The sequence below is a fragment of the Stegostoma tigrinum genome, chromosome 22 (assembly GCF_030684315.1).
Source record: "Stegostoma tigrinum isolate sSteTig4 chromosome 22, sSteTig4.hap1, whole genome shotgun sequence".
Taxonomy (NCBI): Eukaryota; Metazoa; Chordata; class Chondrichthyes; order Orectolobiformes; family Stegostomatidae; genus Stegostoma; species Stegostoma tigrinum.
The window spans coordinates 22,772,978-23,035,188 of NC_081375.1; the positions used below are offsets into that span (position 1 = coordinate 22,772,978).

A 262,211-nucleotide genomic window follows, 5' to 3' on the forward strand; every position below is an offset into this window, starting at 1 on the left:
TTAGAATGGCCAGAACATTCTTGCCTGCTGTCAGCTGATATTCTATCATGGTTGGTCAGTGGTCTACATTTTTGCTGAAGTTGTTTAGATCACACATTGATTTTAGTCACAAAATCTAGGCGAGTTCATGATACAGGTCTATTAGGGGAATTCAGAAACAATTCTGAAAATTGAACAACAGTATTAAACAAGCAAAGCAACAATTATGAGTTGACTTACCAATTGATATACTAAATGAAAGAGGTTATCTGCCTGTTGAATTATGGCTATTTTTTATCCCAAGTAGATTAGCAATATAACGTGTTTTTGATTATGCAGGCTGTATTTCCATATTGCTTGATACCCATATGTGAGCAAGTAGTTTTCCTCATTAGCTTGTTCAGACATGTTATGACATGCCTCTAGAGCAGGTAGGACTTAAACCTGGACTTCATGGCCCGGCAGCAGAGACTGTATCACTGAGTCACAAGAGCCCCATAGGTGGGAAAATAATAAATAGCTCTAATTGAGCTTGTAACAAATAGTGCAACTGACTGAATTGTCATCTTCTGGGATGTGATTGCTCTAATTATGTTTTTAATGTTCAAGTATAATTTAATTTTTAGTCATCTAATCTGGCCTGCTAAATGTGTTTTCAAAATATTTTCCCTTCAATCTCTTCAATGTCTAGATTTAAGAGTTAGTTTTCAGGTTTCATCCTGGTTTTTATTCATTTATAGCTTTTGAAATAACCACTCAAACTTCTCATGAGTATTGGAACTAAGATTTCAACTAATGTACTTCATGTTAATTTTCTTTTATTTGTCAGAGTCATTGCTTTATCAATCATATTCTTTCTCCATCCATTCGAGGTTGACTCTGAACTGTTAACTTCGGTCTTTATTTGCTTTACCCCGATCCTAAATGGATGATTAAAAATTATGCCTCTACTTCTCAATGATTTTGTTTAAACCTTTCCCGTAATAAGCTTTTTTGAGTTGATTTCCTTTTATCCAGTGGTGTCCTGAAGTTTGTACTGTTCTGTATGGTACTGAAGACTTAAAGCATAACCCAAAAAGATCCGCTCTTTAAATTACCATATGTCCTTTAGTGGGTCCAGGAACAATGACATATTCTTTACAGCACATTGTGCAAAATAATATACATTGTGAGATAAAGGTAATCTTTAAATACAGGCTTCTCCAGGATGGTCTAACTGTTTGGTGCAATCTCAGAATCCAAGCAGTAAATAATCCAAGTCGGGGCAATGAAAACTGTAGACCTGCTAAGTCCTAAAGCACTTGCATTCATTGCTGTAGACGCACTTAGACCAGAAGCTAAAGATGGATTTGAAAGTATCAAGGGGAAACAAGCAGATTTCTTTTTTCACCAAATATCAATTTTAATAAAACCTGGAATCTGCTATATTTAGGGTTCAACCCTATCTTCTAATATATTGCAATTACTTAAATCTAGTAATTACCAAACATTGGAGAAGAGGAGGAGGAGAGGGGACCTAATTGAGGTATACAAGATAATGAGAGGCAAAGATAGAGTTGATAGCCAGAGACTATTTCCCAGGGCAGAAATGGCTAACACGAGGGGTCATAGTTTTAAGCTGGTTGGAGGAAAGTATAGATAGGATGTCAGAGGCGGGTTCTTTACACAGAGAGTTGTGAGAGCATGGAATGCGTTGCCAGCAGCAGTTGTGGAAACAAAGTCATTGGGGACATTTAAGAGACTGCTGGACATGCATATGGTCACAGAAATTTGAGGGTGCATACATGAGGATCAATGGTCGGCACAACATCGTGGGCTGAAGGGCCTGTTCTGTGCTGTACTGTTCTATGTTCTATGTTCTATGTTCTATCTATATTATCATGTCAAGTTACTGATTATGATTGAAAAGTAGATCCCCTGAAGAAAAAATCGTTGTTGCTCAAAGTTGATAAAAATGAATTTTAGGTAATTGCATATTATATGAGTGATCATGTAGAGTCATAGAGTCACAGAGTCATACAGCATAGAAAAAGACCCTTAGGTCGTACCAGTCCAGGGCAAATATAATCACAAACTAACTTGCCTGCTCTTAGCCCAAATCGCTCCAAATCTTTCCTATTCATGTACTTATCCAAATGTCTTTTAAATGTTGTGATTGTACCCATATCCATTACTTCCTCAGGAGGTTTATTCCACACACGAGCCACTCTCTGTGTAAAAAAATTGCCCGTGTGTCTTTTTTAAATCTCTCTCCTCCCACATTAAAAATACACCTACTAGTCTTGAAATCCCCCATCCTACGGAAAAGACAACTACCATTAGCCTTTAAGAATAGCTCTTCTGAAGCTACTGAGGTCAACACAGACATTGTTAGCTCAAGTAAAGGATACAAGTAACGTAATAGGTGATGGAAAGATTAAAATTCATTGGTTGAATCCACAGTGCCTAGGCAGAAGCATGGCAACTCAACAGTTCCACAAGTGCTAACATTTGAGTGGGATGGCTATACTTAGGCTATTGATTATTTGTTTATTTATCTGCATGTTAGTTTGTTTTTTCTACATTCGACTTGCAATTCATAAGATCCCTGCCAACTTTTAGACTAAAAGTATGTTTTATGCAACATTACTGCTCTTGTATCTTTATCTCCTTGTGTTTAATGCGAGTGCCTACATCTCTGATATTGACCACAAATTAATTCAGAATTACACAAATCCATATTCCAACTGCTGAACTGAATGTGTTAACTCTTCTTTTCCTTTTATTGTATCAATTAGTACTTTAATATGTAGATAAATGGCACACTACAATGTCCTACTCAAATCAAATCACCCTATGCATGTATGCAAATGTGTGTAGAAAGTGTGCATGATGATGCATTATTTCACAATAATTTCACACGTCACTGAATTTCTACCTTTTTAATTGGTCAACTCTGCCACCATGCATTTATGAATGCACACTTAAATTGATTTTTATTCATAATATATTTAAAATATCTGCCTGTGTTATGAAATAATCGTCTGTGTGAATCTAATTCATGGCATCCTCATAAGATAACAAAGTGTGGGGCTGGATGAACACAGCAGGCCAAACAGCATTTTAGGAGCACAAAATTGACGTTCGGGCCTAGACCCTTCATCAGAAAAGGGGAATGGGGAGCGGATTCTGAAATAAATAGGGAGAGAGGGGGAGGTGGACTGAAGATGGATAGAGGAGAAGATAGGTGCAGAGAAGAGTGTGGGTGGGGAGTAAGGGAGGGGATAGGTCAGTCCGGGGAGGACGGACAAGTGAAGGGGGTGGGATGAGGTTAGTATGTAGGAATGGAGGTGCAGCTTGTGGTGGGAGGAAGGGATAGGTGAGTGGAAGAACAGGTTAGGGAGGCGGGGATGAGCTGGGCTCGTTTTGGGATGCAGTGGGGGGAGGGGAGATTTTGAAGCTGGTGAAATCCACATTGATACCATTGGGCTGCAGGGTTCCCAAGCGGAATATGAGTTGCTGTTCCTGCAACCTACGGGTGGCATCATTATTGCATGGCAGGAAGCCCAGGATGGTCATGCCGTCTAAGGAATGGGAGGGGGAGTTGAAATGGTTCGCGAGTGGGAGGTGCAGTTGTTTACTGCGAACTGAGCATAGGTGCTCTGCAAAGCGGTCCTCAAGCCTCCGCTTGGTTTCCCCAATGTAGCGGAATCCACAACGGGTATAGCGGATGCAGTATACCACATTGGCAGATGTGCAGGTGAACATCTGTTTGATGTGGAAAATCATCTTGGAGCCTGGGATGGGGGTGAGCGAGGTGGTGTGGGGGCAAGTGTAGCACTTCCTGCGGTTGCAGGGGAAAGTGCCGGGTGTGGTGGGGTTGGAGGGAGTATGGAGCAGACAAGGGAGTTGCAGAGAGAGTGGTCTCTCTGAAGGCAGACAAGGGTGGAAATATGTCTTTGGTGGTGGGGTCGGATTTTAGATGGCGGAAGTCTTGGAGGATGATGTGTTATTCGGACGTTGGTAGGGTGGTATGTGAGGACTAGGGGGATTCTCTTCTGGTGGTTATTGCGAGGGTGGGGTGTGAGGAATGAGGTGCGGGAAATGCGGGAGACACGGTCGAGGGCGTTCTCGACCACTGCGGGGGGACGTGTGGCCCTTGAAGAACGAGGACATCTGGGAGGTGCGGGAGTGAAATGCCTCATCCTGGGAGCAGACGCGGCAGAGGCGAAGGAATTGGGAATAGGGGATGGAATTTTGCAGGAAGGTGGGTGGGAGGAGCTGTATTTCAGGTAGCTGTGGGAGTCAGTGGGCTTGAAATGGACATCAATTTGTAGGTGGTTGCGCCAAAAGAGAATCCCCTAGTCCTCACATACCACCCTACCAACCACCGGATACAACTCATCATCCTCTGACACTTCCGCCATTTACAATCCGACCCCATCACCAAAGACATTTTTCCCACCCCACCCTTGTCTGCCATAGTGAGAGACCACTGTCTCAGCGACTCCCTTGTCCACTCCACACTCCCCTCCAACCTCACCACACCTGGCACTTTCCCCTGCAACCACAGAAAGTGCTACACTTGCTCCCACACCACCTCCCTCACCCCCATCCCAGGCCCCAAGACGACTTTCCACATCAAGCAGATGTTCACCTGCACATTCGCCAATGTGGTATACTGCATCCGCTGTACACGGTGTGGCTTCCTCTACATTGGGGAAACCAAGCGGAGGCTTGGGGGCTGCTTTGCAGAACACCTACACTTAGTCTGCTCTAAACAACTGCACCTCCCAGTCGCGAGCCATTTCAACTCCCCCTCCCATTCCTTAGACGACATGTCCATCCTGGGCCTCCTGCAGTGCCACAATGATGCCACCCGTAGGTTGCAGGAACAGCAACTCATATTCCGCTTGGGAACCCTGCAACCCAATGGTATCAATGTGGATTTCACCAGCTTCAAAATCTCCCCTTCCCCACTGCACCCCAAAACGAGCCCAGCTTGTCCCCGCCTGCCTAACCTGTTCTTCCACTCACCTATCCCCTCCTCCCACCACAAGCTGCACCTCCATTTCCTACCTACTAACCTCATCCCGTCCCCTTGACCTGTCCATCCTCCCTGGACTGACCTATCCCCTCCCTACCTCCCCACCCATACTCTCCTCTGCACCTATCTTCTTCTCGATCCATCTTCAGTCCGCCACCCCACTCTCTCCCTATTTATTTCACGATCCTCTCCCCATCCCCCTTTTCTGATGAAGGGTTTAGGCCCGAAACGTCAGCTTTTGTGCTCCTGAGATGCTGCTGTGCCTGCTGTGTTCATCCAGCTTCGCACTTTGTTATCTTGGATTCTCCAGCACCTGCAGTTCCCATTATTTCTCATGGCATCCTCATGCTTGGTTACACTTTATGTCAATGTTTAACTTTAAAGCTGTGTATGTAAAACATTCAGATTCAACTCCAATCATTTGTCTGTAACAATATAGTTGCAGATTCTTGCTAGTTGGTGCCTCTGTGAAATATGTTTCTGAAGTCTTCTTCAAACTTCGTTGTCATACATGGCATGTCACAAAAATAATTAAATCACAGAGTGACTCTACAGACTATTCATTAAACTAATCACATGCATCAGCATAGTACTTGTTATGAGTAGGTGAGGAGAAATGAATTGGCTCCCCTCTTTTTACTTGGCTGCAACAAAGTTATATTTTTTGCAGGCAGCCATTTCTCACTTCAATAAAAGTGTGGTTAACCCATTTAGCAGAAAGGAATCAATTACAAGATTTTCTTGAGTAAGAGGAAAATCGATTTTATTACTTGCTAATCCCAAGAAAAACAACGAAACTACAACATAAAACAAATGCACAAACACAGGTGTTGATTTTAAAAGTGTTGTCCCAGCATGTGGTCAGATCATGATCACTGTGGCCATTTTATAATTGCAATGTTCCTGTATGAAACCATTCAGTCTATATAAGTTATGGGTATTAGAATCAAGTGTTGCAATTAGAAAATTGTTTTCTATTTTACCACTGTCATGATATACTTCTACATTGAGAGAATCCTAATGCCCTTCATGGTGGCACTGTCAGAAATAAATGGATTTTGATGTGCTCTAAAAGGGCATTTTACAGGAGAAGTTAAACTAAGAGTATATGGGCCAGAAACAGAGAGTTAAAGGCAACTAAAGTCCAAATGGGACAGATAAAGATGGAAATGCGATAACAGGTTGAGGACAAAGCACCCAGTGACAACACAAATTGGGGAGGAATATCCAATGATCAAGATCTCAACAAGATATGAAAAATATTCAATGATCTAGGACATCTCAACCCAACCATGGTCTCAGGTTAAAACATTTTACGTCAATTAATCACAATATGCAATTCAAGAAAGAGAGTATTTGCAGAAGTAAGGATATGGCATAATTAGCTATTTCAGACATGGGGAGGGCAGAGCCTTTATTTAAACATGAAGATCTGAACTTAAAGTTGCAGGCTATTTGTCATAGACAAGTATGATTGAATGGCACTTGGTGTGAGATATTTTGGTATACAGTATTATTTGAACTTGGAAGTGCTATACTTTGGCAATGAGAAATGAGGAGCTAAGTGGAGTGTTTGGTGATTTCACTTAGTGTTGGAAATCATGAGTGGCCATGCAAGATGTTTGGTGATCATTACCTTGGCAAGGTGGCCTAAGGAGGAACTTATTAGCTTATCTAGTGAAATTCCTTCATGCAGACTATTGTTCGTGTCACATCTGATTCACTGTGAACCACACTCTTCAAAAATCTGGTCCTGCCCAAAAGGAAACACTGCAGTAAAATCTGATGCAAAAACAGCAATTACTGGAGAAACTCAGAAAGTCTGGCAGCATTTGTGGAGAGAAAGCTTTTTCACCACAGATACTACCAAAACAACTGGGTTTCTTCAGCAATTTCTGTTTTTGTTTCAGCTGTTCAGCATCTGCAGATCTTTCTTTTAATTTTGTAGATGACGCATACTGATTTAACTTGTTTTGTGTACCTCGGAACAGTGCTCCGGTATGATCAATGTATTCATTTCCAAGTATTACTGTTTTTTTTAATGTGTTTTTCTCTCTCTGGGTCAACGACGCAATGGAGGAATGTGTCATGCCAACTCAGCAGTGAGCTGGCTGGGCTAGGAGCGGTAGGTGTGGACTCAGGACCTGAATAAGCTTGTCCCAAAGGTCCTGTAAATTGGGCAAATTTGTTAAATATTTAGAAAGACAGAACAATCGCATTCAAAAAAAAACTTAATGTCATATAGAACCAGTTTATATTCCTAAGGGATATGAAGCTCAAATGGCAAAAGACAACATAAAACTGAAAGAAAACTAAAGACAGGAATGCAAAAAAAAATCATGTTGATTGGAAGAGCTTTTAGGAATAGCAAAGAGTGGCAAAATCAATTGTAAAATTTACAAAATACTGTATGAAAAGAAATTTGCAAGGGATACCAAAACAGCATTGAAAACAAAAAATGCTGGAGATCACAGCGGGTCAGGTAGCATCCATGGTGAGAGCAAGCCAACGTTTTGTGTCGAGATGACTTTTCTGCAGAGTTGATGTGAAGGGTGGACAGGACAGCATCTATGCATTAGGTGGGGGGAAGGGGACGATGTGGAGTGCTGGGGGAAGAAAGGGTGCTGATAATCCAGATTAAGTGATCTGAATGTGAGAATGGCAGATTGAAGTTGTCTCTTGCTGGCAGACTGGAAAAACAAACAGTCCACTGGAGTCGGGGGATGGGAGAGAGGACATGGTCACAAATAATGTAAAATTAAAAGAATTAAAGGAATGGAAGTGGGTTCTCAATCTGAAAGAGTGTGAAGAGGGATGAACACAGTAGGCCAAGCAGCATCTCAGGAGCACAAAAACTGACGTTTCGGGCCTAGACCCTTCATCAGAGAAGGTGTTTAACTCAATACTAAGTCCAAAACATTGTAAAGCCTGGCAGTTAGACACACCATTGTTCAGCCATTCTCACATTCCAACCACTTAATTTGTACTATCAATACCCTTTCTTCCTCAGCACTGCAAACACCATCCCACAAACATTGCATAAATGCTGCTCCCTTCACACTTCACAGCAGCTCTGCTGAAGGGTCATCTAGATGCGAAACATTAGTTTGCTGTCTCCCCATGTATGCTGCCTGATCTGCTGTGATCTCCAGCATTTTTTGTTTTCAGTATAGATTCCAGCACCTGCAGTAATTTACTCCTACCAAAACCAGCACTTTTTAAAATCATTTGCGTTATGAGAAAGACAGTGTAAGTAAAATAACAGTAATGAAGAAAATAATAGATCAAATAAAATAATGAAATAACTCCACAGCTATCAGTATCCCATCACTAAGTCATCTTTTAATTACACATGGAGAACCCTTGAGACAGATCCAGATTCCTCAGAATTTGCCCTGAGTGAATAGGATGTCTGATATTCAGGTTCTTATCTGTCAGCTACGCCTCTCTGATTGGACCAGATTAACAGCCCGATCAGAGAAGTCATATTCTATAAGGACCAGCTGGCTGATTACAATCACTACACCAGATAATTTCTATCCCAGGGTTTTAAATGAAATTCTTATCTAGTATTTTGAAGAGTAGGTGCTGACATGATGGACTGAATGCCTGCTTTCAGCGCTTTAACAATTCTCTGATTCTGTGAAGTAGGTGAGGACATTGCAAATGCCCCACCAACAGTTTTCTAAAATTCTCTCAATTTTGGGCCCCACACCTCAGGAAGGACATACTGGCACTGGAGCGTGTCCAGCGGAGATTCACACGGATGATCCCTGGAATGGTAGGTTTAACGTAATGATGAACAGCTGAGGATCCTGGGATTGTATTCATTAGAATTTAGAAGGTTGAGGGGAGATCTAATAGAAACTTATAAGATAGTGTATGGCTTAGAAAGGGTGGACGCTGGGAAGTTGTTTCCGTTAGATGGGGAGACTAGGACCCATGGGTACAGCCTTAGAACTAGAGGGGGTAAATTTAAAACGGAAATGAGGAGACATTTCTTCAGCCAGAGAGTGATGGGCCTGTGGAATTCATTGCCATGGAGCGCAGTGGAGGCTGGGATGTTAAATGTCTTCAAGGCAGAGATTGATAAATTCTTGATCTCACAAGGAATTAAGGGCTACGGGGGGAATGCAGGGAAGTGGAGTTGAAATGCCCATCAGCCGTGATTAAATGGCAGAGTGGACTCGATGGGCTGAATGGCCTTACTTCCACTCCTATGTCTTATGGTCTTCAATTTCTGCTTCTTTAGATCAATGCTTACCAATCTTTCTTTTCCTGTGATCTCTTTTTTTATGTCCTGAATGTTTTTGCGACTCCTTAGGAAGAACTATTGGAACTGGAGCACATGTGTACAGTTGTCATAACTTGGTCAGAACTCCACAACTGTCTTTCTGCATTGGAGTTCATGATCCCAATATTTCAGCTTGTAAACCGCTTTAGGATGTCCTATTTTTGGACTGTAAAATTAGATTTATGAGAGGGAAACCAGGGAACTATAGGTCAGTTAGCCTAAATACATTGGCTCAAAATTACTTGTCAGCTGTTAAGGATGATGACTGAACACCTTCAAAATTTTCAGCTGATTGACCACAGCAGCATGGCTTTATAATGGATATATTATGCTTGATGATCTAGTAATTTATGAAGAGGTGACTAATTCATTGGATGTGAAATATCTATTGAAAGAAAATGTCAATGTATGTTAATTTTTGATATGGATATCTAGAAATCATTTCCCAAAGGACCGTTCGGGTTAAGCCTGTACTCTTTGCAATGTAGAAGAATGAGTGGCAACCTTATTAAAATTTACAAGATTCTTAGGGGACTTGACAGTATAGGTCCAGGAAGGTTGTTTGCCCCGAGACAGTCGAGAACAAGAGCATTTAACCTCAGAATAAGGGGTCACACATTTAAAACATAGATGACGAAGAATTTCTTCTCTGAGTGTAATGATTCAGTGGAATTCTTTACTGTAGAGGCCATTGAGGCTGGGTCATTAAGTATATTCAAGGCTGAGATAGCGTTTTAATTAGTAAGAGTGTCAAGTGTTATAGGGGAAAAGGCAGAAAACTGGAGTTCAGGATTATGAGATCAGTCATCACCGAACTGACAGAGCTGACTTGGGCTGAATGAACTTGTGTTCCTACACCTTGTTATGCTATGACTGATTGAAATTTTCAAGATATTACAGTGAAGAAAGAAAGACTTTCTATGGTCGGAAAGTGTCGCATCGGGGGCTTCAACTGAAAACGAATCTGACCTTTCAGGACTGCGAGAGATGGGAGAAGTCTCTTCCTCGCAAGTGACAACTGTTGCTCCTTTATTTGTTAGTTTAAAATCTGAGCCTGACACGTTTTTGTTAATCGACTGTGTGGGTTGAAGGTGGGCATTTGAAGAATCCAGTGACATATCCGCCGTGATGTCCTTGAATGGTGTACAAGAGTGGCTCAAGGGCCTACGCTTGCTTAAATACCTACGCGGTGCGTGTGTCAGTTTATCCCCAACCTCGTGAAATTTGTAAACAGTGAGAGACGTGCAGGGGTAGCAGCACGTTGGTTCTGTGAGGGTACAGAGTGAATGCTTGAGTGCAGCGTGTAAACATGGAATGTGCGCGTTACAAGTGTGGTGTCCCGTGTATGTGCATACAACACACTGCACATACCATTTCCACAGGCCTGTGGTTTCCGCCTCCCCTCCCCCACCGCGGCTGAGAGCGAGGCGCATTGACGTCAGCGGCGCGGCTGCCTTCCGGTGGAGGTGACAGTGACTGAGGAAACTCGTCCTGCCGCAGTCGCTTTCTAACAGGCCCCTGTTCCTACGGATAAACTTGTTCAGCCTGTCGCCCCTAGGATCGGTGGGGGGGGGGGCGGAAAAGACAGGCCCATCGCCCTCCCGCTCCGACTGTCGACTTCGTTTTCTGTGGGGTGGGTAGGTTAGAGGAAGGGGGTGGATTGGAGGAGTAGGCGGCGAGTGGTCTCTCGGCGCCGAGTTAACTCGCTGTCGATCATTCCTCCAGGCTTCTGAAGCGTTAACTGGGTGGCTAAGATGGCGGCCGCGGGGAGCGGGGAAGAAGAGCGCAGCCTGCGAGAGTGTGAGCAGTATGTCCACAAGCACAACATCCAGCAGGTCCTCAAGGACTGCATCGTTCAGCTCTGCATCGCCAGGCCCGAGAAACCCATCACCTACCTCAGGGAATACTTCGAGAAACTCGAGAAAGTGAGTTGAGAGGGCAGCAGGTTTCATTTTCTCAAAGGAAAGGAGAGAGTAGCCTTGTTTATTTTGTTTGGGGCGTGTGGTGGTTGACGATTAAAGGACAGTTTGACTTTTTTTGCTTCGTGTATGATCAAGCTTCTGTAGTTGGTTGATGGCGAACGTGGCAGGCCGACGTTTTAGTGCTGACCTAGAAAAGAGTTTTGTTCGTGTTTGGTGCATATGTTATTAAGCAGTTAACGGACCAGAGACAAAAGCAAAGCCAAGCAGAATGTAAGCACTTGTTAAGATATTATCAGTGAGTCCTTTGATTGTTAACAACATTCTCGGTTTCATGAAGGTGAGTACCCGCGCGCTGAAAAAGATTAATGTAAAAAGTCTTTTTCGGACAGAGAAATCACCTGTTTAGCTTGGTGCAAAAGTATTGGACATTCAAGGTAATCAGTTTCCTATAGTCTATGCTCATGGCTGCAGTTTTGCTCCAAATACTAGTGACACTCGAGGGCCATTGGTGACTGCAACATTGACGTCAGAACGCTTTAGGTAAATCGTGGGTTGCTAGAAATGTGAAATCACTTTGCATCATCTTGTGATTTCCCAGAATTTGAATGAAGTAATTAGATGTATTCACATTCTTTTGTCTATCCAGTAAATTTCTTCCTGTCTTTTCTGTTCTCTCTTCCCTCCCTCTTTCCCCCCCACTAAAATGCACATAGTGTGGCCTCCAAGGTTTCCATTTAATTTCGGATCTATATATTGCCCCTTGTCATCTGATTATGACTGAATAAAGATTGCATGAGTAATAGTAAATTGTACTTAATTCATAATTCTTCACTAACAAGAGAATGATATTACTTCAGTGATGCGAAGTGTTGTTATTCACCGAAAGCAATATTTCACTCTGTAATCTTTCTACCACCTATAAGGCATAAATCAGGAGCTGTATGGAATACTCTGCATGTCGATATGAATGTGCCTGTTAAAACACTTGGAGCTCAATGATGCACAAAACATCCCATCATCGTTGTAAACATTCACCACTCTAAATCGTGCTTTGTTCTGACTTGGATGTATACCAGTCTGTCTTCATCACTGAGTCAAAATCCTGAAACTTGGTACTATGGCTGTATCATTATCATATGGACTACGTTGGTTTTTCTTTAAAGATGGCATAAGCACTTTGGCTGTGGGTGGCAGAGCTTTGCATACTTTGTGAAAATACTTTGTTTCTTCAAAAGTAGGGAAGGAAGTAATAATCAAATAAGTGGGTTCTTTTATATATTTTGTGCACAATGTTATCAGCAATGTTTCTGCAAGAATTAAAGCTTTGTGAAGGGAATGAAATTCTGAAGCCTCTTAAAAAGTGACCCAGTATAATTTCAGACATGTAGAAAAATCTGTTAAATATTACTGGCCAGTAAAATTCGCTTGTTTAAAATATCATCATTTCAGTTGATAGGGAAGTACATAATTTGTATTTTTTTACTTTGGGTTCTGGACAAAATCAAACACGTTTGACAATTGATACATGACTTGTAACCTGTGTAGTGTGATTGTCATGTATAGAATATTGAGCTGCTTTTAGCAAAAGTTCGGATTACATTAGTTTTAACATTGCTTAGTCATTTACCTGTTTTACGATTGAACTAGATGTCACTTGGTGGATAGATGAAGATTGATTAAATTGACAATGATTTGTTTATAAATCTAATTAAAAACAGTGCCACTTCTGACTAGTTGTTTTTCTTTCAAGAACAGTTTGTTTGCAGATAGGTTAGCTGATTATAAAGTAGGTCAAATTTGTTAAAAATGCTGGGAGTTATTAGAATTGATGAACAAAGTTAGCATGACAAAATAATTTTAAATTACTTAAAATTTTAGATTTAAAATTTTGGGGAATTCTAAAGGAATAAACATTCAATTCAAAATTGAACAAAATCATTGGGGAATCTTCAGAAATTCCCATTTTTAGTATGTAGCCAGCAGCACCAACTAGGAGTGGGGTTCAGTATTAAGGGCATTATAATGTATTACTGAGGTTGGCTTAGTATATCCTGATAATTTTTGAACACTATAGCTCCAAAGGACATGATTGTAGCAAAAGGGGCAGTGAAGCTGATTTCTCAAGAATTGAATTGAGTCAAGAGGGAGGCTTTAATACTTTTTATTTGTACCAGCAAAAGAGTGTTTATTTTTGGCATATTGCTTTTTAAAAAAAATAACATTTTGACTGGTGCTAAAGATTTGAGAGACTGAGAAAGATAAGCCAAGGCAAACATTTAAAAACTGAATTACTTCAGAATGACACTGAACTGGAAGTTTGCAAAATAAGTTGTTGCAGAGGAGTAATTCTTGTACTTGACATCCATTGCTAATTGGAAGACAAATCCCAAGTATAGATATGTTTTTTTAAAAATGTGCTCATAGAATGTGGGTGTCATTTGTAAGTTAATGCTTATTGGCCATCTATAAATACTCTTTTTAGAAAGTCATGATGAACTGCCTTCTTGAACCATTATAGTCCATTCACAGTAGGGGCACCCACAGTGCTATTACGAGTTCTAGTATTTTGACCCAGTAAGAATAAAGGAGTGAATGGTGATATAGTTTCAAGCCCATATGGTGTGTGCCTAGGAAGAAAACTTGCATTAATCTGCCGTCCCAGTCCTTCAAGGTGGTAGAGGTCTCTGGTTTGGATTGTGCTGTGGAGGACACTTGGTGAGTTACATCTTATGGTTGATAAAGGCTATGGTCTTGTGATATTAATCTAGAAACTCCCCTAATGATCTGTGACCTACAGTTCGCGTGCTGCCACAGCAGATAATGGAATTTGAATTCTTCCAAAAAAGAGCCCGGAATTAAGAATCTACTAATGACCATGGAACTGTTTGTCACCGTAATGTCTTTGAGGGAAGTTAAACTACCATCCTTCCCTTACCTGGCCTACATATGACTTCAGGCCCATAGCAATGTGGTTGACTCTTAACTGCCCTCTGAAGTGGCCTGGCTAGACGCTCAGTTGTACAGGCTTCCAACTATATCACTAATGAATTTGGATGCCAATCAAATGGGCCTCTTTATACCAACAATGTCCTGATTTGAGCCTTATCAATAGTGGTCAGGCTTAGGGGAGATAGAGCATGAGTTACTATGGGGTTCTGAAACTCTTGACTGGTTCTTGTAGCCATATTGTTCTTTAAAGGCTATTTCTGTTCCATTTTTGGCCAATTTTGACCCTCACAGTGGGAATTCTCAACATGAAGAGGCATCATATTTGAGATGGTCATTACCTGAGATTTGTGTGGCACAAATATTAGTTTTTTTTATCAGCCTAAGCCTTAATTTTGTCCATGTCCTGCTGCAAATGGATACAGACTGCTTTACTTTGATTACATGATGTTCAGCACCAGCCACAATCACCAATATTTATCACCTTACGGAGGAAAGGTCATTGAAGTAGATGAAATGATTGAGGTTAGGATACTACTCTGAGGAACTACTGTAGTGATGGTGGGGCTGGGGTGGCTGATCTTCAACAACCATGACCATCTTCTGTTGTGCTAGGTGTGACTCCCATTTTGCAAGTCTTCATGTTGCCGTAGTTAGTCACTACTGCCTTGTTATACTCACCTTAGCTGATGTTCACCTTACGTCCATGTTTGGACCAAGGCCGTAGTGAGGTCAGAGATAGTGAGAACTGCTGATGCTGGAGGAACACAGCAGGCCAGGCAGCATCTGAGGAGCAGGAAAGCTGACGTTGTGGGTCAGGACACTTCTTCAGAAATAGGAAAACCTCTACTGAGGTCAGATGCTGATTTCACCCTGAGTTTAGGTTATGCCAGGCTTATGAACAAGTCATTCCTTTGCAAGTATTGCTTCAAAGCTTTGTTAACATCTCCTATCATGTTACTGATGCATGCGGTAGATTGAAGTGATAATTAGCTGGGTTTTTGTCCTGATTTTTGTGCACAACACATATTTGGGTAACTTGCCATGCTGCTGGGCAGATGCTAGTGTTGTAATTGTACTGGAACAGCTTGGCTAGGGGTGTAGTCAGTTCTGGACCACATAGCAGTACGAATGCTGGAATGATGGCAGGGCCTTTCCTGTATCTGATATTTTCAATCATTTCTTTATCGCGTAAAGTGAATCTAGTTTTAGGCTGGTATCTGTGATGTTGGGAACCTCGGCTGAGATGCATCATCCTCAGCTTTGAAGATGAATATAAATTCTTCTGCTTTGTCTATTGCACTGATATGCTCAATTGTTGAGGGATTTTTATGGAGCCTCCCTCCTTGCAATCTACTAAGTTGTCCTCTGCCAGTTTTTAACTAGATGTGTAGCACTGCAGGGTATAGATATGACCTGTCGATTGTGGAATCGCTTAGCCCTGTTTAATATATGCTGCTTATATTATTGGCTGTAGAGGTGGTACTGGAGGATTGGTAATGTGCTGTTATTAAGAGGGATAATTTGGATAGCCACAGTCCAGTCAATGTAACCTTTCTAATAGGAAATATATGGGGAAAAGGTCTGAGGGTTTGTATAAATCTTCACTTAAGGTGTTATAGATTGGCCATGCCTAATTAATGTGGAATTGTTCGAGGAAGATGGTGTCTAATTTGATTTGACTTTGACAGTAGAATTAAGAGGGAATTGATGAGTGGTGAATTAGTGCAACCGATCTGAATTTTATCTGGAGTAATGGCAAGGCACAAAGTGATTTGGATTAGAAGGCATTCTGCAGGGCTCAGCATTGGGTTTGTTACATCTGGTGATATATCTCAATAATTTAGAAAAGTATGTAGGAGTTATGATTAAGTTTGCAGATGGGCAAAAATTGATCTAATAGGGAGGAAAAAAGATTATAGGAAAATATCAATTAATGAGGTTGGGGAGAAAATGTTAAATGGAAGAACATTGGCAAGTGCAGAGAGAGGAACTTTACCTGTCGGCAGATTTTTTTTTGAAGGTGATTGGTCAGGTACATACTCTGGTTATTTTTCTTCATTTAGCTGAGTTGTAGGATACAAGAGCAACAATTTATTGCCAGTAATGTCTGGATACTCCACCACAACTAGAATACAGCGTACAACCTATAAGGATGGATGTGCTTGCCCTGAAGAAAATACAGAAGAGTTGGGGATGTCACTGAGCTTTAGTGAAGGTGAAGGATTGTATAGGCTGAGGTTTTCTTTGGAATAGAGAAGCTGAGGGGTTAATTAATATGTATTAAAGTTTATGGGGTCTAGATAGTGGATGAGAAAGGTCTGTTTGCCTTATCAGTGAGGTCAGTATATACCTTTTCAAAACAAATGATAGGAGACTTACAGGGGAATTGAATTTCTGCCTGTAGGTTGATAGGGCCTGAATTCTCTGAGAGAAGCAGAATCTCATGACATTTTTAAAAATGTATTTGGGCATGTGGCTGATGTGCCATAATCAATTCAGCTATCAACCAAGAGCTGAAAACTGGGATTTGACTGAATAGCTTTTCCACAGTCAACATGGCCATGTTGAAATGAAAGGCCTTCTCCAATGTAAATTTCTATGATCTGACTTCTTTCAATTGAATCATTATTGTTTATGGGAACAAACTGATCTCAACTTATAGTCTTGTGCCCTGCTCCTTTTTAAACTTGTAGGAAAAGCTCAGTGAGTTTTCCTACAGAAGAAAATTCCAACTTGTCAATACTGAGGTGGCGGAGGTGGGGTTCCAGAGAGGTGATGGCAAAGAGCCCTTGACAAGTTGTAACAGTCACAATTCAGCAGTGATTCTGGGGTCAGTGAATGTTTAAGGTGCTGCTGCTGATGGACCAGCATGCCTGTATTATGCTTGATTTTGAGCTGCAAGAACTGTTCTGAATCCATCCCATTTAGCATGGTCGTGCAGTACAAAATGCAGGTATCCCCATTATGAAGAAATGACAACTGTCTCTGTAAATATTAGTGGTGACTGCTATGAATACGGTAATAGATGCATCTGTGACAAGCAGGTTGGTGAGGATAATTCTTTTTTCCCCTCTTGGTATTCTCTCCACCTGCTCCAGATCTGTCTGGTCTGGTAGCTGTATTTTTCAGAATCCAACTAGCTTGCTCAGTAGGTAGTATTACTGAACCACTTGAGATTCTGGATATTGCAGTTCCTCGCCATGAATGTTCTGTCCCCTTCTTACCCTCCTGTTTCTTCCAGGTGAACTTCAACTTGGAGTGTTAATTTGCCCGCTGAGCATGGGTATAAAGTGGTTATCAGCAGGTTTCTGTGCCTATTTTTGGCCTGTTGCCATGGTACCTTCATAGGGTCTGAAGTCAGTCAGCACTTTCAGGTCTGTCCTCTTCCCTAATATACCATTATGCCGTCACCTTAGTTGGGCGTAAAGCACTAGTGGATCAAAAGGTTTCGAGGGATGGAGATGGATTCTGGCTGAAAAAAATATTTTTGTGCGTGACTGTCAGACTGTTTCACTAGTCTGTGTGACAGATCTCCTAATTTTTGCACTAGTTTTTGTTGTTAGTGTGTTGGATTTTATATAGTTGGTCAAGTTCAATAAGTTCAATCCACAATAATCTCCCAGTTACTTGGTTACCATGACTGTGTTTGTTTCTACCAGTTTTATTCTAGTTTGACTTAATGAACTGAGTTTAAATTCCCCAACTGCTGTTGGAATTTAATATTTTGTTTCTGAGGCAATAGTTCAGTCTCTGGATTATTTGTGCATCAAGATAACCCGTTATGCTGTTGTACCTGTGATGCATTCTGCCTGGTGTCAATTGTAGAAGGTCTGCTTGTGACATTGAGTTACTGAAGTCATATCCACCATGCTAGTCTGATGTTGAATTTGCATGAGCTATTACATAAAGATGACACTGATCTTTTATTTAAAAATTTTCATTTCTTCATTCAAAGAAAGCAAATGTCACCAAATTGAATGGTTTATCTAATAGCTGCAGACTAATATAGGTACAAGAGTTCCTCGTAACACTAGTGTTAAAAACAGTACATAGCAAATTGCTTTTAATGTCCTTCCGTTTGTAAAATGCTGTATAGATGCAAGTATTGCCCAGAAATTTGACTAGCCATATGATTAGGAAGAATGCCAATGCTGATGCCTAAAATTAGATGGTCAGAGATAAATCTGAGCACCAAATAATAGTCAATACAGTGAAAAATGTGTTAATCCCCCCTGCTAACTTGTTTCTTGCAATTTAGCTTTAATATTTCTGCTTTTCAGTGCAAACTATTTGTTAAAAGGTAGTTTTTATAGTATAGAGAAGTGTAAACTTCTTTCAAATGTAAAACATACCGAGCTAAAATGGCACTAAGGATATGTAGCTTGACAGTAAGTTGCTTCACAAAAATTGGTTGATTGGTCTAGGCCCGAAACATCAGCTTTTCTGCTCCTGAGATGCTGCTTGGCCTGCTGTGTTCATCCAGCTTCACACTTTGTTATCTTGGATTCCCCAGCATCTGCAGTTCCCATTATCTCTGATTCCAAAGCATGTTCCTTTTCCACTCTCCTATTTTCTTAACAAGCAGTCTGTGAGCTAATTCAGTTTGTGTGATAGTGTTAAATGGCATGTTGGCTCAGCAGTTAGCACTGCTGCTTCGCAGTGCCCTGGTTCAATTCCACACTTGAGTGAATGTCTGTGTGGACTTTACACATTCTCCCCGTGTCTGAGTGGGTTTCCTCAAAGCCCAAAGATGTGCAGGTTTAGGTGGATTAGCCAAGGGTTAAAGAGTTAGGCTTGGGGTTGGATCAGGGTGTGATATTATAGAGGGTCAGTGTGGTCCCTATGGGCCAAATGGTCTGCTTCCACACTCTAGGGATTCTGTGATTCTCTACGAACCTAATAGATAGAAGTCTGGAATCATGGCATCCCGAAATGTAAATTTACTTGCTTTGTAAGAGGTAAAACTGAGTAAATTCCAAGGAAAGATTACGAAAACTCAGATTCTATTCCCTGCAATTAAGTTTGTGGAGTGATTTAGTGGACATTTCAAGATATAAAGGTGAACTGATAATGGAGATTATTTATGCTGGTTGGGGAATCTAAAGGTTAGAGTCAGATCTTTCAGTATAGTAGTGAAATTAGGCAACACTTTGACACATGCAAGATTAAATGAGGTGATCAAAAACTTGAGTTGCGTCTTTAAAAGTGAGGTGGATAAATTACTAAGATAATGAAATGCGAGGCTGGATGAACACAGCAGGCCCAGCGGCATCTCAGGAGCACAAAAGCAGACGTTTCAGGCCTAGACCCTTCATCAGAGAGCTAAATTACTATCCATTTCTGATACAGTTCCGGCAACTCGATGTTACAATTTGGTGGCTTTTCAATGATGCTACCAGGAATGGTGGGCTCCTAAACTTCACAGAAGATTTGGGTTTGCAAAGGGTTTTGTGAATTTGTAGCATCTATTGAAATGTTTCTCATCAGGTGGTAGATTTGTCTATTATAAGAAATAGAAAAAAAAATCAATACAAGCTCTATTAATGCTTGTTGTGTGCAAGGGAAAACCTGCTTTTATATAACTGAGACAAACCCCAGAATCCAGTGTAACCTGGAGTTTATGCACTTAGAAAGTATGACTAATGTCTTTTTTTAAACAAAAGACAATTCTGTATCAAAAATGGTTTTTCTCTTTTTCTGCATCACAGTCTCTAATCATGGGCAATATTGTTTACTAAAATATTACCTAAAATGATTGATGACCATTTTCGGGGAAGTGTGAACTATTAAATGTTTACGTTTGTTCTCTGCAGTTGAAACAAGAAATGCTTGAAGTTTCCTGAAAAGATGACCTGCAATTATGTAATGCGGACTTTCAGAGAAAAAGGTTGCCATACCAGAGATCCTATTTGTTTTTATTTTCCTTGATTCTGCATCATCTGTGTCAGTCTTCACCAAAGAGGTTACTAGCATGCCAGAAATGACAGATGAAACTCCAAGAAAATTTATAATTACTGAAGAAACATTACTAAATAAATTTGAACTGGGTTGACAAGTCCCTGGGTCCTGATGGTTCTCATCTTAGGGTATCAAAAGAGGTGAAGTAGTTACGATGGTTTTGATTTTCTAGAATTCAAGATCCATGGAATGTTCCTTTTAGATTGGAAAAAAAGCTCATGTAATACCTTTTATTCAAAAAGAGAAGTAGGCAGAAAGCAGAAAATTACACTAAGCACCTATCCTAGGGAAAATGTTAGGTTTTTACTAAAGATGCTGTAACAGGGCACTGGATAAGGTCAATGTGATAAGCCAGAGCTGCTAATGGTCTTGTCAAAAGGAAATCGTAGAACATAGAACAATACAGCGCAGAACAGGCCCTTCGGCCCTCTATGTTGCACCGACCTGTGAACTAATCTTAATCCTTTCAATTCTAGTAGCCTGTAACTCAGTAGTTTCCTCTACAACATTCACCTGTTCCTCAGTGAAAACAGATGAGAAATAATCATTTATCACCTCTCTGATCTCCACAGGGTCCACACACAACTTCCCACTTCTGTCTTTGACTGGCCCTATTCCTACCCTATTCGTCCTTAGATGTTTAATTCATGTTTAATTTATTGGATTTCTTTGCAGAAGAAACCTGGATTGTAGATAAAGGGGAGCCAATTTATTGTACGTGAAGTACCAAAAAGCCTTTCAAAAGGTGTCACATCAAAGGTTATTGTAGAAAATGAAAACCCATGGTATTGGAGGTAATGTGTTGCCACAGCTTGGCTAATATGACTGGCTAATAGGAAGCAGAGAGTAGGAACAAATGGGTCATCTTCAGGCTGGCAGAATGTTGTGCACGGAGTGCCACAGGATTTAGTGTTGGGGCCTCAATCTTTTACAGTTTTCTTTAAATTATTTGGATGAAGTGGTTGATGGAATGGTAGCTAAATTGCAGATGATACCGGCAGGAAAGTGAGTTGTGAAAATGATATAAGGAGCCTACAAAGGGATATGGATGGCTTAGGTGAATGAGCAAAGATCTATATGCTAGTGACTTATGACCTGCTGCAAGGATGCCCATTTTGAAGTTGTCCTCCTCCCTCTGGAAAGACCTCAGTAAATCTCTCTCCCACTGCAACTCTGGTAATCTCTGCCTTGATGCTCTTTGACCACATACTTAAATAAACTCAGTACTACAGCCACATCTCTTTTCTCAGTACAGTGCTGAAGAAGGGTTTGGATCTGAAACGTCGATTTGCCTACTCCTCTGCTGCTGCCTGACCTGCTGTGTTCCTCCACCTTCATACTGTGGACGTCGACTCCAGCATCTGCAGTTCTTGCTATTTCCTAGTGGAATGTTAGGTTTGTGAGGGAAATTGTTTGCGAGAGTAGGGAGGTTATGCTCTAGTTAAAAATGGCATTGGTCAGACCATGTCTGGAGCACAGTGTACAGTTCTGGTTGCTCTACTTACAGAAGGATGTTAATGTATGAGAAGTAGTTCAGAGAAGTTTTGAGACTAATACCTGGAATGAGCGGATTTCTTTGAGAAAAGGCCGGTCAGGCTAGGCTTTTACCTTCTGAAGTTTAGAAGTCAGGTGACTTGATTGAAACATATGATCCTGAGGGGACTTGACCAGGTGGATGTGGAAAATTGTTTCCGCTTGATGGAGAATCTGTAATGGGTCTTAATTTAAAAATTGGTGCGAGGGGCATTTAAGATGCAGATGAGGAAAAAAATTGAGGATTGAGTCCCTGGAATCCCTTCTTTGAAAGGCAGTGGATACAGAATTTTTAAATATTTTGAAGGTAGTGGTAGATTCCTAATTACCATGGGGTGAATGATTATTGGGGATATGCTGGAAAGTAGGGTTCAGGTTAAACTCAGATGAGTCATGGTCTTAATGAATAATGGAGGAGGCTCAAAGAACTAAGTGGTTGAATCTGGTTTCTTGTTCATATATTTGTCTTGGCGTAGCACCTTGCCCCATTCGTAAGTTAAATCTAAAGATTTCCTGAACATGCACACTGGATTTGAACAGGCTGTAAATTTATTCCCAAAATTTTAGATGCAGCAGAATCTTATTGTAAGCAAGCAAATAATTAAAATATTCTGCAGTTCTAAAGAGGCCATTAGACTCTAAGTTAACTATGATGTCTCTCTCTACCGATGCGGTTAGATCTGTGGATCTTCAGCAATTTGTTTTTGTTTCAGATCTTCATCATCCCCAGTTCTTTGTTTTAATTAAAATATTGAACTCCTCAAATGAGGTCTTTTGTTTCTTTTGTCACGAGGATCTACTTACTGCAGAAGTACCTTTAGCCCTGAAAGAGAAACAAACTTAGAGACATTAAAAATAGGAAACTGAATAGGCCACATGGTCCTTCTAGCCTGTTGTCATTGAGTATTGATGTTGGCTACTCGTCCTGCTTAATATCCTGTTCATGCTTCACCACCACGACCCCCCCCCCCCCCCCCCCGGACCATATCCTTCAATCGCTTTAGCCCTAAGAACTATATCTGACTCCTCCTCGAAAACATTCATTGTTTTTGCCTAGGCCACTTTTTATGGTAGAGAATTCCATGGGCTCACCACATACTGGGAGAAGACATTTCTCCTCATTCCAGTCCTAAATGACCTAGACTGTCCAGAATTTTACAGGTTTGTGATTTCCCCTCATTCTTATAAACTCCAGTGATTATACCCTTAACTGATCCAGTCTATCACCATTTGCCAGTCCTGCTACCCAGGAATCAGTAAGGTAAACTGACTGGGTACGTGTTCTCTCCCTTCGGAGTAAAATTTCTACTATTCTTAAAAAAAATGGACTTAGTTTGCGATTTCACCTTAGAACATAGAACATAGAACAGTACAGCACAGAACAGGCCCTTCAGCCCACAATGTTGTGCCGACCATTGATCCTCATGGATGCACCCTCAAATTTCTGTGACCATATGCATGTCCAGCAGTCTCTTAAATGACCCCAATGACCTTGCTTCCACAACTGCTGCTGGCAACGCATTCCATGCTCTCACAACTCTCTGCGTAAAGAACCTGCCTCTGACATCCCCTCTATACTTTCCACCAACCAGCTTAAAACTATGACCCCTCGTGCTAGCCATTTCTGCCCTGGGAAATAGTCTCTGGCTATCGACTCTATCTATGCCTCTCATTATCTTGTATACCTCAATTAGGTCCCCTCTCCTCCTCCTTTTCTCCAATGAAAAGAGACCGAGCTCAGTCAACCTCTCTTCATAAGATAAGCCCTCCAGTCCAGGCAGCATCCTGGTAAACCTCCTCTGAACCCTCTCCAAAGCATCCACATCTTTCCTATAATAGGGCGCCCAGAACTGGACGCAGTATTCCAAGTGCGGTCTAACCAAAGTTTTATAGAGCTGCAACAAGATCTCACGACTCTTAAACTCAATCCCCCTGTTAATGAAAGCCAAAACACCATATGCTTTCTTAACAACCCTCTACCTTAGTCATGTATATGTTCCAGTTCTTTATTTTTTTCTGTAAAATGATTGAGTCAATTATACTTTGATTTCAGCTGGCTTGTTTGTGAATATTGTTAATTTACTTGGTTGTGTAATATGTTTTGTGATTGTTATTAGAGACTTGCATTCACTTTTGGTGAACATTTTAAATAATGCCATAAAACTGTTAAGTCCTTTATGGGTAGTTTTGAGGTCAGCAGTAACAACTATTCCGATGCAGTAAAGTATAAAGATTGAGTCATTATACAAGATATACGTATGCAAAATTTGAATTATAGATTAACAGTTGTAGATGCTGCCCTACAATGCCTGGATGGAAAAAAAATTGGGAAATAAGATTAATATGCACAGGGGTTTTCTGCCATATGTGGGAAGAACATGATATTAAATGAAAATATTTTGAACAGGTATTTTTGCTGTAATATGTTTTGTTAATGTGATTGAATAGTGGATGCTGTTTGGATAATGTGAACTTTCTGCTGTATAGGTGTAGTGATTTCCCTATGATGCAATTTTCTGAAGTATGAAGTTACATTCCTGTGTGACCATCAGGTTATTGGAGCAATACCTGTACTTGCTGTTGGGTTAGATACAATGTATCAACTTGGGTATTTCATGACCTTACAACAAACACTAGGTTTACTATTCACTGGTATGGCAAATTGTCTTAGTACTGTCAATTAAAATCAGAGCATTTAACAGGAGTTGCTTAAAGTTACGTTAAAATACTTGGCAGTATTTTAGGTCACATGGTTCATTTATATAGCTATAAAGCATGAGTGCAAGCCTGAATTCCTTTTAAACTGGAGTTAAAGATTATCAATTTAGAGGTGAAAGGTGTGATCTTTTAAAGGTTGTGGTAAAAGAATTATATGCTATACAAGATTTTGCAAAAAGATGCTGAGTCCTAGTTTGCAGAAATCAGTGTTTTGCCTTTCCCCTGATTTTTATTTTGCACTGTACGTAAGATAAGATAATATAGGGAAGAATCCCCTATTATGGCTTTTGAAAGTATTTGCGTTGTCATGTGTAAACTAATGCGTACAGTTCCATGAAATGGACAATGGCAAACATTCAAGGAACATGGGAGGGCTGCAACAACTGTTTATTTCAGCCTGACACAAACAGAATGGGTAAGGGGGCCAAAGGACGGCTTATAAAGGAAATTAGAGAGAGTATCTGATCCAAGGAAGAAGCTTACAGATTGGCCCAGAAAAATGTCTGAGGATTGGGAGCAGTTTAGAATTCAGCAAAGAAGGACCAAGGGGAAAACACAGCATGAAAGTAAACTTGCAGGGAACATGAAGACTGACACTACGGGTTTCTGTAGGTATGTGAAGAGAAAGATTGATAAGACAAATATAGGTCCCCTATAGACAAATGCAGGAATGTATCATATGGGACAAAGAAATGGCTGAGTAACTGAATACATTGGTTGTGCCCTCATATGAGGACACAAATCAGATACCAAAATGTTGGAAACACAATATCTAGTGAGAGGCAAGAATTGAGGGAGATCAATATTGGTAAAGAAATGGTGCTGTGAAAATTGAGATTGAAGGTGGATAAACCCCCCAGGGCCAAATAATCTACATCCTAGAGTACTTAAGGAAGTTGTTCTAGAAATAATGGATGTATTGGTGGTTATCTTCCAAGGTGCTGTAGATTCTGGAACCGTCCCTGCAGATTGGAGGGTAACTCATGTCACTCCAATATTCAAAAAGGGAGGTAGAGAGAAAATAGGTAATTATAGATCAGGTAAGCCTAACATCAGTAGTGCGGAAAATACTCAAATCCATTATCAAGGACTTTATATCAGAAAATTTAGAAAGCAGTGGCAGGGTCAGACAGTCAGCATGGATTTTTGAAGGGGGAAATCACACTTGACAAATCTGTTTCAATTCTATGAAGATGTATCTAGTAGGGATCACTAGGGGAGGCCAGTTGATATAATTTATTTGGATTTACAGAAAGTGTTTGACAAAGTCCTGCATAAGGGATTATTGTGCAAGATTAAAGCGCCTGGGATTGGATGGAAGTGTATTGAAATAGATAAAAAACTGGTTGGCAGAGAGGAAACAAAAAGTAGGAATTAATGGGTCCTTTTCAAATTGGCAGGCAGTAGTTTGTTGAGTGTCAATGGGATCATTGCTGGGAGCCCAGCTATTCACAATATATATTAATGATTTAGATGAGGGATCAAAATGTAACATCTCAATGTTTGCAGATGATACCAAGTTGGGTGGGTGGATGGACTTCGAGGATGCAAAGATCCTTCAGCGTGATCTGGACAAGTTGGGTGGGTGGGGAAATCCAATGGCAAAATGCAATATAATTTGGATAAATGAGGTTATTCACTTGGGAAACAAAAAGTAGTCAGATTACTACCTGAATGGTTGTATATTGGGAGAGGGGAATGTGCAGTGGGACCTGGGTGACCTTGTGCACCAATTGCTGAAGTTTAGCATGCAGGTGTGGCAGGCGGTAAAGAAGGAAAATGGTATGTTGGTCTTCATTGCAAGAGGTTTACAGTGCAGGAGCAGGGATGTGGTGTTGGAGTCATACAGCATCTTGGTGAGATCAGACCTAGAATATTATGTGCACTTCCGGTTTCCTTTTCTGAGAAAGGATGCTTTTGCTCTTGAGGGAGTGCAGTGAAAATTTACCAGGCTGATCCTGGGGTTGCCGGGACCGATTGACTAGTTTAGGATTGTTTTCACTGCTGTTCAGACAAATGAAGCGGGTTATCGTGGAGACTTTTAAAATTCTAACAGGACGACACAGGGTAGATGCACGGAGGATGTTCTCATCGGTGGGTTTGTCCAGAACCAGGAGTCACAGTTTGAGGATTCAGGGTGGACCATTTTGGATGGAGATGAGACATTTCTTCACCCAAAGACTGGTGAGCCTGTGAAAGAAAAATAACTGGCCAAGGGTTTGGTACAAGCTGTGATTTTTTGTTTGGAATACTTGTTCTATAGTTACAGAATGGCACCCACTGTGCTGGGAGAAGTCATTCAGCCTGTAATGCCTCTGATTTCAAGTCAAGATAACATTTTTTTGTTTTTTTTTTGTTGGCAAAAAGGACGAAGCAAAACAAATGCACAATCAACAGAAATCAGGTTCTCGATCTGACTCACGTGAGGATGAAATTTCTCCACCTCCGCCCATGAACCCAGTGGTGAAGGGCCGACGGCGGCGCGGGGCAATTAGTGCTGAGGTTTACACTGAAGAAGATGCTGCGTCCTATGTGAGAAAGGTAGAAACATGCTCCTCAGATATAGGATATTTAATATAATTTTTTTTGTTTTTACAGATAATTCACTTGTATTGTGTAGGCACCTTTTTGGTGCACAGTTACTTCAGGTTATATACTGGCTAATTAAATTATACGTGGGTTTCACAGGCCACATAGTAAAACTCATTCTCAGTTATACCATTTGAGTGCAAGACAAAAGTACAGTGTGTGTATTTTTCTGTTTTTTTTTAGAATTTAGTTTGATCAACAACAAAACTATCTACGCAAGTTGCTGAAATTGCAAGAGTTGACTCATTCAGGAAAATTTCAAATTGTTGTGTAATCATTTTCTCTGCATTAGAATGCACATTTAAAAAGCTTTTGTTTAAAAAGCTCTTTGCTGAGAAATTAACTAGTGTCTACTAGTTTTGCCAACAAATGGTTGTGTAGTTTTTCAGTATCATGCTCAGCGTTTAATTTTTTTTTGATAAATGGATGCTTATTTAGCATTCTTATTTTCAATTGGAAGAGGAAAAACTAACAGATGTGCTCTTTTAATGTTTGATTGCATGGATTATTTGAAGACTTTAAATTTGTTAAAGTGCACTGCCATAATACGGGAAACTTGAACTATTATGTACCCAGTGTAATTTTCCAAAATGGGAACTCTCAGTTATCTATTAAAAGCTTTTTTTAAATCACTGCATAGGTAATTCCTAAGGATTACAAGACTATGGCAGCTCTGGCCAAGGCCATTGAAAAGAATGTGCTGTTCTCGCATTTGGATGACAATGAAAGAAGGTAAGGTGGTTTGGATTTGAGGTTCTAACAAATTGCAAAAAAAATTTGCTTTTTTTTGCAGTGCAACTGAGCTTTGTTTGATCAACTTTGGTTGATTTGGTTAAACTCATTACGGAATTATAAGTCTGTGTATTCGCGTTCCACTTTAGATCTCACTGTATAATTAGTCCATCAGTGCAATACACAATTGAGTAATGTCTGTGATGTTAAACTAAAGCCCCTTCTGCCTGGTTGGGTTGATGTACAAGATTTGAAAACCTTATTTGAAGTAGGATAGGTGGTCTTGTCAAGTTTCTTTTTTCCACTAAATCTTGCAACTCTGATTCAGTTGAATCGATGTTCAATTAACCTTTATAGAATCTACTTGTAAGTTGATTTCTGAATCCACCCATCATAGTGCTTTAGAAATAATTCCTTGTAAAATGTTTTGCAATGGGCTTGGGGAGAAAAGGAAAGGTTCTATATAAGTGCAGCCTTGTATTTAGGGAGATTTTTGAATTTTGACAATGAGGGAAAGAAATTGAAGTCAAGAATATGTTCAATAGTTTCCTACCCTCAGGCATATCAGGATAAGTTGACTCCTGACCAGGAACAACTGTAGTAATTTGTTTTGCTTGATCTTTGAAGACCCACAATTTTGAATACTATTTGGCAAATTGGTTAGTTTAGTTGGCTGAGGTTCCTCACTTATACGTAGTCTTTTTGATATCTAGGTACCTGAATTGCATATTTGATCATCACAAAATTCTCTCCTCTCTGTCCTATCTCATTAGCATTTAGGGCAGACGGACTGCTTCAGAATCATGAGAAAACACAGATATATGGTTTATGTGGATACTAAGCAATGTTTGTTTTGTTTCTCACAATATACTTTTAAAGTACATACTAGCCTTTAATATTTTGTCACAGCTTTGGGAACACATCATCTTAGAGGGTGGCTTTTGAATGGTCTGAGAGAATATCTGGGCTGCTGCCAGCTTTGTGACCAGTTTAGAGGAAACAGTGCTTCAAAGCTTAATATACTATATTGTTCTGGTAGGAATGAATGCCAATGGAATGCGAATGTGGTGAGTTTTATTTTGACAGAGCTTTACCTAGCAGTTCGTAAGGAATTTCGCCTGCCAGCTACCTCTGCCCGTGCTATGTTTATTAAAATAATTCAGTTAAGCAGATTTTCACTTGAATTTTTATTTCTTATAGTGATATTTTTGATGCAATGTTTCCAGTCACTTACATTGCTGGTGAAACTGTCATTCAACAAGGTAAATATCTACTTCCTTTTACTACTCAAGTAGATTATGTCTGCATTTAAAGGTTAGTCATTAACAGTGTAGTTCATCCTTTGCATTTGCTTTTACTTCAAGTAGCGTGAATGCAGAGACGGATGGAGTCAAAATAAATATCATGATTTTTAGGTTTATGCCAAAGACACCTGCTATGTTAAAGGCAATTTTTTTCATTTACCTTTTTACTATGTTTTCTCTGTCCCAAGTTCTGTAGATTGATACAATAGCTCAGTTTTGCTTCCGGGTCTGTCCTGTCTTGGGGCCATAATGATTATCTGCAGTGCTTTGTCTTGTATATGTTTATTCAAAATACAACATTTTTGATAAAGTGCAATATAGCAGTTGTATCATGGGGGAAAAATGCATTTGATGGAAAATAACATTATTCTACTTGGTCACCGTAACCAGCAAGTGTGAACTGGATTGAATCATGGAAATTTACAGGGAGGCCATTTGACCCTCTGATAAGCAGTCTTTGTACTCACCCCAGTTGTAAATTATAACACTTGCAAATATATTCAACAGCTTGATTTTTGAAGATTTATCCTACTGCTTTTTTTCTGGCAAAATGTCTGACATTCTGCCACCTATATGGTGATGAGGCTTTCGCCCCGAGTCTTCTCTAAATCTCCTACCTCTTAAACAGGTGACAAAGCTTTAGAGGTGGATCCCTCAACTAAGGGAAATAGCACCTTTCTATCTACTCTACCTCAGCCCTTTGCATTTAATGTACTTCAATTCAATGTCTCCGTCTTCTGCTCCAAAAAAAACCCCACTTATTCAGTCTTTTCTCCTAAATAAAATTCTTCAGTCTAAGCACCTGTGCGCCTCTAAAGTAGTTGCAGTGATCACAATTGCATGAAGTACACTGGCTGTGGTCTAATATTTTAAACAGTTTCAACATAACTTTCCTGTTAAATTGTGTAACAAACAATGAGAGCAAGTATTTTGGCTTTTTTGACAGTCCTATCTACCTGCCCATTCACCATTAGGAATTTGTGGAAATGCATAGCAAAGTCCTAGTGTTCCTCAACCTATCTCTATCTGACAGTTATTGTGTTTTCGTTTACCTTGTCAGTCTTTTTCAAATGCATTATCTCTTCTTTGTTAAACTTGCTTTACCAATGTTCTACCTGCTGGACTAGGTCCATTGATATTTTCCTGTAGGTTACAGCTTTCTTCCTCATCTGCTATGTGGCCAATTTTTGTCTTCTCTGCAAGCATTGTAGTAATCTAATGCCCTTCGATCATGCCACCTACCATCAAAAATCCTCCTCTGCCTGTAGGTGTGTCTAGCATGCAGTTCTACTTTGAAGTCCAAATCATTGATGTATGCCATGAACATCAAAAGGTTTAGAAATGCACTATGCAGAACTGCATTGGAAACGTCCATGCAAAGACGCTAATGCTTTTGTTCTTCTGAGCCAATTTTGGATCCACCTTGCACAAAGGAAGGTGCAAAAGATTATTTTGGTATGCAACACACAACCATTGGGAAGGAGAAATATAGCTATTTTTGGAGGTAATTTGTCAAATGAATTAAGTTAAGGTAGAACTGCACGTTAGATGCACCAAAAGGCAGGGGAGGATTTTGACATTAGGTAACATAGTTGAAGGGGTCGCTAAAGGTTCTAAGAGATGGTGGCGAAGAGGTGTATTAGAATGGTAATAAGGATGAAATATTTCATAAGTGGAGTAATGCATTGTTCTCCCTGGAGCAAGAAAGGATAAAGGGAAGTGTGATAGAGATGTTTAAACCTTACAATGGATATAGTAGAGTAACTAATGAGCTGTTTCCAGTGGAGAGTGTTGGAAACAAATTTAGTTGGTTGAAAGAAAATACAGAATGAATTGCTAAACTCTAGGATGCACTGGCTGGAAGCAGCAAATGCAGTAAACACCTTTCAAACTTAAATTTTCAGAGCTTGCGAAAAGAGCATGAGTGTTGGATTGTCCGATAGCCCTTTCAAAGAGCTGGAACAAGCGTAGATTATATGGCCTTCACTGTTTCACACTAGTTTGCTTAGAAACAAGTGAGCATCTTGAGAGACGAGATGCGTATGTAGAGGAAATGAAGATATTTAAGTTCTTTCTCACTGAATGAAATGAGTTGAGAGCTAGGAATCCACCAGAATGTTGGTTTTTGGAGTTTGCAATCAAACCTTTATTTAATGAAGCAGATTTTGAACGTCTTTAAATTAGATTAGTTCTTGGGGAGGGGATGGTGAGATGGGGACAGTGAGTGTAAGTATTGCTTTTCGGGGCAGAAAGGAAGCGTTTTTAAAAATACTTGCACACCTCTAGATTTTCATTGGACTGTTGTACTGTGCAGAAATTTTGATTTATATTCTTGTTCCCATAGGTGATGAAGGCGATAACTTCTATGTCATTGATCAAGGAGAGATGGATGTAAGTTTGGCTGCTGAATGAATTAGTATAAAACAGCAGAACTTTTTTTATTCTGGCACTGTATTATTTCAAAATAAGTATGCAGAAGTTCATCTATTTTGTTTCTTGACTGGAGCATCTTGCTTTCTGTTAATATTTGAAACTTGGGCCAAGCTGGAATTCTTAATTTTTGATACAGGTTTTATGGCAATGTATGCATGTCCTTGTATGGTAAACCTAATATGAAGCCGTACATCTATATCAAACTGATGGTATATAAATGCAGAAATCTGGAAGTTGTTTTCTTGTATTGTCAATACACAGAATTTGAGACATTTGGTAACAACTCCAGTGTAACACTGATAGCAACACAGCACTCAAAGGACCAACTGTGTCAGACAAGTTAACATGAGAGTTTGGAATTTTCCTTCCCTATTGGTAAATGGACTTCTTTCTGGCTGAGTAAAATATAAGAGATTAGGAAACAAGATAGACACGGTAACACTGTGCAAGTTCAAAAATTTAGCACTTACCTTCCTGGTGGAATTGCAGTAATTACTGAATCACTCATCAATTGAACTGAAGTGTGATACAAGTAGGAAGGCTGTGTATGTTCAATATTTTACTAAAGTACTATTTCTATTGCTTTAGTAAATTATTGCTTCTGGGATACCAGTAGTAGTCTCAAATTTAGTACCATGCTATTATCGAAGAAAATCAATTTCTTACTGTGAAGGAAACACCATTTACTGCCTTTCCAGTTTTATAAGAATGCAGACTGTAATATTTTTCAACTAACTGTTAAGTTGTATGTTCAATTTTTTAATGAAATTTGTCATTTTTCTCAGAATTGATTGAAGTGAGTTGACTTACTAAGTGTGGTGTTTCCAGGATAGTACTTCAAAAATATTTCCATATTCCTGATAGATCTTAACAGTTTAATTTTCATCTGTCATTTGCTGTGTTCTCAATGCACCATAACTAAATAAATGAGAAGTTGACTGACAGTTGAAACCGGTATTGATTTCTGATTTTTGTTGAATCCGTTTGCTTTAGGTTTACGTTAACAACGAATGGGTAACCAGTATTGGGGAAGGTGGCAGTTTTGGAGAACTTGCATTGATTTATGGAACCCCAAGAGCAGCAACTGTCAGAGCAAAGACCAATGTGAAATTGTGGGGTATTGACCGGGACAGTTATAGAAGAATCTTAATGGTAAGATGGTGATTAGTACAGGCAATGTTGCTTTCCTTAATGCAAATCAGTGTTTTTGAATTTAATTTCTTTTTACTGAGATTTTTTAGTCAACATATGCTTTTCACTGGAGTTTAAAAGTTGCAACAGAATTGGTGACAAATAACTACACTTAGAGATATTTTAGCAGCTTTTTTTATGGTCTGGATCTATTCCAGATTGAAAATATCATTGAAGAAATAAACTTTATTTATTTTTATTCTTTAGAGTGGGCTTCACTGGTTGGACTAGAATTAGTTGAAGATCTCTAAATACTCTTGAGAGGCTGGTGGTGAGCCCCTGGCTTGAGCTGCTGCAGTATATCTGGTTATGGGAGTGTGTTCCAGTATTTTGACCCAGCAAAATTGAAATAACATTGATGTACTTACAAGTCTGGATGGCAAATGGCTTGGAGTGGAACTGGCAGCTGATGGTGTTTCCATGTGTTTATTACCCCTGTTTTTCTAGATGGAAGTGGTTGCGGGTTTGGAAGTTTCAGTCAAAGCAGCTTTGGTGAATTTCTGCAGTGCACCTTGTATGTGTTACACTTCTCCTACTGAGATTTGTGATGCAGGGAGTGAATCTTCTGTGAATGGCATGCCAATCAAGCAGATTGCTTCATCCTGGATGGCTATACTCAACTAGACACATCAATGGTATTGATAGAAGTCAGGAGTTTTCCATCACACTCCTGATCTGGGCCTTGTACGTCACATTGCGGAATCAGGAAGTGATTCACTTGCTGCAGGATTCCTTGTCTTTGACTTGTTCTTGTAGCCACAGTATTTAAATGACAGATCCAGTACAGTTCCTTGTCAATGGTTGTGTCCAGGTCGTTGTTAGTGATTCATTACTGGTATTGCCGTTGAATGTCAGACAGTGATGGTTAAATAAAAACCAAAAGAACTGCAGATGCTGTAAATCAGGAACAAAAACAAATTTGCTGGAAAAGCTCAGCAGGTCTGGCATCATCTGTGGAGGAGAAAACAGTTAACGTTTCAGGTCCAGTGACCCTTCCTCAGAACTGATGGTGGCTGGGAAAATGTCAGTTTATTTGCAGAAAATAGGGAGGTGGGTGGGGTAGGAAGTAAAAGATGGGTTAGATCCCAAAGAGAGAGAGAGAGACACAGTTGGACAGACAAATCAGGTTGGGAGGGTGAATAGTTGTTAATGGTGTAATGCTATTCACCCTCTCAGCCTGATTGTTAGCAGCTCCTTTGTCCAACTGTCTTTCTCTCTCTTTGGGCTCTATCCTATCGTTTACTCTCTACCCCACCCACCTCCCTATTTTCTGCAAATAAACTGATGTTTTCCCAGCCACCATCAGTTCTGAGGAAGGGTTACTGGACCTGAAATGTTAACTCTGTTTTCTCCTCCACAGATGCTACCAGTGATGGTTAGATTCTGTCTCTTTTGGGGATGTTCATAACCTAGCACCTGTGTGGTGTGAATGTTACTTGAAACTTTCAGCCCAAATCTAAATATTGTTTGGGCCTTGGTGCATTTGGACATACTCTGTAATACTGAACCAGTTTCATGAATAGTGCTGAGCACTGAAATCATAAGCCAATATCCCCACTTTAAGATTTATGATGGAGAGAAGGTCATTGAAGCAGCTAAAAGTGATTGGCCCTAGGACACTATCCTGGGAAAGTAATGCAGAGATGACGGACCTCCAACAGGCACAACCGTCTTTCTTTGTGTTAATTTTGCGTTCAACTTGGAAAGAGCTTTCTTCCTGATTCCCTTGACTATGGTTTTGTCAAATGTGTTTTTGATCTCACGAATAGTCACTCTCTTCAACCCACCCCTACACTTATGGAGTTCACCACTTTGTTTCTCTCCATACTTGAACTAAGGCTGTAATGAGTTCAGGAACTCAGTGGCCTTGGTGTAATCCAGATCAGAATCATTGAGTGAGTTATTGCTAAGCTTGTGCTGTTTGCTAGCACTGATGACCCCATCCATCACTTCACCCTGAGAAAACGGGTGGTAATTGGCTAAATTTGATTTGTCATGCTTTTTGTGGACAGGACATATCTGGGCAATTTTCCACACTAGGTAGATGCCAATGTTGCAGATGTAATGGAACAGCTTGGCTAGAGGTATGACAGTTCTGGAGTACAATTTTTCAGTACTACTGGAATATTTTCAGGGCCCAGTACCTTTGCAGAATCCAGTGCTGCCTTTATCTCACGGAGTGAATATTTTGGCTGAAGACCTGCAGCTGTTATGCTGGGGAACTCCAGTGGAAGCCAAGATTGATTATCTCTTGGGCGCCTCTGGCTGAAGATTGTTGCAAATACGTCAGCTTTATTTTTTTTTGCACCGAGGATTGGTTACTTGTGAAGCTACCAACTCCCAATAAGTTGATGAATTGTCTACCACTGTCCATGACTGGATGTGGCAGGACTGCAGGGTTTTGATCTGAGTTGTAGGTTGTGGTATCACCTAGCCTTGTTTATCACTTGCTGCTTATGCTGTTTTCCACATAAGTGGTGCTGATTTGCAGCTTTGCCAGGGTTGACATCTCATGTTTAGGTATGCCTCGAGCTGTTCCTGGTTTGCCTTTTTTCTGTTCTTATAGAATCAAGGTTGGTACAATCCAACCTCATGTCATATAAACCAGATTGAGATCAAGTAGAGCTGAGCTGCTGGTGGCCCAAAGCCTTTTGTGATTGCTGTGTACTGAATTGCTAGATCTGTTCAAAATCTATTCCATGTAGAGTATGCCAGTGGTAACTGGTATTCTGCCGGAAGTTTCCATAATCCCTGATGCCATGAGACTTCATGGAGTGCTAGGTCAATCCTGAGGATTCTCAGGGCAACTCCATGACTACATACATAGGACATAGAACATTACAGCACAGTACAGGCCCTTCGGCCCTCGATGTTGTGCCGACCTGCCATACCAATCTGAAGCCCATCTAACCTACACTATTCCATGTACGTCCATATACTTGTCCAGTGACGACTTAAATATACTTAAAGTTGGCGAATCTACTTCCGTTGCAGGCAAAGTGTTCCATATCCTCACTACTGAGTAAAGAAACTACCGCTGACATCTTCCCTATATCTTTCACCCCTCAATTTAAAGCTATGCCCCTTCATGCTTGCCGTCACCATCCTACGAAAAAGACTCTCCCTATCCACCCTAGCTAACCCTCTGATTATCTTATGTCTCAATTAAGTCACCTCTCAACCACCTTCTCTAACAAAAACAGCCTCAAGTCCCTCAGCCTTTCCTTGTAAGACCTTCCGTCCATACCAGGCAACATCCTAGTAAATCTCCTCTGTACCCTTTCCTAAGCTTCCACATCCTTATAATAATGCGGTGAAAAGAAATGTATGCAATACTCCAAGTGCGGCCGCACCAGAGTTTTGTACAGCTGCAGCATAACCTCTTGGCTCTGGAACTCGATCCCTTTATTAATAAAAGCTAAAACTCTGTATGCCTTCTTAACAGCCCTGTCAACCTGGGTGGCAACTTTCAAGCACCTGTGTACATGGACACCGAGATCTCTCTGCTCTCTACACTATCAAGAATCTTATCATTAGCCCAGTACTTTGCATTCCGGTTACTCCAACCAAAGTGCATCACCTCACACTTGTTTGCATTAAACTCCATTTGCCACCTTTCAGCCCAGCTCTGCAGCTTATCTATGTCTCTCTGTAACCTACAACGTCCTTCATTACTATCCACAACTCCACCGACCTTAGTGTTGTCTGCAAATTTACTAACCCATCCTTCTACGCCCTCATCCAGGTCGTTTAGGAAAATGTCGAACAGCAGTGGACCCAACACTGACCCTTGCGGTACACCACTAGTAACTGGACTCCAGGATGAACGTTTCCCATCGACCGTCACCCTCTGTCTTTCAGCAAGCCAATTTCTGATCCAAACTGATATATCTCCCACAATCCCATTCCTCCGCATTTTGTACAATAGCGTACTGTGGGGAACCTTTTCGAACGCCTTGCTGAAATCCATATACACCACATCAACCGGTTTACACTCATCTACCTGTTTGGCCACCCTCTGAAAGAACTCAATAAGGTTTGTGAGGCACGACCTACCCTTCACAAAACCGTGCTGACTATTCCTAATCAAATTATTCTTTTCTAGATGATGATAAATCCTATCCCTTATAACCTTTTCCAACACTTTATCAACAACTGAAGTAAGTCTCACTGGTCTATAATTACCAGGGTTGTCTCTTCTCCCCTTCTTGAACAGGAGATCCACATTTGCTATCCTCCAGTCTTCTGGCACTATTCCTGTAGACAATGACGAGTTAAAGATCAATGCCAAAGGCTTGGCAATCTCCTCCCTGGCTTCCCAGAGGATCCTAGAATAAGTCCCATCTGGCCCAGGGGACTGATCTATTTTCACACTCTGTAGGATTTCTAATACCTCTTCCTTGTGAACCTCAATCCCACCTGGTCTAGTAGCCTATAGCTCAGTATTCTCCTCAACAAGATTGTCGTTTTCTGGAGGGAATACTGTCGAAAAATATTCATTTAGTGCTCCCCTATCTTCTCTGACTCCATACACAACTTCCCACTACTATCCTTGATTGGCCCTAATCTTACTCTCGTCATTCTTTTATTCCTTTAAATACCTATAGAAGCCTTAGGGTTTACCCTGATCCTATTCGCCAACAACTTCTCATGTCTCCTTCTGAGCTCTCTCTTTAGGTCTTTCCTGGCTACCTTGTAACCCTCAAGCGCCCTAATTGAGCCTTCACATCTCATCATAACATAAGCCGCCTTCTTCCTCTTGACCAGAGATTCAACTTTCTTTGTAAACCACGGATCCCGCGCTCTACAGCTTCCTCCCTGCCTGACACGTACATACTTATCTAGGACCCACAGGAGCTTTTCCCTGAATAAACTCCACGTTTCCAATGTGCCCATCCCCTGCAGTTTCCTTCCCCATCGTATACCACCATCATGACACCTCTTTTTGGCCTGTCCTGGTGGGACATTGTGTGCACAGCAAGATTCCTTGAGTATGACTTGGACAGACTGTTGCTAGACCATTCTGTGAGATAGCTCTCCTAACTTTGCTACTAGCCCCCAGATATCGGTCAAGATGATGATGAAAGTCAACGTGCTGAGTTTCTGTTGTCAGCGTTGTCTAGCCAATGCCAGGTGGTCTATCCTCTTTCATTCCTTTTTGAATCTTTTTGGTATGCCTAGAAGACTTACTTCCTGTTCACAGACTAGTTGAGAGTCCATCACATTGGCTGTAGTAGTAGAGTCCCCTGTGAGCCAAATGAGGTAAGGCCTTCAGTTTTCCCCCCTTGCAGGATGTTAATAAACTGGGCTTTTACAGCAATCAGCAATGGTTGTCATGAGAATTGATAATTCTAGATGGCTTTTAATTAACAAAGCTGGGAGCTGGATGAACACAGCAGGCCAAGCAGCATCTTAGGAGCTGTGTTCATCCAGCTTCACACTTTGTTACCTTGAATTCTCCAGCTTCTGCAGCTCCCATTATCTCTGGCTTTTAATTAAGTTCAGATTCCACTGTTTTGCTGTAGTGTGATTCAAACCCAGGTCCCCAAAACATTACTGGTCCAATGGCAATGCCACTACATCGTCACCTCCCCACCAAGCTGGAGCAAACCAAAATTAATTGTACAATCTTGTCTTTCCAAGGTCTTGTATCTTCCTCTGCGTTAAATGTTTACCTCCCCTTTCTTATAAGATTAAATGTTTTTGATCAAGCTGCTCTTTATTGCAAGCATGGCATCATGGGAACGTACAGGCCTGAGTTTGTACTTGGGAAATAATATTTGCTGTAAGTGCCATCTCTCAGAATTTAACCATCTCCCCTTGACATGCAATGGCATTGCCATTGTTGGCTCCTATCAAAATCCTAGAGTGTTACCGTTGACAAACTGAGCTGGATCAGCCATACAAATTGTACTACCAAGACATTGCAGCAATTTCAAAATCTGTGACCTGTACCATCCAGGACAGCAGGTATGTGGGAATACCACTACCTGCAAGTTTCTTTCCAAATCGCGTTTTGTCCCATCCCTAGTTGCCCTTGAGATGGTGATGCTGAGCTGCCTTTTTGACCCGCTGCAGGTCCACCTGCTGTGAGTTGACCAGCAGTGACAGTTAAGGAATGGCACCAAATTTCCAAGTTCGGAGGATGAGTGGCTTGGAGGGGAACTTGAAGGTGGTCGTGTTCCCATGTGTCTGCTGACCTTGTCCTTTTAGATGGAAGTGTTTGCGGGTTTGGAAGTGCTGCCTGAGGATCTTTGAATTTCTACAGTGCATCTTGTAGATCGTACACACTGAAGCTCCTGAGCATCTGTGGTGGAGGGAGTGAGTGCTTGTTGCAGTGCAATCAAGTGGGCAGTTTTCCACATTGTTGGGTAGATGCCAGTGTTATAACTCTTTACTGGAACAGTTTGGCTAGGGGAGCAGCAAGTTCCGGAGCTCAAGTCTTCAGGAATGTTATTGGAATGTTGTAAGGACCCATGGCCTTTGCAGTATTCAGTGCTTCCAACCATTTCCTGATGCCACGTGGAGTGAATTGAATTTGCTGGAGACTGGTGTCTGTAATGCTGAGGACCACTGGAGGAAGCCAAAATGGATCATCCACTCAGCACTTGTGGCTGAAGCTTTCACAGTATTTTGCACTGATGTGCTGGGCTCTTCTGCCATTTAAGGATGGGGATATTCATGGAGCCACCTCCCCGGTGAGTTGTTTAATCATCTATCACCAATCACAACTGGATGTGACAGGACTACAGAACTTAGATCTGATCAGTTGGTTGTGGGATTGCTTAACTTTGTCCTTGCTGCTTGAGTTGTTTGGCATGTAAGAAGTCTTGCTTGGTGGCTTCAGGTTGACATCTCATTTTCACCTATGCCTGGTGCTGCTCCTGGCATGCCCTCCTGTACTCTCCATTGAACCAGAGTTGATCTGGCATGATGATAATGGTTGAGTAGGGGATATGCCAGGCCATGAGGTTACATATTCTGCTGAGTACAATACTGCTGTTGATGGCCTACAGCGCGTCACGGATGCCCAGTCCTGAGTTGCTAGATCTGCGTGAAGTCTGTCCCATTTAGCATGGTAATAGTGTCACACAACATGATTGAAGTTATTTTCAACATGAAGACAGGATGTCATCTCCACAAGGACTGTGCAGTGGTCACTCTCCCTGATACTGTCATGGACAGATGCATCTGCAGCTGGCAGACTGGTAAGGATGAGGTCACTTATATTTTCCCCCTCTTTGTTGTTCCCCTCACCATCTGCTGCAGACCCAGTCTAGCAAAGTCTTTTAGGATCCGGCCAGCTCGAACAATAGTACTGCACCCTTGGTGGTGGACATTGAAATCCCCCACCCAGAGCGTGTTTTGTACACAGTTGCAAATGCTTAAGCTTTGTCTTTCACACTGATGTGCTGGGCTCCCTTATTATTGACAGAATATTAGCAGTTATATTTAGGGAAATGGAATTGAAGAGCAAAAAAGTTAGCTATTAACTTGGTATTAACTTGGTTTAATCTTGGCTAGGCCACATTTTGAAAAAATGTGTGGAGTTCTGGTCTCTCCATGGAATGGGTACAAAGAAAAATCACAACAATGATAACAAAGCATCGGGTAGACTAAGCAATCTGTCCTTCTCACTGGAAAGAGGAAGTCTTTTGGCTGACCTGATGAAAGCCTTAAAGCTAATGAAACGTGTTGAAAGGTTGGATGTAGAGAAAATGTTTTCTCTTGAAGGCAGTCCAAGATTAGAAGTCTTAATTAAAAGATGTCATTGTAATTTATTTTTTTAAAAAGAAAGACTGGTATGTTCAGGAGAAACCTCCTTACCTAGAATGATAAAATTGTGGAATGAGCTTCCAAATAGCACAGACAAATATCAAAGGAAGATGGACAAGCATGCATTGTGGTACAGGAATAGAAGTGGGCTTGGGGAGGTGGGGGTGCGTACTTGTGGAGCTTGCCTGTATGAACCAATTGAACTGAATGTTGTTTCTTTTTTTTTCCAAAAAGTATTTTCAGCTGTGGTATAAGATTCAAACTTTTCATTTGCAACTGGTGGTTTCCAGTTTTCACACCCTGCTATTCAGGAAATGCTACTTTTTAAACTTTGACTATCTTTTCTACTACCTTTTGCTGAGATCCAAACTGTTGACTTGCATGTCTGTTGCATTTACTGTCTATAGAGGTAATCATATTCACATATGCCAAGTTACTTTTAAATCCCTGTGACCTTGTTAATTATAATATTTGCCAATGTAGACTTAAAATAGAATTCTACCTTTCTAACTTTGGTATTTGACAATATGTTTTGAAGCTCTCAACTGCTTAGCCTGGATAAAGGCAAGTTTGTTGTTGCAAACAACTTTTTCTGTTTTCTATATTACTGCAACTTTAGCTATTGAAGTCTAAGTTTGGAATTAAATTATGATCTCACCATGACAACTGACCACTCTTGTAACTGGCTTTGACTGCATTTGTGCAACACAACAGGAAGTTACCTATGAAAAATGTTGAATTCAGTACTAAATCCTATAGCATGCAAATACTTGTTGCACAATAACCTTACTTACAGAAAGGACAGTCACTAATTTAGAATGCAAATTAATAAGATTTATGAAGATTGTTATTTAGCATTTGTTAGGTAGCGCATTGCTGGTCTGTTCTTCAAGTGGGTCTCAGAACTTCTGGGGCTCTTTTCTTGATTCATGAGCATGGTCTTTGATTCATGATGCCTTTGGAAATTTTAGCCTAATCAATGCAGTTCTAACGTACAAATCCTTTTGCAGCTTAAGCTGTGCTGAATCTTGAATGCTTTTTCAACCCCCAACTTTCCAGACTGCCTAGACTACAGTATCTGCACGCACCCTACTACTGAGTATCAAACAAAGACATTTTACTCTCTCTTGTTATTTGAGTCCCAATGTTTGGATTCTAATACTCATCTCTGTTTTTGAACTTTGTCATAATTGTCAACTTGTGACATTTCTTTTAGTCACGATTGAATTTTTATAGCAACCCCTCAGCCAGGGACAAATCCCTATCAACAGGTAATGCCACACACACGTGCTAATCTCCTGGCGAGTGCTCTCTCCTAACTTTTGCTGAGACAAATTTACTGAAAGTTAGTGTCCTGTGACAAACACTATTTCTTGGCTTGTGCATAGTCCTAAGTGATGCACCACTATTTTTATACCTGCTTTGCAGGTAACCTTTATAACATTTAGCCCATGTGTGTGCACCTGTGTCAACACTTCTAGCCAAATATTTGCAACTTCCAATCAGTGGGAAAAGTGCTAAGAGCTTTTCCTATAATTTAGCCTTTAATTTGCATATCTGATTGTAAATCCTGGGCTGGCAAAATGATCTCAGCACATCAGCATTGAAGCCTTAACTTCTGTTTACCCTTAATGCTAGACTCAAGGCCACGTGTATTCTAGCTATAACTCCATTTGCTCTAAAAGCTACGTGTCAATATTTGGCACATAAATACCAGTGATAAGAGTCTTTAGCAACATATCACAAATTTATCCCAACAATGCATATTAATTAAAACTTCATGACTGAGCTTTCATCCAGTATTATTTGATAACTTGAGCGTTATTTATATTAATGTGTCAGAGGTGTTTGTGGTTACCTTTTTAAAATGATGTTCTTTGAAGAATATTTTCTGTATATCAATTCTGATTTTTGTGAAAAATTGCAACTTCAAATGTTTTAACTGAGTAAAATTTCTGTAAGTTTAGAGTTTTGTTAACATGTTGGATTACGAAATGTTTCCTTTCATAGGGAAGTACATTAAGAAAGAGAAAGATGTATGAAGAGTTCCTTAGTAAGGTCTCCATTTTGGGTAAGCAGGAAATATATTTTTTTTGTACAAAATTCTTGACCAACACACAATTTTAAAGCAGCTTGAAGAAATAAGTTGTTTAAAGTGCATTGGCAATATTCAAGAAACCCTAAAGTGCTTCACAGCCGATAGTGTAGCTAGAGATAACAAGAACTGCAGATGCTGGAGTCAGAAATAACACCGTGTGGAGCTGGAGGAACAGAGCACATCAGGCAGCATAAGAGAAACAAGAAAGCCGACGTTTTGGGCTGAGACCGAGTTAAGGGTCTAACAAAGCCCACTTGTGTTCAGGTTAAATGTGGAACCAATGTGTGTGTTAATACTCGCACAACACAATAGGACAAAGGTATGATTTTGGTTGAATTCTTGGCATCTACACTGAAAATGTTAGTTCAAAAAGGTGCCACAATCGATTTTTCAACTGCTTTTAAGACAAATGGGCACTCACTTCTAACTGGATTACATATCTTGCTACTTCTGTCATAGAATGTGAGACTTCTGTTTTATGCCTGTTTTGGACAGTTCAAACTCTAAAATGAAGCATTCTGCTAACTATAAGTGACAGAAAATTAGCAATATTTTCCAGGGCATACAGCTACATTCTAATTATAAAGTGGAGCAATAATTCCAGAAAGTTTTAATTGTTCTATTGGGCACATTATAATGTTAGAAATTTCAGTTCTGAATCCAAAATTTATTTTGAAAAATTGTGATCCTGATGAGAGACAAGGCTTTCAAATCAATGTCCAGAAAGTAAAGGGAAGTTTCTCCTTGTAGAATCTCTGGATAAATGGGAGCGTTTGACTGTGGCTGATGCACTGGAACCAGTACAGTTTGAAGATGGACAGAAGATTGTCGTGCAAGGAGAACCGGGCGATGAATTTTTCATTATTTTAGAGGTATGAATAATTAAAATTTAGAAAATAACCAATTTGAGCCTGAGTTATTGAATGACTAGTCGTTTATTATGCTCCTGTACTTGACCCTTCGACTGCAGGGAATAGCTGTTTTCTTCCCATGCCCCTCATAATTTTCTACACCTCTGTCAGGCTTCCCTCAACCTTCTCTGCTCTAATGAAAACAACCTAAGTTTATCTAGTCTGTCTTCATTGCTGAATCCTGGCGAAGTTCCTTTCCACTCCTTCCTATAGTGTGATGACTGAAACTGCAAGTTCTGCAAGATGGTTTCACGTAACATTACGATAAGACGTAAGGGTAGCGTGGTGGTTTTGTGATTGGCACTGCTGTCTCAGCGCTAGAGACCTGAGTTCACTTCCAGCCTCAGATGACTGTCTGTGTGGAGTTTGCACATTCTCCGTGTCTGAGTAGGTTTCTTCTGGGTACTCCAATTGCCTCCCATAGAGTCCAAAGATGTGCAGGTTAGGTGGATTGGCCTGCTAAATTGCCTATAGTATCCAAGGTTACAGGGTAGCCGAGGGGTGGGATGATCTTCAGAGTATGAGTGTGGACTCCTTTTCTGCCTGGGAACCATGCAGCCCAATGGTTTCAGTGTGGACTTTACAAGCATCAAAATTGTCCCAAACCCGACCTCATCCCAAGACCAGCCCATCTCGTCTCCGCCTCCTTGACCTGTCTATCTTTTCTCCCACCAATCTGCTCCTCCCACCTCACTGACCAACCCCCCCACCCCCACTTCCTAACTACCAGTCTCATCCCTGCCTCCTTGACCTGTCCATCTTCCCTTCCACCTATCGACCCATCCTAGTTCCCTGCTGGCACTCACCTGTACTGGCTTCATACCCGCCTCTTTGACCTGTCCGTTTTCTCCCCACCTATCTGCTCCCTTATCCAACTTCATCATTGCCTCCCCATCTCTCTATTTATTTCAGAACCCCCTTCCCCTCCCCCATTTCTGAAGAGGGGTCCAGACCCAAAATGTCAACTTTCCTGCTCCTCTGATACATGACCTGCTGTGTTCATCCCGCTCCAAATCTTATCTCAAATTCCAGCATCGGCACTTCCTACTATCTCTATATCATGAGTGCAGACTTGTTGGGCTGAATGGCTTTCCACACCATAGGGATTGTACTTCTCTTCATAGGTTGTTCAGCCAGCAAGTCTTCCCTGCCATTCAGTGAGATCATGGCTGTTTTGATAATCCTCAACTCCAGTTCTGTCCTTTCCTCATAATAATTGATTCCCTTGTTGTGGTTGATTGGCTTGCTGACCTGGTTCATTGTTCTGCAGATGTTTCATTACCCTGCTGGGTAACATCAGTGAAGCATCTGATGAAACTCTGTTTTCCTGCCTGTTATTTGAACTCTGGTGTCCGTTGGGCTGGATTACCTCACTGTCGGTTTTCCTTCACAGTGGACTGTATATGGGGTTGAGCTCTGTGTTTATTGACTGCTTTCTTAGCGGACTACCGGGCTTCTAGGAATTTCCTTGCTTGTCTCTGCTTTACTTGTCTCAGGATCCTGATGTTGTCCCAATCGAATTGGTGGTTCTCCTTATCCATGTGGATAGAGATGAGTGAGTTTTGGTAATTGTTTTGTTGCAGATTGATGCTTGTGTACTCGTTAATTTCCTTCCTGTTTGTCCAATGTAGTGTTTGTCACAGTCTCTGCAGGGTATCTTGTATACGACATTGGCCCTATCCATATTGGGTAGTGTGTCTTTGGTTCGGGTGAGCTGTTGGCAAAGGGTTGATGTGGGTTTGTGCTACTCTGATGCCCAGTGGTCGTAGGAACCTTTTTGGCCGGTTCGGATGTGTTCCTGATGTAAGGTAGTATGATGGGTGTGTAGTATCTTCCTGGCGTTGGTCATGTGATGGTATCTTCTGACCCAGTTGTTTTTCTTTTGGGTATCCATTATCTTTGAATACCTGGAAGTGGTACTCCTCTTCTTGGTGTAGGTCTGTGCTGTTGCCCTTTTAAATAATGTTCTCACGCAACTTTTGTGTATGTTTGGGTGGTTGCTGTCGGAATTCAGTGCTTGATCTGTGTGTGTGGCTTTCCTGTGTACCTTTGTCAGGAATTCCCCATTTATCCTGCATTTCACCATGATGACCAGGAATGCGAGCTGTTTGTTCTTCTCTGAATCTGATTCCGGTGAGGATGATGTTTATTAGTTTGTGTGTCTCCTCTAGATACCCAAAAAATTGGGTCAGAAGATGCCTATCACATGAATGACCCCAGAAAGATACTACAAACCCCAACACTCTCATCGCGCTACCTTAAATCAGGAACACGTTGAACTGACCACAAGGCTCCTATGACCACTGGGCGTCAGTAGCACACAAATCCACATCAACCTTTCGCCAACTGCTCACCCAAACCAAAGACCCACTACCCAGTATGGACAGGACCAATGCCCGATACAAGATTCCCTGCAGAGACTGTGACAAACACTACATCGACTGACAGGAATGAAATTAGGGCACATGAGCATCAATTGGCAACAAAAAACATGACCAATACTCACTCCTCTCTATCCATGTGGATAGAGTTGACCACCGATTTGATTGGGACAACACCAGGATCCTGGGACAAGTAAAGCAGAGACAAGCAAGGGAATTCCTAGAAGCCTTGTACTCCACTAAGAAAGCCATCAATAAACACAGATCTCAACACCATATGTACTCCACTAACAGGCAGGAAAACACAACAGCGCTTCATCTGAGGCTGCACTGATGCTGTTACCCAGCAGGGTAATCCAACATCTTCAGAACAACAAGCCAACCAACCACAACATCCACAACTTGAGCTACAAATCTATTCTAAAACCTTAAATTGATTCCCTTGATTAAAAATGTCTGAATAGACTTAATCACCTAGCCTGAACAACCCTCTGTAATAAAAAAACTCAATAGATTAATTGGAACAGGACTTGAACCCAGGAGCTTGAGGATAAAAGGCAAAAGTGTGACCAACTGAGCCACTGAGTATGATCATTGTCACTTGTTAGTAACTCTCATTACAATGAGAGTACAATGCACTTGTTAGACGCTTTGAACAAATCTTTAGGGGTTGTTCTAGTTCACAAAATCAAAGTTCAGTATTTGAGATGCAAGAATATGCGGAACCTTTAGTCATAGAAATGTACAGCATGGAAACAGGTCCTTTGGTCCAACTTGTGTATGCTGACCAGATATCCTAAATTTAGTCCCATTTGCCAGCATTTGGCCCATATCTCTCTAAAACTTTCCTATTTATATACCCATCTAGATGCCTTTTAAATGTTGCAATTGTACCTGCCTCTTCCATTTTCTTTGGCAGCTCATTCCATACCCACACCACCCTTTTTATATGAATAAGTTCCCCTCAGGTCCCTTTTAAATCTGCCCCCTCTCATCTTAAATCATGCTGTCTAGTTTTGGACTCCCCCACTCTGGAGAAAAGCCCTTGTCTATTCACCCAATCCGTGCCCCCTCATAATTTTAAAAACCTCTAAGGTTACCCCTCAGCCTGTGACACCAAGGAAAATAGTTCTGGTCTATTCAGCTTCTCACTATAGCTCAAATCCAACCTGCAACATCCTTGTCAATCTTTTCTGAACCCTTTCAAGTTTCACAACATGCTTCCTGTAGCAAGGAGACCAGAATTGTATGCGGTATTCCAGTAGTGGCCTACCCGTTGTCTTGTATAGCTGCAACATGACCTCCCAACCCCTATACTCAATGCGCTGACCAATAATGGCAAGCATACCAATTGCTGCCCTCACTATCCTGTCTATCTGTAACTCTGCTTTCAAGGAGCCCTGAACCTGCACTTCAAGGTATCTTTGCTCAGCAACACTCCCTAGGATCTTACCATTTAACTGTATAAGTCCTGCCCTGATTTGCCTTCCCAAAATGCAGCACCTCACATTTATCTAAATTAAACTCCATCTGCCACTCATTTGACCCGTATGATTAGGGTCCCGTTGTACTGAGTTAACCTGCTTTGCTTCTGCTGCACTGCCAATTTTGGTGTAATTTGCAATGGTGTAGTTACCATACCTCCTGTGTTCACATCTAGATCATTTATATAAATGATAAAAAGCAGTGGACCCAGACCAATCCTTGTGGCGCATTGCTGGGTTACAGGCCTCTAGTCTGAAAAGCAGACCTCCACCACCACTTCTTGTCTTTTATGTACGAGTCAGTTTTGTATCCAAGTGGCTAGTTCTCCCTGTGGTCCATGTGACCTAACAGTGCTGGTCAGTCTACCATGCAAAACCTTGTCGAGCACCTTACTGAAGTCTGTATAGATCATGTGCACTCATCGATCCTCTCTGTTGCTAATGAGAAAACTCAAGTTAGTGAGACATGATTTCCCCCACACACAGCCATGTTGACTATTCGTAATCAGTCCATGCCTTTCTAAATAAATTTAAACTTGTCCCTCCAGGATTTCCTCCAACAACTTGCCTGTTACCAGTGTCAGGCTTACTGGTCTATAGCACCCTGGCTTGTCCTTACTCCCACTTTTCCTAAATAGTGGCACCACATTAACCAATTCCAGTCTTCTGGCACTTCAACTTTGGCTGTTGATGATATAAGTATCTCACCTAGGGTCCCAGCATTCAATTCTGAGCTTCGTAGAATTCTCGGGTATGCTTGATCAGGTCCCAGGGATTTAACCACTTTAATGCATTTTTAAGACATCCAGCGCCACCACATGTGTAATATGGTCGTTTTTCAAGATATCGCTATTTATTTCCCCACATTGTCTATCTTCCATATCCGTCTCCACAGTGAGCACTGATACAAAAATACTCATTTCGTTACCCACCCACCCACCCCCCCCCCCCCCCCCCCCCCCCCCCCCCACCAATCTATCTCCTGCAATTCCACAGATAGGTAGCATTGCTGATCTTTTATGGGCCCAATTATCTCCTAGTTAACCTTTTGTCCTTAAATTTATAGGATCACTTTGGAATCTTCTTAACCCTAATTGCCAAAGCTATTTCGTATCCTGTTCTTTCCCCTCCTGATTTCTTAAGTATACTCCTACTGTCTTTATTCACGTATTGAGATTCACTCTGTCTCTGCTACCTGTACCTGACACATGCTTTCTACTTATTCTTGACCAAAACTTTGACTTCTCTAGTCATCCAACATTCCTTGCAGCTACCAGCCTTACTTCCCCCTAACATACTGTCTTTGGATTCTCATTGTTCCATTTTTTTTGAAGACTTCCCTTTTCCAGCTGCCCCTTTTATCTACAAACATCTGCCCCTATCAGCTTTCGAATGTTTTTGTCAGATATCATCAAAATTGGCCTTCCTCTAATTTAGAACTTCAACTTTTAGATCCGGTCTGTCCTTTTCCATTACTATTTTAAAACTAATAGAATTATGATTACTGGCCCGAAAGTGCTCCCCCTTGATACCTCAGTCACCTGTCCTGCCTTATTTCCCAAGAGTCGGTCGAGTTTCGCGCCACCTCTAGGTACGACCACATTCTGAATCTCAAAATTTTCTTGTACACACTTAACAAAGTCCTCTGTATCCAAGCCCTTAACGCTGGCAATTCTAGTCTGTTTGCAAAGTTTAAAATCCCCTACTGTAATCACCCTGTTATTCTTTACAGGTAGCTGAGATCTCCTCAAATTTGTTTCTCAGTTTGGTACTGACTGGTGTCTATAGTACAATCCAATAAGGTGATCATTCCTTTGTCAGTTCTACCCAAATAACTTACCTGGATGTATTCCTGGGAATATCTTCCCTTAGTACAGCTGTAATGTTATCTCAAATTTAAAACCTCCACAGGAGACCCCTGCACCACCTGCCTTCCTCTCATGTTTCCTGGACGTTTACCTGACTGTATCTGCAGATTTTCTTCCTTCCTGCAACTGAAATCCATCCCACCCCTAACTCCTGTAAATTCCTCATTGCTTCCAACTGATCCATGTGATCTGATGAGACTTGCAACCAAACATGTTTCCTGCAGACATAAGTACCAATAACATTGAAATTCTCCCTAATCTCCCACATCTGACAAGAAGAGTACATCACTCTACTAAAGGCCACCTTTGCACCTTAACAATGCACAGACTCAGAAAATATCACAGTCCTCCTCTTTTACTACTCTTAAAAAGTGTTCCAAACTAACTTTAGTACCAGAGACAGTAGGAACTGCAAATGCTGGAGAATCTGAGATAACAAGGTGTAGAGCTGGATGAACGCAGCAGGCCAAGCACTTTAGTGTACTTTAGTACCGTTGCTTTATATTTTTAAAGTTTAATTGAGAGAGATCTCAATAAAAACCAACAAGAATGCACTCTACTTACTTGTAAATTTAAAAAAAACAGTAAGGTTACGTCTTTTAAAGACTGGCCACTTAGTTGTGCCCTTGTTGTGATCTCCTCCACACAGGTTTCTGTAAGGTCTGCTGTGAATTTTGCTGTTTGTTTATTTTTCTTAGACAAACCGATATCCAGTGATACTTTGAAAGCAAACAGAAGCAGCAGCCAGCTGTGCAGGTTTATTTCTCCATTTGATTCACTTCCATGTGGTCATTGACTTTTGTGTCTCTACTTTTCTAAAGTGCTGTTGTTTTGATCTTTCTTTTTCCTTAGTTCCAAACAGTGCAACACCTTAAAACAGCAATTACTGTTCCTAGAATTTAAGGAAATCAGCTCCAACAATGAAAATACCTAATTTTGAAAAGCAACTCTTACAGCCACGTTTTTTTCCCCCTGTTCCTCCAATATTAATGCTTCAAATGTACTTTACATTGAAATTTGTGTTTTAGGGTACAGCAGCTGTGTTACAGCGCAGGTCAGAAAACGAAGAGTTTGTAGAAGTTGGAAGATTGGGGCCATCAGATTATTTTGGTGAGTTTGAAAAAGCTTATAATTTTTAAGGTTTAATACTGTAAACATTTTAAATGTTTGAAGTTGTTAGGAAGTTTGGATTTTTGCTTGCAATAAAGCTGCTTAGAACACGAAAGAGAGCATTGCTGTTAGATAGGATTCTAACAATAGGATACCGAGTGGTTGTAGTTTGACTTCTTCAGCTTAGATTTTGAAATGACTAACAATTAGAATCAAACTTAATCTAAAAAGCTGTATCTTAAAGCATGGTAAATTCACCCCAGGTCATCAAGACCATGAACTTCATTTTGGTTTGTGGTTTCAGTTCTTCAAGATGGATTTGATATCATCTTTTTCTTGATCTCTCAGGTGAGATTGCTCTTCTGATGAATCGTCCCCGCGCTGCCACTGTGGTGGCACGTGGTCCATTGAAGTGTGTGAAACTGGACAGACCTCGGTTTGAACGTGTCCTGGGTCCTTGTTCCGACATACTCAAACGAAACATCCAGCAGTACAACAGCTTTGTATCGCTGTCTGTCTGAAATCTTCTCCTCCACTGCTGCAGCATCTGCCAGAGCGAACTGCCTCACTTGTCTAAAATGCCGCTTCCTGTGGCAAGACCACCACCAGTCCCACAGCTTCCTAATCGTCAGAGAAAGCATTCCCTTTGTAGCATTCAATGTCACATTTGCTTTGCGTGTTTCTCACATTGCATCAGCTTTCTACACAGTCAAAACAGCTTCATCTAAGATTTTTTTTTTGTTTGGTGCTTGTATGTAGAACTCCTCCCATTGGTTCTTATTTATAAAAATTAAAACTTTGCTGTTTTAACTGAACAGTGTGATTGATACCCAGAAAATAAAGCTTTAGGTTGGTGATATGAGCAGAGGATTTTGAACCCTTTAACTTGCTCTGTTTCAAGGTATGTTGTAGTGCATTCATGAGCCTTGAATCTCTAAAAATTGTACACCTGGAAAATCTTGGGTTTTAGGCTGGACAGTTTCAAAATTATTTTTGGGACATCTCAAGTTAACGTGTTTTTCATTTGGCCAAGGCAAAATGCTAAAATATGAATATACTCTAAAATATTTCTATGTAGCATTTGCACTTGACAATACAGTGCTGGGGGAGGTGGGGGGGGTGGACGGTGAAAACATCTAAAGTGAGATGTTAGATTTTTCTTCACGTCTTAGTTTTAAGAAAAAAATTACATTTTAACTTTTTTCTTGGAAGCAATTTTAAAAGCATTCGAAATTGTGTTTCTTTTTAAAAGTAGCTTCAGATCTTGCTTTGAGGGTTCTATTGGCCTGTGATTTTTGTCAAATTTATTCGCATCACTCCATTTGCACACCGTTTCATTCAGATCTTCTTATCAAAAGCATAAGGTAAAAGCTTGTTTTTTTTTTTGGTCACTAATTTCTGACATAATTTAGTAGTCTCCCAAATATTTAATGGTACCTGCTTCTCTCTGTGCAGCAGTTGTAGCAAAATCTTTGCTTGCCAAAAGGTTAATGTACATTTATATTCACTTATATACAGTTCAAATTTCTAAAAAAGCAACATTATTATAACTCAGTCTCAGTAGGTAATAGGATCTCATTTGTTTTGGCAATCAGATGCTTTTGATACTGTATTCTTATGGATGCTGGCCTTGGAAGTAGTGAAGATTTGTATATATTACAGAAATCTTGCAATAATAGACATACCAGGCTCTCAGCCCATATCATTGTACACTTTTAACAACTGAGAACTACTCCTTTCTCATTAGCCTCCCTTCCTGACAGCAGAAGCTAAATTCTCTAATACTCTTGGGTGTATTTGACATGCAGTTAGAAAGTCACCAGTTCTCAGTCTGACTTGTTTGCTTTTCTTGTGTGTTTTGCCAGTAGCGAAGGAGCACTGCATAGAGGTACACTCTGCCATTCCATCTCCAATGGGGAAATTAAAATAGTCTTGCTAAACTTGAAATGTGCTTCCTGCTGCACAGTGATGGAGTTTTATTGCTGTAAGCTGTAGAAACTTGTGCAGCCTAAATTGAGATTAATACGCAGTGTTGAATTCTGCAGGGATGGATTAACAAAGCTAGATATGTTGACCTGCTCTATACCGGGTAAGACATAACTGATTTAGTTGAAAGGCTTTGCATGCTTCAGATAATTTTACATTTACTGGCATAAAGTAGAAGTACAGATTTTGCTGATCACTTGTTTTTGAGATTAAGTGTATTGCCTTTCCTGAAGTAGGGCAGCAAACATGGTCAGTAGTTGCTATTTGCCAGGGCAATAATTTGAAACATTGACTGCAGACAATCTCAATCATACATTGATAAAGTTGGAAAATTTTTTTGGGAATATGTCTGTAATATATTGACACTCCCATATTTGATAAGTAACTTTTTTAATCTGTATTTTTTTAAGTGATCCTGCTAGTGACCATGATAACTATTTAATTCAGAATACATAATTTACAGATTGATTTTTCTCCCTAATTTTATGTACAATTGGCTTTCAATTTGTTGAGACAGAGCCAGTGAAATGGTTACAAAATTAACCTTTTATGTATTAACCAGATGTAATTTCATTCCAAGAGCAAAAAAGTAAACATTCCTTTTTGGTAACACACCAGTACCATTCTCACAGGTACTGGTGCAGGTACTGTGTGCATTTGTACTTGACCAGCCCTGGCAGCGCAATGTTGGGTGATGGCATCCTAAGTCTTCTGCAGTCCTGACCCAGCCTATAAACTATCTACTGCTACTTGGTTCTTATTAATAGCACTGGACATGTTTGGATGTTAAGTCGTTGTCCTGTGCTAGACTGGGATGGTGCGATGTGGTTTCTATTTAAATGAAGATTAATGGCTGACATTTAAGTTGGTGCAATGCTTTCGTACCCATGTATTTTGTGTTTAATTATAGTTGCACTTCTTTGCTGTTCACAGTAGCTGGCACTGTTGTTCCATTATTGGCAAACACCAGAGCTCAGCTGACATTTATACAAGTGTACACCCGGACACACTAGTAAAATGCAGAAACCAAAAACTGGATGTTTGATCCCTAACTAGCTGACAGACTGGCATCCTGAAATGTACTACAACAGCTTTTTAGCATGGCATGACATGCAATTTTATTTCAAGAAGGCTAAAACTCATTGCTGAGTCTTAATGACATTTCAGTATCTCTTAGCTTTGTATTACATGTGCTCATTTCACACACATTTTACAAATTCCACACAGCTGTAATTAGATGAAATTATATCCATTATTCTATATACAATGATTTAGACTAGAATAATTGTTTTAGATTGTACAGCAAGCTGAAACTAAATTGCTTGGAGTTGGGTTGGACATAGGGTATTCATAGATTTTCCTCTGCTGGCATTGTATTTCCTCATGTAATTATACCAAATTTATTAGGCACCAATATTGCTGTTAGTGAGAACCTGATGAAAAGTTGGTCATTTCAGCTATCTGTGCAATGTGCACAGTACAAATAATTAGATGTAACTTGCATGTTTTTAGCAGCTTATCCATGCACTTTTCAAGATGCTGTGTTGTGTGAATAAGGTGCATAAAAATCTGTGTATAAACAAAGACTAGTTGTGTGTTGAGGGCCTCATGACTTTCACTTGAGTAGATGTTGGCAGGGGCCAGTTCCATTTTACTGCAATTGAAGTAATAGTTTTTGCAGGGTGGGAGTGGTGGTGATTTTTGTTTGGTATCGGAGTAATGCCTCGAGTAATCATGCTCTAGCAATTATGAATGTCATGTCCAATTCTTCTGGTTGTGGCAGTGAGTCACATTTATTGAGCTTTTGTTAAATAGAAAACTGCAAATTGGACTTTTGAGTAACTTTTAATGCCTGATGTTAATTAGAATTCCTCTTCTAATGAGTTAATTCCTGTTTCATCAACTTAAACTTGCTTGGGAATTAAGAGTTGAGAGTACGGCTGAAATGTATTAACCTAATTTGGTTTGATAATCTGAGCATGGACAAAATTAAGTCAGCTGCTTATTGGAGGTGTCCTTCCAAATATACTGCTATGTTGCATGGATGAAATCTATTACTTTATATTTAATTTTTTCTTTTATCTTGATAATTGAAAAAATTAGCAAAGTAGATGAATGTTATCCCAGGATTGAGTTTACCATTACTTTTGATTACCAGTAAGAGTGACATTAACACCGTATTCCAGTAATTTTGAAACTTAGTGTCCAACTGCAACAACCAAATCACCCAGCGGATTATCTTTGGCTTGCTGCACATTCTTAAGGTTTTTATTTACCTAAATAATTTTATTATAAAGCAGCTGATAAATTTATTGAATAATCTGATGCAGTTGAAGCTTTATCTATCGTGTGCAATCAGAACTGTACGTACCAACGACCACGGTTTAATGTAGTTTGCCTTAGCTATCTTATGTGGGGATCAGAGACATCCTCAGCTAGCTTACCTACAAAGAAATTACAAAGTGAGAATACAGTGTGATAATATGTAGATTATCCAAGGACCATTTTTTGTATTGTTCCCAATGACTGTATAAGATCAGATGTATGTGCTAAAATAATCCTTTTGTTATAGAGTGTCCTAATGACGACAGGTCAAGCAATAAAAGTTAATTCTTAAAAAGAAAACTGTTTTCCTATTTATTGATTTTTGAATGAATGAAGCAGATACACAAATCACAAATCTTGTTACTTGTAAATATATCAAGATTTATTTTGTTCAAATAAAATGTAAATAGTGGTTGTCATAATAGCATGTCGGTCTCAAGGATTGGACTTTGAACTTTGCGCAAAGTTGTTATATTGAATCAGGTCGTTTGGGTGACATCCTACCTTTCACAAATTAATAAATAATGTTGCCCTCCTTGACATATGGCTGCTTTTTCCTTGTGGCCAATTCGACTTTGTATGAACTTGTGCTTTTTAAAAAAATTTCTGTATTTACACTTCATTTCAAGTGTGTGTATTAACAGCCAGGTTAAAACATTCCTAGCATTTCTCATGTATTATCTCAATATGATATGGAACAATGCCCCATTTACTTTAATGTGTTTCTCTTGCTGCTGCACATAGAGAATTGATCCTTCATGGCCACAATACAGTTCAGTTAATGCCAGAAAAGTTTGGAAGTCAAGAGTGACGCTTGGCTGTACTTCACCAGCACACATCAGGATTTCTTTGGATGTGATGCAGGTTGAAGTTAATGGGAGGAGTTAATGATTTTTTTTTTAGGGGGAGCTGGTGATTCACTGATCATTACTGGCTGCACAGGGGCAATTCACATTTCCAAATTTGTGATACCAGTGTATGTGGTACAATGTGTACATGTCAGTATGATTTATGTTTCTCCTAGGTTAGCTAGATTGTATGCATTCTAACTCTTCAATTTTCTTCAATGTATTCCAAATGATCTGTCTATATCTACCAAGATTTTTTTTATTGTTCTAATTTTGTTTCTATGTATTTTCACTTAAATTTTCCTTAGCGCACTTCAGTAATGAAAAATTAGTGAAATAGTAACATTATAAATTGTAAATCAACTCATCAAACAATGCTGGAGCCCTATTTCTTCTATACTGCAAAACATTTTTTTGCTGCAACCAAGTCAGATCATTGTTCTTCTATTTATTGTGATTTTAATTCAAGGGATTTAATAAAAATTGTCTAATTTTAGACCAGGCATTGACAAAGTAATTTGGTATCTATTTCAAATTATTTCCAGTTGTAACCTCACTTTATTTGGAACATTCAATGGCTTTGACTTACCTGGACATGATACCGTTAGAACGTAAATGATATGTTGAGACATTGAGATGTCTGTCAGAGCCATTAATGGTAATTTTTAAAACCTTTGTTCTGGATAGGCAACAAGTTTACATTTGATATTACATTTGTTTACCGCTTAGCAACTTGAGCTGAATTTCTAATTATATTTTGCTGGAAATCTGAAATAAAAACATTTATACAGATTTACCATAATGTCCTTTCTTTCATATTGTATGCATCTATTTATAAAGCTAAAGTTTCAGTTTACACAACCTAGTCAACTTATACTACCGTAACCCTGCAAAGAGTTGTATTTATGACCAACTTTTCCTGCACCCATTTAGATATGTACCATAATCATATGCTGCTTTATTTAAGTGTGTAAAACAGCAAGATCTATTTCTGATCTTTAATGGGATGAGAGCAGTGCTGTCATGGTCATCTGTACTTTGCTTTGAAGGTGATGGTGAGCCACTGGCTTGAACTGCTGAAACATTTGTGCATCTGTTTTATACATTTGCTAGAAAATGTCCAGAATTTGATCCAAAATAGTGCAGAAATGGCAATTGACGTTCTGAAACATGTATAATTAGTGGGGGTGAAATATACAAATTGAAATAGGTTCTATCTTTGTCTTGGTGGGAGAGATCATTGGTTTACTATGACACCATGGCATATTGCTGCAGTGCTTTTTATATGCATTACATGTTATGTAGGTGTTCAGGGAATGTGTGCCTAATGGGGCGCCAATCAAGTGAGTCTTTAATCTGGCATGTTGCTGGAGCTGCACTTATTCAAGCAAATGGAGAGTATTTTCTTCATTCACTCGTGGGATGTGGGCGTTGCTGGCTGAACAGCATTTATTACCTGTTCCTAGTTGCCCTTGAGAAGGTGGTGATCATGAGGTGCCTTGAACCACTATAGTTCCTGTGCTTTGATAGACCCATAGTGAATGCCTTTTGGGCAGGGAATTTCAGGATTTTGACTGTGACAGTGAAGGAAATGTTATGTTTGTAAGGCAAGATGGTGAGTGTCTTGAAGGGGAGCTAGTAAGAGGTGGCGTGTCTGCTGCCCTTGCCCTTCCAATTGGAAGTTTTGAAGTGCTGTTTTAAGAATTTTTGAATATCTGCAGTGCATCTTGTCTATATAGCTGCAACTGAGCATTGGTGGTGGAGAGAATGGATGCTTGTGGATGTAGTGACAATCAAATGGGCTACTTTTCCTTGGATCATGTCAAACTTCTCAAGTGTTGTTGGAGCTGACCCAGTTGAGGCAAGTGGTGAGTATTTCATCTCCAAACTTTTAAGCCTTGTAGATGATGGACAGGCTTTAGGGAATCAGGCCATGGGTCATTCAACCCAGTATTCTTAGTGTCTGACCTGTCCTTATAGCCTCTATTCACATGGTGAGTCTAGTTTTTGGTCAGTGGTACCCCCAGGGGTGGTTAATGGGCAAATCAGCAATGATAACACCATTGAATGTCAAGGGCCAGTGGTTAGACTGTCTGTTATGGAGATGATCATTGCCAGCTATTTGTGTGGTGGAAAACCAAGTCTGGATATTGTCAGATCTTGCTGCATTTGAACAAGGACTGTTTCAGTATCTGAGGAGTTGTTTGCTGAATGTTGTGCAATAATCGATGAACATTCCTACTTTTGGTCTTTTGACGGAGGGAAGGCCATTGAAGCAGCTGAAGATGTTTGTGCCTAGGATGGTACCTAAGGAGCTCCTGAAGAGATGTCCTGGAGCGCATATGACTGACCTCCAACAACCATAACGATCTTTCTATGTGCCAGGTATGATCCCATCCAGAGGAGAGTTTGTCCCCAGTTACTATTGATTTCAGTCTTATGGCTCCTTGATGCCACACTCTTTCAAATACTTCCTTGATGTCAGTGCTGTCACACTCCCCTCAAATTCAACTCTTATTGTCCATTTTGAACCAAGGTTGTAACGAGGTAGAGTTGAATGGCCCCGAGCAAAAACCCAACTGGACATCCCTGAGCAGGTTATTGTTGATCAGGTGCTGCTTGATAACAATCTTGATACCTTTCATACTGATAATCAAAATTAGACTGGGACAGTAATTGGCTGCATTGGATTAGTCCTGCTTTTTTTGTGAACAGGACACTGGTGTAATTTTCCACATTGTTTTGTAGATGCCAGTGTTGTAGTTGTACTGGAAGAGCTTGGCTAGGTGCGTGGCAAGTCTGGAGCACAAGTCTTCAGTACTATTGCTGGAATGTTGTCAAGGCCCATAGCCTTTGCAGTGCCTCCAACCATTTCTTGATATTGTGCAGTGAATCAAATTGGCTGAAGAATGTTGGGCTGCTGGTGGAGGCTGAGATGTATCATTCACTTGATTTGGTGGTTTCACCAAGATGACACCACCTATTTTATTGCATTCTTGGCTTGTCTTGTGGATGGTGGACAGGCTGGTAAGGAGGTGAGTTGCTGCAGAACCTCCAGCCTCTGGACCTCCTAATGTAACCACTGTATTTATATGGCTGGTTCAGTTCTATTTCTATTCAATGGCCTACCTAGCTTTTTGATAATGGCTCTACTTGACACGAAATCCATTGAATGTTCAGTGGGGCACGAATGGCCATTGTCTGGCATGTATTGCTCAAATGTTACTTGCCACTCATCAGACCAACCCTGAAAGAAGTTGTGCAAGCTTTTCTGTTTGAATGGAGTATTTCAATGTTGGAATGTTACTAAACCACCTTCAATCACCAGTTAACGTCCCACTTCTGACTTCTTGCAATGAAGCAGCTGAAGGTGATTGGGCCGGAGACTCTTAAGACATTTCTACAGCAGTGTGTTGATACTGAGATGATTGACTCCAGCAACCACAAATATTGATAGATATGACTTGTGAAGAGACTTTATTTGATGGTGATTGTGCTCAGCTCCTTGAAATCATATTCTGACAAATGCTGCCTCTACGTCAAAGGCAGACACACTTAATTTCTAGAATTGAGCTCTTTTATCAATTATGCCAGGAGCTGAGTGGGTGTTGCCCAAATAAATCTTTAATGTCAGTAAAGGGAAAAGTGGCCTGCAATCACTGTTGCACACTTGGAAGAGTTCTTTGTGGTAGGGAGAGGGAAGGTGGAAGTGAATAGCAACACAAGGTCTACAAATTCGTTGGCTAGTATTGGAAAGAGGATTGAAGGCAGGAATGTCAAACCAAATTTCAGGTCAAGAGCTGAGATTCACTTTTAATTGTCCAGAGTATTAACAATTGGCTGAAGCCTATTCTGTCATCAGGTTTTGACCAATTAGTATAAGAAAAAGGAAAGGTTTCTTCAGATATTTTTAAAAATGAAGGAGTTAACGAAGTAAGTGTTTGTCCTACAGAAATGAGTCTGAGGAATTAGTAATGCAGGATAGATGCTGATGAATTGAACAGATATTTTGCACTGGTCTTCACAAGAGAGAATAGAAGTAGGATTCCGGAAGTAGCTAGAAATTGGGATTTGAAAACAAAGTAACTCCAAGTACAATTACCAAGGAAGTGGTGCAGAGTAATTTGCTGGAACTAGGAGTTGCCATGTGTTCGGATACTGATAGATTTCATCCTAGGGTCTTAAAAGTAGCTGCCATTAAAATAGTTGATGGTTTTAACTTCCCAAAAAGATTTATGGAATGTTCTTTTGGATTGAAAAATTGCTGATGTCACTCTTTTATTCAAAAAGGGAGGGAGGCAGAAAGCAGGAACTACAGACCAGTTAGCTTAATATCTGTCAGAAAATGAAAGCTTTTATTAAAGACAAGTTCAAGGCAAAGGGGAAATCTTAGTTAACTAATTTATTAGAGGGCTTTGAAGAAGTATCGGGCTGCAGCTAAAGGGGAACCAGTAAATGTATTTAAATTCCCCAAAGGCATTTGATAAGCTGCTGCATTAAAGGTTAGTGTGGACAATGAAAGCTCAGCGTAAGGCATAACATTGATAATGGAGAGAAGATATACTAGCTAACTGAAAGCACAGTAGAAATAAGTAGGTCTTTTTCAGCCTGGCACAATTTTATGAATGGTGAAAGGTTCAGTGCTGGGGAATCACAATGTGTATATTTGATTTAGATGGAGGGATTGAAGATATGGTAGATAAATTTTACTGATGACACAAAAATAGGTAGAACTGAGTTGTGAAGAGGGTATAAGGAGCTTACGGAGGGATATATTTTGAGTGGATGAAGAACTACCAAATTGAGTGCAATGTGGAAATGTGAAATTATCCATTTTTGTTTTTCAGCAGCGATAAAGAAAACCTCTAAATGGCGAATCATTGCAGAGCTCTGAAGTGCAGAGAGATCTGGGTGTCCTCATGCATGAAGCACAGAAGGTTAACATGGCATTGGTCAGACCATAACTGGAGTACAGTGTACAGTACTGATCACTCTACTTACAGAAGGTGGCAGAACAGGCTCGCAGAGCCCAAGAAACCATCCCTTAAGTAGATTATTAGGTCAATAACTAGCTGCACTGACGTGCTGTATGTACGTACTATGTCAAATTAATCATTTATCCTTATGAAAAGGGCCCATTTCCAATTCAGGTGATTCAAGGATGACGGTGTAGCAACTGATCAAATAAACTGTGTTGCTGCTGGCAATCTTTACCAATTGAGTTTAAGGGAAACTCCCAGGAAAGTACCCAAAAATGCTTTTTAGTTTTCCTGTAGGCCTCTAATACTTTACGTAAAATCGTTCTGTAGTGTTTTGAGTATTAAGTCTGTTTATCCATCTAAATTTACATAATTGAATTGATAATTTTAGGTGTTTGTGTTGAAGTAATAATCAATATTAAAGTAAACAGGTATTCTTTGCTTTCACCAGCATTCAATATTTCCTGTCTCATTCATATACCTGATATTAGATTTTCAATGGCATCTCACAAGATCTCCCTGTAAATGCCACTTTTTCTAAATGGTAGGTTGTTTTGATATAGACTGTATATAAGGGCTAATCAACTACTGAACATGGTGACTCTTACAAACAATGATCCATATCTTTTATAGCTTGTTCCCTCCAGATTCATGGTGATGAGAGAGGATTACTGTTAATTTACTGATTAGAGTCGAAACTGCATTGAGAAATTTTCAGTTACCCGTCACAATGACCACAAATGACATCTTGTTAGAGTACAATAATACATTTGGCTTGAAGGCAGAGGACTTGTCATATGGAACTGCTTTCTTGTTGGATATTCAGAAATGTATTTAATGTAAACCTATTAGCATGTATGATCTTTCGACTTCTAGATTCTCGATTTATTGAAAAAATAATCCCAAAGGTTAGATTTTCAGTTTTTGCTGAAGCGTCACCTCCAAAATAGATTTCTAACATGCAGTACAAAATGGCTAAGTGGAACTTTAATCATGGAAGTTGGAATTTGTGGAAAATATCATTAGCCTGTTCATAATAACCAGGAAACGTAAGAGAAATGATCAAGGATGAACATAAACCAAGGGTTGGGGAGCTGGAGACGTGTTGCAGAAGAAATATGTTTGGTGAACAGAAATGTGACAATTGCTGAAGAACGCACAGCTGAAGATTTTTGTCCTGCATTCATTGGATCAATTCACAAAAATGCTAAAGTTAATGGAAAGCCATATTTACAGTATATGTGAGGGAATGATGGGTTGCTAAGTAGGCTGTCATCGGCAGAAGCTTTATAAATTAATGCTTAAAGCACTTTCTTTGCAGATGGAGTGATCATGTACACATTTCAACCGTACAAACTAGGTGAACTCTGTTGTCTGGTTTGTTGGTCAAAGCATTGCCCTGAGAGATCAGAACCAACCTGCCTAGTTTAAAATTTAAACAAACGTTGGCAGTCAGTTGTCATTCTCCATGGCAAAGCCCTACTAATCAGTTCACTTGCCAACCAATTGGCGCACTCCTCTTTTATGGTGTAAGTATTGGTTTCATCTTGGTATTTCTTGTGTGTTGCCCTGATGAGTGCAAGATGAAAAATCTTTGACAAAAATGTCTTTTTTTTTCAGTAACACTGAAGTTCTGGAGAACCAAATGACTACTTAAAATAAAATAGCCAAAATTGTTGAAATTGCTGTACATTTTACCTGAAAAGGATTATTTTTACATCTTCAAATGTGCTTTATTCTACAGCTTCAAGGCTTCTGTTGAATCCCTAAACTGAAGATTCAAAATACTGCATAATTAGATAAAACAAGTCTTTAAATAGTACAGTGGAACACCTCATTTATTCATGTCTGAGAAAGTCATTTCCTTGAAACTTTCTTGCTAAGTTTGGCCATCCTTGTATGGAACCCCTTTGCTCTGACTCTTCAGCCAGTATTTTGGCCTTTTTAAAAGGACCCTGTTACTTAGAACAAAAACAAATTTGCTGGAAAAGCTCAGTGGGTCTGGCAGCATCTTCAAATGAGAAAACAGTTTACATTTTGGGTCCGGTGACCCTTCCTCAGAAGTTCTGTTTTCTGTTAACAGTTAACTGTTTTCTCTTTCACAGATGCTGCCAGACCTGCTGAGCTTTTCCGGCAACTTTGTTTTTGTTCTTGATTTACAGCATCTGCAGTTCATTTGGTTTTTATTCCATCTTGCTTAGAATACTTTCAGGAAAATCTCTGAAATAATTACGAGCAGATTTAAAAACTTTTTTTATTTTAATTGAAGTGTTTTGGCAAAGCTGAAGTAACTTGCTTTTATATCATTATGATTGAATTTAAATCCATAGCATGTTTTTGCTCGATCAGTGTTCAAAAACATGCGACAATTCTGTTTTTTAAACGGATTTCCTTGATATATTTTGATTGGATATAGAAATCTTAAAAAAAAATCTTCAATTTATCCATGACCCATTTTCAAAATGGAAATCTAAATATCAAAAAAAATTGATATTCATTCAGCTTTTTTACTTTTGCATCATTATTTAGGCATATTGCTGAGTGCTTCCAACAGCTCTTCCAAAGTGATGTCACATCATCACGTAACTCTTATCCAACATCTGCTGCAGTGTTCCCTGTTGACACTGAATATTTGTAGCTTTCATAGTGAACATCTGTCACAAGATTGCTGTTTAACTTTTATTGTATTGAATCATGTAATCATGCAACCATGATTGAAAATACATCATGAGTGCAAATAGTGAAGCTTCTCAACATAGGCAACAGCATAAAAATGTGATCCGCTGTGAAATTAGATATGCAAAGTAAAAGTGGTGATCTTGCTGTCCACTTTGCTCACCATCTTGGATTGTAGCCACCAATCATTTGTTCCACCCTAGAAAAGAGTGACAAGATCAGCGAGAAGACATGCTACATGGCATTCAATGCAAAAGATAACACGGCAACAAAACAATAGGGATCATTGAATGTAGGCTTATCAGTCATCAAGAGAAAAACATGCCACAATTAGCATTGCCCTTGTCTAGCAGAAGGTTATCAGCCTTTATGGAAATGTTAAAATGACAAGTGCGTGCTCTACTATAAACCCCAATGAGAAACAAAAATCTTCTGATACATGCCACGGCTGGTTTTATTGTTTCCAGGCAAGGTATAGCTTTAAGAATGTGTGTATGCAAGGGGAACTTGTGAATGCTGACACCAGTGCAGCTGAAAAATTCCGAGAGATGATGCAGGGGACAGGGGCTACAACTGTTGCCAAATCTTCAATGCAAATGAGATGGATCTGCATTGGAAATGAATGCTGCCCAGAACCTACATCTTTGTCAATGAGTGGAGTGGCCCTGACTTTGAGGTTTTGAAAGACTGCCTTGCTGATTTGCTAGGCGGCAAGGCAAAGGCAACAAGAAACTGAACCCTTTGCTCATTTAACAGAATGACAACCCATCTCTGATGAAGGGTCTAGGCCCGAAACGTCAGCTTTTGTGCTCCTGAGATGCTGCTTGGCCTGCTGTGTTCATCCAGCCTCACATTTTATTATCTTGCAATGAAAATTTGTCATGTCTTATCTCCCTGTTACCTAGAATTCCATGCATTAAAGTGTGGATAATGAGACAGATTTTTCTGTGTTTGATTCATGGACTACTTTCTGCATGAGATGAAAAATTATTGAGCCCAAGAAAATTAGAGATTTGAGGTTTTTTTTATTTTAAATAATAACAGCACTTGTGATTTAGAATATGAACCTCTGTCCAAATGGCAGTGTTGTGCTTCCACCTCCTTGAATGGCCGACCAGGCCATCGTTGCACCATTTAAAGTCTCCAATTTCTAAGAATTTCTAGACTCTCAAGAACATACATTTTTGTATTGTATGATTCAGACGAGGTTCTTTGATCCATCAAGACTGAATTGACAAACATGACTCTAAATCTAGAGTCCTCCTATTAGTCAAGGGATGCCAAATGTCCAAGAGGTATGGAAACAATTGAAAATCATCAATCTTGTTAACATCATTGCTGCATGGGGGGGAAAAAATTGTGGTCAGTGTGTAGAAGAAGTCTTTCCCAGTTGCAGTGAACAAATTTTCTGGATTCAAACCAATCACCATTTGTAACAAGTGGTGAAACTGGCATGTCATACGGGTTCTGAGGAAGCTGGAGAGGATGAAATCTCACAGTTACATAAGTCCTGCTGAGGACCTTCTAATGAGGACCTGGTGGAAATGCAAGCATTCAGAAGAAAATTTTGATAATGTCATCGCACTGCTAGAACATAAAAAGAGCCTGACAATAAGCTGCCTGCAAGGTGTTTTCAGGCACGTTGATAAGGTCTTGAACATTCTTAGGTGTCATAATCACCTACCAGACTGCTCAGACAAAGTGCCACGGCTTGTAAATGACAGTGTGCTATGCTATTCAGAGATTTACGCTGCTAGGCTGCGTGGAAGCAAAACCAACACTGGACACTTTAAAGGATAGACAACTCCTGAACTCGCTTGGAAAGCCTGGACCCTTAGGCCTACAGACAAAAAAGTCTGAAATGAAGTCACTTTTCTAAAGTAAGAATTAAAAGGAAATAGTTTAAAACTGTTTAGAATTGTTTAAAAGCTGCTTGATTTGTGTACCATTTATGAAGTGAACAAATACTGGTGTAAAACTTCTTGATTGTTGCGACAAAGAAGACTTACGGAATTTGTCTGGACTTAAAAATTGTTGAGTCTTATGGGAAATAAACCCTTCTTTCTCCTGTTATTTTACTGTTCATCAGATTTTTCTAAACATTTGTCCTTCAAGTAGTGGGACCTCCCTGTATCTACATTATTTACTTCAACTCAGCCCCAGTGACAGCATATTCCACATTCTCACTACTCTGGGTTCAGCAGTTGCTTCTGGATTTTTGATGCTATCATACATACATATCCTAAACCAATCTCAACATTTGAATGAACTAATAACTGGGAGTTGCCATTGAGGAGAACTGACCTGGACCAAACAGTCACATATGGTGGCTACAAAGGCAGGTCCGAGGTTAGGAATCCTGCAGCAAGTAACTCACCTCTTGACTCCCTAAAACGTGTCCTCCATCTACAAGGCACAAATCAGGCACATGATGGAATACTTTTCACTTGCTTAATGGCCGTAGTTCAAACAATACTCAAGAAGCTTGACATCATCCAAGACAAACAGCCTGCTTGATTGGTACCACATTCATGAACTTTCAGTTAATCTACCACCAATAGTCAGTAGCTGCAGTATGTACCATCTTCAAAGTGCACTGCAGAAATTCACCAAAAATCCTTAGATAGCTCTTTCCAAACCCACAATCACTTCCATTGAGAAGAGCAAGGGTAGAAGATACATGAGCATATCACTACTTACAAGTTCCTGTCCAAGTCACTGACAGTCTTGACTTGGAAATATATCGCTGATTCTTCAGTGTTGTTGGGTCAAAATCCTGGCATTCCCTCCCCGGTAACATTTTGTATTTATTTACAGCACACTGTTTCCCCATACCTCTGCAAATGTTTCTTTTGAAGTATATCAGATTCCCTGTTCAACGTTACTATTGAATGTGTTTAGACAATATTTTCAAGCTGCGTGTTCTGGATCATCATAACCCATTGGGTAAACAAACAAAATTCTCTTCATCTCCTCTCGGATTCTTATTCCCAATTACCTTAAATTCACATCCATTGGTTGCTAACTATTTTACTAATGGGAGCAATTTTGTGCCCATTTCATTTCACTTTGTACTTACTCCCTTACGTTTATTCAGTTTACTTTGCTGTTACAGCATAAGTGTAAGTACCCATCCTTGATACTTATTATACATCACTTCTGAACTACATCTAATGCCAGAAGTGGGGAAAAATGATAAAGATCAGCAGTAGGTTTTATTTTAGCTACTTTGATATCAGTAATTAAATTAATTATTTTGTTAGTATGAATTTTATTGGGAAAAAATTGCATAGATAGTATGATATTAAGTCTTGTCAAGCTTCCCAGAAAGTGGTTTTGCCTTGCCTTCAGAATTCTTTGGTCCTTTTCAATGCCTTTTCTGAAGATGTTGACTGGAGTACAATTCCAAGTCCTTTGGCAATCATTTTTATGTCACAACATAGATACTAGTAAGCAACTTGCCCCTGGTCAGGAGAAAGGGTGTGGATGTTCTGGCGTGCTTTCCCAATTAGGTTCCCCCCGACGTCGCTCACTGACCCTACCTCAGTTGGAGCAAATGGTCATCCCTGGATTACAATGAGGTAGCATATAAGAATGGGAATTCCTCACTCAACCAAGAGATGCCAAGATTGGTTATGGAATTGCAGTGGCTGCAGAATACTGATTTGGATCACTCAGTAATAATTGTATGATGACTTCATCCACTGTGCCATTGAGACAGCCATAAAAATTCTCTGTTAAATAATTTCAAAAACTGTAGGTTTCCAATGACATTTTAAAGATACTAAAACTCAGGTTAGACAAGTGTGTGTTGATTTTAGAAATTCTGATTTTTGTCTAAGTTTTATATGTACAAGTAAAAGTAAATTTGTTTTTAAAAAGGCAACCATGTAGATACTATGCTATATCGAACAATGCAAGTTGGTAGCCGAGGAGTTAAAAGGGGAAGTTTTCACTAATGAATTCCACCAGGATTTTGTGGGCGTGGGTTTAGTGCGGGAGCAGTATGTAAGGATCTCATTTACAAACATTGCTGGGCTGCCCAGAAAAAAGGACTAAATACCTGTAATTATCTAGGCTATAATTCAGTTCTTCACCACATAGTCGCAGTAAATGGATCTTTTGCAGAAAACAACTGAAAGCAACATGAAATCTCAGCTTCTTGTTTTCTTATCTCTCTTCTGTTTCTGGACTGTCATCTCTGAGGTAATAAATACTGTTTTGAGATCTAACAGTGTGTAATGCCTTGGATTTTTTGCATGTCTCAGCACTAACTCTTGGTTTGTAAAGCGTACTGCTAATTGTTGCACAAGTCTTAAATATAGTTGCATTTGTAGTATATTCAATGCCAGTAAAAGCGGATAGTTCACAATGTCTTGATTTGTGCAAATTATAGTCAGTTAAGTTGTGTGCAGATGTCGTTATTTGTGATTTTCTAGTCTGTTTGCATATATTACACAGAACACAGCACTTCATTTGTGATCTGTGCTATTCAATTTGTCTAACTCTTATTAAATAATAGAGGGCTAGGATTGACTGCAGCTATCCACATGGTGCTGGGATTGTTCAGGGTCAGCATTTGGCCAACTCATGAGACTGAGAGTGAGTATGATCCCAAGATCATTTGATGTTGGGTATCTACCTCAGCTTCTGATTCCACTTTTGGCCGGAGATTCAGCACTAAAGTTTATTTCATTGCTTGGATGAGTAGGCCTTTAGTGAAGAACAATTACGAGCAAGTGGTGGAATTGGTACAATACAACACAAAGCGAAACAAAGAGTTGCAGCTGTATATAGCACATTTCAACATCTCAGTACTTCCTAATGCTTTACAGCCAATGAAATTTTATTGATGTGCAGTCACTTTTGTAATCTAAGTTCATGGGTATAGAACGTGGTATTCATGTTCCAACAGAAGAATCTGAAAGGTATGAAAATATATTTTCAAAAAAGAATAAAAATGTTTAGTTTATTGTGCTTTGAACTTCTATTGCATCCTTAGGGTAAAGAGGTGGTGAATACAATTTGCTTGTTTATATGTTGGCACAATACTGTAAATGATAATTCAGATTAAGAAAACGTAACCAACATCTAATGAAAGCTGTTAGTACTGACACTGATCACAGATATACAGAAAAGTGTGATGCATTCAGCTGCTGTACAATGGATAATATATACTGGAGTAACAATGCAGCACTGTGAGGAATGATTTTGTAATGACACAATGTTGCTCTGGGAAGCTGGATTGATGGTCAGCATTTGATGGCTCTGAGGCAAAGTAGAATGGTGTTAGGATGTGGGACAATGATATTCAAGTAATAGTCTGTTAACATTCATGTTTCAGTTAGTAGTGAATGGATTAGGGTGGAACCTTTATATCAAATGGAGGTGAGATGCCACACTCAAACAAAAGAAATTGGCAACAGATCTATTTCTGATCACAACTCTGTTTCTTGTCTGTTGACTGTAGATGCTAAGACATCAGTAGGCCAGAATTTTCTTTGTGGAGAAGCAACTGTGCCCGTCACTTGATCATAGATTTCCACTGGGTTTTGCACTGGAACTTGCTGTAAATAATGGAGCCAAAAAGGCCTGTGTCTGCCACAGAGTATTTTGGGCTTGTGCATTCAGAGAACCCAAGCATGTAATTTTTTAACCAATGACTGAAGGATTGTAAATGAGTGCTGATTCTGAACTAAGATATTTCAGTTAGATTATCAGCTGTAGCTTGGTGTGTAACACACTCCCCTTAGAGTCACAAGGCTCCAGATTCAAATCCAACTCGAGGACTTGAGCACAAAAATCTGGGTTGACTCTTAACTGCAGTACTGTGATATTACGATGCGGTGAGGATTACTATCTCTTCATTTGGACACCAAACCAACACTCCTTCTGGATTCTCAAGCGGATATAAAAGTTCCTACGGCCTTATTCAAAGCAGAGATAAGGAGTTATTCCCAGTGGCCTGGCAAATATTTCTTTCTGATTGACATTGGACAAAAAGAAAATTACATTGTTGTTTGTGGGATGTTGCTGTGTGTATGTTGCAGGCCACATTTCCTACATTACAACAGTGGCTATGTTTTAGAAGAACTTCATCGGCTGCAAAGCACTTTGAGACATCTCATGGTCATAAAAAGTGCTCTACAGACTGTTTTTTTGAAAAGACTTCAATGCCAAGTCAAGTATAGAAAGGAAAGTAAAGAAAAGTAAAGCTGTACTGAGAGAGTAAAAGGCAAGCTTTTTTCAAGATGTTTAACTTTTTAAAATTCAAAGGAATGAAATTACATGTTAAGTTTTTTTTGTGCTAGGGAAGTTGTCCTCCAGTAATCAAAACTTACCGTGCTATTAAAATGTACTTTGATTGGACTAGATATCCCCGAAATTTTTTTGGTGTGTGAGGTGGGCACCAAACAGGGAAATGCAGCAATGTTGTATCATTCTACTTATTCCAGTTCTGAGCTATTCAATTATTGTGTGATCACGCGATATTTGGAGGAGCAGGGTATCGTGGAAAGTATCATCCCAATTTGTACATCTGCTGTGCATATGTGGTTGCTCAAAGTTGCTGCTTCATTTGACTAAATGCCTCATCTTTATTTGAAGTGTAAAATCTAATTTAATAACTTCAGTTCATTTCTAAATACTCAAAGGAACCTGTCCAAAGGGGAAAATTGTTTTAATATGCCATGGAAGCAAAAGCAAGAAAGTTTGTTCGAATTACTCTGGAATATTTGCTGATCAACCTGTACATACATATTATTACACACCTCTGGAGCAGGTGGGACCTTTACCCAAGCATCCTAGTGCAGAGATAGGGGCAATACCACTGCAGTACAAGAATGTTTGGGAGGTTTCCAGGACACTTGAAAGTTCATCTTTGAAAGGCCACCCTTACATTGCTATTTAATTCCAATTAACATGCTAACTTCCCAATTTGCTGGTACAGTCATTTAATTAAATAAAATAATTCATTTTTAAGTGCAAAAAGAAATGTTCAGCAGGACATTATTCATCACAGGTCAGTATGGAGGACCACAAGTAATACATCTTGGAGATTAGTTTTTTTTGTTAAATGTTTGATTTCTCTTCAAAAATATCTTTCAGGATGTAGGTTTGAGACCTCCACCACCTGCATAAGCTATCAGAAAACTGCTTAATTGAACATAGAGGCAAAACTTGTTCAGAAGTTTAACATAGCTGGACGAAACCTAAAGTCTATTACCTGTCTCTTTGTTATACCTCTCACATTATTAACAACCCATTCTGAACCACAAGTCTACACAGCCTAAAAAATTGATCAGATGGAATAGAAAATATAAAGCGGTAAATATATATCTACTCCAGTTTTCAAAACAGAAGTTAAACTAACAGTATTAAAAACATTAGGAATCTATATATGTATTTAAAGTAAATTACACTTCCACCTATCAATCCTATTGGGTGCTCTCATTTAATAAACTTTTCTTAAGTTGTTTAATTATCTTTGTTGTAAAAATGTCAAAGATTCTTAAATCCCATTCAACATGGGCAAAGTAGACCTCTTGCTAGGTGATGTTCCATATGAAGGTATTACATGGGTTTAGTCAAAATTATTATGGCAGTCTTAGCAACCACCAAACCTCCAAGATAATAAAATGTGAGGCTGGATGAACACAGCAGGCCAAGCAGCATCTCAGGAGCACAAAAGCTGACGTTTCGGGCCTGGACCCTTCATCAGAGAGGGGGATGGGGAGAGGGAACTGGAATAAATAGGGAGAGAGGGGGAAGCGGACCGAAGATGGAGAGTAAAGAAGATAGGTGGAGAGAGTGTAGGTGGGGAGGTAGGGAGGGGATGGTTCAGTCCAGGGAAGACGGACAGGTCAAGGAGGTGGGATGAGGTTAGTAGGTAGATGGGGGTGCGGCTTGGGGTGGGAGGAAGGGATGGGTGAGAGGAAGAACAGGTTAGAGAGGCAGAGACAGGTTGGACTGGTTTTGGGATGCAGTGGGTGGGGGGTAAGAGCTGGGCTGGTTGTGTGGTGCAGTGGGGGGAGGGGATGAACTGGGCTGGTTTAGGGATGCAGTTGGGGAAGGGGATATTTTGAAACTGGTGAAGTCCACATTGATACCATTAGGCTGCAGGGTTCCCAGGCGGACTATGAATTGCTGTTCCTGCAACCTTCGGGTGGCATCATTGTGGCACTGCGGGAGGCCCATGATGGACATGTCATCTAAAGAATGGGAGGGGGAGTGGAAATGGTTTGCGACTGGGAGGTGCAGTTGTTTGTTGCGAACTGAGCGGAGGTGTTCTGCAAAGCGGTCTCCAAGCCTCCGCTTGGTTTCCCCAATGTAGAGAAAGCCACACCGGGTACAGTGGATGCAGTATACCACATTGGCAGATGTGCAGGTGAGCCTCTGCTTAATGTGGAATGTCATCTTGGGGTGAGGGAGGAGGTGTGGGGGCAAGTGTAGCATTTCCTGCGGTTGCAGGGGAAGGTGTCGGGTGTGGTGGGGTTGGAGGGCAGTGTGGAGCGAACAAGGGAGTCACGGAGAGAGTGGTCTCTCCGGAAAGCAGACAGGGGTGGGGATGGAAAAATGTCTTGGGTGGTGGGGTCGGATTGTAAATGGCGGAAGTGTCAGAGGATGATGCGTTGTATCCGGAGGTTGGTAGGGTGGTGTGTGAGAACGAGGGGGATCCACTTTGGGCGGTTGTGGTGGGGGCGGGGTGTGAGGGATGTGCTGCGGGAAATGCGGGAGACGCGGTCAAGGGCGTACTCGATCACTGTGGGGGGAACGTTGCGGTCCTTGAAGAACTTGGATATCTGGGATGTGCGGGAGTGGAATGTCTTATCGTGGGAGCAGATGCGGCGGAGGCGGAGGAATTGGGAATAGGGGATGGAATTTTTGCAGGAGGGTGGGTGGGAGGAGGTGTATTCTAGGTAGCTGTGGGAATACACCTCCTCCCACCCACATTCCTGCAAAAATTCCATCCCCTATTCCCAATTCCTCCGCCTCCGCCGCATCTGCTCCCACGATAAGACATTTCACTCCCGCACATCCCAGATGTCCAAGTTCTTCAAGGACCGCAACTTTCCCCCCACAGTGATCGAGAACGCCCTTGACCGCGTCTCCCGCATTTCCCGCAACACATCCCTCACACCCCGCCCCCGCCACAACCGCCAAAAGAGGATCCCCCTCGTTCTCACACACCACCCTACCAACCTCCGGATACAACGCATCATCCTCCGACACTTCCGCCATTTACAATCCGACCCCACCACCCAAGACATTTTTCCATCCCCACCCCTGTCTGCTTTCCGGAGAGACCACTCTCTCCGTGACTCCCTTGTTCGCACCACACCCGGCACCCTCCCCTGCAACCGCAGGAAATGCTACACTTGCCCCCACACCTCCTCCCTCACCCCTATCCCAGGCCCCAAGATGACATTCCACATTAAGCAGAGGCTCACCTGCACATCTGCCAATGTGGTATACTGCATCCACTGCACCCGGTGTGGCTTCCTCTACATTGGGGAAACCAAGCGGAGGCTTGGAGACCGCTTTGCAGAACACCTCCGCTCAGTTCGCAACAAACAACTGCACCTCCCAGTCGCAAACCATTTCCACTCCCCCTCCCATTCTTTAGATGACATGTCCATCATAGGCCTCCCGCAGTGCCACAATGATGCCACCCGAAGGTTGCAGGAACAGCAATTCATATTCCGCCTGGGAACCCTGCAGCCTAATGGTATCAATGTGGACTTCACCAGTTTCAAAATCTCCCCTTCCCCAACTGCATCCCTAAACCAGCCCAGTTCGTCCCCTCCCCCCACTGCACCACACAACCAGCCCAGCTCTTACCCCCCACCCACTGCATCCCAAAACCAGTCCAACCTGTCTCTGCCTCCCTAACCGGTTCTTCCTCTCACCCATCCCTTCCTCCCACCCCAAGCCGCACCCCCATCTACCTACTAACCTCATCCCACCTCCTTGACCTGTCCGTCTTCCCTGGACTGACCTATCCCCTCCCTACCTCCCCACCTATACTCTCTCCACCTATCTTCTTTACTCTCCATCTTCGGTCCGCCTCCCCCTCTCTCCCTATTTATTCCAGTTCCCTCTCCCCATCCCCCTCTCTGATGAAGGGTCCAGGCCCGAAACGTCAGCTTTTGTGCTCCTGAGATGCTGCTTGGCCTGCTGTGTTCATCCAGCCTCACATTTTATTATCTTGGAATTTTCCAGCATCTGCAGTTCCCATTATCTCTATCACCAAACCTCCATGACCTTTTTATTCGGTGGTACTGCCACTGTTGTGTTCAGTGTTCAGTGATACAGGGAAACTTTTTAAATGGATGGAATTGTTCCACATTTAACAACTAAATTGCACAAGTTTACAGTAATTATTATCAAGGAACTGAGTTCAAAGAACTCATTGGGGTTACTAGCCATAAAATTCCAATAGAAAGTAAAATAGATTTTCTGCTTAGTTCTGATAAAATCACTGGTCTGGGAATTAGAAAATGTAGGCACCTCATGTGCATTGCAGTGCAATATGAATCTGGACATTGTTTTACAATTTCAAAACTGAACTGTGATTTAGCAGGTCAGGCACTGGACTGTGTGCAGCCAAGTCCCAACATAAATTTTTCCTTTCAAATGAAATTCATTTGGGTTTGTGGTAAAACCAATGTTTGAACATCTGCTTGATGGATTAGTGAAGAAGCTCGGAGATGGTAATTATTGCCACTGTTGTGTTCAGTGATGCAGGGAAACATCTTAAATGGATGGAATTGTTCCATATTTAATAACTAAATTGCACAAGTTTACAGTAATTACCATCAAGGAACTGAGTTCAAGGAACTCATTGGGGTAACTAGCCATGGTTTCACCACAAACCGGAATAAATTTTATTGAAAGGAAAGCTTTATGTTGGAACTTTTCTGCACACAGTCCAGTGCCTGACCTGCCAAATCACAGTTCACTTTTGAAATTGTTTTACAATGTCCAGATTCACATTAAACTGCATTGCACATGTGAGGTGCCTACATTTTCTAGTTCCCAGACCAATGAGTTTATGGGAACAAAGTAGAAAATCTATTTTACTTTCTATTGGGATGTTATGGCTAGTCACCCCAATGAGCTCCTTGAACTCAGTTTCTTGAAAGTGGAGTCACAGGTAGACAGGGTAGTGAAGAAGGCTTTTGGTACACTTGCCTTTATTGGTCAGTGTATTGAGAATAGGCGTTGGGAGGCCATGTTGCAACTGTACAGGACATTGGTTAAGCCACTATTGGCATACTGGGTGCAATTATAGTTTCTCTGTTCTAAGAAAGATTTGTTAAACTTGGAAGTGTTGAGACAAGATTTACAAAGGTTGCCACGGTTGGAGGGTTTGAGCTGTAGGGAGAAGCTGAATAGGCTGGGACTATTTTCCCTGAAGCGTAAGAGGCTGAGTGGTGACCCTTATGGTGCATGCATGGAATGAGCTGCCAGAGGAAGTACTGGAGGCAGGTACAATTACAACATTTAAAAGGTGGCTGGATGAGTATATGAATAGGAAGGTTTAGAGAGAAATGGGCTAAATGCTGGCAAATGGAACTAGATTGTTTTAGGATATCTGGTTGGCATGGACAGGTTGGACCAATGGGTTTGTTTCCATGCTGTACATCTCTACGTTTCTATCACTCTGGCAATTGTATACTTTCCTTTTCAGTTGTCCAGGGCTTGTAAACAAAAGTGTTATTACTCACTTTTTCATAAGAGAGATGAATCCATCAAAGAAGAATCAACTTATTATCGACTGACTCTTTCAGTGCTAGCCTAGTTGTGATAAAGATTGTAAAATTGAGGTAAAGATTGTTTTAAAAACAGCTTGCAATCTATTTCTGATTGACAATTGTGCTTTTGATTCCAGTGCAGCCCTTGATGACACTAGGGCAGAATTTCTGGTATTTTCTTTCTGAAATACAGAATCAAGTACATTCACTTCTGATCATTTGTATTGCTCATGCCTGCAGCTAATGTTCTTGTTGCTTAGGACCATCACAACACATGCTCTTAAACCTACTCCCACACAGGACGTGTGAATATGTGCCAGCAAATGACAGAATTCACATAAGATCCCTATGGTTGCTATGCAGATAACAAATTCTATGCTGTAGAACAGTAGATTTCATCTGGATTATCTCAAAGCAGATTACCTTTAAGCTTTCCTTTATTAATGTGGTTACTGTAGTAAATATGCAGAAAAATGTTCTGGGGTGGTTAGTGCTCATTGCAAGTACATGAAAATATTTTGTTCTCCTTTTCATTCTATCAATTCAATCTGCACCTTTTCTCCCTTTTTCGTATGTACTTTAAATATAGTATTATTCAGTTTCCTGCAGTATTGCATGCCAATGTCTCTGCAATTTTTTTCTTGCTTCTCTCAGGAGCTTTGAATGAATCCCACTCAGAGCAGATGACTTTTCTAATTTGAGGGCTGCTGATCTTTCTTTTAAGTAATTACTTGTGATCTGTTTGCATTCCATTTAATATCAATACTGCTTTCCTGGTATGCTTAGATTGGCAACATCCATTTCTATTATGAAGGAAGATGCCAAGTATTCATATAGTAACTAAACCATCTGTCTCCAGAAAGATATCTCCTTTGTCCTTGTTCCTTTTTTTCCTATCCTATTTATATTCATTTTGGTTCTCTGCTGTTTTATGAGCATTGCACATGCCATTTAACCATTATATCTTTCATCATAAGGAAAACTCTAGTCTATAATGTATTTCCTTTCTCCTTCATGCAAATGATTTCATTTTCTAACTGAACATATCCTCTTTGAAAGCCTCCCATTGCTCATTTGCTCACCAATTTTAATTCCAGTCTACCTAGGCAAGATCACTTTTCAGCTCCTTGAAGTTAGGACTCCACCAAATAAATATTTTTACACTTGGTTCTTTCGTCCTTTTCCAAATAACTGTTTCAAACCTAATATTATGATCATCAAGTACATCCCACTGAAGCATATTTAATTTGCCCACTTCGCTGGATCCAGTAATATTTCCTTCTACCCTCAGTCCTTTGTTCTGTTGCTTGCCCAGTCTATATTAATATCATTGAAATCCTCGAATATCACTGTTTTTATTTCATAGAGCTATGAAATCCCCACAGTGAGGAAGCAGGCCCTTTGGCCCATCGAGTCCACACTGACCCTCTGAAGAGCACCTCATCCAATCCCCATCTGATCCTTGTAACCCTGAATTTCCCATGGGTCATCCACCCAACCTGAAAATCTTTGGACTGTGGGAGGAAACCAGTGCTACTGGAAGAAACCTGCACAAATGCGGGGAGAATGTGCAAGCTCCACATAGACAGTCACCTGAGGATGGTTTCAAACCCAGGTCCCTGACGCTGCGAGGCAGCAGTGCTAACCCCTGAGCCACGTGCTGTCCTACACATTTCCTGGGTCTCTGTATTAAGATAAAATTTGATGGGCCTGTTGCTAAATCAACAACCGCCACAACTGGGAGTCTAGGGAATGTATTCTGATTTTTAACCTTGAGGGAATCACAAAAGTGATCTGACCCCAGCTTGATCCCAATACATTCCAGGCTCTCTCAGCTTCCACTCCCCAATCAAACCCCTAACCACCCACTGCCCAGGTTGCCTGCTTGACATCCTACCCTCTCCCACAGGAGGCCTGTGATTTAACTCAAAGTTTGCTCACTAACCTCTTTGGTAAACAGAACTTCAAGCTCCTGCTCATCCAACACACCATTACTGTTTATATCATGCAAGTTGAAGGAGATTCTTGCAATTCTTTTTTGTAATTTGCTCCTTCCCACTATTTGGTGGCCTATAAATTACATCCAGTAAGGTCATGGCTTCTGCATTGTACCTTAATGTATACATGGGAATTTGAAATGTAAATATGTGTATTCATAAGTTTTTTTTTAAACTATAAGGCAGTGGGAATTATGGAGTCAGGAGAGTTCAGATCATATTCCAGAATACTTACGTGGTTTTTGTAATACTAGAATGCAACTTGATTGCCTTATATTGAATTTTTAAATTTAATCAGTCAATCTGGAACATCAAGCTAGTTTCAGTAATGGTGAGTACGAAGCTATCATCATTGTAAAAGCTTGTCTGATTCACTAATGATCTTTTGGGAAAGATATTTGCCATCCCTATTTGCTCTGGATGATACATGACACCATTCCCATAGTAATATGGTCCGTTATTAATGGCCTTCTGAAAAAAGCCCTCGCAAGCCATGCAGTTCAAGAGGATTTAGGAATGGGCAACAAATATTGACTTTTCCAGTCTCAACTAAATCCCATGAAGTAATAACAATTTAAAAATATCTTGGTGGCATCTGATCCATTATTACAATATAACGTGCATGACTTCATGAAAAACCAACAATGTAGACAGAACAAAAAGATTTCACATATTCAATATGAGGACTTAGGCATCAATTTAAGAAGGAAAACTCAAAGGCTATGTCTTATTATTATTTGAAACATGTGTACATTGCATAGGGCAAATCACGTTAGATAGATTAATGCATGGCTCAAACACTGATGTAGGAAAGGTGTACTCCCATTCAAGGGGCACTGATACTTATACAGGGGAAAGTGGAATCTATACCATTGGTGCCCACCTGAACTGAACTGGGACTGGTGCTCTTTGAGTACGTCACTGGAAAGAAGAGAGGATGTTAAACTAAATAGTGGGGGAAAGGCATCAAATTTGGGAAGTCTGCTTTTCATAAATTATGTAAATGATTTGGATGTAATAAAGGAGGTATGGCAAGTAAATTTGTAGATGACACCAAAATTAGTGGTGTAGCAGACTTTAATTTAGATAAATGTGAGGTATTGCATTTTGGTAAGGCAAACCAGGGCAAGACTGATAAAACTAATGGTAGGGCCCTGGGGAGTGTTGTTGAGTAAAGAGATCTTGAGGTGCAGGTGCAAAGTTCCTTGAAAGTTTTGTCACAGGAAGAATGGGTGGTGAAGAAATCATTTGACATGCTTGCCTTCGTTGGTCAAAGCATTGAGTATATGCATTGGGATGTCATGTGGCTGTACAAGACTTTAGTGAGGCTACTTTTAGAATACTGTGTTCAGTTCTGGTCTCTCTGCTATGGAAAAGATGTTGTTAAACTTGAAAGGGTTCAGAAAAGATTTACAAGAATGTTGCCAGGACTGGAGGATCTGAGTTATAGGGAGAGGCTGAAAACACTGGTGCTTTCTTCCCTGGAGCATCGGAGGCTGAGGGGTGACACTGTGGAGATTTATAAAATTATGAAGAGCATAGTTTGGGTCAAGGTCTTTTCCCCAGGGAAGGGCAGTACAAAACTAGAGGGCATGGTTTGAGCTGAGAGGGGAAAAATTTAAAAAGGACATGAGGGAAAACTTTTTCTTGCAGAGGGTGGTGTGTGAATGGACAAAGCTGCCAAATGAGGTGAAGAAAGCAGGTACAATTAGAATGCTTAAAAGGCATCTGGATGGGTACATGAATAGGAAGTGTTTAGAGGGATGCTGGAAAGTGGGACAAGACCAGCTTACGATATACGGTCTGCATGGATGAGTTAGACTGAAGGGTCTGTTTCCATGCTGTACATCTCTATGAATTTTTATGGTGTAGAGACAAAGTAAAGGAAAATGGTATTCGTACTGGAAATGATGAGCAGTCCATGAGAGGAAGAGTTACAGAGCACATATCAAAGAGAAATTCCACAGATAGAGTTAAAGTTTTTTTTAAATAAAAGGATAAAACTAAAGATTCTATCTGAAGGCATGTGGCATTTGAAACAAAGCAGATGAGGTCAGTGCTCAAATAAAAATAAATAAATACAATGGAGCATCCATTACAGAGAAATAGTTGCAAGGTGATATGGATTAGTACATGAATATTGAAGGATGCAAGAAACTTAGGAAATATAAGAATCCAGAAAAATGGTGGTTCTATTTAATAACAAAGCGTGGGCTGGATGAACACAGCAGGCCAAGCAGCATCTCAGGAGCCCATCAGCTTTTGTGCTCCTGAGATGCTGCTTGGCCTGCTGTGTTCATCCAGCTCCACACTTTGTTATCTTGGATTTTCTAGCATCTGCAGATCCCATTATCTCTGGTACAATTCTATTTAATAATTATGGTTTTAGCACCATAGAGAGAGATGGCCTAAGTCCAGGAAGCCAGGGTGTGGGGCTGGTTTGGATAGAGATAAGTGACAAAAGCAAGAAGTCACCAATTCGGGCAACTCTATTAGGAAACACATGGTACAATGGAGCAATAAGGAAGAAATAATGAAAATTTATCATGGGGAAATATAGACGCTGTTAATGATAATTTCTTAGAACAGCACATTCTGGACCCAATCAGGAAACAGGCATCATGTACTTTAGGCATCCCTGGGTAGCAGTGACCATAGTATGATTGAATTTTAAATTCAGATTGAGGGAGAGAGGAATGGGCCTGAGATTATATTTTAAAATTAAATGACAGGACTTATGACAGCATGAAAGCAGAGCTGTCTGTATTGAATTGTGTTAAAGATTGTGTCAGTAGAAATACTGGGGCAGATATTTAGGAGAATACTTTAGAATACATTAGATAGTTACATTCCTTAGGGTAAGAAGATTCCAAGGGATGGACTCACCATTTTTATTTAGCTAGAAAATTAAAACAAAAGCATAGAATTGTGCACGCACAGATGGCAGGTCAGATGATTAGATAGAAAAAAACAATGACTAAAAACTAAAAATTAATAAGGAGGGGAAATTTAGAGTAGAAATTTAGCTAGAAATTTAAAAACTAATAGTAGGAGCTTTTACAAATATTTTAAAAGAAAACAATTAACAAATTGAGCTTTGGCCCAAGAGAAAGTGAGTTTGGAAAATTTGCTAATAGAAAGTAAAGAGATGGTGGATGAATCAGTCTTCACTACTGAGGGCTCAAATAACATGCCACACAGATCTGAGCACCTTACTATTTACAATTTATATCAATGGCTTGATGTGATGGAAGGTATATAGTTGCTAAATTGCTGATGACAAAAAGATAGAGAGGTAAGTCAGATGTAAAGAGGTCATAAGAAGGTATAAAAAGATATAGGCAGGCTAAATGATTGGATAAAGGCCTAGCAGCTATAACATAGAATATTTGAAATTGTCAATTTTGTTTGGGAGAATTAAAAAAAAAGCATATTATTTAAATTGTGAGTGATTGTGAAGCTTGTGAGATGCGGAGGGATTTGAATGTCCTAGTGAATGAAGTGCAAAAGTCTAAAATGCAAGTACAGCAAGTAATTAGGAAAACTAAAAGAATGTTATCATTTACTGCGAAGGGAATTGATTCAAAAGTAGATAGGTTATCCATCACTTATACAGGGCATTGATGAGACCACATCTGGATTACCGTGTATAATATTGATCAACTTATTAAAGGAGAATGCAAATACGTTGGAAGCAGTTCAGAGAACTTTTACCAATCAAAACCTCTGATGTCTGGGTTATGTTGTGAGAATAGGTTGGACAGGTTAGATTTATATCTGCTGAAGTTTAGAAGAGAATGACTTTGTTGAAACATATAAGACCCTAAATTATCAAAACAGGTAGACCTGGAGTGAAAGTTTCCTCTAATTGATGATTCTAGAGCTAAGGATCATTGTTTTAAAAATAAGAGTTGCCCTTTTAAAGCAGATGGGACAAATTTGTTTCTCATTGAGTGTTACAAGTCTTTGGTACTCTCTTCCTGAAAAAATATTGGAAGCCGAGTCTTTGAATCTTTGAATGGCAGAAATGGGTAGTTTTTTTGGCAAGAGGATGACAGGCTTTTGGGCCTAGGCAGGAACATGGATTTGAGATGTCATTTAGAATGGCCATGATTTAACTAAGTGACAGAGTAGGCTTGAGGGGCTGAATGGTCCACTCCTGCTCTTTGTTCATTTGTAATTCACTTTGTTTGTTCATTTGTATATATTTAAATATCTGTTGAATAATTTATCATTTGATTTGATTATAACACACCCAGGAAAATCAGATCTGCTGAAATATAGCCTTGAAAAATAACATAAGATCTAAGTTAATTCCAGTTTTGTGGGATTGTGGTTTGGCTGAATTGTTTGGGCAGGGCAAGATAGAGGTGAAGAAATGTTGACTGTGACTTTGCTATTACTGGCAACACTTTCTGTTCTTGTAACTTCCTACTGTTCTTGTGCTTTACTGTGCTGTTTCAAACTGTGGAACTTTGCTTTTGTCCTCCCCAACACATGTTACTTCACCCCTGTTCCTTGGAGCTCCATTACCTTTCCTACAGATTTTGTTCAGTTACTGACATGTACATTTTCTTTTTCTAAAAAATGTACTTTTTGTATTACCCTCACTTGCTGGTATTAGGCTGGGGTTTGTAAGAATTACGTAGGCCTGTTTCTGTGGTCTAAATTCTTTCAGCCCAAATTGTCTGAGCTGGTGTTTTGGCTCCAAACCAACTCCCATTCGACTCCACATAACCCTTTAGCATATCCTTTTCTCCCTAATGTTCCAACCTAGCTTCTGCTAAATTGATCTAAACTAATTAGTTGAACTACTTCATGTGGTGCCAACTCCACATATAAACACTTTCCAGTTCAAGATACTTCTTCTGAATTCTTTATAGGTTTATCAGTGATTATCTTATTGACTGTAGTTGTCTGGTGATTGTGAAAAGTGCTATATAAATGCATGCTTTTAATTCCCTCCTCTGCATTCTCCCTGGCAGAGCTATGAGTCCTTGGCAATTATAGAAGTAAAAGAAAAACAGTCTGTTTGGCAATGTGGTAGAGACAGGTTTTGCATTGTTAAAAATGTTCAAAACTTCCCGATCTCTGCTTCAGAACCAGGACAATGCAATGTTCCAACTCTCTTTCACTGTCACTTGCTCCCAGAGGTAGCACACACATGCACGCACATTTTTGTACCACAGTAGTTTTTTTAAAGAGCAATAGACTTTGGAAAAAGAAAAGTGAATCGCAGTAAGATTTAGATGTCATTGTTTCATTATCTACATAGGACATCCAAGTTGTTTAGCGTCACCTCAGCAGAACAGCAGTCGTCTTTAGGAATACTTGAGTTCAGCAATAACATAGCAAGTGTTAATTGGAGAAGCATCATCTATTCTTAAATACCATTTGACTCTTAAACCTGTATTTATATTTCAAGTGCACTCATTTGTTTAATGTTTGTCTCTATATACTTTGTCCTTTTTTGGATTTTTGCTATCATAAGATTTACATCGCTGCAGTTTGGCTTTATGACAAGAATCTGATTTAGGGAACTACAGCAGAAGAGATTCTAGTAAAGTTCTTCTCTGTCACTTCTCTAGTGTTGCAGTAAGACAGTTGGACCTAGTTGATCCCTTCACTTATAATGTCTAGCTTGATTTGCTGCCCGATATTTGCACACTTGCTTTAAAATACTAAAAGGGGTGAAAGTTTAAGCAGTAAACATCATTTGGCACAAGATTGGGCTCACCCAAGGCTTTGGCAGAACATGTACAAGCTACTTCTCATTTTGATAAAGGTACAAATCTCTCCTGCGGCCTTTTTTTCTCCTTTTCTTTACTGGGGGGCGTCTCTACTTCACATCAATGGAACCTAGAGATTGAATGGGTTTATTTTGTCCCAGGCTGCTGCCAATCTCAGTCTGAACGAGCAGATGAGAGGCTTGCAAGAATGATCCAGAGATAGAACATAGAACATAGAACATAGAAGATTACAGCACAGTACAGGCCCTTTGGCCCTCGGTGTTGTGCCGACCTGTCATACCAATCTGAAGTCCATCTAACCCACACTATTCCATGTACGTCCATATACTTATCCAATGATGACTTAAATGTTCTTAAAGTTGGTGAATCTACTACCGTTGCAGGCAAAGCGTTCCATACCCTTACTACTCTCTGAGTAAAGAAACTACCGCTGACATTTTCCCTATATCTTTCACACCTCCATTTAAAGCTATGACCCCTCGTGCTCGGCGTCACCATCCTAGGTAAAAGGCTCTCCCTTTCCACCCTATCTAACCCTCTGATTATCTTATATGTCTCAATTAAGTCACCTCTCAACCTTCTCTCTAACCTTTCAAGTCCCTCAGCCTTTCCTCGTAAGACCTTCCCTCCATACCAGGCAACATCCTAGTAAATTTCCTCTGCACCCTTTCCTAAGCTTCCACATCCTTATTATAATGCGGTGACCGGAACTGTACACAATACTCCAAGTGCGGCCGCACCAGAGTTTTATACAGCTGCAGCATAACCTCATGATTCCGGAACTCGATCCCTCTATTAATAAAAGCTAAAACACTGTATGGCTTCTTAACAATCCTGTCAACCTGGGTGGCAACTTTCAAGGATCTGCGTACATGGACACTGAGATCTCTCTGCTCATCTACACTAGCAAGAATCTTACCATTAGCCCAGCACTTTGTGTTCCGGTTATTCCTACCAAAGTGCATCACCTCACACTTGTCTGCACTAAACTCCATTTGCCACCTCTCAGCCCAGCTCTGCAGCTTATCTATGTCTCTCTGCAACCTACAACATCCTTCGTCACTATCCACAACTCCACTGACCTTAGTGTTGTCTGCAAATTTACTAACCCATCCTTCCCTCATCCAGGTCGTTTAGGAAAATGACAAACAGCAGTGGACCCAACACCGACCCTTGCGGTACACCACTAGTAGCTGGTCTCCAGGATAAACATTTTCCATCAACCACCACCCTCTGTCTTCTTTCAGCAAGCCAATTTCTGATCCAAACTGCTATATCTCCCACAATCCCAGTTCTCCGCATTTTGTACAATAGCCTACTGTGGGGAACCTTATCGAACGCCCTGCTGAAATCCATATACACCACATCAACCGGTTTACTCTCATCTACCTGTTTTGGTCACCTTCTCAAAGAACTCAATAAGGTTTGTGAGGCATGACCTACCCTTCACAAAACCGTGCTGACTATCCCTAATCAATTTATTCTTTTCTAGGTGATTATAAATCCTATCTCTTATAACCTTTTCCAACACTTTATCAACAACTGAAGTAAGTCTCACTGGTCTATAATTACCAGGGTTGTCTCTACTCCCCTTCTTGAACAGGGGAGCCACATTTGCTATCCTCCAGTCTTCTGGCACTATTCCTGTAGCTAATGATGAGTTAAAGATCAATGTCAAAGGCTTGGCAATCTCCTCCCTGGCTTCCCAGAGGATCCTAGAATAAATCCCATCTGGCCCAGGGGACTTATCTATTTTCACACGCTGTAGGATTTCTAACACCTCTTCCTTGTGGGCCTCAATCCCACCTAGTCTAGTAGCCTGTATCTCAGTATTCTCCTTGACAACATTGTCATTTTCTAGAGTGAATACTGTCAAAAAATATTCATTTAGTGCTTCCCCTATCTTCTCTGACTCCATACACAACTTCCCACTACTATCCTTGGTTGGCCCTAATCTTACTCTCGTCATTCTTTTATTCCTTAAATACCTATAGAAAGCCTTAGGGTTTACCCAGATCCTATCCGCCACCAACTTCTCATGTCTCCTCCTGACTCTTCTGAGCTCTCTCTTTAGGATGACTATCTTCTAATTATTTTTCCTCTTCCATGACCTTGGCACCTCCCACTTGACAGTGACTGAGGTGGGAAGTCAGTAACAGGAAGATAAAACCATGTTCTACAATTATAGAGTGAAGACATTGGGAATATTGTCCTTGGAGAGGAGGTGGCTGAGAGTTGATCTGATTGAGGTTTTCAAAATCATGAATGGGCTAGATAGAATGCATAAGAGAAACTATTCTTGTTCATAAAAGGACCAAAAAGAGGAGATAGATTTAAAGTGATCATCAAAACAAGCAAGGGTGAAGTGAATAAGTCTTTCCTCACTCAATGAGTAGTTAGGGTATGGAATGCACCACCTGGAAATGTGGTAGAGGCAGGTTCAATTGAAGCATTTGAAAGGATGTTGGGTGATTATTTGGATAAAAATAATATACAAGGGTAGGGAGGAAAAACAGAAAATTGGCACTAGGTAGTGATGCTCATTTAATGTGCATGACGGGCATAATGGGCTGAATAGTCTCCTTATGTGCTGTAACACTTTAGCGATTCTGTCACATTCCTATTGTTGGATGGTATGGTACATTGAGTCTGCAGGACTTTACCAAGTCTACATTTACAGCTGATGTAATTTTTCATAGAATGATGAAGTGAGAGTTAAAATGAGCAATCTATCAAAACAGTGTAAACTTCAAGGGAATTTCAATTGTTCAGATAACTGAAAGATCCTACAAATTGAAGCTTTGTATATTACTTTGGCTGTTGCTTAATATTGAAACCTCCACTCTACTTTTTAGAATTTTGTTAAGCCAAAGAAACCCATTCTACATGAATGTTATGCTAAAGACTTGGTAAAAAGTCTATCTGCTGTAAGATGATGCAGTAAGCTGCAAATTAATGAGCTTGTAACTTACAATGCAATGCTGGAGAGGATTTATTTGTTATCAAACCCCTAACTTAATATTTATGCAGAATGGACCCCTTAAATTTGGCGCTCTGAATTCCTGATCTTTGTTGAGCATCCAGGGTGCTGAGTTCTTTACTAAGGTGGAACAATAAAGATCAGAACCAATTCTTACACTTAGACTGCCTCAAGGGTAAATTATGAGAAACTGAGGCGCAGCTGGCCCTGCTCTGCATGCTGGTGATTTTTAGCAGAGAATGGTGCACACTGTGTGGACAGAATTACAAAGAGAGAAAAGTTACTGTGGGATTAATGGTAAATGCAATTTAAAGGTGATATAGTGTGATTTTTACATTGAATACCCGAGGAATCTGGCAGTATATGACTGCAGAGAACTACATTGTTGTTGTTGCCTGGCAACCACAAACTGGGATAATCGTTTTTGGGAATTGTTTACCTGTCTGTTTTTGTAGAGTAGAAATCAACACCTGGCACCTTTCCTTGGACAACTCTCTCATCACCTGCATTCCACTCCTGCTCCTTCAGGTGACTGAAAATACACTGTGAATAAGAAACATTTTAAGATCCAGAATTCCCACACAGGAGTATGATGGTGCTGAATCTCTTTCAGCAGCAATTAATTAATGGGCATATCTTTATAACATATATTTGTAATTAGGACTGAGGTGGGTGATTGAATTAGGGAATGAGTGTCTGTTAAATTCATTTATGGTAGAGAGGCTGTATTTATGAACTGGAAAAAGGAACTTAGATGGGGAATAGTGCCTTCAGGAAATGGGGTGAGACTAGATAGGGATAAGATTTCTGCTGTATGCTAAGAGATGAGGTTGGAATAGGTAACACTGTTGGCTGGGGGCAGGGATTACAATGAGAGTTTGTTTGTAGCTGAGAGACTTGGCGAAAAAAGTAATAACATTGCTAATGTTGTCCTTGATAAGCTCTCATAAATGTTTTGTTTAAATATCTGTTGAATGTCAGTTTCTACGGTCAATTGCTGGCTTTTTGGCATTTTGGCCAAGTTTAGAGCACATGTGCACTTTACAAAAATGCGTCGTTCTGTTTACTAAATGTTGTTTTTGGAACCAAACATGAAATCCAACCTCAGACTTGCTTGAAGGATAAGGTATTTCAAAGATTTGGGCAATAGGTGAAGCTTGCTTTTAACTCTGCTACAGTGTAGTAGCAAATGAGTTCTTTCCCCTAACTGATGTTGCCATCAAGCCAAAAAACATTCTGTCAAATATACCAATGAGTAATGTGATTTATGAATTTCAGTGCCAGTGTGATGCTATCAAGAGAGACCACCCAAAGACTGGCAGATAATCTCAAAAATATCAGAATATACCCACAGTTGTTCAGAAGCAATGTACTGACTATATGCAACCAGCCTTACTTTCAACACACACAATACAATCTCCAACAGAAGATGTGATGCTATGATTGGAAAATATCTGCTAAATAAACCTGAGTGTGTAAAGTGTGGCACTGACAATCAATATAAACTGTTTGTCAGGCTCACAGTGTACTCGCATATATGGGAAACTACATATGTTAATATATGGGGTCCTGTACTTTACAAAACATTATGCATGTTTAACTTGATAAAGTAGGTTCTGATTCTTTTCTCAGGGCAATGCTTTGAAAATCAGAGCCAATCTCCTGATTAAAATGTAAACAAAGCTTGGAATTTAACTGTCAGTCACAATTAACTGGTGTTTTCTCCATGGCAATGCCTCTATCAAACAGACTATTTGCCAAACAACCAATGCTGTTTTCTCACAGTATTAATGTCGTTTTCCCATGTTATTTTGATATTTCTTGCAAATTGCCCTGATGAGTGCAGTATGAAAAGCTTCTGTATAAAATTTGTTGGATTTAATTATTTAATCTGCTCACACTTGCCAATATTTCCTCATCTTTCTGAATGCAGGATTTCTTGCCAATCAAGAACCAGAAGCATTGACATATACCTAAGGCAGGTGTTGTATTATTTGCAGTTACTTTAATTAGCTAGTTCGGACAACACATCTCTCGGGCAGGTCGTATTTGAACCTAGATCTGCTGGTCCAGAGGAAGGGACACTAAACTGTGCCACAGTGTTGCTTGGACAATCTATTATTGGTGTAGTTGCCTTTAATCAATATTTGGAGTAGACAGGAATTGAAACTATACCTGCTGGTTCAGAGGCAGGGACATTACCACCGTACTGCAGAAGCCCCCATGTCTGCATTCTTGTTCTGTCTGCCTGAATACCTTACACCTGGTCCATTAATGTACTCATCAGCCAGTTGAGATTGCACAATCTCTCAGCAGGGCATACGGTTGATTACTACATCTATTTCTAACACTTATTTTCATTGAGATCACATTGTGCTTGATCTTTAGCTTCAGTCACTTCTCTTCCCTGCACACATTCAGAGTTGTCTCACTTTTTCTAATCTTTGTCACAGAGTACTTGAAGGTAAGATTTTTAATCAGATGTTAACGTGAATGTCCACTGCCAGAACATTGTGGTAATTTCAAGAAAAAACATAATGTGCACAAAGTACACTTTCCGAATATTTATCTGTAATGTTTTGTCTATTTTAGAGACTTTATGTCTTTCAGAGTAATGAAATGTCTTTGGTAAATTTCTGTTAGTACACGCCGTACTGCATGTATTCAGTTATTCAGTTGTCCAAACCAACTTACTGAGCAAGTTAAATGTGAATTTTGATTCCTGTTTTGTTATTATATAGCCATGTTTCCACTACTAGATGTTTCTAATAGCTTTCTAGAATGAGACTGTACTTCCTTCGACATGTTTGATGCCTAAGAAAGAGTTCCAATACAAGTTATTTTAGGCGTCATTCAATAAGATCAAATTTTCTTTAAAGAGAAAGTAAGAACTGCTGATGCTGGTGTCAGATATAACACAGTGTGGAGCTGGTGGAGCACAGCAGGCCAGGCTGCATCAGAGGGACAAGAAAGTTGGCGTTTTGGCTCGGGACCCATCTTCAGAAAACTTTCCTTTAAAGTAGTGTTTTCTTGCACTGGAACTATAGTTATACAATTCAGTTCTCACTTTAAACTTCTCTTCACAGTGCAAAAGAAACGCTCTTTTGACAATATAAACCTGATGAGACAGTTCTTTACCTCAAATGCAGGTTTAAAACATTGAGTAATTAGATTTGGGCCAAACCAGAGAATATGATTGGGCCATTTAAAGGGGTAACAATGATCCTTTCTGTTTATTATTATTTTTACAGAGATGTTTACCTGATGAGGTGCATGGGAGGAGAAATTTGAGGCCTTAGACCACATTAACTGGTGGTTGATGCAGTTGTAGGATTTGTAGATATGTATCATGAGATTTGAACACATGGATGACTCATAGATTGAGGATTCTTTATTCAATTGGCATTAGATCATTACAAGCAAGAGGAGAAATTAATGTGAAAAGTGGAAAACACTATTTATATGAAATCAAGCCTGTGGTTTACATCTGATTGGGGGAATCCTTTGTCTATCTGATCCTTGACCCCATCAGACCTCCTTTCCCCCAAAGACACCCTTTCCTCCAGAGTAGTTCTGATTGGCTGTTCAAGCTTTTGTCTCAGTATCTTCTCTCGCCATTGCCACCTGTTATAGGAAGTCTAGGCATACCTGCCACAGCTGCCCTGCTTGGTGCTGTTCCTCACCATCGCCACCTGCTGCTAGAGGTTTCTTTGCACATTTCTGTCCTGATATATGGCACACTGTGACTGTGTGCTAAGCAGCGGAGTGATTAACACATTTATTTGCGCCATGATGGCTAGAATATTTGGGTCTGCATTAATAGCAATGTTCTTTACTTCCACATCACCAATGTGGGCAGATCGTAGAATCCCTACAGTATGGAAAGAGGCCTTTCATTCCATCGCGTCCACAAGGCCTTCCAAAGAGCATCCCACTCAGCCCCAGTCCCACATCTTACCCCTGTAACTCCACATGTTACCCTGACTAATCCACCTACTGGACACAATGGCCAATCTAACATGACCTAACCTGTACATCTTCGGACTGTGGAAGGAAACTGGAACACCTGGAGGAAACCCATGCAGACAATTTCCCAAGGTTGGAATTAAACCTGGATCCTTGGTACTGTGAGGCATTCTTCTTCAGATTTACCCTTTTAGATAAAGGTAAATCCACCGTTTTGTTCATTGAGATGTTGTTCTCTTTCCCCCTACCCCCATGCCTCACTGATTACAGCCATGTCAATATTGTAATGCCAGAGTTCCCAAGACAATGATAGCTGTGTGACAGCCTAACCGCTGAGCCATGTGCCACTCCAGGGTCCATGGTTGTGGCGGTATCTAGCAGTTGCTCGAGAGAACCTTTTTCATCTCTGATCCGTACTGGTATCTTCCAAGGGATTCCGGTTCTGTGACACATCACCCACATTGGGGTCGATGTCAGTCAGGTCTCCAGGAGTCATATGGTCAATGCATCAGTGATAATGGGAACTGCAGATGCTGGAGAATCCAAGATAATAAAGTGTGAAGCTGGATGAACACAGCAGGCCAAGCAGCATCTCAGGAGCACAAAAGCTGACGTTTCGGGCCTAGACCCTTCATCAGAGAGGGGGATGGGGTGAGGGTTCTTGAATAAATAGGGAGAGAGGGGGAGGCGGACCGAAGATAGAGGGAAAAGAAGATAGGTGGAGAGGAGAGTATAGGTGGGGAGGTGGGGAGGGGATAGGTCAGTCCAGGGAAGACGGACAGGTCAAGGAGGTGGGATGAGGTTAGTAGGTAGGAGATGGAGGTGCGGCTTGGGGTGGGTGGAAGGGATGGGTGAGAGGAAGAACAGGTTAGGGAGGCCGAGACAGGCTGCACTGGTTTTGGGATGCAGTTGGTGGAGGGGAAGAGCTGGGCTGGTTGAGTGGTGCAGTGGGGGGAGGGGACGAACTGGGCTGGTTTTGGGATGCGGTGGGGGAAGGGGAGATGTCCATCATGGGCCTCCTGCAGTGCCACAATGATGCCACCTGAAGGTTGCAGGAACAGCAACTCATATTCCGCTTGGGAACCCTGCAGCCCACTGGTATCAATGTGGACTTCACCAGCTTCAAAATCTCCCCTTCCCCCACCGCATCCCAAAACCAGCCCAGTTCGTCCCCTCCCCCCACTGCACCACACAACCAGCCCAGCTCTTCCCCTCCACCCACTGCATCCCAAAACCAGTCCAGCCTGTCTCGGCCTCCCTAACCTGTTCTTCCTCTCACCCATCCCTTCCTCCCACCCCAAGCCGCACCCCCATCTCCTACCTACTAGCCTCATCCCACCTCCTTGACCTGTCCGTCTTCCCTGGACTGACCTATCCCTTCCCCACCTCCCCACCTATACTCTCCTCTCCACCTATCTTCTTTTCTCTCCATCTTCGGTCCGCCTCCCCCTCTCTCCCTATTTATTCCAGAACCCTCACCCCATCCCCCTCTCTGATGAAGGGTCTAGGCCCGAAACGTCAGCTTTTGCGCTCCTGAGATGCTGCTTGGCCTGCTGTGTTCATCCAGCTTCACACTTTATTATCTTATATGGTCAATGCATATGTTTTAGTTTCTGCCCCTCCAGCACATCATCGCTCTACCGTTTTGCCAATACAGGTGTAGGCCTCCCCACACTAAATGCAGTCCTGGAACCACTACAGACAGCTCACTCCAGGAATACTGTTTGCTGTCCAACTCCACTTCACTTGAGTCATCATGTACCTCTGAGTGAGTTGCTTGTCTCCTTATAATCCCCAGAATCCTGGCATTGATCAGTGCCATCTGAGAACCATATTCCAGGGTATCCTTCAGCTACCTTAAATTTATACATTCTAGTATTTGACATTTCCACCCTGGGAAAGAGCTTCCGACTATCCACTCTATCCATGCCTCCTGTAATTTTATATACTTCTGTTAGGTCGCCACCCAGCTTCCAATGCTCTAGTGGCTGCTTGTGTCTAGCTACTTAATGGTGGTGTGGGGTTCAGGGTCGCAGATATCCTGTATCTTATCCCAACCCCTGATATTCTAGCTTTGGAGGAATCCCTTATGCCAATTGGAAGGTCAGTCTGTTTGTGTTTTTCTTAGCTGTCTTGCATGCCATCTCCAGTTCTTGGTTTAATCTGGTGTGATATCTGGCTAATCAGTCATAGACCTGACCATCTGCATCTAAAGGTACAAGAGCCCCAGGAATCCAAGCAAGTACACGATCAACAGATCAGATCTAAACTCTGCAGTCTCGTCACATCCAATTATGAATGGTGATGGACAATTAAGCGACTCACTGGAGGAGGAGGCTCCACAAATATCTCCATTCTCAATGATGGAAGAGCCCAACACATCAGTGTAAAAGCTAAGACTGAAGCGTTCACAGCAATCTTCAGCCAGAAATGCCGAGTGGATGATCCATCTCTGCTTCCTCCACTGGTCCCCAGCATTACTGATACCAGTCTTCAGCCAAATCAATTAACTCCACATGATATCAAGAAATAGTTTGAGGCACTGGATACTGCAAAGGCAATGGGCCCTGATAACATTTCAGCAATAGAACTGAAGACTTGTTCTCCAGAACTCGCTGTCCTCCTGGTCAGCCATTTCCATACAGCTACAAAACTGGCATCTACCCAGCAATGTGAAGTATTGCCCAGGTACGTTCTGTACTCAAAAAAAGACAAATTATGACACCAAGATAATAAAATGTGAGGCTGGATGAACACAGCAGGCCAAGCAGCATCTCAGGAGCACAAAAGCTGACGTTTCGGGCCTAGACCCTTCATCAGAGAGGGGGATGGGGGGAGGGAACTGGAATAAATAGGGAGAGAGGGGGAGGCGGACCGAAGATGGAGAGCAAAGAAGATAGGTGGAGAGGGTGTAGGTGGGGAGGTAGGGAGGGGATAGGTCAGTCCAGGGAAGACGGACAGGTCAAGGAGGTGGGATGAGGTTAGTAGGTAGCTGGGGGTGCGGCTGGGGGTGGGAGGAAGGGATGGGTGAGAGGAAGAACCGGTTAGGGAGGCAGAGACAGGTTGGACTGGTTTTGGGATGCAGTGGGTGGGGGGGAAGAGCTGGGCTGGTTGTGTGGTGCAGTGGGGGGAGGGGATGAACTGGGCTGGTTTAGGGATGCAGTGGGGGAAGGGGAGATTTTGAAACTGGTGAAGTCCACATTGATACCATATGGCTGCAGGGTTCCCAGGCGGAATATGAGTTGCTGTTCCTGCAACCTTCGGGTGGCATCATTGTGGCAGTGCAGGAGGCCCATGATGGACATGTCATCAAGAGAATGGGAGGGGGAGTGGAAATGGTTTGCGACTGGGAGGTGCAGTTGTTTGTTGCGGACTGAGCGGAGGTGTTCTGCAAAGCGGTCCCCAAGCCTCCGCTTGGTTTCCCCAATGTAGAGAAAGCCGCACCGGGTACAGTGGATGCAGTATACCACATTGGCAGATGTGCAGGTGAACCTCTGCTTAATGTGGAATGTCATCTTGGGGCCTGGGATGGGGGTGAGGGAGGAGGTGTGGGGACAAGTGTAGCATTTCCTGCGGTTGCAGGGGAAGGTGCCGGGTGTGGTGGGGTTGGAGGGCAGTGTGGAGCGAACAAGGGAGTCACGGAGAGAGTGGTCTCTCCGGAAAGCAGACAGGGGTGGGGATGGAAAAATGTCTTGGGTGGTGGGGTCGGATTGTAAATGGCGGAAGTGTCGGAGGATAATGCGTTGTATCCGGAGGTTGGTAGGGTGGTGTGTGAGAACGAGGGGGATCCTCTTGGGGCGGTTGTGGCGGGGGCGGGGTGTGAGGGATGTGTCGCGGGAAATGCGGGAGACGCGGTCAAGGGCGTTCTCAATCACCGTGGGGGGGAAGTTGCGGTCCTTAAAGAACTTGGACATCTGGGATGTGCGGGAGTGGAATGTCTTATCGTGGGAGCAGGTTGCAGGAACAGCAACTCATATTCCGCCTGGGAACCCTGCAGCCATATGGTATCAATGTGGACTTCACCAGTTTCAAAATCTCCCCTTCCCCCACTGCATCCCTAAACCAGCCCAGTTCATCCCCTCCCCCCACTGCACCACACAACCAGCCCAGCTCTTCCCCCCCACCCACTGCATCCCAAAACCAGTCCAACCTGTCTCTGCCTCCCTAACCGGTTCTTCCTCTCACCCATCCCTTCCTCCCACCCCCAGCCGCACCCCCAGCTACCTACTAACCTCATCCCACCTCCTTGACCTGTCCGTCTTCCCTGGACTGACCTATCCCCTCCCTACCTCCCCACCTACACCCTCTCCACCTATCTTCTTTGCTCTCCATCTTCGGTCCGCCTCCCCCTCTCTCCCTATTTATTCCAGTTCCCTCCCCCCATCCCCCTCTCTGATGAAGGGTCTAGGCCCGAAACGTCAGCTTTTGTGCTCCTGAGATGCTGCTTGGCCTGCTGTGTTCATCCAGCCTCACATTTTATTATCTTGGAGTCTCCAGCATCTGCAGTTCCCATTATCTCAAATTATGACACCATCAGTCTACTTTCAAGCATCAGAAAAGTGATAGGTGTCATCAACAATGCTAACAAGCAGCATCTGCTCTGCAATAAACTGCTCAGTGATGCCCAGTTTAGTTCTGCCAGGGCTACTCAGCTCCTGACCTTGTTATAGTCATGGATTAAACATGCATAAAAGAGTTGAATTTCAGCGTTGAGGTGAGAGTAACAGCCCTTGGCTGAATTGAACCTGTGCTGCTGGAATCACACTGCTTCATAAACTAACCATCCAGTGACTGAGCTAACTCGACACCCCCAACCAATGATGCATTAACATTGGCTATAGTTGATGCCTTTTGGTTGTGGGTGGAAACTTGCTGAGCATAGAACAATACAGCAGGAACAGGACCTTTGGCCCATTGTGTCTGTGTTGACAATGATACCATTTGAAACTAATCCTATCTCCTTTCACGTAGTCTGTCTCTCTTTATTGCCTGCCTGTTCATGTTTCTGTCTAAATGTCTCATAAACATTGTTTTCATAATTGCTTCTACTCCCACCCCTGGTATTGTGTTCCAGGTACCTACCACCCTCTGAGTAAAAGAAATTGCCTTGCAATAGCCTTTAAACTTTCCCCCTCTTACCTTAAATTTATACACTCTAGTATTTGACATTTTCACCCTGGGAAAGAGCTTCCGACTATCCACTCTATCCATGCCTCCTGTAATTTTATATACTTCTGTTAGGTCGCCACCCAGCTTCCAATGCTCTGGTGAAAATAATCCCAGCTTGTCCAATTTCTCCTTGCAACTAGTGTACTCAAGTCCAGACAACATCCTGGTAACCCTCTTTTGCACCCTCTCCAACACTGCCACACCCTTCCTATAATGTGGTATCACAACTGTACACAATATTCCAAATGAGGTCTAACTGAAGTTTTATCCAGTTGGAACGTGACTTGCGAAATTTTATACTTAGTGCTCCGACTAGTGAAGGCAAGCATGCCCTACACCTGGTTTACCACCTTATCCACTTGTGTAGTCACTTTCAGAGACCTATGGAATTGCACCCCAAGAAGCCCCTGTTTTTCAATGCTAGTGGTTCTGCCATTTACATTTGTCTTCCATTGACCTCCGAAAATTCATCACCTCATGATGGTCTGGATTAAATTCCATCTGCCATTTCTCCGCCCAACTTTCCAACTGACCTATATCCTGCTACACCCTGCTGTGAAGACATCTGTGTGTATCAAAACATGCTCCGTCCTGTTGCTATTGGGGTCAAGTATTGTAAACCCTTTTTCAAGGGTCTGTAGAGGTCTTTTGGCAGCTTGGGATCCTATGCATTCATTTCCCTGCTTTGCTAAAATATCACATCTCTCAATTCCAACTGTAGTCATCAATATTAGCAGCAACCCGTGGCCAATAATACAGCTGTCTGGTCAGAGCAGTCATCTTTTACTTGTGTCCTGATTGGTTATGAACTGTTCCTGACACTCGATGCCATCAGGAAGAATGAGTTGCCTCACCTCACTCTCCTTGTTATGAACCAGCCAATAGAGGACACAAGCCTCTTCCCCAATCCAGCACCTTAAAAGTTTCTGTGCTGGTTTGGACTCCCTCATTAGCTGGTGCTGGGCTGAGTGGATGTTGGGCCTTTAAGTAATAGTGCAGTCTATCGATGCCCACATCAATCAGCTCAAGCTGTCTGAGGTCCTCTTTCAAGATGGATGGCAGAGATGAAGCCATCAAGACTCCAGCTCCCTGGATCTGGGTTTGGATCTTACTCTCAAATGCATCAATGACATTACGTTGAATCTTGTTCTGAATAGAACATAGAACATAGAACATAGAACAGTACAGCACAGAACAGGCCCTTCAGCCCACGATGTTGTGCCGACCATTGATCCTCATGTATGCACCCTCAAATTTCTGTGACCATATGCATGTCCAGCAGTCTCTTAAATGACCCCAATGACCTTGCTTCCACAACTGCTGCTGGCAACGCATTCCATGCTCTCACAACTCTCTGTGTAAAGAACCCGCCTCTGACATCCCCTCTATACTTTCCTCCAACTAGCTTAAAACTATGACCCCTCGTGTTAGCCTTTTCTGCCCTGGGAAATAGTCTCTGGCTATCAACTCTATCTATGCCTCTCATTATCTTGTATACCTCAATTAGGTCCCCTCTCCTCCTCCTTTTCTCCAATGAAAAAAGTCTGAGCTCAGTCAACCTCTCTTCATAAGATAAGCCCTCCAGTCCAGGCAGCATCCTGGTAAACCTCCTCTGAACCGTCTCCAAAGCATCCACATCTTTCCTATATATACAGGGGAATCAGTCAGAATGCCAGACTGCATGGTGACGGCTATAGCCCCCTCAGATTGGGCAGGGCTGGGTTGCCTGTGGTTGTTGAGGCTATTCTCATTTTGAAGTGATCAGACCCATCAAAATTCCAGCGCCTCTTTAGAATGTCCCTTAAGTGGGATTGGCTATAAGGCTTACCATGCAAGTTGAACTGAATCTGCACTTGTTGTGTAGCGATCTGTTCTGCCTTTCCCTTCAGCCTGAAGTTTACATCCCCCAAGCGTGTTGACAGTCACATCCCTGATGGTAGCCTCTCTCCTGATCGTAACAGTCCAATTCTTCCCCATGGTCTAAATAATATGATCCCCACATGTCAAAGGAAAATAATTGAGTTTGCTCATGCAACTCCGTTTGAAGGTTCCCAAGCCCTTCTACTAGGTAATCCTTTAGCTGCCTGCCCCTGCTTGATTTGAGAAAGGATCCAAGAGGACAATGCAGTTGAATAACTTCATCAGGACCCAGAACACAGAGTAGATCCTCCTCCTTGGCTTTCTTGCACTCAGAAAACCTCTGCTGTAGCTGCATCAGGCTATTGCCTTCTCCAGCAGCCATAATTAGCACCACAAAGATCTGCTGCGGACTTCTTTGAACAACTGTTCCTCTTCTCTAGTATTTTCTGATGGGCTTTCCCACACAGATGTTTTATCATGAATGCAGCCAGGTCATTTGCATTGAAGCCCCTGGAATCCATAACCAACTGTGCATTCTTAATCCAGTTTGCAATCCCAGATCATTGGGCGCTTCTGGTCTTTCTCTGAATATATCCAGCTACCTCCTCCATAAGAAAGTAGAATATTTGACCGGGAACACCTTTTCCTTCCTCTGTGTTGTTAAAGGAAAGCATTTGGGAGCTTCTGTCTGGTTATGGCTAAAAGGGTCTTATTTCTTCCAAAGATGACTGAGCCACAATGCTAATGGAGCAGCCTCATCCACCCTCCTGGATATTGCTAGTTTCTACCTGGCCGCCATCCACTCCATCTCAGCTAGACACTTCTCATCCTTAGCCTGCCGTGGTATGTTCTGGAATCCTGCTGACTATGTCAGAAATGTAACATGAAACTATGCAGATAGCTCAAAGATCAAGAAGCGGGGTTTTTTTTTATTCCACTGGTCTCTGTTCATTAGAAACATGAAAGAAAATCAAAATTCAACATGGAAAACTTACCATTTACATAGATTCAAGCCTGTGGTTTATATGTGATTAAGGAAATCTTTTTGTCCATCTTATCCTTCTCCCTATCAAGCCTCCTTTCCTTTCCTCCAGAAACTGTCCATTTGACTGCTTCAGTTATCTTGCTTGGTGTTCTCCTTCACTGTTGCTACCTGCTGCTGGATGTTCCAAGAAAAAGTGTCGAAATGAAGTATACTTCTTCAAAAAGATTCTCTAGTTTTTTCACATGAATATGACAATCTTTCTGAAAGTTGTATCTCAAAGATCAAGGACTCAGTCCAAGATGCTGTGTCAGAATGTCACCTGCTGCAGAAAGTACAGGGGATGAAAACTGATAACATTAGGGCTGGTCTACAGTGATGGAATGCCTCTCTGATTGTGTTTGCTAGAACAGATTGGCCTTTAGGCTGGGGGCTTTGGAAAGACTGTTTGATGATTTCACCTTTTCCCAAAAGCTGCAAACCATGTTCCCATCAAGTTAATGTTTGGGCATTGTTTTAAAACTTCTTTAAAAAGACTTACTCTTCCTTACTCTAATCAAATGCGGAACTCCCTTTCTTTTGGGTTTATGGTGCTGTCCTGGTTTCCAACTGAGAGTTGTGTTTCCTGATTCAGGAAACCCTTATCTCTACACCCACTTAAAGTAGTGGTCTTTACAAAGGATGGATAAAAGCCACTGGATCACAACCAGGGCGTAAGGCTTCTGTGTTATAATTGTATTGGTGGCCAAAGTTGACAAAATTATGGTGGGAGACTGCAAGACCAATTGTATGTTCCAGGTCCACACTTTCTAATGTTACATTCATAAACCCTGCTAATAGAATTCTATCCATCCTTGTCCCATGTGATGACATGCTGAAAAAGAACATGAGACGTTCAATGAGTTATGCAAATACTGTTGGTGTGACTTTAAACAAATTCCTTGAAATGGTGTAATTTCTCTGTTATCCATTCATGTTCCCTGTGACACTATTCTGGGAACTCATTCATGTTAATATTGTTGGCACTTTAATTGCAAACATGTCTAGAACAGATTGTAGAATTAACATTTAATATACCCCATCTCACCAAAGATAATATTTGTCATTTTTGTTGATCACATCTTAATCAAAGCTTTCTAGTGTTCTAAACTATCTCTAAGCAACCATTACAGTTTTTCAACTTTTTGGAGTTCATTTTAGGGTTAATTTAAATTTGAAAGTCTGTATATTTGCTTGTGGGGCGCACAATGATGCCATAATTGTAATATCACTGGCCTAGTAATCCAGAGTTCCCATCTAATGCTCCAGGAAAATGGATCCAAATCAGACCATGGAGCTGGGGGAATTTAAATTCCTATTAATAATTCTGGAATTAAGTCTAGTCTTGGTGATTATGACCATGAAACTATGGTTGATTTTTGTAAGATCCATCAGGTTCATTAATGCCCTTTAGGGAATTAAATCTGCCATCTTTACCTGGTGCATGTGTAGGACTGCGTGATAAAGAAGTCAATCTGTGTGTTCCCCAACCAGAAACCTTAGATGAACTGATACGGATGACCCAGCCCTTTGCAAAGGTCATATCTGGATTTTCTGTAAAGCGATTGGGGATGTCAAGAGGCAGCACGGGACAACACTAGAGACCCAAGCCTATCATACAGACTCCCACCTCCTATGGCAAGGCCGAAACAACATAACAGGATACAAAATGAAGCAGACCAAGACTGTGGACAAAGACACATCCCTCCCTGATGTGCACAATGCTTTCTATGCTCAGATCGAGCAGAATGCCACTGTCACCTGCCCTGATATCCCTGAATGCACCTATGCCCTCCGTCAACACTGCAGACGTCAGATTGATCTTCCTGGGAGTCAGCCCAAGGAATGCGATGGACCCGAATGGATTTCCTGGCCATGCACTTTGATCCTGCACTGTCCAGTTGGTGGAGGTATTCACTGACACCTTCAGTCTTTCCCTGCTACCAAGTGAAGTCCCCACCTGCTTCAAGAAGACCACTACTATCCTGGTACCTAAGAAAGCACGTGCAACATGCCTTTAATGGCTACCGCCAAGTGGCTCTGCCCTTCATAATCGAAGTGTTATGAAAGGCTAGCCATGGTCCGCATCAACTCTAGTCTCCCAGCCTGCTTCAATCTCCTGCAATTTGCCTACCGACATAACAGGTTCACAGCAGATGCCACTTCCCTAGCGCTGCACTCATCCCTGGAAAATCTGGACAACAAGGACATCTACGTCAGACTCCTGCTCATCGACTGCAGCTCTGCCTTCAACCAAACTCCGAGGCCTAGGTTTTGACTCCGCCCTCTGCTACTGGGTCCTCAGCTTCCTGCCCCACGTGCCACAATCAGTAAAGATAGGTAACTGCACCTTTTCCATGATAACCTTCAATACTGGAACGCCCCCAAGGATGTGTTCTCAGCTGCCTGCTATACTCCCTGTACGCCCACGACTATGTAGCCAAATTCTGAATGAACGCCATCCACAAGATTGTTGACAACACCACCTTGGTAGGATGGATATCAAACAATGGTGAGTCAGATGACCGAAAGGAGAGAGAGGACGTGGTGATATGGTGCAATGATAAGAACGTCTCTCTCAATATTGACTTCAGAAAGGAAGAAGGAGAACTCATCCCCATCTATATCCACGGAGTGGAGGTTGGGAAGATTGAGACTGCCAAGTTCTTAGGAGTGACGATAACTGACAACGTGCCCTGGACCTCCCATGTAGATTCGATGGTCAAGTTGGGAATGGGCAACAAATGCTGGTCTTGCCAGTTACTCCACATCCCATGAAAGAAGAAATAGAAAAAAAAACCTTGCAGTTCAGAAGTTCTACTTATGTTGGATAATCAATTAAAGTTATTTTATGTATTTGAGGAAGGAAAGTACTTTTGAACATGAAGAGGACAATGAGTTAGAATGTGAGCTCTATAGACAGATGTCTCTTTCTGCCTAAAAAGGTGCTGCTGACCAGTGATAGTATGAGAAATAGAAAGACAAAGATAAATGGTTGCAAGGAAACAGGATCTTTTTACTTTTGGCAGTAAAGAACTGAACAAGAGAGAACTTAAGGAATTTGTATTAAATACTTGGATTTTTAAAAGATTTTGACTGTGTCTCAGGACAAGGGTTTTGTGAGATTAAAGGACTATTCATCAGTTACATAAGCAATTTATTTGTATTCTCCTGAGGTAGAGGTTTGTATTAAAGGTAATGGTTTTGCATGGAACCTTTTTAAGTAGCAATTGGTGAGAAGGCCATTGTTTATAATGATCTATGTTAACAATCTTGTTGAAGATATTTGGAAAACTCAGCGGGATCATGGACAAAGAAATATTTGTCCTGGTTTTAAAACTTTTAATAAGGAAAATGTATAACTACAGTTAGACATGGATATAATGACGTGATGACATATATCTGGCAAATTGTATTTAATGCTGGTTGAGGATAGTGTTATGCCTAGTGCCAAATATTTGTATGCCATGAGAATTCCAAGCTAAAGTCTATTGAACAAGAGAGCCACTTAAGTATAACAATGTCTGAGACTGTAAAGGATCATCAATAGTTCTACAGTGGTCCTGAACGTCAACTTTCCTGCTCCTCTAATGCTGCCTTGCCTGCTGTGTTCATCCAGCTCCACGCTCTGTTGTCTCTGACCCCAGCACTGGCAGTTCTTGTTATCTCAGCATGGATTCAATTCCAGCACTGGTTGAAGTTACTGTTGAAGGGCTGTCCTGTTATCAGAAGCATGGTGACTCCCAGGTTAAATCACCAGCAATTATCTCTCTCTAATGAGAGAGCAGCCTTATGGTTCGGTAGAGCTGTGGCAACGTTGCCTTCTTTCCAATAGCTCTGCAGAGCAAATAAGAGTATTTGGGTTAATCGATAGAATAACCCTGCATTTTTTTAAAAAATGCTAATGGTGTCCTTTTACTAAAAAAAGACCTTTGTTTACAATAGCTTTCAAATTTGCAGTGACTGGCAGGTAATGGTGAGAGTGTGGAAGAGATTTGGAGAGTGGTTACTAGCTCAAAGACATTGAGGTGCATAATAGGGATGGAGAGCTTGATCTTGTTAGTCCAAAGAAGTCAAGCATTCAGAAAGATTTGATTTTGAAGTATTTAGGATAATGAAGGAATTAGACTTTGGCTGGACTATTTGAATGGGTAGATTTAAGGAAAACCAGGAACAACACATAAGTTGCTTAAACTTGGAATCAGGTGAGTTGGCAAGAAGGTGAGATAACAAGGTGTAGAGCTGGATGAACACTGCAGGCCAAGCAGCACCAGAGGAGCAGGAAGGCTGATGTTTCGGGCCTAGACCCTTCTTCAGAAAACAAGAAGTTTTGTTTCATATAGAGGGTTGATGACCTTTGGAATGGGTTGCTGGCCCAATGCCGAATGCAGAATTGCTTCAAGAATTCAGAAGACAGCCAGTCAAGTCCCCTCTTGCGGCAGAATGTTGTGGACAAAAGGGAGCTAGGAGGCAAATTTGATGTGCCCCGTGGTCATGGTGGCCTCCTGAAACCCATTTTGATAAGCAGAATATTTCTCCATCAACACTTGCCCTTAATTTGCTTTCAAATAAAAGCAAAATACTGTGGATGCTGCAAGTCTGAAAGAAAAACACAAAACGAAGAGTCATACTGGACTCAGAGTGGTAACTCCGTTTTCCCTGTCCATAGATTTGCCAGGCCTGCTGAGTTTCTCCAGCATTCTGTATTTGTTCCTGCTTTTCTTTTCTTTCCCTGATGTTACATGGTTACTGGCAGATAGGGAGCTCATGATGTTTCATTGCAATACAACTGTACGGACAATGGCCCATATGATTTATTTTTTTTTCTGTCTATCTTTATTGAATGCTCACTGTAGTGTAAATCACTTTCACTTACATTCAGTTGTAGATGATCATGCCGCCTGCACGTTTCTTGAATATCCTTTTTTTGAAAATGACACGAAATGCTTTCCCTCATGCTGTCTCAATATAAATATCCGAATTATTTGAACTCCAGGGAAATCTGCATTGTTGGCTCCATGATCATTTGTTTCCCTCCGCATTTATAATATATGTTTTGTCTTTCAAACAGCAAATGCCAAAAAGCATAGATACAGAAGAGGGTCTCCCAGAAGACGTGCTGAGGATGATCGCTCAAGCAGACATTAAAAGTATCAATGATCTGGAAGATCTCCTGGGTATTGAGGCCAAAGGTCAGTGTTCTGCAGAAGTATGACCAAGGGCCTGATTAGGCTGGGGCTGTGTTTTTTATTTCTGCAAATGTGAAGGTCGGTAGAGGCTTTGAGAATTGTGAAGTGAAGGTATTTCCACTTGTGGGGCAGTCCGAAACCAGATGTAATACCTCTAAAGCAGTGACCGATGAATCTAGTAAGAAATTCAAGCTCAAGTTCCTCACTGAGATGAGAGAGAATGTGGGACTTGTTACCACATTAAGTGGTTGAACTGAATGACACAGACACTGAAGGGAAAGTGTGATAAGTACAAGAGGGAGAAACGAATGATGTGCTGGCAGAGTGAGATTAAGATAGGGGAGGAGTTTTGCGACCTCCCAGAAGTTTAAAAAAAACCATAAAACTTTCAAAAGGCACAAACTAGTCTGACTTGTCTTCTTTACCTCAGAATAGTGTTTCAGTTTGACCGCCATAAGACATAGGAGCAAAAGTAGGCGATTTAAGGCATAGAGTCTGCTGTCATTCAATGAGATCATGGCTGACCTGATAACCCTCAACTCCACTTTCCTTCCATTTTCTCACAACTATTGATTCCCTTACTAATTAAAAATCTGTCTCTCCCTTGAATATATCCAATCTCAATAGCTCTGTGTGGTAAAGAATTCCAAAGATTCACAACTCTTTGAGAAAATAAATTTTTCCTCAATTTTGTCTAAAATGTGCCACACCTTATTCTGAGATTATACCTTCTAGTCTTAGACTCTTTGACATGGGAAAACTAGTTAATTTCCAAATATTACTTTTTCTTAATGGCTTTTCCATTGGGGTATTTATTTTCCCTTATTCATTCACGGGATGAGGGCGTCGCTGGCTAGGCAGCCTTTATTGCCCATCCCTAATTGCTCAGAGAGCAATTAAGAGTCAACGACATTGTCGTGGATCTGGAGTCACATGTAGACCAGACCAGGTAAGGATGGCAGTTTCGTTCCCTAAAGGACATTATTGAACCAGATGGGTTTTTCTAACAATCTGCAATGGATTCATGGCCATCATTAGACTCTTAATTCCAGATATTATTGAATCAAATTCCACCATCTGTCATGGCAGATTTGAGCCTGCATCCTCAGAGCATTATCTGGTTCTCTGGATTAACAGTCCAGCAATAATACCATGAGGCCATTGCCTCCCCAATTCATTTTGAAAAAAAAGTGCAATGAGAACCTGTTCTAATGTAATCCACCTGAGAACGTGGTTTTAACAGTACATTTCCAGGAGTGGAGTTTATTGGTAGAATAGAAGGGAAGTACCATTCTTTATTTGTAGGATGATTTTTTTTTTCCACTCACTCGTGGGATGTGAGTGTCACTGACTGGCCAGCATTTATGGCCATTCCCTAATTGCCCTTGAGAAGTGGTGGTGAGCTTCCTTCTTGAGCTACTGCAATTCATGTGCTGTAGGTTGACCCACAATGCCTTGGGGGAGGGAATACTTGGATTTTGACCCAGCGACAGGTTGGTCAGTGGCTTGGAGGGGAACTTGCAGTTGGTGGTGTTTTCGTCTATCTGCTGTCCTTGTCCATCTAGATGGAAGTGGTTGTGGGTTCAGAAGGTGCTGCCCAAGAATCTTTGGTGAATTTCTGGAGCACATCTTATAGATTGTACACCACTGATTGTCAGCTGTGGAGGGAGTGGATGCTTGTGGATGAGATGGCAATCAAGTGGCCTGCTTTGTCCTGGATGCTGTCAAACTTCTTGAGTGTAGTTGGACCCACTCAGGTATCAGGGGATTATTGCATCTTAGAACATAGAACATAGAACAGTACAGCACAGAACAGGCCCTTCAGCCCACGATGTTGTGCCGACCATTGATCCTCATGTATGCACCCTCAAATTTCTGTGACCATATGCATGTCCAGCAGTCTCTTAAATGTCCCCAATGACCTTGCTTCCACAACTGCTGCTGGCAACGCATTCCATGCTCTCACAACTCTCTGTGTAAAGAACCCGCCTCTGACATCCCCTCTATACTTTCCTCCAACCAGCTTAAAACTATGACCCCTCGTGTTAGCCATTTCTGCCCTGGGAAATAGTCTCTGGCTATCAACTCTGTCTATGCCTCTCATTATCTTGTATATCCTGCCTTGTACTGTATAAATGGTGGACAAGTTTTGGGGAGACAGAAAGTGAATTATTTCCTGCAAGATTTCTAGCCTCTAACCTGTCGTTGTAGATATTGTATAGCAAATCCAATTGTGTTTCTGATCAATGGAAACCCCCAGAATGTTGTTAGTGCAGGATTCAATGATGGTAACACCATTGAAGATCAAGGGTTAGTAGTTAGATTGTCTCTGTCTCGTTTTGGTGATGAACTTAGCCTGCCATTAATGTTACTTTCCACTTGTCAAGCCAAGCCTGAATATTGTCCAGATCTTGTTGCATTTCATTTGAACATGGACTGCTTCAGTATCTGAGGAGTTGTGAATGGTGCAGGTCATTGCGCAATCATCGGTGAACATCCCCATGCCTAACCTTTTGTTACAGCGAGGGTCATTAATGAAGGAGCTGGCCTTCGTCCATCGTCTGTCCCCTCAGTGAAAGTCACCCTGTGCACCAACCAGTAGGAGGAGTGACAGCTAAGCGCCCAGTAATACTCAACTCCCGACAGCCCAGCGGTGCCCTGCTGCACCAATACCCCGCTGAGAGGGACCGAATACTTCTAACAGGGCAGATTCAGGTTGCACCACCTGCACCTAATCAGGAGATGTTCAGCAGGCTGGAGCCTTCCATGGCCTAGATTACCAAGGATACCCACCAAAGTCATTTGAGACAAAGCAGCAAAGCAGTGAGGAGTCTTCCTCAAGCTCTGCTGCTGCAGCTGGGCTGCTATAAAGATGTAGTAGTAGTAGTAAAAAATAACTAATGAACATTGAAGTCACTTTGACAACAAAGAACAATGAACAACACTACACAGGAACAGGTCCGCCTCCCCCTCTCTCCCTATTTATTCCAGTTCCCTCTCCCCATCCCCCTCTCTGATGAAGGGCCTAGGCCCGAAATGTCAGCTTTTGTGCTCCTGAGATGCTGCTTGGCCTGCTGTGTTCATCCAGCCTCACATTTTATCATCACAGGAACAGGTCCTTTGGCTCTCCAAGCCTGCACTGACTCATTTTGTCCTTCCATATAAAAACAGTCTTCACTTACAGGTTCCACATTCCCTGCTTATTCATGCATTTGTCCAGATGCTCCTTGAATGTTGCTGTGGTGTCCGCTTCCACCACCTCCTCTGGCAGTCCAGGCACTGGAACCTTTGTCTGAAAAACTTCCCTTGCACATCTCGTTTAAACTTCTACCCCCGCACCTTCAACCTGCCTCCCCTAGTAATTGAATCCTCCACTCTGGGGGAAAAAAACAGTCATATTTTCCATTCTATTCATTGCCATTCACAATCTTATAAACTTCTATCAGGTCACCCTCAACCTCCTGTGTTCCAGTGAAAACAAACCCAGTCCATCCAACCTTTCTTCGAAGCTAAAATCCCCCATAGTAGGCAACATCCTGGTAAACCTTTTCTATACCGTCTCCAAAGCATCCACATCTTTCGGGTAGTGTTGTGACCAGAACTATGTGCAATATTCCAAGTGTGGCCTAACTAAAGCTCTATAAAGCTGCAGCATAACTTACCTATCTTTGTCAATGCCCCTTCCAATGAAAGCAAGCACATCATCGGCCATTTTTACTACATTACCCATCTGTGCTGTCACCTTAAGTGATCTGTGGACCTGTGCATCCAGATATCTCTGCAAATCAATGCTCCTAATGGTTCTGCCATTCACTGCATAATTTACACCTATACTTGACCTTCCAAAAAGCAACACCTCACATGTGTCCGGATTAAACTCCGTCTGTCATTTTAATGCCCACGCCTCCAACTGAGCTATATCCTACTTTATCCTCCAACAATCTTCCTCACTATCCACAACTCCACCAATCTTTGTATTGTCCACAAACTTACTAATTATTTTCCTCCAAATCATTTATGTAGACGACCAATAGCTGAGGTCCCAGCACCAATCCCTGTGGAATACCACTAGTCACAACTCTCCATTCCAAAAAGCATTCTTCCAGTACTACCCTTGAATCCTATGGCTAAGCCAGTTCTGCATCCATCTTTCCAGCTCACCCCTAATATCATGTGACTTCACCTTGTGTACCAGCCTGCCATGTCAAAGGCTTTATTGAAGTCCATGTAGACAATATCAACCGCTTTTACCTGATCAATCATACTCATGACCTCCTCATAAAATTCATAGAAGTTAGTGAAGGACAACCAACACCGCTGAAAATTATGCTGCCTATCACTAATAAGTCCATTTGCTTCTAAATGCACATAGATTTTCTCCCTGAGAACCTTTGCCAATAATTTCCCTGCCACCAATGTGAGGCCCACAGGTCTGTAATTTCCAGGATTACCCCAGCTACACTTCTTAAACAATGGGACAACACTAGCTATTTTCCAGTTCTCTGGGACCTCACCTGTGGCCAAAGAGGATACAAAGATGTCTGTCAATGCTCCAGCAATTTTTATCTCTTGCCTTCCACAATATTCTGCAATAGATCCCATCAGGACCAGGGGACTTACCCACCTTAATATTTTTAAGATGCAAAACAACTGTTCCTTTTTAATAACAACTTGGCTTAGAAATTTGAAACTCCCTTCCCTGAGATCTTCCTCCAATTCCTTCTCTTTGGTGAATATTCATACAAAGTATTTGATTAGGACCCCAACTACCTCTGCTGGCTCTTCTGATTCCCTCCTTTGTCCTTGAGTGGGCCAACTTTTTCCCTGGCTACCATCTTGCTTTTTATATATGTGTAAAAAGCCTTGGGATTCTCCTTTTTGCTAATAACTTTTCATGACCCGTTTTAGCCCTTCTAATTCCTTACATAAGTATTTTCCTACTTTCCCCTTTTACTTCAAGGGCTTTGTCAATTCCCATCCTCTTAAACCTCATGAATGCTTCCTTTATCTTTATGACCAAGGCCATAATATCCCTGGTTCACATAACTTCCATACCTATCCTTCATTCTAACAGCAGCATTATGGTCCTGAACTCTTGTCAACTTACATTGGAAGTACTCCTATATGTCCAATGTGGATTTACCCTCAAACAGCTGCCACCAATCAATATTCTCCAGTTCCTGCCTAATATTGCTGTAGTTTCACATTCCCCAATTTAACACCTTCACCCAAGGACTGCTGTTATCCCTATCTGTGAGTATCTTAAAACTCATGGTATTATGGTCACTACTTCCAAAGTGCTCACCTACTGAAATGTCACACACCCGGCCGGGCTCATTTCCCAAATCAAGGTCCAGTATAACCCCTTCTCACTTTGGGTGTATATGTGTCTGCCAACCTTCTGTATAATGTTACATTTGATACAAACACAGCACCTTATACAACTGCCCACTGCCTTTCTCAATAGATTAGACTTTTACGTATTTATGGTCTCCTCATAGACTACGTTGAGGGATGATGAACACCTTAGACACTAGCTTGCACTTCAGAGGGAGCAGCGCAAAAACTGCTGAGGCTGTCATTCACTGCTGTCATCTGGGATGACTGGAAAATATGAAGTTAGTTGGGTTTTGGCAGTCATTCAGCACAACTCAGCCTCTCTACACATCAGTAATGGATGAATGTCCCTTCCAAACTGATATTTGAATCAGAGAAGCACAGCCCCATGTAGTCATGCGTAACTTCATTCTGGTTCTCTGGCCAGGAAACTGAACAGGAAGTTATTGATACAAAGGAAACAAATTAATTTACCATTATGCCAAATAAACAGATTTACGTTTTAAATTTATACATCAAATGTTCTCTTGAGGGCAGGAGTGCCTCTTCCCTTTAACATCTCTGTAGCCTGAGTGTCCACATATGTTAATGAGAAACCAATCAGCTTTAAACATAGCTGCTATCATATACTCCTAGCCTCCCAGCGTCATCTCACTACTGGCCAGGCTTCCACCTCAACCTCCTCATCTGTGTTAGCTCCCTCAGCATCTCCATTAGATTTCCCCTTCTTCTTTAGCAGAATAGAAAGCTGATTGATCCACCTACTCCTCTTCTGGGTTCTCACCCTGTCATTGAGCTTGATTGTATAGGGTACAGCAGACAATCACTACTCTGGAGATACTGATCAGCAAGTACTGAGTGATCCTCCTCAGCACCCCTCAGGCAGTTGAAATGCATCTTTGGAAAATTAATCGTCTAATCATTAATGGCTACGATGGAAGCATGTGTTGCATGTAATGATATTTGGCATCAGTCTGAGAGTTTTACACTGGGATCATTAGCCTTGCCTTTTGGGAGTATCATTTGTCACTCATGAGCCAGACGTGGAGATGATGCCAGGGGAGTAAACTTTCAAGGAACCTGGGAATTTTGCCAAATGCAAACATTATGATAGTTCTCTGGAATGCAGGTGCAAACCTGCAGGAATTGGTGTCTGTTGTCCCAAGCAAGCTGGACCTTAAAGGAGTGAAATTCCTTTGTGTCTGAGAATCTGGCTGAATGATGCCATAGAGTTCTGAGCACCACAAGCATTCTGTTGATGACCCCATGCATTTGAGGGAACTCAGTGTTGGCTGTAACTCCAGTAGCTCAGACATCTTAGCTTTCTGGGACTATGGTAAACTGGACAAACTGTATTATTTTCCTGTAAAAGGTGGTGAACTTATGAAGGCAGCTGTGGGTTGTGACACGCGTCCTCAGTGAGGGTTTCAATGGAACTGGTAATGGGGAAGTTCAATTCTGCTGTGATCTTAAGTGTCACAGACATAGTGCTTCGCTTTTTAAGCTACATGGTTGCAGGTCTGTCTGCAGGAACTGAAGGATCTATGTGACAGCGTCCCGAGACAGGCAAACACATCTCTGACTCTGCCTGTCCCTCATACACACCTCTGACTGCCTGTCCCTCATACACAGGAAACTATAATGCTTTGAGTACAGTCTCTCAGTTTTGCTCATAAGCTTTGAAGACTTTGCTCTTCCTGTGCTGCTTCTTCCACAGTTGCAGCTTTCGGAGCATCTCTGTCTCTGTTGGTGTTGTTCATCCCTTAATTTCCTCCTGCTTCTTCTTAACCTTAATAAAGCTAATATCGCTGCTGGTTAGGCATCTTGCATAAAAGCACTGATCTATGAAGAACTATCAGGGATGAGAGGTATGTTTTCTGTTTAATGTCATGACATGTTCAATATACCCATTTGGCCTTTATCAGACTGATTATGTCTTGCGACAAAGTCTGCTGTACAGTGGTGAGCTGCATTCTCCATGACGACTGACTGGTTTTTCTCTTCTAAATGCTGCCACATGCAAGATGGTCATGATATTTACAGAGCTTGCCATGCATGTGGCAGTTAGCTCAATCTGGTGAGTCTAGTCAGATTTCATCATTCCTATAATACAGCCTGACAATCTGAGAAACTACAATGATTTCATCCCCAAGTCCTTAACTTCCATCCATATAGACAAGGTTGTGAACGCTCCTGCGTAGCCTTGTGTGGAATAACCTCTCCAGCACCAGCGCCACTACTGGGCATTTCTGGGTGCCTTACTTCTGAATTAGGAGCAGAAAAAGGCCATTTGGCTCCTTCAGCCATCCCCATTCCCTATACAATAAGATTTTAGGGCGGCACGGTAGCTCAGTGGTTAGCACTGCAGCCTCACAGCGCCAGGCACCCGGGTTCGATTTGAGCATCGGGCGACTGTCTGTGTGGAGTTTGCACATTCTCCCCGTGTCTGCGTGGGTTCCTCCAGGTGCTCCGGTTTCCTCCCGCAGTCCAAAGATGTGCAGGCTAGGTGAATCGGCCATGCTAAATTGCCCGTCGTGTTCAGGGGTGTGTGGGTTATAGGGGGATGAATCTGGATGGGGTGCTTCAAGGGGTGGTGTGGACTTGTTGGGCCAAAGGGCCTGTTTCCACGCTGTAGGGATTCTAATCTAATTATGCTGATCTGTGTAGTAACAAGGCCTGGTGTGTGTGGTTGGGGGCTGGGACATGGGAGAGTTCAGATCCTAAAATTATTGAACTCGAGTTTGAGTCCGGAGGGTTGCAGAGTCCCCAAGTGAAAAATGAGGTGTTGTTCTTCCAGCTTGCACTGAACTTTGTTGGGAAACTGCAGCAAGCGTGAGACAGAAATATCAGCCAGAGAACCGTGTGGCGACAGGCAACTGGAAGCTCAGGGTCTTTATTTTGAGCAGAACGTAGGTGTTCTGTGAAGGATCATCCAGTCTATGTTTATTTTCCCACATCACGAGCGGCAAATGCAGTAGACTAGATGGTCGGAAATGCATGTAAAGTGCTGTTTCACCTGGAAGGTATGTTTGGGCCCTTGGATTCTGAGGAGGGAGGAGGAAAATGGGCGGGTGTTTGGCAATTGCAGGGGAAGGTGTCGTGGGCTATGGGGGGTTGTTGAGGTGAAGGAAGAGTGGACAAGCGTGTCCCACAGGGAATGGTCCTTGTGGAATGCGGGCAAGTGAGGGGAGGGGAATGTGTGTCTGGTGGTGGAAATGGCGGCTGATGTTCCGGATGTGGATGCTGGTGAGATGGTAGGCAAGGACAAGGGGAACCCTACCACCGTTGGGAGAGGGAAGAGAGGGAGTAAGGGCGGAAATGTGGAGATGGGTCGCACCCGGGTGAGATTCCTGTCAACAACAGTGCTGGGGAATCCTCGGATGTACGGGGATGCTCTGAAACCATCACGATGGAGGATGGACACCTACATCTCCCCACAGAAAAGACCCTGAGTTTCCAGTTGGCTGCCACTTTAATATACCACCCTGTACCCTGGCCAACATCTCTGTCTCAGGCTTGCTGCAGTGTCCCAGCAAAGCTCAGGGCAAGCTGGAAGAACAACACCTCATTTTCCACTTAGGCACCCTGAAGATCTCTAGACTCAATATTGAGTTCAATAATTTTCGACCCTGAGCTCTCCCATGTCCCAGCCCCAACTCCACACACCAGGCCTTGTTATAACAGTTTGCCATTGCACACTACCTGTTGTTAGCCACTAATGGTCTGCATTAAAAGCTATTTGACCTCCTAACCAGATCACCAAAGAACAAAGAAAACTACAGTACAGAAACAGGCCCTTCGGCCCTCGAAGCCTGCACCGACATGCTGCCTGTCACAACCAAAACCCCCACCCCTTCCGGAGACTGTATCCCTCTATTCCCATCCTATTCATGTATTTGTCAAGATGCCTTTTAAAAGTCACTATCTTATCTGCTTCCACTACAACCCCGACAATGAGTTCCAGGCATCCACCACCCCTTGTGTAAAAAAACTTGCCTTGTACATCATCTTTAAACCTTGCCCCTCGAACCTTAAACACATGGCCCCGATAACTCACTCTTCCACCCTGGGAAGAAGCTTCTGACTGTCCACTCTGTCCATGCCCTTCATAATCCTGTAGACCTCTAACAGGTGGCCCCTCAACCTCCATCGTTCCAGTGAGAACCACACAAGTTTCTCCAGCCTCTCCTCACAGCTAAGGCCCACCATACCAGACAACATTGTGGTAAACCTTTTCTGTACCCTCTCCAAAGCCACCAGATCCTTCTGGTCGTGTGGCCTTGTGTCTGTCCAACTGTTCTTCTCTCTGTTGGAGCTCTATCACCACTTATTGTTTACTCCTTACAGCACCCGCCCCCACATTCCCCCACCCTCCCTTCTGCATATAAAGCAACATTTTCCTAGCTACCACCAGTTCTGAGGAAGTGTCAATGGGCCCAAAATGTTAACTCTGATTTCTCTTCACAGATGATCCCAAAACTGATGAGTTTTTCTAGCAACTTCTGCTTTTGTTCAAACACTATAATGGCCAATAAAATCCGGTTTTAAAATCTAGTCTAATGAATGATATAAAGCCAGAGGAGAAGCTCAGCAGGCCTAGCTACATCCATGGAAAGAGAAATAATGTTAATGTTTCAACATCAGTAGAAGTCTGTTCACATTAAAAGGATTAGCTTTTAGTCTATTCTGAGGGGAAATTCGAAGTTCCGCCAAAGGACCTCTGGACTCGGAATGTTAAATCTGTTTCTCCACGCAGATGCTACCAGACCTGCAATATTTCTATTGCACTTTCTGTGTTGATGTACAGTAATCAATGTTTTCAGCTCACTGTGTTCATCCACTTTGAAATAATAGCTCTGCTGTCATCGTTGCAATTGCTTTGGCAGATGGGCACAAAACTCTAAACCAAAAGGCTGGTCACTCCTCTCCAACCTTTGTAGTTAAACACAGTCCCCTTTCCCATTCCACAATCCGCGTTCCTAAAGCAGGCCACAAATACCACAATTACTAGCCTGTTAGTCCACTAAATATACATGGAGAGACACACACGTACAGGATTCTTCACATGGATGTCATTTAGCACCTTTCCACCCATTACTAATCATTCTGATCTGGTTAGATATTATCACAATTTTCACCTTCCTCTACCATCCCCACTCTCACACAAACAAACCCACTAGGCTATACAAAAATACTTCTCAGATTCATTCTAATTTCACCTCTGTACAATCATTCCAAATGATCAGAACCTCAATAATAAGCTGTTAAATCTGTAACTTTTACTTCTGCAGACCTCTTATGACAATGATATCTTTCAGTTACCAGTACTTATAGGATGTTTTCAATGCTAATATCTTTGAGAGTTATAGTAATAATTCAAATTTGTGTAACAGTCCTTTAATGCTGGCTTCTCTGAATACAGTAAAAATCTCGCACTCATTATCATTTGAAATTTAAGTTTAGCAATAATAAATTGCGTCAGAAGTTTTAAGTTTTCCATAAAGTCATTTAATGAACCAAAATATATCCCTTTTGAACCTGTTAAATGGTTTTGATTTCCAAATTGGTGTTAGGATTGCTTCACAGTTGCCTATTGCTGGTGTCAAAGTGAGAAATAACCTTCACCCTGCTGGTTTGATTTTGAGTCTAAAGTCTTCAGACTTTATGAAGCATGACACCACTATATGTTTTAGCTGCCTATTCAACACATTCAAAGTAATAAATAGTAAATGTGATAATGGGAACTGCAGATGATGGAGAATCCAAGATAACAAAGTGTGAAGCTGGATGAACACAGCAGGCCAAGCAGCATCTCAGGAGCACAAAAGCTGACGTTTCGGGCCTAGACCCTTCATGAACGGTCTAGGCCCAAAACGTCAGCTTTTGTGCTCCTGAGATGCTGCTTGGCCTGCTGTGTTCATCCAGCTTCACACTTTGTTATCTTATAATAAATAGTAAAGTTGTTTTATAACTATGATAACACATGCAAATTTATAAATTTTTAGACTTACATCTCCTCCTATAGAGGATGAAAAAAATCTCAAAAGCCATGATATACCTCAGTAATTCTTAGACTGACAACCATGTTGGATAATTTATATGTTAACTTATTTATAATGACTTCTGGGGGCCCACCTGAGCAAATCAACATGGGCTACAGGGCAGTGATACAGAGTAACACATGAAAAAATGACTCCATGGTATAGTTTTGTCTGGGCAAGGAAATGTCAGCTAATTTCTGTCCTTGATGACTCCCATGGGTTTTTCTCTTGCTGAGAATTCACGTCTTCCAACCGTTCCAAGGCAAGGGAATAAAAAAAAGTGCTCTCTCAAACTATTGCTTCCAATGGTCTTGTGAGGCTCAAAGGCATAAGGCTGGGCTCTCAGCTGTGTCAGTCATAGGATCATACAGCATGGAAACACACTCTTCAGTCCATCCAGTCCATGTCGACCATGTTCCCATGCTAAACTAGTCCTACCTGTCTGCGCTTGGCACATATCCCTCCAAACATTTCTTATTCATCTATTTATTGGAATGTCTTTCAAATATTGTAACTGCACACACAGTTCCTCTGGAAGTTCATTCCACACCCACACCAGCCTGTGTAAAAGGAATGGCTCCTCAATTCTTGTTTAAATCTTTCCCCTCTCACCTTCAAAATTTACCTGCTAATCTTGAAATCCCCTACACTAGGGAAAAGATACCTGCCTTTCACCTTATCTATACCCTCATTATTTTATAAAACTCTATAAGATCACCTCTCAACTCTTACGCTGTAGTGAAAAAAAAGTCCGAGCCTCTATAACTCAAACCCTACGATCCCAGAAATATCCTGGTAAATCTCTTCTATACCTTCTCAAGCTCAGGTTTTTGCAGCCTTGTGGAGTAAATGATCATTTGGTGAGCTAAGCTGTCTAAAATGTAAAGGGACATTTTGATCTGATCATTTATAAAGCAAGGTTGATGAGCTCATGTATGACAAGGACTGGAGTAAACTTTAGAAAGTCCTGCGGATGGTTCAGGATTTGGATATGTGCTTGCAAATGTGATTTGTAACACATCAGATTTTAGTCCAGTCTTTTGGGAGTTGAAAGTGAGGTTGTGTTGTCAGTACTCATGGGCCTCATTACCCATTACATAATGAAGGGTACATCATCCGTTAGTGTTTCAGCCATAGAAATTCAATATATGACAATTCCCCGAGGGTTCTTGTAGTGTAGTGCTAGTGTTCCTGTCTCAGAGCCAAGAAACTTGTATTCAAGACCCATCTCCTTCAGAGGTGTGTAGTAACCACTCTAAATCCATTACAGCCACACAGTGAGGTATGCCTCTTAAAAAGAGGTTTAGTTTAGAAGGCTATGCTCAGTTTAAGCAGGGAATGTTTCGCATTACAGTTTCTCTGCAGTGCAAATTTAAGTTTATTTTCCCATTCTTTCTTTACTTTTCACCAAAACTTCATTTTTACTGTGCTGCACTTGGAGTTTTTGTCCCACAGTCGTCCTGCGATATAGGTTACAAATATGAAGACAGAGATGACGAGAGCCAATCTGTTAACTTTGCTTTTATTCTATGTTTTGCATGAGCGGCATTAGCTATGATTCAAAATGATCACAGAGCTGGAGAAACCTGTACCCCCACTGTCAAAAACCATGTCACTCCCATCTCAGCCTTGTCAGAAGACACTAGTTTTTTTTGGCAATGTAGTAGCAAAGATATGTGGATGGCTTAGAACTTGCCCAACACTTCTCATTGTCACCAAGGACACCATAATATTTAGCTGCTCTGCAGCAGGAATTTTCCAGGTTGCCCTAGGAAACTTCTGTCAGACAAACAAGTCTCCAGTCCAGACGTTGCACCTCTCTTTTGGTTACTTTTGAACTATTATCATTCATTAACCCTTCCACTTCCTTCATTAGAAGGAAATATGCTTCCTTGTGGCTATCAAGGACACTCTATGTACTTCCAGGACCAGTCTATGTATAAGTGCTGATTTCCCCTTATGTGTTGAAACTTGCATTTCAGTTGCATTTGATTAATAATAGTGGCCAGACAACAATCTAAGAAAAGTATTATCTCCAGAGTGGCAAGTACATTCTTCTGAGGGTAACCAGTGCTAATAGATACATTTCAGTATCTTGGGTTTTTTGTGAAAAACATCAGGGGTCAAGTATAATAAAATGTGAAGCTGAATGAACACAGCAGGCCAAGCAGCATCTCAGGAGCACAAAAGCTGACGTTTTGGGCCTAGACCCTTCATCAGAGAGGGGGATGGGGAGAGGGAGCTGGAATAAATAGGGAGAGAGGGGGAGGCGGACCGAAGATGGAGAGTAAAGAAGATAGGTGGAGAGAGTATAGGTGGGGAGGTAGGGAGGGGATAGGCCAGTCCAGGGAAGACGGACAGGTCAAGGAGGTGGGATGAGGTTAGTAGGTAGCTGGGGGTGCGGCTTGGTGTGGGAGGAAGGGATGGGTGAGAGGAAGAACCGGTTAGGGAGGCAGAGACAGGTTGGACTGGTTTTGGGATGCAGTGGGTGGGGGGGAAGAGCTGGGCTGGTTGTGTGGTGCAGTGGGGGGAGGGGACGAACTAGGCTGGTTTAGGGATGCAGTAGGGGAAGGGGAGATTTTGAAACTGGTGAAGTCCACATTGACACCACATGGCTGCAGGGCTCCCAGGCGGAACATGAGCCGCCGCTCCTGCAACCTTCGGGTGGCATCATTGTGGCAGTGCAGGAGGCCCATGATGGACATGTCATCTAGAGAATGGGAGGGGGAGTGGAAATGGTTTGCGACTGGGAGGTGCAGTTGTTTGTTGCGAACTGAGCGGAGGTGTTCTGCAAAGCGGTCTCCAAGCCTCCGCTTGGTTTCCCCAATGTACAGGAAGCCGCACCGGGTACAATGGATGCAGTATACCACATTGGCACTCAGTATTCTCAATTTATTTCATTAAAATGTTCTGGTTGTTTGAAAAAGCTCTTAATAAGCAACTGTTAGCACAAAGTTTTCATGAGAATATATGCATGGCAAGGCAGGTTTATTTCTATGCTATTTTCATGTTTTTTTAACCTAGCTAGGCATAATTAAAAGAACACATATTGAAGCCGACAAGGATAATAATCTCTCTTTCTTTTTAAAAAAACTGGCTTAGTGTTTTCTTTTACTTCTTGGCCAATGGAAGAATTTTATAATAGGTTCTATTTGGTTGTGACCTGGAACTGTAAAGATCTGTTTTTTTTCACCCTGTTTCCAGATTACAATAAAGCCTACAGAAACTACAGAGGGATATTGTCTATTTAGGGTTGCACAGTTATTGATATGAAAATGAGGTTTAAATGTGCTCATTGAATGTAATCATTCTGCCTCAAATCACTGCAGTACTGGCTATCATTCTTATTCCTTGCATTTGAGATCCTCTTTGGCTTGACGTGTGCTCAACTGGAATAATATGGAAGCAATGACCCACAGAGCCCTTTGGAATTCAATGCTCTTATTCTCACAGTCCTTTATTGCTGGTTTGGGTCAACAACCAGAATAGATTTACGTAACAAACAAATTAAAACCAGATATTCAGCTCCAGGCCAGAGAAAGTAGGATTATGTTTGTTCTGATTAATTAGGAAAGGAAACCATATGTTTGCAAGACCACAGGCTACTTACAGATGAAGAAGGCTATTTGGCCCATTGTAATTCAGTGATTGAGAGCAACCTTGAATGCTTTCTATTGCTCTATTTAATTCGGGTGGACTAGTATCTCCTTAGAGTTACAGAGAATCCTACAAACATCTGAACTAAAGTTTTGCCATTTATCTAGTGTTCATGCAGACCATCATAACCCAAAAGCTCAAATGCACAACTGAGTGGAATAATGAGAGATAATGGGAACTGCAGATGCTGGAGAATCCAAGATAACAAAGTGTGGAACTGGATGAACACAGCAGGCCAAGCAGCATCTCAGGAGCACAAAAGCTGAGGTTTTGGGCCTAGACCTTTCATGATGAAGGGTCTAGGCTTAAAGCATCAGCTTTTGTGCTCCTAAGATGCTGCTTGGCCTGCTGTGTTCATCCAGCTCCACACTTTGTTATCTATGAGTGGAATAATATCTGCTTTATCTTCCTTCTTTGAATTTGAACAGAGATGAACAAAGATATTGAACCTTCACTAATCATTATTCCTCAGCAGATGATACTCCACTCTCCATCTTCTTTGCACCTTCCTATTTCCTTGTATTTACAGGTCACTTATTTACAGAGGACACACCATGAGTCAGTGGCTTGCAGATAAAAAGTGTTAATGGAGACGTCCAAGGTTAGCTTGCAACAGTGTTTCTGACTTTTCAATTTGAGGAACAGATCCAGAAAAAAAACATGATCCTATTGTTTCTTAAATAGTAGGGTTTTCACCTGCACCACCCTACACCGAAGTCCATCTGAGTGTTGATCACGCCTTATGTGAACAGCAATTTTCTGGACTCCCAGAATTATCTTCTCCCATTTTGAAACATTTGCTAGCGTGGAAAATAAACAAGAAGGAAATTAGCTTGTCAATTAAGTTAAGTTAAACACCATAAATTATTATGTACTTGTAATAGGTAACTATATCACAAATGCTTATATCATTTCCCTTTTTTTAGGGAATTTAAAAGAAAGAACAAATTTTGTTACAATGTCTAAATTACGATTATTTGAATACTCACTTTGGGATGATAGTAAAAGTTTAGGATTACATTTTATTTTTTAAAAGGTGAAGACATATCAGCCAAGGAAGATAAATGGTGAAATAAACACCCTCACACATAGATAAATGGACCATGTCAGTTCAAACACAGTCGGAATGAGCAATGGTACTATTATTGAGAATGCTACTGTGAGGCCCCTGAGAACATGACTCAGGGAGGAGATGCAATTGGCAACAAGAGAATGGTTTTTATGTTGAGGGCAAGGGATGAAGAGGAATAAGACCATTGCCTTATTATTCCTGAAGTTTAACTGAAAAGAAGTTGTGACTCATTGAAAGTTTTGATGTTGGACAAGCACTTGGACAAAGATGTTGGAAAGGGTGGAACTAGTCATCTGGGTAATGGAAATATGGACTGGAATAAAGTGACTAGAGCTGTTCCACAAAGATTTATACCCAGCCTTCAACTATTCATTGTGTTCATTCATGACCTCAATATATTAGCTCTCTATTGAGTTATCCAGTTTTGCCACAAAACTTAGTGATTTAGTAATTAATATGGATGAGATCCTAAAATTACAAAGAGATATTGATTGATTATGTGAGTCGGTGACACTGCAGCAGATAAATTTCCATCTAGTTAAGCGTGAGGCCATTGATTTTGGATCACAAAAGGTTTTAAAAATGAGTTTGATTTATACGGTAAAAATCTAGGAAAGGCAGAGATCTAAATAGGTTAAATGAAGTGGCCACAAAATAAGAAGCAAAAACATGAAGTAATAGGCATCATAACTAGAGGGTTAGCATTTGTAGCTTCAGATCTGTAAATCCCTAGTTGGCTACAGCTGAAGTATTGTGTACAATTCAGGATACTCTACGTTAGAAAAGATATATTGGCTTTGGAAGTTGTGAAGCCCACATTCATCAAAATCATACTATTCCCCCAAGGATTAAAGTATGAGTGTGTCTCAAATGTATTTTTATTCCAACATATACAAATTTTATTCCAGTACAGCACAAGTCTGGCTAAAGTGGATCAAAAATACAAGGAAGAGGAATGAAAGCCAGTGCTGCAGTGATTTGTGACAGAACAATGACATTCATTGAGTACATTTAAGTCTCATTTTCATATCAATAAGTGTACAGTCCTAGATTCTGTAGGCTTTATTGTAATCTGGAAACAGAAGAAAAACAGATCCTTACACGTTCAAGTCACAACCAAATAGCACCCGTTATAAACTTCTATCATTGGCTTAAAAAAAGATGCAAATGATCTGATTTGAAACGTATACATTTGTTTTAAAGTGATATTATTGTCCTTATAAGCCTCAATTTATGTTTTATTAATTATGCCTCGCCAGGTCAAGAAAAAAAAATGATGAGAGCATGATGAGGGATAACCTAAAGTAGGCTTGCATGTCCTAGAATATTGAAAGAGTGACCTAACCAAGTGCTTTTGGATTTTAAAAGGACGGGTGGACAAAGGAACTTTTCCCAATGCTGGCAAAGTTTAAGAGAGGGGAACATATTCTTAAAGTCAAATTCAAACCCTTTGAGAGACAAGATAGGAAACATTTCTTCATGTAAATAGTGGTAGAAGTGTGAGATTCTCTCTGACAAGAAGTAAGTTGATGCCAGTTTAATTAATAATTATAAATCTGAAATTGTTGTTAGAAAAGGGAATGGAAGGATATGGAACCACGATGGATAAATGGAGGTAAGATAAATGTAAGCCCCGATTACAATATCTGATGGAACAGACTCGAGGCCTTAAATGGCTTTTAAGAGACTCTTAAGGAGTAGAATTGCTACCTGCTTCAGACTTGCTTTAAGTGATGAAGTTTGATCTTTTGATAGTTTATCAAAAAATAAATACAAAATGAAAGCTGAGATTAAGTCAATCTGATTTAAGCAAAACGATGGAGGAATTTGAGCAAAGGAACCTTCAGAATATGCTGAATCTCATTCAAGTGAGAAATATGAAAACTGATTATGTATCTGTTTGTTCTCACCTGATGATATCACCATTCTGAAACCAGCTTAACAATAAGATACTGTTGAAGTTTTATTTTTAATGAGCCTTATTCAAGTTTGTGGCATGTTAGGAAATATTCTGGTTGAGCATATTTTTCATGTGGCAGGTTAAATGTCTCAGAGCAAAAAGCGGGCTTTTTTTTATAGAGGCAGGATTGAAACATGAGAACAACATATCTGAGTTTGAAAACAAGTTAGCAATAAAAAGGATGTTGTTGTGCATAAAGTGCTGCAACACCAGATGTAAACAAGTATGGTTCAAATCGCAAAGGAAAGTATTGGACTGCTGCTGTTGTAAAAATCCCTGAGGCACAGAAAGAGATGATAGTTGTTCAATTCCATGCCACATGAAACAATTGATTGTTGTTGCGGAGCTAGTCTTTATTTTTAATGTCACATCACTAACACACCATTTGTATCTTTCTCCATTTGGACAAAACTTCTTAGTTTTTAATGGCTCTGTTAAAATAGGTTACATGTTCAGTGGAGCCAGAATGACTTTAGTACATAAATCTGCGATTGGCTGAGAATAAATCCTGAACTGATTAGGTTTGGGAAAAATTTATCCAAGAAATAATTATGAAGTGTATCTTTTCAGTTTTGTATGTTCACTCAAGTATTGAAAGAAAAAGTACCATAGTTATATAAAGTCAGAATGAATAAAGAACAGCAAGAGGTGTCTCCCAGCTCTGTTGAAAGTCAGTCGGCGGACACTTTCCTGGTTAAGTAGCAATTTTCAATTTAGGTGAGAGGACAATTTGCTGCCAAATCTAAACCACAAGATCTCTGTTGTCTCCTTCAGCAAAGAAAGAAACAACTTGGCTGAATTCCAACCCTCATTTGCAACTAAAAAAGAGAAATAATCACCTAGGCTTGAACCATTAAACATTCCCCTTGGCTTAGTTCCACCAAACAGTCAATGTTTGAGGAGGCGGAGCCTGGAGCTAGATTGTGCTTGTTCCTTTTTTTAACAGCATACAGCTTTTACAAATTCAAGCATGTTTTCCAGAAAGAACTCACCATGTGAGTAAGCTGATTGATTTTGAAGATTGTCAGAAATATCATACCTGGTGGTTTAAATATTGCAGACGTTGACATTAAAATTATATTAGTGAATAATCATTGATGTCTGCTGTGAAATCACCTACTTTGGTGAAGGATGACTGATTAGGCAGTAAATCCAAATAATACAGAGCTAAGCTGTGACATTGCTAAGGGGTTAAATGTGTAACTTGTTCAATCATTAAAATTCCACACTTGTACCAGTCTTTGACAAGGTAACAGGCATTCCATTGAAATATTAATTCAATCCTCTCAAAACTACTTTGTAGACCTCTACGTAATATGTCACTTGAAAATGTCTGCTATTTTCATTTTAGCTTCCTTTCTGCTTTCTAACAAGCTCACTAATATTTTATCCATCAAAGCACAAGTTGAACTATATGAACAGTGTAGCATGTCTGTTTATTCAGATGATTAATACTAAGTGTAGTTTTTAAAATGCTGACATTTGCCTTGTTTTGATATTAATCTTGTATGCATGTTGCTAAGTGTACACTTTTATAAATGTATCATATTTCCACTTATGTTGATGCAGCTGGTGGCAATCTCCTGCCAATAAATAATGATCTTCATGCTATAAGAGGGTACTGAATCTACATTGTAATGAATTAGCACTCGTTATTCAAATTTATGTATGACTAGATTGTTCTTATTGTAGTCATAGTATCTCAAAAATATTCCCCAATTATCGCCAGTCTAATTTTTAAAATGTATTTTCTTTCAATAGATCCTCCTGGCTTCAAACCCATGTACAAAATAGGTAAGCCGAACATATGTACTCTTCGATTGACTGTTTAAATACAATGGGCGGTAATGTTTAAATTGTACTATTCATATTTGAGCTTCAATTAAGTGCAGACAAGCAGACAGAGCATAAAACATAGCATTGAAATTTAAAGCGTGGTTTGTTTTACTTTTTAAAAACGTCACAATGGTTTGGATTTAAAACAATGAGTTGTTTTACTGTTAGTTCCATCACGCATCCAGTTGGTTTCAAGCTGTAACTTTACAGCTGGCAAATTGGTGATAGAACTTAAGGAACCTGTTGAAAATTATTCCGTCTTTCATCTTTAATGCATTGAGCATGGTAGCAAAACAAAGAAAAATCATATTACTAATTACATCAACTTCTGAAAAAGGTGGAAAGGGAAACTATGGAAGGCAAGCTCATCCTTATACAAAGTAACAAGAAAAAAAATCTAAGGGGCCAACTTTAAAGGTGCAAAAACGAACGCTGGAGCCACGACAACAATTGGCCTGCGCCCACTGATAACAATGCAGGAAATATACTAACTTCATGTTGCCTTCTTATATCAATGAATTTCATGTCTAATTGTGCTATAGTTTGGTTAGATACATCAGCAACTCTCAATATCAAGAATGGCAAGCACTATTTTGATGTAACACATATGTCTTAAAGAGAAAAAAGTGTTTGGATTTGTGCAGGCAATAGCAGTCATACAGGAAGTGAATCTCACCTGAGAAGATCAGCATGGGGGAGAATGGGTTCCAATGTTTATCGAAACTCCTCTGGGGGTGTTGCTGGAGGAGGAGAAAAGGAAAAGAAATGTTCTGTAGCCACAGGATGCCTTCCAGCGAAACATTCAGAAGCAACTACAGGGATCAGCGAAAGCAGCCAAGGCCCAAGGACTGGGTTCTTTGCCTCAAGAGCTCAGTGACCTCATACAAGTGGCCATAGTCAATAAATTCATCTTTCAAGAATCATATTTCCCAATTGCATCTTGAACCTCAGAAGCTACCTGCTCAACAGTAATACCCCTCTTACTCACCTGTCAACAATCTCTATCCGTCTTGACATTAATATGTATATATAAACAAAATTCATGGGCTTCACATGCCTAGCACTCGCCCCCACATCTCTCATTTTTCACATGCTACCAGCTGTTCAACCATGGTAAGCATATCAGCTAAAATTAATTGCACCAACACACTTCCCTTTCTCTTTCAGGACAAATTGGCCTATAACTGGATAAAGCAGGAACTAATTCACTTAGAATTTGCAGACCTAAACCCTAAGGAGAGAAGTGTACTGACCAATACCCAGATGGCCATGCTTATGTGGTCAGAGATGAGGCTGATGTCATTGATGCTGATAGTACCTTGTTTATCTAATCTTCCTCTCCACCTGCACCTCATCTCAAAATCTTTCCTGGCATTGAAACTGATGGTGTAAACAATCTGACAAGTTTGTGGAGGAACAGGAAGAAGACCATAGTTGAGTCACCACCATCATTTGATTTCATTCTGCCAGTCACCAGCTCAGAAGTTGTCATAATACGTCATTTGGATGATATGTTAAAGGCTGCATCTGCAAGTTGTAAGTCACATTGAGATAAGGCACCAACTCGCTGGCAGATGAGGCCAGACACAAGCTCCATTGCACGGGACTGGTATAGGACAGTGCACCGAAGAATGTTGATGGGTATGCATAGGCAGGATCGATGCATTGAGAAACCTACCAGAGAACCTGTGGTCAGTGTTAAGGATCATGGAGGAGTTTCACACCGGCTTGGAATAACTGGTCAATTCCAGTCATACAGAGGATCCAACCATGGTGTACCCTCTGGTGGCTGATATTCCAGTTCCTTTTGCAGCTCGTGCCGTAGTTTCCCAGTATCGGAGAAATGACATGGTGTTTTTGGCTGCCTTTCAAAGTCATTTTCTGCCTGCAAGCTCTGATTGCCTCCAGTGTGGCTAAGAATTATGATATGAAAAGGGGCTTTCAGGTTGTTACAGCAATTCAGCAACCAGTCACTAGAGTTTGTGAGGTGCCATCCCAGAAAACTGTCACTGATTCATTCTTAGGAAGATAGTATTTGTTGTTCCACCACTGCCACACGTCTTGTGCTCTTGTCAGCCAGTCCAGGTTGCTGTTGCCAATGCTAGGTTGGTGCAGTACAGATATTTTCTAATCAAACTGTTTAGAGATGTTATTATATACCTCCTGAAGCAGGTAGGATTTGAACACCTGCCTCTTGGATCAGTTTAGGAACATGACCACTGCACCACAAGAGCCCTTCAACAGTGAAAGCATCGTACCGTGAGGGTCTTGAACCACCAACTGTTTGCTGCACGTGATGACCAACTGTGCCATAGAGGTGCAGTACAGCATTAGGCCTATTAGGTTCCGAACTGCACAAGAACAAACCAAGACCATCCACATTCTCTACCAGGAAAAGGCCTTCAAACTCTTACAGCCACGTTGCAGTCACAGCATTGGAGGGAAAGACAGTTCAGGCAAAGGCAGTGGAAGGCAGCTACTGAAGGAATGTACAAGGGTGGTTAGTTGACATTTGAGTGCAATAAGTCATCATTTCATTAATATATTTTGTTTGGAGTGTTCTGTTTGTGATGGTATTTATATCTGCATTGTGTAGCCAAGGAGCGCAGTGATGGTCAATGACAGAGGGAAGGTAAAGTGTGGGATCATTGGTACACTGAGGTTTGGGATGACAGTCATTTTCATTGGATTCAGAAAGGGTACGATGAGAGTTCCTTCTCCCTTCCACTTCCTCTTCCTTCTCCTACACCTCAGCTATTTGTGATAGAGCTGTTTGCAGTGTCTATGCCCTCATGATGCTGAGGTATGTAGCATGTAGCAGACGACCACAAAATGTACATCCATGCTGCCAGCTACTGCAGAGTTTCTCCAAAGCAGTCTGAGCTGCGGTTATTTTGACCATCACTGTTTTCCTCTATCATACGTGGCAGAATGACTTTTATTAAATACATGCTGCCCCAGTATGCATGGGATGTCCACCAGAGGACATTTATCATGTGGTAAGTGGGTAGCTTTTATAGTTATGTCACTACTCCTGGTTTTGTCATGGGGGCTCAAATGCAGCTGGTAAAGTGGGCTGCCACAGAATGAAGATGCCATGGCCACTTCCAGAATATTGGGCATGGATATGCATGACATATTATCATAAAGCAGACAGACCTTGAGAGATTGTTCTGTAGCCAAACTGAAAACAATTCCAATGTTGGTATACCATGCCTGTTAAATAATGTGTGCGGAGTCAGTAATCCCCTGCACAATGGGGAAGCTGTGATCTTGGAGAAAACTTTATGGTTGTTCTGCTTATTGCTCTCTGGCAAGAGATTTGAAATATAGTCAACTTGCTTGAAGTATAGACCTTCAGTGATCTCCCTTATAAAACAGAAGATGGATAACTGTGAGATGATGCAGCCTGGAAGGAGCTGAACGTGTGAAAACTCATTGCCTCAATAACCTTCATCCCACTGACAATGCAATCTGTGGGTGCAGTTGGAGCTGCAGCTGGCAAATTTTAATGAGGATATATTTACTGAGGCACAGACATACCACATTTTGATCCAGAAGGACAGTTGCTCCCTGAACACTCTGGCCTCCTGGTGACAATATCTGCTCTCCCGATTCCTCCTTTTTCTAGCGTTTTGTTCTGCTCTGTAATGGACTCTGTCTATTTTCCAAATCAAAATATATTGCAAGAGAAATAGTGTCAAAAGTACTCATGCTAAGGAGCTAATAATTTATTCAGGAGCCTTGATATTTCCAAAAATTCTTCAGAAGCTGCCACAACACTGTCAGTTGATCAGTAACCTAGAAACCCAGACTTATGTTTTGGGGACCAGAGATTGAATCCCACCATAGCAGATGTTGAAACTTAATTCCAATAAAATCTGCCATTAAAAGCTAGCCTAATGGTGACCATGTAACCACGATCATTTTTCCTTAAAAACCCATTTGGTTCACTCAAGTCCTTTATAAAGGAAATCTGTCATCCTTACCTGGGCTGGCCTCCATATGACTCCAGATCCAAAGCATTGTTGTTGAATGTTAAACACCCTCTGTATAATTAGGAATGGAAAATAAATGATGGCCTATGAATAAATAAAATTGCGCAAAACACTGACAGAATTGAAGAAGTCAAGCAGCAACAAACTTGGAAGTAGGGGATGGTCACTTTAACTTGAATTAACACTGTTGTGTGGTGCTTTCTGCTGCAGAATATATGTTTAGCTGTGCATGGTTAAGAGAAGTTAGAAATTCAGTTTGAAAAATGGTAATTGTTGTCATCACAGAGTGCACATAACAAAATGGCAAATGATCAACATTTCTTGCACTTAGGTGCCAGGGTAAACAGTTTCATTGGTTTAAAATAAAAAGAAACTGTTAAAATAATTTCTTGGAGAATTAATCGCCTAATGTTTGGATATGTTGACATCGGAAGAATATAACTCAAGACAGAAGTTGTATAAACAATGTGAACAATGTGAGGACAAAGAAGCAAAACACAGGCAAATGGAGTTGATTTCTTCTCCATGCCGATATGAGCTGTGAACTCATCTCTCTTGGAACCAATCTGGGCAAAAAAATGCATCAATCCTACTGCTAAACCATTGGCCCCTCTCCAATGAGTTCAAGCATAACAAACTCCTTAAGTATTTCTTAGAGAAGCCAAAAGGCTTGTGCAACTGTTCGGTACAAGTTGTGACGTTACATTTAACTTCAATAAAACTGACTTAGATTAGTGGCAAGAGTACTTCAGGCCAACCTATCTAGTGTATTTACTCAGAAATAACATGCATTACAATGGATAAAAAAATCCTAGGCCTTTTGTGGTTCCCCATTCAACAAGCATTTGTTTTGAGGACGCTGGTAACTTCAGAATCTATATTTGTTATCCCTCCATTTATCATTCATGGTGTGACACTGGAGTCATTTCAGGTCAGATACCCTTCCCTGAAAGCCTTGTTTGGAATTGTTGACTTTTAGACTCAATCAGGCAGCTGTAATAATCAATTTCTGTGTCTAACCTGAAGGTTTTCAGATTCATTGAAGCCGACTTCATAATGTTCCGCGATGGTATCATCAATCTAAGATCTTCAGAGTATAAGTTCATTACCATAACCACCACACTACCACACATATAGCTGAAAAATCTTTTTAAAGCACTTGCTCAGTTAAACTGTCTTCAGGTAACCATGTGAATTGTGGCAGAGGTAGTCAAATTGATATTGGCTAGAGAGAAACGTGGCAAAAGAACAGGTGTGATACAGTGGACCAGGGATGATTGTAGTGACAGATCTGTGCATTATTCATCTTCAGATAGAATGCTTGTGGAATTGCGAGTAGTCCAAACAGGCATCATGGAAGTCACATTTACATACTCAATAATATAATGCTTTTTAAAACTATGAATAGATCATGTTGATGCAAATTATACGGTTTCCAACTACTTAAGCATTGTGCAGTAGTTTGGAAATGCGCCATTGAAAATAAGCAATTACAAATTTTTTAATAATACATTGCAACAAAAACATCATGGATTTGGGAAGTGAAATGTAAGATATCAGCTGATGTAAGAAATAGAACAAATAGAATTATCAGATGATCTTGAGTGTTTTGTAAATATGTTGCTGCGAAGGATTTACTGTCATGCACACAGTTTAAGTACTGTTTTGAAGATGTTCAGAAGCAGTGGAGGCATGTTGTGGATTGCCAAAACAAGATTTTTAATAGGAATTGGTGTCTCTTCTTATTTTGTTTGTTGATAAATGCTGCTAGATTTATCTTTGTTCCGAAGTACTAACAGGCTTTCTGTGTATTCATCTTATTGCCCTGATTTTTTTTCTCTTTATGTGCTTGTTCCAGGAGAGTGACATTGCTGAATGTGGGCAGAAGCTGTCATCATGTGAATTGAGCAGCTTACTCTTTTCCTGCCAATTATTTTCATATTTTTGTGCATCTTTCCATGACAAAGACATATTCAATTCATTAGCATTTAACAAATACAGTCATTTCACAGACATAGCTGAGCAGTGGCAAGTCTTTAAGAATAAGAAGTATTCAGTGATTTTTGGATGAAGAAACACACCATTTTTACTTTCGTCTACAACTATTGGATGATAAACAATTATGAGGATGGCCCAGCTCTACTTGTCACTGTAGTAAGCATCATCCACAGTTCTTCTTAGAAATCCTGCCTGAACGCTGGCCAGCTGTGTAAAAACCGGACACGAAATGCCAGCCTTCCTGCTCCTCTGATGCTGCTTGGCCTGCTGTGTTCATCCAGCTCTGCATCATGTTTAAAAGTGCTTGAACTTTTATAATTTTTAAAACTCTAACCACCTCTATATAGCGGCATTGTGGCTCAGTGGTTAGCACTGTTGCCTCACAGTGCTGGGGACCTGGGTTTGCCTTGACCGTCAGATGACGGCCTGTGTGAAGTTTGCACATTCTCCCCATATCTACATGGGTTTCCACCTGGTGCTCTGGTTTCCTCCCACTGTCCAAAGATGTGCAATTTAGGAGGATTGGCCAAGCTATATTTCCCACAGTGGCCGGGGATGAGCAGGCTAGGTGGATTAGCCATGGAAATGTAAGGTTACAGGGATTGGGTGGAATGCTCTTCAGAGGGTTGGTGTGAACATGATGGGCTGAATGACTGCTTCCACACTGTAGAGATTCTATGACCTTCTTACGTGGACCATGTTGCGTCCAAGTCATGCAGCAATTTGCATATTATCTTTATTTCTGAGCAGCTGCCTCATTGTGTCTGGGACATCTTGAAAAGTCTAGAAATTCCTAACAAGGTCATTAATGGACAATACAAAAATCACCAATTCCAGGATAGAGATCATGCACCAAATGTACAGTTATGGTGCTTAAGTACCTGTTTTTCTTGAAAACTACATTGACATTTTTCTTCAATTCTTTACAGCTCTAGGCATAGCTCTTTTCTCTGTGAAAGTTTCAATGGATCATTATCTGATGATAGCTTTGTATTTTGATGGCCAAATTGGCATTGAACTTTCGCATGGATATAAGACTTTAATAAGTTGATTAGATTCGAAAGAACAACGAAATACACATAATTTAGTCTCATTATTAAATACGCTAAATCAAATAATTTGCTTCAAGCCTCCTGAAGCTAATCTCGTGACAGTCAAATAATTGTTACAATACACTAGTTTCTTTATGTTTTTACAGTTCAGAATCAAAACACGTTATGTAACTTATCCATGTCAAAGTAAGATAAATTTGTGCATTAGGTTTGCAACAACTTACATATACCTTCACATTATTCAAATACTTGTTTTATTTTGAGCTCGTTGTTTATTGCGCTTATTCCTCTTTCTGCCCACTCTCATTCAATCTTCTCTTGGGCTAGGTCTATGCTTCCTGCTGAAACTTGCTTAGCTCTTTTCAAGGAGATTGCTCTCCTTGCCTGATCTTGCCTGATATTCCCATTAGCAACACCACTGAAGAAACAGTGGAAATTGGAGACTTACTTAAAAGGGGAAAAAAAATACCACTCGCAGAAAAGCAGCTGGTGAGAGGAATGGAACAACCAAGATTAAAAGAAAAGAATGAGGGTAAAAGATACAGAAACAAAGTTGCTGGAAAAGCTCAGCAGGTCTGGCAGCGTCTGTGAAGTAAAAAGCAGAGTTAATGTTTCAGGTCCGGTGACCCTTCCTCAGAACTGATGGGTCATCAGTTCTGAAGAAGAGTCACCTAACCTGAAACATTAACTCTGTTTTGTACTTCACAGATGCTGCCAGACCTGCTGAGCTTTTCCAGCAACTTTGTTTTTGTTCCTAATTTACAGCATCCACAGCTCTTTTAGTTTTTATTTAGGGTAAAAGATACCTTGGGGAGAGAATATAAACAGGAAAAACAAAAGTCTAACAGAAAACATTGAAGTAATGTCTTTAAATTTGATTCAGGGAAGTAAGACTGGGTAGAAAACCAAATGTCACAAGTTCAGACAAATGGACAGGAACCTCGAAATGACTTCATTGACGTACTTTATAGACTAAATGTGTTCAGCAGTAAATGAATTTGTAAATTCTTCTTGACCTTTATATACTTTGTAACAATATTAACTATTTGTCTAACAACACCAGACATCCAGTGAAAAGCAAAGAAAGCTTAAGCATACTCAATGGGTTTGTAGCTTGCCTTATGTCTCCTGACTATTTTATCAAAAATATGTAATAGACAAGAATCTATCATTATACTTCAGAGTCTTGACAACAAACAAGGAAAAATTCACCCAACTCAAGCTTGATCTAGAGTGCATACTCTTTTGTCAATAGGGAAAATGTCCAGTTAACTGCCCAGGGAATTTAGGTGCAAGTTGATAGGAACCCAGGTTTTCACAGCATCCCCCAGATTTGTAAGTTCTATCACACAGAGCAGCAAGAGCAGTGCTAGTGAACACCAGCCCCTGCAAGTTTCCTGCCACATCATAAACCATCCTGAACTAGAAATATATCTTTCAGAAGTGCTGCCTAACTGTACTGCAGGAATACCTTCACCATGTGAACTGTATTCATTCAAGATAATAACTCGCTACCATCTTCTCAATGTCAGTTTAGGATGGGTAATATATCCATATCCCATGAATGCATAATGAGGTAAAAATCTGAAGTACGTCTGAAGGTCAATCAAAACTGTGCACTTTGCAGGCACAACTCATTGATAATGATTTCACTACTCGATTATCGAGGATCATCCTGCCAGTTCAGGCACCAACGTGGGGTTAATTGTTTGTATGAAGAATCACAGTCCCACGAACCAGCATGTCTGTTAAATTCCTACCAATGAGCTATGATGGCAGGCCAACCATCACTGACATATTCTGAATATTCTTGTTTCCATTATCATATTAGAAGTTCTCCTAAAATGCAAGTCAAGTATGCCATCTTGAAACCAACTCAACATTGAAGAAATACCATTTTGGTATTTTAAAAATTCTTTTAATATGAACTCTATTATATGTAGATCTACCTCAATTATATTTTGAAGGGCATTTCAAATATATTTAGTGTTTTGCCTTTCTAATTTTATACAACTACGCCTTCAGGGCCAAAAGTAGCTGTTGAAGTTGGCCTTGATCTTTTTTTTTGCCCTTTATTGCAATCTTGCCACATACTAAACCTAATTCATTATGATCACTGGTGATAAATGTTCCATTTCAGTCCATGGCTAAATATTAAATAAACATTTATGATCACGAGTGACAAATGCTTCCTTTCAGTTCATGGCTAAATATTGAATGAAACAAAGTCACTTCTCTCTTTCAGATACGTCATCAAGAAGGGTTTTGTATTTGCTGGATTGCCACAATTCAATCATTTGAAAAATATTCTTAAGACTTTGAAAATTGATTTTAAAGTATAGGTTTCAGTAAGGTTTTCTGTTTCCACCATGATTTGCTAATGGAAAGTTTTCACTGATTTTCTACTTGGTGAACAATAGACCCTTGAAATTATGCAATGTGAATATTAGTTGTTAATCACTCACATAAAAGTCCTTTAATTTGGTAGAAGCATTGATTCTCTTAAAATGAGTGACTTAATAAGTTAAAGTAGCCAAAAATTTCAATAAAGAGTGCGCATGTGTCTGTGCATTAATATTTCTGCTGTATAATTTCAGGTGTACCTCTAGTTCCCTTAGACTTTCAAGCAGTGATGGAAATGGCTAGAAATATTACCACTTTGATACAATTACCATTTTATTTTGGTTGTCCTACAACTAACTGGTACCATATGCTGTATGTTTGCAGATAACAGATTCTAAATATATTTCAGAGTCCTTAAATAATCACCAAAGCAGATGAGAATGATCCAAATACAATGGCTGAAGTGCCAATTATATGGTCTGATGTTATGCCAATTGCTTTAGGAAAAGTAAAGAACACTATCCAATTGAAACTAGATCTCCTTATTTTGATTCTTTTGTAGTTTTTGTGGAATATTACTTTATGAAAGGGTTCCTTGGAGGTATTTCTTATTCAAGTTGCATCAAATTCAACAATTTCTGGAATCTCCTGACTTCATCGCTGCAGGCCCAGGCCTATCATGCCGCCAGCTGAGTAATTTTCACAGCCACATGACGTCTTGTGGCAAATTTGGACTTGGCATTGCATGCTTGTTGAACTGAGCAGGGTTTTTGTGCTTTGTGTTTTTTTTAAGGTGTGCCAATTAGGCTGGGGAGACACAAAGGTACTAATGAACACCTTGGACAAAAGGCAAGCAATGAAGGACGCTCGCTCTCACCGCTTCACCTAGCAATAACGCCAGAACCACCACTACAGAGCCAACCAAGATCATTTATAGCAGGTCTGCTAGCATTACTACCAGTTCATGCTCAGCTTCCATTTCCTCTTTGATAGTGAAATCCTACTTATCAACTAGAGCACCTCTCTCCTCAAGTACTTCTGGATGAGAGTAAGCTTGTGTTACTTCAGCTTATTCGGGGCTCATTTTGCTTTCTTTTCACCATTTACACAGGCTTGCAATTAAGAACATTATCCTAAATGCTTCCACATAATTAATACATTTTATTCAGAAACCAAGCTTTTTCGCTTGTGAAGATTCCTCTAAGATATAAGATGTTTTGGTTTCAGGAATCAGGTTTCATGTTTCTGATTCCAGAAGTGGGAATTAATGTTATGCTCATCTGTTTGCCACAACGTATCTCATTCCTGAATCCATTCAAAGTGTATTTGAAGACAAATCTAGAAGAAAAACGTTCTGGAGATGAATGAGCAGCAGACTTGGGACAGCAGAAATAAAAGCATTTCTGCAAAACCAAAGGGCAACAATCAGAAGCACTGACTAGATAAAGCAAATTCCATCTTTTGGACATATAATTCAGGAATTTTAATTGAGCTTCTGCATTTGCATTCTGTTCATTTTTCTATGAATGACCATTTTCCATTAAATGGCAAATTAGTGACCTTGGCTATGGTGTAATAGGCAACATTCTTCTCACTACTAGATGGAGCTAATGCTTGCCCAGAATTGCTACATCACAAGGATGAGCCCTTTTGTCTTCATCAATGGACAATCTTTAAGACATAACGCTCAAGTCATTATGATTGGAACACCAACATGGGTATAACAGCATGGATGGCAGTGTATGTTCATTCTTTAGGAGAATAGGTGAGATGAGAGAGCTTGACAAAATTGTACATATATGTGTCTTTTCTATATGGTATCAGATTCCTCACTGCTACTTCCTAGGTGACTGACACAATCTAAGTTACAGTGGAAGCATTACATTAGAATTGAAACTGACAAGAATATATACATTTTAGCGAACATATGTGATCAGGAGTTGATATACACTTCGGTACAAAACATGCTTCAAGCATTTGTCCAAGTAATATATGATCACAGATCCTATATGACCGATGCTGACTAAATTTTCCATTAATGTGCATAATGCACCATTTTTGAGACTCCAAGTATTAAGAATAAACTCAATGTGAACTGAACTTCAGAAATAACTTGTTCAATTGGAGTAACTTTCAATAACTGATTGCATTTTCAGGATATTTCTTGGTTGAGGTCATGATTTCCTGAAGTATATATATTGGACCTTATGCTCATTTCCAGTCTGGTTATTTTTTCAGCTATTCTTGGCAGCTGTGTAAGTCAAGCATTAAGACCCTTTCATTTGTAAATGATATGCTTCCTTTGCTCCATAATCACTGCTCCTTGAAGCTACTCCATCCCTTGTCTGGGACATATCCCTGGGGACTACAACATGCCATGCAGGCAAAACGAGCAAGCTGTACGTAGTGGCATAATAATACGAGCATGGCCTGGTCTGCTGCATGCCTTGGACCTCATTGTTGGGGTATGTCTTTATGGACAGTTGTTAGCCTGTCCAAAAAAAAAGACCCTAATCAACTTTGTACGTGGGTCTGCTAAAGGTTTGCCTGCAAACAAAGACCAAATTTAGAGTCATGTGAATGCCCATGAAATTTTATCCTTTATCAGATTGAAAAGAAAAGCTATAAGTGAATGTTATACCAGTTAACATGACTAAAGCTAAAACTTGCTAATGCGAATAATTTAAAACAAGTTCATATCTGAAAACATGAGCTGCAATATGGTAATAATTGAAAATGTTATATTATCAAAATGACTTACTGAGTTAAAAACAGTGTACTAAATATATATAGAATAATGAATAGGACAGATGGATTTCAAGGGCTGTAATTCATTTGAATGCTTAACCACATGAATGTACCTCATACAGTTAGAAATGCTCACAAGATCAAGGACCATTACTTCCCTCTTCAACATCTGCTATGCTCACTGCATTTTTAGACATTCAACAATGTAATTAGTACCGTCCAATGTTATTTAGACTGTGTTGCTGTGGGGATTGTTTTACAAAGAATGCTAATGATAGTTAAAAGTGGCAGGGCCATGATTTTCATAAAAGACAGACAGTTGGAATGTGGAACACCTCAAATTAAAACCTGAAAGAAATTCAAATATGGTTGAATCAGGCTTGTTCGTGAAGATTTAAATTGAATTCAAATTGTGTAATTTCAAGTGCAGGGAAAATGATTCCAGTGAAAGTAAAGGATGCGCATGTCATCACTATGAACAATTAAGTGCATTGTACATAATTGAGAGTATTGAGAATTAGAGGAATGACAGAATCAACAGTACCACTGTGAGCCATTTGTGTGCTACAGTACAAAGTCTTACAGTTTATTCAATGAATTCCTTTCTTTTAAATACTAAAACTTTCATTCATAGTTAATGGTAACAGGTTCTAAAACAATTTCTGACAGTTTACTTTTTAGAGGTAAAAGCATGTTGTGGTGACAAGTGAGCTACACAATCTTCTTGAAGGATATGTTTTAATTTTCAACATTTATTTTTCACCCATGCTTTGCTTATGTTTTCACATTTGTATAAATGGAAAAATATTGTTTAAGTTCTGAACATCAATGTTCAGAAATTGTGTTCACAGAGTGGATAAGTTTCTGTTAAATGTTTCTGAGGCTTTAGATTTCCCATAAGAAACACAATTACCCCTAAGGGCAAAGCAAGAAATACAAGTTAATCTTGAAGAAAAATGAATTTTAGCAATCTTATTTTCAACACTTCTGTATTGCTTTGTAAGAGTATGACTTGAATTGTCTTATGGCAGACCTGTGATTTAACTGAAAGATTTGTTTTAAAAGGGTTGGAATATTAACCATCCATAGTGATGTTTGTTACATCAAGCTGAGAAATGTTACAGCACCATCTTTGGAGCAGCCAGGTGTAACATGTAGTCATGATATATTGCTTTGTTTAGAAGCTAGCAGGGCCATCACTTGGAGGAAATAACATCAATTAAATTTTACTTTTATCCTTGTCACATCTGCTTTCTGTAAAATGGAGTATGAATTATAATGTTAATGTAGATTTGAATGAGTTTTTAATTGTAAATAACAACTTTACCATTTTCTTTTCTTGTTAACCAAAGGATATTCAAAACCAGCTGGATGCAAAACACGAATAGTTTCGGTAGAGGTTCCTCGATACAAAGTGGACCCGACTTCAGTGGGCTTCCTTCTGTGGCCTTCCTGTGTTGAGATACAGCGCTGTTCTGGCTGTTGTAACACTAAAACCTATAAGTGCATTCCAATACATGCAAGTTACAAACCCTTTCAGGTATGTAGTAATATGTTGTTTCACCCTTTCAGGTATGTAGTAGTATGTTGTTTTGTATGTTCTGCAACTGGGACATTTTATATATGAACTTTGAAACCCTGCAGGCAGGCTACTTTAGGGATTTTAAATGTCTTAGCAGTATCACATCTACAACTCAATGAAACGTCAATGACTGTCAGCTGCTGCCCCTTCCCGACACACTTATGAACATTCGGCATCAGCATCATTTTGAATCGAGCTTTGCTCTGTTCAGATCTTGTTTTTAAACTGGGCTTGATGAAATAAAAGCAAAACTGTTAAACTTCTGCTGACTACATCTTAATTATAAATTAACAAAGAAAAAGTTCCAAAAACCTGAAAATTCAAATTCACAGATGAAATATTTCAGCCCTTATTTATATAATATTTCAATATTGAATTAATGATTGAAAACCAGAATTCAAACCCCTTCAGAGGAGCTGTAAATGAATCTGAAATGTGAAAAGAGCTGGTCTCTGTAATGATGATCATTAATTATACATAATCAGAATTACCCATTTGGGTCTCTTATGTCATTTAGAGAAGGAAATTAAATAACCTTAAGTGGTCTGGCCTATATGTGACTCCAGACACAGAGAAATAGAGTTGACTCTTAGATAGCAAGAACTGCAGATGCTGGAGTCAGAGTCAATACAGTGTGGAGCTGGATGAACACAACAGGTCAGGCAGCCTTCGAGGAGCAGGCGATTCGACATTTCGCATTTACGCACTTCATCAGGACTGGGGAGGAGGAAGGGAGCTCAGAAATAAATGGGTGGGAGTGCTGGTGCTGGGGGAATGTAGATGGGATGGTGATAAGTGGTTGCAAGTAAATTGGTCGTGGGAAGGGTGGAGCAGATAGGTGAGAAACCTGGGGCAGATTGTGTCAGGTCAAGAGATGGGGATGAGAGGGAGGGTTGGACATGGGATGAGGGCGGGGGTAGAGAGATTTTGAAACTGGCGAAGGATTCACCTATAAGTCCTCCAGCCTGGTCTACTGTATCCATTGCTCCCAATGTCGCCTCCTTAACATGGGTGAGACCAAGCACGGACTGATTCACAGAGCATCTGAGCTCTGCATGCTGTAATCAACAACACCCTTTGGTTGCTTGCCATTTTAACTTCCCTTCCCACTTGCTGGGTGACATGTCTATCCTGAGCTTCTCCAGTGTCACAATGATGCCACACATAAATTAGAGGAATAACATCTCATACTCTACCTCGGGAGCCTACAGCCCAGTGGCCTGAGCATAGAATTCACCAGTTTCAAAATCTCCCCACACCCTTAGCCTCATTCCATGTCCAACACTCCATCTCATCCCCACCTCCTTGACCTGAAACAACCTGTCCATCTGTTTTCTCACCTATCTGCCCAGCCTCCCATGATCTATCTCCACAACCACCTACCCGCATCCACTTATCACCATCCCACCCAACCTCCCCCTGCGCCACCCCTTTCCCTCTATTTACTTCTATACTGTATTAAGTGTTGACTCTGAACTGCATTATGAAATGTTATAGTAACTCACTCAGTCATATTCAAGAAGGTGGTTAACCACTTCTTCCTTTGAGGGTGTTGCTGATGGATAGCAAATATTGGCCCTTCAGCAACGCCCAGATCCAGTGAATTTTTAAAAAAAATAGTTTACCTCCTGTTATAAATTACATGTGATTAGAAAAAGAGAACCTCCAATTGTACAGCACTATCTTTTGTCTTCATGATATTGCAATGTGATTCACAACCAATGTTTGTCCATGCAGCCCTGTTGTAGGCAAATTCGGCAGACATTTTGTACATAACTAGATGTCAGAAAAGTAAATTAGGCCAATTTATTCTCAGTTCTTCCCCAGAAAATTCACTTGCATAATGTGTGCTCTGTGACAATGTGACACCCCACATAAATGTCAATCTATGAAGTCCTGGAGAGGGCCATGAGACTATATATTCTCATTCAACGGTGACCGTAGCACTAATGTTGAATGAAATGCACTGTGGGTGATGATTAATAGTGTAGTAGATTACATCATTTGCCCTTTCAACCTCTAGAGCCCAGAGTTGCATGTAACTCCACCAGGTCTATTGAAAGTTATTTCAGATGAGTATCCAAATTTTTTGCTAAACGAGTTCTGTCAGCTTCATGTCAGGACTTAATGGATCAGTGTGAAAAAGCCGCAAAAAACTGGCAGTTGGTCTCAGATAATCCATAACGGTGATGATTGTAGTAAATTGAAATTTTGGTATTGTGCAACAGCGATTAATTTGCAAGTAATGTCCAACAACCACATTATGGCCTAATGCAACATATTAGTGGCTGGGACACCAATTGTTTGGTACCTAAAATAGAAAAGTCGTGGATAAAATTAAATCAGAATCTGAATTATTTCAAGTAGTCAACTGAATAATTGATCATCTAGCAGGTATATGTGTATTTCAATAGGTAACTTGAGATTTTAACACATGCAAAGCACAAAAATCAGGAAGTTGGAATGTTTTATTCCACTGGCATCAGGTCAGTACGAACTACATCAGGAACTATTTACAGTATGTACAACCAACTGAGCCTATGTGTAAGAGTGGACTGCAGAATTCTTTCTGATCCGCTCTCTCTTCCAATCAGTTCAGTGTTCACCAAAGACACCATTTTTTCCCATTAAAAGTCATTTGACTATTTCAGCTGCCATCTGGCACTGTCACCACCTACTGATGGAAGTCCCAGTGAACGGCTTAGCTCTATAGCCTGGTGCCCTCTATCTCCATTGCCACCTGCTGCTGGAGGTGCTGTTACACATTACTGATTCAGTTTGTTCCACATGATCTTGCACAGAAAACAAAAGAGGAACTGTTCATACATTATTTGTCCATAACACCTACTCAGTATTGACTAAGCTTGTCCAATCTGGCACTTAGTGAAAACCCCCTTATTATAATGAACGTGCTTATATTGGATGTACATAAAAAGGGGGTTTCACTTCCAAAACTTAGATGGTATTAACTGACAGGCTTTTTTTTTCAGAAAAGAAAAGATTTTCATTCATTTGCTGGAATAACATTTCCTTCAAAACACGAATTGATAAATAATAAAGCACATTATTATTTAAAGAGTCTCGTTACTGAATTTTATGGAAACCTCACTCCAGCTTGCCCACACCAAAATAAACACATGAAGTTGTACTGCCTCCATTTAAGTTTTATTCAAAGTACTGTTTATTTTATATTTTTAAACATTTATGGGCAGCACTCCATTGTATTTGCCGTGATACCATTGCAGTTTTATTCAATATTTCATTCTGTATCATATGTTTGAATTTTCTTTATGTTCTTTGTGTACAATTTTTCTTCCTCTATTGAAATTCCAGACTTTAGTTTAAAAGTCTTGCAATCTCAAGTAATTACGTTAGTTTCTTCCAATCACTAATGTCTTACATGCCTCAACAACTTGGAAACTGACACATCATCACTATAAATCTCAGGCTATCAATGCAACAAATTATGGAATTAGAGTCGCAGCACATAAGGAGGCCATTTGTTCCATCATACCTGTGCCAGGTCAATGGAAATTCTATACCAATTAGTCCCACTTCTCTGGTCTCTTCCCTTAGTCCTTCAGTTCTTTCTGCATCAAGCATTTAGTCTTGAATTTGCTTTGGCTGCTCTTTCAGGCAATACATTCCTGATCTCAAGAACTCTAGTTCTTAACCATTCTGCTAAGACGATAAGGACATCAGAAGTAGGAGCAAGAGTAAACTACTCAGCCTGTATGTCTTTCTCCCCAGTTCAGTGTGATCACAGCAGAGCTTCGACTGTAACTCTACCTCTTGATAACACCCCATATTTTTTGATTCCCAGAGCAGTGAGAAATCTATTGATGTCAGCCTTGAAGACATCTTAAAAACATCTTCATCCTTTTGGGATGGACAGTTACAAACATTCATAGCCAGCTGTGAAGAAACTTCTCCTCATCTCATCTACCCCTTATCCTGATGCTGTGCCCCCAGCTGAGATTCCTCAGCTGGGAAGCAACCTGTCAGTGTCTACCCTGTTAAATCCCTTTGAAATCTTACATGTTTCAATCAGATTAGCACCCATTTGTCTAAATATCATAGATTTTAGGCCCAGTTTCCACTGCCTGTCATCATAGGACAATCTTCTCATCCCAGAATATCATCTAGTGAATTTTCCTTTGATATGGAGCCCAAACCTTTACACACTAATCCGCCATCACCAAAGCCCTTTGTAGCAAGATTTTCTTCTGGCATTGCAATCATCTTGTAATGAAATTCTAAGGATCATTGCTTGCTGGACCTCGATGCTATCATGCTGTGTTTCTTTCTGAATGCATCTGAATTCAACATTTAATAGTTTCATGCCTTTTAAAAAATACGCTGTTGTTCTTTCCCTCTTCTGTTATTGTGATGGATATGTTTCCTGTCCAAGTGTTTAGGGCACATGAAGCGACCTTAAATTCCCACATGGCACAGCAATTTTGCCTTTGGGCCTCCATTGTCCATTATTTCACTTTAAAGTTAATCTATTTTAAAAAATACATATGCACCTGAATTTTTAGTAATTGCAACTCAAACTCCCTTAGTGTTGGCATCCTCTATCAAGTTAAATTTAATTTTAGTCTTTTGTTTTAAGTATTTACTCTATTTATGTATTTACTCATTCTTTATTGGCCCTGTAGCTAATGTTACTGAGCACCATTTTCCACTCTGCTTTCAATTCCCACCCTGCAGCCAATTCCTGCTCTCACCACAGCCCTAGATTCACTCTGTTTAGCAATACACTTTATTTTGCAATTCGCCCAGCTCTGTGGTCTTGCTGAATGCAAGAGACAAGACCTGCTTCTGTTCAAACCAGCTCACATATTATGCATATTGTTCATCATGTTTTTTTTTGACCAATTTTGATAAAATTGCCAAAATAACTAGAGCGGACAGGAAGAGATTTTTTTTTATGCAGTGAGTCACAATGATTTGGAATGTGCTGCCTGAAAGGGCGGTTGGGGCACTCAATAATAACGTTCAGCGGGGAATTAGAGATATGCGTTTCCAAAGAAATGTTTGTTTTGCTATAAGAATATTTATTGCACAGCATGTTGTAATGTCATGTGCTTTTTATGCAAGCTCTTCAGTGGAATATTGACAGGTGCCCTTGGGCAGAGTGGCATTGTTTATTGTTTGTGATTTGCACAGATAGCGAAGGTGACTTATCGATATGGTAGGAATGAGCTCACCATACACACTGTATCAATCAGAGAACATCTAAGCTGTAACTGCACGGAACTGGCAAGACATCAACCAAGGTAAAAGGCCACTCTTCAGTAGACATGATAATACAACCTACTGGTTTGTGCATTTACAAATCATTGTGTGTTTGTCACTGTTGTAATACATAAAAGTTGTTGCTCAATTTGTGCACAAAAACCTCCAAAAAGATCATGAATGAAATGACCAGACTATTTCTTTTAAATGATGGTGTTTGAGGGATAAATATAGCCATGAGACTGAGAAAGTCATGTACCTTCTTCAGATAGACCCATGGGACCTTCTGCAATGACCTAAGAAGCCAAACAGAGCCTGGGTTTACAATCTCAGCCAAAAGTTGGTGTTTCCAACAGTGTAGCGTTCCCTCAGTGATGTACCAATGTGGCAGACTAGATCATGTGTTCAAGCTTCTGTGATGAGTCTTGAACCCTCAATCTTCTCATAGAGGTGAGACTGTTACCACTGAACCAAGGCTGACAAGTATAGGTATTTTCTCACAATAAATTAACAACACAGAGACATAGGGATAGTTTCATTGTTCTCTAAATTTGTCTTTGAAATTATTTGGTTTTCCATATATCGAAAGTATGAAGAATGTTTTGTGCAGGATTTACGAAATTGGTATTTCTATCCACTGAGAGCATCTAGGATAATTCCAATTAATATATTTTAATGAGATAAAATTTAAATTTTTAGCCAATTTTCTTGTCTAATGTAGCATCAAAATGGCCAAAGTAAATTATGGAAGATGGTCAATGATCTGTCTCATGTGAAGGATAATGATAGAAATGCAATCATGAGAGTCCCATATTATAGGAAAAGTGTTAGCTTAACAACAAATTTCACTTATATTTCACTTTTAATAATATAAAATGTCCCGGGAGTTTTACAAATGTTATAGAGTCAAAGAGTCATACAGCATGGAAACAGCCCTTCCGTCTAACTAGTCCATGCCAACCATGTTCCCGAACCAAAATAGTCCCATTTGCCTGCATTTGGCCCATATCTCTCTAAACCTTTCCAATTCATGTACTTATCCAAATGTCTTTTGAATCTTCTAACTGTACCTGCATCTACCTCTTCATCTGGCAGTTCATCCCACATATACACCAATCTCTGTAAAGAAAAATTTGCCCCCATGTCATTTTTAAACCTTTCTCATCTCACCTTAAAATATGCCCCTAGTTTTGAACTCCCCACTCTAGGGAAAAGACGCTTGCTATTCTTCTTATCTAAGTCTGTCATGATTTTATAAACCGCGATAAAGTTGCTCCTCAATCTCTTATACTCCTGTGAAAAAAAAGTACCATTATCTAAACAATGTGACACCAAACCACAGAAGTGGATATTGAACCAGACGACTAAAAGCTTGGTCGAAGAGATTGATTTTAATGTTTATTCTAAAGGAGAAAAGAAGCGGCACTTATAGTTATGAAGGAGGGCGAGGCCATGGAAAGACTTAAAAACAAAGATGTGAATTTTAAAATCAGGCTTTGCTTAACTAGTAATCAATATTGGCCACGGCGTACAGGAGAGAAAGTGTTTGGTGCACATCAGGACATGGAACAGAGTTTTGAACCGCCTTAAGATTGTAGATAATAGAACTGGCCACATACTGAAATAAACAAAACCCAATATTAACTATAAATCGGAATTATATTCAAGAGGTGCTTTGGGCCTTCAGCAGCAGTAGAATTGTATTCAATCACAACCTGTAATCTTATAGTTTAGCATTTACGCCACTGTACTATTAAGATGCGGGTCAATGCTGGTTCAATGAAGTGTGCTGAAAGGCATGCCAGAAGCAGCTCTATGCTAATGAATGGATAAGGTTTCAATCTGGTGATCATACAGGACAACTTGGAAATCAAACAGCATAAGCAACATATAGTTGACAGGGCTAGGTGATTCCACAATCAATATAGCAATACTAAGTTTCACAGTTCTGTCTCATCCAGCTGTAAATGGTGGTGGAAAATTAAGCAAATCACTGGAGGATGAGGCTCCATACATATCCCCAGCGTCAACAATGGAGGATCCTAACACACCAGTACAAAGGACATCACTGAAACTTTTGTTACAAGCTTCAGGCGGAAGTGTGGAGTTGAAAGACCCATCTTGGCTCCTATGAGGTTCCCAGCAACACTGATGCATGTCTTCAGCCAATTTGATAAATTTCATGCGTGTTCAAGAAACCTGAAAGTAGTTGATCCAACAAAGGCCATGACAATATTCCAAAAATAATGCTGAAGACTTACTCTCCAAAATTAGGCAAGCCTGTAATCAAGTTGTTTCAGTACAGTTGCAACACTGGCATCTACCAGACCTGAGGGAATTTTGCCCGGGTATACCTTGTACATAAAAACAGGCTGCAGGAAGATGGTAATGTAGTGATAACATCATTGAATGAGTAATACAGAGACACAGGCTAATGATCTTAACATACATTGGAATCGCACCACAACAGATGGTGAAATTTGAATTTAGTAAAATGATCTGAAATGTAAAACAAATCCAGTGGTGATCACGGAACCACAGTTCATTGTTGTAAATACCCATTTAGTTTATTTTAAGGAATGAAACCTGCTTAACTTGATCGGGTCTACATGTAACTCCTCACGCATAACAATGTGATTTATGCTAAACTGCCCTCTGAAATGGCCTAAAAATTCATTTCAATGGCATTTATAAACCATCAACAAATGCTGGCCTTGCTGACAATGGCCATGTACCTTGAAAGCAAAGGACATATCCAGCCAATTACCATAACTGACTTTCAACCATTAGCAAAATGATAGAATAGATTGTTGACAGTGCTATTATTGCTCAGCAACGTCTACTCACAGTGATAGCGGTAGGATTCTACCAAGGCCAGCTCAGCTCCTGACTTCACTACAGCCTTGGTTCAAACTTGGACAAAATAGCTGAATTCCAGAGGTGAGGTGAAGTGGAGGTGACTGCCCTTAATATCAAGGCAGCTTTTGACTGAATGTGGCATAAATGAGTACTAACTAAACCAGAGTCAATAGGGAAATGAATGGAAATCTGTCCACTGGTTAGAATCAAACCTAGCACAAAAGAAGGTGTTTGTTGTTGAATGTCAATCATCTCAGTCTCATGTCATCTCCGCAGGAGAGACAGCTCAACCAGCCTTCAGCTACTTCATCAACAATCTTCCCTCCATTGTAGGGTCAGAAGTGGGGATGTACTCTGATCATTGTGCAATGTGCAGCACCATTTACAACTTCTCAGGTATTGAGGCAGCCTGGGCCCATATGCAGAAAGACCTTAAAAATGGCAAGTAACATTGCAATGCACAAGTGCCAAGCAATGATCAAACAATAAGAGAATATCTGAACATCTCTCCTTGCCATTCAATGCTATTAGCGTTGCTGATGCCCCACTAACAACATCCTGTGTTTACCATTATGAGAATCTGAACTGAACTAGCCACATAACTACATAGCTATGAACAAGCTCAGAGACTAGAAATCTGTAATGTGTAAAACTCATCTCTGGTGTGTTCAATGCCTGCTTACCATCTCCATGGTACAAATCTGAGTGTTGTTGGAGTTGCAATCATCTGGGCAAGTGAGGAGTACTTCTTCACACCTCAAAGACACCATCCAGGAAAATGCAGCCTGCTTAATTGGAACCACCAGTACATCCTTCAAAGTTCACTCTATTCAATACTGACACCCAGTAACAGTGATGTCTACCACCAACAAGAAGTAATCAAGCAGCTCATCAAAGTTCCTCCAGCAGCACCTTCCAGACCAGTGGCCTCTGGCATTGAGATGATAAAGTGCAGCAGATACATGGAAAATGTTACCACCTGCTTCTTCACTGTCACTGGATCAGAATCCTGGAACTCCCTTCCCAATGACACAGTGAGTTTCCCTACACCTCAAGGTTTACAGTAATTCAAGGACATGACTGACCACCGCCTTTCAAGGGCAATTAGTGGTCAGCAATAAATGCTGGCCTAGCTAGAGATGTGTACATTGCATAAACAAATGTCTCCTGTCTCATCTCTATTCAGTTATTATTTCTCCATTTGTTTAGATTCTAACAATTTCTAGTGACTTTTCCTTCTCTCTAATCCAGGAAATGTGTGAGTGCCTCATTGACTCACCATCTGCTTTTCTCTTCATTTTTCTGATAAAAAGACTTCTTAAAGAAAAATGATTTCGACATCTCCCTGCATTAGCCTGATTGGGCAAATTCTGAGTTCTTAAACTCAACCAGGAACACAAAAAAGTTGTGTTGTGGAATTCTTTCACTGTTTTTCCAGCAGATGTGGTTAATTCTGCCTTGTTTACCAGTTGTGCAATTGTATTATCTTTGGCAATATTGACGGAATATTTCAGAAGCAGGGATTAAAAGAAAAGCTGCAAACTTCATCTGTGATCTGAATTCTCTAATTCTGGTACGTCGATCAAAGCATTAAAAGATGCAATTTGTTCCCTCATGTCATGTCTCTTTTACAGCCCTCTATTAAAGTTTAGAGGCTGGGTTTTTATCTCTCAGTGGAGGCACAAATCATGTCACAACAGGTCACTTCATTTTTCTTTACTGGTAAAACAATTTCCTTCTGTATTCTTGAACCCCTGACATTTTCATGTGGCTTCTTCCATGTATTGGGAAGGCCTAGGGTGTGAAATGCACATAGGCATATGCCTGTATGTGTTTTGGAGCACTAAAGACAATACCACCTTGGAGAGTGATAATGGGAACTGCAGATGCTGGAGAATCCAAGATAACAAAGTGTGGAGCTGGATGAACACAGCAGGCCAAGCGTCATCTCAGGAGCACAAAAGCTGATGCTCTGATGAAGGGTCTAGGCCTGAAACGTCAGCTTTTGTGCTCCTGAAGATACTGCTTGGCCTGCTGTGTTCATCCAGCTTCACACTTTGATATCACCTTGGAGAATTTGTGATCACAGGTGGAAGCCTGCCTAGGAATCAGTAACATTCCAAACAGTAAATATAGAACTTTTTTTCAAACCTTCAAATACCACTATTAGATGCTGCATTGTAATCTAGGTGTTTTTGAAGCAATAATTCATCATAGAGCTTTGTTCCTCAATGGTCCATTGACCATTATGTTGAGCACATTGTGTTTCTGTTGCCATGCATTACAGTACTTCTTCCATCAGTGAAAGTGCCATTCAAAAATGTAGAAAAATGCGTTGGTTATCCTTTGTGTCTTGTTTGACATTGGAATCTAGGTGTTTAGATTTCTCTGACTATGAAAACAAAATAATTTTTTTTTAATTTACTCATGGGATGCATGATTAGTTTAGTGTCAACTGTAGAGTTGTGTAATTGTCATCAAACTTCACCTCGTTTGTAAGTGACCTCTAACTTTTGAAGTATTGTAATGCTGCTTCACAATTACATCTGAGCAACTGTCATACTTTGTTCCAAGTCTCTCTTTGGTCATCTGACCACTTTCGAACATGATTCTACTGCTGCTGACTTTGTCAAAGCTGTCCATTTCACATTTCCTTCTGAAAGGTTTATGCAGGTTATCTTTCCTCTGTATTTTTCTTCTCATTAATCTATTCATCAATTTGAGGCTACATTATTTAGTGTCAGCTTGCTGTTCATAGATATGTTTTTATCTTGCACAAACCAAATTATACCTTTACCTTATTGTTACTGAAGTGTTGTTGAACACTGTTTATTTATTTTAGCTGTTTCCTGATTGTTTGCAGCTAATTTCATTGATTAAATAGCTCCATTAAACATATGAGCAGAAGTAGGCCATTCAATTCATTGAATCTGCTCCACTCTTCAGTAAGATCATGGCAGATCTGATTGTCCTCAACTTCACATTCCTACCTTTTCTGCAAAGCTCTTGATTCATAGAGTCATAGGGTCATACAGCATAGAAACACACCTTTTTGTCCATGCTGACCATATTCCCAACCTAAACTAGTCCCACCTAACTACACTTTGTCCATCTAGACATTTCTTATTCATGTACTTATCTAAATGTCATAGAATCATAGAGCTGTACAGCTCGGAAACAAACCCTTCAATCCAACTTGCCCGTATCCTAAATTAATCTACTTCCATTTGCTAGCATTTGGCCCATACCCCTCTAAATCCTTCCCATTCATATACCCATCCAGATACCTTTTAAATGTTGATATTGTACCAGTTCCAACATTTCCTCTGGCAGTTTGTTCCATATACACACCACCCTCTGTGTGAAAAAGTTGCCCCTTAGCTCCCTTTTAAGTCTTTCCCCTCTCACTTTAAACTATGTCCTCTAGTTTTAGACTCCCCTGCTCTGGGGAAAAGACCTTGACTATTCAGCCTATCCATGCCCCTCATGATTTTATAAACTTCTATAAGATCACCCCTCAGACTCTGACACTCCAGGGAAAATAGCCCCAGCCTATTCAGCCTCTTCCTGTAGCTCAAACCCTCCAACCGTGGCAACATCCTAGTATATCTGTTCTGAAACCTTTCAAATTTAATAACATCTTTTCTATAAGAGGGAGACCAGAATTGAATGCAGTATTCCAAACGTGGTCTAACCAATATCCTGTACAGATGCAACATGACCTCCCTACTCCTCTACTCAATGTACTGATCATAAGGACAAGCATACCAAGTGCCTTCTTCGTCACTACCCTGTCTACCTGCAACTCTACTTTAAAGGAACTGTGAACCTGCACTCCAAGGTCTCTTTGTTAGGCAGGTCTCCCCAGGTCCTTACCATTAAATGTCTAAGTCCTGCCTTGATTTGCCCGACGTAACATCTCACATTTATCTCTTATCTGTCACTCCTTGGCCCATTGGCCCATTTGATCAAGATAACCTTTTTTGCTGGCCACTACACCACTAATTTTGGTGTCATCTGCAAACTTACTAACCATACATCTTACGTTCACATCCAAATTATTTATATAAATGATGAAAAGCTGGTGGACCCAGCACCGATCCTTGGGGCTCACTGCTGGTCACAGGCCTCCAGTCCAAAACCAATCCTCTACACCACTCTGTCAGCTACTTTCGAGCCAATTTTGCATCCAAATGGCTAGTTCCCCATGTATTACATGTGGTCTAACCTTGTCTAACTAACATCTTAGTGAAGTCCACTGTCCACCGCTCTGATTCATCAATCCTCTTCATCACTTCTTCGAAAATCTCAATCAAGTTAGTGAAGTATTATTTCTCATGCACAAAGCCATGTTAATGATCCTTAATCAGACTTTGACTCTCCAAATACATGTAAATCCTATCCCTCTGAATCCCTTCCAACAACTTGCCCATCACTGATGTCAGGCTTACCGTTTATTGTTCCCTGGCTTTTCCTTACAACCATTCTTAAATAACAGCACCGCATTAGCCAACCTCCAGTCTTCCAGCACCTCACACATGACTATCGATGATACAAATACCTCGGCAAGGAGGCCCAGCTATCACTGTCTTTTAAATGTTGTAAGTGTACCTTTATTCACCACTTCCCCTGGAAGTTCATTTCACACATAGGCCACGCTCTGTGTAAAAATATTGTTCCTTATATCTTTTTTAAACCTTTCTTTTCTCACTTTAAAAATATGCCCTCTTGTCTTGATATCTCCAGCCAAGGGAAAAAGATACATGCCATTCACTTTATCTATCTCTCATGATTTTATAAAGCTTTTAAGGCCACCCTCAAACTGCTATGCTCCGTGATTAAAAAGTCCCAGCCTATCCAGCCCCTCCTTATAATTCAAACCCTCTATTCGCAGCAACATCCTGGTAAATCTTTTCTGAACCCTCTCCAGATTGATAATATTCTTCCTACAATAGAGTGAGCGAACTGGAAACAGTACTCACCAACGTCCAGTACAGTGCCAACATGATGTTCCACCTCCTACTCATAAAGGACTGAACAATGAAGGCAAGTATGCTAAATGCAAGCTTAGCCACACTAACTATATGTGATGCAAAGTTCAAAGAATTATGTATTAATTATGCATTAATTCCCTTATTTTTTAAAATGCTGTCAACCTCAACCTTGAATTTTCTTAATGCCTCAACAACTCTCTGAACTAGGAATTCCACAGATTCATCACCTTTAGTCGAAGAAATTCCTCCTCAACTTCATCTTAAATGGAATACTTCCTTACTCTGAGGTTATGCCATCTAGTCCTAGACTCTCCCACAAATGGAAAACTGCCTCCCACATCTTTCCTGTCAAGCCCACTAAGAATCTTATGTTTCAACAAGGTCGCATCTCTCATTCTTCTAAACTCCAATGAGTTCAGCCCTAACCTACTCATAAAATCCATCCATACCTGGGATCAGCCTAGTGAACTTTCACTGAATAGCTTCCAGCTGGACTGTTAATCCAGAGACCTAGATAGTGTTCTGGGGACCTGGGTCCGAACCCTGCCGCAATAGATGATAGAATTTGAATTCAATAAAATATCTGGAATTAAGAATCTAATGATGACCATGAATCCGTTGTTGATTGGCAGAAAAACCCATCTGGTTCACTAATGTCCTTTAAGGAAGGAAATTGCCATCCTTACCTAGTCTGGCTGATATGTGACTCCAGACCCGCAACAATGTGGTTGACTCTGAACTGCCCTCTGGACAATTAGGGATGGGCAATAAATGCTGCCAAGCTAGCAACACCCTCATCTCATCAAAGAAGAAAGAATAAAAATGTCATGACGTAAGGGGACCAAAACTATTCACCGTGCTTTCAGGATGATCTGATGTGTGCCTGTATAGTTTTAGCCAGAATTTCCCAATTTTTACATTCTATTCCCTTTGAAATAAGGGCCAATATTCATTTGCTTTCCCCAATATCCTCTGAACTTTACAACAGGTTTTTAGTGATTCCCCAGGCCTCTCAAATCATTCTGTGCTGTAGCTTTCTGCAGTTTTTCCCCATTTAAATAATATTCAGCTCTTCTATTCCTACTGCAAAAGTGCACAGCCTGATATTTTCCCACATTATATTTCACTTGCCAACATTTTGCCCACTCACTTAACCTGTCTCTATCCCTCTGCAGACTTTGTGTCACCATTTGGCTACTTATCTATTATTATGTCATTTGCAAACCTAGCTATAGTACATTCACTTTCCTCATCCAAGTCGTTAATATACATTGTAAATAATTGTGGGCCAGCACCAATCTATCTAGTTACAGCTTGCTATCCTAAAAATGCCCCCTGTATGCCAAATCCCTGGCTTCTATTAATTAAATAATTCACTACCCATGCTAATATACTACACTGAACACCATAGGATGCTTGTTAATTAAGGGGCCTTATGTATGGTACCTTATTGACATCCCTTTGGAAATCCACGTATATTACACCTACTAACTCTTCCCTATCCACCTTATTTTTCTAGCTATCTCCTCAAAAAATTCTGGTAAATTTATCAGCCATGATTTCTATTTCATGAAGCCATGCTGACTGTGCTTGTTTTTATTATGTCTTTCTAAATATTCTACTATTACATACTTTTGAGCAAACTGTGATGCTTTTCCAATATCAGATGTTAAGCTAGCAAGCCTATTTTTGTTTTGAGACAGTAAGAACCTTTAGGTATGATCCTTGAAAGTTGCCACCCAGGTTGACAGGGCTGTTAAGAAGGCATACAGTGTTTTAGCTTTTATTAATAGAGGGATCGAGTTCCGGAACCAAGAGGTTATGGTGAAGCTGTACAAAACTCTGGTGTGGCCGCACTTGGAGTATTGTGTACAGTTCTGGTCACCGCATTATAAGAAGGATGTGGAAGCTTTGGAAAGGGTGCAGAGGAGATTTACTAGGATGTTGCCTGGTATGGAGGGAAGGTCTTACGAGGAAAGGCTGAGGGACTTGAGGCTGTTTTCATTAGAGAGAAGAAAGTTGAGAGGTGACTTAATTGAAACATACAAAATAATCAGAGGGTTAGATAGGGTGGATAGGGAGAGCTTTTTCCTAGGATTGTGTCGGTGAGCACGAGGGGACATAGCTTTAAATTGAGGGGTGAAAGATATAGGACAGATGTCAGAGGTAGTTTCTTTACTCAGAGAGTAGTAAGGGATGGAACGCTTTGCCTGCAACAGTAGTAGATTCGCCAACTTTAGGTACATTTAAGTCATCACTGGATAAGCATATGGACGTACATGGAATAGTGTAGATTAGATGGGCTTGAGATCGGTATGACAGGTCGGCACAACATCGAGGGCCGAAGGGTCTGTACTGTGCTGTAATGTTCTATGTTAAGAACTGTGATGCTGGAGTCTGAGATAACAAAGTGTGGAGCTGGAGGAACACAGCAGGTCAGGCAGCATCAGAGGAGTAGGAAAGCCTATTTTTTGTTTGTTTTTCTCTCCCTCCCAACTGAATAAGGGTGTTACGTTGGTACTTCTCTAATTGTCTAGGACTTGTCCAGAATTTGAGTATTCTTGAAGATTATTGCTAGTACAGCCGCTTTCTCTGTAGTTACTTCCTTTATTATCCTAAGATGCAATCCACCAGATCAAGGGTACTCATCAAGCTTCAGCTCCGTTTATTTCTAAAGTGCTTACTTTCTAGAAATAGTTACAGTATTTATTTCTTCTCCATCTTTTGTCTCTATTTAGTGTGCTTGGAATGCTATTAATGTCCATGTTTTCCACTTTCTGAGCCTGAGGTCATATTAGTCTTGTGACTTCTTCTAGACACCAGTTCAGAAAGTAGCCTTGCATTTCAGTTACGGAAACAGACCCTTGGGTATTCTCAATTTATGCTCATTGAGGTCACAACTAGAAGAACTTTCCCACTTGCACATATCCATCCTTTTTGTTCTGGCTAGTTGTCTAGGCTAGTCCTAGCATACAGCAATTCAGTTGTAACTGTTCATCTCTCTCAGGCTCAGCATCATTAACTTCCTAGGCAATCCTGACAAATAATGTTACACAAGCTCTTCAAATTCTGTTGAACACGCCTGTATTATTTTACCCTTTGCTATTTTTTGGGAGCTCTCACACTGCCATAAAGGCACATTAGCATCCAGTTCCATCATCTCATTGTGTTTAGAATTCAAATGATTATATATTTATTATAGATTTGTCTCCTGTTTCAGCCTCATGTGCATGCCTGAATTTGGTGTCCTGTTTCCCGCTGACTATCTCTATGATCACTGAGCTGGGGCATCCAATTTTCTCTCCATACCCTTGTATTTCACAATCCCCTCTCCAAACACTCAGCCCACCAATAATAATTTACCATATCCATGTTTCGTATCATTATTTCCAACTTTATTTGGTACGTTATACTTTTTAAATAGAACATAGAGCATAGAAAAGAGCAGCACAAGAATGGGCCATTTGGCCCATGATGTTGTGCCGAACATGACACCAAGTGAAACAAATCCCTTCTGCCTGCCCTATTCATGTGCTTATCTTAAAAGTCCCTTAAATGCCCCTATTGTACCTACCTCCATCACCACCCCTGGCAGTGCATTCCAGACACCTACCATTCTTGATATAAAAAACTTGCCCTCACGTCTCCTTTGAACTTTCCCCCTCTCGCCTTAAATGCATGCCCCTTGTATTAGACATTTCAACCCGAGGAAAAATATTCTGACCATCAATCCCATCTGTGTATTTCATAATTATGTAGACTTCTATCAATTCTCACCTCAACCTGCATTGCTCAAGAGAAAATAACCTGTGTGTTTCCAGCCTCTCCTTATAGCTCATACCTTATAATCAAGGCAGCATCCTGGTAAATCTCTTCTGCACCCTCTCCAAAGCCTCCAAATCCTTCTTGTATTGTGATGACCAGAATTGAATGCAGTACTCTAAGTGTGGCATAACCAAAGTCTTATAAAGCTGCAACATGACATCTTGGCTCTTGTAGTCAGTTCCCTGGCCAATAAAGGCAAACATGCCATACGCCTTCTTTACCACCCTCTTTACTTGCATGGCCACCTTCAGGGAGCTATGGGCTTAAACCCCAAGATCCTTCTGTTCATCAATGCTATTCAGAGTCCTCAGTTTAACTGAATACTTTGACATTTGATCTCCAATTGCAGCACCTCACATTATCGAGATTAAACTCCATCTGCCAATTCTCTAGCCATATCTGCAACTGGTCTATATCCCACTGTACCCTTTGACAACCTTCTACACTATCCACAACTCCACCGATCTTTTGGAGATAGCAAGAGTTTCAGATGCTGGAGTCAAAGACAACAAGTGTGGAGCTAGAGGAACATAGCAGGCCAGGCAGCATCAGTAGAAGGGTACCGACCTGAAACGTCAACTTGTCTGCCTCTCTGATGCTGCCTGACCTGATGTGTTTCTCCAGCTCCACACTGTGTTGTCTCTACCGATCTTTGTATTGTTGGCAAACTTACTAACCCACTCATCTATGTTTACATCTAAGTCATTTGTATATATCACAAACAGCAGAGGTACTTGTACAGATCCCTGTGGAACACCTCTAGTCATTGATATCCAGCCTGAAAAACACCCTTCCACCAATAGTGTCCATCTTCAATGGGCAAGCTAATTCTGAATCCACGCAGCCAAGTCACCATGGATCCCATGCATGTTAATCTTCTGGATGAGCCTGCCATGAGGGACTTTGCTGAAAGTCTTACAAAAATCCATATAAACAACATCCACTGCTCTCCCCACATCGATAACCTTCGTCACCTCCTCAAAAAATTCTATCAATTTAGTAAAACATGACCTGCCGTGCGCAAAGCCATGCTGACTGTCCCTAATTTGGCCATGTTTTTCCAAAAGTGTGTAAATCCTATCCCTAAGAATTCTTTTCAATAACTTTTCAACCTCTGATGTGAGACTCACCAGTCTATAGTTTCCTGGATTATCCCTACCTCCCTTCTTGAACAGAGGAATAACATTAGGTACTCGATAGTCCTCTGGGGCCTCTCAAGTGGCTACATACAAAGGATGCAAAGATCTTGGTCAAGGCACAAATCATCCTTTTAGCTTTTGCTGCAGCTCATATATTAGTACTTTCACCTCTGAATCAGAAGTTTCTGTGTTCAAGTCCCATTCCAGGACTTGAAGACAAAATTTGCTGCTGATATTCCCATTGCAGTGCAGGGAGTGTACATTATCAGAGGTGCAGTCTTTAGGATGTGACATTGAACTGAAAGCCACTTTAAGGTGAATGTAAAGTTCAGGAGTTATCTGGTTCTGTGGTTCCCTGGTGTTAGACTAAATTTAACTTGTCTGACATTTCCTGGGTAACAACCCAATTAAGTTCATTGGAACTGCCCAAGTCTCCCACTGTAACTTTGAGATAGAGATAAATTATCTGTTCGAAGTTCAAACATCCCATCTTCAGCTGTATATCTGGTCTGGGTGACCTGGACACCAGGAATTTTGCTGATTGTTGTTTAAGATTAAAAATAAATGCCTGATATTTAAACATTTATCTCAGCAGCACTGATACCTTTGAAAGTAGCAGCACCACATCTAATGTGAACTGGAGAAACAGCTACTCAAATCATACACCTTGCTCTTGTATTCTTCGGTACATTCACTGCGTAAATATTTAGGAGTGACTATTTCAAACCGAACTATAAAAATGAAAGAATACAAGATGAATATAAACTAACAGCAGTCAGACTAAATGGGCAAGTTTAGTAAATTAATTCTCCAATCACATTTGAGGAAGAGTTCTATGAAAAAATTTGTTGTCTTCCTCTCTGTCAACAGGAAACAGGCAGCCAGTGAACCTAATGCAAATTGTGGGAAGGAAGGGTCAGGATGAGAAGTGATCACTGTTTCATTTCTGTTTTTACGTATTATCAATGACATATGTCCAATTATATACAGTGCAAACATGTGGAACGTGGAGGATCAGAGGAAAAGAGGCCAACAAGGGCATGCCATCAAAACTAAGGCACAAAGAACAGCAAAAATTAGAAGTAGACGAGAAGATTAGGATTTTTTTTAGGAACAAGCAGTGAATAACTAAAAACCCAATTTAGTGGGAGTAGTTAAAACGAGTGTGGCACCTTGGAGTAATTGGTAACTGAAGAATTGATATGATGGAGCAAGGAAATGGCAGATAATTGAAACCAATATGTTGCAGCCGTCTTTGTGATGGAGTACAAAGAAGAAATTGCAAAGATATCAGATAAGTAATGTGAACACAGGAGGAAAGATCTTGTAACAGTCTGTATCATGAGAGACAAAGTATTTGATAAGGCAGTGTAGTTGATGGCAGACAATGAAGTCCTGAATCCAAGGATTTCAAAGGAAGTGGCTGTAGTGTCAGTGGAAGCATTGGTCAGAATATTCCAGACTCATTGGATGCCAGGAATGTTCCACTAGACTGGAAAACCAATAATATGACACCCTGTTCAAGAAGGAGTGGAGACAGAAAGCAGGATACAATAGGCCAATTAGACCAAAATCTGTATTTAGGAAAATGCTAGAATGCATTATTAAGGAAGAAATAGCACAGCATTGAGAAAAAGCTTAACACAATCAGATTCAACATGGCTTTGAGAAAGGGAAATCATGGTTCATATTTTTTGTCACATTTTTTGAGGATATATAAAGGAGAGTTGATAAATAGTAACCGATAGATTTATCGTATTTAGATTTCCAAAAGCTATTTGCATAAGATAGCTCCTATGTGAGCAGAGGGGGCATTTGTGATGAAAATATAAAGAATCTGCAAGGATTATGGATAGGTTGTGTGAATAAGCAAAACCTGGCACATGGAGTTTAATGCAGGAAAGTAAAATGTCAAGCACTTTAATAGGAAGAATGAAAGAGCAGATTATTATTTAAATGGAGAGAGTCTCCAAATAAATGCAGTGCAGAGGGATCTGTGTCTTCTCGTCTACAGAATACAAAAGGTTAGCAACAAGGACTGAAGAAAGCAAATAGAATTTGGGCTTTATTGCTAGGGGCTTTGAGTTTAAAAGTAGGAAAGTATTGTTATAACTGGACAGTGTGTTCATGTAGCCACTTCTGGAATAGTCTGTGCAGTTTTGATCTTCATAAACAAGTAAGGATGCATTGGCATTGGACATAATTTGAAAGAGATTCACAAGGATAATTGCTGGTGTAAGGCGGCACCCTACTGAAAATGGCTAACCATTCATTAGAGTTTTGATCAATGCGGAGAGATCTTGTTAAGACATGCAAGATTCTGAGTGGCTTTTAGGGTAGATGTTGAGAATAGTTTGACTGCTGGGGGAGCCTCAAACAAGGGATCAAAATTTCGGATTAAAGGACGTCATTTAAAACTGAGATGAGTAGGAATTTCTTCTACTAGAGGAATCAAAAATTCCTGGCATTCGAATGTTTGGAATTCTGTACGTCAGAGAGTTGTGGAGGCTAGACCACTGAGAGGATTTAAAGAGGTGGTAAACAGATTATTACAATATTGAGGAGCTGAGAGTGATGAGGAACTGGCACAAAAGAGGATTTGAGACCTGTGGAAACTCAGCCATGATCATGTTGAATGGTGGGGCAGAACTGAGGAGATAACTGGCTTACTCCTGCTCCTATTTCTTTTGTTCTTATGATTCAACCCCAAGAAGTTAGTTGCCTTGCAGTAACAGATTGAAAATAATACTCAAGATAAAATGTGAACAGCATCCTGATTGGGAACCCAAGCATTTCACTTCAAATTACGCTGTTTGGACATTGCTGTAAGCATGATTTGCAGAGTAATTATGTTAAGACTCTGTTAAGATTTGGTGATTGTAGAATTTTCACATATCTGGCTTTTTCCTTATTTTCTAGTCAGTTACATGCTCCTATTAGTTGAAAAGATCTATTGAAACATTCACATGAATTCCTTTGTGTTCACTAGGATGAGGGACACATTTTTTCACTTTTGAGAAAAGAAAAATTATTTGGAGAATAAATGTTCCAGTAGCAGAACTTTAATTTATGGAGAGCAGCAGCTCTGTGTGTCTGTGAGAATGGTATCATATCTCACACCAGCTTAATTTCCAGCTTTTCAAAATGAGGATGCAGACAAAGTAAGTTCTGTGCTTACACTGTGACAGCATCAGGTCAATATTGGGACTGATGAAAGACATTTTGCTTTACGGTTGTTATGGTCAATGGGGAGAGGATGTTTGGATGTTATCAACCTCGCCTTGAATTAAATCTGCCTTCTGGAACTGAAAGGCTAGCATTCAAAGCCAATTTAACAATCAGTCCCCTGAACAAGTAGCAAAACTGAATCCAGCCATGTAACCATCAGCAGTGTTACAAAGCATCTTACAGTATGTTTCTCTTTTTCAGGTTCCCTCCAAAATACTATCGACAATCAGCTGACAACAACTGATGTGTAATCTCACAGTCAACACACAACACTAAAAGGACAGAGTTGACAAACAACTAATATATTGCATGCATTAAGGAGGCAGTATTCTCTCTCTATCTTTGGAATGTGCTGGCATGCATCCTTTTGGGTGAGCTCACAAAGATAATGAGAAGCCACGGCTATCGGGATGGTGCTATGGGTTCTCCATCACTGGGGACTCCGCCCAGTCCACTTGTGATGTGCAATAACTATGAAGAGCTTCCTCACCTTTCTACACTTCACAGTCCACAGGCAGTGACTTGCAGCAGTTCCACAGAATTAGAGGGAACTGGTTCTGTAAGTGGGAACTCTGAATCAAGGAGACATTTGATTAATTTCTAAACTTTCATTTTGCTGGTGAGGGGCTTATCATAAAAACTGAAGATTTATAACAAAACTTCCTAACGGTAAAATAATAAAACAAAAAAATGTACACTTTTTTAGTCTTGTCTTCATTTAAACAAACCAACCGTTAGTACAATTTTTTCCATTACTCTGAAATGGATACGTGGACATAAATGATGACACCAATCTCAGTGAACTGCGCTGACAAAGTAATCCAGTAATTCCCAAAGATACTTAATCTTGGATGGTACTAAAGTCTGAATTATTCAGGTAACTGTCACAGTTTTATAAATCCTGAAGAATGGTATTGAAAATGGTTTTTGATCTTTTAGTAAAATGTGCCATTTTTCACATACATTTGTTCACACTGACACACAGTTGCCACGTAGTTCCGTCTCACTTCCAGCTTTTGATTTACAGGTATTACTGGAATGTTTTTTGCATTCTCTGTAGTGACCACATAAAATTTTGGTTCACTTTTTTGGTCGTAGAGCATGAACCGATTTCAATCAGCTCCAATGAATGTATCTCTGATTAACTGCTTGTCACAGCGACATCCTCAATAAGTCCCCTAATCTATTGAAGACAATGAGAGCTCTGGTTGTAAATGCTTCCCTGAAGATAGAGCAATTTCTTCTGTATCACTGCAATGTGTTGGCCCTTTTAGTATGAACTACTAATATAAAGCTGTTTTTACTAATGCCATTGCTGAAAATACAAAGTTCTAATCCAGGATGCACTCTAACCATGACATATGAATGCTTGTTGAATGATAACAAGAAACAATAAACCATTAGGTGTACAACTTTTTCAACACAGACCATGCACTTTTATTATGATATAGGGGCGATCCATAGAATGTTTAGAATATGGGATAAGTGTGCTTCAGCGGTAAAAAGGTTGAGAATCCAGGTTTTTTTTATTCATCCAACCTAAGGTGTAACTAACTAGGCCAGCATTTATTGTCTATCCTTAACTGGGTTAATAGTCAACCATATTGCTGTGGGTCTGGAGTTACATGTAGGCCAGGCCAGGTAGAGATGGCAATTTCCTTCTCTTAAAAAGCATTTGTCAACCAGATGGATTCAAACAATTGACAATGGATTCATGATTAGCATTAGAGTCTTAATTCCAGAATTTTTTTTTACTGAATTCAAATTGCAACATGTGCTATGGCAGGATTTGAACCCAAGTCCCCAGAACATTACCTAAATCTCTGGATTAGCAGCCCAGTGATAATACAACATTGTGTCCCCATTTACACATAAGGGTGTAAGTCTCTGACTACAGGAGAGGTGCATCTCCTAAAGAAAATTGCTTTTATAATGTGAATCTGAATAAAAATGTACAGTTGTTCAAATTCAGGCTGTAAGTCAGCTTATAGTGGTGGAAAACAATATTACTGGTGTGCTACACTGACAGTTAAGTGATCACATTCCATTCATTTCATTCTATGAAGCAATTCCTGAGGCCTTCCAAACATTAACAGTGCAAGGTTCTTGTTGTGAAGTTGGGCAGAGTGCTTGTAGATTGGGAGGCAGAAAATTAGAATTTGGAGTTTATAAAATGCTAGAGGTGAAGGCATTGTGTGATGTGTTTTTTTCTGTGCTTAGAGGTTTAAAATAGATGTCTGTGAGCAGCAGCTTGAACGTATGCAAAGAGCGCCAGAATTGAAACATTTGCATCGAAAGACCATACAGATAGCAGGCCAAGCAGTGGTTTTTACCATGAAAACAAGTTTTTGAATTTAGCTAATCAATTTAAAACAGACACTTGGATACCAAAAACCTATTAAATTTAAATCTGATGGTTTGGACAACATAGGACCAACCCTATTGTAAGAAATATTGATATGTCATCAAGGATATTAAAAGAAGGGGACAGTTTGACAAAGACCTAGCTGCCATCCACCAGAGCTAACCATCTCTAGCTCTCAATACAGAATCGCTGGGCCTCACAGCCTCTATATCCTAGAGAAAGCACTATCTAAATAATAGTGGTACCAATGGCACAACTAATTAATATTGTGGACAGAAGAATCAACAGAGAAGGCACAGAACATTCCGTAAGACACACAACCTGGCTGTAATTTCAAGAGACTAAATTCTTAACTTTTTAACTGAGTGGGAGTTGTATTTATTCGAACAGTATACCATTAGAATCATGCTTTATTTGGGAATAGTTGTAGTTAGAAGGGATTTATTCAGTTTGTTATTAGTTAAGTTAATTTGTTCACTGTTAGAGCTAGATAAATAAATAGTTTCTTGTTGATTTTAAAGTGAGTGTCAGGAATTTACTTTATTTAATCAATAAAAGTTGCTAAAAGGCAAGTTACACCACTTTTCACACTCCTTTTACAGATTATAGGGCGAGACACTCTTCTTCAGGTGTTTTAGTGTTGGTCCTAAGCCGGGGGTGGGGGGAGAGTCAATCTCTGCTTTATAACATTCTACATGTAGCTATGTTTTTCATCTCAGCAAGTATTTTTCAGCTGCTTTGCAAATAACTGAATTGACTCCATAATGCACATGTAAATATTGACCAAGAAACTAAGTCTAAATCTATAATGAAAACTCTTTTGAACGCATTACAAAATTTTAATTGGAATTGGGTTCAATCAAGGTTGCACCTATTGAATGGGCCTAAGTGTGGATCTGAAATCTCCAACTCAAGACAGTATGTTAACTGCAATTATGACAGAGATTTCCATCAGACTATTTCACAAAATAAGCAAATGGATCCCATTTACCAGCATGACCCTTCATTCCTCAAGCACCAAATGAGGTTAGTGTTAAGTGTAATTTTTAAAAACTTGTTTCTTCCATAGGATGTGGGTATCATTAGCAATGTCTTGCCTGTTGCTAATTACCCTTGAACTGAATGCTTTGCTGGACCATTTAAAACGATAGAATCATAGTGTCCTAGAATCCCTACTGTGCAGATAGAGGCTATTTGGTCCATGTCTGCACCAACTCTCTGAAGAGCATCTCACCCAGACCCAATTAAGAACCAACTACAACGCAGGTAAGGATGGCAGAGTTCCTTCCCTAAAGGACATGGGTGAATTATATGGATTTTATATCTGACACTAACTTCATATCCCAAAATTTAATTGATTTTAAATTACGTTAGCTGTCTCAGTGAGAATTTGACCGCATGTCCCCACATCATAAACAGTGCCTCTGATCATGACCATGACACTAGCATCTTCTTGGGAGCAAGGACAGACAAGGTGATATTTTCATTCATAGGAGAGCTGAGTCCGAATCAGCAAAAGTGTCCTGAGATATCAATATGAAAATTGTTGGAGAAAATATATTTTTCAATTCCTTTAGTTATTATTTTCATGTGAGAAACAGACATTTATTTTCTCTAAAAATAGAGAAGTTTTGGTCAGGTTGTAGTTTACAGCTAAAATCTAAGCATGATTCTAACTCCACCGCAATTGCTAATATTGAGTCAAAGAATGTGGGAATGCTTAGCTTTATGGCGACAAAGGGAAGGTGCTGATGGTGAAATGGGAACTAATTGTTTAATGTCTTCACCAGTCCAATGAGTAACCTGGCCAGTTAACTTCAAAGAGAAAGGGAGTATGTATGAAAACGATGTGCTGAGGAATGCATTGTTCAAGCAACAACCTGCATAAGTCTTCCTCAACTGTTCAGATCATAGTGGAAGTGTATTTATATTGGTGATTCATTTCTTGATCTCTGCTGCTGGCTGCTCAGTGCAGAATGCCAGTTTACATCTACATATATTGGCTTTACAGCAAATCCAGCTTCTATGTTTTATGGAACTGCTTCCTGGATGAGCAAGCCAGTGGTACGTTACAGTGGAGTTACTGTGGATGGGGTGATCATAGACTGGGGTAACTCCTGACAGCTGCTTCAAGAAACAGGAGCAGGGAGTCAGGGTGTTTTGCCAAACAGCGGTTGGACAGAGACAATGGACTGACTTATAAAGCCTGAGGAAACACTAACATGAGGAAACAAGGGCCTTAGGAAAATGGAGCAATGTAACACTGAGACACAGGGCAACACATGGGGAAAACCTAGAGAGGGCAACACAGAGAGAGGGGCAACACAGAGGCAAGAGTATCACAGAGACAGGGGCAGCACCGAGAGGGGGACAAAACTGAGACAGAAGCAGACAGCACAGAGATGGGGGCAGAACAGAGACGGGGGCAGCACTGTGAGGGGGTAGCACTGAGACAGGAGCAGCACTGTGAGGAGGCAGTACTGTGAGTGGGCAGCTCTGAGACAGGTGCAGCCCAGAGAGGGGGCAGCACTGACGGGGGTGGGGCAGACAGCACTGAGAGAGTGGCAGCACTGAGGGGGAGGCAGCACTGAGCGGGGGGGGGGGCAGCACTGAGACGTGGACAGTGTTGAATCAGAGGTGACAATTTTAATTTCCCATCTAGAGCTAACTGTGTTTGCACTCTTAGCTTTGACAACGTCTCACACAACAACTGCTCCTACAGAACCAGAAGTAAAGATTCTTAATTCAACAGGATTCAATCATTCTAGTTCCTTTCTTTTTAACATTTAATGACAGGTTTCAAACCAAATATTTGAGGGATGTAGTAGGCACCCCCTTATAGGGCACCATCAATAAACCACAACAAAAAAATAAGAAAACCAACACTCTAAAGGAAATTGTAGAAATTAGATGAAGTAACATTCAGTGAGGCTGAGGATGCACCAGGGATCATCACATGAACAAATCTTCAGGAATGTCTCCAACCAAGTCAAGTCTGAGCTTATACGCAGCACATTGGGAAAAAGTTGGAATCACATCGGTGTACCTGTGAAATCCAATGAAACAACAGGACTGGAGGCCTCAGCAGCTTTGGAAATTTTGAGATCAGAAGGAAAAACAAGCTCATGGCCACTTGCAGAATGAAAGCGTGTGAACTTTAACCAATTTATGCTACCAGCATGTTGGAAAGGTGATGCTGCCTCAGTAAATATTGTTGGTTGTTCTGAGCGGAGGTAAATTTTTTAAATATTTCCTGTGTTGTGATTTGTTTTGCAAAAGAATGCTTCTGTGGTGAGAATAACCCTTTTTGAAATGGGTTCCAGTTCACTGGGTCCTGGCAGCAATACTGAAGTAGAGGGGAGCTGTCACAATGGATAGGCTGGGACCAGTGTCTTGTCAAATCAAATAACTAGGCAATAAGAGAGGGCCTTTAAACTAATTAGAGAGGTCAAGTGAATGGGAGCATGGAAATGTAAGCTGACAAACAATTCAAGGGAATATGGCAGCATTAAAAAGCAGCTGTTTGGATATTGATACCCTGAGTGGCTCAGTAAGGGAAAATGTAAAAATAGTTGGTGGAAAACAATTGGTAAAATACAAAGTTAATGGTTCATTGTTGGATGTGTGTAGTATTTAGAAGAAAAAAATAATTAATGGCATGAATACAGGGTGTGATCTTACTGCTATTACAGAGTTATGGTTACAAGGAGATTAAAGCTGGCAAATATTCAGGGTTATGATTACAAGGAAATCAGTGCTGGGATATATTGAGGGTTATGTGACTTTTCAGAAGGACAGGCAGGAAGAACGGTGGGCTAGCATTGTTAGCCCACAGTTTCATCAGTAGGAGAATCAAAGATTATGGGGAGAAGTAGAGGACTATCAGATCAATCATGATCACACTGAATGGATCAACAGATTTGATGGGCTGAATTACCTATTTCTGCTCTGATGTTGTACGGTATTTCCACACAGCATGTAGTTAGGATCTGGAATGCACAGCCTGCAAGTGTGGTGTGGCAGGTTCAATCGAGGAATTTAAGTCAGCTTTGGATTATTATTTAAATAGAAACAATGTGTAGGGTAGAAGGGAAAATGCAGAAATTCAGCACCAAGCCAGTACAAGCATGATGGGCTGAATGGCCTCCTTCTGCACTGTAACAATTCTATGGTTGTGTTGTAATTGTGTGGCTAAGTGAATTCAGATGAACGTGAAAAAAAAAGCAAGGAAGGATTCTAGCACAAAGAGTTGCTCAGAGAGAAGGAAGTATTATTGTTTTGTTTTGATGAAATCAGAAAGAAATGGCAGATTTTTATTGTGATACGGTTACAGGGTAGAACTGGTTGGGGGGCTTTTAATTGACTGGAAAATGGTGGGTGGAGACTCTACCTCCTTCCTATCTCTGCCCTGATTAAGTGTGGGATTGGGAGGCTTGTGGACAGCCTTTAGGACTGCGGCTGAATTAGGCCGTAAAGTGGTCAATTCACGTCAATTAATTAATCTATCAGCTGGTGCATGACTTGCTATACAAAAGGCACTGCATGTAATGGTTGGTGGAGATTTCCCAAGGTGGAGGGGAGAGGGGTTCATTTTTCAAAGGCACAGCCTAATCAAAGAAACTGAAGGGCTATTGAAAACCACCCCTCTGCCCTCATTCCTCCACAATACCCTTCTCCTTGTGGCCTTGCTCCTTTGGCATTTCTTGGCTTTAGGTGAGTGCAGTACCAGAAACAACCAGAGGCTCACTGGTGGCACTACTGCTGAGAGATAGTAGGAACTGCTGATGCTGGAGTCAGAGATAACACAGTGTGGAGCTGGGAGGGACACAGCAGGTCAAGCAGCACCAGAGGAGCAGGAAAGCTGACACTTCTTCAGAAATGGAGGCTGACATCTTTTGGAGTTGGGCTTTCTGCTATAGATATCCTTGATACCAGGGGAGGCCTGCTGCTGAGAGGCACTATATATACCCAGCATTCCCAAAAATAGGTGATGTAGTACCAAGAACCCTGTCAACTACTTTAAATACCAGTCACTGTGTGGCTTGGGTCATGGCTGAGATAATGAGCTGAGGTGGGGGAGGATTCTGAATTTATACACAGCCAGCTGTTGATGGCTGCTGCCTTTCCAGGGCTTCTTTATGCGATTAGGCTTATATATTGAGGTTTGTTACTGTTGTTTGCTGAAGGACATTTTTGCAGGTTGGCACATGCTTATCAATCATGGCCCTACAAGAATAGGACAAGTTACCAGAATCACAAAAGTCATAAAAGAATGAATTCCTTTCCCTTCTTTAATAAAATGTTAGAAATTGCCATACAACTGTTCCAACTCCATAACGTCACCTCTAGTCAAGTGGTAGGGAACAGCATTTAGCAAGTGCTTTGCTGTTAATTCCTCCTTTTCAATTCTAAATCATTTATCTGCTCAACAAAATTTGAGTTATCTGACAGTTTGAATGAAAAAACAACTGACACAGCAAAGTGAGTATTTACTGTCAGAATATCTGAGTTGTCAGCAAGTAGTAAATTAAGTGGAGATGATGACTATTTGAGGCTTGTAAAAGGACTAACGTGGTATCTGCAGACGTGACACAAAACGCTTACATAGATAAGTACACACAAAACTAAATTAAATGAGTGTGTCGCCCATCTGGTTACAGAGGCAAGAGACCATTTTGTTCTGAGTGGGGTGTCCCAAAATTTCTAGAATTTCAAAGTCCAGTTTGCACTCTAATATATCAAACTTTTTTAAAAAGTCTAACCTATTTTTCTAATCAACCTGTTCAGAGATATTATTACACTCCCCTGGAACAGGTGAGACTTGAACTCAGGTCTCTCGGTCTGTTTTCCCACTTGCTCCTGTGAGTCCCAATGTGGGAATTATTACAGTGAGTTTCATTCCAGCTAGTGGCAGTGTTAAAATGAAGACAGTCAACCCCAGCAGTAACCACTCATTTCTGCTCCCCAATCATTTTCGTTTCATTTTAATAGAAATCACCACTGGTATAAGCACCCATGTATCCAATTTAGTATTCACACACAAAACCCATTATGGCAATGCAAACCATCAAAGGTGAGGGGTAGGGAAAGCAGGAAGGGACTACAACAAAATGGAGTTGGAGGGGGAAATAAAGCACTGTATATCCGCAGTGCCCACCTTTCTCTAAAGGCATCGAGAGCATTGACGGACACCACATGCTCCCTCTCCAAGGACAGCCAGGCACAAACAAAACCAGGGAACAGAGTCAGACAGGTAGCAAGGAGCCACAGCCCACTGCCTGGGCCTCTTCATATCCAGCCTGGCTATGCGCTGGAACATCCCCACTGTTTTAACGTGGACCTCCGCAAACATGCTGATTGGGTTATCTCATTAGCTGATGTAAATCAGGATTTTATAGTGGACACAGAATCCCAGCGTAGTGCTGAGCATTTGCTGGGTACAGGCTTGCACCACGTACACTCAATTCAGTAAATCTCAGTGGCTGTTACACTGACCTCTGGTGGGTAGATCATGCAATCCGCTGAGCAACTGCTGTCAAAATGGAATGGGCCTCCCAATGAATGGTCTGGCATCTGGCATACCAGGCTAACTGCCCAATAACTAATTGCCACCCAGTTAGTTTTTTTAAGGCCTTCAGGTTTCCAGTGCAAAGCAAATGGCAGGACTAAAGCTGTAATCATGTTCCACCACCCACCACTTCCAACCCCCCCCCCCACCTGCCTTATAACAGGTTCGTAATTAACAAAGTGTGAGAGCCCCATCTAAAACGTTACAGTTGGCAGAATGAAATTCACTGTCAAAGTGCCCAACTTGGAGCAGCAGAGGCTCCTACAGCTGGGTGAGATGGGCAGTGTGATTTCGTCACCCAGTTTAGTGCAGTAATGAACCGATGAGCTGGTGCTCCATCTATTGGCTCAGACAACAAAAAATGAATCCATGAATCTTCAGCAGCAAATCTGAATAATTTTGAGGAAGTTCCACACTTTGTATTCTGAGCAACCACTTTCGGCAGCCAGGCTACAGAGATGGACAAAATTGTGCAGTCTTAAATATTACTACGTGTCGGTCAACAGAAGTGCATCTTTGGAAAAAAATCGAAAGTGGCACAAACAAAAACAAAATCTACCACATCAACTGAAAGTTTGCCGTTTAAATGTGGGGAGAATTCAATTCTCAACAGTGTTTCCAATCCTTCCCATTTATCGTTCACTCTCCTTGAGCATATGGACAAGATGTGAGTCGGCCAGTTACCTAGCCACTGCACTGCTGTTAAAATCCATGTAGTCAAACTCATCTCCCACATCATCCTTGATCACGTCGTCAGCTCCATGGTGCTGTAAACATTTCTGGACTGCATTCAGCACGGCCTGCAGCCGTCTATCGAGGGCAAGGAGGTGAGGCTCTGTCAGTACTGGACTGAGAGCATCATGAAGCAAGGATTCCCGCATAACATCACTCAAACGATAATCTGGCTGTGACAAGAGCTTCAAGCGTAAGAGTGTTGACTTCTTTATTCTGTAACGTAAACAGTACATCGATTAGGGTCTTCAGTTGATAATCTATTGCACTGGATTTTGCATCAAGAATAATAGGGAGAGCATCTTACTCCTGAGCGGTGAATCCAATCAGATAGCAACTTCTTGAGTCTGTGTAGGTACATTAGAAGTGGATGTTTGTAAGTTGTTGTTTTAAAGTTTCTACTATAGTTCCTACAGAGACACCTCACTGAGAGGTTTGGTGTTTAAACACACAAAGGCCATTTCAAACCCACCCATTCCCATAGTTACCTTGACTACATCTCCTCTGACCCACCCTCCTGCAACTCTGCGATCTCTTACTGCCAATTCCTCTGCCTTCGCCACTGCTCCCAAGATGGAGAGTTCCACTCCCAGACCTCCCAGATGTCCTCCTGCTTCAAGGACTTTAACATCCCTGCTCCATTGATCCAAAATGCCCTGAACTGCATCTCTTGCATTTCCCGCACTTCTGCCCTCACATCCCCTCTCCCCAATAAAAACAAGGGCAGAGACTTCCCCTGGTCCTCACACGCCACCCCACCAACATCCCCATCGAGCACATCATACTCTGCCACCTACAATCCGACCCCATCACCAAAGATATATTTCCCTCTCCACCCCCATCTGTCTTTTGTAGGGACCGCTCACTCCGCGACTCCCTCATCCAGTCCACACTCCCCACTAACCCACCTGCACTGACACCATTCCTTGCATCTGCAGGGGGTTCTATACCTGCCCCTACACCACCCTGCACACCTCCATCCAAGGCCCAAGACAAACTTTCCATATCTGACAGAGGTTCACCTGTACATCCTCCAGCCTGGTCTACTGTATCTGTTGCTTCTGGTGTGGCCTCCTCTACATTGGTGAGACCAAGGATAGACTCAGTGATTGATTACCAGAGCGTCTGTTCCGAATGCTATAATCAACAAGGCCTTCCAATTGCTAACCATTTTAACTCCCCCTCCCACTTCCTTGGTGACATGTCCATCCTGGGCCTCCTCCACTGTCACAGTGACACCACACGCAAGCTGGAGGAATGACATCTCATATTTCGCCTCAGGAGCCTACAATCCTGAACACAGAATTCAGCAGTTTCAAAATCTCCCCACCACTGGCTTCATCTCAAATCCAACCCTCCCTCCCGCCTCTTTGACCTGACACAATCTGTCAATTTTCTTTTCCACTATCCGCTCCACCCTTCCCACTGACCAATCCCCATTACTCCTACGTGCACTCACCTATCACCATCCCTACCCTTTCTCCTACTATTTATTTCCCAGCTCCCTCCGCCTCCGAGTTCTGATGAAGTGTCCCGACCTGAAACATCAACTCTTCTGCTCTTCAGATGCTGCCTGACCTGCTGTGTTCATCCAGCTCCACACTGTAGTGACACAGGGACCATAGATTTGATGTACGTACCCAGTTCATACCCACTGAACATACTATACGTGAGAAAGTTCCTTTCAAGGGTAAGCGAATTTTTAATAGGCTAATGTCTTAATTACTGCAAATCAACCTCTCTGGCAATGAAAATTACATTTTACATGAGTGGAGTCTCATTCTTACAGATTTAAATTATTGCTGACTATTTTTTAAAAATTGATCCTCTGACCTTGGGTCAAAAAGTAACAGCAGAACCAATGCATGTCCAGATTAGGCACAGATGGTCTCATGGCTAAATTAATATGTTTCATACGCATCTTATGACCCAGACACAGGTATAACACATGTTTGAATGAATTTGTCCTCATCTATAAGATGTCATTCTGACTGTTCTGAGAGATTACCTGCAGCACTGAGTCAGAGGGGCAAGTATGGAGAGTTCATCATGTGAGTGTTTCCCAAACCTAAGAAAAATAAAGGAATGCTTTAAAAGCTGGTTTGCTGAAATGGGAAAGAAAGCATTGTTATCCAGATATGGTCATCAAGTTGAGATACAGACATTAATTAAGGTTGGTTTATTGTCAGTATGGATTCCCACGTAAGCCCAACAATGCACTTTCATCTATTTGTTATTTTGTGCAATCACGCACTCTTTAATTTTTCTGTCCATGAAATGTTAGCAATATTACATCACAGTTAATGGATTAATGAGTCTGACCCCATGTCAGCTCATCTGCTGCTGAAATTACCATCCACGCTTTTGTAACCTCAAACCGTAAAGTTGCTGTCCTGGCTGACTTCCTATTTTCCACCCCACATGAACTTGAACTCATCCCAAACTCTCATGATCATGTCCAAACTCACACCAAGTCCCATTCATGTATTACCCTCAAGTTGCTCAGCTACTTTGACTTCTGGTCCAGAAATGCTCGATTTAAAAATTCTCATTATTTTGTAATGGTCTCTATAAAACCCTTTGTATTGCTACCCCTTTCCTCATTTATGATTCTCCTTAAAAACTTTTAGATCAAGCTTTTAGTCATCAGTCCAAATATCTCCTGATATGTTTTGGTGTCAAATTTTGTTTAATAATGGTCCTGTTAAGCAACAAAGGATGTTTTAATGTATTAAAGATGCATGGCGTCATAACAAAGGTGATGACAAAAAAAAAGGATTGTGACAGCCAAGGAGTTGCTTATAACAGTACAGAATTTCCAAAAAAAAGTGAAGATATTTTACTATAAGTAACTGACCTTTTTTGTTTGGAATTAGGAAGTCTTAAGTTATCCGTTAATATGAACAAAACCATTGAATTACTAGACTAAACTGGTGCTTGAGTCTCAATGATGCCATAAAGCAATATTTTACTGTAATGCAGTGTTACTGCTACCTAGACCATTGAACTGCAAAGCTGAACAATGACTCTACGTTTTGGACGGACCCAATAACATGATTGATTTTTGACCCTGTCATGTTCTAATATCAGAAACAAACTGATTCTCAAAAGGTTGTAGCTTATCATAGAATCCCTATTTAGTGTGTAAAGAGGTCATTCAGCCCATCAGGCCCAGATCAACCCTCAAAACAGCATCCCAGCCAGATCTAGCACCGCCGTCCTATCCCCATATGCAAACCACCATGGCTAATCCACTTAGCCTGCACATTTCTTGTCACTATGGACAATTCTAGCATGGCCAATCCATCTAATCTGCACACCTTTGAACTGTGGAATGAAACAGAAGCACATGGAGGAAACTCATACAGCCATTGGGAGAATGTGCAAACTCCACACAGATAGTCACCCCAGGTTGGAATTGAACCCAGGAACCTGGTGTTATAAGGCAGAAGCACTAACCACCGAGGCACCATGTCACCCCAAGCAATCAGGGGTCATCCTGGTTGACAGCAGCCTGTATGCTAAAGCTTTGTTTCTCCAAATTGTGTTTTTTTAACAAGAGTCTGAGATACACTTTGTCTCTTCTGATCATTAATGAAATATTTAAAAGAAACAAGGTTCTCACCACAGAAATCACTTGCAGGTATGTTACAAAGCTAGCCTAGACTAGTTACAAATAATCCAGACTGTCTGCCTTCTCATTTCAGACACACCTTTTGGAAATAGTGACAACGGACTGCTGATTTTATATTACTCTAATAGAATGCAGATTTACTTTTATAATTAAAACCGCAGGGGTATGTTTGATTGTATGTTTCCTGAATCGAGATTCCTCTACGTTCACTTTCTGATTGTTATTTGCAATCCTGATTATCAGAAGTCCTTGTATATTCTGACAGCTTTCCTTTACTATTTTTGAGAAAATTACCTCTGAAGTGCAGCACCAGAACAAATGTATGCCCAGCTCAGTTGCTAAGTCTGCCAGTTTCCAATGGCTTACTATACCTGAGACAAGCTGTCAGGAATCACCATTAAAAACCCACTTGAGAAAATAAATAGTGCAACACTCAGAGCTAAACCAGGAAAGCTGTCTTTAGCATTGCACTAGCCAACAATATTTTTAAAATGTTTCCTTCAGCACAGCTGAAATTGTGTTCTCAATGGGCAAGGATCCAGCTTTGTGCTTGCTCAGCATTTTAATGATCTTGAAGACTTTTTCCTAAATTCCCTTTTGATAATTTGCAGTTCACAGCTAGGCCAGATGTTTCTATCCTCCCACCCTCTGCTGCATGCAATAAGAAATCAAATAACTTAGGACTTTCCCGTCAGAAAATGAATCCAGAAGTAAGAGAAGTAGAAAGCAAGCCTTCTCTACCAATGATAATGGATAGTTGTTGACACACTTGTCAGAACATTTCTTGTCTAGATCTAAAGGTGGTGTTACCAGAGTGATGTCCCACAAAACACAAAATGCACACCTGAATAATTACGATAGCAGTTCATAGCTGGGCAGGACACTGTAAAGTGGGAAACTAACAGGAAATAGTGGTTGAAAATATTTCAAAATCTCCCCTTCCCCCACTGCATCCCTAAACCAGCCCAGTTCATCCCCTCCCCCCACTGCACCACACAACCAGCCCAGCTCTTCCCCCCCACCCACTGCATCCCAAAACCAGTCCAACCTGTCTCTGCCTCCCTAACCGGTTCTTCCTCTCACCCATCCCTTCCTCCCACCCCCAGCCGCACCCCCAGCTACCTACTAACCTCATCCCACCTCCTTGACCTGTCCGTCTTCCCTGGACTGACCTATCCCCTCCCTACCTCCCCACCTACACCCTCTCCACCTATCTTCTTTGCTCTCCATCTTCGGTCCGCCTCCCCCTCTCTCCCTATTTATTCCAGTTCCCTCCCCCCATCCCCCTCTCTGATGAAGGGTCTAGGCCCGAAACGTCAGCTTTTGTGCTCCTGAGATGCTGCTTGGCCTGCTGTGTTCATCCAGCCTCACATTTTATTATCAAACAAAATGAGATGTGTTGAAAATTCTTCTGCACTTCTGTGGCAACTTTGGCACAAATGCTGAACTCCTCCTCCAACCCTATCTCTAATATCTTTATTTGTCCCAGTATCATCATCCCTTTTGTCATTTAATCTCTCCTGCTTTCCAGTCTATCACAGATTTTCCCTTTTATTCTTGCCCTGACCCTCTGAGTTCTTTCATACCTCCTAATTTGTAACCTCTCAAACTTATTCCAGTTCTGATGAACAGTTATTGGCCTGATATGTGAACATTTTTCTCTCGCTTCACAGAAGCTGTCTGACTTTGTTTTATATTTTAAATTTCCAGCATTAATGATATTTGCTCTTGATTTCTCATACACACATTTGTCTGTTTTGATTTTGGGTTTGGATACAGTGTCCAATCACGAATTGCAGAAAGTTTACAGAGTTTAGTTTGTACGAATGCAGATAATTTCATGGGTCAATTTTACATTCAGCAATTGTGTTAATTGCTGGTAAGCAGGAATGTCCATTAAAAGTTATTATGCTTTCTACTTGTTTGCTTTATGTATGAGTTGCAGAAATTCTTTACCCCCTGGCATTGTCAAAGTGGATGATGTAGCCATCCTTTCCAAACTTCTTGAAGACCTCAAAGTGATGTCGATCCATATTTCCTGGAAACAGATTTAGAAACATTGTTATAACTAGCAGTAGAAAATTTCCATCAGGCCTAAATTTCTATTCAGAGATTGTTTTTGAAATTCAGCTCTAGCTGTTCAGATGGCTACCCTAGTCTTTAATGAGCTTGACACTTAATGATCCACTAAAGATGCCATTAATTATCAATATTAATCACTGAATTTTTAGTAATTCTGCTGAGTCTCCTTGCGTTGTCCTTGTCTAGTGACATCATAAAATATTTTAAAATCCTTCAGCAGCTCACTTTCCTAACAGTCACCAAAAAAACTTTTAAGATTGAACATGTCTCAAAATACTTCCCAGAAGCAGAAATCAAAGCATTAAGAGATGCAGTAAAGCAGATTTTAAGATGTTTTGAAGAAGCTTCAAGGGTGGGCAAACAACTAGAAAGGTGGAAAGATTTGGGAGGAGTGCTCTAGAGGTTTGGGCTAAGAATGATGCAGATTAATTCTTTCAACAATTTGTGTTGCTTCTGATTGGAAGATCTTTCAAAGTGATGCTGTGGACTCCACAGTCGATTAAGACTGGGATTGAAAGGGGTAACCTCAAATAACAGAATTCGGTCTTGTTCCATGTGACACTTGTCTTGGCTTCTGGGAGGTGCTCAATTAGCTCTATCAGTAAAATACTCTGCGAGCAAGAGCCACTCAATACATCTATTCTGATCTCTCAAATACTTTTCTTCCGGACAAAACAAAACAATGATCTTGGACTAGATATGGAGATTTGATGTGTGCAAAATCATTTCACCTACTTTCAATCACTAACCAAAATGGCAACAACTCAAAATAAATATCTTTACACCTTAAAAAGAAACAAGGGTTTCATTTTCAGAACTGACGTGCGTACCTTGTTAGTGGAACACAGCTTACAAGAACAAGTTCAATCAAAACAGGATCAAAGCGACATTCTTCTCTGCATTGAGCTCCCTCTAGTGGAGTTCGCTATTCCTGGTGATTATTTTGAGTAATTGCCTGCGTCGCAATCATCTTTAACTACATTAAAGTGCAAATTCTGCCTGTTTTGTTACATGTACCTCATTCCTCATTTTAAAATTATTTTTGTTTGCATTGTACTGTCGTTTTTGTTTGTTATATGGTGATAGGACTTTGTTTTTTCTTCCAAAATGTGCCGAGGACATTCTAATGAAGATTCCTCTGGTCAATCTTGGCCAATCTTAGTGTTTTAGTATTGTCCAGTGAGTTGGCTCAAATGATATCACAGCTGAATTGACCCTGCCTTTTCCCAATATCCCTCATTATGCATAAATCAACAGAAATGACAGGATAATAATAAACGAAAAAAACACACCTTTTGAGTCCAAGTCTAATTATTGACCTACTTCCTCACAACCTAGAGAACACACAAAGTACCTCCTGACTCAGTTACGTGCTGAGGTGTGATGGAATGACACATTTGGGTTGTGAATACTGGGGGTAAAAGTGGTGTTTAATCGAGTCATAGAGTCATTCAGCACGAAAACAGACCCTTCCATTCAACCAGTCCATGCCGAATATAATCCCAAACTAAACTAATCCCACCTCCCTGCTCCTGGCCCATATCCCCCAAAACCTTTCCTATTCATGTATCTATTCAAATGTCTTTTAAACATTGTAATTGTACCTGCCTCCACCACTTCCTCAGGAAATTCATTCTGCATATGAACCACCCTCTGTGTATAAAATTTGCCTCATGTATTTTTTAAATTCCTCTCCTCTCACCTTAAATAATGTTACATTTAGTCTTGAAATCTCTTATAAATCAATGCACAGACAGTTCTCAACTGAATACACTGTATAGGTGATTAGTAGAGTGAACAGCCAATGGGGAACTTCAAATCAGCGTCCACAGGAAAACAACACATACGGACCAAATACTGAACTACAGGAGCAACCATCCCAACACCCACAAATGAAGCTGCATTAGAACATTATTCCAACGAGCCACCACACACACTGCAGCACAGAGGAACTACGAAGAGCAGAAGAAAATCACCTATACAGCATATTCCAAAAGAACAGGTACCCAATGAACACAGTCCACCAATTTCTCAGCAACAAACGCAAACAAACAGACAAAACGTGCCCAGAAACCATGATAATAAAATGTGAGGCTGGATGAACACAGCAGGCCAAGCAGCATCTCAGGAGCACAAAAGCTGACGTTTCGGGCCTAGACCCTTCATCAGAGAGGGGGATGGGGAGAGGGAACTGGAATAAATAGGGACAGGGGGGGAGGCGGACCGAAGATGGAGAGTAAAGAAGATAGGTGGAGAGAGTATAGGTGGGGAGGTAGGGAGGGGATAGGTCAGTCCAGGGAAGACGGACAGGTCAAGGAGGTGGGATGAGGTTAGTAGGTAGCTGGGGGTGCGGCTTGGGGTGGGAGGAAGGGATGGGTGAGAGGAAGAACCGGTTAGGGAGGCAGAGACAGGTTGGACTGGTTTTGGGATGCAGTGGGTGGGGGGGAAGAGCTGGGCCGGTTGTGTGGTGCAGTAGGGGGAGGGGACGAACTGGGCTGGTTTAGAGATGCAGTAGGGGAAGGGGAGATTTTGAAACTGGTGAAGTCCGCATTGATACCGTTAGGCTGCAGGGTTCCCAGGCGGAATATGAGTTGCTGTTCCTGCAACCTTCGGGTGGCATCATAGTGGCAGTGCAGGAGGCCCATGATGGACATGTCATCTAGAGAATGGGAGGGGGAGTGGAAATGGTTTGCGACTGGGAGGTGCAGTTGTTTGTTGCGAACTGAGCGGAGGTGTTCTGCAAAGCGGTCTCCAAGTCTCCGCTTGGTTTCCCCAACGTAGAGAAAGCCACACCGGGTACAATGGATGCAGTATACCACATTGGCAGATGTGCAGGTGAACCTCTGCTTAATGTGGAATGTCATCTTGGGGCCTGGGATAGGGGTGAGAGAGGAGGTGTGGGGGCAAGTGTAGCATTTCCTGCGGTTGCAGGGGAAGGTGCCGGGTGTGGTGGGGTTGGAGGGCAGTGTGGAGCGAACAAGGGAGTCACGGAGAGAGTGGTCTCTCCGGAAAGCAGACAGGGGTGGGGATGGAAAAATGTCTTGGGTGGTGGGGTCGGATTGTAAATGGCGAAAGTGTCGGAGGATGATGCGTTGTATCCGGAGGTTGGTAGGGTGGTGTGTGAGAACGAGGGGGATCCTCTTAGGGCGGTTGTGGCGGGGGCGGGGTGTGAGGGATGTGTTGCGGGAAAAATGGGAGACGCGGTCAAGGGCGTTCTTGATCACTGTGGGGGGAAAGTTGCGGTCCTTAAAGAACTTGGACATCTGGGATGTGCGGGAGTGGAATGTCTTATCGTGGGAGCAGATGCGGTGGAGGCGGAGGAATTGGGAATAGGGGATGGAATTTTTGCAGGAGGGTGGGTGGGAGGAGGTGTATTCTAGGTAGCTGTGGGAGTCGGTGGGCTTGAAATGGACATCAGTTACAAGCTGGTTGCCTGAGATGGAGACTGAGAGGTCCAGGAAGGTGAGGGATGTGCTGGAGATGGCCCAGGTGAACTGAAGGTTGGGGTGGAAGGTGTTGGTGAAGTGGATGAACTGTTCGAGCTCCTCTGGGGAGCAAGAGGCGGCGCCGATACAGTCATCAATGTACCGGAGGAAGAGGTGGGGTTTGGGGCCTGTGTATGTGCGGAAGAGGGACTGTTCCACGTAACCTACAAAGAGACAGGCATAGCTGGGGCCCATGCGGGTGCCCATGGCCACCCCCAAAGTCTGTAGGAAGTGGGAGGAGTCAAAAGAGAAGTTGTTGAGGGTGAGGACGAGTTCAGCTAGGCGGATGAGAGTGTCGGTGGAGGGGGACTGGTCGGGCCTGCGGGACAGGAAGAAGCGGAGGGCCTTGAGGCCATCTGCATGCGTGTGCTCCTGAGATGCTGCTTGGCCTGCTGTGTTCATCCAGCCTCACATTTTATTATCTTGGAATTCTCCAGCATCTGCAGTTCCCATTATCTCTGTGCTCAGAAACCATAACCACTGTCCCCTACATCAAAGGCATTTCAGAAATGACTGCCAGACTACTCGGTCCTCTTGGCATCAGGGTAGCCCACAAACCCACCAACACACTAAAACAGCAGCTAATGAACTTAAAAGACCCTATACAGACAACAAGCAAAACGAACGTCATCTACAAAATACCTTGCAAGAACTGTGACAAACACTACATTGGACAAATGGGCAGAAAGCTAGCCACCAGAATACATGAACATCAACTAGCCACAAAACGACATGATCCACTATCACTCGTATCCTTACATACAGATGAGGAAGGACACCACTTTGATTGGGACAACACATCCATCCTAGGACAAGCCAAACAGAGACAAGCACGAGAATTCCTAGAAGCATGGCATTCCAACCGGAACTCCATCAACAAACACACTGATGTGGAGCCCATCTACCATCCTCTGACAAAAAGAACAGGAAATGACATCACCAACAGAGGAAATGACATCATCAACCCAAGGAAACCTAAACAGATAAATAGAAAGCAGGACATAACACCAGCGCTTCACCGAAGGTTCACTGATGATGTTACCTAGAATGGTGACGAAATGTCTGGGAATGAACCTTCCCACTCAGTGAACCAGCTTACATCCGGGACAAAATAAAGACCCACTCTTTTGTGGACCGAGAAGAGGAGAGCACGACTGTGTTGGAGGTGGCTGTGCACCCTTGCAACCGGTGGATCTTAACGCTGGCTTCAGCCTAACGCTGGTTCAGGGGAGCAGCCAACCTGCAACGATGGCTGCAGCGAGAGACTTCAACTGCATCATCGATGCAGATGGAAGATCTGGCGTGGGGACAGCGGGTGGGGGGAGTCAACCGGATGTCATGTCCAGATTCCTGATGGGCATGGTGAAGGACACCACGCTGCTCGACGTCTTCAGCGCCCCTGCAGACGGAGCGCAGCGGAGATACACCTGGTCGCGGCCAAACGGGTCTCTCCGCTCAAGGATAGACTTCCTGTTTGTGTCACGGGCGTTCTCGGTCAGGTCCACTGGCATCGAGCCGGTGTTCTTCTCTGACCACTGCCTCCTGTTGGCTGACTGTCACTTACAGGACGACCAGCAGGCCGGCAAGGGGACATGGAAGTTCAACACGACTCTGTTGACCTCAGCGAACGTCGACGAACTTAAGAGGGAGTACACTGGTTGGAGAACCGTGAAACCCCTCTTTGAGTCTCCGGGTGATTGGTGGGAGATGGTGAAGGAGAACATCAAGAGGTTCTTTGTCCTCAAGGGTGCTCAGAAGGTAGGGAGAGGCGGGGAAAGCTGTCGCGACTCCAGAAAAGGGTGCAGAACCTGCTCCTTTTGCAGTTGATGGGGGTTGATGTCATGGAGGACCTCCGCGAGGTGAGGGCCAGCAAGCCTCGCTCTTCGCCGCGGAGGCCTCCAGGATAATCTTCCGGTCCAGGGTCCGCTCCGTGGAGCAGGACGAGACGTGCTCGCGGTTCTTCTTTCAGAAGGTGAGCAAAGAGAGCTCTGTGCTTAGCTGGCTGAAGGAGGACGACAACTCGGTGACATCGTCTCGGCCCGACATTTTGAGGATCAGCAGATCCTTCTATGCCGGACTGTACGACGCGAAGCCCATGGACAGCACGGCCTCTGAGTTGTTCCTGTTGTCTATCATGGAGGTCTTAGGCGACGGCACCAGGGAGTGGCTGGACCGGCCGATATCCCTGGACGAGCTGACCAGAGCCCTCAAGTCCTTGGAGAGGAATAAGACTCCCGGGAGTGACAGCTTACCGGTCAAGCTGTATTCCGCTCTGTGGGACCTGGTCGGCCAGGACCTGCTGGAGGTGTATGATAGTGCGCTTCGGGCAGGGGAAATGTGCAAGTCCATGAGGAAGGGCATCATCACCCTCATTTACAAGAGGAAGGGGGAGAGGGAAGAAATTAAGAATTGGCGTCCCATTTCACTATTGAACGAGGACTACAAAATCCTGGCCAAGGTCATAGCCAAACGGGTCAGGTCTCTCCTGGAGTCAGTGATTCACCCTGACCAAACCTGTGCTGTGCCAGGCAAGGAGTTCACTGAGAGCCTCGCGCTCATCAGGGGTATGATTGCCTAGTGCAGGACAGGCGGGTGGGCACCTGCCTCATCAGCCTGGACCAGGAGAAGGCCTTCGACAGGGTCTCTCATGCTTACATGAGGGAGGTCCTCTCCAAATTGGGGTTTGGGGAGGGCATCCGCAATTGGATCCGGCTGCTCTACGCCAACATCGTTAGCGCAGTCTCGATCAACGGGTGAGAATCGGACAGTTTTCCCGTCAGATCTGGAGTCAGGCAGGGCTGCCCGCTCTCTCCTGCCTTGTTCGCGTGCTGTGTGGAGCCCTTTGCTGCATCCATCAGGAAGGACGTGAGCCTGAAGGGCGTGACTATCCCATGCAGCGGAGGCCTTCAGGTCAAGACCTCCCTGTACATGGACGATGTCGCCGTCTTCTGCACTGATCGTCGGTCAGTGAGTAGGCTGTTGGACATCTGCGGCCAGTTTGAACTGGCCTCGGGTGCCAAAGTCAACAGGGGTAAGAGCGAGGCCATGTTCTTCGGGAACTGGGACGACCGCTCCTTCATCCCCTTCACCGTCAGGACAGACTACCTGAAGGTGCTGGGTGTTTGGTTCGGTGGAGCTGGGGCGTGCACTAAGACTTGGGAGGAGCGTATCACCAAATTAAAGCAGAAGCTGGGCAGGTGGATGCTCCGGTCCCTCTCCATCGCGGGTAAGAACCTGGTTGTCAGGTGCGAGGGGCTTTCGGTACTGTTGTATGTGGCGCAGGCCTGGCCTATTCCCTGGACCTGTGCCGCTGCGGTCACCCGGGCCATCTTCCACTTCATTTGGGGGTCGAGGATGGACTGGGTCCGCAGGGACACCATGTACAAAGACCTGGGAAATGGGGGAAAGGGCGTACCGAACGCCACCCTCGCCCTGACGGCTACCTTTGTGTGCGGCTGCATCAAGCTGTGCGTAGATCCTCAGTACGCAAACACCAAGTGTCACTGCTTACTGAGGTTCTACCTGTCCCCGGTGTTGCGAAGGATGGGCCTGGCCTCGTTGCGGCGGAACGCTCCGAGTATTTGGACCGTCCCGTACCACCTGTCCTTCTTGGAGAAATTTTTGAAAGGAAACACCTTTGATCACAAGGCTGTCAGGCAGTGTTCAGCACGTAGTATCCTCGAGACCCTTCGGGAAAAGGAGAGGGTGGATCCCGTCGTGTGGTTCCCCACGCAGACTGCCAAAGTCATTTGGCAGAATGCCTCATCGCCAGAACTTTCAAACAAGCACAAGGACATTGCTTGGCTGGCGGTGAGAGGGGCTCTGCCAGTGAGATCCTTTATGCATGCCTGGAATCTCTGCATCACTGCACGCTGCCCTCAGGGCAGCTGCGGGGGGGGGGACAGGACTGTCGATCACCTCCTTCTGGAGTGTGCCTCTGCGCAGGAGGTCTGGAAGGGGATGCAGTGGTATTTGTCGAGGTTCGTCCCGAGCAGCTCCGTGACGCGGGACTCCGTGCTCTATGGGCTGTTTCCCGGGACGCACACCGAGACCAACATCAACTGCGCCTGGAGGACCATCAATGCAGTGAAAGACGCTCTTTGGTCTCCTGCAACTTGCTGGTCTGCCAGCTGAAAGAACTGACCCCGACCGAGTGTTGCAGACTGGCGCACTCCAAGGTCCAGGACTTCGTACTGAGGGATGCGCTAAAGTTTGGGGCAGCTGCCGCCAAGGCGCGGTGGGGAAAGACCACCGTATGAAACCTCTTGTCCAGAATAGAAGAAAGGGTGCTATCTGGTAACTGGGCCCAGCTGGCGCTTTCCCCAACTGGTCAGGGGGCCAACGGGGACTGTGCGGGGTGACGACTGCCGGGGTATTTTCTTTGCTTTGTTTTTTTTTCCTTTAGTTGGTGTACGTAGCCCCTGGGTAACGCGGAGCGGCTTGCATGACTGGGTAGGTGTGTAAATGTTTTATTTTTTGTACATCTTACGAATAATGTATATTTTTTCAAATAAAAAAAAATGTGACGAAACGTCTGAAAACTAACCTTCCAGCTCAGCGAGCAAACTCACAAACAGATCCATGTTTTTAGCCTACTGTTCTAATATTTCAGAAATAATGGGAATTGCAGATGCTGGAGAATCCAAGATAACAAAGTGTGAAGCTGGATGAACACAGCAGGCCAAGCAGCATCTCAGGAGCACAAAAGCTTGGCCTGCTGTGTTCAGTGATAATGGGAACTGCAGATGCTGGAGAATCCAAGACAATAATATGTGAAGCTGGATGAACACAGCAGGCCAAGCAGCACCTCAGGAGCACAAAAGCTGACGTTTCGGGCCTAGACCCTTCATCAGAGAGGGAGATGGGGTGAGGGTTCTGGAATAAATAGGGAGACAGGGGGAGGCGGACCGAAGATGTAGAGAAAAGAAGATAGGTGGAGAGGAGAGTTTAGATTGGGAGGTAGGGAGGGGATAAGTCAGTCCAGGGAAGACGGACAGGTCAAGGAGGTGGGATGAGGTTAGTAGGTAGGAGATGGAGGTGCGGCTTGGGGTGGGTGGAAGGGATGGGTGAGAGGAAGAACAGGTTAGGGAAGCAGAGACAGGTTGGACTGGTTGTGGGATGCAGTGGGTGGAGGGGAAGAGCTGGGCTGGTTGTGTGGTGCAGTGGGGGGAGGAGACGAACTGGGCTCTTTGTTCTAATATTTCCTTTTGTGGCTTGGTGACAATGCTTGCGAGATTATCTTCTTGTGAAACACCTTTTTTTTACTGCATTAGGGGTGCTACTGCTGTTGAAACAATTGGAAGTAAATGAGAAAATTATCTTCCTTTCCATTCTTACCTGTTAAAAAGTCAAATATCGCCATATCGATAACATTCAATAATCTGCTACCTGTGTTGTAAGGTGGAGTACGTTTTATCTTGTCACAGTAATTTGGATTGGTTTCCCACCTACAGAAAAACAAGGAGAGAACTGATTTGAAATCCTAGACATAATAATACTCACAGTACATCATAATGTCAGCAAATCCATCAATATATTGCTTCCCAAGGACATATTACTTTAAGGCAATTCAATTTTTATCTAATATTTACCATTTTGACTGAGTGGAATATTACTCCTTACTTTTCTAATTGCTAATATTGTTTTCTTCCATCCTCAACAAGACCAAAAGTATTATGTACATTGACTGATCAATACTGTTTGAGCAAATGCTTAAGCAATTCCATTATTTTTCTTTATTCTACTCATTATTTGTTATTTTGTTTGTTTTGGAACCCCCCCATTGTATGTACCCAGTACCATAGAATGATTGTTTCAGGCGTTTGGCTCTTGTGAATGGGATTTTCCTTATAATGTAAGGAATGTGATTCATATCTCATTATGTTATTTTTGAATTCTTAAATTTGAACATGTGGCATGTGGGCTTTGTGTATTCCTAAACAGGTTAACTTGGAAGTATTTCAGTAACTATCAGGATTTATTTTAAAATACAGTATTAGAAAGGCACTTCCTGGAGAATAATAGGTTTTGATTATATTGGGATGGTTTATAAGCGAATAACTTAAACAGTACAGTGCTTTAGTCTTTCAGACAGCAAATTCTGTATTTTTTGAGTTTAAGGGTAACTCTTATGGCTTGGGAAACATACTTTTAGTTTCAGCATGGGATGGTTTGCAGAAATCTTGGCTGAAGTGTGTGTAATAGTTGTTCCTGAGAAATGGAGGTAATTTGAGACTTTTAATGAAGAGGTTGCCTGACTATAAGGAGATTAGTTTAAAACTTTGGATCCAAAGTGTTTGTTTACAACACTGAAACAGTCATTTTAACTGAGAAAGTTTAAGCTCAGTTGAATGAACACTCCAAGAAAAGGCAATTAGATTCTCAACATGGAGAATTAAAGTCACAATTATATTAAGCCCCAAGGATTTGAAAGAGAAGGACTAAGGGTAGGAGCGTTGCTAATAACACATCTACCCACCATAATATGGGGTACAGATTGAAAGTGAACTAAAAGGTACAGACTAGTCCTCTGTTCTCCTTTAATATGCCCTCACATAGAATTACATTGGTGGGAGGGCTGTAAAATTCAGTGGAGTAGGAGGATGTAGGCCATCAAACACATTAGGATGAAGGCAGAGAGGAAATGTGATGTATATATTTGGGGAGACTTAGGGAAGTGAGACATTTTCTCGGTGTGGAGGGGGTAGGAATCATTAATAAGCTGAAATAGAAAGCATGCAATATTAGTGTTCTACATTTTTAAATTCAACCTGTTTGGATAGGTAACATGGCATACCTTCACGGCAGGTGGGGCTTGAACCAAAACTTTGTGACCCAGCAGCAGGAACACTCTGTATCTCAAAATCTTTAAAGCATTGGGCTAGGTTTCTGAAATACTTGTCCAATCACATTCATCACTGACAAGCTGAGACTAATTTCATAGCATAGAATCCCTACAGGCAGGAAGCTGGCCATTCAGCCCAATGAGTCTATACTGACTGTCCAAATAGCTTCCCACCCAGACCCATCCTCTACCCTATCCATGTAACCCTGCATTTTCCATGCATAATTCACCTCACCTGCACATGCCTGGGCACTATCAGCAATTTAGCTTGGCCAATCCATCTAACGTGAACATTTTTGGACTGTGGGAAGAAACCAGAGCACCTGGAGGAAATCCATGCAGATGATATGCAAACACCACACAGTCACCCGACGGCAGAATCAAACCTTGTGAGACAGCAGTGCTAACCACTGATCCACCATGCCAACCATGAAACTAATCGTCAAAGCAATAATGACATAATAGAAACAGCACTTGTGGTGCAGTGGTAGTGTCCCTAACTTTGAGCCAGGAGGCCAGGCTTACATCTCACCTGCTCTAGACATTTGTAATGGCATCTCTGATCAGGTCAATTAGAAAATAACTAAAGGAATGGAAACCAGCGGAAAACAAATCTTGGTTTCGTCTGTTCCATTTGTGATTGTTGGCACTCTATTCAAACCTGTTTCACTTCAGTTGCTATTATCTAAAGAGGAAGGATGTTGTAGCCGAAAAACAGTGATAAATCCGAGCACTTACTCTTTTTTATCAGTGAACGTGTAGGATCTGCTCCATGGGTTCTCAATGAGTTCTCTCTGGGCAATGTACAGGTCGGGCAGAAATGCAGATACTGACCCTTCCAGTAGGTGAGGTTTCCCACAGACTGCATACTCTGTTTTACACGAGTACAGACATCTTGCAAAGAAACACACATTGTTGTCTGTAAAAGAATAAAGACACAATTAATTCACAATATTGTTATAACCAAGTATAGACATTATTTTGAAAATTGTTAAATAATTAGAGTTGCCAACTCTGACCAAATATATTCCTCCAGTCTATTTGTCAGGTCAGTCTTCATTGTCCATCTTTAATACATTTATAATTAATCAACAAAAGTGTTCAAAAGAAATGAGAAAAGCACCAAAATCTTTCTGCTTTTGTTGTTGACAATGGAATCCAGGAGTTTAATCTCTGATTCCTCGTGGTTTCAGGGTAATCCTGGAAGGTTAACTGACCAACAAAGCAGACGTGACAGGAAGGGCAAGTATGTACTTTTGATATTTTAGCAACATTCATAGGAACTAAGAAAACTGTCCAGCCTTTGACTCTGGCAGGAAACAAGAACTTACCGCTGTACGTGACCTCAATGTTCCTTCACCTCTGTGGGCAGCCAAGTTGAAAGATCCTCTGCTATATTTTTCATTCACAAGATCTCTGTTTGTGATCTGGGTGAAACATTTTTGAAAAGTAATCTGAACAGCAGCTGTCCAACGACAGCTTCATTCTATTGTCACTGTCCAATAGTGAATAGCTTAAAACAAACAGTCAGGAGTTTTGTTTAGTTATCTTTGGGGATGAAGAAGTATTTATGTAGATGTTTCCCGCAAGAGGTTAATATGGGGAAGACAGGTTGGCATGTGAAAGGAGCAACTTAATGATTAAATAATGTCCTTGTTTCATGCTTCCATATGTTCTTATAGCCATTAATAGGAAAAGGAATCAAAAATTATACTAGTCAAATTGCCAAATTTAAAATAATAGAAATTTGCCAGGCTCTTAATTGCACCAAGTGGAAATTCTTTCATAGTGAATACCTCAACATTATAGAAAGATGATGAAATGAGTCGTGGCTTTATCTAGTATACTACCAATTAAACAGTTACAAAGTACATACATTATTATTGTAGAAACCAGATGGAAATTGGCTTTCCTTTTTACACTGCAAAAATTGTTACTGAATTTGGACAGTGAGGGGCGAGGACTGAATATTGTTATAAATTTACGAAAGTATTTTTTGGACTGTCACATTGAGAGTCTAATCACTTGACATCATGTTAATGTCCTTGGCCATTTTGGAGGCAAACAGCCCAGTCTAGATTGGGCCAGTGAACACCTCCCTTTTATGAAGCTTTTACTCCCTTGGAGAGTGAACACATCCCTTAGTGAAGTTTTTACTGTTGTTAAACACTTCAGCCTCCGAGCCTTTGTGAAACACAACAAATCTGGAATTATATTAGGGATAGAACAGTGCAAACCTATTTTCTGCTGTTTGGGATATCTCAGGCTGGCTCCTCTCATTTATTTTCCACATGTGTTACTTGTTGAATTTACCATGTTGGACAAACCCAGGTTCTCACTTATTGGAACGATCAAAATGTACTCACACTCCTATCATTAGACATAAGATGATTACACTGTTTTTAGCTTCTATTAGTTGAAAGAAACTAAGTTGCTTTTCAGTTTACGGAAAGCTTTTACTCTGAACTACGCAGACTTCAGTAGAGTTTGGCTTCTTTCTTCATTACCTGGTGAGATGAAAAAAGTGGCTTTCAAATCTTCATTTCTAGTCAGATCGTGGATCTCTCTACTTAGGTTAAGCTTTCGGCCAGCCACTGGTGGAACACGCCGGAAATCAAGAATTCTTCAATGGAAGATATAGATTCATAGCAAATAAAATGAATAATATATTTGATTAATGTATCTTCAGATAAAGTGTGTGAACATGTACCTGAGGCGCAGGGGTTTCAACTCCTGAACATTGCTACTTTAGCAATTTACTTACAATTGCTACTGTATGTAATCTGTTCTCAAAACAAAACCTTGGGCATTCTTAACAGTCCCACTGCCATTTGTCATCAACAAACAGTTGATTGTGTATATTCCTGAATATCTTGTCCTATAGCAACAGGAGGAAACCATTTAACCCTTGAGCCAGTTTCAATATTCAATAAGATCATGGCTGATTGTAACCCAATTCCATTTACCTTCCTTTTCCCTTAGTATCTTTGATTAATAAAAATCTATCAATCTCAGAGTTCCAATATTCTAACACCATTTGCATGTTTTCTAATTCATTCCTCAAGGCCAATATTCCAGTCCCATGATGCTCTAAGCAATGAAAATTCCCATGTTGGCCATGGGACACCAATTTTCTTTTGACTTCCACTGTTTCCAGTTTTAATCATTTGGAAAGTCCCCCCATTCCATCCTATTAGGTCCAACGTGGACGATCTCACAGTTATCTCCACCAAAAGCTATTTGTCAGAACTTTGACCAATTGCTTGATCTGTTTGTATCTCTCTGTAATTTTGAGCAGTCACCTACACTACTCCCAATGCTCCTTTTCTTTATGTCAATGGAAAACGAGGACATGTGGCTATTTATCCCATCAGCATGCCATGGTGAACAGTTCCAGTCCCAAAAACAAATCTTTGTGGAACACCATTAGTTATATCCAGCCAATTAGTCCTGCTCTCTGTATACCCTGTCATACAGAACAACGTTACTGAAGCTTTTCAATCAATTAATGATGATCATTGAATATAGAAATCCCTTCCCCCCCGCTTTCCATTATTATTTAGGTTGTTGTTTGAATGTAAAAATTTTTTTAAAAATCCCTCCAGTGCACCATTTTATATAGAGTTTATACGTGTGGTCAATCTGATGATCACTGCCAAGTCATTGCCACTCGTTTTGAAAGACATTTTGATGCTGTGGGTTTAAAACATAACTTGCAAGCTGACACACAACAGGAGGGAGCAGGGCTAATGGTTTTACACACCCCATGATATTTTTTCTTTTCACTGCAGTTGAGTTTCACTATTACATCTCTGGGACAAATTTAGTGCCACATCCTGAGTGTAAGAAAGGCTGTGCTGTATTAGTTTGCAGTCAGGCTGCGGGACGGTTCAGCTCTTAGCGCATTCCCCATCTAGGGGGAACACATTGAAAGGTTTGCCTTTCGCCTCAAACACACATTCCAGAGAAGAAGCCTGTTTCACAACGTCTTTCCAGTTTAGGGGCAATAGAGTCATAGAGATATACAGTACAGAAACAGTCCCTTCAGTCCAATTCGTCCAGGCCAACCAGATATCCTATATAAATCTAGTCCCATTTTCCAGCATTTGGCCCACATCCCTCTAAACCCTTCCTATTCGTATATCCATCCACAAGCCTTTTAAATGTTGTAATCGTACCAGCCTCCAGCACTTCTTCTGGCAGCCCTATCCATATATGCCTCTGTGTGAAAAAGTTGCCCCGTAAGTCCCTGTTATATGTTTCCCTTCTAACCTTAAACCCTTCCCTCTAGATATGGACTGCCCCACTCTAGGGAAAAGACACACCCCTCATAATTTTATAAACTTCAGTATGGTTATCCCTCAGCCGCCGACACTCCAGGGAAAATAGCCCCAACCTGCTCAGCCTCTCCCTATAGCTCAAACGCTCCAACCCTGGTAACATCCTCGTAAATCTTTTTTGAATCCATTCTAGTTTCACAACATCCTTCCTACAGGAGGGAGACCGGAATTGCATGCAAAACTCCAAAAGTGGTTGAACCAATGTCCTGTACAGATGCAAAATAACCTCTCATGGGGAAATGTAAACTGGATGGCAATAAGTTGCTCCTGTGAAGACAACTTAGATGGAGGAACAGAGTAAAGAGAGATTTTTTAAATGACCTCATTGTTTTCAAACATCTTCCACTCCACAGCTAAGTTTTAGCAATAAAAAGAGTATTGACAATAAAATCCCTTCTCCACCCAACTGTTTTCGTAGATGTGTCACCCTACAAGGAACATATATATGATTAAATGAGCTCTCAATAATTTAAGTGGTTGATATAATTATAGTATTTTGGCTTAAACTTTAGGTGGAATGTCAGCCAGCTGTAATCTTTACAATAACAATGTTTATGAAGATTTTCAAGGAGTACAATCTTCATAAAAAGACTTTCAAATAAAATTTTTCTATGCTCCAACATGGCATAGGCTTTCTACCATGTCTTGTCAGAGCTGGAATTTTTTTGTATTTCAAAAATTAGAAATTTCTTTTTGTTCTAATCTGAAATGGATTCTGGTCTCCACTCTGAAAAATTAATTCTTTACATCACTGACAAGAGATGTGTTTTGAGGTTCCTGTGGGGAAATAATTATTTTGTTCTCCTGGTTAAACATGCATTTCCACAACTGATAAAGGAAAAGATTTTGTTTTTAAATTAATGGAGGAGGAGTATAATTTAAAATGTAATTAAATCACACAATAGCCCACCACTAAATGTCAATGAATTCATTTGTGTGCAGAAAGCTTCCTCTCACTTGGTGCCCAGCTATTGAGAAGTGATGTTATGATTTTCTGAATTTCCTCCTGATCCATTTCAATCAGAAGGTTGGATTTTTTTAAGGGATTTTCCCAATAAGTTGAATTTAGGTGTCTGGAATTAATGGTACCCTGTTCCCCACAGGTAAAAGCAAATCAGAGAAAGGAGCCCAGCCACTGAGCTGTCCAAAGACATTCAAACGTGTCAGGCTTCCATGCCTAGTTCCCCAACACCAGGATATCCCACCCCAGCTTGTGGGCTGGATGCCTTTGCAGAATATCCCTGCACTGCTTTAATCCCAGTCACAGCACAATGAGACCTTTAACTGGGCATTAGTTGGTTGCTCAAGGGCTTCAATTGGCCTGCACATTGACTGACAACTTGACGGAGTAATCCCCATCCTGCACTCTTTGTAAAATGGGGATGTAGTGAATGATTGGTGGCAGGCATGTACCAACTACATCCTCCCCACCCCATCTTAGGGATGTGCAGGTTAGATGTATTAGCCACGGAAATGCAGGGTTATAGAGATAGGGTAGGAGAGTGGATCTGGTTGAGATGATCGTCAGAGGCTTGTTGTGAACTCATTGGCCCATATGGCCTGCTTCCATACTGCAAGGAATCTATGATCTGCGATACCACAAACAAGGGAATATTAAATTTTGCCCCAGGTGTTTGCATTCATATTGGCTTTTACAACAACATTTCGAGCTAACAGAAATGTTAATCCCCAGGATCACACTGCTCAAAAACTTCTTGCTTTTGGTCCTTCTACAAATCACCAGAAAGTTGAGCAAAACAGCAGCTGGATTAACGAAAAACCCATTAGTTCACTAAAATCTTACCCTGCCTACTTGGCCTGACCTAGCCAGTACAAAATTATGAGGCTGACACTTAATCCCTTCTGAAATGTTCAATCAGCTGCTCAATTATAAAATCCAAGCAACTATGAATAGACAATGAATGTTGTTTTTCCAGTGTTAAATATTGATCAATTTTAAAAAATCTTGCATCAAAAATTCAAACCCTACAGAGCACAATAAAGGCCAATAAGAATTAACGATGAATACATTAATATATACAATGAAGTGGATTTTTGTACAAACTCATTATTCTAGATAATCTGTTTCAGGGAGTTATTACTATTGAAGTCTGTAGAACCATACAAACAGCCCATAGTTCATTACGTTGCCATCTTAGTGATAGCAAAGCTTCATTCCATTTTTAGTCATTTATATTGGATTCTTTAAGTTGGCTTTACCTGTCCAGGTGAAAAGCAGCTATTTCAGCATTGTGCCTTTGAAAATCAACAAAATAAAACACATCTGCTGGAGTTTCCTCTTCTCGTTTCTGCCTGAGAAAATGGAAGGAACGTTTCTTTTGTAGCGTGGGTCATTCATCATGCAACAAATTAAAGGGTAATTTACCCGGTTATTACAACACACATACACATTACCTCTGTGAATTATTTCTTTAATTCTCCTCTTAATGGCTCTTCCCATGATTTCTCAGTGACCCACTGACTTCCTGCAATCTGCTGTATAGCCAGCTGGCAGAAAGTGCCTGACTCTTCATGTTCTGAATATCTTCATTTAACTGCTGGACTAATCAGTAATAGGCCTAGAATCACTGTGCTCAGAACACAGAGATATGTACTTCCATAAACAATCCCCTTAGAAATGATATTAGGTGGTCATAGTTACACTCTGGGAGAAAGGCCATGGAGAAATTTAATTTGTTCTTTGTCTTCCTGGCTAGATATCCTCAATTTACAGCAATGATATTGCTAAACAGATGTAGTTACTGCTGATTTTAAATCTCCTTACAACATTAGTTAGTATGTGAAAGACAAAGAGAGATGCACCAGAATTAAAGGAGGCTGTCAAAATTATCTGCTATGTTTTGAGGGCTCAAGTGTTACCATCCCTTTATGGCCATGAACCAACACCCCAGTACTCTCTCCCGTTTTCCCCCATTTACACACCTTCCCTGTCATGTTTTCCTCTTCTCCCAATTTTCCCTGCCTTTGACCTTGCTTGATCATAAAAGATTGTCAACTTTTTGCCGTTTTGATATGAGGTTATTGAGCAGAAATATTAACTGTGTTTCTTTCATAGAATCCCTGCAGCATGGAAAGAGGCCATTTGGCCCATTTAGTCCACACTGACCCTCTGAAGAACGTCCCACCCAGACTCCTACTCCATCTCCAAAACCCCACATTTACCATGGCTAATCTGCACATCCCTGCACACTATGGGCAATTTAGCCTGGCCAATCCACCTAGCCTGCACAACTTTGGACAATGGAAGGAAACTGGAACACCCGGAGGAAACCCGTGCAGACACAGAGGGGATGTGCAAACTCCACACAGACAGTTACCCAAGGCTGGAATTAAACCTGTGTCCCTGGCACTGTGAGGCAGCCACGCTAACCACTGAGCCACCATGGTACCCCTACTTGGGAAAAACAGACAGAACTTAAAAAAAAACAGCGGACTGAATAGTCCTGTTTTTTGGCTAAGTGTCATTTTTGTCGAGTTTCATGTGAGGTCTAACATGTCACAATCACCAGACTGTGCTCCTGAAACTGTGCTTCTTTCTAGGAAGAATGCCTTTTGAGGTGAAAGCCTCTGAGTTGGTGGAGGTGTAGAGAAAAGCCGTGTGAAAGTATCCTCTGAGAGCTCAGCAGCTTCCACTTGAGGTCACTTTAGCCCACAAGTGGTCATGCTCTTCTCCGGCTAATTCAAGAGTCTTCTTCATCGAAGGAGCAAAGAGCCTGATGTCCACCCTTCCCTCCCACCACCCATTGAACTTTCCCCTCTTGTCTCAGTTACGGGTCAAATCCTCCTGCAATGAGACAACAAGAGGGTTCAATATAACGGAAGTAGATGGAGGAGATATTAGTGCTGATATATCAGCAGGATAAGTGGTAAGGTCTCCCCAGTGAGTGAAGATGAAGCTCAGATGGTAGGAGGGGTTAGCAGGTTGGGAGGAATGAGGTGGATGGGAGTCATTGGATGGACTTGATGGATGTAATAATGAGGGAGATCCAATCCATGAGCCTTGGTGAGGAGTGTGTGCAGTGGCAGAGTTAGCAGTGGCCCTGTGAGTATGAGGTGGCAGAGAGGGAACAGTGGCACTTATCTTGTTAAGTGCAGAGGATCATTGGCCTTTTCCCTTCATTGCTGAGTGTCACCTTCTGACTTGAAATAAGCACTAACCTGAGCTATTTAAGTCCAGCCTGGTTTGAACTGGTGACATGGCCTCCTGTGGCAGCCTGCAGGAGAGAGGACAGCCCTCCTCTCCACAGCAACTTCAGGCCCTTGTCCGCAAAGCATGGAGCAGGCGTTTCTCTCCTCTGACCCATACCTCCAGAGTGTCAGGGGCAGTTCCTGGCTTGCAGTATCAGAAGTGTACAGTCTGATTTAAATATGATAAAGGCAGCAGGAACACTGGGAAGAACCAGCAGCAAGAAGCACTTCCATCTCTTCTGACATGCCATCCCACAAGAAAGGTCCTCAAGAGCCCAAAAAGGTTGCATGATACAAGTTGGTGTAAGCCATGGCAGACAGGTCAATATGAATCTCACTCAACAAAACACTAAATGCAAAAGGGCATGCTCTATGAGGTGAGATCAGCAGCCACTAAGTTGCACAGGCCAATTAGGAATCCCAAAATAAACAGGGGGTGAGATTTTGAAAATTTAACAAATTTATCTCTTGGATTGCTTCCTGGTAACAGTTAGTAATATACATATTATGGAAAAATTACAATAAGGATAAACATGGATCAGGAAACCTGGGATAACTTCCTTGCTCTTATTAAAATTAAATTCATGGGCTCTTCTGTGTCAATTGAGGGGGTAAGTTCAGTTGAACATGTTATCCAAAAGACGGCATGTGTAAAGGTGCAGCACTCCAAAATTACACTGGGATTTCAGTCCAGAACTTCATGCTCAAGTCCCTGTTGTCTGTCTTCTATCCACAAACATTTGCCTCTGAGGCAAATGTCCAACTCACCGAGCCACAGCTGGCACATTGATTTTTAATGCTTAACGTTCTAAAGTATAATAACTGAGAGCCACATCTTGGATAGCAGTTATGCCTGAGTGTGTCATATGTTTTCATATACTTGAGATGTTCAACTGATATGAATTACCTTGTGGTTTGTGAGCATCCTCTCAACCATGAGCTAGTGTTGCAGTGCATGAACACACTCCAACACGATTGCCAAACTCTGCATCATGCAGACGTCGCAATTTGTTTTGTTTTAAATTTGCTTTAAAATCTGCTGCACCAGGGTGTATCATTAAGTTTCGTGGAACCATGGGGTAGTGGGGGGCTTGAGAATCAGCGCACTTTTGCAAATAGGTTGGAACAATGTTGATCAGTAGTTTGTCCATATTTAAAAAAAAGGAGACTCAGAGGCATGCTCATTATATATTGATTTGATTTTGAACAGCCAAATATGCATTTTTCTTCTAATCTGTAAAATTCAAATTTTAAAACGAGTATAATTTCCACAGTGGATTGTAATGATCTTCACTTTAATTTCAGCAGAAATTCCAGAGAAAAAAGCAGAATCATTTATGCCATTTCTTCAAAGTTTCGAATAATACTACACCAAAATCTCCAGCGAACCCCTTAGGGATCTTGGAAGAATGACCACTTATTGTGCAGTAAGTGACAGTTTTCTGTGAAAGGTAAGAAGTGTTTAATCTTGCTACTGATTACTTCAGCAAGATTTGTGGGTGAAGCCACTGGCTTACAACATGTGGTATACAGTGGAATAATAAATTTCTATGACCATGAAGGTTAACAGGTCAAGCTGTAGGTGAAGGTTGTAACTCACCTTTATTCACAAGCACGATGATCATTGCCACTAGGTGGCAAATTCCAATTCAATGAGTGAGCCAAAAGTTTTGTGGTGGAGTTTGAAACTTTGTTTATCTGGTTGTTCGTGACTTTTTAAAAACTGAAATTCAATTCAGATTGCGATACGGGGATCTATATTTCTATTAAAGTTGGTGACATTTGAGGGCATTTTCATTGAATCAAACTGTGACCAGTGTTTGAAGATGGAATAGTCAATTAATTTTAATGTCCTAGAAATAATGGGTAAGGATTTCTTGCCAGTTGCTATTTGTCGTGAAATTGTACTCATTTTCTTTACAAACGCATTTATGGTTGAGCAGAAGTAGTAAAATGAGGTAACTCCTCTTAATGTACTTAATTTCTTTTTATATCTATTTACAAGACATGAGAGTGCTGTAAAGCCAGTGCTTATTTCTCATTCCTATTTACCCTTGAAGGTAATGGTGGCTTGTCATTCTCAAATACAACCAAAGGTTTGTGAGGCCATTAAGTCTTGTGGGTCTGAAGTCACATTATAGGCTGGACTAAGTCAGTATAGCAGATTACCCTCCTTAGAGGGTAGCAGATATTGACAGTGTTTCCTGAAGGCTCAGTGGGCATATAATTACTGAATAGTTGAACTGTGATAGTTATGGTGTGTGTGTGTGTGTGTGTGTGTGTGTGTGTGTGTGTGTGTGTGTGTGTGTGTGTGTCTGTGTCTGTGTGTGTGTGTGTGTCTGTGTGTGTGTGTGTGTCTGTGTGTATGTGTGTGTATACACACACACCAAGGTCAGTTAGTATGATAAGTTCAATATAATCATTCACATTGAATGATGTCCAAATCATCAATATAACAGAGGATGCCCAGGAGTTTTTAGACTCATGGTACTAAACGATGTCTCCAAGGGCAATTGAAAGGAGAAAAAAATTGGTGATTGAAAAAAAACATGATGATTATTTTATAGATAACACAGTGTGGAGCTGCAGGAGCACAGCAGGCCAGGCAGCATCAGAGGAGCAGGAAATTTGACGTTTCGGGTCAGGACCCTTCTTCAGGAATGGGGGAGAGGGAAGGTAGCTCAGAAGTAAATAGAGAGAGGATGGATGGGGCTGGGGAAGGTATTTGGGATGGTGATAGTTGAGTGCTGGTAGGCAGTGGTGGGGATTGGTCAATGAGGGGGGAGAAGCGAATAGGTAGGAGAGAAGATGGACAGGTTGTGTCAGGTCAAGGAGGCGGGAATGAGAAGGAGGGTTGGTAATGGGATGAGGCTGGGGGTGGGGAGATTTTGAAACTGGTAAAATCCTCATTTAGGCCATTGGGCTGTAGGCTCCTGAGGTGGAGAATGAGGCGTTGCTCCTCTAGTTTCCGACTGCATTCCTCCAGCTCCACACTGTGTTATCTTTGACTCCAGCATCGGCAGTTCTTACTATCCCTGAATGGTTATTTTGTAGTTATTTTCATGCAAGTGACTGGAGCAAAAAAAAGCCCAAGAATTAAAAATAGGATGAGTCATCCCAAGGTCTGTCTCTCAGCGGTATCTCTGCAGTTTGATTTAAGCACATGGATGTCAAGAACAGGAAAAGTGCAATATTCTCAATCTTTCTTTGTGTCCTTTCTCATTTGTATATTTATAGCAGTGATGAACAATTACAAAATCTAATCATCCACTCCAGTGCGAAAGAAATATAGGCTGTTTAATTTGCATTGGTGGATTGACTTACTTCATAGGCTTGAATATTGCTTTGCCGAAGTTCTGAAATTTTAGGAGTAGTTTCAGATGAACCCCACTTGGCTTCACAACTTTTGGGGAGAAAAAAAAGTCAAGAAAATCAAATACCATGAAAAGATAAAATAATGTTTTATATCATATAGAATATGTCATTTGAATACTGCTGTTAGCCATTGCTCAATATCCAAGACAAACAGAGAATAAAAAAACTTGAAGTCAAAGTGCTTTGACTTTATAACAGAGCAAACACTTTGAGTTACATAATGAGAGCATACTGTACATATACTCATAGGTTTAAGTGGGAAATCCACATCTTCTGCCCACAATTCTCATTCTTCAGTTAAAAACTGTAATTTTCATGATTGAGGAAAAAGTGCTTCCTTCCGCAGAATGATGCCCTAATTCCCAAACAATTAAACTAAGTGCAGTTTGGCTTGTGTATTTCAGAATTACAGAATACTGACACTGGTGTCAAGCAAACCAGTTTCCAGAAAGTTGTAGCAATTTATGTCATGACCTTTCATTTCAGGGAATGACATCAATATTAGATCTGCTCATTCTTCACATTTATTATACATATAACCTTATATACACAGCAACTGTTGTGAAACTATTGCTCTTCCTGCACACCAGTACCAGACCGAGGTAGGAAGAATTCCAAAGTAGGGACTTCTGTTCTAAAATTAAGTCTCCCTCATGACTGCACACAATCGATTCAATCATGTAATGATGGGTGCCCTCAAATATTATGTGTAGAATTCTATGGACTTCAGTGCAATTGAGATTTTCCAAAGCATACCAGGAACCAAAATTAAATGTAACATAATAATGATCCAATTTTATATAAAGGGGCAAAGATACTTACTTTGGAAAAGGTGTGTGAAGCACTTCAGAACATTTCTGGCATTTGTAGCCTGGATCACAGTATGCTGGAAAGTCATTAAGGACACTGTTCTGATTTTACTTTGTGCAGGGTACACTGTGATCTCGAAAGGAAAATAAAACCCTATCAAGTTTGGCAGCTGAGTTGCTTTCTGATTTTCAAATCAGCATGCAGCATAGAAGCTGTGTTAACTTGACCTCTGCCATGTTGACCTTTAAATCCTGGAGGACTGGGTGACACTGTGTGTCAGTCAAGCCCTGATTGAGAGGGGAAAGGGTAAGCAAGTTGCATTATGCTCTGGCTAACAGCCAGCATAGACATGATGGGCTGAACAGTCCCCTTCCGTGCTGCAGCCATTCTATGATCCTACGATATGGAAACATCTTCTAAACAGCACTTCAACAAATCACTTATGTCTAAACTTCATTTTCCAATGAGATGAAGTTTTAGTTTTAGTTTGAATGTAAACTATTCCTTTCATAGAAAACAAACTCTGTGCCGTTTTGTTGAGGTAAGAGCAACATCAAGTACCAGGCCTGCTTCGAACAGCAACTTGCACTTCAAAAGTTGTTGCTCAATAGGATACAGACATGATGGTAAATGATGAACACCCAAACCTCAGATATTGGGAAATACAGCATCCCACTTAGAATATTTAACTCCCCTCCTTCTAGCTATAAACAGGATTTACATAGTAGTTTTAGCTCTAGCCTTAATCCTTCCTGTAATGTGGGATCAAATATTTGGTATGTGCACATTTGGACACACGGTTCATTTCTCTACTTAAATACAAACACCGTTTTATCAGCCTTGAACATTGCACTGACCTGCTGCCAAGGGAAAAGAAAGCATTTTCATGCAAGTGCAAAAGGTAGTATCGATCAACCTAGAGTTAAACAGATTTCATTGCAATCAGCAACACCACAGTTCTCAGCAGTAAGGGTTCTAAGTGCTCAAAACAAACACCTTTTTCACTAAAAGGAGCTTGCTGAACAAATTGTCACCAGGTTTCCTTGTGCTTGACCATAACTGAGTGTGAAAAAATTGCTGATGTGCTTTTAATAGCAGTGAGTATCAACCACAAAGTAGAAAAAAATCAAGCTGTTTTTATTCCCCTTTCCTGTTGAGACACGTGTCACTTTCCTGCAGTGTAAACAAATACAAAGTTTCCTTTGAACCAGTTCAAATAGTGAAGGCTCTGCCCAAATACACATGATTTATAGTTGCCAGAAGTATCCAAAGTCCAAAATCTTTAGTTACATCACCTAGTTTTAAGGTTTGAAACCACTTGCTTCCTTTGTCCATCAATGTAATAAATGCTTTAATTAACTAAGACAAAAATTTGATGCTTCTGGATATTATGCTAATCTCAACATCAAGCAAGAACGTAAGGCTGCATTGAGATCAGTTTTTATCTACTGGAAAGCAAGATTCATGAGTCAGAATAGAGAAGGATAAACTTCACTCATACCTTCTTTACAATTGCATCTCCCATTCAAAGCCTTTTCATCGTACGTGTAATCTATGAAATATGTAAAAATATTTTATTTATAATAGTTAAAAGATTAAAGATTAATAATCTAAAATGTAGTGAAACTGCCATTTTTGAGTCTTTATGAAGCAGTTTACATTTCGGAGTGATTTCAAAAGTGATAGTACATGACTTAAGAGTACAATTTGACCCTGTTTCTTGAGCGCAACGATGACAGAATTATTTGGGAGGCCACCTCACACCACTTAAATTGGACAACGTGTAGTTCTAGTGCTGTACAAAATCAAACGTCAAATGTGCTCAATTTGACCTTCTGGAAACTTTTGAAACCTAAGCTGAGCTTACTTAAATGTTTGAAGTAAACAAGCACCCCCCGTCTGTATGTAGGTGCACTTCTGGCCAATAGAAGTTAGATTCACCAATAAGCAGCATGATTACATTATGGCTGCGCTCTCTGGTTTTCGAGAGTTTTTGTATAAAATGGACCATCTAAAAATGTATAAAATCACTCTCAAATAATAATTTTCTGAAAACTGTTTTACTTCCAAACACAATAGGACCTTTGAATAAAACGGATCTAGTCTATGGCAACTTGGTAACATATTCAGTGAAAGCAACTTCTGTTCCCAATAAACAAATAAGTTGAAAAGGCGAATCAACATCTGGGTTTGCACAGCTGCCACTGCCAGTCTTCATATCTGAATGCTGATCTCTGTGTTCCTGACAATAATTGTTAATAGTCTGATATAATTCATTAACCCTTCAACTCATCCAAATTCCATGTAAAACTCCAGTTATGATCCAATGCACCAGACCTGCTTTTATCCTGTCCTCGAAGATACAGGATGGTGCAATCAAACATTTGTACAACTCAGTTCCTAAGCTCTATACAAGATATCTATTTAATTCACCCTCCAAAGATTTGTTACTTTTATCGTTAGAATATAGTTAGAGCAATCAGAAGTTTGAATGACCAATAGATAAAATAATAAACTAATCAATTACTAAATAAGATATAGAACAAGCGCTACACATCTAGACACATCAGAAATTATTCAAAAGTTGCTTTATCAAACTATGTACGATAGAAAACCATTGTTTTTAGTTCATTAGCAATTTGCTTCTTTATTTGTTTTGGCAGAACTCAACTCAAAGCTCTCTTTTGGGTCTTCATGCATCACAGAAACATTTTACTTATCCCAACAACCATAATTACTTTTGACATAAGGTAGGAGCATTCCAAATATCACATCTGTTACTTACATAATGATGGAGTCACTATTCATTTCCAACATTCCCCTGAGACAACCATCACACAATTCCGGATTAACATAGAGTACTGCTGATGTCTGAATGAACTGGGATTCATTCACAAAAAACAAAGACCTTTGATGATTTCAGCAGTTTTATTGCTCCTATGATTCAATATTCCCTAGACAGTGATTTGTTTTATGCATGGAAGCAAGGCCTATTACACATTATAGATGAGGAAATCAATCCAGCAAAACCTGATTATTACTAATGTTCACTTTCCTGGCTAAAAATCAAGACACCACACCTTATCAGGGTCCAGTTGTAAAATTCAACAATGATTTAGTTTAAAAAAATCATGCAATGTACCAGTCTCATGATATTCTTTATCCTTAGTGCAATGGACATAAAAACAGTCACTAAAACAGATCCTCAAACACCTGGTGAAATTGACAGCCAAAGGCACATTGAAAACAAACACAATGCTGTTTAGGACTGAGATGAAAATTTCTTTTGCTCAGAGGGTGGTAAATCTTTGGAATCTCTTCCCTGGAGTGGTGTGAAAGTTTAATCTTTGAGTATATTTAAAATAGAGGGTTTTCCTTCTTTATTGATGTAAAGTGTTATGAGGATAGTGTGGATAAAAACCGATCAGCCATGATGCTATTAAATGAATTCCCCAATCAAGGGAAACAGCTTCCATGCATCCGCCCTATTGATTACTTTAAGTAGTTTCTAGGTTTCAATGCAATCACCTCCTATTCTTTAAAACTCAAGAGAATACAGGCGAGTCTGGCCAGCGTCTCTTCTTAGGATACGTGTGCCGTCCCAGGAACAAATTTCTGATTTTTGAACCTTTGTTGCATTTGCTTCATGGCAACAACACCTTTCTTGAGATAAAGAGGCCAAAAGTGCACACAGTTCTCTCGATGGAGTCTACCCAATTTCCAATTACAACTGAAGCAAAACTCACTTTTCCTGTACTCAAATCCTCTTGTGGTTAGTGTTAACATTCCACTAACTTTCCTAATTGCATGCTACACCTGTGTGTTAAGCTGACTGGGCTGTATAGCCTGTTCCTATGTTTGTTCTGTTTTGTTTTCCCAACAATGATGAAGTTTACAGTGTTAATTTCATACTGGCAATGTATGAATATAGAATGTATGAAATAGGAGCAGAGGTAAATCTTTGACCCCTTGAAGGTGCTCCACTATTCTGTAAGATCAGAACTGGTCTGTTTCTGTTTCAAATTCCACCTTCCAATCTACCCCAAAAACATTTGATTCCTTTACCCAAGAAGAATCTACTAACCTCCACCTTAAAAATGTTCAATAACCCTGCCTCCACTGGCTTCTGAAGCAGAAACTTCCAAAGTCACACAACCCTCAGACAGAAAAGATCTTTCCTCATCTCTGTCCTAAAAGGGAAATCCCAAGTTTTAAAACAGCCTCCCCTAGTTCTTGATAACACTGTGTGGAGCTGCAGGAACAGAACAGGCCAGGCAGCATCAGAAGAGCAGGAAAGCTGACGTTTCGGGTCAGGACCCTTCTTCACAGGCCTGAAACATCAGCTTTCCTGCTCCTCTGATGCTGCCTGGCCTGTTGTGTTCCTCCAGCTCCACACTGTGTTATCTCTGACTGCAGCTTCAGCAGTTCTTACTATCTCCCCTAGTTCTTGGCTATCAAGAAGAAACATAATTTCCACGTCTTACTTTGTCAAGACCATTTAGGATTTTATATACATCAACAAGTCACTTCTCACTCTTCTAAACTCCACTGGAAATTAACCTGGCATGTATCATAAGGCAACCCACTCATCCAGCAGAATTAGCACTTATCAATCCCATAAACTAGCTCTGAACCATCTCCAATACATTTTCATCAGTTTTTTTTATCTCTCATTAAGTAAAAACATCAGATCAGCTGAAAGGCCTGAGTCTTTGCCGTGTACCCTATGTACTGTGACACAAGGCCCCAGGAGGCCATCATGTGGGTTTGCACCAATGCAAACCAATTGCAGCGGCTTTGTCTACTTTTAAGAGACCTTACCAACTTCACTGACGTCAACAACAGCCAGGTCTTCAAGCAGGTGATCAATAAATGGTTCCGATCGAGGGTACAGTGCATAGCGATCAATTGCTAAGTGAAACTTCAGCCAATTGGAGGCCAGGTAAACGTGGGAGTGGTAATGTGTATGCGTCAAACCCCCTCTTCGAGCTCTTCTCCTTCATGCAGAAGATAGAAAAAATACAAAAATTAGTGAACTGCCTCTGTGAAAGAAATTATTGGATATGGGCCTGAAAGCTACAGTGAAACTAAACTTCAAAAGCCAACATAACAAGGTGTAGAGCTGGATGAGCACAGCAGGCCAAGCAGCATCATAGAAGCAGGAAGGCTGATGTTTAGGGCCTAGACCCTTCTTCAGAAATGGGGGAGGGGAAGGAGGTTCTAAAATAAATAGGGAGAGAGGGGGAGGCGGATAGAAGATGGATAGAGGAGAAGATAGGTGGAGAGGAGACAGACAAGTCAAAGAGGAAGGGATGGAGCCAGGAAAGGTGAGTGTAGGTGGGGAGGTAGGGAGGAGATAAGTCAGTCCAGGGAGGACAGGTCAAGGGGGCGGGGTGAGGTTAGTAGGTAGGAAATGGGGGTGCGACTTGAATGGGGGGGGGGGTGATAAGTGAGAGGAAGAGTAGGTTAGAGAGGGGGGGGATGAGCTGGGCTGGTTTTGGGATGCAGTAGGGGTGGGGGGGATTTTGAAGCTTGTGAAATCCACATTAATATCATTCGGCTGCAGGGTTCCCAAGCAGAATATGAGTTGCTGTTCCTGCAAACTTTGGGTGGCATCGTTGTGGCACTGCAGAAGGCCCAGGATGGACATGTTGTCTGGGGAATGGGAGGGGGAGTTGAAATGGTTCGCGACTGGGAGTTACAGTGGTTTATTGCGAACCAAGCCCAGATGATCTGCAAAGCGGTCCCCAAGCCTCCGCTTGGTTTCCCTGATGCAGAGGAGGCCACAATGGGGACAGCGGATGCAGTATACCACATTAGCAGATGTGCAGGTGAACCTCTGCTTGATGTGGCACATCTTGTTGGGCGCTGGGATGGGGGTGAGGGAGGAGGTGTGGGTGCAGGTGTAGCACTTCCTGTGGTTGCAGGGAAAAGTGTCGGGTGTGGTGGGGCTGGAGGGGAGTGTGGAGCAGACAGTTTTGCTTTTGTGATCTTACATACTGGCTTCCCTTTGCTACATAAATAAGATTGCACTGAAGATCAGTAGTTATGAATTGGAGAGTAAAGGGGGCCAAAATGTGTTAAAAAGAGTCAGCAATCCAAACATGTTGGTGAATTTCTATCTGAAATGTATTAATCCTAGTAAAGAGGTAATATAGAATCCCTGATATAACAAGGTGTAGAGCTGGATGAACATAGCAGGCCAAGCTCTACATCTTGATATCTCAGATTCTCCAGCATCAGCAGTTCCTACTATCTCCGTAACATAGAATCTCTACAGTGCAGAAAGAAGCCATTCAGCCTGTTGAGTCTGCTCTGACCTGCATCCTACCTAGACCCCTATTCTATTCCCTGTATTTCCCATGGCTAATCCACCTAGTCTACATATCCCTAGACACTATATAGGGGAATATAGCATGGCCAATTCACCTAACGTACATGTCTTTGGACTGTGGGAGGCAACCAGAGCACTTGGAGGACACCCACACAAACACAGGGAGAATGTGCAAACTCTGCACAGACTGTCGCCCGAGGGTGGAATCAAACCTGAGTCAGCAGGTGTGACTGCATCTGAGGAGAGAGACAGAGTTTATGCTTCAAGTCTCCATCCAAAGAGGAGTCCTATCTGCTTGAAACATAGACAGGAAAACAGAGTCAATGTATGCTGCCAATTCTGCTGAGTTTCTCCAGAACATTCTGTTTTTATTTCAGATCTCCAGTAGCTGCAGCATTTTGCTTTTATTTGAGTTCCTAAGTTGGGCCTGCCAACAGGAGACCACATTTAGTGTGGGGAGAACAGCTCCAGCTTTTAAAGGCTGTTTTCAACCGCTGAGTACAAATGGTTTCAACTTCAAGAGCTTTCATGCTTTCTTAAAAGGTCCACTATCTGGCCACCATATTTTGTCATAATTATTGGAGCTCACAATCACCCTGTGGAATGTGACTGCAGCTGTGAGGAGTTTATCTTGCATACTCAGAAAGCAGCCACATCACTACCATTGGGCAGAGGGGTACAAGTTGACTAATGACATACTGAAGACACAAACTACTACCAAAGACATGCAGAAGGCTGAGCATTGTGGACGAACTCTAGATGTTAGCATTGCTATCTGTTTTCTCCTTTAAATGGTTGAAACACAGAGAATTGTCCTGGCTTGAAGGATTATCTGTACAGTAATTGGATGGAAGCCTTAGGACACAAATGGTCTGACTTAAGCAGCCCCATACCTGCAAGAATTGCTGGACAGCACAGTACCATATACCTTTGAGCCATTCTATGTTCCTGGCAGTCCATGCTTTGCTTATATTCTCAGACAGGTTGCCTATCAGGTCTGCACTGAATGATCCCTATTGTGCTGTGTTCTCAAGAATGACATTAATGGAAAATGAGCTGTTTCCTGGAGAAACTTCACTGTGGGAGAAGCAACCGCTGACTTAACTGAAAAATTCAATGAATGTAAACAAGAAATGACAGGTTTGGTGTTGAAGTTAAAAACACAATTTACACCCAATGTTAATTAGCAATGATGCTGATTTTAACAGTGTTTATTGTTGCTTATGCACTTAAGTGTACAGAACTCCCATTGTGTGACCACTGATTGAAGCATACAGCAATTTTACAATGTGTATTCTTGATCTTCCTGCTGCTTTGTAAACAATATCTTGCAACAAATTTCAAGGCAAAAATCACATTTACTGCAAATAAATAAACGTGAGAGCGTTATTGGCAAACTACGATGAACTACTAAATAATTACTGTACTTGAACACATGTGAGAACATGTTATTACACACCCATATTAATGAATATAATTTATGGGAAGTTCTAATATGTTTCAGCAAAAACACCTTAAATATTGCAAACATCTTAAATACAAAAAATTGCAGTACTTTTGAAATTGATTTCAACACCGGTCTAGGCCCGAAACATCAGCCTTCCTGCTCCTCTGATGCTGCTTGGCCTGCTGTGTCTATCCAGTTCTACACCTTGTAACGATGCTACATATGTGGACAACTTGAAAATGTTTTTCATCATCATACTTCTCGTTACATATAAATGAAAAGACAGCAAGACACAGGAACAGAAGTATAAACCATTCAGTCCATTGAGTCTGTTCAGCCATTTAATGAGATCATGGCTGATCTGATAATCCTCAATTCTACTTTTCTGCCTTTCTCATTTAAACCTCGATTCTCCTGCTATTACAGCTTTGAATATTCTTAATGTCAAGCCTCAACATTCCTCTGCGGTAAAGAATTCTAGAGATTCATTACCCCGAAGAAAGAAAATCCTCCTCATCGCTGTCTTAAATGGATGGTCCCTTTCTCACAGATTATACTGTCTAGTCCTCGACTCTGCCTCAAGTTTAAGCAATCTTTCTACATCAACCCTGTCAAACACCTTAAGAATTTAAACACCAACAAGAATAGGGCAAACCTACTAATCTTTCCTCACAAAAAAAACCTCCATTCCTGGGATCAACCTAGTGCACTTTCTCTTGAGATAACTGGGTGTGAACCTGGATGAACACAGCAAGCCAAGCGGCATCAGTGGAGCAGGCAAGTTGATGTTTCGGATTGAGGCCCTTTCTCTTGATTGCCTCCAATGATAGTTTATTATTAATTACCCGGCTAGCTTTTTGTAATTCATGCATGTAGCAGTGTCAGTTTTCTGAGTTGCAGCTTTCTGCCGTCTTTCTCTAAATAATATTCAGCTCCTCTCTTCTTTCAATAAAAGTCCACAGCCTCATATTTTCTCATTGTGACCCCAGCACTAACTTCTGCAGGACATAGTTACAGGTTGCTATCCTAAACATGCCCTCTTATCCCACATCTCTGTCCTCTATTATATACTAACCACTCCACCATGGGCTTTTTTCTTATTAGGTATCTTAATATGTGGTATCTTGACAAATGCCTTTTGGAAATCCAAATATATTCATAGGTTCAGAGATAATGGGAACTGCAGATGCTGGAGATTCCAAGATAATAAAATGTGAGGCTGGATGAACACAGCAGGCCAAGCAGCATCTGCTGCTTGGCCTGCTGTGTTCATCCAGCCTCACATTTTATTATATTCATAGGTTCCTGTTATTTATCCTGGACAAAGCTGCTGACATTTCCAGGCTATCAGGTTATTTGCATTGAAAGAATCAAGACAATTAAAATGGTGCCACAACACAGCTGGCTAACCTATACAGTGGAAATTTTGTGGTAATGGCTGAAATTCTGTCTTTTTCCAAAATAAAACAACAGCCTAGTACTTCCAAATGTATGTGTGGCCAAATCTGAGACAAGAGGAGGAAAAATCCACAGATATCTACTTTGATTACTTCAATGACACTTTGTAATAAGTGTCACATAACTAATCATAAATAGACACAAAATTTGCAAGTTATTAATAATATTGTCAAACTGGATGACATCCGGCATAAAAACCACTTGCACTTATATAGCACCTTTCGGATTCATGGGGCATCCCATACAGCTTTATAGCCATTGAAGTATTGTTTGAGGTATGGTTACCGAAGTAATGTAGGAAGCAGGAAATAACGAGCAATCGCTCACGAACAGAAATATCATCAACATTTTTACCCTATAGCTGAGCCAGGATTAATTTATGGCAGCTTCCTTCAAGGGAAGACTTCTTACAAAATAAACAGGACACTTGAAAATGGAGCTGCTGGAATGGAATTCAAAAATCAGATGGTTTGCTGGAAGATCGATCTTGGTTTGATTCACCAACTCAAGCCAGAGGCAGAGGAGTTTTCACAGATCACAGAACAATTAAATAGTTATTGTTTTTTGCAACTGCAGAATCGAATCAGTAATTTGCATTGCTGCGGTCAGAGTCTGTAGCGCTCGGAGATAATGGGAACTGCAGATGCTGGAGAATCCAAGATAATAAAGTGTGAAGCTGGATGAACACAGCAGGCCAAGCAGCATCTCAGGAGCGCTCAAGTCTAATATCACTAAAGGAATAGGACCGTAGCTTGATTAACCACCCAACGCTGCAAAGGACTCTTTTCCTTTCTTTTTTGACTCCTATCTTGTTTATCCTTTAATTCTATGATAAGGAATCGGGTCTTGCTTTTCTCTCCAATGTGCAAAACGAAGTTTACCTTCTTCCTTTGGACTGAAGGCTCATTTAATACAATTTCCTCAACACGAACGTTGCAATGATAAAGCACTCACCGGCAGAGGGAGTCGTATGTAAGTTTCCTGGTAAAGAAATTTGCTTGCGAAATGGTGTAAGTTCCGACCAACCATTTCACAAGCCAAAACAAAACATGGGTTCCCGGCGACTTCAGTGCAGACTCTGGAAATACTGCAGTGTTCATTAAAATAGGTGGGGTCAACAGGGTGAGACTACAGGAATTGTTTCCGCGATTATTTTGCATTGCAGCCACTCAGCTCACCTGTTAGCTTCATGCAGACGGCCTTCGCAGGCAAAGCCATGATCAATCGCAGGCCGACTATGCCCTCTCGGCACCACGACAGGACAACATTTCACCAAAAGGCAGTGAAAATGTCACAGAAAGTCTGGCGAATCCACCTGGAAATGATGGTACACTATAGATGTATCAGGAAGGAGCTTCACCCTGTCACCTGGACTAAGGCAGCTCTGGCATTCATTACCAATGCCTTCTGCCCTGGCGTCTGATTTTCCTCAGATCCACCTGCTCCAGGTCATGATGCTTGTCCATGGGCAGCGCCACAGATGCCCAGAGTTGTTACGAGGTGAGTATGTGCAGGGTGGCAAAGAATTGTTGAGGTGCAATAGGATGTAGTATCTTTGGGGATGAAGTAAAATCTCATGAGCAAAGCTATGAAAAATAAACGACCGAGAAATGACAGCTGAAACGGCAGTGAGTCAGCACAGCTTCCCAATCTTCACTCACAGTTGAATCAGTGGATTAAGAAGGCAGATGGTTCTGTTTTATATGAGTGTAACTTCCCCATATGTACCAGTGTTGTGAAAGCAGCAAACACCCAGCAGTCTTAACCATCCTGTCCCAGTGCAAATGAACCCTGCAAGATTTGGACAGGCAGTAGAGTTCCAAAAGATTGTAGCCACTTATGTTTAAAATATTAGTGAAGCACCATAAATCATTGAACATGAGTTTTACTTGATGTTTTCTAGCATAAGAACAATGAAATAATGGTATAAGTGTGAAAGAAAGCAAGAAATATCACAGCATACAGTTTTTCAACTGGTTCTCCATTTTCCTTGATGGTAGAAATTAGTTCCAATTCCATATACAAAAAAATTGGGGTAGTTATGGCTTTATAAGATATTTTCTAATCAATCTGCTCAGAGAGATGTTATCACATACATCTAGACTAGGTAGGACTTGAACTCAAATCCCCTGGCTCAGATGTAGGGTCACTATTACTGTACCACAAGAGTCATCATACTTGTATGGCATTTCTCTGTTACAGGTGGGACCTGAATCTGGTCTTCAGGCTTTGGAACAGCAGCACTTCCACTGCACTACAAGTGTTCCTCCACATATGATCCCCTCTCCGTTTGACCTGAGGCATTAATATGGGTTCTGGTTATTAGTCCAGTGATATGACTGCCATACCATTGTGTCCCAATTACGACTTCATGTACTCATATTAGGTGGATGATTGAGAGTTGCCAGTTCTTGAACTGGCTGCACAAGCATACAACATCCCGTTGTCACTAGCTGTTCCCACATGCTAAATCTCTATTTTTCTCACTTTCTTTCTCTGGTTTTTCACTATCCTTTCATACAGTTCTTCATGTTCAACATTTTCAATTTCTGCTGCCAATTCCTGTTATACTCTTTGGGTCCTAATTTCCATAACTGCAGAAATGATCTTGATTCTTATAAAGCATTGCATCACATGGAAAGTAAAATTATGAATAATTCTTGTGCTCTTTTGAATTAAATTTTAACATGCACTGTAACATTAACCCATTGATTAAAGCACTTAAAATTCAACAAGTGTTGCTATACGGTAACAACTATTGAAACCTGATGGTAGTAGATTTGTGTAGATGTAAAATACACGGTGAATCTATGAGCAAGCATCAGGGCCAACTTTCATAACTATTGGCAAAGCTTTTGATTTTTTTAAGTGCCAAGTGATAAGCACTTAAAAAGTGTGAAGACTTAAATCTGTTTCATTCAAATCATTGCAATCCAACTTTACTACTTTTAAATTGATGTTTTAATCAGTGTATGCTCCTTGTTGAACTTGATTGAATGATACTTGGAAAATTAGGAGCAGCTAGGGGATTGTACAGGATTTGCAGTCTTGCCTTTGGTAATTAACATTAACAATGAAGTAACATTATCCCGCACAAGATAAACCAAACGCAAATTACTTGATATAAGCAGGCATTCAAATAAATGCATTTCACTTCCCAAGGAGATGCAGAAACAAAAAACTGGAGTAAGGCTAAAGTAAGGACACAGTAAGACAGCCTCAGTCTTCAATGATATTGCACTAGTGGCGATTTGTTTATGAATTCTAGATTCATTTTCTTTTGTTAAAAGGGACAAGTGAAAGAAATTGAATTCACAAGTTTACCCACGTGACATATGTGTTGAAGGCTCACTTTCCCTATCAGTCAGATTTGCCTTTTAATTTGCATAAAATATCCAACTGATCTTTACAACTGGTGTGTCAAAAGAGCAGTAACCTGACTAGGGTTTGTCCTGTCTACATGAGGCATTACTATATATGGCAGCCATGTTAATTTCACAGGGATTTGTCACAGTTAGCAGTTATTTGCCATTTTTAAAGTTAGCACTTATTTTTCCCTTATCTATTCCTGCAGATACATGTAGCTAAAACTTTGAGTGACAAGCTGCTCTGGTACTTGTGCACAAGATTAATTAGTAATCAAATAAATTTTTAATGACACTAGTCAGGAAAGTTAGATTTTAAATTATGACTTTGGCTTCACACAAATTTTATGAATTCCTGCTGGTTTCCATACCTCTGCAAAACTCTCCAGTCCAATAGCCCTCCAAGATCTTGGCCTCCAATTCTAGCTTTTTCTCATGTTCAATTTTTATTGCTCCACCATCATTGGCCATATCTTCAGCTGTTTCTGTCCTAAATTCTGGAATTCCTTCCATAAAAGTCTTTAGTTATCTAACTTGAATTCCTCTTAAAATATCTTCCTTAAAATGTCTCTCTTTAACCAACTTCTGATCATCTGTCCTAACATGCCTTACATGCCTCAGTTTTAAAAATGTTCCTGTGGGAGCTCTTTTACTTTTGATTGGAATGTAAGTTCTTTCAAGGTAACAGAAACTTCTAAGATTTCTTTAATGGAAAAGTACCTGAAGTGCACCAATTGGCTGGAACTCATACAGTTCAGTATAAAAGCTGGAAGGCTAGCGTACCCTGCTCCTGACAGCTGATACATAAGTAAAAGTGTCTCATAACAACAGCTGCAAAGTATTTGTTCTGAATGAAGTAGCAGATTTAACTTATACTGCTGTAAAATCAGGGACACACTCCTTAAGGTGGTACAGTGCAACATTTTTAAAGTAGAATCGCAGCAGAAGAAAAAAACATCATTATGGATTGGGCATCCATTGATACTGTTCCTGAATTACAATTATTTTAGATCAAGCAATAAATGATTATTAGACTATAGCTCTAAAAGCTCTTGCTTGCCTTTAGCAAGGATGGGCTTTGCAAAATTAACACTTCAGTCTTTCTACGAACAAATATTGACAGAGTCCAACTCACATCATGTAGGTGACAAACCAAAGAATCTCTTGAACAGTTTATTAGAATGTGTTGTATTTTGTGCAACATCAGTGGAAAAAGGATAACTATTGCTCCAATGGCAAACACAAGCAAACTTGTCTTGCCACCAATTATCTAACCATTCTGTGACAGAAAAATCTTCTTGAAAAAAAAGGATGATAAAGATGCAAAATGAGCAAACAGATAGAAAACTGTTAAAACTGTGCACAAGCTATAGTGTACAAGTTAGAAATAAAAATACTTGGATATTAATTGAGGTTTCTAAAATATGTAATCAACTTAATCATGTGCTTGTATTGGGAAGGAACAGGAGCTAGGTCAAACCATGAACAGTGCCCTAATCATGCATGAAAAGAATGAGGAAGAACATTCATATGAAGATGACTGCAGTGTGGCTCAGTGGTTAGCACTTCTGCCTAATAGCACCAGGGACTCAGGTTCGATGCCAGCCTTATGTGAAAGTCTGTGCAGAATTTGCACATTCTCCTCATGTCTGTGTGGGTTCCCTCTGGGTGGTCCAGTTTCCTTCCACAGTTCAATGGATGTGCAGGTTAGTGGATTGGCCATGGTCAATGCAGGTTTACTGGGCTAGGGTTGGGGGGTGCATCTAGGTGGGATGCTCCTTGGAGAGTTAGTGAAAACTCAATGAACTGAATGGCCTCTTTCCGCACTGTGGGGATTCTTTGATCGACGGCAACCAGCAGCAATATGACAAAATTATCGAACAAGTACACAGAGAAGAACAAAAAGCTCTTTAAAATGGGTATATGATCATCAGAACAGTTCTGGTTCTCAAATCTCTGAAGGCATTATGTCAAAATTTGTTATGTTGGTGTTGCAAACTCTGTTTCACGTGTTTGTATAACTATTGAACTGACATCGGTACGCACCTGTACACTTGGGATAAGTTTTTATCTTTTGAAAAAGGGGAATGTTGTGCTCTATCTAATGGTCAGTATGACATTATGCCTTTAAAAGACATGCTCATGGTATCATCATTATTAACATAGAAGTAACTTGAGGGTTGAAAGATGTTCTTCCTCCATCTTACCTTAGGTGACTTGAAACATAACAAAACTGTGAGCTACTGACCAAAACTTAACAGCTTAATATTAGCACAGATACTGAAGTGATTAAGAAATATAATGTTCCCACAATAGTTAGTTATAATAATTCTGTTGGATTCTTCAATATCACAAGATTCCATTCAGATTCTTATGTTATGACAGATAATATAAGCATTGTTGCATCAGATAAAACACCTGGGTGGAGGCAGCCGAAGGCCAGTGGGTTATGAAGGGTCATGGGATCATGAAGGATCATGGAGGATATATGAAGGACAGGGGGTGAGGATTTGTTTAACAGTCTGACATTACGACCGGACTAATGTGCCTGTAAATGGGACTATTATGCTGGCTTCACCATCCATCTGCCTCCATTGCCATGTCAGATTTACCTCTGGATGTGACAGACTCAACTCTAAATTACTGCCATTTCCCTATAGGGGGGTAACCCCTATTGGGTGGCAAAGGCTCATATAAGATAGGTAGGTGTGCCAATTCAAGACGTTTCTCATATTCTGTGCAAAAATTATGGCCCTTAATGTTTGACTGTGGCTTTATGCTTGGAATTCGATTTTATTCTGAATGTAATCCTGAATGTAACTCAATTGAAAAATGTTTTGAAAGTCTACTCATGAAGTCAACCTTTCCCTTCCTTTCTACTTCTCTTTATATTTTTACAATTTTATTTAGTGCAGTTGCAATCAGTCAACATGCAAAAATACCAGTCTGTAGCTGATTACTCAATTAAAGCAAAATGAAGAGCTCATCTGTCTTCTTGTTGTTAAGAAAAGACTTGGTCAGTTAATCTGTTAAAAACAAGGAATAAAACACTAGGCAGCCAGTTGTAATTAGTTGCATAAATTGTCAATCCATCTAACATTTATTTAGCATTGAAAGTCACTTCTCTCTCTGCCTTTGACTCCCCATTTGCACATGATGAAATGACAGCTTAGAGACTTCAGGCTCTATATAATGTCTTGTATTTTTCATATTGTGAATCACTGTAAATTTACAAGCAAACAACCTCAAACTGAAAAACTGAGTTATTGTCCATCAAAGCAGCTCTTTTCAATAGACTACAGTATCTCTGTCCTAGCCAGCAAGTTGTTTATATGCTGCTGTGTTATTAAGAACATGTTTATGCATGGAACAACAGCAACTTAGTATTTATACAGTGTCTTTAAATTAAAAAAAACCAATGCACTTCACAGGCACATTACATTACAAAATATAACATTGGGCACATCAAAAGACCTTGGGTCAGATAACCAAAAGCTTGGCTGAAGAAATAGGTTTTATGGAGTCAGTTATAGGAAGTTAAGAGCTTGGGGCCTGGATAACTGAAAGTCACAGCCAGCAATAGTGGAGAAATGGTAATGCACATAAATTTTGAATTAGAGGAGTGCAGATGTCTCAGAAGATTATGGGACTGGAGAAGGTTATGAAAATCAGGAGCAATTAAGGATGGAGAGATTTGAAAATAAGGTCAAGAATTTACTTTACAGGAACCAATGTAGGTCAGTGGGCATAGGAGTGATAAGTGTACAAAACTTGGTAAAAGTAAGAACAAGTGTAGCAGACTTCTGGATGGCCTCAAATTTACCGAAGGTAGAATGTACAAAACTAAGATGAAAAGCTTGGAGTAGTCAGGTGTACAGTTAATGAAGGGAAGAAAGAGGGTTTCAGCAGCTGAGGCAAGAATAGAGGCGGACAATGTCACTGAGGTGAAAATAGGTGGTAAATGTGATGATGTAGATACGTAGTTGCAAGCTCATCTCAAAGTCAAATACGACATCAAGGTGGTAACCAGTTATCAACTGGTTGAAGCTCAGACTGTTGTCAGGGGCAGGGATGAGTCAATAGCTAAGAATGGAGTTAGGAACAAGCACTGATGACAGTGGCTTCCCATTATTTAACTGGAGGAAATTTATACCAATCCAGTTTTGGATATCAGATATACACCCTGACAACTTAGCAACAGCAGAGGAATCAAACAAGGTGCAGGTAGTCATCAACACACATTGAGAACTAATGGTGTTCATCAGCAAGGTGTTTCTGAGGGATAGCATGTACATAAGAAATAGGAAGTGGCCAAGAATGAATTCCGGCAGGGTCAGGGCTTCCTAGAGGCAATAGATTAACATTTTGAGATAATGTTTATAAATGGCTGTCCCGCTCCCGCAGTAGACTGTGTAAGAAACAAAATTGTAAAAGTGCATGGACGAGGTTTGAAAAGATACTTCAGTGTTCAGATCACTGACATTAGTCAAAAAACCAACCAACCAACATCTAACTCATTGAATATGTGAGACCTTGCTGTGCTCCAAGTGGCTGTGATCCTCACCATACTACAACAGTGGCTACCTCATTGACTGGAAAACACTTCGGCATGTCCTCACTATCTGCAGGTCTTTATATATAAATGAGCTGAGGTGCAATTTAATGATTTATGATATCACTTGGCTGCTCTATTGCCTTGTAAGTCTAAGTGATGATTACTTTTCTGCTTATAGCATTGATCTGAAAGGCTAAAATACAGTTGGTTGAAGGACTACCTATGAAAAACATTACAACGAGTTGTTTAATAGACATCAGTGGCCAACAGCTTCCTGTGAATGAACTCAGACACTAGAATAGAGACTATAGTTGCCATCACAAAATACAGGCTTGAGCACAAAAGATAAAAAAATGTTTCCCGTTTAAAAATAACCTCACTCAAGGGTATAATGAAGTAAGTTTTTCCTCAGTTTGTTTCCAACCATAATTGGTTACAAATTATATGTGCAAAATGCCTTCAGCTTTAAAACACACTGGTGGTGACCTCAGCAAACTTCAGGTCAATACTACATTGCTGTCAGTGAAATTTGCAGTTATAGATGTTTTCTGAGCAACCTGTTCAAAGATGTCATGATGCATCAGGAGCAGGTGGCACTTGAACCCAGATGTACTGGCCAGAGGTGGGGACACTAGCACTACAGCCCAAGGGCTCTAAATCTGCAGTCTTAAATACTGACTCTATACTGAACAATTTGAGTAGAAAATAACAACAGTCTGTTGAGTTGAACAGGGCAAGCTAGTCTAAATTCATTTTCATTTGCTGTTGAGTACTTAGGAAGCGAAATCAGTTATGATAAACCAATTATTACATGGTTTAACAATTCTTGTGAAGAATAAGTTGACTTCCCTTAATTGCTGAGAAGGACTGAAACAAGTTACTTCTCCTGAGTATGACTTAACTATTACACACAAAGCTTTGAATGAGGAAGCTGTCAAATTTCACTGGATCCCAATGTTGCTCCTGCCAAAGTCAATGCATAAAACTCCTTGCACCCAATCCTCTCTCATCTATTTATAGTTCTCTAGTAAATGCATGTGCACAGAATATATATTTATACAGATAGTGGATGCAAAATATTTCCCTACAGAGTTCCAAAGGAAAAGTGCTAAAAGCTCTTGCCATTCTCCTCCTAATCCCCATGATATAAAATTTCAATACATTGTATCCTCAGAAGAACTTGCTACAGCATCTTCTTTAACATAACACGTGTGATTTGTCACTCTCACCAAGGCAGCTGTCAAATTGCCACTTTAATATTGCTCCAAAGTGACAATCTTAGCTCCCAGCATGAACCCTAAGGTGCAGCAGTGCACAAACTTCACATCATTTCAGTTTGACTTGATTGTATGATGCGTGCAGGATTCTGAGGAATGCAGAACATTTTATGTACCAAAGGCGAACATTTTTTAAAGCTTGAAGATAATGTTGCTCACCAGGTTCTCAAATTATTTGAAATCCAAAGGTGTAAAGACACATCTCCAATAATCTCCCTCGTGTGGGATTACAAGCCTACAACCTAGCTTGTAAGCTACCTGCTGAAAACTGTACTTTGTACATAGGAACAAGAATAAGAGTAGCCTATTTAGCTCCTTGACCCTCACTCATTATTTGAGTGGTTGATCTGCACCTCAACCACATTTAATCAATACACCTTTGTAACTTAATACAAAAAAACTGCTCACTTTCTGAAAACTAAAGCTGCCAATATCCTGCAGCCATATTCACATATTAAAAATCATGCCATTTCCTGTATCATTGCCAAAAGGAGTCACGAAGTTGAAGCTTTCCTTATGCTGTATAAATGGTGTTCCTTTTCCATTCGGTGTCTTGCATTTAGTCCCAAAGAGTTCAAGGTCGAAAGCTTCAACTTCATGTCACTTTTTGCCAATATTTAAGTTCTGTTCTATCAAGCAATTACTTCCTGTAACATATTTACTCCATGAAAAACTTTCCTAGCCCATGTTGCTAATGTGCATACTGTTAGACTTTTGAATCACAGCAAGCAATGTCAGGGGAGATCTGCCAATAAATTAGAAACAGTATGAATCACACTGTTCCCAACTGCAAAACACAATTTCTTTTGTGTAAAAATAGATGATTTGCAAAATTCCAACAAAATAGTAAGTAGATTGTTCTGTTATGGCTATGAGAGAGTTAATCACTCCAGTCAAATTAAGTTCAAACTTTAATTCACTGCTGGATTGTCAGTGCCAGTGTCTTTCAGACAAGTTGTTAAGATGAAGCCCACCAGCTTGTTTCAGTCCTTCAAATGAACATGAAAGATCTTATGGCTTAATTCAGTGTAAAAATCCTGCCAGTGTCCTAACATTTCACACTCAATCACACAACCAAAAAAAGATGAATTGCTCATTCATCTCATTTGTTGTTTGTGATGTGAATTTAACAACAACAAATGAATAAATCACTTTTTGAGGTGCAGCGTAAAATTATGTGGAAGATATGGTGGCTGTGGTGGGAAGGGAAGTGTTGGGAGTCACAAGATGTTGCTTAAATGGAAGTCAATTTTTATATAATAGGAAGACTGCAGGAGTGCTGCAGTTATGAGTGAATCATGCCTGACCTGAGTGCTAAATATGCCAGATACAGAATAGAGACAGTTGGAATTTTTTTTTCATTTTTTTTGGCACAAACAGCATTTAGTGCATGCTGAAAAACACTCTGAATCTCCAAACCAACTCACTGGAAATTTATACAGGTCAATCTCTCTTCACCTCAATAACAAACATTTTAATGGTAGACAGACTATCAACTTTACTCTGTCCAGACGTCATTGGCAAATGTTTGAAAAGTCCAAGACCTTTTCCAAAAATGTGCAGAGTTGTTACTGGAATTTATTTAGATAAAACTGCATCATTTACAGATAATCTTCCCACTCTTTGTGCATGTCCTATAATTAGAGCACCAGCTTCCAATTTCACTTGAATCAAGTGAGAAGAAATAAAAGTCCCTAATGACCCATTCAGATTCCAAAACCCATACTGAGAATGGTGTTATTGGCCTGTTGGCAAGCCAATAAAGGAAATGGATGTGAGTGTCAACTTGCTGAATAACTCCACCATGAGAACCTGGAATATTCCTCTTCCTGCCTGGAAACCTGTTTCATGTCAACATCGTCAGATTTTCCTTTATGTTTTGCTGCACAATTAGGTATCCTCTACATGGTGAAAATCATTTACCTGCAGCATGGTGAGTGGAGGTGGCATGTCTTTGATGGAAACTGCAGGTGTCCAGGACATTTTGCAAATCCTGGAAATGTACGGGAGGTGAACAGAGCCCATCTGCATTGAGGTTGTTGTGTGGTTGACAATTGGCAGTTGCAGAACTTGAGGTGCTGTGGGTGCTGAGATGGGAGGGAAGTTTGCAGGAGTGTTTTGACACCTTTATTAGTTGGATAGGCAGCTCTTCGGGTCAGGTTGTATGTCTGCTAGATGCAGCTCTAAATAAATCTGTGCAAATATGAACATAAGTGCAAGGCATTCAGTCAATGTTTTCACATTGATAGGCCCTGGCAGCACCAGCAGTGCAGGGTCCCCTACAGCCCATTCTGCTGAACCCCGACTTCTGTATTCCAAACATAATCTGGCTTCCGGGAAGTTGCCAGGAGATACGGTATTGACCTTATTCACATTGTGTGATGGGCACTGACCCATCTGGATATAGCTACAAATAGAAGTTCTCATAGTTCTATATATGGCAGGGTATTGTGGTTAGGAATTAAGATGACCAGTGAATTCCATTTGTAACATTTTAGGCTTCATTCAATGATGCATCAATTCCAATGCACTATCCTACAGCTTTATTTCCCCGGGAAGATTTAATACAGTTTTTACCCAGATGAGCCAAATATTAGTGATTCAAATATTACACCTACACCCTGCAATATGAATCCTAGCAACACAGAAGTTGAAGATGGATGTGATCTTAATTGCAATTGGAAATTCAAGCCTTGAAGCTGTCTGCAGTATACAATTCAATCCTGGCAATATCTCAGTGGTAAATGAAGGCCACTCTCCTTCAACAGAGCTCAGTCTGATTCCATACATGTTGTGGACAATATTGAGTGAGGCAGATTGTATGCAGAAGGGCCTTTCCAACATGCATTCATAGAGACACCCTCATCTTAAAAAAAGTAATGGGTGGGTGATCACAACATGCTGGAACCATCTGAACAATTCTAGATGATATAATCCGATTTTAAACTGTCTCCCCTTCTAAAAAGAATGTGCCTGCTGAAAGTGGAGTTCATCGCTACTCTGTATGGACCAAGTGTGCAAACTATGCAAATAAAGTATTAGCAACATGAAAATCTGCATGATCTCATTTGCATGTGATTGTACTTGTAAATTAAACTGTTCCACAATGTTGAAGACTCATAGGAAATTACAGCAGCTGCAAGCAGTGCATGGCGCTGTTGAAATTAATCCCAACCTAATTCTTTGCCATAATTGAGCTCAAACCTGCAACAGGAGTGTGGCTGATGGACAGGAAATCTCCCTGTACTCCAAAAGGATATGCTGGTGATTGCCACAGAATTAACTGCTGGGAGCCCTCGAAATCACTGCAGAATCTGGCATGTGTCTCAATACAAATTCAAAAAATGGTCTTAAATTGTACTTTTAGTGAACTATGAAGTGAACCAAGTGTGGGATACAGTTACACAGCACTTCCAACTGTGTTACATAATTATTTTATGCCTCAAACTGCCTCAGCAAGTGCCATAAGTACATTGTACAGAAAGCATCTCAATTTACGACATGGAGATAGGTTAACTCAGCGCCTGTCTGATCAGTTATATTCAGGAAATTGCAAGTTGGAATGAATCATTCCCAATTTCAAAGAATTCAGGATTATCCTCAAAATTTATATATAATTTTCAGTTCAGCCAAATATGAGAAAATTGGTAAATTAGATTTTTTTTAAAATTAAAATAATATTTTCTAATAATTAGCACTGACTCTGCATTGATTTAGAACCTGATTTTCACCCATTCCAAACCCATGCACCCAGACTTAAGATCAGGTCCAATGAGGCTGCTTGCCCCGTTGCAAGAGCGACACCATCTATTTGCTGGTAAAATATCTGGCTTTTCTTTGACCTGTTGATTGGTAAATGTGAATTACGCAGCTCAGGGTAGGTTTAAAAGCAAATCTCAGGGAGTGCTGCCTTTGCCCAATGTATCATCCTGGAGACTTCAACTTGCAGCACTGACTGCTGAGCCACTTGAGGGGTACAAGCAGTGAATGAAGTAGATTGGCACAGCGACACTCCATGGTATGATTTTACAGAATGATTGGCAGCTGCAAATAAAAATTCAGTGCTCAAAAGAATCCCCACTGACCCATAGAAATAATGTTGGTTGCAAATGTTGAGTCCAGTGACTCAGAGTTTTTGGACTCGAAGCGTTAACTCTGTTCTCTCTCCGCAGACCAGCCGAGTTTCTCCAGCACTTAGAGTAGTAAGAACTGCCGATGCTGGAGTCTGAGATAACACGGCGTGGAGCTGGAGGAACACAGCAGGCCATGCTGCTGCTCCTTTAATGCTGCCTGGCCTGCTGTGTTCCTCCAGCTCCACATTGTTTCCTTCAGCACTTGCTGTTTTTATTTCAGATCTCCAACATCTGCGGTATTTTCCTTCCGCTCTTACCCGAGTGCCTCAACTACAACAGAGCAGCAGTCCGGCAATCCGGCCGTTTGTAAGATGAGCCAGCATCAGGGCTGCCTTAATACAAACTGTAGGCAAAGGAACTGGAACACTGGGAGTGCCAGCAAGTGCTTTTCAGTCTCTCAATGTCTACCTGTCGACGAGCCGTAGTATGTGTCAGATGTCAGCGACCATCAGCCTTAATTTCTGCCGGTTAGGAACTGGGGAATTTCATCAATGGATTTTATTTTGTAAAAGTGCGCAACTGTTTCCACGATTTGCGCCTGTAGTCTCCTACAAGCTTCAGACGAAACAAATAATCGCAGTGATAATAATCCTAGCTCAGAGAGTTTACCCACGACTTACCTATTCGCCGCTTTAGCTTTGTAATTGCAATATTTCACAACATCGTCCTTTTCTAAGAGGAGGTCCCCAGGTCCCCGGGCTAGGTTCTGCTCCCGGTACAAAGGGTGCGACAGGAGTTCGCGGAGTTTGGAGAGACTTGTGTCGGGAGCCGGCGTGCCCCGCAGAACGGCGCTGCTATTAAACGACCCCTCCTCACACGGGCAGCGCAGGTTCCGGATCGACCGCTGCTGTAACTTCGGTAAGATGTTGAAGAGCAGGTCGATCGTAAAAGCAGTCGAGAACAGCAGGACGATTAGAAATCTGCTTCTCACACTCCACATGGCTTGGCTCAGTCAGTCAGTCAGCAGCTCCAATCTTTCTCCTACGAGAGAAAGAGTCTGTCACAACACAACCCACGCTTATCAAGTCAGCCGCAGAGCCTTAAAGTGACACTGCTCCCAGGCTTGGAAGGAAATTACAGCATACAAAAATAAAAGGAGACATACATGCGTCGGACTGTTTCCTCGTTGCTCAACCACTCCAAAAGAATTCTTCATATTTTTATGTCAGCTACTTTATAATCTTTACAAGGAATATTGACTGTGTCCTGGCACTTCGCAAAAATACAATTTATTCACAAGAAGAATCTTCACTTACACTCACAGGTACCAAGGCAGTTCTGCACAGTGTCAAGGAAAACAAACGTTGGAATTTGATATTCACTGCAGTTGCAAAAAAAGACCGAAGGCATTTCTTGCTCATGCAGGAGAGTATTTACAGACACCAAGAGGGTCTGATAACTGAACAGATCTTCAGTAAACTTCAGCAGAAAGACCTTAGACAATGGTCTTTCCCCACTGCACCTTGGCAGCAGCTGTCCCAAGCTTTATGCATCCGTCAGCTCGTAGTCCTGGACCTTGAAATGTGCCAGTTTGCAGCGCTTCTCCGAGGTCACCTCTTTACACTGGAAGGCCAACAAATTTCAGGCAGACCAAAGCTTCAACCATCTTTCACCTGGTTGAAAGTCCACCAAACACAGTTGATGTTTGCCTTGGTGTGTGTCCTGGGGAACAGACAGTAGAGCATAGGTTCCAGCATCTCAGAGTTGCTCAGGACAAACCTTGACACAAACCACTGCATCCCTCTCTAGGCTTCTTTTGCAAAGGCACATTCCAAAAGGAAATGCGTGACAGTCTCAACCGTCCTGCAGCTGCTTCAAAGTCAGTGTGCGATAGTGCAGACTGACCAGGTGTACATGAAGGATCTCACAGTTAGTGCTCTTCTCGCCACTAGCCGAATGATGACTTAGTGCTTGTTGGAAAGTTTGATGATGAGACATTCTGCCAGACGACTTTAACAGTTTACTCAGGGAACCATGCAACAAGATCAACCCTCCCTGTTTCGCACAGGGTCTCAAGGATGCTATGTGCTGACTACTGCCTGATGGACTTGTGGTCAAAAGTGTTTCTTGTAAATATGTTCATGAGTGACAGGTAATACAGAATAGTCTTACTACTTGGAGCGTTCCATTGCATCAAGACAAAACCCATCCTTTGCATCAGCAGGGACATGCAGAACCTTAGGATGTAGTGACACTTGGTGTTTGCGTACCGAGGGTCTATGCACAGTTTGATGCAGCCACTACAAAGGAGGCCATTAGGATGGGGGCAGTGTTAGGTATGTCCTTTCTCTCTTTATTTCGAGATTTATACATGGTGTCCCTGTGACAGTTAACAAGGAACTTGGCCTCACTCCTGCCCCAATTTACCTTGGCTCTCAAAGCCAGTTCAAACTGGTCATCTGTGCACTGACAGTAGATCCGAGCAGAAAATAGCAACATTATCCATACATGGGGAGGTTTTGACCTGCAGGCCTCCGCTGCCTGGAACAATCACCTTTCTCAGGCTCGCATGCTTCCTAATGGACTCAGCAAAGGCTCTATACCACACACAAATAAGGCAGGAGCTAGTGGGCAGCTCTGCTTGACTCCAGATCTGATCGGGAAATGTTCTGATTCCCACCCATTGATTGAGATTCCATTACTGATGTTGCTGTGTGTCCAGCAAGTCAGCGGTCAGATCCAATTTTGGAATCCCGGTTCAAAGCCCATTTTGGAGAGCATGCCCATCATGTTGATGTGTGATGTCCTGTCATAGGCCTTCTCTTGGTCCAGGCTGATAAGGCAGGTATCCAACCCCCCTGTCCTGTACATAGGGTGATTGTATCCCTGAGGGACATGAAGCTCTCAGAGATCATCCTGCCTGGTATAGCACAGGATTGGTCTGGGTGAATCACTGATCCCAGAGCAGACCTGATCTGATTGGCGATGATCTCAGACAGGATTTCATAATTCACATTCAACAGTGAAATTGGTCACCAATTTCTAATTTTTTCTCTCTCCCCCTTGTGCTTACAAATGAGGGTGTGATACCTTTCCTCATGGATTCATACATGCTACTTGACAGAAGCATGCTGTTAGACACCTCCAGCAGGTTTTGGCCAATCAAGTCCCACAGAGCTAAATACAACTCAGCCAGTAAGTTGATGTGATAATGGGAACTGCAGATGCTGGAGAATCCAAGATAATAAAATGTGAGGCTGGATGAACACAGCAGGCCCAGCAGCATCTCAGGAGCACAAAAGCTGACGTTTTGGGCCTAGACCCTTCATCAGAGAGGGGGATGGGGTGAGGGTTCTGGAATAAATAGGGAGAGAGGGGAAGGCGGACCGAAGATGGAGAGAAAAGAAGATAGGTGGAGAGGAGAGTATAGGTGGGGAGGTAGGGAGGGATAGGTCAGTCCAGGGAAGATGGACAGGTCAAGGAGGGGGGATGAGGTTAGTAGGTAGGAGATGGAGGTGTGGCTTGGGGTGGGAGGAAGGGATGGGTGAGAGGAAGAACAGGTTAGGGAGGCAGAGACAGGTTGGACTGGTTTTGGGATGCAGTGGGTGGGGGGGAAGAGCTGGGCTGGTTGTGTGGTGCAGTGGGGGGAGGGGACGAACTGGGCTGGTTTAGGGATGCAGTAGGGGAAGGGGAGATTTTGAAGCTGGTGAAGTCCACATTGATACCATTGGGCTGCAGGGTTCCCAAGCGGAATATGAGTTGCTGTTCCTGCAACCTTCGGGTGGCATCATTGTGGCAGTGCAGGAGGCCCATGATGGACATGTCATCTAAAGAATGGGAGGGGGAGTGGAAATGGTTTGCGACTGGGAGGTGCAGTTGTTTGTTGCGAACCGAGCAGAGGTGTTCTGCAAAGCGGTCTCCAAGCCTCCGCTTGGTTTCCCCAATGTAGAGGAAGCCGCACCGGGTACAGTGGATGCAGTATACCACATTGGCAGATGTGCAGGTGAACCTCTGCTTAATGTGGAAAGTCATCTTGGGGCCTTGGATAGGGGTGAGGGAGGAGGTGTGGGGGCAAGTGTAGCATTTCCTGCGGTTGCAGGGGAAGGTGCCGGGTGTGGTGGGGTTGGAGGGCAGTGTGGAGCGAACAAGGGAGTCACGGAGAGAGTGGTCTCTCCAGAAAGCAGACACGGGTGGGGATGGAAAAATGTCTTGGGTGGTGGGGTCAGATTGTAGATGGCGGAAGTGTCGGAGGATGATGCGTTGTATCCGGAGGTTGGTGGGGTGGTGTGTGAGAACGAGGGGGATCCTCTTTGGGCGGTTGTGGCGGGGGCGGGGTGTGAGGGATGTTTTGCGGGAAATGCGGGAGACACGGTCAAGGGCGTTCAAGAGGTTCACCTGCACATCTGCCAATGTGGTATACTGCATCCACTGTACCCGGTGTGGCTTCCTCTACATTGCACCGTTTCTCTGTGCTGAAGTACAATTTTGGAGGTTAATACACAAAACAACCAGTCTCTGGAACACTGCAAAGGCAGAAGCATGTAGGAGCAGCATATACCCAGCAATGATAGCACTTAACTAGTCCTAGTTTCTGAGAAGAGACAAAAGTAGTTGGAGCAGATAGGAATATGTTGGTGTCAATGATCACACAACTCAATCTGAACCAGATTGCAATCAGCCTGGCTCACAACCAATGCAATTTAGTATTTTTACCATGAGGAAAGCTGCCTAGTAGCTGCCCTGGCAGATGCCACATATTCAGGAGTATCCTTTGTCTATAAAAAGGGGAAATAGCATAGCTGGTAGACCTTTGCTGTGTATAGCCAATATTCCAGGTGGTACACCTGCCATCAGAGGAACACCCCTCACTCAATTAGTCCCAATGTGAAAGGCTGAAAGGTAATGTAAAATTGCAATTTCATGTTCCAGCAGGCTAGTAATCATGTGACACTGTGCTGAAAGGTGTCTTAAGGAATCTTTAAGCAGAAATGAGACTGTAAAAGTACCTGAAACCATAAAGCAGCCTCTTGACCATGGAATTTCTACAGTTGGGGAAGGAAGCTTTCTCTATTGAATATAAGTTTGTTATTAATTTTATAGCAACTTGAACTAAGCTTTCTACTTTAGTACTGAGAGGGTGTTCAGATAAGTGGGGTATGGATGCTAGGGCAGTTGCTTGCTCCTCCTGCAGAATGTGGCAGTTGGGAGACATGGCACACGTCTCCGCTGGCTACAACTGTGGGAAGTGCACCCAACTACAGCTCCTTGAAAACCGTGTTAGGGAAATGGAGCTGGAGCTGGATGAACTACAGATCATTCGGGATGCTGAGGGGTAATTGAGAGGAGTTACCGGGAGTTGGTCACTCCTAAGGCTCAGGACAAGGATAGATGGGTTACAGTTAGGGGGAGGAAAGGGGACAGACAGACAATGCAGAGATCCCCTGTGGGCATTCCCCTCAGCAATAAGTATACCGTTTTGGATACTGCTGGGGGGGATGACCTACCAGAGGAAAGCCATAGTAGTCAGTTCTCTGGCACTGAGCCTGACACTGACACTGTGGCAAAGAAGGGAAGGGGGCAGAATAGAAAAGTAGTCGTGGTAGGGGACTCGATAGTTAGGGGAATCGACAGGAGATTTTGTGGTCAGGATCGGGATTCCCGGAAGGTATGTTGCCTCCCTGGTGCCAGGGTCCGGGACGTCTCCGATCGGGTGTATAAGGTTCTAAAAGGGGAGGGTGAACAGCCAGAAATCGTGCTACATATTGGCACTAATGATATAGCCAGAAAAAGGATTGAGGATATAAAAAGTGATTTCAGGGAGTTAGGATGGAAACTGCAAAGCAGGACGAACAGAGTAGTGTTCTCTCGTTTACTACCGGTGCCACGAGATAGCGAGCTGAGGAACAGGGAGCGGGCGCAGCTTAACACGTGGCTACGCAGCTGGTGTAGGAGGGAGGTCTTCAGATATGTAGATAATTGGGATGCCTTCTGGGGAAGGTGGGACCTGTACAAGAAGGTCGGGTTGCATCTGAACTGGAAGGGGACCAATGTCCTGGGTGGAAGGTTTGCTCGAGTAGTTCGAGAGGGTTTAAACTAGTATGGTAGGGGGGTGGGACCCTGAGCTGTATACTGGAGGTGAGAGTTGATGCAGGTGAGGCAATAGCAAGAGGTGGACCAGCTAGTGGGAAGGATTTTCCTGGGAAGGAACCAAGGGATCAGTTAAAGTGTGTTTGCTTTAACGCAAGGAGTATCAGGAATAAAAGTGATGAACTTAGAGCATGGATCAGTACCGGGTGCTATGATGTTGTGGCCATAACAGAGACATGGGTTTCTCAGGGGCAGGAATGGTTGCTGGATGTTCCAGGGTTTAGAGGATTTAAAAAGAATAGGGAGGGGGGAGAAAGAGGAGGGGGTGTAGCACTACTAATCAGAGAGGGTATCACAGCTACAGAAGCTTCCATTGTCGAGGAAGATCTGCCTACCGAGTCAGGATGGGTAGAAATTAGGAACAGCAAGGGAGTAGTCACCTCGTTAGGGGTTCACTACAGGCCCCCCAATAGCAGCAGGGAGATTGAAGAAAGCACAGGTCAGCAGATTTTGGAAAAGTGCGGACGTAGTAGGGTTGTTGTAATGGGTGACTTTAACTTTCCTAATATTGATTGGAACCTCCTTCGAGCAGAAGATTTGAATGGAGCTGTTTTTGTAAGGTGTGTTCAGGAGGGTTTCCTAACTCAGTACGTTGACAGGCCGACGAGGGGAGAGGCTATTCTAGACTTGGTGCTCAGAAACGAGCCGGAGCAGGTATCAGATCTTGTGGTGGGAGAGCATTTTGGTGATAGTGACCATAACTGCCTCACATTCTACGTAGCTATGGAGAAGGAGAGGATTAGGCAAAATGGGAGGATATTTAATTGGGGAAGAGGAAACTATGACGCAATTAGACATGAGTTAGGAAGCATGGACTGGGAGCAATTGTTCCATGGTAAGGCCACTATAGACATGTGGAGACTGTTCAAGGAACAGTTGTTGCGAGTGATGAGTAAATATGTCCCTCTGAGACAGGCAAGAAGGGGTAAGATATAGGAACCTTGGATGACAAGAGCGGTGGAGCTTCTCGTGAAAAGGAAGAAGGTAGCTTACATAAGGTGGAGGAAGCTAGGGTCAAGCTCAGCTCGAGAGGATTACACGCAGGCAAGGAAGGAGCTCAAAAATGGTTTGAGGAGAGCCAGGAGGGGGCATGAGAAAGGCTTGGCAGAACAAATTAGAAAAAACGCAAAGGCATTTTACACTTATGTGAGGAATAAGAGAATGGTCAAAGAAAGAGTAGGGCCAATCACGGATAGCATAGGGAACTTGTGTGTGGAGTCTGAGGAGGAAGGGGAAGCCCTAAATGAGTTTTTTGCTTCTGTCTTTAGGAAAGAAACGAACTTTGTAGTGAATGAAACCTTTGAAGAGCAGGTGTGCATGCTAGAATGGATAAAGATAGAGGAAGCTGATGTGCTGAAAATTTTGTCAAACATTAAGATTGACAAGTCGCCAGGCCCAGACCAGATTTGTCCTCGGCTGCTTTGCGAAGCGAGAAATGCAATTGCTTCGCCACTTGCGAAGATCTTTGTATCCTCGCTCTCCACTGGAGTCATACCTGAGGACTGGAGAGAGGCAAATGTAATTCCTCTCTTCAAGAAAGGAAATAGGGAAATCCCCGGCAATTACAGACCAGTAAGTCTCACATCTGTCGTCTGCAAGGTGTTAGAAAGGATTCTGAGGGATAGGATTTATGACCATCTGGAAGAGCATAGCTTGATTAAATGCAGTCAACACGGCTTTGTGAGGGGCAGGTCATGCCTCACAAACCTTATCGAGTTCTTTGAGGATGTGACTAGAAAAGTTGATGAGGGTCGAGCTGTGGATGTGGTGTATATGGACTTCAGTAAGGCATTTGATAAGGTTCCCCATGGTAGGCTCATTCAGAAGGTCAGGAGGAATGGGATACAGGGGAACTTAGCTGCCTGGATACAGAATTGGCTGGCCAACAGAAGGCAGCGAGTGGTATGGAAGGAAAATATTCTGCCTGCAAGTCAGTGGTGAGCGGTGTTCCACAGGGCTCTGTCCTTGGGCCTCTACTGTTTGTAATTTTTATTAATGACTTGGATGAGGGGATTGAAGGATGGGTCAGCAAGTTTGCAGACGACACAAAGGTTGGAGGTGTCGTTGACAGTATAGAGAGCTGTTGTAAGCTGCAGTGGGACATTGACAGGATGCAGAGATGGGCTGAGAGGTGGCAGATGGAGTTCAACCTGGATAAATGCGAGGTGATGCATTTTGGAAGGTCGAATTTGAAAGCTGAGTACAGGATTAAGGATAGGATTCTTGGCAGTGTGGAGGAACAGAGGGATCTTGGTGTGCAGATGCATAGATCCCTTAAAATGGCCACCCAAGTGGACAGGGTTGTTAAGAAAGCATATGGTGTTTTGGCTTTCATTAACAGGGGGATTGAGTTTAAGAGCTGTGAGATCTTGTTGCAGCTCTATAAAACTTTGGTTAGACCGCACTTGGAATACTGTGTCCAGTTCTGGTCGGCCTATTATAGGAAAGATGTGGATGCTTTGGAGAGGGTTCAGAGGAGGTTTACCAGGATGCTGCCTGGACTGGAGGGCTTATCTTATGAAGAGAGGTTGACTGAGCTCGGACTTTTTTCATTGGAGAAAAGGAGGAGGACAGGTGACCTAATTGAGGTATACAAGATAATGAGAGGCATAGATAGAGTTGATAGCCAGAGACTATTTCCCAGGGCAGAAATGGCTAACATGAGGGGTCATAGTTTTACGCTGGTTGGAGGAAAGTATAGAGGGGATGTCAGAGGCGGGTTCTTTACACAGAGAGTTGTGAGAGCATGGAATGCGTTGCCAGCAGCAGTTGTGGAAGCAAGGTCATTGGGGACATTTAAGAGACTACTGGACATGCATATGGTCACAGAAATTTGAGGGTGCATGCATGAGGATCAATGGTCGGCACAACATTGTGGGCTGAAGGGCCTGTTCTGTGCTGTACTGTTTTATGCTCTATGTTCTGTGTTCTATGAAGCCATTTGACAGGCCATTCCATGTTAACCTTCTGAAGAGCATCCCACCCAGACCCATTTCCCTCCCATGGCTAACCCATTCAACCTACAGGCAATTTAGCATGGCCAACTCACCTAGACTTCACATATTTGAACAGCAGGAGGAACCCAGAGGGCACCCACACAAACAAGGGAACAACATGCAAACTTCACATAGATAGTTACCTGAAGGTGGAATTGAATCTGGGCCCTGGGCACTGTGATGCAGCAGTGCTAACCACTGTGCCATCACTGACAATCTGTGAAAATTGCCATAGATTTCTGGGTAATGAGTATTTTGACATTGTCTGATTTTTCAAAAGTATCAATTTTTGGATGGAGATAGAAGGAACTGCAGATGCTGGAGAATCTGAGATAACAAAATGTAGAGCTGGATGAACAGGATCTAGGCCTGAAATGCCAGCCTTCCTGCTCCCTCCAGCTCTACACCTTGTTATCTCTATTTTTGGATGGACCCTTGTGTGTGTCAATTACTCTAAAATTGACAAAGTTTCTCCTCTATTTGCTCAGTGTGCAATCTGAGCAATGTTGCACTAGCCTGTGATATCTTTCAATTGAATAAGCAATGAGCTTGCCCTGAAAATAATCAGTAAGTCTTCCCTTTTACATGCTCAAAGTGATGAAAGCAACCCAGAGGAAATTAAGTAAGGAGAGATATTGCATTCTGTGTTAGAATGGTGCAGATTTGACGTTCACACTTGGATGCCATTGTCTGTATATTGCTACATTAGAAGTTACACATGAAGTAGGCATTCGAATGCCATCCAGTAGGATCATCTGAGGCAGCTCTGAATGGGCTGAATCTGCAGTTTCAGTTCAGTTGCTTAGCAATATTTAACAGAGGTATGTCTGACTGTTGTCCTACAATCCAGCATCTACAAAATCATCAAACACACAAATGTAGGACTTACAGTATAACTTTCAGTATAAGCTGCCGAGCCTCCTTCAGAATGCTGTAATCATTAAAGTAGATATTTATTGACACTTCCAGTGGAGAAACAGGTAACTTGACCATTGACCATCATACAAGTGTAACCTTCAACTAATTGCAGGCCAATGTGATTTTTCTGATAATTTATGGCAATGGCCACACCTAAGAGGGAAAGATTAAACTGGAATTTGTACTGAACCCCATCCATGAAGTCTAGGACATCCTGTTATCTGGTAGGAGTTCAATGTTCTATATAATAAGTGTATTTAAATTTGCATGCACTATAAGGCATATACAATTTTCTATTTTTGAATATGGTTGAAAAGAGAATCATGTTGCAGAAACATATCCTCTTGCACTCATCAGGTCAAACAGAAGAATGACAAATTTTAAACAATTGCTATCACTTATAATGGAGGAGGAAAAGGTGCAAGTTGTTACTTCTAGAAGGTTCAAGCTACATCAAGCTACATCGCAAGCTTGACTGATTATCTTCATTGTTTTTTAGTGTAACTATGAGTGCACCCTGTGGATTGTAAAGGTGGGCTCTCGCCTCTCCTAGGGAATGGATATTTTCCACAGGACATACTTGACAGATATGTTTAATTTCTGGTCAGTGGAGGCTAAGGAAAGTTCTTGTTCGAGCCCCCACCCACTCTTTTCCATGTGATGGTTTGTACCTTCATTGGGCGCAGGATGCCTGAGGAGGGAAACACCCTGCAACCTCTCTACACCATCCCACCTTTATGTGATATGTAGAACCTCATCTCTTGTTGATAGATGATCCACCCTTCCATGATGTCAGGTCTTTGCATATTTATTAATACATTGCATTTTGTAAGATATTGGGTGGAATGTTCAGTTTTTACTGGGTGTCTTGATCACTTGCTAAAAGGGTGGCGAAACACCAGAGCTGATTCTTCCGACCTGTAATGACTCCCTCCTGAGTTTCTCTGTGAAATCAAGCCCCCCTGGTGGCAGAAGCTCCAAGCATCAAGAGTTACCAGGCCAATCAGAGGGAGGCAGCCATTGCACACGACAGCATCATGGAGAAGGTGTTGGCTGCTCCTGGAAGAGCAACTGAGATTGTGAGGACCGAGGTGTCAAGTCACTGCATGTTGCTGAGGGAGGGTTTCTGGTTTGGAGCAATGGGAGACAGAGCAGGGGCTCCAGAAGCAAGATCAAGGTGGTGTCTTTTGGTGGCCAACCTCTGTTCACTCTGTCCATTCCAGTTCTTTGGTCATGCACATATTAGTGTATGATCAAGGGACAGCCTCCCTAAAGTACAGGCTGTCCACAATGTTTTACCAGTTAGTTGGGACAACTTCTTTTGGTCCTATATGGAGCTGAGAAAATTGCAATTTGGATGGGAACAGGGCCTTATATTGTCATAACTTGGCCACTCAGGGGGTCTCAGTTGGAAGTGGGTTGGGGAGATGGACTGTTGGCTTTTCCATCCAGAACTTCATTCTGGTGGACGGAGGAATGCAGTTGGTAGTGGGGCAGGGTTTGGATATTTCTCCACCTACCTAATTAAGCTGTCTTCCCACATCCAGTCCTGTGGGACTCAAAGATTCTGCCCAGCTGTCTTTGTTTGAGAATATCTCTGTTCAACCTCAGGAGTAAATAACTGGATTACAGGGTATTAGACCCATGCAACAACTATCAGCTGCAAATGTGAAAATATGGGCCAGAACAGAATTTAAATGGAATAATCAGTGCCACCTCTTGCATTGACTATAAGTTTAGCAGGACCTCACATGGAAATGAATTACTTTTTACAAGACCTATAGGTTGCTGTGCTAAAGACGTTTGAACCCATTTAGAAACGTTAAGTGTTATTGCCCCCACTGCCATAGTCAATACTTAATTGAGATACACACATTCCTCTAAGTGCAAATAAAAGATGAAAACAGATTAAACAATCAACCAGTTGTACAGCTATGGTGATGGAAAATGGAAAGTCAACCCGTCTGTAAGTAAATTATTTCCGTGCTATATCAGATACGATATCGGATTGCTTCAGGCCAACATACCAATTTATTTAAACTGTGTACTCAGAATTTTCTCTCTTTGTAACGTGATCCTGGAATGTGGAAAGGTCAGTTTTTGTTGCCTATGTTGACAGGTTTTGCGGGGGGAGGGGGCGCGTGGAAGACAGTCGGAGTGGGAGGGGGTGGGAGCGGAATAAGCAACGGTAATGCCAGGAAATGTCGAGGAATGATGGTTAGATTCTCATTGCTGGAAATAACCATTGACATGAACTTGTGTGGCATGAATACTAGTGAAAGTACAAAAGATGGAACTGTCAATAGCTGTGACTATCAAGGAATTTGTATGCAAAACAGTGTGACATATTATTGATTTGTCAAGTAAAACTGTTTGCAGTTATCACAGAGTAAATTGTAAAATCACTAATTAATTAGGAACTGCAAATAACTGTTTAACAAATAGAACAATTGCTTTGATTTAATCTAAAATTAAATGCTTCACTCAGTGGGTTATAGTGTAGTCTTGTAAATGGTGAGCTTAGTTTAATTTTGTCTCTGTTATATGCCAGAAAATAAATGGCTAATGGTAAAAGCCAATTTCGAATGTCAATTTTTATCAACACATTTACTTGGTTGTAAAGTATAAGGAGAACACTTCTTCTCAACATATTACAACAAAATGTATCTGGCTGTTTAAATATTACAAAGAGAGGTTCAAAGTTAAGCAAATTGAGTTGGGGTAGTTGGTTGCCAGCTAAGATTGAATGTTGGCTGTGTACTCCCTGCCAATTCAATTCACATTAGCAAACAGCATTCTTTATTTTAAATGGCTGATCAATTTAAGGTCTTTTAGCTTTGAACACTGAGGCATTGTTTTATACTTTGCACAATGTTAATTTCAAACCATCATGGATCACATACGCTGTATATCAACAATTCTCTAAGTTAGATTTGACTCTGCAAGGGGCTATAAAAAAATGGACACATTGCCCTCAGGGTGTCTGTTGCTAGAGGAGCCAGTCATGTTGATTGTATGGTACCCAGAGGACATTGCACCTCTTGGCCTTGAACTTCTGCAGAGCTGAGGGTGACAACTGCAGGTGAAACGCCAACCAGTTCTGGAATGTCCTGAGAAGAGAACTGGGAGGTATGTGGTTCTTTCTCCACCTGGGTACCTACTGGCACCAGCCCTGGCTCCTTGGGAGGAAGGGGTACCTGGAGTAAGAGCAAGGTCTGCATCTTCGTGTGATCTGAGCGCCAGCGCCGGAGTGTTGGAATGCATGCGCGGAGCAAGCAGACATTGAGATAGCTGGAACGAAAACAGAAATTGCTGGAAAAGCTGGCAGCATCTGTGGAGAGAAATCAGAGTTAATGTTTAAGTTCCAGTGATCTTTCCCCAGAACTGGATCTGGCTGTCCATGGCAGCCACCAACTTATCAATAGAGGCATCCATATACTCATGGATTCAGGCAGCATGATATAATCAGTGTTTTTGTAGTTTTGCAAATTGTGTGCCAGTTTGTTTAGTGCCTCTGACAGACCTGCCTGCTGCTCCCAAGTTTGTTTGTGCATTTCAATGAAATGTGCAATCACCGATATTGTGGGATCTTCTCCTGCCTGGGGCTGAGTAAATGCCAGGGCTCTGGCAGTCCTCTGAGTAACAATGATGGTTGTTTCTTCCTTGAACAAGGTAACAGTGAAGTGGTCACCAGAAGGAGCACCTGACTTTAATCTCGATTAAATACCCACCCCAAGAAATCAGGAATAAGCTGGTGGGGGAGGGGAGGGCGGAGGTGTTGCAGGAGGTAGCCTTGCCAATGCATTGCCTGTAAGATCCAGAAATACTTCTTCAGAGGTGGAAGTGAAGATGTCTGTCAGATCTGGCCTCAAATGCTGACACTACTGATGCTATTAGTACCTGCAGGAGACAGAAGAGAGAATGCATTGGAAACACGCAGTAGAAGTTCGGTCATATCAAGAATATATTCAATGACAATAATGGGACAGTAGCACAGCAGTAGACCATGCTACTTACTTGCTGCCAGAACACCAACGTTCCCAGCCAGTGCTACAATCCTCTCCACAAATGGGCTGCGGAGCCAAACGTCAGGCACCCATGCTTATGTCCTGGCTCTCTCCTCACCGTCGTAGGCTGCGTCTCCTGGAACAAGACAGATCGAGGAACTTAGTGCAATAAACATTGGTAGAACAGTTGTTAGTGCTGGAGAAGGTTGGAGGAAGGTGACAAGGTGCCCTAAGTGGGTGAGTAAGCAGCACAGAAACCTAGCAAGGTCAGTTGGCTGCAGTGATTTGCGTGGATGAGAGTGAATGAAGGAAGATGCTGATTGTAATGGTGAAAGTGGTGGAGCATGAGCTTTCGTAGGAGGTAGAAACAGTAGCACAGATAAAGTGAGTGAGAGGTATCAGAAAGAATCTGGTGAACTTACCCCAGCAAAATAGAAGGTCATTGAACTTCTTGTGGGAAGGCTGTACTTTTCTCCGGACTGCGGAGATCTCACAGAGCCAGGTCCAAGCCTGAACCAAGCTGGCACAACCTAGTGTGGTGACTTCCTCTCAGGTTGTAGGGAAGATGATGATGCTCCTCTGCAATATAGTATCCACCAGGACTTCCAGGTCCCTCTCCACAAAGCGGGGTGCTAGTTATAACTTGTCTGCCATTTCTGGGGCAAATCAAATGAACCCTGTTGGGCAGCTGAAGACAGCTGGCATTTGACTGAGTTTATTAATATGGTGCCGATGCCAGGGATCCCTGGATGTCTCAGCAATGGTGAGATCTTTCACATATGGCAGCTGGGAGAATATGGCAAGCAGCATGCCATAAGGGTATGGTACATTGGTAATGTGGCAAGTTTGAGAAGTTGGTATGAAAAAACTTTTCTTGAAGCTCACCAAAAATTACACTCAGCCGTTTTCTAGTAAAATTCTGCCTGATGATTCAATGTATGATAATGATGGTAAATCACAGTGATTTGAATATTGCTCTGCAACGAATTAGAAAACCAGCTACCTTCAATGTGTTGCCTGGATGATAAATTATAATTACCACCTTGACATGACTCATCTAACTCACTGAATATAATTCTTATGAGGATAGCAAAAACGATACAGTTCCTTAAAAGTGTCAGACAGTATAATAGCTAAATAGAATAAACAATGAATCTCTTTATTTTAGTTTGAGGGGATGCGGTGGTGTCTTGATAATGTCACTGAGCTAGTCATCCAGAGTCAATGCTCTTGGAGCGCAATGGTAACTTGTGGAACTTGAATACAATGAATAAATCTGGTTTGTAAAGCCAGTATAAATAATAGTGACCCTGACAGTCATCGATAATTGTCATTAAAAACTTATCTGGTTTACTAATATCACTTGGAGGAAATAAATCTGTCATTCTTGCCTAGTCAACATGCGATTCCAGACTCCAGTTGACTCTTAACTGCTGTCTGAAATGATCTAGAAATCTACTCCTCTCGAAGGAAAAATGGAGAGGTGGTGTCAAAATGGGTTAGTATCCCAGAAAGCAAGGATAAGGTCATGGGTTCAACTCCAGCACGGCAGATAGTAAAATTTGAATTCAATAAAATCTGGACAATAAACTATGGCTTTTTCATTGACCGACCACACTCCAAAGGAAAGAAGTCATCTATCATGAAATATTTAACATTTTAATATACACTGAAAATCCAGACAGTGATACTGAAAATGTCAAGGACAGTACTGTAAATGATGTTTTTGGTGCTGATGATCAAACTATTCAGATATGTTAGCAAACATTGAGGAAATAGATGTATATGAAGCCTTTTATCCCGAGCATTTATGAGAGCAACACTCAGGATATATATGATTAGTAGATCTATATGATTTAGTAGAAATCATATAGAAAAATCATAAGTATGATTAAATTAGCACCAAACTAAATAAATGAAAACAAAGCAAAGCAAATTAAAGTAAATTCATTCTACAACAAATATTTTTCTCAAATAATGGTTTTGTAATTAATTGTGTATAAGTGTAGAAAATTTTATTTCTTTTGGCAGGAGCTAAAATCGATTGTTAAAATAATTGTGTGAAAGAAAATTTTAAGTGAATTTCTGAATGGTACCTATTGGATATTAAAAAGTCTTCAAGTAAATTGCTTCATAGAAAAAGATTTTTCATTTGTTTTTCAATTCTAACACCGATCTTAATTTGGATATTTGTGGAGAGGGTGAATATTGCAGGTTATTACTTCACAAAAGACAAATCTTCACCTGATTTTAATTTATTTAAAACTATCATCACTTTATTTTTTGGACTTGGGATGAGTAGCCTGTCTTTTCTTCAGACAGGACTAACAATAAACAACATAAACATTATTGCTGAAAATCGTCTCAAAATATACAGAGATGAAAGGCTTGTCTTATGAGGTAAGAGTGAACAATTTAGGCTTGTCTGTGTTTCAAAGGATGAGGAGGGATCCAGTTGTGATCTTTAAGATGAAAAAGAGGACTGACAAAGTCGATGTAAAAGGATGTTTCCCTTTGTGGGGCAATCTAGAATGGGGGGGTCACAGTTTTAGGATGAGGTGTGGTAGATTTAATACAGAGATAAGTCAGAAATTGCTTCTTTTAAAGAGTTGTGAATCTGTGAAATTATTACTTCACAGTACAGTGGACCCCTTTTCAGTGAATAAATTTAAGCCATTAATTGACCAGTTAAAGTCTATGAACGCTGGTAAGTTAAGAAAGTCTTCATTGGATCTTCTTGCCCAGCATTTAATTGCTGATGTCGTAAGTTTGGAACCAGACCCTTTGCTCCAACTTACAAGTTTCCAAACTAAACTGATCCCACTTGCCTGCCTTTGGCCCATATCTCTCTAAACCTTTCCTATTCACGTATCTCTCTAAATGTATTTTAAATGTTGTAACTGTACCTGCCTCTACTATTTCATCTGGCAATTCATTCCACATATTGAATAATTTATTCAATTATTTTTTCTTTTTGCCACCTCAAAAAATGACAAAATCATGCTCTATCAAGGAAAGAGCAGGGAATGTGACTAATTGGATTGCTTCCCAAAAAAGTCAGCAGATGCATATGGGACCGAATGGTCTCCCTCTGTGCTGTATCATTCTATGAATTTATGATTTCAATTGTTAAAGCCCAAATGGCAACTATATACTCAGGGAACCACTAGACTGAATAAACTTGTTTAAACCACCTGATAAACATTGTAAAATGTTTTTATGTGCTCATAGAATTTGTCAATTAGATTGTCACAAGGCTCTGCAGGAATCAAAGCAAAATATATATTTCTTTCTTCGCCAGCTCCACCAAATCTTACACAAGATGTGAGTATTTGCTAAGCAGACTGCACACATAGGAACGATTGATATGCAAACATTGCCCATTGTATTACATACATATATTGTGACTTATTAAATTTACACGGCTTATTATGCTTGACTGCAGCTTCTACCTGAAACCTGTGTCAGTTGAAGTGCTGAACATGTTTCATGGCAGTAACTGACATCTGTTTACTTGCATTCACTGGGAACATTATTAGAATTTAATCTTTTGTGAAGAAATAAACCTTTCAACCCATTTGTTTGTAATAGATTAAATGCAAGTTCTGCTGATGAGAAAATAGTAATTCATGACACCGGTGGGAGTCTGCTGTAAGACTTTTATGTGAAATTGTTTCCAGCCAATTTTCTTATGCAACTGAATCATAGAATGCTTGCAGCGCAGAAGGAGACCATTCAGTCCACCATGTCTATGCCAGCTTTGTTTAGGAGCCATTTAACCAGTCTGATTTCTCTTATTTCTTCTATTAGGATATTTTTGTCTGTTTCATGTGATTCACAGGCAGGAGGTCTATTCATAGATTTGTATTCATGTCTATTTTTGTATCAAAATTTGCAAATAGAGACAATTATATTTCTTGATGCATCAGCAAGTTGAATGAAAAATATTTCTCTTCGTCTAGACTAAGTGGCAACAACATTTTTGAATGAGGATATGGTAATATCTTTGTTATCTCCTCTGATATTGGAAAATAATTCATGCACTCCTTTCAATGGAATGAATGCTGAATTGTATTCATAATAAAAGGTGCTTAAAATTCAAGCCAGTTTTGGCTTTTCTGCCAATAAAACTCAGACAGCACACCTGGAAAGATAGATTTATTGTTCTTTTCATACATGCATTATCCTATTTTCTGGAATCTTAGTTTCCAGCTATTAAGGTGCTTTACATAAATGGCGTCCTCCTATGGTTAAAGCCACTATAATCAGGGCATAAGAACATACAATTAAATAACAAACCAAAATAAATAATTGTATTTTTAAGCACTATTGTAGGGGCAAATATCTGTAATGCACATAGAAGAAATAAGTAATACAGAGTCAGAAGTCACACAACACCAGGTTATGGTCCAACAGGTTTACTTGAAATTACAAGCTTTTGGAGCGCAGCTCCTTCATCAGACTGAAATCTTGTGAAAGACTGAAATCTGAAAGCTTGTGATTTCAAATAAACCTGTTAGACTATAACTTGATTTTATGTGAATTCTGACTTTGTCCACCCCAGTCCAACAACAGCACCTCCGCATCAAATACAATAGAGACCAGGAACTGTTGAGACTGTATATGAATATGTAACACATTTATATAACACTTCTTTGTTCAGTCATTTACCAGCAGCATCAATCCATTTAAAATTAATGATGTTAATTCCTGTGTTAAAATCAAGCATTTCCTGTATTTATTATTAATATTAATGACAAAGAGAGCCCGAGTTCAAATGCTGGTTAAAGTGAAATAATGAATAAAAGTGAAAAAGGATTGAGAAACATTTCGTTTTGTGTCAGGAGCGAGGACAGTGCAGAGGAGCCATGTGCTGTATGCCATTATGTATTTAGAGAAAACTAAGTCACTTAGTCAAAAATTTCAAACCAATGCTTACCAAGCTCTTTCATAATGTTTGTTAAAAAAGGGTTGTAGGGTGTTCTTTTACAAGAGGGTCACATTTCTCAAGCGCCAAGGCTTGGCCTAATAAATAATTGATTTTTCCATCATTGACGCCAAAAATCTAGCACTAAATCAATGCCAAAGCATTTACTCTGAAAAGGAAATATAGGACTGCTCCCTTACTGAAGTAACATTGATTGGAGTTGCTAAGGCCCGAAGGGTAGCTGACAAGATCTTCAATTCATTACATTATTCTGGTGTTAATATCTGAGAATATGTCCTACTTTCACGATCATTTTCCTCATTTGATCTGACTGTTATTCAAATATTGCCCACGTCAGAGAAGGTAATCTGATCTGTCTTTCTGAATGAATAATGAAAACTTTAAACTGCACATTTTACTGTGGGTGTCAATAAATACATAATTTCAGTCAGTGTTTCTTACTTAACATAGTAAGGAGTAGAGACTAGATTTTCCACTTGTTAGCCATGAATGGCAACAGTGTGTAAAATCAGCAATGGAAACTAATCTGGGTTTAGTGAACTGTTTATTTTTTTTAAATGAAGTGGACAGCTGGAACTGAGTCAGGTTTTCACTTAGCTTAGGAGGGAACAGTTCAGATTTGATTCCACATCAATAAGAGACTGTGCACTTTCCTTTAACACATCACGAATAGAAATTCAATGAGCCAAGAGGGTTTCTTTCCAACCTGAAACAGTATAAAAATACATAGGGTGATCACAGTATCCATGCTTCAGCTGTTGTTTCTTGTGAATAGAATAGACTTTCTTTTAATCCAAACTTGAAACAAGAAAGCCTTGGCTCAATAATTTACTGCATCAGCAGAGTAAGTCTGTACGAAACCCTATACCTTGCAGTGCCGTGTTCATAGTTGTGTAGAATGCATTTCTGCAGGCAGTAGCTGAGACAGAGACTTCTGCATCTATTACAACAAGAATTGATAAACATTTAAAACAGACTATACAAAGATCTGGAATTTAGGTCAGGCTACTGGTGTTGCGAGAATAAGGCCACAGGAATAATTTCGTGTATTCTTGTAAAGAAGTATTACAGGCTCAATAAGGAGAATTTTTATCTACCCAATCTGATCATCAGAAAGTAATGGGGAACCCATAATTTAGGATACCCTACATTGTGCTCCACTATGTGTCAAAGAATTCAAAAGCAGGTCCCTTTGGAGTCAGAGATAAAACAGCGTGGAGCTGGAGGAACACAGCAGTTCAGGCAGCATCAGGGGAGCACGAAAGTTGACATTTCAGATCGGGATCCTTCTTCAGAAATGGGGAGGGGGAAGGGAACTCAGAAATAAATAGAGAGAAGCGGGGTGGGGCTGGGGAGATAGTTTGAATGGTGATAGGTGAGTGCAGGTAGGGAGTGGTGGGGATTGGTCAGTGAGGTGGGAGGAGCGGATAGGTGAGAGAGAAGATGGAGAAGTTGTGTCAGGTCAAGATGGCAGGGATGAGTGGGAGGGTTGGTCGTGGGATGAAGCCAGGGGTGGGGAGATACGGGGTGAGCCTGGTTATCAATTAGCAAACGTCTTGAGATGTGGAAACCTGACAAATTGTCATTCAAGTTTTCGACACTATGAGGCTCACTTCCTTCTAAAAACATAATTAAGGAATTAAGGAGCGGGCAGGTTAGTGGAGCTGAGTCTCAAAAATATCAGCCATGATCTTATTGAATGGTGGGGCAGGCTTAAGGGACCAGATGGCCTACTCCTGATTCTAGTTCTTAAGTTCCTACGTTCACTTCCTTATGACCATAATTAAAGTACTGTTAAAGTATTTGCTTAGTCACAGTCTCCATCAATCAGTATCATTTTTAATCTGTATTGATAAATGATGATCTTTTGTCAATCTCTGCCTGCATTACAGCTGTCCCTACCATGTGTCTAAAAGAGGATTTTCTTGCCTTTCAAATCTAGTCAAAATGAACCCCACTCACTATCAAAATGAACGCCACTCACTATCAAAATGATTCCTTGCAAAAAGCATTCATGTCTGTAACCAATGTTGTCAGGTGACTATGCTGTTTTTTGGTGATCTCACAGTGCATCATGAAAACTGAATGATAAATTGAGGATGGTGTGGTGACCTCTAAAGAATCTCAATTTTAGTTTGGCGCATGATAATTTGCACTTTTAAAAATGTAGATGTGAGATTATTAGGATGTATGTAAACATGTTGTGTTACTCTCAAAAGAATGTGTGGAAAAGTAAGTTGCCTGTTATACAGGGTGACCGTATATCAGAAGTGAGAGTGAGGGTGTACACAGTGTGGAAGAGGTTTATCTCAGGTCATTATCTCTTTACTGATGAAGAGACTTAGATAGTTAAAATTATGTTTATCTCTTTAAAGGGATTCTGCCCCCACTTCAAAGAAGTTAAGCCGACAAAGCAATGAAACTTTCATGGTTAGCATTTCTGTTGCAATGTTAACTGTTGATTGGATGTAGAGAAGTGCACAAATGGGTGGTTTAAGTATTTATAAGAGATTTATTTCAGAAGTGAGCTTGCAGCTCACTTACAGAAGGTATAGTCAGGCCATCAGCACAAGAAAGCAGAATATTAAAATAATCATTAATCATTGAAATTGCAAAATGGGGCAGTTTCAGAGAATGGTAACAGTAGCAGTTGGCATTTCTTCAACATTTTTAGCATGGAAGTTGCACATCTGTGCTAACTGAATGTATACTCAGAATGCAATGATCTAATATAGTGTGCAATATCAAATCCACGTAGACACACTGTATGGGAGTTAGTTTGCATGCAATTATAATCACATTATGTGTGATTCATGCTTGATTTAGGTAACCCCATTGCTGAGTAACTCAGGGGCTCATACTTACTCAACATCACTTTGCAAATTAGATTCAACTCCATTGCATTTTAATGAACTGCATACATACTATTAGCTGACCAAGCTGTTAACACCAGTGCTCATGACTTGGTTTCATTTTTTTGATCCTCGATGCATACATATAATTATTGGCTCTTTTTAAAATTATTTTTGGGATTAGGGCATGCTGACAGGGCCACAACATTGCTTGTCCATAGCTGTGCTGATGAGCCATTTGTCTGACTGTCTGTAGACCTTGTGGTGACAGCACACCCACGGGAACATTTCAAGCTGCTAATCCTGTGGCAATGAAGGAAAAATCATGCCAATCCATCTTATGTTGGAGTGTGACCTGGAGGGGGCTTTCTAACAGAATATAGTTCATTTTCAACTAGAACAAGCGATTGCAACAAATTATTGCTAAGTTTTAATGGCAGACCCCAATATGCAACTTCATCACATGCCTACTTGACAGTTCTGAGGAAGGATCACCAGAGCTGAAACATTAACTCTGATTTTGCTTCACAGATGCTTCCAAACCTGCTGAGCTTTTCTAGCAATTTCTGTTTTTGTTTCTGGATGACTGACATAGGTAAATGTATTTTGTATGAACCATAAGAAAAATAAACTTCAACTAATATTTTGTATACTGGTATCTGTACTTCTGAGTCTGTCCTTCAATATATATTTTCTGAAAATTTTACCCTTCTAAGGCGGCACAGTGGCTCAGTGGTTAGCACTGCAGCCTCACAGCGCCAGGCGCCCGGGTTCGATTCCAGCCTCGGGCGGCTGTCTGTGTGGAGTTTGCACGTTCTCCCCGTGTCTACGTGGGTTTCCTCCGGGTGCTCCGGTTTCCTCCCACAGTCCAAAGATGTGCCGGTTAGGTGGATTGGCCGTGCTAAATTGCCCGTAGTGTTCAGGGGTGTGTAGATTAGGTGGGTTATAGGTGGACGGGTCTGTGTGGGATGCTCCAAGGGGCAGTGTGGACTTATTAGGCCGAAGGGCCTGTTTCCACACTGTAGCGAATCTAATCTAATCTAATAATATGCAAATTGGGGTATTAAGGCAGACACAGGATGCTTATTGCAATCTTGGTGGACATCTTGACAAGAGGAGAATCCGGAAAGGTAAATTTAAATTATTTTCTGAGTTATGTTATGTGGCAGTAGCTTAAAATTGGTGAGCTGCAGTCAAGTTCTCACAGTTTACCAGCGGCAAGGTACTCTCAAAATGAACTAGGCCTCATGTTTCAGCAATTGGCCATGCCAAAGCTAAACTCTATCCTGGATGTTGGGTATAATTAGACTATGCTCCCTATCACCTTGATTAAGCTCCATTTTATTGGATCGTGAAGGCAGTACAGAGTCACAATTGTTTATTTGGCAAGTGCTGGGCTGTACATGGCTTTCCCAGATTCGAACATTCCACAGTCCATTAGTTGCTTGAAAGTCTTTAGTATCTATGCATAGCTTGCAGCTGGTTATTAAACATGGCATGTCAGATTTCACCTGCTCTATCCTAGCATATACATATTATATTGTTCTTTTCTTTCCCGTCTCAGGTTTGAGGCCACCGATTAAAGGTCCTAAGTAGTACTGGTCAAGTTGACAAAATGGATCAAATTTGACATTCCCCTGATTGTGTGGCTCATGGCTCTTTTCAAGCAGAATGTTGGCATTGAGTTAATGAATATATTTGCTGCCTGTTCAAGCAACTATGTGAAAAAAATCCACAGGTTAAACAGAATGTAAAATACAGCACTAAACTCCTCGACGAGGTTAAAATGACAAGTCTGGGCATAAAGTGAATGCATAATATTCAAATTGTTCAAATTCTCAACTGCTGAATCCCACCTGCCCCACCACAAGTACAGCTTTTCCTTTCCAAACATGTCCACTTAGAAACTTAATTTAAAAGAATTTAGAAAAAGAATCCAGAAAATCTCAGATTTCCTTTGAGGTTCATTTTGATCCAAGTTGCCTTTTGATATTAAACTTATAACAATATTGCTTTCTTCTTCAGCCCATTAAAAGGAGCTCAATTATCATGACTTTCCTACAAGGAAAAGCAGTAACCAATAGTAAACTCCTTAGACTGGCTCTGCATTTATTGAAGTGTTGGGGCTATACCTCTAAATACTAATATTGAAAAGTTTAAATTCAATAGTGCAAACATTTCAACTGTTGAAAATGGAAGGTTTTGACAGTTCCCATCAATGTTTTTCCATATCAGTTAATGTATTGGAGCAGGCAGAATAGATCTCTACGCTCATCCTGACAATGGGGCTATCACAAAGCATTCTATTTGGCTGTCAAAAAATGCTGTGGCTAACCACTGGAGATATTTGAATCTCATATTCAGAAAAGGTTCTGCGATCCGATCTAAGCTGCACATTATTCAACTGACCAGTGTGTGTACTCATATCAGTTAGAGCTGAGGAAGCAATGAAATGGAACATAAAATGTGAAGGATGTTAAAGAAACCTAGGCTAATCTTTTACCATTCTGCCCTTTCAGTCTGCTGTCTGACTGAGATAAGCTTCAATGTTGTAGAGAACCCTACTGATGTCAGAGGATGTAGGGAGTCCTACTGTTGTCTAGCTGGTTCATGACTTCAGGGTGGAAGCAAGTTGCATTTCAATCACTCTGCAAATATGTTGCTGACTTTTCTACTTGAAAGATAATAGTTCATGTGAAAAAAAGATTACACATTGACTAGCCTATGCATTCACTTAAGTATGTTAATATCACAATTGACTGTGTTTGCAATTCTATAACATTACTCTTTATATCATTTTATTGAGCAGAAGTGTTCATTTCAGCTTACGTATCATGATGTCTTGCATTTCATTTTGTTTTGATTTGAACTGATGAAGTTGTGCAAGAATCCTCAACCATTTTTTATAAATCAAAGTTTCCATTTTTCAGCCTTTTACTCCTCCCTTGTAACAGCTCAACTTCAAAACTTTGCATTCTAGTGTTACAGGTTACAATGAGTGATGTTTCATTAAAAGCCTTATAGCATCATGAGCAACTTCACGGCAATGGTGAGCATTTGGAACTGGACAATCAGCATTTCTTCACACTGTAGAAGTACCAAACAACAGAATCTCAAAATATTGGCAACTTAGCACCGAATGAGTGACATGATGGCACAGTGGTTAGTCCTGCTGCTTTAGAGCAACAGGGACCTGTGTTTGATCCCAGTCTTGGGTAACTGTTTATGTGGAGCTTACACGTTCTCCCCATGTCTGTGTGGGCTTCCGCTGGGCACTCCCATTCCTTCCACAGTCCAAAACCGTGCAGGTTGGGTGGATTGCCCGTGTCAAATTGCCCTGTAGTGTCCAGGGATGTGCAGTCTAGGCAGATTAGCCATGATAAATGAAGGGTTATGGGGATAGGTTGAGGGAATGCTCTTTGGAGGTTTGGTGCAGAATCATTGGGCCAAATGGCCTCTTCCTGCACTGTAGGGATTCTATCATTCTAATTCCTAACAAAAAAATTTAATGGTTTGGACAGAGATGACAACTTCTCAAGAACTTTTAAAGAACAGTACAAAAACTTTAATGTACAACTAAACATGATGATATGAAACATACAGAGCATTAATGCTGCAACTGAAAAATTTTTGAGAGCACTGTCTACCAGTTTAACAAAATCAAAATAGTCTGTAGGAATGCTAGAATGCAGTCTGAAGTTTACATCTTGTTAATCTCTGAAGCTAGTTTACAACATACTTTGTAAGCAGTCATATCAACAAAAAAAGTTGTTTTGTCAATATAGGAGACCCACAGCACTTCCTGTGCTTTGCCTTGTCCACTGTGGATTAAACATTACCGTTTTGTAATGCTTGGCTGAAGCTTTGGCTTGTTTGGGTCATTGCTCGTGTTTTGCTGTTTTGGCCAAGTTGCTGTTTTTATTTGTTGCTTTTTCTGCCCCCACAGATTTCTGAAATAACATTTCAAACTGGAGTATTTAAAAGCCATTGATAAATGCTTTCAACAGAACCTTAGCCATATAATATATATTCATGAATATTGCATGAAAGGAAGTATAAAATGAAGAAATTTGTATCTTTAATTATCATGACCATGAGTTATTATTTGATGGGAATGAAACTGAGATGAGTCGAGGATTCACTGAACCATGCAGCACATCAGTGACTACATCAACAGCTCTTTATTATGTTTTGCCCTGCATTAAATCTCTCTTTATATTGTATAAACGTTTAATTATTTAATCATTACATAGAACCTCTATGGAAATCAGGAATAGTGAAATCAAGTCATCTGGGCAGAAATATGTCCCTGAGGAGTTGTGAATAAATTGTTTTAAAAGCACCATTCAGAAAATCATATCATCAAACCAAGCTTTCAAACACAAAACAAAAATCAGGAAAGTTCAAAGCTAAGATAGCCAAGGTTGCCACAATAAATTTCCATTTTTTTTTTAATTTAAAGGGAGCCTAACCTATTATAATGTGGTTTAGCAATTTTTATCGTTTTATAGTTTTGGTGAAAGCAGGAAGATAGCTTTGAAGTGTTGCTATTACTTTTACTCATACACAATTGCTTGAAAGCCATGGAGACTAGCAGTATTGAAAGTAAAAGGATGAAATAATGATTATCAGTACAACCAACCTGTGGTAACTCAAGGACAGAACATTAATTTGTAAATTCAATACTTACATTTTTTGGCCAACCTTGGCTGGAAATTTTCAAAAATATTCAATCAAATTTTCAAATATTCAATCAACAGTGTCCAGAACTATGGGCTTCTCAGTATGCTTAATGTGTGACAGCTTCCCTAAATGAGAGTTTCTACTGGAATGCTGTATTATGGCAACTCTCTGAGCAAACACCATTCAACTGTCACCATAATCTGCTAGAATCTTAATGCATGCATTTACAGATTTTAGTGTTGCAGAAATATATTATTTTGCAGGAATACTAAAGATGGGTTGATGACAATTTGAAATGATAGCAAGGCCTGACCATCTAAGCCCTGCACCTAGTTACAGATTACAGATAAAACAAAACTATCCCAATTTCTGATCTTAAAAGGGGTGAAATTTAACAGAACTGTAATAAAATTTTAAAGAAATTACTTACCTGCTGATTTTAACTTTATGACCAAAAGAAATTTAAACAACTGTTTTGCCTTGCGTATACAGCAACATCATTACATCAGCAACGCAAGAGTCTGCAACATGCTCTGATTGAGTTTATAAACTGTCCAAGTCAACCTAATCTGAAGTGAGCTCACAAGTGATTTACGTTGAATTCAAACCATGAAATATGGATTACATTATCTGAAATGTTTAAATTAGGGGTGTCTGAAACTTTAAATCAGGAGTTTTCTAAATGATGTGAATTGTGATATTACTAGACATTGAATAGGTAGTGATTGTAACAAGGTCAGCCAAGTAGACCTCATAGAATAAGAGTTCCCTGATTGAGGGTGTTAATCTAGTCTAATCAGGGAGCCCTGGCTGACAGATATAAATAAGAGTGCCAGAGGCTCTGTTCAACTCTGAGAGCTGGCTCTGAGCAAGACGGACCTGTGTCATGTACTAGGCACATGTAAATAAAGGATGACTTGGTGACAGGATACTGGCCTCAGTGGAGTTATTTTTGAAAGCATAATCTACTGGAGACAAATCACATTTGCACGGTTTGCCTGTGAATGACAGCCTGCGCTGCACCACACATTGTAGCCTATTAAAGGTCTTAAAATCATCCAATCTGCAGAACTCATTCTCAAAACAGATGTTAAAAAATCTGTTAAACATTCTTCCAAGGGTTTTTATTATATAATAACAGAATTTTGTATCATGTACTTGGCCTCTTCAAGTCGTATTTTTGTCAATCAAGGAGTATACCAGAGCCAGAGAAACATCTTTTAACTCGGCTTGGTTTCTACCAGGTTTTGTTAATTTGCCTTGAGTTCAAATTTGCTAATTTTAGTTAATGGAAAGATAAATGGAGCCTCCTCCTGGACAGAGAAAGAATTCTAGCAGCTAGAAGTCATCAAGTCATGACATTAAACTGTTAGAGGATTTCTGTTGCACAGTAGTAATATCCCTATTTCTAGAGCAGAGCATGCAGGGTCAAGTCCCTTGTTCCAGAGGTGTGTGATGGTATCTCTGAACAGATTGATTAGAAAATAAGAAGCAGTTTGATAGAGGGTTCCTGTGACACAGTGGTAGTATTTCTAGCTCTTCAGTTAAGAGACCTGGGTTCAGGTTCCTGTAGGCATGATATGGCATGTTCATTCAAATACCTATAAATTGGCAGTTTGCTTACAACTTATATTTATGCTAAATTAAACTAAGAATGTCATTACAGCAGATATGGAAAAACTGTAGTGCCTATATCCCACTGTACTGATGTTTTAGTAATATTTGGTATCAGCTGTATTGCAAATACAGAAATAATCACTTGCATTGCACCTCCCTATCTCTTACCATCTCACCATTGGTGGTCATGTCATCAGTCATCAAGACCTCAGCTCTAGAATTCTTTACATAATCTCCTCTTCCTCCAGCTGACTTTTTAAGTCCTTCCTTCAACCCAACATTTGACCACATTTTTGCCCACCTTTCCTAATACTGCCTTTGTTGAATAACTAATGATCAATTACACCTTTGTGAAACACTTCGTCTGTATTCTGCATTGAGGATCTCATAGAAATCGAAGTTGCTGATGAAATATAATTTTAAAGGGACATTATCTTCAGGAACATGGTCAGAAAATGTTTTCTTCCCTTTTGTTGATAAACAGTTGAAGATAATACTTGGGGTTTATAATAGCAAACAGAAAGTTCTAAATTTTTATTGTGCCTTTCATAACTTTAGATTTACACTTGCTCAAATGGCGCCATGGAATCTTTTACTTCAATTTGAAAGTCTAGTCAACCCTTAGTCTAACACCCCACCTCAAAGGCAGCATGTGCTAAAATACAGCACTCCCTCACTGCCCTGGAATATCAGTCTAGACAAGGTGTTCCTGTCTCTGGCATGTGGCATGAACCCACAACCTTCTGACTCAGAACACAACGATGCTGAGCCACAACTGACACTTTATCAGTTGCTTAAATGCTTCAATGAACTTTTACTGTGCAGCAAACAGTTTGTTTAGCTTACCCTCCACTTTCCCATGAACATTTATAAATGTTCTAAAATGAGTCAATTTAAATCTTTAAAGAAATTCTTTAAGCTGCATGGAGCATAAGATGATCATAACCTTTACTGCAAGCATCAGCAGTATTTAGTCCTGTAAAAAAAACTCTGCTTTAAAACATTACATTAAATACATTGCAGATGAAACAAACACGATCTGATAAACGTGGCAGTAGCTTGGTCTGTAATTACATCCCAAAATATATGTCTGGTATCTTACTGTATTTGCTCACTGGCACCAGTTTAAATTAGGATTTAATTAAAATGTAACATCAGTTATCTTTGTTGACTGTACAGACTATCTAATTCCTCCAGATCAAAGTCTTTCCCCACCCAATACAAGATGATCAGAGTACACAGGCTAAAAAGGGATGAAACACGAGGGAAATCCCCATAATTCAATTTCAATATTACATGTGTTAAACTGCAGGTTTAAATAACCAAACTATTGAAATTCTTTCCAGCTCTTTACAACGGACTGTGTAACACAACTCCAGAGCTATTGGATTATCTTATCCCTAACTGGTCAATGAATTTTCTTATTCATTCCTGTATTAAAGAGCTTCAACCTGAGCTAAAGAAACCTTTACAAAACAGTTAAGAGGAAAGTTAAGTGAAAAAAACAAAGCAGGTCTTCATGCCAGTCAGCTTATTCTCACTGCAGGAAAACACAGCAATGAAATATATATAAATATATTGCCTGAATATTTGTTTTTGCCCATTAAAGTAAATTTAGTCTTGAAGTTTTCTGAAGTTATTAAGATAACATTAACACAAGTCTTGCTTTTGTTGAGCTTTATACCGAGGCATGAATAAACTTCAGATTAATATTTCATCTGTGCTCTGGTCATTTAATTTCATGGTAAGTTTCAAATGATTTGAACTGATTTAATTTTCCTTTGATATGCAGCTTGCATCATGGCTGGCCTGCCTTTTAGTGGAACTCAACCAACAAAAAGTTTAACTGTGGATTATGGGACATGTTTGAATAGTGTCCCCTGCTGTTTGATTTTGGAACTCCATTGGTTTCTCGCAGGTGAAGGTTCAGGAGTGCTGAGTAAACAGATTTACCTTTTGATGATTAATCTATTTTCATCTATTGCAATAAAACAACCCAGGCAAGGGTCTTTTAGCGCAGGGGAAAAACTAGGTAAAACCCATTGTACGTGTTACTAAAGTTGGTGAGATAAGCAACTTTGCACAACAAAATCACCATTTCCAGCAAATGTCCCCAAAATCCTGGCATATTCTTAAAATCTGTTGTAAATATCATTCACCTGGTGAGATAAGCTTGTATAATGGTTACAAAACTTTAGAGTCCAGGTAAAAGATATTCTATGTAAGGCTGGGGTGTTGCTGAGCTCATGGTATGTCGTACGCTGTGGGACATGTTCAAGGACACTCAGATCAGCGATAGAGCCCTCGTTGAGGAGGTTTCTGAAGTAGGCCTCTGACCTGGCATTGTGGAGCAATCCCTCAATGGTCAAGGTCCACAGGGAGGCCTTAGAGAATGTTTCAATACCTCAGGAGTGTCCTGTTGGCCAAAGCACCTATTGATGAAGAGATTTAGCATCGCCTCCAACATGTTGGTGCAGCCTTTAGTTGCCTGAGAAAGGGGTGTTCAAGAATAACAGCATCAGATATGACACCAAGATCATGGTTTACAGAGCTGTGGTGGTTCCTGCTGACCTATATGGCTCTGAGACATGGACTGTCAGCAGCAGGCACCTCAAGGCACTGGAGCAGTAAAACCAACACTGCTTGCACAAGATCCTGCAGATCCACTGGGAAGAAAAATGCACAAACGCCAGCATCCTTGACCAGGTCAACATCCCTAGCATTGAGACATTGACCACTCTTTATCAGCTATGATGGGCTGGGCACTTTGTCTGCATGACCGACACTAGATTCCCCAAGCAGGTGCTGTATTCCCAGCTTTCAAACGGCAGGTGAGCCCCAGGTGGATACAGGAAGCACTTCAGTGATAGGCCTCACTGGCAAAGTGTGGCATTCCCACAGACACCTGGGAATCACTGGCCTAAGCTTGTCCAACGTGGAGGAGGGGCATCCAGGAAGGTGTTGAGCAGCTCGAGACTTGCTGTTGGGAAAGTAAAAGCGAAAGCAGCAAAAGGAGTGTGCTGCCACACCAGTGCTCCATCCAACCTTTCCAGTGACCACCATCTTCCCCAAGTGAACAGAGCCTGCAACAGCTACACATGTCTATATAGACACGTACAGGCTTACCCTGAGAGTGGTAGAGAGTTATCCTCATCTGCGAGGAAACACCAACAATGGTGATTGTATGCAAAGATGATGAAACATACCATTTTGTGAGGAATTACCTTTCTGGGAACTTGAGTTTTCATCCACAGAAGACTGGGCAACAATTTGTGAAAAAGATTTATTAGTCCACTGAATTTTTATCCCGGGAAAATTGGATAACCTCTTGTGAAGAACTTCCTTTGCTTTCCCTAATGTTTGACCAGCTTTATGATCCACCTTTCAATGTACTGACCTTCTTCCCTTTTCACAGATTTCAAACCAGATGCACACGCAGGGGGTGAGTCTGATAACTTTGTAGAATTTCAGGAAGAAAATCCTATGCTACCTGACTTTTCAGTCCTTGATGCGATACATCAAAATCTCTTTCATAGTCTTCCAGATGCGAGTGAGCAGAATTTTTCACCTTCCTCTGTGGTGTTGCCACACTGTGACCAATAGCACCAATGACGAAGCTCTACAGGTGCCTATTGAAGATGTGATAGAAGCTCCCACACTTTCAGCTTCACAAGGTGGCCATGGTGACCTTTTAACCAGCAGCAACCCCACTGTGAATCAGATAAAACAGTTCAAGATTATAGAGGACAAAAAACTTTGAACATGACTGAAAATGCTCCAGCAATACTGAAAGATGAGAATGATGCTCTACTTTTGTAAGAGCCCAGATCATCCCCTATCTTTGCTGAGTGTTTCAGACATACTGTCAGATGTGGGTGTAGCAGTCAAAGCTGAAGTTCCTCTCACCTCAACATTTTGTCCAGAATGTTTTCCAGATGCAGTCCCCAAAGCCATGACTGCAAATCTTCTACCGCAGCTAGCAATCTCTGAGGAGACTTTTGTTAATCATTCATAATCTTTATATGAATCCTTTGAAGAAGTGAACCTATCCTCTGCAGTCAACCAGATGGTTCGCTCCTCTCTTCACCCTAAACTTAAGAATATGGCACAAGAACCCGAAGATGTCATTGTGTTGCCACTGCAGGTGAGTGGAGATGGTCTTCAGCTCTTTTTTAATCGTGCAACTTCACCAACCAGCAGTTTTTCACATTAGATCTTATCTTAAACAATGTAAAAGAGAGAAAAATAATTGGTGCTTAGTCAAGTAGAAATGGTGCCCTCTCAATGAGCACCATTTGTCTTCATCCTAATGTGGTAGCCCGCTAACAAGTCCTTTTAGAACTACAATGAAGGTTCATTATGTTTTGTCACCATTATTGTTTGGAAACTTGGGTTCTCAAGTAGTCAGAACCTTGTTTAACTTTAAGGTTGATTTGCATTTCTGTATTAGAATAAAGAACAAAGAACAAACAAAGAAGAAAGAAAATTATAGTACAGTACTCTGCCTATCAGAACTCCTAGGGCTCTGCCATTTACTGTATATTTTCCATCTGGATTAGACCTTCCAAAACACATTACCTCACATTTTTCCAAATTAAACTCCTTCTGCCATCTCACTGCCCAAGTCACCAACTGATCTACATCCAGCTGTATCCTTTGACAGTCCTCATTGCTTTCTGCAATTCCACCAATTTTTGTGTCATCGGCAAACTTATTAATCAGACCAGTTACATTTACCCCCAAATCATTCATATATATTACAAACAGACAAGGTCCCAACACTGATTCCTGAGGAACACCACAAGCCACAATCCTCCATTCAGAAATGCACCGTTCCACTGTTACCCTCTATGACCGAGCCAGTTCTTTATCCATGTGCAAGCTCACCTCTGACCCCGTGTGACTTTACCATCTGTATCCTGCCATGAGGCACCTTGCCAAAGGCCTTATTAAAGTCCATGTAGACAATGTCCACTACCCTACCCTAATCGATCATCTTCGTCGCTTCCTCAAAAAAACTCAACCAACTTAGTGAGACACAACCTCCCCTTTACAAAACCATGTTGTCTCTCACTGATACACCCACTAATTATTTCCAGTAAATCCTGTCTCAAAGAATCCTCTGCAATAATTTCCTCACCACTGACGTAAGGCTCACCGGCCTGTAATTAGATTAGATTAGATTAGATTCCCTACAGTGTGGAAACAGGCCCTTTGGCCCAACAAGTCCACACCGTCTCTTGAAGCATCCCACCCAGTTAGTTGGATTATCATCCTTGCCACCTTTCTTAAACAAAGGAACAACACTGGCAATTCTCTAATCCTCTGGGACCTCCATGTAGCCAGTGAGGACATAAAGATTTCCCTCAAGACCCCAGCAATTTCCTCCCTTGCCTCCCTCAGAATTCTGGGGTATATCCCATCAGGGCCTGGGCACTTGTCTAGCTTAATGTTTTTCAAGACCACCAATACCTCTCCCTTTGATCTCAACATGACCCAAACTATCTGCACACCCTTCCCCAGACTCATCATCCACCAAATCCTTCTCTGTGGTGAATACTGATGCAAAGTACTCATTTAATACCTCACCCATTCCTCCAGTTGCACACATAAATTCTCTTCCCTGTCCTTGAGTGGGCCAACCCTCTCCCTGGCTACCCTCTTGCTCTTTATATATGTATAAAAAGCTTTGGGATTTTCATTAATCTTTTTGGCCAATGTTTTTTCAACACCCCTTTTAGCCCTTCTGACTCCTTGCTTAAGTTTCTTTTGACTTTCTTTGCATTCCAACCTAGCTTCATGTGTTCCAAGCCTCCTACCTTGATAAATGCTTCTTTTTGTTTTTAATTAGGCTCACAATATCTCTTGTTATCCACGGCTCCCTAAACCTTCCAAACTTACCTTCATCCTTGAGCATGAACGTGCCGGCCCTGAATTCCCAGCAACTTACACTTGAAAGCCTCCCACATGCCATACGTTGATTTGCCCTCAAACATCTGCCTCCAATCTACATTCTTCAGTTCCTGCATAATAGTGTCGTAATTAGCCTTCTCCCAATTTAACACCTTCACTTGACAACTACACCTATCTTTATCTATCAGTACCTGAAAGCTTACTAAAGTATGATCACTGTTCCCAAGCTGGTCCTGACAGAAATGTTGACCATCTGGCCAGGCTCGTTCCCCTTTCCTAGTTGGAGTATCTACATACTGTTTCAAGAAGCCTTCCTGGATGTTCCTTACTAACTCTGATCCATTCAAGTCCCAAGCACTGTGAGTCCCAATCAATATATGGGAAGTTAAAATCACCCATGAAAACAACCCTGTTACTTCTACATCTTGCCAAAATCTGCCTACATATCTGTTCTTCTATCTCCCACTGACTGTTGGGAGGGCAAAAGTAAACCCCAAACATTGTGATTGTACCCTTCCTGTGTTAAGGTCGTGACTTCACAAAGGAGTAGCGCTCCAAAACCTTGTGATTTTAAATAAACCTGTTGGATTATAATCTGGTGTTGTGCAATTTCTGACCTTGTGTACCCCTGTCCAACACCAGCATTTCCATTTCACATGTTATGATCATGGCTGTTCTCATCTTGTTCTCACTTTCCTGCCTGCTTTCCATAACACTTCAACACAGCACTAATTTAAAATCTGTCTACTTCCTCCTTAAATTTACTCAATGTCACAGCATCCATCATGCTCTGCAGTCCTGAATTCAACAGATTCATGACTGTTTGAGTGAAGTAATCCCTCCTCATCTCTGTTTTAATTCTGCCATCACTTGTTCAAAAGCTATAGCCTCTTATTCTAAAAGACCTCACATGAGGAAACATCCCTTCTCCATCTATTGTGTTAACTTGCATACCTCAATGAGATCTCCTGCCATTCTTCTAAACCCCAGAGTATAAGCCTAAAGTACTTAATCTCTCTTTATAAGACAAACACCTCAGCTGTGATATAACTATGACTTCAGAGAAGTTATGTGCTACTACTCTGCTCAAGGTGAACCATTACAGCATGGAATATACTGCTGTGTACCCTTGCCATCATACACAGTCTTTTAAGAAACACTATTTAAAAATAATTCAAAGTCTGGCCTGGCCTTGAATGAAGACGTGAAGAAGCCATGGTGGAATAGTAAATGTTCCAGGCAAAGTCTACGTCTCTTAATCAGAACCAGAAATCTGTCCAAATACAATTCTTTTTGAACTTGTTTTAGCTGCATGTTTTATAATTGATAAGAATGTTTTAAAACCTTTCCTGTAATATGAATGTGCTGGCAACATCAAAATTTGTTACCTGTCACCAAATACACTTTGAGAAGGTAGTTAATTATGTTCAAGAAGGTGATCCATCTCCTTGAACCACTGCAGTCCATGGCTGTGGGGGTGCTAGATACATCCACCCAGGTACATGTACAGTGCAGTTAATGAAGAGCTTTCAGGAATGATACCACATGCACATTTTGTGGATGAAGATGGGTGTCAGTAGATTCATACCTGAAGCAAAGCGGTTTGATGGGACACATGTACACTTGCTTTTTATAATAGACTGTGACACCAACAAAAGATGTTTAACAGAGCACTTAAAAGTTAACATATAGAATTAAACTTAACCAAAAATATAATTGTGAATGAGGAAGTAGGAATTTTTAGTAGGTAAAATCTAAGGTCAGTGTGTGACATATAATTTGCTCATGGCATTGGCATGAGATATTTTGGCCATTGTTATAGGTTCCAGAACTCACAATATGTAATCAGTTACTATTTCATGTCTAAAGAATATTACATCAAATTATTATATGAAACAAAATGTGCAAAAACATATATAGGAAATATGAGCAGTAGTGGTAGGCCATTCAGCCCTTTAAACCTGCTATGCTATTCGAAACAATCATGGCTGATCATTCTATTCAGCACCCTGTTCCCACTTTCTCTTCATTCCCTTTGATCTCTTTAGCCCTAATAATGATGTCTAATCCCTTCTTGAAAACATCCAAAGTTTTGACCTCAACCACAGCAAAGAATTCCACAGGCTTTCTACTCTCCAGGTGAAGAAATTTCTCCTTACCTCAGTCCCACATGACTTGCCATGTATCCTTAGAGTGTGATCCCTGGTTATGGATTACCCAGTCATTGGAAACATCCTTCCTGCATTTAACCTGTGAGAATTTTATAGGCTTCTAAGAAATTCTATGAGATTTCTGCGCGTTCTTCTAAACTCCGGAGAATATAGCCCCAACTGATCCAGCCTGTCTTCATATGTCAGAAAATTTCTGGACCATGTCCAGAAGGGAATCCATCTACTTGTATAATATAAACTTGCTTGATAACTTTCCTTTACACTTACTTGAAATAATAAATGTGATGTATGTGCACTCAATTTAAAAGTGACATAGCAGCACAATTGATGTAAAACAATTTGAAACAGATGGCCTTGAATTAAGAGGCTAATGGAAAGAAAAAGCCCTGCAAAATCATTCTTTTCTGATGATTCAACAAAAGCTTCCCTTTGAATTCCATTTTCTTATCAGCAACCAACAATGTTGCCTCTGTGGCCTGGTGGCCCCTTCTGAATTCTGGTATGAATACTAGTAGTTGTGATTGTACTCATTTACATCTATAGACATAGGGCAGCACAAGTCTAAAACCATCACAACAGCTGCTGAGCATTTACCTCCCAGTTACAAACTCTTAGGTTTTTGAGTTTCATGTTTGTTCATCACTCAGCAGGCATCAGTCAGAGTCAGATAGATTCATCAGTTCTTGGTCAGATGGTCAAGTGATTGATCTATGGGAGTGTTAAACCCTATCTCATCCAGCAGTTTGCATCAAAGCACAATGACTCATTATTGATAACATCCTGATGCTGACTTCTTCATAGATTGCTTGTACAATAAAATCTTTGTCCGATGTAACAACAGTTTACTTTGATTTCTACTCAGTAGAGCAACAATGGAATGCATTAGCCATTCAGTATTGGTCAAATTGTTTTATTAAACTATTCCTCCTTCATGGGGGAGTCATAGATGTACATGCCTCATTAGTGCCAGTCCATACTCAAATGATTAATAGCCATGTGTGAGTGCGGCTGTAAGTAACATCTGGTTATTCACAAAAAACTGAAAAGATGACAACTCAGTGACAAAGTGTGCCACAAACCACCATTCTAGGGCATTGATCAGCATTGAGTAAGTTCACTTACTTGAGCTGTAAGTACTGTCATGCCATAACTTACACCTCATTCATTCACTGACTGTATGAAAGCATCAGCATCTCTGTGGTCATAACCATTCAACCCCAAAAAAAATCACTTCAGGTGTCAACAACAACATGGAGATGCAATTAAGTTATGTAATCTAGCAACTTCAAAGATAACTGTTGAAGCCCTGATGAAATATCAAAACTCTTTGCAGAGTTTTGACTTTGAATTTAGAATTCATTTTCCTTTGTATCTTATTTGTTGCTGACTATTATGTAAACTGTTATTTGTAATATTCATAATTATTGTTTTAGAGGACTGCATTGAGCGTCACGCTAATTTCCTTTCAAGGTTGAAAATGTTTATAAAAGCTGAATGAAACAGAAGCTAGGAAGACTGAAATGAGTAACTCACCTCCTGACTCCCTAGAGTCTGTCCATCATCTACAAAGTACAAATCAGGAGTGTGATGGCATTCTCATCACTTGCCTAGATGGATGCAGCTTCAACAACACCATCCAGGACAAAGCAGCCCACTTGACTGTAACCACTACTAGAAACATCCACTCCATCTACCACTGACACAGAGTAGTGGCAGTCAGAGCTATCTGTAAGATGCACTGCAGCAAGTTGCCAACGCTCTTTAGATTGTACCTTCCAAACCCAGGATCACTACCATCTAGAAAGGCAAGGGCAACAGATACATGAGAACACCACAACTTGCAGGTTCCCCTCCAAGCTACTCCTGACTTTGAAATGTATCATCATTCCTTTACTTTCGCGGTGTCAAAATCTTGGAATTCCCTCCCTGACAGCATTGTGCATCTACTGACAACACATGGACTGCAGCAGCTCAAGAAGACAACTCATCACCAACTTCCCAAGGGCAACTAGGGATGGGCAATAAATGCTCGCCCAGTTAGCAACACAAAAATCCCATGTGTGAATAAAGACGTAAAGTCACATTTGTCTTGTTCAGTTCAATAAAATGTAAAGGCACCATGCAGCTTTCTATCATGAGAGAGAGATATGATTGGTTTTGGCTTAATCTGAGGGTCACCATGCCTCAGGCAAGGTTGAGAAGAGAGCCCTTTATGGTAACCTCAGGTGGTGTAGGAATTGAGCCCATGTTGTATGGTATTATTCTGCATCACAAATCAGCTGTCGAGCCAACTGAGCTAAACCGACACCAGGTTCACCGTGGTTTTTGTGTTTAAACTTTATATATAGAAGAGAGCATTCCTATGAGTCTGCACTTAGCTTGTCAACTGAAGAGATTTATTTACATTACAATCTGACTTCCACTTCGCTGATACTGTCAGACTAACAATGCTACATGCATAAAGGCATCTATTCCTCTTGCTGTGAGCTGTTCAACCGAGTGACACAATGTTTCTCTTCATCATCCATAAACGTACGTCAAAGTTACTGATCTGAATGACAACTTCTCACATTCTATCACAAAAAAAATTGATAAATCATTGTTAATAGCACAGCCCATCTCAATAAAGGCAGGAAGTTCCACATAACAAACTAATTCTCTCTGGTATCTCAATATTGCACATCCTGCAGCCCTTAATGCAATTTCTTTTGTTTTCCCTTTCTTATCACAGAATCCCGCAGTGTGAAGGCAGGCCATTCAGCCCATCGAGCCCAAACAGACCCTGCTAGCCTAGTCTTGTTGCCCTGCATTTCCCAGGCTAATCCACCTAGCCTGCAAATCCCCGGACACCACGGGCAATTTAGCATGGCCAATCCACCTAATTTGCACATCTTTAGACTGTGGGAGGAAACCAGAGCACTGGGAAGAAACCCATACAAACATTGGGAGAATGTGCAAACTCCACACAGACTTTCAGCCAAGGCTGGAATCAAACCTGGGTCCCTAATAAATTGAGGCAGCAGTGCTAACCACTGAGCCACTGTGCCACCCATGTTATGCTTATGTTGAACTTTTTATGAGTTCAGGCAAGAAATATGAAAGCTATGGATTTATGTTAGCTCTGTGTATAGATAAATGTTTTTCCTAATTGTTAAAAATTCTACTGCACATTAATTTTAAAATTACTCTTTCATAATGCTGTATGTAGAAGGATTTCAAAAACTTGGCAATGCAGAGGGTAAGTAGTGAACTTCCGGTGAAAGATAAAATGCATAATCTAGAGGTTACAGAAGTTTTGCTCTGCCTTTGTTCTAAGACTGACAGCTGTTGTATAAGCTCCCTGCTCAAGAGTAACCTCCTTAGATTTTTTTGTCTCGGAACAAAACGTTTGTCACAACTTCGAATATTTACTTCACTATAGGAAGGATTTTATTAAATTGGCGAGGTTTCAGAAAAGATTTACTAGAATGTTGCTGGGAATGAAAGGTTTGAGTTATGGAAATAGGCGGGCTAGCCTGGGAATCTTTTCAATTGAGTGTACCGAGTTGAGGGGTGACCTTCTACAGGTTTATAAAATCATGCGGGGCATAGATAAGATGAATAGCAATGATCTTTTCCCTTGGGTGGGGGAGTTCAAAACTAGAGGGAATACTTTTAAGTGAGAGGAGAAAGTTTTATAAAGGACACAAGGGACAACCTTTTTACACAGAGGGTGGTTCGTATGTGCCAGAGGAAGTGTTAGATGCAGATCCAGATACAACATTTAAAAGACATTTGGATAAGTACATGAATAGAAAAGGTTTAGAGGGATATGGGCCAAATGCAGGCAAGTGGGACTAGTTTAATTTTGGGAACATGGTCAATGTGGTCTAGTTGGACTGAAGGGTCTGTTTCCATGTCGTATGACTCTCCAGCTCTATGACTCCATAACTGTGACATTTGGTTTGGTAAATGTAAGCACTTAATTATTTAGCACAAAATGTTTTCATGTGCAGCAGGCTGTTTTATGCATTTGCCCTTACGTTAGTATAAAACTTCCCTCTGGACTGGTTCTAGTCACCCAACAATGCAATAAAAGCAAAACACTGAGAAAAATGTTGGTAATCTGGTACAATCATGCTGGAGAAACTCAGCAGGTCTGGCAGCATCTGTGATGAAGAAACAGAGTTAATTCTTCAAGTCCAATATGACTCTTCTTCAAAACTTAGTACCAAATGATAATTATATTTCTTATTATTTCAATGTAATTTTCCACTAATCTCAATCTCTATTTCATACCTTTCCTTGAGGATGCATTCCTTTGTTGACATCTGTATCCATGTCAATGTCTTTATACAAATCTATTCTTCATTCAACCTGCTATATTTACTGAAATCATCTACTTGCATATGAAAACAAATTACTCATATGCTCTAAATTATAAAAAGAAGCAGAAAATGTTGGAAATACTCACCAGATCTAACAGCATCCATGGATTAGAAAGCAGGGTTAACCTTTCAGGCCTCAGAGTTTTAATTAAAACTAAATTAAATTGAGTGAAATGGAACTGAACATCACAATTCAATACCACTCATTTTGCACGAGAAAGGTGAATTCTGGCTTTTTATCTGTATCCGTCTATGTTAAGATATAATTTTCTTTATCTAAATCTTCTAGTCTGTAAACCTATAATGTATATTCTTTAATCTTTCCTTGTTTTGTGGGTTTATATTTTATCATTTAAATTTGCATTTTATTTTGTTTCAGAATTTCCTTTGACTTTCACTGTTTTCCTATATGTCTACTTCTCATTTGCTTCTTTGTTCTGATTTCCTAACTCCAGCTCAGTGCTTGGAGAGAGGAAATAACACATGTCACTTTGCAGAAAGCTGATAATAAGCAGGCTGCTTGAACTGACAAGTAGTGGTATGCAGAGTTGAGCAATAAGACGTTGGATGAAGCAGTTGGTGTTTAATCGTGAGGCTGGTTCGGAAGGAACTGCGGACTTAGGTCAGTGAAGACAGAGACGTTAATTAACAGCTTTGATGTTTTGGACAGTGGAGCAGAAGTGGAGTTGACTTCTTAATAAAAATAACTTTCCCTAGAATTAAATTAGATTTTGATGGTGAATATATTAAAAGATTGCACCAGACATAACCAAATATGAAATAAAACTTCACTAAGATACATGATTTGAATGTTGAACTCTGAATCTATAGTACTTTTCCCCAAACCCAGAAGGAAATGTTTGTTTCCAATGGAAGGGTAAAATAACATCATTTTCAGAATATCCATCATGCAAATGCATACAGCAGTGATTGCCACTGGTCACATGTTCCCCAAGTTTTACCAATTTCAATTAAATTTGTGTGAACTTACTCTTTTCTACTAGGTCTACCTATTTTCCAACAAAACACCACCTTCTCCCAGGGTAAGTCAGTGATCTACTGTCTTATACTTGATGAAGTGTTTTTAACTGTCAGGTTAGCTGGTTCACTCCGTCAACATAGTCAGAAATCACAGACACCATGTTATGGTCCAAAAGGTTCATTTGAAATCACAATCTTTCGGAACACTGCTCCTACTTCATGTGGTGACATAAACTTGTTGGACTGTAACCTGGTGTCATGTGACATCTGCGTTTGTCCACCCCAGTCCAACATTGGCACCTTCATTTCAGATAACTTAATTGCAATTTTTCCCTATGCAACAAATTGGTGACTCTCTTCTGCCTGATAACTTCTCTGATGATACCACTCAGATTGGGTATTATAAATCCTTGCAATTTTGCTCCTTGTGATGAATTGTGCTACAATATTTTTGCCTTACAATATATTTTGGGCACTTTCCATGACTATTCTTAAATTGTGGACATTGCTGGCAAAGAGAGAATTTATTGTCCCTAGCTGTCGTGAAAAACACAGAAACTAGGAACAGGAGTAGGTCATTTGGCTTTTTTAATAACTGCTTCCCCACTCAATGTCATATTCCTACTTTCTTTCCATACCCCTTGACACCTTCAAGATCTCTTATGTCAATCTCTTTCTTGAATATATTGACCGGCACAGCTTGCAAAGCCTTCTCTGGCAGCAAATTCCAAAGGTTGATCATTCCCTCCATGAAGAAATATTTCCTCTTCTCAGTTGTAAATGGCCTACCCCATATCCTGAAACTGTTATCCATGGCTCTAGACTCCACAGCCAGGGGAGACATCTTCTGAAACATTACTGTTTGAAGGCAAAATGAATACAATAAGACAGCAAATTAAAATGAATAAAAACAGAAATTTCTGTAGGGACACAGCAGATCAGGCAATATCTGTGGTGAGAGAAACAAATTTAATATTGTGAGTCCAGAAATACTCTTGTTTGGAGTTCAGTCTCATATGACTCTGGAGTTTTATCAGACTCGAAATGGTAATTTTGTTTCTCTATCCATAAATGATGCCACACCTGCCAAACTTCTCCAGCAGCTGTTTGCTTTTAATTTAGATCTTCCGAATCAACAGTGCTTTAGTTTTAGATCAAAATTAATAACTGCTTAGAAATTAGAAATTTGTTAGCTGTGAAAGGCATACCAAAATAAATACTAAAAATCTCCCATTTGGCAATAAAGTACTAGTATCTGCAGGAAAGCTTTTACAAGGAGAAATCTGAATAGTTTTAAATTTAGATAGAATTTTATTTCATTAGAATCTACCCTATTGGCACCAAGCCACGATTGCTGAGGCCTACAATCCTATGAAAATTCACAGGTGTTTGGTCAGTGTTAAATTTGGAATAACAACTTCCAGAGTGTAGTGAGCCACTGGAATGTGCTGTTTTTGTAAACATATTTAAACCCTTTGCATGCCTTTGTGGTTCTTGGCCAAGACAGAAATTACATAATATGGAAGGTGAATGGATGAATAGTTAACACATACACGATCAACATGATCTTTGACCTGGTTTTCATTGCCTGAGTGGGATGGAGAGGAATTTTCCAGAGTTCTTTCACTGACTATACTCTTTATCCCCTCTTTTTCTTGCCACTCCTAAGAGATCACAAGGCTGCCGGTGGTCAGTGGTGGTGTAGGAAAAAATGTTGAGTCATGTTTCTTCAACCATCATGACTCAGAGTCAGCTTAGATAAACCAGTTACCCTCTTCATATCCATTTTTTTTTACATTAACAGGAGTAAGTCATGGATTGTACCTACCTGTGAACATCATACTTTGTGAAATTGGAATGGCAATTTCCTTTGTCAATTGGCTTGTCAACAATTTGAGAGGTGTTGTGGTATTTTAAAAAATGTGTATTACTCATGAATGTTCCAGGCGTTGAGTGGGTTTGATATTTCAAATCTTCCAAAGGTTGATAT

General features: G+C 41.0%; 3 protein-coding genes across 5 annotated transcripts; 2 read left to right on the forward strand and 1 right to left on the reverse strand.

Annotated features, from left to right (window-relative positions):
- The first annotated feature begins 10,734 nt into the window (after positions 1-10,734).
- On the forward strand, positions 10,735-54,867 carry LOC125463809 (cAMP-dependent protein kinase type I-alpha regulatory subunit). Of its 2 annotated transcripts, none has more exons than XM_048555549.2 (11): positions 10,735-10,936; positions 11,025-11,224; positions 26,747-26,920; positions 27,609-27,700; positions 28,901-28,962; positions 31,349-31,395; positions 32,431-32,589; positions 42,415-42,475; positions 43,253-43,374; positions 50,175-50,256; positions 50,605-54,867. In XM_048555549.2, the coding sequence occupies exons 2-11, from the start codon at positions 11,054-11,056 to the stop codon at positions 50,775-50,777; spliced, it is 1,143 nt and encodes a 380-aa protein (XP_048411506.1). In that variant the 5' UTR covers positions 10,735-10,936; positions 11,025-11,053; the 3' UTR covers positions 50,778-54,867. The 2 variants fall into 2 exon arrangements, with proteins under 2 accessions (XP_048411506.1, XP_048411505.1); XM_048555548.2 differs by having other exon boundaries at positions 10,735-10,932.
- Positions 54,868-67,064: 12,197 nt separating this feature from the next.
- Positions 67,065-158,332, forward strand: LOC125463742 (platelet-derived growth factor subunit A-like). The gene is made up of 7 exons (XM_048555377.2): positions 67,065-67,276; positions 102,641-102,761; positions 122,587-122,619; positions 132,846-132,992; positions 136,153-136,340; positions 141,555-141,664; positions 157,870-158,332. Exons 1-7 carry the CDS (start codon positions 67,184-67,186, stop codon positions 157,910-157,912), a joined length of 735 nt encoding a protein of 244 aa, XP_048411334.1. The 5' UTR covers positions 67,065-67,183; the 3' UTR covers positions 157,913-158,332.
- A 6,833-nt stretch (positions 158,333-165,165) lies between these two features.
- fam20a (FAM20A golgi associated secretory pathway pseudokinase) lies at positions 165,166-219,687 on the reverse strand. 2 transcript variants are annotated; one of them, XM_048554760.2, is made up of 11 exons: positions 219,302-219,687; positions 200,934-201,109; positions 197,614-197,664; positions 195,252-195,330; positions 189,939-190,031; positions 185,886-186,001; positions 184,117-184,297; positions 181,872-181,981; positions 172,924-173,005; positions 169,342-169,401; positions 165,166-167,549 (listed from the first exon to the last, which is right to left on the reverse strand). In XM_048554760.2, exons 1-11 carry the CDS (start codon positions 219,619-219,621, stop codon positions 167,282-167,284), a joined length of 1,536 nt encoding a protein of 511 aa, XP_048410717.1. In that variant the 5' UTR covers positions 219,622-219,687; the 3' UTR covers positions 165,166-167,281. The 2 variants fall into 2 exon arrangements, with proteins under 2 accessions (XP_048410717.1, XP_048410718.1); XM_048554761.2 differs by lacking the exon at positions 189,939-190,031.
- Positions 219,688-262,211: the final 42,524 nt, after the last annotated feature.

What these genes read in the sequence shown, in the direction of transcription:
- fam20a (XM_048554760.2), bottom strand. Translation starts at nt 219,621, where the DNA reads ATGTGGAGTGTGAGAAGCAGATTTCTAATCGTCCTGCTGTTCTCGACT. An exon ending in GAGATGCAATTGTAAAGAAG is followed by an intron (nt 195,331 to 197,613) that starts GTATGAGTGAAG and finishes TCTCCCCAAAAG; the next exon opens with TTGTGAAGCCAAGTGGGGTT. An exon ending in GCAATATTCAAGCCTATGAA is followed by an intron (nt 190,032 to 195,251) that starts GTAAGTCAATCC and finishes CCATTTTCTCAG; the next exon opens with GCAGAAACGAGAAGAGGAAA.
- LOC125463742 (XM_048555377.2), top strand. Translation starts at nt 67,184, where the DNA reads ATGGATCTTTTGCAGAAAACAACTGAAAGCAACATGAAATCTCAGCTT. An exon ending in CAAACCCATGTACAAAATAG is followed by an intron (nt 122,620 to 132,845) that starts GTAAGCCGAACA and finishes GTTTTTTTTAAG; the next exon opens with GTGTGCCAATTAGGCTGGGG. An exon ending in CTGGCAAGACATCAACCAAG is followed by an intron (nt 141,665 to 157,869) that starts GTAAAAGGCCAC and finishes TCTCTTTTTCAG; the next exon opens with GTTCCCTCCAAAATACTATC.
- LOC125463809 (XM_048555549.2), top strand. Translation starts at nt 11,054, where the DNA reads ATGGCGGCCGCGGGGAGCGGGGAAGAAGAGCGCAGCCTGCGAGAGTGT. An exon ending in ACTTCGAGAAACTCGAGAAA is followed by an intron (nt 11,225 to 26,746) that starts GTGAGTTGAGAG and finishes GTTGGCAAAAAG; the next exon opens with GACGAAGCAAAACAAATGCA. An exon ending in TGAAACTGTCATTCAACAAG is followed by an intron (nt 28,963 to 31,348) that starts GTAAATATCTAC and finishes TTGTTCCCATAG; the next exon opens with GTGATGAAGGCGATAACTTC.